A 288,358-nucleotide genomic window follows, 5' to 3' on the forward strand; every position below is an offset into this window, starting at 1 on the left:
GGTTCTTCACGTACTTCGAGTCACATCGATTTACCTACCTATTGTTCCCTCTCTCTCTTATCATTAACATGGTAAGTTACCTGCTACTAACTGCTCCCTATATAAACAAAGCCCCAAACCCCTTATTTTCATTATAAAAGGGTGATTTCAAGATTCTCTCCAATAGAAGATTCTCCTGGGCATTGGTAATGTTAGGTCTTTTTTTTTTTTTTTTTTTTAAATAAGTTCATTCTTGACAGTACAGTGACAGGAAGTAGAGAAAATGGGTTTAAGCATTCCAAATTATTGGCAATTAAGAATCTGACATACATAGTGTTTCTAAAAGTAGTTTGTAGGTCAGTGGTAAAACACCGCATATAGTTCCAGGGATATATCGATCAGAAGTATACTTAATCTTCACACAACACTCTTTTAAAACCTAAATCTTCTGTGCAAACAGATATTGTGTCTGTCATGTCACAAATACTCCTATGGCAACTTACAGAAATATCTATGACACCACCAATTTCTAAAATAAATAAGATAGCTACGAAAACTAAGGGATAAAGGAAACTAAATTCCACCACACATATTTTAAATGCATCTTTACCACAGGTCTTTAAAAACAAACATTAAAAGCAAAAGATCCATGTAAAGAAAATTCAGTTTGTTTCTTATGGTGAAGTCAATTTTCCTCAAACTTGCCAAAAAAAAAAAATTAAACTTGTTTCAGCACTGTCCAGTCTTGCAGCTAGGAAAACAGGTTGAAGGTCAAAATGGAAAGGAGGGAACTATTTTCTAATTTGGGCGGAATCAAGTAACAATTTCAGGAAGGTACCATCTTCCCAAACACTTTGTTTCATTCTCCAAATAGAGATGCAGTTAAATCAAAAAAATGGAGAAAACAGGAATTTCATTTACCCCATCTCTAAACAATGCAAAATGCTTAAGGATAATTCTTTTGTTTGCCTTGTATACAAATTTTTAAAAGGGAACTTTCTCTCCGTGGGCAATTCCATCCAGTGTGTTTTTCACTTTGTGGACAACATCAATTTTTTAAGTGAGCAGGGTACAAGAAAACCCTTCATGGCCAACGTCCTCTCAGCACTGGGGCCCAAGTAATCAGGTATTTTCAAAGTCAAAGAGAAAGAAGGAGAGGAGCAAAACTGCATACAGTCCATAATTTCCTAGAAAAACACTCCCGTTAGCCTGCCTGCGTGCCTTCCAAAAAGCGCTAAACGTTCAGAATAAAGCCTCTTTCTCAAATGTCACCAACCCGTAGAGAAAATCTGAGAAACATCGGCAGTGAGTTCAGGGCCATGAAAGTGAGTCCTCTGTATCTTTCAAAATCTGTCAGATTAAATCGTGACCTTAGAAATTCTGTAAATATCTATGGGCAAAGGGGACAACGGGGAAAAGATCCGAAGGGGGACATGTTTTCAGAGCCTCACGATGAAATCAATTGCAAAATACTTCACCAGGAAGAGCAAAAATACCTTTTCAAAAATCAAGTAAAAGAGAGAAGCTACCATAAGCGAACCCAAAAGAGGCATCGAGGATGTTTAAAGCAGCTCTCAGAGTTCAAGGGCTAGGAAAATCGTGTTCAAAGTATAATTTTTTAAAAAACCTTAAGGGAGTTTAAGCCACTTCCTTTGTGGTCCCCCCTTCCCGGTGCCCCCAGGAAAACTTTAACGCGGCGCAGCGGCGCGATCGAGGCCCCTCCCCCGCGGCGCGCAGCGGGCCTGGTTTTATGAATGGGAGAGCGAGCCGCGGCCGCCACATCAGGTAAAGGCTGTAACTGGATCCTTCGCTCTGGGCCCCATTCACAAAACAAGACACACTTCCACCCAATTCCCAGCCTTCCCCATTCATGAAAACTCCTTCAGATGCACCCCCGCCCCCACTCCCAACGCACGCCCAGCCTCCGACGCAGGCCCCTCACCCCAGCGATTTAAGAAGAAAGCTCAATGCTTCATTCACAAAAAGGGATAGAAAAAAAAAAAAAAGCCGCAGGGAGCAACGAGCCAACGAAAGAAACCCGCTTCATTCATAAAGTCATCCACATTCATAAAACCGAGCTGCGGCGCGGGGCGCTACCAACCTCTTCCAATGCCCCCAGCCCTCCAAACCTCCAAACATCTCTCCTTGGCACTGCTCCTCAATAGGAGTTCGGTTCCCCCCAGAGGTCTCCTCTCTGAAAATGCGGACAGATCCCTAATCCAGTGCAAGGCTCCAAGCATCTCTCCATCCCCCCCCCCGCACCCGTTTTCCCCACTATTCCCAGGCCGCTGCTCCGATGCTCCCCGATTTCTCGAGAACCGCGGTGCAGCCTGACGCCCTCAAGCTGCTGGGGGTGGGAGTTGGGGGATTGAGTGTCCACTTTCCACAATTTGAAACTTGCAAGGCCTGCCTAAGTTCCTGGCCAACCCCCAACCCCTCAGGCTGCACATGCCTGTGTCACTTAACCCCTCCCGGTGCTTTGGGGGACATCACCTCTCAAATATTCCACCTTCAAGCTGCTTCCCGCCCCCTCCTCTCCACTGCAAAGCTCCGCCGGGCGTCTCTTCTCGCGAGCCTCCAAGTCTCCCCCGGGTTCTCAGACCTCCAGAGATGGTAAAGCCCCGCAACTCTGCACCGCCCCCCCCCATCCGCACCCAGGAGCCCCCGCATCTTGCACCCGGACGCGCCTCGGGGCGACGTGCGGAAACCCGCTCTCTGCGCGCTCTGGAACCGTTAGCCCCCTCACCTCCTCCCAGAAACCGAACCGGACCGGGCCACGAGAGGAGGGGGCGCCCGGCTCGGGGGGTGGCTCAGTTGAGATAGAAAGTGCACCCCGACTTTGAGGATTCTGAATCAGCCAGTGAACTCTCACCGGGCTGGGCCCTTCGGACCCGTTCCAGGACACCCCGATGCCCCCCTGCCTCCTCGACGCCCCCTCACCTGAGGCAGCCGCTTTCCTCCCGTTGCAGCGGCCCCGGGGCGCAGGCGCGCTCACGCACGCGCGCACCGGGCCTGGGCGCCTGGGCGAATGGCTGGGCCGAACCGCTCCGGGGACGCTGAACCGCTCCGCGCACCAGCGGCTGGACTCTGCGCCGCAGCTGCCAACCAGGCTGGAGCGCTGGCCCGGCCCCCTGGGGCCTGCTGCTCCGCCCGTCACCATTGGCCCGCAGTCCTAGCTCAGCCTGGTTCTCATTGGTCCGAGGCCGCCCCAGCGCCTGTCCATCACGTCTTGTTTACCCTGTCTGCGGGCAAATCCAACCAAGACGCCCCATCAACTCCAGTTCCCATTGGTTAATATTGCCTCCCTTCCCACCCCCTCAGGGGTCTGTTTTACATAATTTATGCACCGGGGGCCATTGGCCAATCAGCACAGGGTTGTTTATATAATGAATGTAAGGACGTTTTTCATTCATAAAAAACGCGACCTGAGGGGGAAGCTTAGCTGAGTCAGTGAAGCACTTAAAGGGGCCGAAGCCAATAAGAGTCACGTTTACTTTCCTCCTATCAGCTCTCCCAACTTTTCACCGAGGGATGGCTCTTCCCCGTCCCCATTTACCCCTACTTCTCCACCCCCCCAACCCCCACCCCCCGCAATGCCACCGCCTGGATGGGTCGCTGGGCGCCAGACGTTCGCAGCTGCAGCACCAAGCAAAGTTATCATTTTAGAATTCAGGCGAGAGGAATTCGTCATTCCACCCAGAGAGAAACTCGCTGACCGACCTGGGCGTTCGGCCCACAGAAACACAGAAAACGGAAACCGAGCCCTCTAATCTTAGTTACCTTTAAGAGAGGCCTTAATTTCCTTTAACCAGGTTTCCAGTGAGGAAGAATAAGCAGTATCTCCCTTTAAAATCTGAGCTCTCAAATAGATTTTAGGTACTATTTTATACTGGCAAGGCCTAAGGCCCAACTAAATTCCGTTTTCTCCCCATGTTTAATTGCAGTTTACAACCTCCGCCAGAGTGAGTTCTGGAGCCCAGACGAGATGAGAGAGGGTCGGCGCTCAAAGAAATCCTCTCCGGGGACGGCAGCACCCGACCTAGAAACATAAATCCCTCTGAAACGGGCCTGCAGAGTTCGACCGCCTGCCTCCCTTCCGGGGCTGCTTGTTTTCCATTTAAGTGTTGAATGCAAGATGGTGCATTTGCGAATTAGATCCCGTGCAGCTGGGAACGACGAGAAGCTACTCCGCTTGCCAAACGATCGGGCACTAACTGCAATTGCTGAGATTCTTAACAGGGTGTTCCAGGAAACAAATAAATAAGCAATCCTCTCCCCTCTCTGCCCTTGCTACCCACTTCTGTGAAGGCTGGGGGCAGCTCTGCGCTCCCCCAGGATGCTGGGGTGCCCTACCACCATTCACCCAGTGAATAGGGAGGAAAGACATCAAGTTAGGAGAAAGCCCTAGTGAAGGAGGTCCCAGGGTAGCCAACTGTGGGGCTTCCGCCCCCCCCCCCCAACATTCATGAGGAATGCAGTGTGGTTTTTTAGAAAAAAATTTTTTTTAATTTATTTTCATGTTTATTTATTTATTTTGAGAGACAGAGCGCACTCTGGGAAGAGGCAGAGAGAGAATCCCAAGCAGGCTCCAGCACTGTCAGCACAGAAACCAATGCAGGGACTTCATCTCAGGAACTACGAGATCATGACCTGAGCTGAAATCAAGGGTCAGATGCTTAACCAACTGAGCCACCCAGGCATATCCCCACCAAAAAACATTTTAAGTCACAATTTGCCCACCTTCTTTTCTGCTTCCATTTGTGTATCTTAAAGAGAGAAGCCACTTGGTTGGTCATTTATAGTCCAAGAAATGTTGGGCTTCAGCAAAGGGACCTGGAGTACCTTGATTGAGTCCTGGGCCCAGCACTGGCAGGGTGTGAGCTACTGGCTTTGCGAGAGACTGGAGTGGGCATGAGCTGATTCGTGGGAACGTGCTCTGAACTTTTAACAAGCAGTTCCATGATACTTAATTTCCTAGTAGAGCATTTTGCTTCTGATCCCAGCTCTAGTAGTTTTTCCCTTAGCGCCTCTCTTCATTCCCCAGGTAGTGCTATTTCTGTTTGGTGGCCAGAAATTTTACCCTAGTTCTGCTGTGCTTCCAACTGGTTGCTACCAGCCCCGAGGGCTTTTTCTATCCAGCTAAACTCCCAACCCAAGTTAGCCACCCATCTTCTTCCCGCCCAGCCTGGGCTGCCTCCACCCCACCTCCATCCCACCCCATCTTCTTCTGCTTTCTGATCTAGTTTCTCCAGAAGAACTTTCCTATTCCTCTTCACTTCAGTCTGTCTCTCACGCCCCAGCCCTCCCGAAGGCCTGCAGCCCTCTCCACAAATCCTTACCATATTAGCCTTAGTACCTCAATCACAGTGTGACTCTGGTTACGGGGAAACAGTGGACATTTCCCAGCAACTTCCTCCACAGGGTCGGTCTTGGTCTGGGTACCTGGAATGTGACTCGTGACCTTTGCCTCAAGGCAAAGCCCTCCAGCCCACCTTGGGAAGAGAAGTTGGTATTTCAGGATTAAGTAGTAATAAAGAGTGGCTAAATTAGGGACAGCGGAAAAGTTGGGGGATGGGTTTTTATAAGAAGGTTGTCGCAGACACGAGATCACGTATAGGGATTTACACCAGAATAGAGTTACTGCCAATTAAACATTTGGTTATTCAACTGGTAAACATTGATTTTGTACCAAATACTCAGCCAGACCCCGGGCTAGGCAAAAACGTTACGGAGATGAATAAAATCTAGTCTTTGTCTTAGAAGATCCTCCAATCTATTGCACAGTTCAGCAGCTGGAATTTACTGAGCGCTTAATATATCACTTGTTCATGCCACATACAATTCTCCACGGATTATCTCCCTTAATGCTCATAATAGTAGTGCTGGAGTGGTCGCTACAGCTACTATCTGCATCTTGTGATGAGAAACTGAGGCACAGAGAGATTAAGTCACTTGCCAATGGCCACAGAGCTTGTAGGATGCTGAACCTGGGTGAGAACTAAGGCAGGCAGGCCCCAGAGTCTGTATGTGGGAGAAATAGCCTGTACCTCGGCAAACCACCAGGAAATATCATTTGAACTCCAAATGGTGGAGGACGGAACTGGTTGATATCACAGGGAAGCAGATTTTAGTCTTCTACATGATAAAGCTAGATCATTAGGAAGGATTTGGGATGTTTAGAGTGGCCCCGTGAAGGAACACTCCCACTGGTAATGAGTGTCCTGCCACAGGACAAAGTTACATGGAAAGATTTAGGGGTAGTGCAGAGGAACCACTGCCCTGGGGGTGAGAGATGAACTCAGAGGAGTGTTCTAGCTCTAAGAGTGTTCTAGCTCTAAGATTCTGGAATTTGGAGCTTGTGTTGGACAGGGAGGTCCCTGGGCCCAGGCACCATGGCTCTCATGTGAGCCGTGAGGGTATAACTCATGATGACCCATCTCATCAGGCTGAGTCCTGGGCTCAGAGTTGGTTCCTTTTTGTTTAGTGTTTCTGATGTTTTTCCTTCATGTCTCTTCCTTCTTTTCTTCTGCTTCTCCTTCTTGATGATTTATGTCCTCTGCTCCCATCCCCATCCCACTCTCCATCTTCTCTGGTTATCTTTGCTTTATAAGAATTAAGGGTCAGTATTTAGAAGTTCTTTGTCTAGTACATTGAGTCTTTCCTCCTCAAAACATTATTTATTGGAAGTTTCGTTCAGCATGTGTTCTAATGTACCATTCCTTCTGCTCCAGGAGAGTAAAGGGACTGCAAAAGATAACGTAAAGAGCAATCAGCCTCTGGAAGGCTCATCTCGTGTCAACATAGCTATTGTCCTCCAGTGGTAGCAAAACTCACTTAATTACAATAGGATAACTCTTGCCTTGTTCTTCAATTTGCAGTCTGTCTTCAGGGAAACAGCATGGAAGGATGGAAAAAAGAAGTCCCTTGCCCCAAGCCTGAAAATTTCTGTTTCCCTTAGAGGACAGCTTTTAAAGTTTTCCCTACAATTCCAAAAGTAAGTTAAAGTTTAAGGCGGGCAATCCTGCCTCCAGCTGATTGCCAAAATGGCAGTGGGAAATGTGTCTGTGTCCGGCTCTTTGTCCCTCACACTGGGAAACTGCTTCTTCTTCCTCTGTTAGAACTGTTGTGGTGAGTGTAGCCACGTGAAGAGGCCTCCTTGTGGGCTACATGGTCCCTGGGGCCCTTTTCCATTGTGGTATTAGTAGGAGGAAGGGACTTGCAGACAATGTCAAAAAGGTAAGGAAATGCTTGTTTGTTTCATCTTCAAGGGAGAGACGAAGAACTCCCTTTGGCTAGCACATCTTCTAAAATTCAGGAGTAAATACCCTCAAAACAGAGGAGAGGAAAGAAAATGTTTTAGATTCAATGTCTCTTTAAGCAAATAGGGGCCATATTGCATACAGGGTTCCTTATAGCCAGGGAATAATAACAGCTGACATTTACTGAGTGCTTAATATGAGCCAGACACTTTTCCAAACCCTTCACATGTGTTAGCACATTTAGTCCCAACAACAGTCCTCTGAGGGAGGTCCTATTATTATCACCTCCACTTTTCACAGATGAGGAATTTTCGGTACAGGAAGGTTACATAAATCACTCCAGGTCACAGAGCCAGCACACGGCAAGAGGGAGAGGGTACCTAATGGGGCCCCTCCGGATCCCCCCATTACCCACTCCGCTGGGCTGCCTCGGCCCCGGGGAAGGAAGGGGAATGACCACGGCCAGCACTGAAGGAGCACTTAGCTGTGCCGGGCCCGTTAGGGGATTGGCTTATAGTGACCCACTTGATTCTTCTACCAACCTGTGATGGAGACACCATTATTATCCCTATTTTACAGATGGGGAAGCTGAGGCACGGAGAGGTTAGGTAATTTGCCTAAGATGTAAGAGTTGGAGTTGGAGTCAGGAGCTGATGAGGATCTTACACAGAGTCCTCACTCCAAAACGTGTCAACATGAGGTCTAAGTTCCTGCAATCTCCCTCTGTTGATTTCCTTCACCCTGCCTTCACCTTGCCACTCCCATGGAAGTCCCTGTGCTTCCTCGGGAACTTGCTCCAGTAACCCCCTCGTGACCTGGGAATTATTATCCTGGGTCAGCAAGACTTGGTCTCCATTAAGGCCACTTTAGAAAGAGAATGGAAGTTACCTTCATGGCGCATCCCCTGTATGCCAGGCTCTACGCTAAATGCTTCACAGACGTCATCTTATTTAATATTCCCGACCCTCCTCAGAGGCAGTACCGATACCCAATTTGCAGCTGTGAAAAGTGAGGGTCAAAGTGAGAGGTTAAAAAATATATCTGAGCTTTTATAGTTATGAAGGAGCAAGCCAGGCCTCTGACCAACTGGCCTCCTGGAACGTTAGTCTTCTCCTGGCTCATTTCCTAAGCTTGAGAACATCCTCTCTCCTGCTTCCTCCTCCTAACTTGAATTCTTAGATTTTATAAAGCATCTACCCTCAAGGGGCACATGTCACATTTAATGATTTTTTTAAAAGTTTTATTTATTTATTTTGAGAGAGAGAGAGAGAGAGAGAGAGCAGGAGAGGGGCAGAGAGAGAGAGAGACAGTCCCAGTCAGGCTCTGCTCTGTCAGCACAGAGTCTGATGCAGGGCTCAAACTCCCGAACCATGAGATCATGACCTGAGCCGAAATCAATAGTCCGACACTTAACCGACTGAGCCACCCAGGTACCCCGCATATGTCATATTTAGATTCCTGGTGGTTGAGGGATTTCTCCCTTAAGCCCAAAACTTAAAACACACACACACACGCACACACACACACACACAAACAGTAGGGTGGAAATCTTTGGAAACTTCCTATGGTTTCCCACAGCCTTCAGAAAGGAGTCGAGCTCTGCAGTGGCATCCCCACGATGCACGGCGCACTGTCGTTCCCGAGCCTCCTGGGCCCTTCCGTGTGACCATACAGGACAGAGATGCCTGTTCATTGAACCAGTCACATGACGGCATCCAATTTTACCTCTGAGGCCCAAGAAGGATTGCGTGTCCTCACGTGAAGGAGACTCAGGCTGCTGCAGCTTGGGGGGAATCCTGTGTCTTATCTTTAAAGTTCCCTTACTCCTTTTCCACGTTAGGTTGTCAATAAGAACTTCTCAATATGTCAAGAACATGCTTCTCCCACAGCCCTTCACGTCTACCGTAATTTTCTGCTTCTGCTCGCCAAGGGCTCGGAAAGCAGCAAACCACGTGAGGTAGAATTGGGCGTAGAGAAAGAGTCCGTGGGTTCTGAGTGAGAGCTAAAGGGCCCCTCCAATGGGGAAGTGGATGAAGTTGAATGTGTAGACTTGGCAAAGTCTATTTTGACCAGAGGCCTCTTTTTGCTTCCTTGTATGCGTTAGTGGGGAGTTGTGTATGGCCAGGGGTTAACACGGTGACATTCTCAGTTTAGCACCCCCAAGTGTGAGTAGCAGGCTAACTCAGAACTTGCCCGCCTCAAGCTCTGCGAGGCCTCACTTTGGCATCGCCCGTTGGCCCCAGGGGAAGAGCAGGCTGGCGGGGCTGGAATGTGGATTCTCTCATGGGCCTGCTTCAACGTGGCAGCTGGAGAGCGGGTGGTAAGGAGGGCGGTTCTTTCAGTTCTTGGCTTGGTTTGTTAAGCACCCACCTCTGCTTCAGCTCTGTCAGGCCTGTGGAGGGGGCTGTATTTATTTTGAGTTGGACAAAAGGAAAGATCAAGTATGGCCAGCTGGTAAGGGAGGCCCCAGGTGAGATGCCCCATCAGTGGATTTGGTCACCTGGCTTCAATCGGGCATCAGCCTGCCCTTTCACCCTGGGGCAGCCCTCCCCCTGATTGCCACACGAAGCCAAACAATCAGAGTGTTCGAAAACAAGCCGTGTCCTCTCCTGGCCCTCCTCCACCGTGATTCTTGCTAGTCGTCTCTCACCTGCCCCTTGGGCTCTGACTTGGGGCAGGACGCAAGTGCTGTAGGGAGCACAGCTTGGCTCCGTCTCCCCTGTCCCGTTGCTGAATATCTAGGAGGCCGGAAGGTCGGCATCCGCCCCTTAAGAGAGGTTGTCAGCTTGGCGTAAGGGAATGCTCAGACATCTCAATTGTGACCTATTTTGTGTGTTTGTTTACTTTTTACTGAAGTGTAACATCTAGATAGGCAGGTACACAAATCATATTTTTACAAAGCAAGAGCCTCTGTGCATGCAGACCTGGATTATAAGACAGAACATTATCAGCTTCCTGCTCCCAAAAGACCCCCTCATGCCCCATTCTCCTCACTAAGTCCCTCTCCCCCCTCCCCACAAAGGTAGCCACCATTCTGGCTTCTACTATCATAGATCAATCTTGCCTGTTTTTGTACTTTATATAGATGGAATCCTATAGTACATACTCTTCCATGTCTGGCTTCTTTTCTTCAACATTGTATTTGGCAGAGACATTCGTGCTGTCGTGTGGAATTGTGTGTCATTCATTCTCTGCTGTATAGTATCCCATTGTATGAATATATTAAAGGTGACTCATCCAATTTACTGTTAATGGACTTTTAGGCAATTTCTAGTTTTTGCTATTACTAATGACACTGCTATGAACATTCTAGTAAGACCCTAGAGTGTGTTTTGGGGTAACATTGACCTAAATGAACCATTGAATTGGTTCATTTAAAATGTAGTCATAAGATTCAGTTTAGTGTCTTATTTTAGTGTCACATGAGTGACAGACTCATGACAAAGATCTCAACATCACAGAAAGGTGTAGAATGGAAAACAGAAGCCCCTACGTCACCTCCCAGCCTGTACCCATTATGCAGAATCATGCACTGTTAACAGTTTCTTGTGTATTATTCTAGATATGCTCTATTGCTTAGACAATAGTATCTAAGTACAGTATATGCAGTATAGCCTTAAAAAAACCCATACATTGGATTTTACTGCACTACGTTTCTGCCCCCTGCCCCTCCCCCGCTTAGCACTGTAGTGTCCCAGCAATAAGTGGATGAGTGTCTGGCCTTGGAAGGTGAATGGCCTATCCCTCCTGTCGGATGAAGCTGGGCTATCACTTTTAATGGGCTGTTATTAAGGTAAGACACAGGGGAGTTTATGCAGCAGTAACTTTAATTTCTACTTCTATAAACATTTGTTGAGTGGCTGAGATCCTCAGTGTGAGGTTTGTCTGAGAAGAGCTCCCAGTCTGGTGGGAAGTGGGTGCAAGGCGCAACAACAAATAGCTATCATATGACGTTTACAGGTGTCGTAACAAAGACCCGTGAATGGGTTCTGGGAGTACAAATGAAGGAGCGGTGAGTACTTCCTGTTAGGGTCAAAGAAGGCACCCGAGAGAGCAGACATTTGGGCCAGCGCTGGAATGCTTAATTATTAGAACTTTGTTGGGCAGCGCAAGGAGGGAAAGGCCTTCCAGGCAAAAGGACCAACTCTCCCAAACATAGGGAGGCTGGGCAGAAACTGACAGGTTCAGGGACTGGCCACTGCTCATGCGTGGCTAGACTGCAGGATGTTAGGGCCAGGACACGTGACTGAGACCAGGTAAAATAGGTATTTTGGGGACAGGACATCACGGGTCTTATACCACCATTACATGGGTGATCATTCACATTTTGGAATCATGGGATACATCTCTTAGGTGCTTAAAAACAATCAGCCAAAAGACACAAAAAGATTGCCTCCAACATCGTATCCTTCGTGATGCTCTCAATTGAAGTATATGTCACATTGCTCATGCGTCTGTATTGTCCATGGGACAAGCTCCTCTAATAGGGACCCTCTCATATGCTTGTCTGAATTACCCAGCCCCAAACACAGCACCTGCACTCAGCAAATGGTCACCAAAGGATGAACGAATGAGCAGCAAGTGATTTCGACTGCGTGGCAAAACTCTTGCTTGAGAAAGGGGGTGGCTGGGCTAGCTTCTCTTTGTGGATATGTTTTTAGGCACGCCCAGCTTCTCCTTGCCCACGTGGTGGGAGAGGAATGAGGAGCCGCTAACCTGGCTTCTGCACTCGCTCAGGGTGTGTGCTGAGGGAAGTGCTTCATTTCCTTAGCAACACTACCTGTGCCCTACATGGAGCTTCATTTCAGCCAGATCGGGGATGGCGTGGGCCTTGGTGAAACCCTACGGCCTCATCTCAGCCCTTGGGGACCCACGGGAACTCATAGTGCGCTAAAATGTCCGCATCTTCCATTTCCATTTTGGAAATCCAGGTCTTGTTCAGAAAAAAGGGATCAGCTTCCTCATTGACTCATTCAGCCTACATCCTCCCCTGCAGGCAGGGCCTTATCCACTGGGCTGGCAACATTAAACACGTCTGAGAAACCACTTTCCCTTTCTCCTTAGTCTGCCTGGCCTTCCTAAATGTGCCAGCTCCCTGCACGAGGCCCCCCTCTGCACTTGGAGGGCCCCCTTTAAGCAGCCCAGAAAGAGCTGCATTTCTGCCTGACCTTCAAGGACTTTTTTTTTTTTTTTTTTTTTACCAGGTAGCATCCAGGTTGGGAGAATTTCACATGCCCTTTGACTTGAACTGCCTTCGAAATCTTTCCTCACTCCTGTTGCTCTTTTCTGCATGCCTAATTGCTTTGTATATTTATCTGGATTTCATCTGGACCTTCCCACTTAGGAATGTTCATTTTGAACCTGGAAACTGACCTCAGGGCCTGTTCTGACAGAGTTGTCTCAACCACAGTAGAATATAAATGCTAAATATGGTCTTCCTCTTCCTCCCTATGTGTTAAACTGCCTTCAATAATGAGATGTAATTTTTCATTACGGGATCCGCATTTTACCCTTTCCAACCCACACACTCCTGAAAGAGTGAGGGTAGCATTCATTTACAACTAAATGTATACCTTGCAAATGTAAATGGTAGCGAGGTAATCCATATGGTAATATGGCAATAGCTCTATAGTCTCATGTCTGCAAGAAACTCTTTGTTAAAAAATCTTCAGCGGGTTAGACTACGTCTCCCTGCATCCCAGATTCACTGCCTTCTCTTGCAGTTACTGAATTATACTTGCACTCCCTTGTGTGGTAATAGAGAGTGAATACAGAGCCAAAGTCCTACTTCATACCTCAGCCCCATCACTATTAAATATATGACTCTAGGTGCAGGCCACTTCACTTCTCTGCACACTAGTTTCCTACCTGAAAAATGGGAATAATAACTTGCCGCACAGGTCGTTGGACTATTCAGTGAGATTGAGCATGAAGGTGTCCAGGGCCTAGTAGACATGTGCAGTGACACTGGTTTTGCATCATAGCTCTGCCACTTGCTGAGTGGGTGAATTTGAGCAAATTTAATCTCTCTGAGCCTCGGTTTTATCATTGCAAAATAGGGATACTAATGCAAGAAGGAGTAAATAGAATGTTCGAAAAGCATCTAGCAGAATGGGACAGATTCGATACATTGCCTCCCTCTTCTCTTCTCTGTATAAATTCAGGCACTAGGTGAACCTTTCATGACCACTACTGACCTTTGCAGTATTTCCTGGGAGGAATGACAGAGTTTCTAACATCTCGCTTCTCAACGTAATATTTTCCTTTCTTGTAGATTTCACTAGTGTTTTCCTTGTAACTACTTTTCTCTGATGTCTAGTGTTTCTCTCCTCATCAATTTCTGAAGGGACTGAAGGAGATCTGCTGGATCTTAAGACAGAGGGCAGAATGCCTTCGCGGAGAATGTGTTCTTTGAATGGGACCTTGAAGAATGCCAAAGTATTCTTTGGCAGAGAAGGGGGTGTGTGAGATCACAGGGAGAATAGAATGATACAGGCACAAATATGCATGAATGTGTGACACGTTGTGGGGAAGGGGTGTAATGTGCCCGAAGCAATGGTTTGCAAAGTCACCCAGGTGTGCTGGCTCACAGCAATCATAAGTTTCTTATACAAAGAATACCATGATTTTTTCTAAAAAGGCAATCACGAAAGCATGTGGTATATAATTCTATCCACATGAACCCCAACAATTTTATTCGTAGAAAATGGGAATTTATTTTTTGTGTACATATAAAACCGTAACATGAGCACATATCTGTCAAATAAACAAGTTACTGAAGGTGCATGATGGGCTGTTCCTGAGGCTTTTCCACAATTTTTCACCGGGGACTTGTTTTTTTGCTTTGCCGTCTGTCGGCTCTCACTAGAGATAGGCAGAGCTGCTGGTGCCAAAGGTTTAACAAAAGTTGATGGGAAAAAACTTAACATTGAGAAAATTGTATCTTTGAGCATAATTTGGACAAGACTCCATTATTCGATTTTAGTGAAGGAACATTTCTTTCCAAGTGATGGGACTTCTCAGGCTCCCCTGAAGTGTCGCCTGCAGGATAGGGAGAGCTGGGCTGGATGCTGGGGTGGGGGTAGGGAGAATGAGGTGGGGGGAGTATGGAGGGGACGTAGGGCAGAGGAGGGCCAGTTTGGGGGGAGTTGGGTAGGGACTGTATAGTGGACAGCTGAGGAGTGTGGATAGGATTCCTTGAGCAAGAGGGAGCTAAGGTAAGTTCTGGAGTAGAGGAGTGACAAGTGAAAAGGAGAAACTTGGAAAAGATACATCGAATGGGTGTGAAGGGTGGCTTGTAGTACATCAGAGCAGAGAGGAGAGAGAAAAATAGCTCAGAGGCCTGCTGAAGAGAGGGGGGACAGGGAGGACCAAAAAAGCATTCGTTCTAGATGCCTCCTTGTCCTGGCCCAGAACCCTCCCAAGTGCAAATGAACAGGACTAGGTCTACCAGAAGAATGGGGAAGACTGGCTATGGGCTCCTGGCACTCTGAGTGTCTCCGAACGATTGGAATCAACCCAGCACGGCCTTCTGCTGCTGCTTTCTGCCTCTGCTAGCTTGCACAGTGGAGGGAGAACAGGGTTCTAAATTCCTTCAGTAAGTGACTAAGCTCACACCAGGCTGGGGAGGAGGCTCATATATGCTTACGTCCCTGACTCCCTCCCCCTCACACACCAGAAATTTCATCCAAGAGCCCTTCATCAAGCCTGACCATGAATGGTAGAAGTCAATTTTGAGCTCAAGTCCAGGGTTGACAAGGAACAGAATTCCGAAGGCTGTTACATTTGTTATTTTAAAAGATTTGGTACATTATTACTTGTAAGGGAGTAGGATCGGAAGTAGAAATTGTTCTTTCAACTGGCAGGCGTGCATTTCTCTCATGATACTTTAAAAAATTTTTAAATTTATGGCCTAATTCCAATCAGATATTTAATAGTCTCACTTTTTTTTACAGTTTCCCCCAAATTGTTTGTTTCTGTTAATTTTTAAAGCAATCTTCTTAATTCACCAGATTGGGGATTTGGTCTTGGAAAAGTTTAAAAACCATTTCAAATTGTAAAATCATTATATACTCATTGTGTACAATTAGGAAAATACAAAAACGATTAAAAATTAACAGGCACCCATAATTCTAGAAATGAATACTGTTAACATTTAAACATATTTCTTCCCTGGCTTTTTTCTTCACTGTTTTACATAATGGAGATGTATTTTTTAATATATAACTTTGCATTTTGCCTAACATTATATTGGAGGCATGTCCCCAGGGCATTAAACACTCTTCATAAACTCCATTTTTAAGGTTTGCCTTGTATGCCTTCTTATGGCTATAGCGTCATTTACTTGTTTCCCTCCTGTTGGAAATTAGGCTGTTTCCAAATTTTTGAGGTTAAAAACAACACTACCGTGACAATCTCTCTCTCTCTCTCTCTCTCTCTCTCTGTCTCTCTCCCTGTGTGTGTGTGTGTGTGTGTGTGTGTGTGTGTATTTTAGTATAGGTATGACTGTTGGGGATCCAGCCAGACCTTGTTGCCTGGGGGTCCAGGACCACTTCCCACTGTGAATGACAGCTTCTGGCTGAAGGAAGGGGACACCAGGGGCATCCATCTGGCCCCTGGGAGAGGCAAGAATACCCAGAGCACAGGGCTGTTGTAAACACATCAGAGAGGTCTTGTAATTCCACTCTGTAATGGGGGAATCTAAAAGATAATTCATTTTCAAAGGAAACATAGAGGCTTTCAAAAAGTCTTTTGAATTGATTGGGTTAGTATTGTGTTGCTTTTACATGTGTTAAATTTTTAAAATTACATGTTAAAAAATAGAGGATCTAATGAGGTAGAGAATAGCAGTTGCTTTGAATAACAAACTAGTAGGAATAAGCAGACATTGGCTTCCTGAAGTTCTGTGCAGGCTGGCTTGCTTGGTGAAGCAGTACCCTGGGAAGCAGCTTTGGGGTCAGCAAATCAGAATTCTGACTCTAGCTGGGCTACCTTGGGCAAGTTGCTTGGCATCTCTGAGCCTTACATTCTCCACTTATGAAATGAAGCAGATGATGACACTAATATTTTTCACCCGCAGTTTGTTGAGAGGCTTAAAACACCAGCTAAGGGCCTATAAATGGCAGCTAAGACTGTGCCCTAAGAAGTGACTGAGGCTTGTTCTTGAACTGGAATTGTAGAAAGGTGTGCCTGACCTCAGGCCAGTTCAACCTGGAAGACTCACACTTACACAACATGGCGATGTAGCCGGGAGTCCTGGGTTATATTTTCACAATCTGCTGCAGAGACTTAAGCCATCCGTCTTCAGGCGTTTAATAAATGGTTTCATCTGTGTACCCTGGGTTTCCATAACTGATAGTTCGACGCTGTGTTGTTGTTGTTGTTTTTTGTCCCAGCCTGTAAGTAGGGACAGGGCTGGGCTAAGGGAACACTGAAACATTGCATTTCTGGGTCAGATGCTTCAAAACCCTGCAATCAAACCTGAGGCCATATTCGGAAACAACTGTATCCAATGACAGCTTATTATGGAAGGTTCTGAACTTCTAAGAATTCCCTAGTAGGAAACAAACAAAATACAAAGATCTCTTCCTAATTTTCTGCCACTAGGAATTGTTTTTCTTCCTGACTTCTTCAATCATTCTGCATGTTTGTTAAAATGTAGGCACACTGATCCATGGTGTGTGTGATGCTTGGGTGGGCAGAAGGCTAGCTTCAGCAGGCCGGGGAGATGGAGGAAGTCTGGTTTAATGCACACACGTTTCTGGGAGGTATACTCTCCATTAATTAACCATGGAAATCAAGTAAAGTTTTCTGGTGTGAGTGTGCATCGATGTGTTTTCACAAGTTTGGCTCTTCCTAATCTCTGGAACGATGGTGAAGAGAAGCTTATGATGACCTGGCATGTCTGGGATCCTGAGGCCCATGGGAGGGTTTTTTTGTTTTAAGATTTTATTTATTTAAAAAAAAATTTTTTTTAATGTTTATTTATTTTTTAGAAGAGAGAGAGCATGAGCGGGGGAGGAGAGAGAAAGAGGGAGACACAGAATCCAAAACAGGCTCCAGGCTCTGAGCTGTCAGCACAGAGGCCTACACGGGGCTCGAACTCACCGACCATGAGATCATGACCTGAGCCGAAGTCAGACGCTCAACCAACTGAGCCACCCAGGCGCCCCTTAAGATTTTATTTTTAGCGGCGCCTGGGTGGCTCAGTCGGTTAAGCGGCCGACTTCAGCTCAGGTCACGATCTCGCAGTCCGTGAGTTCGAGCCCCACGTCGGGCTCTGGGCTGACGGCTCGGAGCCTGGAGCCTGCTTCCGATTCTGTGTCTCCCTCTCTCTCTGCCCCTCCCCCGTTCATGCTCTGTCTCTCTCTGTCTCAAAAATAAATAAAACGTTTGGGGCGCCTGGGTGGCGCAGTCGGTTAAGCGTCCGACTTCAGCCAGGTCACGATCTCGCGGTCCGGGAGTTCGAGCCCCGCGTCGGGCTCTGGGCTGATGGCTCAGAGCCTGGAGCCTGTTTCCGATTCTGTGTCTCCCTCTCTCTCTGCCCCTCCCCCGTTCATGCTCTGTCTCTCTCTGTCTCAAAAATAAATAAAACGTTAAAAAAAAAAGATTTTATTTTTAAGTAATCTCTACAACCAACATGGGGCTTGAATTCACAACCCCAAGATCACATGCTCTACCGACAGACACAGCCAGGCGCCCCTGGAGGAGGAGGTTTTATTTAGAAATGTTCAAGGGGAATCTTAATATCCAGTCTTCATTTGCCCATCTCTCTGGGAAGGAAAGAGTTACACCTCCCGCCCCCACCATGGACATTTTATTTTTGCAGTTCTTTGAAGTGCCCTCAGAGAGCTAAGCATCAGGCTGAAGGCAGCTCTGTGTATCTTTGCAACAGATTAGAACATATTCACATTTTATTTGCTCACAGAACAAATATTTCCCTTGGAATGAAACCGAGGCAGTGAAGCAGGATCAGGCAGGACTAGCCACAAAAGACAGCACCCCCAACCCCCAGGGCCAGGCCGACTCAGGGCCTACACCCGTGGTTCTCCCTCTCACCTCATTGAGGCCCTATAGACCCATAGTGATTGATTAATTGAGTCATTTATTCATTTGGAAATAATGATTGAGCCCCCACCATGAACCAAGGACCGTGCAGGTTGCCGAAATAAGAAGAGAAACAGACTCTGTCCTCACGGGTCTCAGAGTCAAGTAGGGGAGATATGTTTGTATATGTGTATCTCTAATCAAGGCGAAAGAGATACGTCTTCAGAACTCACGAGAGCCAATGTTTTGAGGTGGATGCTTACTCTGTTTGTGTGTTGGGGGTGCATAAGGGTGGGGGGACCAGTGGAAGGTGTGTGACACAGTTAGTGTGGTGTGTAGGTGCCTCTGTGTGTGCGTGGGGGGGTATGTGTACATGCATGTGTTTGTGGTGTGGGGGTGCTGTGTATGTGTGCAAGGGAGTCAGTGTATATGTATGTGTTAAGTGATGGTGGTGAATATGGGTGTGAGTATGGGTGTGAATATGTATGCGGTAGTGGTGGTGATATGTATGCATGTGTGATGCTGCTGTGTATGTATGTGTATGTTGTGTGTGTGTGTGTGTGTGTGCAGTCTACTTATTTCTATGGCGGTGGTAGGACTGAGAGAGGGAAGGCCTATTGTTAAAGGAAGGTGGGGAGGAGCTGGGTGGTGGTGACAGGGAGTGGGGAGGGCCCAGCAGGCAAAGGAGCTGTGCCAGAAAAGGCCAGGGGATGAGAAGACTCTAGAAGGGATGTGTGAGGGGAGGGTGAACGGTCAGAAGTAAGCTAGAAGGGAGTATTTAATTCTGATAACTGCTTTTTGATCCAGACAATGGCAGTTTTGCTTTCTTCCCCAGATGTCTCTCTTCCTGAGCTCACACGAGGATCTTGGTTAAAGGAACCGTTTCCTTCCCTGAAGATCAACCCCAGCTAAGACTCAGTCCTCAGGACTGAATCTCTGAGCGCTGACTGGGCCCCTTCTCTACCTGGGCAGCTGCACTAGGCATGGTTCAGAGCTCTTCCAGCCTCCCGAGCTCTCAAAATAGCAAAAGCAGATTCTACTGGGCTTGGGGCTGAGGAGGTGTAAAGACTGGAATCCCTGAGGCAAAGGTCAGAAGAAGGTGCGGAGTCCATCTACCGACTGGAAAAGCAGGGGGATTGCTGGCTTCCTCCTAATTCACGGGCTACCCTGGCTAGATCTGCATTTTGTGGAGCTTTTTAAAGAACAAACAAGGAGGCAGATGGTAGGAGCTGGCTCCTTTTCTCAAATTTTGGTTTGCTTTTCATTACTTTTCCCTCTCTCGATAGGGACAAAGCTGCTGCATGATTAAAACTTGGCCAGATAAGAATGATTTCTTTCCATTTTATTAGGCAAGGAAAGCAAACCAACATTTACAGAAGATCTAATGTTTGCAAGATACATATCATCTTCATAGGTACTTCTGAGGTAAATATTATCATCCCCATCTTCTAGATGAGGAAGTCAGGGCTAAGAGAGGTAAGGTAACTAGCACAAAATCACTCCAAAACCTCTGTGAGCTCCCCATGACTGGTCACCTCGCTGACATTTGAATCCCAATCTGTTTGGCACTAACATTGGGTTCTTCTCATATGCTTCCGGAAGGTTAGGAGGAAGCAAGATACAGTGAAACGATGATGTGTTTTATTGTCAGATATGTAGGTTCAAACCCAAGGTCTTCCCCGTACTGCTTCCATATGTGAACTTCCATCCCTTTCTTCCTCGTCAAATGTTCATCAAGGATCTATGCTATCCGTTGTCCAACACGGAGCCGGGAGCTGGGAACATGCTAGTTAACTCCACAGTCCCAGCCCTCCTAGACCTCCAGTCTGATGGCTAATGCAGACCATGAAACAGGCAATGACAACGTAGTCTGAGAAGGGCTGTGATGGGGAAGCACCAGATTTGGTGGGAGCACCTAGAACTTCTCCGTCTGCTACGGCAGCCACTCACCCCAGGCTAGTGCTGCCATATAAAATAAATACTGGGTTTTGAAGACTTGGGACAAAAAAATGATGTTAAGTATTTCATTAACTATTTCAGAGTATTTGAATTATTCATGTTATTTAAAATTATTTTAAGTATTTGAGTACTTGATTATTAAGTCATGAATACTTTTATATCGATTACGTGTTAAAATGATAATGTGTGGGAAATCCTGAATTAAATAAAGTTAGTACAGTTCATTTCACCTGTTCCCTTTTACTCTTTTTACGTGCCTGCTAGAAAATTTTAGCTTACCTATGTGGCTCACGTTATATTTCTATTGAACAGCTTTGCTCCAGAAAAATAAAAACATGGGATCAGATTTCTTATCTTAGCACAACGATCCGAGAACATTTGCCATGTGACCTCCCCAGGAAGGTGCACAAGACATGCATAACATGTTCTCTCCCTTCTCGTGTCATGGAATGCCACTGTTCATGGTGGGACCCTTGGTCCTCTAACAACAGGGAGAGGGTGTCTGGTGACAGCAGTAGGGCTTCTGGCTCAGCCTCCTTGAGGATTTCTTAGTCTCTGGGTCCAGCATCTTGAGAAGTAACTGTTGTAATCCTTCCTTCCCCTCCCCCGCCCCCAAGCCCCAGGGCTGGCAATCAACTGAAATAGATGTTGCTTAACACCATGGCCCCCAGCCGTCTTTGCTTCTCTTTCTTGTAGCAAAAGAAAGCCATGTGAAATATATAGAGTGAAATCTGATGTTCAATATAGTCATTGGATTAAAAGAGAAGATGACCCATTGGATTAACAAGAAGGTCTTTTCCTACATTAGATTCAGGAAACCGGGAAAAGTCTTGGGAACGGACTAGTCCCACTCAGATGTGGGGCTATGAGAGACTAAGCGGTTTGCCTAGGGCAGCAGAGCCCCCAAGGTGGGTGGGGCCTGGAATCCAGTCTCCCCTTCCTTACCCACACCACGCTGCCCATTCTTCTCTGAGATGCTCCTTTTCCAGCTCCTTCCTCCCAGAGACTCCCCTTGTTCGGTGCTTCATCCTCTTCTGCTGTCTTCTCTCTCTGACCCAGTGTCTCCCCTTTAATGATACGGGGCGGCAGAAATAGGAGTCAAAAAGACCGAGACGGGGCTCAAGGATGGGTGCACACTGATGAGACAAAATGGAACAGAAAAAAGAAAAAGATTTTGAACAGACACTAGCAAACGAAGCCAGGGAGGCTGTCTTGGCCTTAACAGGAGTTCAAGTGAAAAGACAACATGGGTGTGTGTGGAGGAGCAAGGATTTGGAACCACAGACTCCGGGCTTGAGGCCTGGCCGTGCGGCCTTGGAAAAACCTTAGCTTCCTCATCTCCAATCACCCTCCCTGGGCCGTGGTGAGGAGTCAATGAGACCGCGTTTCTGAAGGGACTTTGTGATCCGTGAAGCACCACCCCAATGGTAGTTACTAGCATTCGCTGGAAGGGAGAGATGTCAGCTGTGAGAGCAGGATGAATTAGCAGAGCCATTCGGCTGCCAAAGAAAGCGAATGCAGAGTCCAGAGCGAGGGACGTGGCTTTGCACTTGTCCGCCCTTTTCTGGGGCGCTGCGCTCAGCTCTCGGAATCACATTTTAAGAGGGATCTTTGGCAAACTGTTGTTGTTCTAGAGAAAGTTGTAAGAATAGCTTAGGGTCTGACAGTCACGACATATAAGGGATGATTTAAGGATTTAGAGGAAGTTTAGTCTGGAGGGGGGGGGGAGAGAAAGAGTTAGGACTAGGTTACTGTTCTCAGATACCTGCACGCCGTCCCACAGAAGAGGTGACACGTATTTTGCGTTGCCAGTGGCCAAGCCAGGGAGTCAATGGGATCGGAGTCAATGGGAGGCAGACTTCGGGTGCAATAGGAACCTATCCAAGTCTCAGAGAACTGCTCCTGAAGGGGCTCTCTGGGAAGATGGTGGGCTGCCTTTCAAAGAAGTCTTCAGGCAGAGGTGGCTGTGGGCAGGACAGGTGCTGTGGTGCGGGTCGTGCTCTGGCTGAGAGGTCAGACTCCCGGCTGTCTGCAAACCCTCCAATTCCCAGACCACCACTTTTCCTTCTAATCTCTCTGATGTTTTCTGATCTTCCATCACCACTCTGGCTGTCTTTGACTTTCTGCTGCCTCTGTGAATGCCTTTAGGGTTTTAGATTCAGGAATATTTCTGTAATAATTGATAGGCTGGTTTAATGGAAGGTAGGAGGAAAGAGCATTTAAAAACAAAGGGAGTTTTGTTACTGTTAAAGGCACACAGTAACCTGTGAAGTGGGGGAAGGAGAGGAAACACAGTCCCATGTGTTAGAAAATCTTGTAAATGCGACAGCAAGTGGCTTATTCTTCGCTATTGTTTAAAATGCAAACACAAATGCTAAGGGCCTTTGTTCTTGAATGGACCAGCATTTTCCTTGTTTACACAATTCTTTCCCTAGCTACAGAGATTGGAGAGAATTCTCACTATAAGAGTTGTATATCATAAACCACTTTCCGGATTCATAACCTAAATGTTTTGCAGATTCGGTTATATCAAATTCTGGACAGGAGGGGTTTCCTTGATTTCTTGACTCCAGAAAAGCCATCCTCCTGGGGAAAATATTTTTCACGCATAGTTAGTGTCGCAGTGGGGAGGGTGAGAATGGAGCCGAATGTCCCCAGTTGAGCGGCTGTGGAGCTATTTCCAGTACTTCGTCCTGCCCCCGGGAGCAATTACGCATCTGTCTCACAGGGCCCCACCTCAAACATCCCAACCGTCATTTCAGAAACCTCCACCTAGACTCTAAGGCACAAAATAGAACTCGGGCAGATCCAGGTGGAAAGGGGAGGGGATGGGTAGGAGTGAGTAACATTTTGGTTAGGCTCCCTGAGGCCAGAGTCCTTGCCCAGCCCTGAGGGTGACAGCAGGGACGTGGAGAAGACAGACTTCAGGGCATGGGTTCTGGGTCTTTGGGAACATTGTTGGTCAACTGTGGCAGGAAGAACCTGGAGAGGCAAGGAGACGATGGCTCTTCAGATCCTGGGACTCCCCGGGAAGGCCAGGCTGGGCAGGGCAGTGGGGGCAGACAGGGAAGGCAGCGGCAGCAAGCAGCAGCTATGCACCCTCATGCCTCCTCCTGAGGCTGCTCCTTTGTAGCCTTTTACCAGAGGCTTCGGAGTTGAGCCCACACCTCCTTGCCTAGCCCCACCCGGGTGTGAGTCTGAACCCCTGGCTTGGGACCGCTCATCCCGGGGACTAGCTGAAGGACTCTTCTCGGGGTCTACATTCTGGGGCGAGGGGCCGGCCACCTCTGATGTGAAGCCCATGGCCTCGCTTCATTCCAGACATGCTTCCCTTCCAGATCTCTTCTATCTCACGGCGCTCTTCCACAGCCTCCAGTTTCTGAGTTGTTCCAAAGCCCTGGCTTGTCTCTGTCCTTCCAGTGGTCCTGTTCTCCCAGCAGGGTGCGGTGCGGTGGCCACAAGGATGTATGTACCAACCCAGCTTATAAAAGATCAGATTTGAGGCTCCTACTCTCAGGATTTAGGAGGTCTGACAGGGGCCCAGGAATCTGGACCTCGGGTGTTTCTCAAGTAAGTAGTCCATGCCCCACCCCCTCCCTGCAGAAATACTAGTTTAAAGGAAAGAGCAAGAATATATGGGATATGAGACAAGAACTGGGTGACTTACTATGTTACTTGTTGAGCAAGTTAATTACCGTTTCTGAGCCTTTGTTTCCTCATCTATAAAATGCTAATCACTTCAGAGGGGAGTTTTCGGGTATCAGTGAAATGATGTGCATGAAATGTTTGGTAAAGCCTTATTTAATAGGACTTTTGGCTTCCTCTCCCCCTCCTCCAGCACCAAGAAAGTGGTAACAGAGAGTTTCCATTCTTCCTAGTCCCGGCACATCAGTGGAACCCCTGGCAGTGCGCACCTGTGAAAAGCCTACCCGGGAGTCTAGAGGAGCATGCTCGTCTCCAGTGCTCTGTGGCTGATCAGACAACCCAGATTTCTCAAGCGGTGGCTTGAAAAGAAACCACCCAGAGGTCAGAGGTCAGCTACCCGCTGTCACTTTTATTTGTAGTAAACCACAGAGTGAGGACACACATATACACGGTACATTACAGAACAATGTACGGCACTCAATGCAGGCAGACAGGCAGGCTCGAGCAGGCGGCCACCACTACGAACAGCATATCTATGGGTGGAGGAGGCTGTGGAGGTGGATGGACCACGAGCGAAGGATCTGGACCCGGCACTGTGTTACCTAGTTACTGCCTCAGTCTCGGCTGGTAGAGTCTGCATTTATGGGCCGTGGTTGAGGTGCGTTAGGACCTTCTGCTTCAACCTATGCCCAGGGTCACCCCCAAACACTGAGGTTTAGCTAAGTTCTCTAAGAGGAAGTGGCGCTTTTCCACTGGTGGGAATGAGTTTTCTCCCAATATACTGGCGATGAGAAAGGGGAAGATAGGTCTGATACACAGAAGGGAAGATGTTTACACTTCAGGGATCAAGTATGTGTGTTTGTATATGTGTGTGTGTGTGTGTGTGTGTGCGCGCGCGTGTGTGTAAAGGTGGAGGGCTTATTAAAGAGTTTCCTCATAGAGTTTTTTTCATATTGGTCCCCCAAATCTGCTGATTTCTGAGCCTGATAAATTCTTAAGAGGGAAGAGAAGATTCTTGAAGCGGCCAGGAGTAGCCCTGCAGGGTAGCAGGGCTGGGGGAAACCTTGGGCCTGGTGGGAGACCCATAAGAACAAGGACCCTGCCCCCTCTCCTTTGGCCGCAGCATTTACCCCAGGTAAAGGCAAGATCATTGAAGAGGGAAAGTCTTTAGAGCCCCCTTGTTTGGTAGACAGAGAAAGAGAGGCCCCAGAAGGCTAAAGGACATGCCCAAGGCCATGTGGCTGAGACAGGACTGTAGCCTACTCCCCATGTTGCGCTTGTTTCCCAGGCAGGGTTTCATCCCTCACACCATCCTGGCATGTGGAATGGCTCCCTTCCACAGCAGCCTCTATGGGACAGTTGCCAGACTTTTCCAAGACAGGAAGGTCTTGTTTTCTGTAGAGAAAGAAAAGCATCCATCAGAAACCGCACCTTAGCAGTGGCTTCTTTGGGATTACGATTACTTGCTAACAATATCACTTTCTCTGAGGTATCTACCGAGCGTTGAGGGTGATGGTACACAGAGGCACAAAAGGTTGCTTCTTCTCATTCTGTGGAAGAGGGCAGCTGTGCTATAAGCTGGGTCAGCAACTTGCTGTAGGACCTTCTTCTCTTTAGTCGGATCTCTTGCCTCTTGTCATCTGGAGAAGAAAGGAAGGAAGAAAATGGTGCAGGTTTTGAAATCTGCCTCCTTGTCAGGCGACCCACCCGCTAGGCCCACTACCCACACTCCTCTATCAGCTGCAAGCAATCTTGGCAGGTTTGTGCAGATCAAAAAGGGCAACATTTGGAGCATCAGGCCCTGTCCAAGTGTAGACCTGGCTTGCCTCCTAACCAGAGGCCTGGAAAAACGGCTCTGGAGAGGAATTCTGCATATAGTGGCATTGGAGCCAGAGCTGAATGACCACCATTTGTTATTCAACTACAATCGACAGAGCACTGACATTGTGCTATGCTAGCTACCAACTCTGTGTGCAAGGCTGAACTTGATGACATGGAAGGAAGAGCCTTTCCAACAATAGGGGGCTGACTCCAAAACTCCCTGCTCAATGGACTTTTTGTGTTAATTGAGGTAGTTGATCAGAAATCACAACTCCAGTAGGGTTATACTTGTGGGTTCTTTCTTATTCTCTTTTTGTTGATTTCACAGAAACTAAACCTACTTAATTGCTATGGTCTCTGGTCCTTTCTTTGTTCCTGGTTCTATTGTTTTCATACTGAAGCTCATATCCTCTGGTCTGGGATGTTTGGCTATGCTGTTTTGCATTAAACTCCTCAGTGGTTCTATACCCACAAAGGTGCTTTAGGCCTGAGACATGACCCAAAAGGAAAAGAAAAAGGAGCGTAGTATTGAAGAGAGGGGTTTCAGTTAGGCATTGGAGATAATTTCTTGATGTGGAGAAGCTGTAAGACACTTGAATACATTCTGAAATTGGGCTCGGGATGATGTTCTCTGATCTTTCCTGGGCCTTTTCAGCACAGACTTGCCTGGAGATAACAAAGTGGGCAAATGTCCCCTTAAGATCCCTATGATCCTCTGATTTTATGTATGAAAGCTCTAAAAATAGAATCATAGGAGGAAAGGGAAGAGAAACATCATGAGAATAAAAGAAAAAGGAAAAAGTGGAAGAAGTGGGCATTGCAGGTGGGTGCAGGTTGGGAAAAGCAGCATGTGCTGGGAAATGGCTGAGAAAAAGCAAGACAGCCATGTTGAAATATGTTAAGAAGTTAGGGTACAGTGCCTGGCAAATCAACATTGGTTAATAACACAGTATTTATGGATGAATAAATGAATAAATATATGAACCGCCCTCTCTGGCCCCAACCCACGGGTGGGAAAACGGAGACATAATCTGACACTCGCTCAAGTCCCTCCTGCTCCTCGGTGTCAGGTAGGAAGGGGTGCTGGCCCCAGGAGAGGAGTAGAATAATGCTGAGCAGGGAGAGGAGAGCGCATCTCCCCCCTGCCTGTGGGCAGGAAGCATCCTGGGGTTGGTCATAGCCTTGAAGCTCTGGAAGGAGAATGAGAAGGCACAGGCTGAGCTCCCCGTGTTGTCTGGCACTGCCCTGAGCTGTCCAGGCCTGGAGCCACTGGGGAGGCACAGTGGAGCCCATCATGGCCAAGGGCCCCCTGGCTCCTCCCTCTCCTTTTCTTCCCTCAGCCGCAAAAGAAGAACCAAATCCTTTCTCCTCTTGGGAGCCATGTAAAACACCCACTGAATTTGGAGGTTGGACTCATGACCTTCCTTTACTTTCTCTCTCTTTCTCTTCGCTTCTCTTTGAGTTTCCAGAATGCAGTTCCCAAACGTTTCCCCAAAGTTTCTTTCCTCTATCAAGAAAATGAAGTCTGGGGAAGGATAGGAGTTTTCGCCAAGTCCTCTGGAGGCAGGATCAATTTCCTGCCAATGAGAACACCTGAAAGATCTGCATAAATGTTTTATTTTTACCTTTGAGGGAAGACAGGAGTTTCCATCCATTCTGTCTCTCTCTGCTCTAGACCCTGCTCACAAACATCTCAGAAGGGACACCTGAGCTGTAGTCCTCAGAGATGTCGAGGAGGCTTCGGCCCTTATTGCTCTCATGGCTCCACCGCAGGGACGGAGGCCATACGGCCTCCTCATGGAAAAGAACTAAGACAAGGGGCTCAACACAAACAGGTGAGTTCTTTTAGATACTATTTCTCCCCCTCAGGAAAACTGTGCCAATTTGAATCACTGGGCTATAGGAAGGAACGCTGTGTTTCCTCCTCCCTGCTACAAAACTACTAATGAACAGGAGTACACATAGCCCTCTCTGTTCTGGGGAGATAGAGAAAAGAAAACTCACATTGCCTAGACAAGCTAATGTGAGCATGCTCCCGGGAAGGCCTGCCAAGAGCTCTTATATAAGCTCCAGTGAGCTCATGTGTTTTCTCGCCCATCAGCGGATCCTGGGCTTCAGGGCCAGGGGTTAGGCTGGAGGAGGGAGCTCAGGAAAGACTGTGTTCTTCCAAAGAGGGGGCGCTCTGGGAAGAAAACATGTTCCTCCTCTCAGGAGGATGAAAACAATTTTCATTGCCGAGTCAGTCAACATAGACTTGCATTCCTTATGGCAGCAATGTCAGGACAGAAGAAGGTGGTGCTTGTTCTTATGAACCCCATGGGGGAAGCGGTGGTGTGGTGGGGTGTTTCATAAGTCAAAAGAAATGTAGATATGCACTGGGGCTATGGATGAGGAACCTTTTCCTCCCAATGTGTGGAAAGCCAGATGGGTGCTCAGTTTGGTCCACCAGCCACAGACTGGGTATCAGGCCTTAGTTTCCAGTCATTGCCACCATGTAGGCTGTTTTGAATTGGAAACGTATTTCACTTACTGAGACAGGCTGAACATTCTGGAACCTACTGTCACTCATTTTGCCTGCTTCCCTTTTGTTTGACGGAATCACTGAGGCGGCAGACTTTTGCAAGCAAACTACCCAACCACCTTGCCCACCCTCTTGCCCAGAACATCTGCAGGTAGCCTGCCCTGATCCCAGCACAGAGCAAATGGAATGATATCTGCTTCTTTTACTCTTTGCCTATTGAAAATGATATCTTACCCCACATAAGTGAGCCAACGCTTCTCAACCAAGCTTCCCAGACGTTCTCTCAGGAGTTGACACACTTCCAGTTCAGTTATGCCCCAGTGGAGGGGGAGGACCTGTCTGTACATCTCAGCAGCTTACCCCACCCCCACCCCGCACCCACACCCAGTCTAGCGCCATGTTTCTCACAGGGTGAGGGCAATAACTACAGTTGTCTTTTATACGATTAAATGAATCTGCAGATACAGTGTTTTACCTGTCCCAAGTAATACTGTGCCCAGTCTTTCTGTAACTATTAATGCTTTAAACAATTTTTATTTCAAAAATAAGAACACGCATTGCTCAGGTAAATTTCTACCTCCCCCAAGTGCTTTGCATTTTCTCTCTGGCATCACTTAATGCTTATAACACTTTCCCACTTTGTGTCTTTTGAGGATTTAGTTAATGTGCTGTTTCCTCTTTCCAGATCAATCGGGAACGATTTGAATACAGCTAAGACCTTCCTTGGGTTCCACCCAAAACTTTCTCTTCATGAGTGTGTGAGCGATGTCCTGATTAACTTCTTTTTTAGAATATTTATTTACTTTTGAGAGGGAGAGAGAGAGAACATGAGTTGGAGAGGGGTGGAGAGAGAGGGAGACAGAGAATTTCAAGCAGGCTCCAAGCTACCAGCACAGAGCCTGGCATGGGGCTCGAACTCACAAGCCATGAAATCATGACCTGATCCGAAACCACGAATCAGATGCTTAACCAACGGAGCCACCCAGGGCCCCTGCCCTGATTAACTTCTAGGTATGACAACAGGATTCAGACAGTTGAGGAACAACCGAGCTTACCAGAGCACCCTGACATCTTCTGAGAGCAGAGTGATACACGCAGCCTTTCACACGTAAGGAAGGATCCCCGATAATGATATATGCGTGAGTATTTTGGTGTGAGATGTCATGACACCTGTAATTTACTTTCCAATACTTCAGTAAAAAAGTATGAAACAAATATGGCAAAATGGTAAGAACCGGTGAATCTTAAGTGACAGGTAGAAGTGTTCTCATTATATTCATGACTCTATTTTTCTATGTGTTTGAAAATGTCCGTAATAAAGAGAAATTACTCCCAGATACTCTAATTCAAGGAAGTATGTTTAACCTGGGCAGGTGGTGGGAGCTTTAGGAGGCTGACAGGGAGATGGTGGGAGGTGGGGATTACTTACTCTTCTTAGGTTTATTATCATTACCTTAATGCCTGGTGGGAGCAGAGAGTGATGACAGCAAACCCCAAACAGCAATTTTAATGATATCCTCTGTTCTTAACACCTTCCATGATGTATGTTGCTCTGAGTTAAAAGATCTAGTTAGTTCTCAATCCTTTCACCTCAAAGATGTTGGGGAGAGAGGAAATATTCATCAGGAAAATTTTTCTTTTCTTGAAGATCGTGCCATTTCCTGGTGACCTATTAGTACCAGTTTTCTTTAAAAAATAAAAAATAAAAAAGACAAAAAAGTCACTTCATTAATTACTTTGAAAGTACTGATGTTTAATCCCTCAGCAGAAAATGCACACTTCCTGGAATCTTTTTCTGGATTGCCATTTATATTGTGAGATTTAGAAGTGCACTTCCTTTTGTCTCAACTAAGGTAAAAAGAAATGACCATTTTATCATCCCTCACCTCGTAGTTCTTGCTAACGTTCCATTTTTAAAAACAATTTTTTTGTTTTTTTTGGAAAGGAAAAAGTTCAACATTTTTTTTTTTTGCATCATTCCAGAAGCAGTCTTTTTACTCCGAATTATGATTCATCCAACAGATTTTTAAAAGGACATTTTGGATCTCTGTTCCACCTTTAGGTATCAGTTGCTAAATTCTGAGGCTTGACCACCTGACCTCATTTCACTTGCTCCTGATCTTTAATATGGTCTCTGTGTATCTTTTCAGATGATCTTTCATATTATGTGAACACCCTGATCTGGTGAGTTCTTTACCAGCTGTTCATTGTTGGCTGGATGCTGTCTGAGTAAGGTCCTAGGACACGGCCCAGCTGGCGCGTTGGAGAGAGGGCCTAAGAAGAAGGGAGGGTGAAGTATGCACACACCTTCCACAGCCCAGGTCCACTCCTTCTCAATGAGCCTCTGTGGCTGGCCAAGTGAGTGCTGTTTCCCACCCCAGCTTCGTGGACTCAGATTTCCAGGTTGAGAAGGAAGTCCGCTGAGTCGTGCACAAGGGATCGGTTTGGGGTGGTAAATCCCTGCCACTACGCTTGAAGCTCAGAGTCATCAGCAGTGGCAGTGAGGTGCAAACATGGCTTTGAAGGCAGATACTGACAGATCTGAATCCTGGATCTGCTGCTATGAGATCTGCTCCGTGTCTCAGTCCTTGTTTGTCAAGTAGGGAACTGTATACCACCCACTTCAGGAGAGTTCCTGTGAAGTTTAGCAGTGGTCATAAAAGTAATAGGCTTTGGACTGCACAATAAATGATAGTTATTTAATAAGAGTTTCATTAATGCCTGGACTTGTCCCACATATTACCATTAACTCAACTTGAAGCTGCTTTTTTTTTTAAAAGGATTTGTCAGTCCTTTCTTTCATTTTGAACTATAGTGCTCAGCTTCCTTGCCCAAATATCTGCTAAAAAACCCAGTTCTCCATGTCTTTTCATCTTCTGAATCTGTACCTTATTATGCTGATCTCTCACTGTGTTGTAACTCCGCTTCTGTGCTGCCTTTTTATTCTTTGTCCATTCTGACCTGATGGCTAAGAAGTAGATTGCAAATATTTCTGTCTTTCTGTCCAAGTTGAATTTCATATTTTCTGAATCATGAAACTGCCCTCCATGTGACCTAGAAAGCCCTTTGATGATCCATATTTAGCTGTGTCCATCATTCAACAGATGTCTGGGTAGTTAGAGGCCCCCATGAGCTCCCTCTACATCCTGTGGTTTCAAGTTCCTGAGCTGTTAGTTAAAAAGCTTTCATCACCTCTACCCCCCCCTTCCCCTATCCATTCCAGGATACAGGGACAGATACCCACTTTAGCTATTCATTCATTTAACAAATATTTACTCATTACCTACTACGTGCTTGACACTGCGTTATATGTTCTCTTCTTTGCTTCCAAATTGCATTTTCCTAACTTGACCAATTTACAGTTGTCCTCATGTTTTCTGATTATTTCTCTAGGATCTGCATGGAACATCCAATCATATGGTCTCTCCTGGTTACAGTGTTTCCTGACCCTTGGGAGACTTGAAGGCTTAACTGCAAACCCTGGTGCCTTGCTATGATGCACCTGCCACAGCATCCACAGATTTTAGGATAACGTAGGTTCATCGTGGGCTCCATCGAAGGGAGTTTAGCTAGCAGATGAGGCTGCAGGGCTTGGCTTGCCATTCTGCACCACGGACATGAAGAATAAAGTGGTAGCCAGGGTAGGTATCCAGCAAGTTAAGCAGCTTATTTCCAAAAACCCTTGGTTTTCTATGTCCCCGGATTCCTACAGAGATCCCCTTGAGGAAAGATGCCTGTCTGCTTTTTGAGCTCTCTGGATCTTCCCATTAGATAGCTTCTCTTGGCATCTGAAAGGCAGCCTGCCATTCTGTTCTCCTGTGGAATACAGATGGCCCAGCCCACGCCTATCACTAATGAGGATCACATGCAGAGCCTTCTTGCTGGAGGCTCCCTTCAACAACCCCAGCCCTCCTTCCTTGTGCAGGCCAGTCACCGTTGACCATGGCATTTATGTCTGAGAAGACAGCTTGCTGCTCTCCCACTCACAGAGTTGGGTAGAAAATCTATTAGGTAGCCCCGAGAAGTGCATCCCATTCACCTAGAATTGGAAACATTGAAGACTAAGTTTTGGCTGTCAATTTGATTGCAAAGTTGAGGTTTGAGGTTCCAGCTGTCCACAGAGGCTGTTGAGCTTAAATGTGAACAAGCACTGAGAGTTCTTCAGTAGGAACATGATTAGAGGGCTACACAGAGGTGGACCTGATAGATCAATTTGCCAACGCTGTGTAATCTCACCCAGAATGACAGTGGGATTGGAAACAGATAAGAATGTTAAAAGCACTAAAGTATAGTAGAAAAAACATACATTTTCGTGAGACAGATTCATGTCAAGTCTTAGCTGTTACCACTTACTATCTGTTTGAACTTGGACAAGGTGGTTTACCTTTCTACGCACTAATACCTTTATCTGTGAAATAAGTACAATGCTCCTATCGTAGGCTGTTCTGAGGATTAAATGGGACAGCACATGGAGGCCTCAACGTGATCCTTGTATCCAGTAAGCAATAAGTGGGCATTCCCTTTCCTGTCTCCATTTCCTGCTTTCTCTCTGCAGTAAAAAAGTTGAAAGATACACTCCAGTATGATGGGACATCAAGGTGAGCTATAAACAATGGCTCCATGTGAAATTCTATACAATTCTGCTCTGTTGTTTTATGTAAAACTTGATTGCTATTTCACATGTGGGATAGTTTCTTTTTCCTTGTTATTGCAAGTCAGATGCAGGCCTGAAATTTGTGACTAGAAGAGTTCCACACTGCTACTATGGACCCCAACAGAAAAGCAAAATCTCTTTTGATTTGAATACTGAACCCCATTCCTTTAACACTCCAAGCTACTGAGAAGAGATAACTACCACTAGCTATCCTCGAGGATGTCAATGATTCTGGTCAATTTTGCCATGTATTAAGTGTGGTCTAACTGATCAGTACCCACTGATCCAGAAATCTCTCCAGGAGTCATTTTCATTCTTTCAGAAAACAAGGGGCACTGAGGCTGCTGTTCAAAAGGAAGTAACAGATACTGTTTTAACATTGATGCTTACAAAAACGGTTCTGATTGCTTTTTGGACAAGGTAGATCAATCACTGCTAGTTCCCCACCCAACCAAGTCAAGGCCTATCCTATAAGAGCAGGTAACTCTTCTTCCCCCCAGAAAAAGTCCTTTCCATATTAGGCCAGTTCCAAGAGCAGTCATTCAATTGAATAAAAATCAACCTCTCTATAACTGCATTGTTTAGACCTGATTCTTTTCTCTGGAGCTACACAGATAAAGTCTGACCCCTGGAAGCTATCATGTTTCCCCCAATCCCTTCCTCACCCATGGGACAAAGAGTCCGGATCCTTGATTCTTACTTGAAGAATGTAGACGGGAACAATCACAGAGCAGAAACTAAACAGTGTCTTAAGAATGGAGACTACTTCTCCTAGAGAAGTACTTTTGGGAATATTATTGCTGAGGATGGTTACTTGCATGTTCCTATCCCCACTGAGGACAAAAAGAAGAAATTGTGGGCATAAGGCAGTGTTTCTAATCTGTTGATGTTGACAGACAAATAAAGGACTCTATGGTTCTTCATGGTGAGTTTTTAGCGTTAGGCCTCTCTATGTCTCTCCCAGAAAGGGAGCTAGTACTTGATCACGGAACTCTGTTTTCACGGAGCATTTTATGGCTACTAGCATTTTGCGAAACACATCTTAGGAAATTATGGTCTCAGATATGCTGTGGGGACTTAGATGTTTGAAATAACTTCCTGATTGGTTATTGTTAGATCCTGGAACTGGTGGTCAGGGAACACTATGAAGTTTCCTTCCTTGGAGGTTTGGTAGACTCTTCCACCCTTCCTCCCTCCCCTCTCCCCTCCTCTCTACTTTTGATATTAGCATTAGGCACCCACTTGCCTGGGAGTGTTGAGATGTAGGCCTGGGACATAGGGAATCTGGAAGTCTAGATCCTTCCCATCCCCATGATTCTATTTTTATGGATCCAATTGTGGTGTGTTCCACGGAAGGTACAGCCTAGCTGGGACAGGAGGTAACTGAGGGTTTTGGCTAAGAGGAGAGGGGGCTAGAGATGGGAAAAGTTGATGCAATTATTTTTGTCAGGAATTGGAACCAAAGCAGCAGGAGAGAGTAAGTTTTAAGACTCTCTGGCAAAGTAACTTCCTAATCTGTCACTGAGTATGTGTAAAAAAGTGATTAGTGGGTCTCTATATTTATCATGATTACTCACAAATATGTAATTTGCATAATATATACAGCACATTAAGTACTATGTCACCTTATATAATGTGCATATGTATAATGTATATGCATGTTATGTAACGCCAGTCTGGAGGCTCTTCCAGATTCTGCCAAGTATTTCCTAATTTATTTGGCAATTTTAACATATCTTTTCCATCTGTGGAAAGAACTATCTTGAGAGGAGCTGGTCTCTGACCTGAAATATAATCATTCTACTAAGTCTATCTCCATTCTCAACTCACTGGAGGAAATCCACAAAGACCAAGCCATAATGAGATGCAACTCTTAGCTCAACAGTCCAGGGACAACACAATGTATTGAAGATTTTCTGTTTCATTATTTTTATTGCTGGTAGGGTAGAACTGTGGGGGCAGGTGAGAACATGTCTGTGGCATGGTCACAATTAGAATAAGATGAAGACTAAAGGACTGGATTTTGCCCTGCTTGCCTAACTGTGTGACTTTGAGAAGTCACTGAACCCTCATTAAGCTTAATTTTTCTCATTATTAAGATCTGGAGGGTAACACATTCTCTGTCAGCCTCTGAGGTTGCTGGGAAGATCACTAAGATGAGGTACTCTACAGGAAAAAGCCATGGTCACAGTAGTTAAGGAATGAATTGCAACAGCACATCAAACAACACTGGACTTACCAAGATGGAAGTGCAATTCCACTGGTGTATTATACTGTGTGGTTCTAAGGAGGCCTTGGGACATGTCTCTCAAGCAACACTGCAAGTCTTATGCACTGGACTAGAGCAGGCCACGGCCACTCTGACTTGTGAATCACTGAGACTCAGTTCCACCTGTTGACAGTGCTATGTTTCGACAGCCTCAATCTTGGGGGATCAGACATGCAAAAATGTCTGTAAATGTCTCAGAATTAGTGAGCCCACACCTGCCTTTGTTTCGAAATCAAGTGGCTTCCAAGATAGTACCTGTTGTTATTCTGGAGCTTGCTGGTCCATCCCATCACCAAGGATCCCATCATTCAAGACATTCTCCAGACGGCCTGGTTTTCCCCTCACCCACTGTTTTGCACTATTAGGTCCAGCAGGATGGTCCTAGATGACTGCTTCCTTCACAGTTAGGATCAGTGTGTACACACAGTCTTAATTTCCCTTCCTTGTGCAAAGCTCCTGACCCAGTGCAAGATTAGAGAGAGCTCAGTGGAGCAATGTCTAGTGGGCCCACGTTTCCTCTTAAGAAATCTCAGAGGGGATGGCGGTCCAGTGGAGTGAAGGCGCCAAGGCAAATGTTTCTGTCTAGTAATGAAGTTCTACACAGACTTGCCCTCAGGAAAGGAGGGTGATGCCGGCACCAGCTGCAGGAAGCCCATTGGCCTCTGCCAAGACCCCTCTGGGTACTGGCTGGGAGCACCTTGAAGAAGGTGCCTCAGTCCATCTTGTGAGTCTCCACTGAGGTCATCCCTGCAGCCAGAGGTGTTTCCAGACTAGGAGGCCATGAGGACCATGATGAGTTGACACGTGATAGAGTTTAATTTGATGATCTGTCTAGTGCCTTCAACCCAGACCAACTTCTTACCAGTTCAGGCCAGATAGAATCTCCGGGAAGCATCACGAGGCCCCTATTTTCTCATGTGAGCCTGTCCCGTCCTCACATGGGCTACATGTTCATTCTTCCCTGGCAACCTGGACTCGAATGGAATCATTTCCCAGTGACCAGAAATGACCCTATTCTAAGACGTGCGGGTTCTTTTCCCTAATAAATATCCTCTTAGTGGCACTTATTCTCAAACCACATCAGCTAAGATACCACGGACAAGTCTCTTAGCTTTTCAGAGACTCGGTGCCTTTAGCTGACAAATGGGAGAGTAAATTCTGTCCAGCGTATCTTTCATGGTTGTTTTGAGAATCCAGAATAGGAATTCTCAGTCTCTTTACAATAAGAAGCTACTTTCACTTCCCTTAAATCTCATGATCACCATGGGGAAATGTGTCTTGACCATGAAATGGTGGAATGGGGGAGTGAAAACTTTCTTTTTCCTTCCCACTTTTCTGTTCCTATTCTACATATTTTTTTTTTCAGTCAGGAGAAGTCCATCAGTAAATAAATATTTATATATATATAAATATATATGCTACATATATGTACACACACATTAGATCATCAGAAGGGCCTTCAGCTCACACTCTGGGAGTGGTAGGTGCAAAGAGGCAGGTGGGAGCCACCTGATGGTTTGTCTCCTGGTCTTCTCAGCAAAGGGTCCTTCCTTCTCATCTTCTCTGCCTTCAGGAAATAGTCTGCCACCAGGGCTTGGAACTCAAACAGGAAACACGCTTTGGCTTGAAAAAGAAAGAAGCTGGGGGTGGTTTTTTTTCTTCCCTTTTTACACAATATTATGACACCAATTTGAAAAATAAATCCCAGTTTCTCTGCTTTCCCTCCCAGGTGTTCACAGAACTAAGAAAATAAATACCACATCTAAGGTGTGCTGTACAGGCAGCTCTGGGGGCTCTTGGAGCCGTCTCCAAACAAACACACAGCCACCAGGAGAAGGCTTTGGGAAAATAACAAGTGCCCACTGACAGTGTGGAGAACCAAGAATGGAAACACAGCTTTCCACAGCCTTTCTGCCTCCTCAGCAAGTTCAGGCAGAAGTTGCTGCTTGAAGGACAACTAAGAAACCAACGTGCGCTTGCTGAGCCCTGCCAAGGGTTATGCTTTGAGAGTTGGAGGCCGTTTGTCTCTGTACAGAGGGACCTTTGTGTAAGTTCTCTGGAATGGGAGCGCTTTCCCTTGGCCACATCCGATCTCACCATAGGCAGGAAACCTGCAGCCTGCTTCCTTGTGAGCGTCCGTGAGGGACCTTGCAAGACTGGTGGGAAGAAAGGGGGACTTCTCCTTCAGTCTCAGAAAGTCCCACTCAAGGCCTTCTGGGAATGTGGAGGTTGCTGCAAGAGCCAACATCACCCTGGTGGGCCCTGGGTCCATTCAAAATTTTCTGGGGGTCCTGGCTCTGTTGGGGTGTGTCCTCTGTTGAAGAAGAGAGAATGAACGTACGGGAAGGTGAAGATTTCTTCCTGAAGGGTGGCTTTGCTTCCACTGGTTAGAGATGAGTGTGCATGTGTGCATGTGCGTGCGTGTGTGTGTGTGTGTGTGTGTGTGTGTGTTACAGTTTCTTATTTTCTCTCTTGGTTTAACTGGCATTTGGCAAGTTGTTTAGTCTTTTGAACGGCTCTTCCTCCTCAGTGAAAAGAAGCTGCTCTTCTGGGGAGGCCCCATCATCATAGGCGCTTGATTCTTGTGAGTAATTTTAATCTAAAAGCAAAGAGGCATAAATGAATTAGTGACATGCAAATCCCAGTAGCCTATGAGAGAGTGAGTCGCAGAGGGAGGAAGGAAGGCCAGCTTTGGGTTGGAAGGAGCCCCATGCAGAAAGGACGACTGTCCTTGAACAGCTTCAAAATTGGCAACTGGACCCTCACTGGGCCTGGAGTTTGGCACTGCTGGAAGTGAGGGGCGGAAACACTGGGGAGAGACAGGTGTGAGCTTCCCACGTGGTGATCAGCTCGCACCTGTCTTGTGTCCTTGCTATTCATAGACTCTCAAAATGTCACAGCCGGAGGAGACCTCATGGTCCATCTCATTCAACCTTTCTGCAGGACAGACAAAGGAATGGAGGCCTGATGCTCCCTTGAGCCTTGGATTAGCCTGGGGTCACACAGAGAGGGCAGAACAGCTAGAGCCCAGTTCTTCAGATTCCTAGCTTCCTCTGCTCCTGGCCCTTCCAGTCTAGGCACTGCAGAAATGTCAACTGGTAACTCATAGCCTAGAGGCTTCATTCCGACATCTGACCCAAGCAACATCATGTGGAAAGTTTCAAGTGAGTCCCTTAGGTGCTTCCTCTTTTCTCAGCTTTCCAGGAAAAAACCAACTTTCATTTTAAAAGCTTTTTTTTTTTTTTAATTTTAGGTTTCTTTTTTCTTTTTTTTTTTCCTCCTGCAAACTTTAAGTCAATGGGAAGTGAAAGACAGACACTGGTGAATTCTCATTTTTGCCTTTCTTCCCAACCTTATCCTCAGGGCATGGCTTCAGAAAGTTAAATCCCTATTTGAATGTGGTCTGATGATGCTGCACATTACTGATCTGCATTATCAGTCCATCAGCATTTATCATGTGTGACACATGTCCAGGGTGGGAAGATGATATGGGAACAAGAGGCACTTAGGATTCAACGACCTGGATTTGGGTCCCAGATCTCCTGCTTCTTTCTTTGCTGTGAGACTCTGGACGAATCGTTTAACCTTCAAAGCCATGCTTGCTGAACTATACAATGAGGGTAGTAACATTTGTCCCATTTTCCTCGCAAAGTTGCTGTGAAGATCAAATGGGGGACCGTCAACGAAATCCCACTTTAAGCTGTAAAATGGAATGTAATGCTTAAATAATTTTATCTTACACTGGAGGAGAAAGATGTATATCAAAAGAAGCAATCTAGGAGCTCATTCTCGTCGTGTCTACATCATTGGAACTGACGGTGTGACCACAGATAACCAGAGAAGAATTCTTGCAGACAGAGACCCATCAATAAGTTTCAATTAATGCAGGATAGACCAAGTGGTGTCAAAAAGAAGTTAGGTAAGGACTGAGAAGAGTCTGAAGGGAGCAACTGAGAAGGAATTTTAAGATTTGAAAGGAAGGGAAGGAAAATGTGTTGGTGAAAAGAGAAAGGGAAGGCACTGGATGAATGTATGACCTCGTTGAGTGTGGGGCAAAGGATGAGAAGGGAGGTCAGGGACACAGGTGGGGCAGTTACTCCAGGGCTTTAAAGGGGAGGGGGCAGAGGTTGGGTGTAATGTGAGGTAACAGGGAATCATGATAACTTTTAAGCTGGAGAATAACATGAGGAAGAAAAGAGTTCCAGGGAAATTATTCTACAGCTGTTGTCAGGGCAAGTTGGAGTGGGGGAGACTCTGGCTAAAAGGGTACTACTGCAAGCCAGGTTTAAATTTATAAGTCCCCAGGATATGGAAAGACAAGGATGAAACCAAAAGACATTGTGGATAATTAGCATAACCTGGGTGACAGAAGCTGAAAACGACTCTTAGGCTGGTTTTTACCACCCAGGAGCTCCAGAAGTGGAGGATATCTTTATGTTTTGTGGCAGTTCCTAGACCAAGAATACATCAAGTACCATTTTGTGTTATGGGCTTTGTTACGGGCGCTATGTTTATTCCAGAATTCATGAAAGTGAGGCACAGACGAAGGACTCTCACAGAACTTGTCTGTGGCATGTAATTTAGCCCTAGCCGATCGTGGTGACTTGGGGCACATGTCCTTGTGCTGCGGGAAGCCTTTTCTCATTCCAGAGCACCAGAGCCCCCTATGGGGAAGAACCCTATCACCGTGGTACTCCCTGAACCAGTGCACTGTCCTGGGAAGCACAGCACATGCCATGGAAGGGGTGATGGATGAGCACCAGGGGAGACTGTACTGGCAGTGGAGATGGCTATGCTTGGGGCAGACAGTGACAGCTGATGCACTGCCTACATTTCCCGCTGATAGAGCCCATTTTTTTTTTTTTTTTTTTTTTAGATAATGGAAGACCCTTACTTCTCCTTTTCCTTTCTCTAGCTGAGCAATTTATTTGCTTGTTAGCACCTCCAGGGCAAAGAGGAGGAAGTGAAACTCAGATCCCTCCCATTTGTTTTTTCAGCAGTTTTGACAAAGGTCTTGATGGAGTAGATCATCAACATGGAGATCCTGGCTAACATGAGATTTTGATGTGGCTTGCGGATTCTAGTGCTATATGTAACTGAGAATTCACTGTATGTACATGAACCGAAGGCAAGAAGTAGGAGATCATATTCTCATTTTGAGTTCAAGAGATGTCAGTTTTTATCTCCTTCTCCCCCATTTAGGAGAAGCTAGTGAGTTAACTTGTTCCACTACAGTGAGTCCACTGTAGGTAGTTGGATGTGGTGAAGCTTGCCTTTTCAACCCATGATAGAAAGACAGTATCCCATACCCCTGTAGTTAGAACCCAATTTTCTCTGCTAATTGGGCTGGTCAGGCAATTAACTGAAGTCTTCATGATTTTCTTAAAGACCTTTTATGAGATTTACAACATCTGACAAGCACAAGGAACAGCAGCCCCATTTTCTTAGTTTTCTGGTCTATTAGGGAGAGAACTGATACAGTAGGCACTTGTGTGATAGCTCGAAATTCACAAAACCACTGCAGTATGTAATTTCTCCCTTAAAATGCAGTAAATTTAAAAATGTTACAGTGCCAGGTGTTGACTTTGTTTTGGGGGCCATTTCCCACAAGCCAGCACATTTTTATTACTTCAAGAGAAGCAATAAACTGAGGGACTCCTTCCATCAGGGCAGATGGTTCATATGATGTCCCACAAAATGGCCAATAACCGTAAGGACTCATCCCAAATCATTTGGGAAACACTCCTGCCTAAAGAGAGGCTAGGGGAGATGGGTGGGGGCTTGCACAATCTTTCAGGTCTTAGCTGTTAATGGTTCTCTAAGTTCTTAGGATGCCTGGCTTCACAAGAATGTTTCCTGCCATCAGAGGCTTCCAGATGTAGCTGGAAAAACCTAGGTTTTGCTAGTGGTGGAGGAGAAATCTGGGATTTATTGGTAAGTCAGGAAGTTCGACTAGATTATTATTGACCCCGAGTGGGGTCCCTATGCCGGCAGCATCAGCATCCCCTGGGAACTTGCCAGAAATGCAAACTCTCAGGTATCCAGACTTACTGTATCAGAAACCCAGCAATCTGCATTTTAAACACCTTCTAGGAAGTTATTTGGATGCACACTCAAGTTTGGGAACACCGGACTAGATAACTAGAATCCCTTTCCACCTTGAGATCCTAATTGTGGGGGAATATTCTTAGCTTTAAGGTTCAAATTATGGTGCCTAACTATGATGGTAAAGAATGAGAGGTCATCTTACAGTACTGCAAGCACAAGGCAAGTTTTCTTAATAATACATATTTTATAGACATATATTTATATGCATGAACAAACATATGCTCATTTTGGAGAATTCAGGAAATATGAAAAATTTAAAAATCACCTAGGGGAAATTGCTGTTAATTTTGGGGTGTATTTTTTTTTCAATTTGTTTGTATGCTTGTATGTTTTTAGCAAATTGAAATCAGTTTCTTAATCTGTTTTCATTTATCATTATTTTACAAGCATTTCTGATATCATTAAATATTCATTAAATATGGTTTTCAGTGGCTGAAAATTATTCTATTCGATGAATCTCACTCACCTAGTTTTAATGTTTTCCTTAAATGTTGGGCTTCCCCACCCCCCACCCGTTTTTTTTGTTTTTGTTTTTTGTTTTTTTTACTGATAACCTGTATTTTACTTAAAATACATTCCTAAAAGAGTAATTGGGGGAAAAAAGGGTCCAAGGAAATGAACTGGACCAAACGCTTTCCAGAATGCTTTCCAGTTTATACTCTTATCTTACTCCTTGAGTGTGCTGGCCACACCACATCTCCACAGCAATGAATATTATCTTAAAAAAAACAACAAATTGTGCTCCTTTGACAAGTGAAACATGGCATGGTTTTCTCACTGTTTCAAGGTGAAATTCTTTCCTCCTTTTTTCTTATGATACTAAATTTTTAAAAACATCTTTTTAACGTTTATTTTATTTTATTTTATTTTTTTTAATTTTTTTTTTCAACGTTTATTTATTTTTAGGACAGAGAGAGACAGAGCATGAACGGGGGAGGGGCAGAGAGAGAGGGAGACACAGAATCGGAAATAGGGTCCAGGCTCTGAGCCATCAGCCCAGAGCCCGACGCGGGGCTCGAACTCATGGACCGCGAGATCGTGACCCGGCTGAAGTCGGACGCTTAACCGACTGCGCCACCCAGGCGCCCCTTTAACGTTTATTTTTGACACAAAGAGAGAGAGAGGGAAAGAGAGCGCGCGCGCATGAGTGGGGGAGGGGCAGAGAGAGAGGGAGACACAGAATCCGAAGCAGTCTCCAGGCTCTGAGCAGTCAGCAGAGATGGACGTGGGGCTCGAACTTGCACAGACCGCGAGATCAAGACCTGAGCCGAAGTCGGACGCTCAACCCACTGAGCCACCCCGGCGCCCAACGATACTAGATATTTTTCCCCCGCTTTGTTAGCCCATGGTATTACTTCTGTGAGCTGTCTGTTCACTATTGCATTGTTAGCATTTCCTCCTGGTTTCTAAGAGCTCTTTAGACATTATGGGAATTCACCTGCTCTCTGAGGTAGCCATTTAAAAAAGATCTTGTCCTTAGCCTTTAACATTTCTACACGAAGAGGCGTCTGGATAGCTTAGTTCGTTGAGCGTCCGACCCTTGATTTCAGCTTGGGTCAAGATCCCAGCATCGTGGGATTGAGCCCTGGGTTGGGCTCTGCACTGAGTGTGGAGCCTGCTTCAGATTCTCTCTCTCTCTTTGTCCCTCTCCCTCACTGCATGCTCTCTCTCTCTCTAAAATAAAAATTAAAAATAATAAAATTTCTACATTGATTCTTGACTTGTAGAATTTTAAATTTGTTAAAGTCTATGCTCACAGTGTCATTATAGTCATTTATGTGCCCCCTAGGTAGTCGTAATTTTTAATTGGAATTTTTCTGTTTTTGTTTTTGGAGTATAGTTTGAGGTGAGAGGTTTCAGTATATAAATAATGACATTTTCCCAAACAGGCAATTTTTTGGATACCGTTATGTTAAACAGTCCATTCCTTTCAAATTAATTTATGATCTTTCTTCTTTTTTTTAATAGATTTTATGTGTACTGGGGTTTCTTAGGGATCTCTTTGGCATTACTGATTTATCTGTCTAATATCATGCCAATTATTGTGGCTCTGTAACTATTTTAATACCTTGTGGGAAGTCCTTCCTTATAGCTCTTTCATAAAACACGCTAGCTATTGCATTGTTTGGTCAAGTTAAAAAAATAATTGCACTGGGATCTTGTTTGGGATCCCTGTTTAGAAACATGGGATGTTTTTAAATTTAAGTATATATTTTTTATATTAAGTCATAGTAGTATTCATCTTTTTTTTTACAATTCAATTTAATATTTTGTTTTGGTTGTTGCTATTATGATATCTTAATTTTTTTTCTACTCTATTCTTGTGATTAGTTATTGCTGGAATATATAAAAGCTATTAACTTTTTGTCTATCTTTCCTTGTGGCTTCATTGAAATAATTTAATCTTTGGGGTTTTCAGTTGATTCTATTATCTTTCTATATTATCTGCATAGTATCATATTCATATTATCACATGAATAATCATATTATATGCAAATAATGACAGTTTTGACTCTTCTCCAAATAGTTACATTTCTTTTCTGTGGCATTTATATTGCATTGACAAAAACTTCCAAACAATATTAGCACACATGTCTTGCCCAGGATTCTCTGATGTCTTACTAAGGGCTAAGTAAACATGTAAGTACAATGTTCATTATTAGTTTAAGATAAATATTTTTTATTATTTTGAGGGATTATTTTTCTGATTTTAGCTTTCTAAGGGTTTTTTTTTCTTTAAAAATCGAAATTTTGGGGCGCCTGGGTGTCTCAGTCTGTTGGGTGTCTGACTTCAGCTAAGGTCATGATCTTGCAGTCTGTGGGTTTGAGCCCCTGTGAGTTTGAGCCCCGTATCAGCTGTGCTGACAGCTCAGAGCCTGGAGCCTGCTTCAGATTCTGTTGTCTCCCTCTCTTTCTGCCCCTCCCCGACTCGTGCTCTGTCTCTCTCAAAAATAAACATTAAAAAAAAAAAAACCAAATAAAAATTTTTGTTCAGTTTTTGTATCTGTCCTAATTTCACAAAATGGACTGGGTGACTTTCTGTCTTGTTTATACTATGGAACAGTTTACACGGATATTTCTTTCCTAATAGTATGGAAGAACTCACCAGTTAAGACCATGTTTTAAGATCATTTTGGATGTAATTCTTTGAAGACATTTTCTCTTTTATTAGTGGTTACCTAGAATTTTCATGAGATGTTCAAGTTTATTAGAATCAAGATGATTATATATTAAATAAGTCATGTCTTATAATTAAAATAAACCATCACATTTATATTTATATTTTATATATTTTTATATTTTAATAACTCTGATCTCTGTTTTTCTCTTTAAAATCAGGCTTTCAAACATTTGGCATGTTTAAAGAACTAGTTCTCAATTTTCCTGCTTTTTAAATATGTCATTTCTACTTTTATCTTTATTATTTTCTTCCTTCTGCTTCTCCTCAGTTTGTGTTACTGTTGTTCTTCTAATATTGTAATTATTCATTACATGTCTTTCCTTTTTAAATGATGGAAGTATATGACACTTTGAATTTACTTCTAAATATAGTTCAGGCTACACTGCACAATTTTTGAATAGAACCTTCTGATTTTTATTATTTTTGAAACAGCCTATAATGGTGGTTTTGGTCTCCTTTTGAATCTATTATTCTTTAGGAGAATTTAAAAAAATCTCTGAGTGATTTGATTTCACTTGTTTACTAATAATTAGTTTGCTTCTATTACTAGTATCTGGTTTTGTTGCCTTGTGGTCAAATAAAATAAGTTTTATGATTTTTCCTTCTGGATTTTACACAGATTTTTTTTCTTTGTGAACTAAATACTCACTGGATCCTGGGGGGAAAAATGAGGTATTTAATTTGTTTATAGGTTACAGAGTTATTTCATGCAAGAGCTGTGACATTTGTTTATTTTTGCTTCTTGACCTCAAAGGGCAAGCCGAAACAAGTATTTTATTTTATTTTATTTTAGTTTTTTTATTATATGAAATTTATTGTCAAATTAGTTTCCATACAACACCCAGTGCTCATCCCAAAAGTGCCCTCCTCAATATCCATCACCAACCTTCCCCTCCCTCCCACCCCCCATCAACCCTCAGTTTGTTCTCAGTTTTTAACAGTCTCTTATGCTTTGGCTCTCTCCCACTCTAACCTCTTTTTTTTTTTTTTCCTTCCCCTCCCCCATGGGTTTCTGTTAAGTTTCTCAGGATCCACATAAGAGTGAAACCATATGGTATCTGTCTTTCTCTGTATGGCTTATTTCACTGAGCATCACACTCTCCAGTTCCATCCACATTGCTACAAAGGGTCATATTTCATTCTTTCTCATTGCCACGTAGTACTCCATTGTGTATACAAACCACAATTTCTTTATCCATTCATCAGTTGGTGGCCATTTAGCTTTTTCCACAATTTGGCTATTGTTGAGAGTGCTGCTATAAACATTGGGGTACAAGTGCTCCTATGCATCAGTACTCCTGTATCCCTCGAAACAAATATTTTAAAGACTCTCAATACTTGTCTCTCTGTCAACTTCTTATTCATCTATTTTTCTCAGAATATACATTTATACTGTTTTTCACAGTATATATTTTGATTCTGTTATTATACACCTAAACTTTTATGACTATTATATCTCAGAAATGAGTGTACCTTTTATCAAATAAAATGTGACTTTCTTTATTCCACTTCATGCTTTTGGCATGTTGGAAGGTTAGTTTTTCTAAAATTAATATACAAGTAATACATTGGTTTGTGAGCATAATTTGTTCTGAAAACATTCTTAGAATCCAAAGCACTCATGTATCAAAGCGAATTGATACCAGTGATCACACTGGCTCATTTGTGATCATGTGATGTTTGGTGTCATGTACCACTCGTATTGCAAGACATCACTTGTTTATCATGTTAAAATTTATTAGAAATGTTTGCTCATCTTGCGGAACACTCACGGAACGAGTTACAATCCGAGGTTTTACTGTAATAATATCATTTCCTTACTTTTATTTTCTCTATGCTTGATAAAGGATAAAGTCAGAAGATATATATGTCCTTTTTTTTTGAGAGAGAGAGAGAGAGAGAGTGAAGGGGAGGGAGAAGGAGAGGGGGGAGAGAGAATCTTAAGCAGGCTCCATGCTCAGTGTGGAGTCGGACATGGGGCTCGATCCCATGACCCGGGGATCTTGGCCTGAGCAGAAATCGAGAGTTGGATGCTCAACTGACTGAGCACCCAGGTGTCCCTGGCATCCTTATAATATGAAAAAGAGACACCAGGAGTGTGCACGCACAGAGAAAAAGCCATAGACATATGTCATATGAGGCTGTCTGCAAGTAAGGAAGAAAAGTCACACCAGAAAGCAACCTGGTCTTAGAGAACCAGCTCAAAGAACCTTGGTCTTAGACCTCCAGCTCCAGAGCCATGAGACAATACATTTCTGTCGTCGAAGCTGCCAGTCTGTGGTATTGTGTGATGGCAGCCTGAGCAGATGGATACATCTTTATGTGTGGATGTCCATGGACCGTACACCTTAAGATCACTGGGTCACAGTTTTTTTCACATGAGTTGAAATCTCTGAAGGGTGGCATGGAGAGAGGGTGGGGGTGGGGACAGGGGAAGCATTTGGCTATTTCAAAAACAAGTCCTTGCGGTAAGAGAAATGGCAGTCCAGTTTTCAGATATTGCTGAGTTAGGTGGGAGGGGGTTTGATTTCTTCCAGCCTTTTTTTAGAAGACAAGAGGAGTTTGGATAGATTTTTCTCAATTTAGCTCCATCAAAATTATAAGTAGTAGAAATTTCCTCCATCCTTTCTAATTCTAACAAAGTGGCAAGCTATTATTAGTTTTTGCTGTAGTGTGTTTTCATCTTTTTCTTAGTCTTCATAGAAGCCAGAAGACTGAGGTAAGGTTCTGCAGAAAAATTTCTCCTTTTGATACCCTTTTATAGAAGTTTGCCTTCCCTAGAGTCTGTCTCCAGGGGCCAGTTTTATAATCTGTAGAAGTCACATGGAAGAAAGAGTGATGGAAACACATCTACAATTCAGGCCTGGTAGGAATCTCATGCAACCCTTTCTCTAGTAGAAGAAAACTAGATGTTTTGAGGGCTCAGAATAGCAGGTTTTTGAGATGTCTGAATACTCCACAAGTGAGGAGCTTAGAAACACTGCTTTCGTCTCTTGAGGTTGGAGCATTCGTAATAGTACTGAAGGTGATATTAATGTAATATCCCAGTGAACGCCCTGGCCCTGAACACCAGGATGGTGGTTTCCCTTCACCATAGAGTTTTTAGCTGGGTTTTTAGCTAGGAAAGAAGGGCACACGGTCCCTGTGGGGCCATTATTATTGTGAGTGAGAACTCGCTGTCTCCGCTTGCAGTGGGGTTTCCAGGTAGGTGCACCTGTAGTGAAGTGTGTGCCCTGTAGGAATCTTCTCCCAGGGCCTCCAGTGGTCACAGCGGCTGGGCAGAAGTTCCAGCACAAGGGTGCAGATTTCGCTTCTACACAAGGAAGCCCTTTGTAACAATTTCGCTTCTTCCTCAACAAAGCAGGTCTCCTTTTGGGGTGGCAAGGCAAGTTCTCTGCCATTGCAATGACACAAGAGGAGACACTCAAGGATACAGTAGATGAAGTCTTAGAATTCACCAACTACAAGTGTGAGCTCTCTGAAGACACCAACAGTGTCTCGTTCTGTTTTGGAACTGTTTTGGGTGTTCAATAAAGGCTTAGCAGGTACCTGAATGGGTGGATGAATAAAGTGGAAGACAGGCTATACTATCCCAAAGCCCCTGCAACTCTGAGAGTGAGCGATTTCATACTGTCGGTACCCAAAAGGGGCCCAGGATAACACTTCTCCCCCTTAGTTCAATGATTGGCAGAACTCACTGTGCAAGGTGGCTGCATCCAGGGCTCTCCATCCACTTGCATTGGCAGCAACTTGTTTGTCCTGGAAAACCGAGAACCGAGAGAACACAGTGAGCTTTGCCTCTTCTGGGGGTGAAGAATTAGGGTGGTCCCCACAAAGGCAACAGATGTGGGAAGACCTTATCTGCCCACCTAGGAGTGGTTCGCTAAGACTCTGTTGGAGGGCTGGTTAAAAACAGATTGCTGAGCCCACTTCAGGAATTCCGACTAGGCACGTCTGGGGTCAGGCTCAGGGGCCTGCATTTTAATAAGCATCGTGGGCGATTCTGTTGCTTTGGTGTTCAGACTCCAGTTTGAGAAACACTGTCGTGGGTGAGCAGTGAAGTCCACGGAAGTCTGGGAAACAGTGGCCAACAAGTATGGCAGCACCACTGCTGAGCAGACCCTCCGTCAACAACCAGCCGGAGGGCCTGCAGATTGTGCCAGAAACTCCACAGTGAAGCGAAATGGGAAAGGGCCTGGTTTCTATGTTGAGTGAGAAGTTGCGTCATGTCAATGAGGTAACGTCTCCAACCTATACAAGGTACAGCTCAGGTCTGAGTGCTCTTGCCTTGCCCCTGCTCTTAACCATCCTCTCTTGTATGTCTTGAACAGCAGCATACTCTGTGCTGGCTTGGACTATGAACGTGGCTTAGCTGGGAAATGGGGTCATCAGGAATACTGTCCCCATGGGTAGGAGGGAAGGAGACAAGACAGTGTTGCTTTCTTGCGTGGGGCAAAGCTTCTCTGGCATATGGATTCTTAAGAGGGGAGAGATGAGGTCTTTTGACTTCCTTCTGTAGAAGAGTTGTAAATTCGTACTACATCACCTCGAGGAGAAAAGGCAAGTCCTTTCGGAAGCCTCTGGTCTGGGCGAGCAGGCAACAGTTGCCACCCACTGGCCAGGAAGCTCTCACCTGGGTTTGGCATCGGCCCTGTTTTTGAAGTTACAAAATGAGGGATATAGGCTATGTTTTGATGTAGACGATTCTCTCACTGATCCTGAGAATATTTAATAATAATAAAAAAATAAGAAACCTAATAATAAAACAAATCACGAGAGGAGGGAGTGGCATTTTGGTTCTGGGGGCTGAGGAAGGTGTCTGGGAAATGCCCAGGAGGATGGGGATCCTGGCTCACCCCATCTGTTCCATCTAGAAATAGGCCTATTGAATATGAAGAAAAGATCCTCCCTCTTAGACATGGCGTTTTTGATTCCTCTGGGACTAAGATGTTACGTTCTCTGTGGCCTACGTCAGTTATGTCTTAGATGTGCTAACAGACTAGACCTACTCAGTGCTGGAGTCATGGACGGTGGACAGGGAAGGAAGTATGGGGATTCGTGTGGAAAACAGGGCCCCAGCACAGCAATAGCCCAGAGGAAAAACAAACAAAGGTTTGGAGAATAATAGAAAAGACAAAGAAGACACAGGGAGGGAATGAAGAAAAGAGTTTAGAGCTAAGGATGTCAGGGAACCAGCTCTCGGGGTCTTTTCTGAAGGATGCAGAGAGCAGCGTTTCCCTAAAAGTGTGCTGAGGGTACTTGCCCAAGAGGTTTTGGGACAAAAGGGGTCTGTGGTCCAATAACTTTGGGAAGCCTGCATACTGTGGCCTTTCCAGGAGATCCCTAAGGCACACTAAAGGATTTGAACTGGAAAAACTGGATGGGAAAAGGGAGGGAATAAAGACTTCTGAAATAATCAGGTGGGGAAGAATCTGATGAATGTTATTGATTAAACGGAAGTAACTGAAACCGAGGATCCCCTCTCTTAGACTCCATTTCTTCCAGGAGCCGGCAGTGACTGACCTGTGGGGTCCATACCCCACAGAAGCATCGCCCTCTTAGGCAATTAGGACAGATTTGCTGATGTTGATGGTTTGGCTCCACAAAGGTATACAGGAAATAGTATTCCTAATTTAAAAAAATTTTTTTAACGTTTATTTATTTTTGAGACAGAGAGAGACAGAGCATGAACGGGGGAGGGGCAGAGAGAGGGAGACACAGAATCCGAAACAGGCTCCAGGCTCTGAGCTGTCAGCACAGAGCCCGACGCGGGGCTTGAACTCATGGACCGTGAGATCATGACCTGAGCCGAAGTCGGCCGCTTAACTGACTGAGCCACCCAGGTGCCCCAGGAAATAGTATTTCTAAGGCCACTATCCAAGAAAGGGCAAGCAGAGAACCTGGTTTTTGTCACAGTGTGCCCTCTGCCATATACCTAGCATCTTAATTAGTGAAGATAAGAAAGGCAAGGAGTTGGACCTCTGGTTCTCTGGGCCTCATAACCCTCTATTCTTTATAGACATTCTTTATAAATGTTATCGAGCTTCTGTCCGTCACTCTCCCCGCACTGAAACCCAAAGATAGCTTCCTCGTCATTGTAAGAATACGGAGGGAGGTGGGAAGATTCGGAGGCTGCTGGGTAATGAGGAAGCGTACCTGATGGTGACAGAGGAGCACTGGGCCAGCCTCCTGCCCGCACTCTTCAGGCCAGTGTAGATCTGCCCCATCTCCATGGCTCCCTCTAGCCCCACCACTTCGAGGAGCTGGTCACTGAGGTCTGCAGAGTAAGAAAAGCAGAAGCAGGGCATACATATCTCTCTGTTCCTCAGGATGGTTGTGGTCAGAATGTCTGCACCTTAGATGAGCAACTCACATCTGTCAATAACCCTTCCTCTCCCACCAAACAGCATTTTCATACTCATTCTGAATAGGGAATTTCCCCAAAAGTCAATAAATGTACCATTTCATGAGCAGAAACCCAGTTCTAGTGAAAAAAGGTTCGGATTCGGAACATTAATATGCATCCGATGAAGAAGCTGGCATTTCAAGAAGCCTCTTCAAATGGAGGGTAATATAAATGATGAACCAGCTATTGCTGAAATGATTTTCAACCCCCCAGTGCAGCTAAAGACACACTGGTTTGGGATTAGGATAGGAAGGAATGTTGATGAAAGTCCTTATCCATAACTGGTTCAAGTTTCTTTTCTCTGAATGTCTGAATAACATCATGGCCCTACTGATGATGACTGAGGATTAATTAACCTCAGATTTGGCCTGTGGTAAGCCAGTGGTGAGCCAACCTTCTTGGACATCCTTGGGGGAAATCAGTGACCTCCTTCAGGACACCAGGTGCCTAAGCTATGCCAAGGAAAAGAATATTTCACCTAAACCAAATTATTCTGAGTCCATGGTAGAAAAAGTGGGACAGAAAATATGTGTCTCAGGCTCAGAGTCACATAGGATTGATGGCCTCCCACAGTGGCAGTTACTTCTGATCCAGCACCTGGAAGAGGTCTTTTTCAGGGTTCCTGAGGTTTGGGCAGTGCCTGCCCGATTTCTTGTGAAAGCAATGGCAGGATCAAGGCTTGACGTTGGGAACAAGCCTCACTTTTACAACACAATTTTTATGTATTTAAAACAGAAGCAAAATAAAAAGGCAGATTCTTTAAAACCTTCCATTCTTTTCCCTACCGGGGCGAAGGTACTTTTCTCATAGATTGTAGCTAATTACCAATATCCTACTAATATCCACAAACTAGAAAGTCAGCACTTTTATTTATTTCATAGATGGCTTTTGTCTAAGGTCCCTGCCGGTATTGTGTAATAGTGTTTGTTAAGATTGCCAAAGAGATGTTTAGGTTTGTCTATACTTTTTTGTTTAGAAGGTATTGTTTAAAAACATTCCCTTGATGGACGTTTTGCTAATGAAGACAGTTAAGCAAACCACTGAGCTGACCACAAATGTGTCAACACTGTTACAGTCTAACCTACTGATTATCACCGATGGACATTAGCTGCCAACAGATACACAGACGGTTCATCTTTCTGTCACAGGCACGTAAGCTTTCCCCTCTACTTCAGTCCATACTCCCATTCTCCTTCTCTGCTATCCCTTTTTTTCTTATCTGTGGAGATACTGTCTCCTTAAAGTCTCCATCTCATGTGGGCTTGGAACAAGAAGCCATGAAAGGGCAGTGTTTGTTTAGGAGAACGCTGCAGGCTCTCTTAAGGAGTTTGGATCCAATAAACAACAAGTATCTAAACCTCTAGCCACGTAATTAGTTCCCTTCTTACCAAAGAGCATTAAATAACCATTGGATAGTCTTAGCTTACTGTGTCATTTTAACACAGTGTCTGCAAAATCAGCATGGGCTATGAATGTGAGAGGAGGAGGAGGAGGAGGAGGAGGAGGAGGGAAGAGAGAAACCAAGGAGTGTGTCTAGGGGTGAGGAGGGTGGGGAATTATCCTGGGGTAGGAGAAAAAAGCAGCAGAACTTTTCAGAGGTTTCTCTAGTGGCAGAAAGACAGATGTCTTGTAAAATGTTGCTCTTTGTACCAGACTTTGGTATCTGACAGTGCTGTTATAGTTCAATGTTTTCCCTCCTTGAAACATTCCCTGGTAACAAAATGTTCTAAGAAGCAGGGGACTTAATAGACTCAAGTGTTTCAGCTTTTACAATGTCTTGGTCTTTTAACAAATTTTCCTGTTGAATGGCTTTAAGTTGTTATCACTTCCCACACATTACCTTGCAGCTATCACTTCCCACACATTACCTTGCTTCCTGGCTCTAGAAGAGAAGTAATGAAGGCTGATCTCATCCACATGGTGGGTGGGTGGGGGGGCGGGCAGAGGCTTACACACACGTGGGACTAAGGAGATAAATGCAGGGTAAGGGGCTAGGATCTCGGTATACACTTTGCCATTCTGATTTTGAATTTGTACTCTGAATCTTCCCTGGCATAAAGAGGCTAGGATGACTCCCGTCTACTACTGAAGAAAGCCTTGATTGCTTTTCTATTTCTCTGCCATTGCCTGGCTGATCTTTCTTTAAACTTCCTACAATGCCTACTAGGACGTTCTGAGATAAAGAAATCTATTTAACGTTGTTTCCCAAACTTATGGGACCATGAGGCTCTTCTTTTGTGTGATATCTATAAACAGTCTCTGGTAGTTTTCTTTGGAATACACTTTGGGATATTTTGGCATCGCTTAATTCCTTTTACTTCCTTTAGCACAGAGATACTTATGCACAAATTAAATTTGGAGTTAAAATGAAACAGAATAGAGTGTAAGTCAACATCTAAGCACATAGAACAATTAATGTTCAGAACTTAGAATCCAGGATCAGGACATCTGGTATACCAGGTGTCTGTTTTACCTGATACCCATGATTCTGAGTGTGGTTTTGGCAATTCATATCATCTTCACATTGTCTTTACACTTTTAACTCATTAGTATTTAAGATGAAATGTCCATGCACCTTAGTAAAACAGGAATTCATTCATTCACTCACTCACTCGCTCACTCACTCACTCATAAGCTACTGAGTAGCAGCTGAATGCCAGACAAACACCAGGAATACAAAATGTTCTACTCCTAAAGGACTCTTGGCCAAGAGGGAGAAAATGTGTTAGGTGTAGAAAATGTTGTAATTGAACTATAGGGACAGGGAGGCCCGAGTAACCTATTCTGACTGGGCTAAGTGTGGGAGGAAGGTGTCACAGACATTTAAGGCACGTCTTGAAGGATGAATGCCAGGCAATTTGCTGGGTTGAGAAGGAGAAGGAGCAAAGATATTCCAGGGACAGAGGAACACATGTAGGGTTGGACAGTCACAGAATGCAGAAAGAAATTAATTTAGCAATAAATCCATTTGGCGATTTCACTGAAAAGTATAAAAAAATATTTCTACCTAAGGAGAATTACTATCTATCTATCTATCTATCTATCTATCTATCTAGATGACAGAACTGTAAATAGAGGATCACTGGTCTGGGCACAAGTTGTTGCAGCCACAGAGCTGGGCTTTTCAGCTTCGCTCTTGGTAACAAAGCCTTGTCATACACTCTCTGAGAAGGAAAAAAAAAGATGGAGAATGGGAAAATGGAAAAAGGAGAATGTGGAAGCGAAGGAGGCACAGCAAGGACAACAACAGCAGCTCCAATCTGGCCCACTAGACTCAGCCTCCAGTATGTGATTTTATAAACGCAGATCTGCTCATGTCATCCCCATACCAAAAATCCTTCAGTGGCACCAATCATAACACCAAGTGCTGGCAAGAGAAGATGAAATGTGCATTCTTTCACACCTATAATGAAAGTGTAAATTGGCAAAAGCTTTTCAGAAAGAAATTTGACAATAAGAGTCTACAATTTTCATACTGTTGATTCATTAAATTCTTTTTTGGTATTGATCACAAGAAATCATTGACAGAATCCAAGTTCATACAAATATGAACATTGTGGCATCATTTATAACAGTGAAATCTCACCCTTTACTATTTCCATCTGTATGAGACTAGTTAAATAAAGTCTATGGTATCCATGACAATAGACTTACGCCACCATTAAGATATTTACAACATCTCAAAAACATTAAATACGCATATAATGTTAAGTGTGAAGGTGACATATAAACGTATTTATGCACAGCATGCTTTCAGTTATGTAAGAATGTGCATAGGAGAAAAGGACAAATGCCCCTAAAATCTTAACAGTGGTGAGTTCTGGATAATTAGATTAAAGGTCATTGTTATTTTCTACTTGATGCTTTTCTACATTTTTCATATCTTCTCTAAGTGTGTATTAATGTTATAATTTAAAAGTCATTAAAAAAAAGTATCAGCTGACTGCTCTTCCTACTTGCAAATGTGATGTAAACTCCGTGGCTTCATGCCCCAGGCCTATCCCCTTCTGGCAAGAGGCTGCCTCTGCAGTTTTATTTCCTGACCCTGTGGGCTAGTACCTGCTCCAGACATACACAACATGTAGTTCTCCAGGTAAATCCTCCTGTTCCCCTCCTTTGTGCCTCTACACATGTCGTACCCCTGCCTGAAATGCCCTCTTCCACTCCTACTTGTTCATCGAAACTCAGCTCAAGTGTCATCAACTTCAAGAAGCCTCCCTTCACTCCCATGCCTGAAGTTTGGTTTAGATCCTTCTCCTCAAACTTTCCCAGTTAGACGTGGTCAAAGAAAGAACAAGGAGGTGGATGTATTGGCAGTGGGTAAGAGATGGCTGTAATACTGACTGTAGCATTGGGTCTAGTTTGAACAGGACTAGAGACAAAGGACTGGAGGAAAAGGGAGAAGTGGGGTGAGAGGCACGAGGAGTTCTAGGAGCAGGTGTTCTGAGACAGCGGGAGACGGAGGGATGGAAAGAAGTGCTCTGAGCCATGCTAGTAGATGACAAGTCCCTCCTGTGGCCCCAGCTGGGCGGCCGAAGAAGATGGGCATTAGGGTCAAGGCGAAGTGAGGCTTGGTCAATGGTTCCCATACTTTGTCGCATGTTAACATTGCCTGGAGAGTTTTTATCAACAATGATGGCCTGATTGCATCTATTCCAGTTCAATCAGAATGTGTGGGCCTGGGAGGCAGGCATCAATGTTTGTTTTTAAAGATTCCCAGGTGATTCCAAAAGGCAGCACAGTTTGGGAACCACCGGGCTAGGTTGTTGGGTGGTTCTCAAAGTGTGGTCTTGTAGCAGCAGCAGCATCCGCGTCAACCAGGAACTTGTCAGAAACACAAATCCTCAGGCCCCACCCCAATCCTACTGAATCAGAAACTCCGGGGATTAGGCCCAGTGGTCTGTGTTCTAACAAGCCCTCTGGAAGATTCTGAGGCACGCTCAAGACTGAGAACCTGAGCCTTAGGCAATAAAAGTGCCCAAAATATATGCAAGAATTAGAGTGAAAAAGGATATCAACAAGTTACTTCCTGACTACTTTGATCTAGAGCTTTTTTCACTTGAAAATTCAGAGTTAGGAACAATAATAGTGACCTCAAGTGTGGTTATGAGATTAAATGGCAGAGTTGAACGTTAAAGTGCTTGGCCCTTTAGAGTGAGCACTAAAATCTATTAGTTTCACTTTCCTTTTCTGCCAGATTCAGCCTAACGACTCCCAATCGTCTGTTTATCTACCCTCTTAGAGCTGTGTACAAGTGTCCCCAAACCCTCACATTCAGGCTAAAACATTTAAAACACCTTCAGTGGTCCTCTAGTTTCACACCTCCACACAGAGACCTCAAATCCAGGTGAACTTTAGATTAAGTGGGCGACCCACTCGGTCTGTTTTTCCCTCCAATCTCTTCCCTCACTCTGCTCCTTTCCCTACTTCTTTGATCTCAACAGCCCCATTTTGCTTTTCTTTCCTTAGTCCTGCCCACTTGTGGGAGGAGGGGCTGGAGCTCAACACTGACAGGTAAAGCTGGCAGAGCATTCAGAACTAAGGGGCACATCTGATCTGTCCACTCCCTTCTTCAGATGCATCAATGGCTCTGGAAGCCCAAGGAACGGTGTCTTGGCTCCTTAGTCAGGTGTGCAAGGTCATTTACTGGTTGGCCCTGTGTCATACACAGGTGTCTCTCTGCTTGGAGAACTCCTATTTGCCCTCTGGGGATGCGCCAGGCACCATGCTTCTTCCTTCTCCTATGCTCAGACAGTGGATCTCACCCAATGACAACTGTTTCTGAACATATTACTCTCCCAACTCCACTGAGAGTTGAAAGCCAGGATGTTTTCCTGTTTTGTTTATCTTTGTAACCCTAGCAACTAGCCCAGCCCTTGGCATATAGAAGGTTCCCAATTAAATGTTTGTTGAATAGACTGAATAAGATACATGCTTTAGTGCCAAAGACCTTGACAGTTTGACCTGAAAGAAGAAAAAGATAGTGATTAATAATAATAGTAACTACCTGTCTAGACTGAACTGGGTAACAGGCTTTCCATGAATTAATTTATTTCATCTGCATATATCAGGTAATGCTGACCCAGTCTGGTTTTTGCCTCTCTCTCTCTTTCTCTCTCTCTCTCTCTCTCTTTTAAATATTTTGAGAGAGGAGAGAGAGAAAGAACGAGTTGGGGAGGGACAGAGGGAGAGAGAGAATCCCGAGCAGGTTCCATGCATGCCCGGCGCAAAGCCTGACTCGGGGCTCAATCTGACTGTGAGATCATGACCTGAGCTGAAATCAAGAGTAGGATGCTTAATTGACGGAGTCACCCAGGAGGCCTTCCCCTCTCTTTCTTAATGCATAATTTTTATGATCATTCTCATCTTGGCTGCTGGCTCACATTAATGAAAGTTCAGTCGTTTAAAATTCAAGGGAAGCTCAGGATATATATACGTGTGTGGCATGATTCAGACTTCTAGCTTGCTGTGCCCTAGGGAAGCATGGGAGATCCTCAGCCTAGTGGGATGCCTTGCTACCCTCAACCCCACTCCTACCTTGTTTCCCCTTCAGTTAGTACTCCAGGGTTCGGGTCTGAGAGCTGCAATGGGGAGCCCAGGGAGCCAAGCAACCCCCAGTGGATGTGCTGAAATCCTACATGATGGTACCCAGAGAGTTTCTGAACCATCCTGTCATATGGGCAAGGAAGCCTGCCCCACTTCCTGGGGTACCTGTATAATCTAATAAAGACTGTGGGTGCCGTCCCTTTACCTGGGTTATAGTAGCACAGGTGAACTAGGATGTTAAGTATCATTTCTTTGGGCTGGATTCCTATCCACTTGGTGGGGTAACACTGGTTAGCTAATGCCCATCTGAAGCTCTTCCTGGCAGGGCTCTGTGTCTGACTAATTAGAAATGCAAAAAGGAGTTTGTCACTACTTAATAAATGGCTTCTGATAGACAACTAAGGAGTCCCAGGGTTCAAGGGAAATGGTGAGAAACACTACAGGGTCTTGAGTTTGGGGCTAACAGCTTCAGCTTAATCTCTGTGTCCACATAGGGCAGGTTATTTGTCTTTTCTGAGTCTGTTTGCTAAGCCTGCCATAACACAAGCCCATCGGGCTGGGTGGCTTAAAACAACACACATTTATTTTCTCACAGTTGTGTTGGCTGGACAGCTACGATCAAGGTGCTGGCAGGGTGGGTTTCCCCTGGGGCCTCTCTTCTAAGCATGCGCATCCCCGGTATGTCTGTCTGTGTGTCTAGACCTCCTCTTCTTTCAAGGACACCAGTCAGATTAGGTTAGGGCTGCCCTAACTGCCTCAGTCCATCTTAGTCACCTCTTTAAAGGTCCTGTCTCTGAATGCAGTCACCTTCTGAGGTAGAGGATTAGGGTTTCAACATAGGAATCCGGGGGGAGGCAGAATTCCCCCCAGGTCCCTGCCCATAACAGACACAATAATAAAACCTACTTCATGAGTTATTTTGCGGACAAAAGAGGTACAGGATGTGAAGGAGCTCTGCAAACAGCAGGAAGAAATGTCCCTCCTCACTCTGTTAGGGAGAAGTTGACATGCAGTGGAGGGGGGGGGGTGTGGGACTTTCTTACTCTCTTCAGAAGGAGAGGACACAAGTGGGGCTCTGCCTTGTGGTGGGGCCAGGTTCAGTCCCCACAGTCCAGACAGGTGAGTGGTAGCTGGTAGGCCTCTCTCAAACTTGGCCTGCCAAGGCGTGTCACGTGTCACCTTGGGCTCCTCTCCTGCCTCCAAATTTCCATGGAAATGGGCCACGTGCCCTTGGTGGTTCAGGCACCCAGAGCCTTAAAAGCTAAGCACTGAGCAGATTGCCTCAGCTTCCCACTGGGTCTGGTCTGTGCAGATGAAGGACTGCTCCTGGCGAAAGAGCTTCAAAGCCAACTTAGAAGCCTGGCAACCTGAAAATAGCCCGGGGGCGGGGAGATGGAGAGCCCCACAAGACTGTTTCTTGATTTTGGGGAAGGGAGGGGCTCTGGGGTTTCCTTGGGTACCAAAGGGTGGGTAAGGAAAGAGGCTGTAAGTGACTTATAGGATCTTCACCTGGACACATTCCCACCTGGCCTCTCAAAGCACCAGGCCTTTAGGGATCCCAACCATACCTGACCTGAAGAATAATCTAGGACCATGCTTTTCCTCACGATCCTAGCTCGGACATGGGGCAGAGGCAGAAGGACCTTTGCCAGAAAAATAAGCAGGCAAGAGGGCTCATTCCCTGGCATTCTGTAAACCCAACATGAAGAATGTGCTCCTGAGACTAGCTGTGGGGCAGACACCTACATCGAATACTGCTGCTGGGCACCCACAAGTGTCATTACCTCAGGAGAAGTCACTTAGCTTTTCTGAGTCTGTCTTTTATCTGGAAAATGTAGATACCGTAACCCACTGGCAGGGTTGTGGTGAGGTGTAGAAGTGATGCAATCAGAGGCCCTGCACAGAGAGCACACAGAAAGCCCTTAAGAAACAGCGGCTGTTACGGGGATTTTATGTTTCCTTAGAAAGGGGCGACCTCAGAATATCCTGTCTTTGCTACATGGTGAGTGGCCTTCTGTGGATGGTAATTGACATGACCCAGAGAAGGTATTGCAGGAGGCAAAAGAAAGAGGGAGAGGAAGATATGGAAGGTGGGTAAGAGGTGCGTAAGAGAGGAGAAGGTAGGGGGAGAATGAAGTGCTGAGGAGGAGAAAAGCAGATGTACCGTGAAGGGCGGAGGTACTGTGACCTTGAACTTTTAGGATGACTGTCCTTCCTGGCAAATGAAGCATCTCTATTACCACTCTTTGACTCTAAAGAAGGAGATTCAGCATTTTATTTGCAAATGAGTTCCTTTAGTTCCTTTTCTTCACCTGCATATGTGTGTGTGTGTGTGTGTGTGTGTGTGTGTGAGAGAGAGAGTGAGAGAGAGAGAGAGAGAGAGAGAGAGAGAAAGGAGAGAGGGAGAGAGAGAGAGAGAGATGGAGGGAGGGGGAGAAAGAAAGAGAGAGAGAGAAAGAGAAAGAGAAAGATACAACCTCATAGTGATCCACTATTCCTGGCCTGAGCAAGAAAGAGTAGGGTTGGATCTGGAGATACTTTAGGCATAGTGTTGATACCCCTGCTAGTGAAGCACCTCCTTTGAGGGGAGTGTCCTTTGTGTCCTGCTGTTGTCATACTGCCTTGCAGGTTTCTTCTACTCCCAGGGGTCTGTTTAAAGCCCAATAAAAGTGTCCAGAGAGTGTTGAGTGGTCTTTGCCTCTGGAAAATCCAGATGGAAGCAGATCGGAAGGAGAAGCAGCCTAGAGCCTCTGCTTTCTAAAGAGGAGAGGCTGTAGGCTCGGAGGGAAAGGGAATGTGTTGATCTAGCAGGCAGGCACTGGGATTTCTGTCTCTGCTCTGGCTGTCTAGTTGTGTGGCCCTGGGCAAGTCACTTTCCTCCTCAGGGCCTCTATTTTCCCTGATTTGGCATAGGGGCATTCTACCCTTCAAGTCTGTTGGAGCTGTTCCAACAAAAGTAGAGTCTGGATTTCCTGACTGTCTGGGTCAAGAACAGATTGGCAGCAATCTTTACCACTCCTTACACTGTGCAGAAGTCAGAACATTCTGTGCAACCCTACACTGAGGCGAGAGAAAGAGTAAGCGCGGGCTCACAATGGCCATTGTTGTTGGTTCCTGAAAGCCTGCTGTGTGGTGGGGTGGGGAGGGAAGAGTGGGGCCTCCATTCTGTGTGGCTTTCTCTTTCTGGGTTAGGCAGGGCTCTGAAGAAAGCTCTGTATTTTCTGGAAGGGGGGCATCTAATCCTCTCTATGCATAAGGGTCAGGTGCTTCAAAAGGGGAGAGGCAGTGTGCTGGAGAATTCCTCAGGAAGAAATGATCTCCTAGAAATGGCTCTAAGCAAGCCTCTGACATCATCATGCCTCTAAGAAAAACCAAGAGTGAGAAGGTCTTTTAAGGTCTGGGAGGCAGTGGAGGTACAGGGAATCTTGACCTGGTGGTCCCAATGAAGTCATGAAGAAAATGACCATTACTGAGCACAGACTCTAGGCCAGGCAGGCCTAGAGCTTTACAAAGGTTATGCTTTTAACCCTCACGGCAACTCTGTTAGATAGCAACTATTATCTTGACATAAAAAACTCCTGAGGCTCAGTGGGGTTGAGAAGCTTGCCTAACGTCACAAAGCTGGCGTGTGGTACAGCTGGAATTCAAACCAAGGCTTGTTTGACTCCAAAAATAAGCTCTGAATAAAGAACTCAAGGCAGAGACAAAATACCTTAGAGTGACAGGGTGTCTGAGGGCAGGGAAGTGAGCATGGAGGGGGTGAGCCTCTTCTTGGCTCCTCTCAGGGAAGACTTCTTGGCTGCACAATCTTATTAAATGGAATGATGACTTTCTCGGCTTGAATGTCAAATGCTATTGTTGGTATGTTGTTGGTAATTGTTGGTGTATTGTCTGGCTTTACTTTGCTCATGGAGCTTGAGAAGCTCCAGGTACAGTGGATGTAATGAAATCAATCAATTAGTGGTGAGATTTTCCAGTTCAACTCAAACCTGATTCTCACGCATGACACATACAAGGTACGTTGCAGACATCTACACCCACCAGGCTAATCACAGCTCAGAGAGATAAGCACACCACCCACCTGCCCCAGAAAAGCAAAAGCAGAGAGTTGTGATCAGAGAGACTTTTTCTGGTTGTTGGGTCAGGATTGGCCAGAAACGGGGGGTGGGGGGGTGGGAGTGGGTGGGGGAGGGTATTGCGGTGTATATGGAGAGAATGCCATGTTTGGAATACTAGGACTTGGCTCTAGTCCCAGATCCATCAATCAGTGTGGCCTTGGACAGGTCAATTGACCTCCCTGAGCCTCATTTTTCTAATTATAAAGTGTTTCTCAAGAGTGTTGTAAGGGATTAAGATGAGATGAGGAGTATAAAGTATTTCTCACATCTAGTGTTAAATTCAAATAGATGCTTAACAAGTATGGGGCAAATCGGCCTGAAAACGGATCGAGTGTGCGGGAGGTGGAAAAGACACAGGTTCCAGTGTCAGGCATCCATTCTGTGAATGTGTTGGGGGGGGGGGGGGCGGTGGTCTGCTGTGGAGGCTGACGGGAGAGGGCGGGGTGTGTGGGCAGAAGCTGGGATCCTGTTGGCTGGTTTGTGGGGAGGGAGGAACCACGCACGTGGCAGCGCCCCTTCTGTCTGACCCCTACTCCTGTTGGCTTTTGTTCCTTCTTCCTTTGGGCCACAGCCTCCCGGTTCCGGACCTGAGAGCTGTAAGCCTGCATCATGCATTAGCCTCTGAACAGGTCTCCTGCCACCAGTCCCCTTTCTTGTCCCCTAACCCAAACTGCATACTACTCTCCCATCCTATTGTTCCGGGCTTACACCCCGTCACCTCTTCCTCTCTTCCTATTATTCGAGGATCATGAACCAATTCTGTGGCACATTACTCCAGGGTCTCTATCTCTCTGGCCTTCCCTTGTGCTACCTCTACACGCTAGTGCTCCAGCCCGCCTTCCCCTCTTCTCCCTCACCATCTTTTCAAATCCTTGCCAGCTTCAAGTATCAGCACACACACATCGCACCTTGCTCATTCATTCATTCATTCATGCATCTACTTATTCTTACATCAGATATTTCCCGATCACCTCCTAGATGCATGGCACAGTACTGGCAGCTGGGGATCAAGTTCCTAAGGAAAGCCTTTTTTTTTCTTGCCTCCCACACTCGTATGATACTGTTTCTGCCACTCCATGGCGCTTGCCTATCATACCAGTGTTAACACTACTGTTCTGCATAGATCTCCTGTAGGTAGACTGTGAACTACTGGAGGTCAGGACACATCCCACTCTTGGTTGCATCTTCCACAGCACCTGGAACACTGACAGTACTTGAAGGCAGGTTTGAATCCAGGCTCTATCATGTACACCTTTCTTGGGCCGCTTATCCCCATTAACCTCAGTGTCCTCAGCCGTAAAGTGGATTAAATACAGATGATGTCTGACTTGCAATTTTTTTGACTTTATAGAGACGCAAAAGCCATACATTCAGTAGAAACCATACCTCAAATTTTGAATCCCAGGCCAGTGATATGAGGTACCATACTGTCTCATGATGCCGGGCAGGGGCAGCAAACCACAGCTCCCAGCCAGCCACACGATCACAGGGTACACAACTGATACATGACAACCCTTCCATACCCAAAGAGCCATTCTGGTTTTCAGGTTCAGTACAGGATTCGTTACATTACAAGAGATAGTTCACACTTCATTATAAAATAGGCTTTGTGTGAGATGGTTTTGGCCAGCTGTAGGGTAATGTAAGTGTTCTAAGCACGTTTAAGGTAGGCTATGCTGCGATGTGGGTTAGGTAGGTTAGGTGTCGTAAATGCATTTTGAACTTACAGTATTTTCAGTTTACAATGGGATTACTTGGATGAAACCCTGTCATAAGTCCAGGAGGATCTGTAATTAAATATGCAACCCCATAAGTAAGTGCTCAGTAAATAACACCTCAGTATGTATTTATCGATAAATTGAGGACATGAAACACTTCGTACCCAAATTAGGAACGGAATAAGGGCACCAATGTTCAGGCTGTGTGGAATGTGTGGCCAGCATGGAGTTCTGCTATAGGCTGGGTCTTAGGAGGCACCTGATATTAAATGGCTAAAAAGCTGCTACAGAGAAACAGGGTCTGGTGTGTGGGCCAATATGGGGCAAACAGACGAGGAAAAAATCTAAAGTAGTCTAGCCCTTCTAGTCTAGAAGTTTCCTCTGCATGTGAAAAATGAAAGGTTCAATGGCTCTGTGGTTCTGTTTTGAGCAGCAAACTTCCTAAGGCAGGAATTAAGTAGAAGTTTGACTGCAGCTTGACCCTGTGTGAACAAGTTTCCCCCATCCTAGAGATGATGAGGCAGCCTCCAGAGGCACATTCTATCTTGCCAACCCCTCCCAGGTCTTGGTTGGGGATGGGGTGGGGAAGAGGAGGAGACACAGCTGGAGTCAGAGCCCTCTTGATTCAGAAGTCAGCTGAAGAAGAATAAAGGGTTGGTTTTGTTTAATTTCCAGTGAATTTAGTTGGGTCAGGGACAGCCAGAAATGAGGGGGCTGGGGCAGGTACTCTGGTGTGTGCAGAAAGAATGCCACCTTGAAAGACTAGGACTTGGGCTCTAGTTCCAGATCCACCAATTTGTGTGACCCATTGGGCGGGTCTATTAATCTCGCTGGGTCTCATTTTCCTAATCCATAAGGTTTCTTCTTGGCATTCTTAGTGGGGAGCCACCAGGCTCACCAGTGCAGTGCTTCTCAAACTTCGATACGCACATGATCACCAAAGGTTCTTGTGGAAACCCAGATTCGGCTCCAGCAGGTCTGGCCTAGGACCCGAGAGTCTACATTTCTGACACTGTCGGGTGATGCCCTTGCTGCCGGTTGTGGACCATATAAGGTTCTAGTGCAGAAATTGGGCAAATCCAGCCCGATGCTAGTTTGTGTAAATAAAGTTGTATTGCAGCACGGCCACGTCCATTCATTTGTGTATTGTCCATGGCCGCTTTCACACTAAGTGGACAGAGTCAGATAGTTGCATCAGAGACCTTACGGCCCACAAAGCCTAACTATTTGAATAGTTACTATGTGACCCTTTACAGGAAAAGTTTGCCAATCCCTGCTCTAGTGTACTGGGAACTGGCCCGTGTGAGCTAAAGGACCTGCCCTTCAGTATGGGTTTGGCCAAGGGCAAGCCACTTTACCTTGCTGGTCCTCACTTTCCTTATCTAGAGGGCACAATGATCTCTAGATTTCTAAGAGACCTGGGATTCTGGGATTTCAATGCTACATAGAAAACATTCTAGTTTCTATAGAAACGGGCTTCTGAGAACTAGGCTGTGTGGCTTTCATTTGGAAGCTGCAAAAAAGCATACCTGGTCCACCCCGCAGATCCCCCAGACAGCCCTGCCAGGTGCCCTGAGAGCCACACCTCATGTAGGGGCAGCGGGGAACAGACAGGGGCCTGGAGAAGGGAAGAGCGAGGATTGGGAGGTGGACCCCCCCCCCCCCCCCCAGCCTCCAGTACAGGCTGATGCTGGCACAGGGGCCCTGGAACATCGTGCCCTAGCACCCACCACACACACAAATTCCACTTTGCTGAGAGATCAACTCAAACACTAACTCACCACTCCAGGTGCCCCTGACCCTGGGTGCTTCCGGTCAACTAATATTAACTAAGACCTTTTGAGGTCTCAGAGACTGTGTCAGGCACAAGAATGTAGAAGGAATTGCGACATCTGGAGCTGAAGAGCTCACGGCCGGGTGGCAGACACCATGTAAGGAGAGAATTGTAGGAGAGTTCCACAGTCAGCCGTGAAGAGAAATGCGTGACTCTGGGTCTCCAGCTTGGGCCACGGGTGATGCCATTAACAAGGCAAGGAACATGGACAGGGGGCAGCAGGCTTTCAGAGAGATGGAAGGGTGTATAAAGAGGGAGAAGATAACGCCTCATTTGGGGCATATTGATTCCGATGTGGGCACCTGAAGGACTGAAGGACAATGCTGTAGTTTCCTGTGAAAGGCAAAGCAGAGTTTCTCTGTAGGCCTGCAACGGGTTAAGAGGAATGACATGTATGTTGCCATGGTTACTTCCCAGCACCGAGGGGAGTCCCACTACACACCCAAGTACCCCCGGCTCTTTAGGGATAACTCGCCTTGCTCTACCTCAGCCCCCAGGAGAGACCTTAGCCAGAAAGACCTCTGTGAAATGCACACTTGCTGGAAACATTTCTACTTTCTCTTAACCCCAGTGAGCGGTAAGTGGCTGACTACTGCTCATTATGACTATCTTTCTGGTCAGAGCTCCACCAAATTGGAAAATTGGGAACCTCCAACTCTGGACAGCTCCTGAACCCCACAGGCCACTTTCTGTCATGGTTTCATACAAGTGAAAAGGACGTGCTGAGAAACAAAGAACTCACAAGCTCACAATTATTTTCTTGGGTCATCTGAGCTCCGGCTCCTCACCTGGGAATGTGAGTCTGAGATGGCTGGCTGGCGGCCCATGCCATCGCTTTGAGATTTAGGGGATGGTCCACACATCAATGAAAATCTACATGGGCACAGCGTGGAGGCAGAGAGAACGATGTGTGCCTGTAAAGTAGTAGGTCAACCAAAGTGACCCTTCCCAGGCAAGACCTCTGCATCTGGGCAGATCTATGATGAGGCATTTGCCAGGAGGGGGCCTGTGTGTTGCCTGCTCAGTTGGTTTGAATGAGGCATATCCGTGAGCTACACTGGCTGGCTGGTCTCCCTGGGGTTCGGGGTAGACATGTGACTCTCCTTCTTGGCATTTATCTCGGATCCTAATCACGTGCCTGTGGATTATTTTATTGAGGCCTGGCTCCCATACTCCCTAAGGGCTATAGGGACTGTGTCTGTTTTTGCTCATCATTGTTCCCTGGTGCCTGGCACTTGATAGGTACTTCACAAGTGTGTGCTGAATAAATGACAGAAAGCCTGTCTCCACTGCTGGAAAACTGACGTGAAAGTCTGGGGAGATTTGCCCTCTCTGTTTGGAACCTTGTCTAGGATACCCTGTGTGCAGTTCAAGTGGGATGCACTAAGAAATCACTGAGAAAAATGTTGTTTTAATATCAGATAGACAGAGGAGCGTAGGTGTGGGTGATACAGCCTGAAGGCTATTGCTGGTTTAAGGCTAAAGGTTGGATTGGGGCAGACGTGAAGCTCAGTGAAGAATTGGGAGAAAATGTGTAGGAAGTCCCCTCATTCGTATATAGGGTGGGGCTAGAGGGAAACAATGGCGGAGCTCCCCAGGGCTTTGCACGGACTGATCCAGCTTTGTGTCATGCCCTTGGTGCTTCACCTGGATTCAAGACTTGGCACCCTTGTCTTTATCTTGATTCACTGGAGAGCCAACTCAGGGGTGACTTCCACACTGGAAGTAATAGCCATATGAACTCAAGCACAGTGCCAACAAATAACCCTAGAGTTACAGGTTGTCAGAGCCACAGGTAATTGAAAGATAATCTAGACCTCATTTCTGAAGCAGAGGTTAATAGAGTGAAGCTCTAAATCTGGCCCCTTTCTTATCACATACTAAATATTTATCACCCTCCATTTATCACTTAACAATAATTCTGATTACTATTGATCAAATGCTCACCATGTTCCAGGCACTCTCCTAAATGCTCTACGTGGATGATCTCATTTAACTCTCAAAACAATGCTGAGGGAGAGAGACTGTAATTGTTTCCACTTTGTATGGATTGAAATGGAGGCTTGGAGAGGTTAAATGACTTAACCAATGTCACATGGCTGATGGTGGGAAGGCCTGGGTCTTTCAACTTCTTTCTAGTTCAATGCTTAGTCCCTTATCCTACCTACACTGACTCCAAGTCCTCAAAATATATCTGAATTACTTATTTGCAGATTGCTTGCGCATCTTACTTATCAATTGAGTTTCTAATGGTATCATGAGATGAAACTCTCAGCTTCACAAATACTCACATATACTCTTTAAAATACATTCCTTTTTTTTTCCCCTCCAAGATTGTCTACTAAGTGCCTGTTCCTGTCCAGCTCCAGAATCTACTGCCCGCTGTGCTGGCAGACCAAAGGCAAGATTCCTTCCCCTTCTTCCCTACTCCCTCCCTCCAAAAAGCATTTCTGTAGAACAATGTGAGCCAGGTAGGTAGGATGTTAGGCTTTGAAGGGAACATAAAGATGAAGACCACATGCTCACCATTTTCCAGGCACTGGCAAGAGAAAGAAATGACAAGGCAACCCATAATCAGTGTACTGTCAAGACAGGAAGCTTAAGTGCTCTAGGAATTCAGAGGCTGGATTCACTTCCAGAGGTGCCACCAGAGAAGAGGCAGCCTTTGACACAGGCCTTAAAGGAGGAGCAGAATTTCCACAAGTATATGTGGAACTTTTCCTTGGACTGGCATATAAACATTTCCTGTTTTCTCAGTGCCTGGCTTGTACAATACACACAGTAGGACCTCAGATAAATTTTCTGGTTGGACACTAGCCATTTGGGGCTAGCTAGGAATCATGGTCTTGGTTCTGATGCTATCACTGAACATAAATTGTGTAAGTCCTACCCCTTCTCTGGGTCTCTTGTTTCTCCCCAGCTATGAAATAGGGATGTGGCGGGGAGTGGGTATAACCTTACTCATGGGTTCTGGTTAGGATCACAATAAGCTAATATATGCAAGACTATTTGCAAGCCAAAATGAAAGATTTGACAAATGGAGGAGACTCTCTGTCACTATTCTTATTGGTGTTATAAAAACTAGGGTCACCTGGGTGGCTCAGTCGGTTAAGCGTCCGACTTCAGCTCAGGTCACGATCTCGCAGTCCCCGTGTCGGGCTCTGGGCTGATGGCTCAGAGCCTGGAGTCTGCTTCCGATTCTGTGTCTCCCTCTCTCTCTGCCCCTCCCCCGTTCATGCTGTGTCTCTGTCTCAAAAATAAAACGTTAAAAAAAATTAAAAAAAAAAAACTAAAAAGAACCAATGTCCACGTACTGCTTATTATCCAACAACTTTTTTTTTTTTTTTTTTTTGGACTAACTACACTGGGTCAAGCAGTGGGGATACAAAGAGGAAATAACAGCCAGCCTCCATGCTTGGAACATGAAAGGTCTAGGAGATGCCGGTACAGTTGATGGTGTAAGTTTAATGTGCTAGGACAAAGGCTGGGCTGGACTTTGGCAGGAGCTCTGCTCTTTTTTAGTGATAGTAAAGGTAGATGGCAATGCTAAAGATAAGAACTTCAAAATCAGAAATTCAACTGGTATGCTCCAGAATAAACTAGGATTAAGGGTGAGGGAATTTCTTTTTAAGAGCTTCTACTATGTTCCAGACACTTTCACATCTATTATCCTCATGACAAGTTAGGTATTTTTATGCCCATTTTACAGATGAGGAAGCTGAGACTCAAGGAAGTTGGGTTTATAAAACCAGAAAGTGTAAAGCCTAAATGTAAACCCAAGTCATTCAATTGCAAGCTTGGTGATTTTCCCAGGACTCATTGTGTTCTAAACTGTGCAATGTTTTCATAGAACTCATCCCATGCTCATCTTGAATGACCTTATTTCTTGGATTACTTTTCTGAGGAGAAAGACTGATCTGTGATGACAGAGGCTTGACAGTAACCTCTTCTACTGTCATTTCCTCTTACACCTCCTAAGATAAGTTGCTTCCCTCTGATTGCGCTTTCCTGACTTTTTTTTCACCTCCAATCCCAATGAAATTGCCAAGGAGTAAAGAATCCCAGCAAATGAAGAGCCTATAGAGAGAGATACTTGCCTTCTCAGTGGCTGGCCTATAAAATGTGAAACAAAACACACTGAAAGATGAAAGGAACCTGCCATACAATTTTGCTCAAAGAGTCCACCTAGACCACAACCTGTCCATTCCTTAATTTTGCAAAGCCGCGAAGAACCCATGATCTATAGGAGTCTATGTGCTTGTCACACTTGCCTATTTTACAGATAACAAACTGAAACCCACAAGAGTGAAATACCTGCCCAACGTCACACACTAGTGAGAGGCAGAGTATGGATTGGAACCCAGGTCTCTCGACTCTCAGGCCGATGCTTTTCTACCAAAATAGGTTGTCTCTTTAGCTTCCCGCCCCCTCCCCCCATTTAACATCTCAACGTAAATGAGATCATGGCCCTTTCAAAAGGAAGCTCAATGCTGCTGTCTCTGTAAAGCCCAGAAGCCAGGCCCCCCTTTGGACTCTGCTCTGATCAGCTTATGTCTTCATCTAAAGAACAGGAAGTAGCTTCAGTTTTAGCTCTGATAGCACATTCTGGGGGTGGGAAAAGGGGATTTGGGGAAGAGAGTTCCTGTAGATGATGGTCAAGAGCAATCAGCAGACACATTACCCTTGCTTGAAGGGGAAGATACACGATCATATATGTAAGGAGAAGATAAGGGTTTATCTTTGAGTCCTAAGCAGAACACATCCTCAGCAAGAGCTTCCCCATGCCGTGGATGGGGGTAAGGGGAGGATTCTCCCACGATTCTGTTCTAATGGAACGGGTTGTCAGGGTGGGAGTTAGGGTACGAGCACCAGGGTGGGAAAGTCTGCATAAACTTTCTATAACCTCCAGCGCTTCCCCCACCCTCTGCCAGCACCCACAACTTCCCCTGCCAAGGGAGGAAGGAGGAACACATTATTCAGTTTAATAATTTATACAAATTGAAAAGTTTACTGGGTAAAATAAAGGGGACTTAGGAGAGCAACGGAGAAATTAAAATTCCTGAGTCCTCTCTCAAAGGGTGGAGGTGTGGAGATGATACCCCTTGACGACCTTGACTTGGAATATAACAATCTGATTGTGTAACAGATGGGTCCCAAATAAGCAAGTAACTCCTCCCTTTGTTGGTCAGCCAAGTTTTGTCTCCTATGGTAAGATCACATCCAATCTGAGCATTTGCAGCCTGGGACATCAAAGAACACAGACCCAGATCCACGGATACTTTGTCTATGTTAGTGGTTCTCAAATCTGGCAGCCCATCAGAGTTGTCTGGGGTGCTCGTCACAAATTTAGATTCCCAGGAACCAACACAGAGACTATTGGGTAGATCTGGGCTAGGGCCCAGGCATCTTCATTTTCAACAAGCAGGCCTGGTCTAAGAACCAATGATCTGGTTCAACCCCATTCATTTAGCTACCAAAATTTTACATGAGATGCTGGTTTTACAGCAAAGAAAGCTGAGATGCCAAAAATAGGTTAGTGCCAGTACTTGGACTGGAACCCAGTCTCCTGGCTCTTGATGTGGTATCTCTGTCAACACCTTCACACATGGCTTTCCTCCCTCAGCTCACCAGTCCATTGAGAACCCCTGAGGATCAGGGTGGCCATTCATCCAATCCACAGAAGATTCAGAGCTGCCCAGGTACTCTGATTGAGTTCCTACCTGGTTCATTGGTGGAAATGGCTGGTAAGAGGTAGGGATATATATCCTGGTGGGTTAATAGGGGAAGGTCCAGCTGATGGCTTCTAAGGCATACTATCCCGTTGCTCTGGTCAGAAAGAACAGTCAGTCCATAGAGGCAACCTGCTGTGTCAGAGGAGCCAGGGGGGCTGGGCTGACGGGGGAGAGTAGTGGCAGATGAAGTCGCTGAGGTAACATGAGGCCAGACCATCTAGGGCCCTTTAGGCCACATATAGATCTTTGGCTTTTGCTCTGAGCCACTGCAGGATTTTGAGCCAGAGAATGGCATAATCTGACATATTTTCCCAGGGGTACTCTGATGCAATAGTGAGAACAGACTCTGCAGGGACGGGGTAGAAGCAAGGAATCCAGTTAGGGGGATTTGTAGTGATCCAGGGGACAGCGGATGGTGGCTCAGATCAAGGTGGCAGAAATGCAGTGGTGAGAAGCGACGGGACCCTGGATGTTTTTTAAAAGTAGAGCTAACAGGTTTTCTGATAGACTAGATATGAGATGTGAGATAAAAGGGTGCCAAGTGTTTCCGCTCGAGCAATGGGCAGGCTGGAGTTAACATCAACAGAAATGGAGAAGTCTCTGGGTGGAGAAGTTTTGTGGGAGGGACATCAGGAGTTCAGTTTTAGATATGCTGAGTCACTGACACTCACGTGGTATTTAAATAAAGTCTCACGCCTGGATGAGGTCATCAAGAGACTGAGTACAGACAGAAAAGAGGGTTGAGTCCCTTGCCTGTGGACCGCCAGCACCAAGGGGTTAGAGAGATGGGGAATCAGAGAAAGAGACTGAAAAGGGGTAACCAGTGGGGTAGCTGGAAAACAGGAAGGTGTGGAATCCTGGAAGCCAAGTGAACAGTATTATCAGGAACAAGGAGAGATTGGGTCAAATGCTGCTGATGAGTGAAGTAAGATCAAGTTTGAGAAGTGACCATTGGGTTTAGTTATGCGAGGACACGGGTAACCTAGAGAGCGGCATTTGACTCCTGACCTCACAGATCCCCAGTTTGATCACTGACTGTCATTTAGGGATCCCTTATTGTTATCTTCTCTTCTCAATTAGGTGGTAGATTTTGCAACAACAGGGATAAGTCAGCATGGCCCCAAATGGGTCCTTGTTGGGCTGTAGGACCTTCTAGAGCCTGCTGTTGGCCCTGATACAGTTTGCTAATAGGCCCACCTGAATATTCCTTTCACTGGGACACTGACCTAGAGCAATTTTCCTCATGCCTTGCTTACCTTGGATGCAGAATTTCAGTTCCTTGGGGTCAGTGACGACTTTCCTGCTTTCCCGTATCACAGCCCGGTTCTTCTTGGTTTCTCCCCAGAGATTGGTGCCTCCGTACATGCTGGGAATGTTGAGAATGGCAATGCCTTCAAGGAAGATGTTGCTCAGGTCTACCCCAACCCCGTCACACTGAGGGACAGAGAGAAAAGGTCATTTGTTAGTGTTCTCAGTGTATCCCAACCCAAGGCTGTGTGTGTGTGTGTGTGTGTGTGTGTGTGTGTGTGTGTGTATGCACACGCGCATGTATGGTGGGGGCTCTTGTGAAGGGCGTGACAGGCCCTCAGCTACCTGCCTGCCTCTGTCAGATGCTGAATCCTGGGCAAAGCTGACGAGCCCTAATGCTTTGGCCACTGTAGTGGACTGGGGGAGATGCAATCCTGGTTGGCTCTGAGGACTAGAAGGGCCCAGAGGTCCTCCATAGATCTAGGGGGGGTTCAGGGATGATTCACAAGACAACTGCAAACCTGTTCTCATTATCATCTCATTATCATCAATTCTGTCTCTGCATAACCACTGTGAAGATATGGTGGGACGCTGAGCCCAGAACCTTAATGCATAGTAGATTTTCAACAAAGGACAGAGAAGTTCACCTCACCCCCTCCCTTTTTATCCCCCCTGTGAGAAGCACAAGACTTTGAGACTTGGAAGGCTTTCAGATACAGGATGGGGAATACAGTCAATGGTATTGTAATAGCACTGTATGGTGACAGATGGTAGCTATGTTTGTGGTGAACACAGCGTAAGGTACAGAGTTGTTGAATCACTATGTTGTACACCTGAAACTAATGTAACACTGTGTGTCAACCATACTTCAATAACAAAGGAAAAAAGGTCTGGAAGCCTTTCAGAATTCGCCTGTCTCCCGTATCTGCATTTTAAGTGCAATTTTGGCATACGTGCTTGCTGACGCAGCAGAGTTTCTCTATCCAATCTCCACCACCCGCATCCCCCGCCAGGTACAAGAGGCCAGAAGGCTTGAATCTGCCTGTCTCACATATCTATAATCAGTCTACTTTTGGCATACTGTTTACCAATGCAGCAAGAAATATATTAGCTCTGATCTTTGTTCCTCAGGATTGGAGGTAGTTTACTTCATTTACAGAAGGAAAAAAAAACTAGACCCAGAGAGGTGAGCTAAGTTATTCAAGGTTGTACAGCTGATGATATAAAAAAGCAGGGCTTCAAAGTTAGGGAATTTGACTGTAAAGCCCAAGGTCTTTTATCTTACTTATTGTGAGGCAGGAAAAATGCAAAGTATGCAATAAAAATCCACTGTCTTTGAGGTTACCTACAAATCTAAACTTTCAGAGATTTCTCAACAGAGGAGGAACAGGAAGGCTTGGCTTGTTGCCATTTACATTTGCTTACCTCCTGATTTCTTCAAAACTCTAATTTATGGCACCCTATCATCTCCATGGCTTGTCCCCCAACTATGAAATGGAATGCAGTGAGCTTCTTTGGTAATCAGAAACTCACTTCTTCGCTGGGAAATTCTGATTATTTGAAAGGTTGCTTTGTTATGTTGAACCAGATTCTCTTCCTGCTTCTACCTATTGGTCCTATTCTCCCTGCTAAAGCCAGACAGATTGACCCTCCTTTCTCCTCCATGGGGACAGCCCACCAAATACAAGATGACAATCATCACCATCACTTTTCATATGTACTAAGCACTGCCATATGCCAGGTTAAGCTTTCGTACACATCTCACGTATTACCTTAATAATCTTGGCTATCCCCTGTTTATATGTGTGGAAATGGAGACAAACAAGTGGTTAAGTAACTTGCCCAAAGTCACACAACGTACAAATGTAAGCACATAGATTTGATGGCAGGCAGTCAGAGGCTAAGTCCTAAGGGCTCCACCATTAAGTTGTGCATCCTCTGGGCTGAACACTGTCAACTCTCTCAGCCCCTCCTGTGGGCCTTGGTTTTCAGACTCTCCCCATCCTGGTTGCCCCATTCTGCACAGACTGTTGTTTACCACCCTCCTATTCTGTATGTCCTCCAACACTGAAAAATAACACCAACCACAAGATCTGATGGCACAGGAGGCCATGGCAGGATCACTTCCTGGGGCTGGGTTCCTCTAACACTATCATTTCCCAGAAATGAGATAATGTGGGAAGCCCAGGTAAGGGTGCAACACGTGTCCCTCTTTATCATTATCCTTACGGTTAAATATGACCACAGTTGCACTAGCTCTTTTGTTAGCAGCTAGATGACAGCTGAATCACTTCAGCTCGAATGGTGGTTGTCTCAGACACTCGGACCCTCATCCCATTATCTACTTCTCAGCCAGCTCTTCCCTATTGTGAACGTGTATAGGTATTTTTTGGTAAGTTTATTTATTTATTTTGGGAAATAGTGGGGGGGGGAGGCGGCGGGAGGGGAGAGGGAGAGGGAGAGGGAGAGGGAGAGGGAGAGAGGGGGAGAGAGAGAGAGAGAGAGAGAGAGAGAGAGAGAGAGAGAGAATCCAAGCAGTCTCCATGCTGTCAGTGCAGAGCTCGATGCAGGGCTCAGTCTCATGAACTGTGAGATCATGACCTGAGCTGAAATCAAGAGTCAGATGCTTAACCAACTGAGGCACCCTGTGCCCCATGTAGGTATTTTTAAAAATAACTTAGACATAGGGCTTTATATTGATGTCAATCAATTTCATCTGGTTCTTAGCCTAAGCCCCCTCTGTCCATCTGGTTTATTTTGAATCCTTATTCTATGACCGCTTGCCATAGCCTTCATATCATTTGGGGGTTAAGTCATTAAAACATGTATGCAAAGGGCAAAAGCAGGGACCAAGCCCTCTCTCTGGTCAGTTTAAGACAGCAGACACTGCTTAAACAGCCCACGAGGTGTGGCTGCCCTACCGGGGCTACATCCTCTGGACTGTCAGTCTATTTTTCATTACAATGTAGAATCATGGATATTAAAAATGAGAGTGCCTTAAAAGAACATGTCCCATCTTTCATAAATGAGGGCCAGAGAAGTTTAGGAACTTGCCTGTGGTCACTCAACTTACTAATGGTGGAGCCAGATTAGTATCTAGGTCTCCAGACCTCAATCCTGTATTTTCTCCACAAAAGCATAAGACTGTGCTGAGATCCAATGGCATTTCCTAAATGACCACCCTACAACCTCTACCAGAAAAGGAGTAAGAGGACGCATATTAAATCACTAATACCTGTGTGCAAAGGGCAAAGAGTTGGTTAATAATTTATTCCAGAAACTTGCCAGGGACTGGCATGTCTCCTTTTCTACTTTTCTGAAAACTGGGACATCTGTCCATCTGCCTCTCATTGGATCAATCCCACTCTGTTTTCTAGATTTGTCAAAGTGGCCCCTGAATGATGTGTATGTAGGTTTGTCCAGCAACTTGGATTCTAGTGTATGTATTTTCCAAGGCCAGTTAGTTCTCTACCGCTCTGTGTTGGGCTGTGGTATCCACCTTTAGCATCTGGCCTTCCATTTTTTGTTAGGGCTACTCTCTCTTGAAAAAGATAAAAACTCTTTTGGAAGCAAAGTCCTAATGAGCTATCCTTTCCATGTTCTTTTTTGCTTCAAACATCATCTAACATTCTGCTTGGCCTCCAACTTCAAGTTGAGTTGCTTTTGTGCATTCACACCTGGCTGCATGCCCACACTTTGCTTTTGCACGTATGCGTACAGTCCCCTGAAAGCATCGGCTCAACCCAGTGCTCCCTGTGACTGTCGTGGTTATTTTTAAAACTCTTTTCCTTTTTCTTCCCAATAGAATTAATGAATTGTTCAAAATTTATTTTGGAATATCTTCTATTCCTTCCATCCTTTACACACACACACACACACACACATATACATATATATATATATATATATATATATATATATATATATATATATACACTCTGCACCCAACTGTGTCTTCCTGTATCCACAACACCTCTGAGACAAAACGGCCACTTTCCTTCTTGGCTATAGTTACTTCCACATCATCTCAATCTAGTTTTTGTTGGTTAAAATGTCCCTTCCCTTCCAGAGGTGATAATAATAGTATTAGCAGCTTATGTTTGGCAAGAGCTTCCTTGTGCACTGTGCTGGTCCCTCCCCTGCAGTCTCTCTCGAGACCCTCAGGGGCACCACTGCTACCCCCAAATGCCAGGGCCTTAAAGGAGCTAAGGTGCTTGCTCAAATCTACACAACTTGCCCCTCTATAAGCTGGCAGAGCTAGGATGCAAACCCAGGCAGTCAGATGCTATATCCCACTCTGGAGACGAAAGAGTCAATGAGGCAAATCGGGACTTTTGCTGATGCTAGACTTATAGCAAAATTAAACTCCAGCTGTTGTCTGAATAATTGAAATCTTCCCACCACTAAGTCTTGCAGAGTACTTAGAGCAGTGCCCAGCACATCGATGTTGGATACCAGTATTAGTTCTTGCCTCTGTGCCAGCTTTGTTAAAAAAAAAAAAAAAAAAAAAAAAGTATACCGCTAGCACAGCACAGCCCTTGGCACATCGTATTCCAGAGTCATCTTTTTTTCCCTACTGCAGTTCTAAGTGTACCCTGTCCCCTCCATCGCCAGTCATAACCAGCTAGAAAGGTTAGCTATTAACTTGGTAAGTTGCTAACCTCTCTCCAGGAGAGCAAACAGTCCTCCCTCTGCTTTCTGATAGATTGCCCCCTTCCCCCATTATGTCTTGGGTCATGGGCAGACCCGGGGCAAATAGAAGAGATGGGAGGAGCCTAGGGGCTGTTGGACAGTAGGTGCCCCCCACCTTTGGAATGTACCTATTTGAAAAGTGAGAGGCAATGCAGTGTCTTGGAAAGAGCTCGCCTGGCCTTGAAGACAAAGAGATAATGGATTTAAATCTTGGCTCTGACTCTGGCGGCTGTGTGATCTCGCGATGGTTCCTTAACCTCTTGGAGCTTTAGTCTGTCATCTGTAAAATGGGGGTGGGGTGGTGGAGTAACTCTCACTTTAAGGGTTTGGTTGGTCTCTGGAAGGCAGTAGCATTCCAGAACTGCCTACGTTGTTATTACAGTTAATAACAATATTAACTGTGCCACGAGGCATATTTCAGCCTGAAATCATTGTCCCCCTACCTGAGGCCTTGCTAGAAGAATTTTAATGGCCTCATGGCCCAACCCAAGCTTGTGAGGGCCTTGTCAGCCCATACCTGCATGTCCGTTCTCCGGGGTTCTTGGCCTAGACATCACACATTGATTTCTTTCAGAATCCCAAGCCCATGTGGGTCTTGGGAAATTGGAAAGCTGCGGTGCCGGATTTGGGAAAGTGGAGCCGAGGGTGGTACACTGTCGGCTTAAATAGAACATCGGCCTGGGGCTGCTCCCGGGCGGGTTCCTGAGCTAAATCCTCCAACCAGTTCCATGACGTCATTGGGCCCCCTCCCCCTGCTCCGGCCCAGGGGCTCCAGGGGAGAGCGCAAGGAGGGCGGCGGTCCCTGCGCGCACTTTAGCCTTCCCTAACCTAGGACTGGGCTACCAGGCTCCCCTCCAAGCCGAGGCTGCGCTGAACCCAGGTATTTATAGCCTGCTCTGGGGCCGAAACAGAGAGCTCTTGTCCCCGGCAGCGAGCGCACACACGCCCGAAGTCGTGCGCACAGTCACACTGCGACGGCGGGCCGCCTGGGTCCGAGGCGGCGCTGCAGGCACGGGGTGGGGCGGGGAGCTTCGAGTCCAGCTCGGCTCCTGCGCCCTTGGAAGCGGTTCAGGAATCTGCCGGAGCCCCGGCCCGGAGCGGTCCGCGCCCGCGCCCGCCTCCTCCCAGGCCGGACTGCGCCGTCCCGCAGCTGTCGGCGACGTTCAACACTGCCTCCCTTGCGAAGACAATACCCACAGTTCTGGTTTCTTTGTGAGCCGGGGTTGGTTTGTTTGGCGGGGGGCTGGCTAGTGCGTAAGCAACCAGAAGACTGGGTTAGGAAGCCGAAGCGCACGCTTCCGTGCAAATGCAAGGCACTGCGAATACGTATTCATCTGTCCCTCCCAACCGCGCTATGCCCCACTTGCCCCACCCCACCCCCCGGCCTTGATCTCTTGGATCCCTAAAATCCCCATCATTCTGGGCAGATCCTGGCACCCGCCAGGATCTCCGTGGGCCCCGAGAGGGGCAGAGAGCCGAGGAGATGAGGGAGGCATTGATGCTTCCCTGCCCTGGCTGAGGGCTTTTCCGCGCCCCAGTGCCTGCCGGCCTCGTTGACCTGAAAAAGGCGGCGGATCTGAACCTCCTCCCTGCTGAGCGAGGCCGCCTCCATTTCAGCCCTGTCGATCCTATTTCTGAAGGTCCTCAGAGAAGGAGATCCCATAATTTACTTGATGACCTGTTTCAGTTTTTAGCAGCTAGGAAATTCTCCCTTCTTCTAACCTCGATTCACGGTGCCACGGATTACGTCGAATTTTTCTGCTTTAGAACGCAGATTGTTTTTGTTTCATCCTCTTGCGGTTGGGCTGTGTCTGTCTGCTCTCTGGAATGACCCCTCCCAGGCCAGATCGGAGAGGTAACCCAGGCCCCAACGGCTCTGGGGCGTTATGTCCCCGTTAGACTTGACATTCTCTTTCTTGCGTTCCCTGCCACTGCCTTATCTTGATTTGTTCCTCCCATCTTTGAGGACTCCTTCTTAGTCTCTCTTTTTAAATCTTTTTTTATTATGGGTATTTTTAAGTACTTAGGAAAGTAGAATGAGAAATCCCATGTACCCCAAATGTCACCTTCAGCAATTAGCAACTCACAGTTAATTTCCCCAGTTCATTTCCCCATCTCCATACTGAATTCTTTTATACGAAATTCTTGATAGTCTATCATTTCGTCTATACATACTTCTGTATTATGTTTAATGACGAGTCTTAAAAAAAAAGAATTACCCCAATATTATCATCACTCTTAAAAAGTAACAATTCCTTAATATCAATAAATATCCGGTAGTTGTTCAAATTTCCTTGATAATCTCATTGTTAAAAATAATTGGTTTGTCTAAAAGGTCTATAGATTTGTTTGATATGTCTCTGAGCTGTCTTTTGATCTATAAATTCCCTGTCCCTTTTTCCTTATATTTTAATATTTATTGAACGAAATGGGTCAATTGTGCATACAAGTCACTTCAGGATTATTGAAATGTAGATTCTGATTCTGGATATCTGAGGTAAGGCCTGAGACTGCATCTGTGTGTGCTCCGGGGTGACCCTGATGCTGGTGTGAGGGACCACACTTTGAGAAGTAAGACTGTAATGTTTCCCAGACTCTGGATTTTGCTGATTGCATATCTGAGATGTCTTTTAAACATATTCTCAGTTTATCTCCTGTATGTCTGTTATATTGGTACTTCTAGGTTTAGAGGCTTGATCAGATTCAAGGCTGACATTTTACATCAAATGTAATCAATCAGTTAAATGTCTAAAATTTGAGTACAGTTGACACTTGAGTTGACTTTTTGTCAAGACTACTTTATCAGTGGGGGTATTTCCTAGTGCATCTCATTAGGAGGTTATAGTTTGCTTGTCTCATTTTTTTTTTTTTTTTTTTTTTGTGATGTTCAGATTTTTAGTGGGTTCCAGTGTGGTCAACCCGAATCCTCCATTATAGAACTCTTAATTACTGGATGATGCTCTTTGTCTAGACCCATTATTATAGTCCCTTAGTGGAAGGATACCCTTGAGGACACCCTAGTACCCCTTCTGTGCTTTTCTTTGGGATCTCTACAAATGTCATTTTCTCCATGAATGCTTCACTGTCCACTCTCAAAAAAAGGACCTCTCTCTCTTCCAAATCTGTGTTCTCATGGAATCAAAGTTTTAAAAAGGGTCATTCAGTCCAACCACTTCATTTTACAGATGAGAAAAATGGAAGTTAAATTGGAATGGCCCAATGTCACATAGCTAATCAGAATCAGCAGATCTGACATTAGACTTCTGGTCATTTGGATTGGCAACCAAGAGGTCATGAGTAATTTTGTAAAGAGCGATTTTGGCAGCTGGATGAGGGCCTAAGCATAGAATCTTAGCATGGTAAAACCAGATGGATATTAGATCTGGTAACCTCTAATTACCAAAATGAGAACAATGAGTCATACAGTTGGTAAGTGACCTTCCTAGATTACACAGCTAACTCTTGTAAGAGCTAGGGTTTAACTGGGGACTGCAGGGTGGGTAGGCGTAGTAGTGAGGAAACAGAGTCAGAACAGCCATGTGGTTTGAGGGCAAATGGGGCTGGAGAGAGAAGATGGAATCTAAAGGGTAATATGATTGAGGAGAAGGGTTTTCATGGATGTTTGAGGCAGAGAAGATACTCAATGAATGAATACATGTTGGATAAATGCACAGAGGGAGGAGGACGTTGGGAGTACCTAGGGTGGAAGTAAATGGAGTGGAAAGGAAGTGGCGGACATTGGTCTGAGGAGGATACTGGAGTCCTTTCCTACTCTACTGAGTGAGAAATGGGGGCAGGGGTGTCTTTTGAAGAGTGAAGTAGGTAAGTACCGGGCAATGTCTAGGGAAAACAATATTTCAATTACAGTGGGGAGGAAGAGTGAGGGCTGAGGAAGAGGTGGATGATATCCAGACACACTTGAATAGGTTCTGAAGGGCTGAGCGGAGGATGAGCAGGAGGAGAGGGTGGCCTCACCTGATGCTGGGGCTCTATGTCAGAGCCTCAGATATACACTCAAGGGTTGGCTGACATAAAGACCTGACCGAGATCCTCCACCCCCTTTTTTGAGGGAACAGGATGCTGAGGTATTAGGCAAAAAGAAAGCATCTGTACCACCCTGTACAGCCCCAGCCTCCTATAGGGCCCAGGTGAGAATGGGGGTGGTGCTCACTTACAGTGGGAACATTACTGCATTGGTAGGCAGGGAGGGTGTTCTCTGTGAATTGCCTTGGCAAGTTGGAATGTAAGTTATACTATGGGGAAGGCTAGGCACAGGTCCAAGGTGTCCTTTGGTTTGAAAAGAGGAAAGTTGCTGAGGAAGAGGGTGAGCTGGACCCTAGAAAAGGCCTGTCATGGTAGCTGAAACTGGTCTGCACATAGGCCACAGAGTTGGGCCTACCTGCTTTTATTTCTGGACTCATTCCCTAAACTGCCAGCCACCTCTTTTAAGCATGTTAAAATCCTACCTTTCCGGCTCAAAACCTATCTCTTCTATAAGGCTTTTCCCAACGCTCTCGGTAGAAACTGATCTTTTCCTTCTCTGAATTTTCATTGCTTTGTTTTTCTCTCAAATGTGGAATGCACATTCTGCTATGTATTATTCGCCTGTCCCCAGGAGACTTTCAGCTCCCAGAGGATAGGGCCCATATGTTACACAGCTCTATGTTTTCCATAGTACCTGGCATGCCTTATCCACATTAGATGCCCAATATAACTATTTGTTAATTGAAAGAAAGAATGCGTGGAGAAATCCCAAAATGGAAAGGTGTTCTTTAAAGAAACCTGACAAGGTTTCTTTCCTTCTAGATGAATTTCCACAACTTCCAAGGATGAATATATGGACCGAATTAAGTAGACATCTGAATGTCCAGGTTAGGGAGAGAGAAGGAAGGTTAATCCAAGTGTGAAAGTAGTAGTCCTCTGATCACAGCTAAGGGAAATCTATAGCTGAACAGCTTGTAACAAGAATAGGGCACATGGGGCCTGATTTACATGAGACATTAAGAAACAGAAGACAAAAGCATTTACTCATCTATCAAGAATGATGAAAACCTACTTACTCTGTGCTAGACCCTGGGGGATGGAGCAGAAATGGGACACAGTCCTCGTCTTCAAGGTGCTCACAGCAGGTCAATGCTAGAGGCAGTAGTGTGCTGCTAAGTGCTTAACAGCAGGATCTCCAGGAGAAAAAAAAAAAAAAAAAAAAAGCGGCAGCAGCTCTGATTGTGGTGTTCATGGTATAAATACTCCCACTATGGCCAGTTTCAAGCTCCCAACGTGACATCACTGAAAGTAGGGTTGGAACTGATGCACCAGCAAGCAAGCTGAGAAGGAAGTAGATATCTACATATCTGCAGGGCCTATGGCCAGAACAGAGACATTTATTGGGAGTGAAAGAAAAGCAGCCAGGGCAAACAATGATGTCTGTTTTCCCCAGAGAAGAACTAAAGAGAATATTTTTAGTGTCAATAAGCTTATGTGTATCCCGAGGGAAGAGAAGGTGATAAATTGAGTGGTGTTAATGAGTGGTGATGGCATTATTGGAAACGTTGTCCAGTACTATCTATGTTAAAAAAAAATAGCCTGGCATATGGGTAAATCTTACAAGATATGGCTTTCCCTGCACTCAGAGGGGCAGTGTTATGTAATATTAAGGTATATCATTTATTGAGTAACTGTTATGAGCCAGGCACTTCATATATCTTATGTCTAGTCCTTACAACCCTGCAGTGTTGGTATTTGTAGCCTCATTTTTACAGATGAGGAAACATGGACTTAGTGAAACTAAGGAAGGTCCTTCTTTTCCAAATTTATCCAGGTTCATGGTAGCCTTCATGAGCCTGAAGATTCCCGCGTGAAATGCAAATAATCAGCTCAAGAAGACAGTCCAACTTAGACACCACGTACCTGATGCCTGTTAACCTTGTGCTTTGTTACCTAGGAGACCACTTTTTGAGCATTCTAGATACAAGGGAGTGGAGCCTTCATTTTAAGGAGGCCATTGAAAAAAATGGAGTCAATGGAGAGAAGAGTGGTCAGTATAGTCATGGGTCTGTATACTGAGTCACAAGAGGAGCGGGGGATGTTTAGCTCAGTGAAAATAATAGATGATGTGGAAGATAGATCTTTAGCCCTATGAGGGGCAGTTACATGTTCTGTAGCTGGAGCAAGAAGGAATGTTCTATGTGCCACCAGAGGGCATAAATACGCCCAGTGGATGGGTGAGGAACTCAGTCATGCATCCCTCAAACACTTATTGTGCACCTGTTTTGTTCCAACCACTGCGCTAAGCGCTGACAGGGGAAGGATATGGCGATGAACAGGACACACATCCTTGTTCAACACTGGGAAGAACTTTCTGAAAGTCCGAGCTGTCCAGCAATGGAACAGGGTTTTCAGGAAAAGTAGTGAGCTTCCTACCCTTGGAGTACCCAGGAAGAGGCTGGATGTGCACGTATCAGAATGTGCCAGAATGAATCTTTTTGTCGAGTGGTAAATAGGACTAAATCCCCTTCCAGTTTAGAGTCTACGTTCAGCCTTGCTTTGGCAGGCTGGAGCGCTGTACTGAAAATGTGTCATCGTGACCCCCCCCTCCCACCAGCTTCACCCACCCAGCTGCGTGCTCTGTGTTCTCTGACAGTGAGCTGTGGTGGGCCAGATAGACTGGAAAGTGGCTTCCAACTGTGACAGGGATGATGGAGTTTTGGCGGGTTTGTGTGGGCTCCAGGAATGCAGCATTGAAGCCATGTACACACAACCTGCTTAAGAACATCCCATGGGCAGAAAATGTTTTCTTCCTCTTCAGCCCTCCTCTGTTGCTGTGCCAGGCGGGCACAATGGTGCCTTTGAGAGGGGCAGCTGGAAGGGGGTGTTGGCAGGGAGGCTGGAAGTAGAACATTGCAGCTGGGGGGGGGTACCAAATTCATTTCCAGGAGCGAGCCTGCGCTGGGTGCCAGTTTCCAAAACAAAACTGCTGTTTCTCAGAGCCCATGGTGGTGGGTTGCCTCAGAGTTGGACAGAAGGCAAAGCCATTTCCTATACACTGCTCCACCCTCCCCGAGTTAAAAAACAAAACAAAACAAAAAACCCCAAAACCGGTGTATGGAGGCATTCTGCTCTGGATGCAGATTAACAGGTTTTGCTGTCTGTCTGTGTTGCTCAGGCCAACTTGGGGTGAATAGAGCTTTCTGAAGGGTCCAGCTTTCTGGCGGACAGGGCAGGGCTGACTGCCATGGAGACAGGCAGGGCTCAGGGGCAGGTAGGCTTCTGGGCCGTAAGAGAGGGCTCCGAATGGAGACCCCTTCTTCTGCCTTTCAGGGTCACTTCCTCTGATGCCACAGCTGCCTGGCACCATGACTCCCGCATGGGCTCTGCCCACTCACTGTCTTAACTCTCTTCGGTGGGAAAGAAGTGGGAGAACTCTGGCATTTCCTGCCCTGGGTTGACAGTTGTCTCAGACCCTCTGCTACTTTCAGAGGTCCCAGCAACCGCTCAGGGATGGGTGTGGGAGGACTTCCCACTCAAGGCAGTTAGAAGGCCCAAGTGCCAGGCGGCACGCTCAGCCACCTCCCTCTTTGTGTTTCAAATGCAGCAAGGTGGGTCCCTTTTATTTTGGTGGCTTTCAACAAGAGGGTATCGCTGGAGGCTGGTCCAGTGGTCATTTCCGTTAGTGTTTTCGCTAATTATGGGACTTTTCACTCTTTGGTTCAATTTTATGATTAATAACTACAGAGCAATGACTTAATTTCAGGCACTGGGCTAGGCCTGGGGATACAGAATGGGTAAGACAGAGTCCTTGCTTCAGACAGCTGACTGCCTAATAGATATGCCAGATCCCGAATGGGAGCTCCACTATCCAGGCATGTGCATTAGGCGGAAAGCAGAGTGTAATACAGAGGTCATTTCTTCCGGGGAGTGCTGCGGCACTGTGGGGGCACGTGGGCTGGAAACTCGTCTAATCCTAGAGTTCTTAGTTATCTTTAGGAGACTCAGTTTCCTTGCATAAATAATGGCAATTATATACAACGTGCAGAGTTGTTTTAAGGATTAAATAAGGTGTGTATGAAGATGCCAGGATGGAGCTCGTTGCAAGGGTAAATGATTGTTGATCCTAATGGACTTGAGATATAACATGTATGTGTGCACATGGTATGTATCTGATCCTTTGTTAGATTATATACCCTTCCAGAAAGAGTCACTTCTTCTACCTTCTTAATTCCTCTTCTGTAGAAGACCAGGATCAGCCAATTTATGACCTCCCTAAGACAGATAAGGGCCAACAAGTCATACTTGTATATTCTCTGTCTGTTGCGATATTCTCTGTAATAGTCCCTGTCACATAACCCAGTTGTAGAAGCAGGAAAAGACTGGAATGCTTCTGTTCCCCGAGGTTGTTGAATCTCCTGAGTGTGGAGAAGATGATGATTCTTTTCAATAGTCTAAAAAGTCTAAGAGAAATGACACATATCCCACTGATAGAAGCTCACAGTTGATCATTACTTAGATGATGCATGTGTTTGTAGATATGGCTTAGGGAAGTTATTCTTTCACTAAGGGACCTTGGTGGTGGAAAAATTAAGCTCACCGGGGCAGAGGTTAGCACAGCCATCTTCCAGGAACCTGTCGCGGGGGTGCCTCCTGACCTGACATACTGCTACCTGACCCCAACCCGGGTCATCTGAGACTGCTGAGGGCCTCATCTAGCCACCGTGCCTTGTATCTCCCACCGCTTTGTGAAAATACGCACATGAGAATTCATCCTTAAAAGTTATCCCAAGGTCCTTGGAAGACACAAAGTATGTGTAGCCAGGAGTCTGCAGACAAAGAAAATCAAAGCAATTCAAAAAGAACAAAGGAAATGGAAAAGAACAAGAGAATAAAAGCATATGGATGAATGGAGGCTTGGAGTGAAATATAGGGTACACATTTGTGGGAGATGAAAAAGAGGGGTTGTTTAAGAGAGGGAAAAAGTTATGTGGCTGAAACTGCAAGCAAACAGTGGGATTCTGTAAGAGAAAACTGACAGAAATCATTTCTTCTTATTCGGCTGAGAGATTTTAAGGATCAGTGAAGGAAACCTGTGGCCAGCACATGGCTGAAAGAGGCGGAGAGGGAGGATGGAGCTGTGTTGAAAAATGGGTAAAGATGTAAGGAATCAAAAAACATAGAGGTCGTTCTAGAATCCTGATTTAAAAAAATCTTTTTAATGTTTACTTATTTTTGAGAGAGAGACAGTGCACAAGAGGAGGAGGGGCAGAGAGAGGAAGACACAGAATCCCAAGCAGGCTCCAGGCTCTGAGCTGTCAGCACACAGCCTGACATGGGGCTCAAACCCACGAACTGCGAGATCATGACCTGAGCCGAAGTCGGACGCTTAACCTACTGAGCCACTCCAGTGCCCCTAGAATCCTGATTTTAAAGAAACGAGAGCTAATATTACTACAAGGTTAAAACATGGCCTGCAGTATAACAGTGCTGAACTGACTGCTGAGATTGTGGGCTGCTTTTCTTTTCTGCCCCTCTATAGTTTAAAGTTCTACCATGCATTTGGGTTGCTTTTACAATCAGGAGAAGAGTTGCCCCTGTAGCAGGAGGGAGCAGGAAGGAACTGAGGTAGGGACACCAGCAGTGTTGAGGACAGGGTGATGGTCAGGAAGCAATGTGAGGTGGTCAGAGCTGCCTTGGATGGTCTCACTGTGAGGATGGTGCTGGAGTGATGGAGCCACTGGCCTTGACCAAGGAAGGGAACAGACTAGAAGGAGGATGTCTCGCTAAGGCCCACTGCAGCCGTCCTTTGACTCTAAGGCTTAATGCGTAATCAGGTTGCCACCTTTTTATTTTCCAGGAATTCGAAATCCATTTGAATGCTCTTCTCACCTCTCCTTTCCCTGGGAGCATGTTTTCATTTCATCTCCCTTGGATTTACAGCTGGTTCGATGGGCTGAGCGTTTGGCCAGTTCCCACCTTCACTACTCCAAGCTCTGAAGGGCTCTACTCGCCCAGACTGAGAAGGTTTCAATGCCAGAAGAGGCCACAGTGCTTGTAGATTTCTTCCCTCTCATTTAAGAGCCTTCGATATTGTAGGTGGATACTGAGGCAGAGTAAGAATGCCCCCAGTCAAAACTTGTGCCACCTAACTGGCCCGGGTGAGCTTGGCCAAGCTACTTAACCTGTAAAGTTCTTGATTTCACTCTTTTGAAAAATAATGGCCCTTGAATGGATTGGAGTAGCTAAAGGTATCTGCCCAATCCTAAAATAACCTGATGCATCATTTATTAACTCCTTTACGTGTACATGGCTTGCCAAATGTTAGTTTTAGAATTTAGGATTCTCATAGACAAAGCCCATACCATGATGAGGATCAGCTATCCCTACCACAGTGCCCAGCACACTCCCTTTTGTAAAATTAAATGTTCAAAACTTGAGATGAAATTCGCATAAGACAGAATTAACCATTTTGAAGTGTATAATTCAGTGGCATTTAGTACTTCCACTCACACTGTCTTTTCAAAGTGTTAGAAGAACAGTCACTTGGGTGGGTTCCATTTTGTTGTAATAACGAAATGCTGCACTGCGCCTCTGTGCTTGCTTAGCCTCTTGTGAGCTCACGTGCAGGAAATTCTCTAGGTCTGGGTTCCTGGGTCATGCGATCTACAAATGTGCTTTCAGTTGAGTGTATATTGCTAAACCCCTCTGTCAAATGGTCACCACTTGCATTTCCATGGCAGCGGCTACGGTTCCCATTTCTGCTCCTCCTCCCCATATCTGGGGGCAGGGGCGATGAGGGGGTGGGGTGGGATGGGGTATGGTTGCCACAGAACAGGTAAAAGTAGCAAACTAGCTCTATCAGCATCAGCATGGAGAGATCTCAGGAACATCATGATGCATGAAAAAGGCAAGTTGTGGGGCACAAAAGGATTGCGGGGGAACTGAGTTCTATCTGTAATATTTTATTCCTTTGATTAAAACATACTTGAAGGGAATAAAACAAAATACTGACAAATATATCTAAGTGGGGGGGGGAATGGGAGTATTTGATATATCGTTCCCAAGACTTTGTTGCATTAAAAAAAATCCTCAATTAAACGTTGTGGCGGGGGGGAGGAGGGGGAACCTGATGTGCGGATTCCCAAAATATACTGGATAACATTTTTTTTGAGCAGCTTCCAAATTTGGATTCACTTTTCCCCATGCAGAAATTCATATTAGTGGAGCCAGCTAGCCTTCCCTTGTGAACATTGTTTTAAAGTAGATAAAATATCAAGGAATTTTGGAAGTTCTTATTTTTAGCCAGGAAAATGAAAAATTTCCACAGCATGTAAAATAAGTGCTCGAGTTGAAGCCTGCCTGGTTGGCTCCACCTAGCTATGATCACGTCTAAGAACCTTTTTCCAAAGCTATTCTGGGCCTGGGGTGGGGGAGGTGACTCACTGGGTCCCTCCCTCACCCCAGCCCCTATCTGTTTATTCAGGTGAAATCAGGTGAAAATGAACCTTAATGGCAGCTTTGGGAGGGAAGAGAAGTCAGAGACTAAGAGACCCCGAGAGAAGCCTGAGACCAGGGATGATGACAGTCATGTGGGTGACATGCTGGCTTCTTAATTAGCGTCAACCACAATTTACGGAGCACCCATTTTCCAGGAACAACACTAGCGTTCATAGTTGCCAGAAAGGAAGCATTTAGAGCGAGCATTTGCAATATTTGTTATCTTCTTTTTTTCATAAAGGTAAAAATCTCATGCCTACTTTAAAGGCTATCTGAACTGTTAAAATAAATAAAAGCGTATAAATAAAAAGAGATCACACATGCCCCATACCTAGTTGAGAATCTGGGTTCTAAACTGAAGTGCCAGGACTGCCTTGAAAGTCCTGGGTCTTGGGCAAATCTGGATTTGAAGCCTGATCTGACCATACATAGGCTGTAGACCTCAAGGGAGCTCCTTGCCTTCTCTCAGCTTCAATCCCCTACTCTGGAAAGGTGATGACACCTGCGACTTAGGGCTGCTTTGCAGATTCTGTGAGGCAGTTAGTTCCACTGCTAGTTTAAAAAAACAACAACAATCATGAAAACTTTAATCTGGATAACAGCCTTGGGAAGTAGCCTAACCCCTTCCCCCCCATTTTATAGATAAGAATACTGAGGCCCAGACACACTGTTCAGCAAGTTACTCGACCTAATTACAGAGCTGGGCTAACCTCCTGGTCTTGTCTGGGCCAGGCGCCTTTCACTGCACCCGCCCTGGCCGAGTGTCTGCGGCTGAGCAGGAGATCTAGCGTTACCTTCTCCCCTGCCTGAGTCTCTGAGCGGCTCAAAACAGCATCTAGAGTGATCTGCCTCATGCGGTTCCCCAGGACCCCTGGGTCTAATTTCCTTAGCACTAGTCAAGTGAGTATACTATATTAACCAGCTGTTGTGTGTTCTGTCGACTGGGCTGTAAGCTTTCTGAGAAGCAACCAAGTCTCCTAGTCCTTCTCAACAAGCCATTAGCCTCAGAGAAACAGGTGGTGTTTCCTGTGAGAGACTTTTAATGGAGACCTTTCCTGTGTAATCTCAGGTTAGCTTTCGAGTTTTACCACCCTGATTTTTACCAGCGTGTCTCTCTCTCTCTGTCTCTGTCTCTGTCTCTGTCTCTCTCTCTCTCTCTCTCTCTCTCTCTCTCACACACACACACACACACACACACACACACACACACACACAGCAACTACATAGACTTTACTATCTGTTCCCCTCAACCCCTTAGCAGTTTGTGCTCTCAAGTTACTGACCCTCTCAGCCTCAGCTTCCTGACCCATAAAGTAAAGATGTGAATATTTGCCCTCAATGTTTGATGGATCAAAATAAAATGAGATGCCGCATGGGAAAGCGTTCTGCAAACTTTAAGGCATAACTCTGACTCCTATGGTCCAGCATGAACTGATTCCTTTCTCAAATGAGGTTAGGACTGTGTCTTCCGTTCTTTTAAAGCATTTCTCAGCAGACCCACCTGGCTGCCTCAGCAGAGACAGAACCAAATGGGCCCACATTCAACAAAGGAGGAAAAACCTGTGTGTCCGTGCTGAAGCATTCACTGAGTTTCTAGCACTTTTAAGGTAAATCTCTATTGGGTTCAAACAAAACTCATTCCAGGAGACCTCGAATCTTCGCTCTCACAAGTTTCCAGCAATAGAATCTTAGTCAAGTTACTTGATGTATCTGAGCTTCGGTTTCTTTATTTAAAAAATGTGACGAGGGGCACCTGGGTGGCTCAATTGGTTAAGTGTTCGACTTCGGCTCAGGTCACGATCTCACAGTTTGTTGAGTTTGAGCCCCGTGTTGAGCTCTGTGCTGACAGCTCAGAGCCTGGAGCCTGCTTTAGATTCTGTGTCTCCCACTGTCTGGCCCTTCCCTTCTTGCGCTCTCCCTCAAAAATAAATATATAAACATTTAAAAAAATGTGATGATATTTGCCTCACTGGGTTATTGTGTCAAACGAGGACACATTACGGTAGGCAGCCGAAGCATGTGACCTTTTCCTCTCCCCTTTGCACTTTTCTCTTCTTTTCTTTTTACCCTCCTAAACTTCCGGGCCTCAACTTGCTTTTCCATGAAATGGGGATAATAATACCCGACCTACGCAGCTCATAGGGTTGCTGTGGGACAATGCAATAAAAGCTGAGCTAGGGGTTTGAAAGTGGTGACGTGTAGTATAAACACCTGTGTGGAGTTATTCTTGGGACCACTGACCTTGAACTGATGAGTGTGCTGGTCCTCGTGGGCCCGGGCTGTTGTGTGTAGCGGCCACATTTAGCAGGTCACTTAACCAGCTTCTCTTACTGCTCTGCCCGAGGCTCCTGATGCTCTCATAGCTACCTCTGGTGCCCTGCAACCCCTGTCACTCACATGTCTTGCTCCCTTCTGTCTCTCTGTCCCCCTCTGGATCACAAGTCTACCCACTGCTCTCTGGATGCAAAAAAAGGTGCCGGCCCCAATCCTGCGGGTGTTAGAAGCCGCCTGTCACAAGACCCCTCCCCCCCATTCCCCTCATGAATAAATACTAAAAAGACTCATTATGGGTAGATAAGGAAAACAGGAAATGCTCCCCAAAGTCCCCAACAACCCACAGCATGAACTATCCCACCCCCTCCAGAGGTCACCAGCATCTTTTGCAGGGAGGCCACTAGCCCCCCATGTGGTTGAGGAGGAGCCCTTGTTGTGTCTTGGCCCCAGAGGGAACCAGCAGCCGGGAGGGCGAGCTGCACAGGCAGGGGAGCCGAGCTGCTCTATTCTGGGCACAGTTTCAAGGCCAGCTGCAGGGAGAACAAGCAGTTGCTGTGTGCCTGCAGCTGGCAGTGGTTAGGCTGGGGCTGTCCCTCACTCGGGGTATATTTAAAGAGACCCCACCAGGCGATCATGCCAATGGGAGAAATGCACACACATTTCTGTTGGCCGGGCTCAGGCTCCGAGCCCAGCCCTGCCCTCCTTCTCTGCAGCTCTCTCCCAGGCAGTGGATTCAGAGAGGTGGGCTAGCTCCTCAGCCTCTCCCAGGTGTAGCTGGTCCCACCTGGGGACACAGAGCCCTGGCTCCTGGGCCTTTCTGCCCTCCAACTGAGCCCTGAGCTGGCCAAAAGTTCTAGGGATTAGCCCTGACCAGATCCTCCCACTCCGGGATTGGTAACCCGGCAACGGAGGGGAGAGGCAGGCAGATGAGTCAAATAGAAGCACAGAATCTCTGGCTTTGTGTTTTGTTTGTGAAAACTCCCTGCGCGCACAGGCTGCCTTCTGCAGGGAATGGTGGGGCTTTCCCACACTGCTTTAGGCCAAATGCTCCTCCTCAAAGCGGTGCCCAGGCCCAACTTGACTGCTAATTCAGGCTTAGGGACAAAGCTGGTGGGCCAGGGTGAGCCCACCCTGGCTGAACTCTTTGGCTGCCTCTTTCATTTGTTTTTCTCAAGTGAAAACAAGGCGACAGGCATGAATCCCACGGGAAGATGGTGTGGTAGCTGAGAACCATGGGCAAGGGAACCAACGGCCCGAGGACCCGCAGAGCAGAGGCAAGCTGCTGTGTACAGACCTTTGGCCTTTCAGGTGGCCGGAGACCAACGAAGCCCTCTCACAGTGGTGAAGAGACTTCTGAGGGGAACCCAGCAGGAGTAGGGTGAGCGGGTGGGAGGCAGGCAGCTTACCAACGGGGTGGGGGGGGGAAACCTCAGGCAAACTGTGTGAGGCAGGCTGCTAAAAGTGCTAGAAGAGTTAGCAACAGGATCAGCTACGTAATTTGAGGGGCCCGGTTCACAATGAAAAGGCAGGGCCCTTTGTGAAAAAGTTTTCAAGAATTTCAAGATGGTGACAGAAGAGCATTGAGCTGAGGGCTCTTCTGAGCAGCTGCACAGTTTGCATGCCCACGAAGCTGACCCGGGGTACCTCCGAAGTCGGTTCCTTGAAGCAGCTGTGACAGTGGGGGCGGAGCGAGCTGGGGGTGTCTGCTCCCAGGCTTTGACCAGCTTTGGGACATTGCCTCTCCCCACCAGCAGCTTGCCTTTCTGTGCTGGCGACAACTGAGTGTTCGCCTCTCTGCGAAGGGGCAACTGCAAGGCCACAGTGGGGGCAGGGCTGAGGAAGGGAACGGACCTCTAGGCCCCAGAGCCCCAAGGTTCTCTGGATGGGCCCAAAAGGGCAGGTCCGGTGGTTGGAACCCTGAGCGAGGGTGTAGCGGTGTTTGGGAATAGGATGGAGATATGACAAGTGGACTCCACTCTGGGTCACCTGTTCAGGACCCAGGGGATATGTCCTGAGGGTGTGTGTGACAGTTCAGGAGCAGAACTAAGGTCCGGAGAAGGCTTATTCCCACCTGAGGACTCACCTCCAACTCTATGTGGTCATGCAGCTTCTTGCAGGTGGCCGCAAAGGTCTCAGAGGTGCCAAATTCAAAGTACCACAGTTTGTTCTTCATCCTGCGCCACGAAGCAGAGAGCTGACTCAGTATCATGTGTTTGAAGCGGTCATGCAACACGGCTATGCTGCTGGGGCTGGGAGGCCCAAGCCCTCAGCTTTCCCCACTCCTGTGTTTTTAGCACTTGTTGATCAGATGACAGGGGTAGAGATTTTTCACCAACCGTTCCGGCAAAGAACTTAGAGAAAAACCCGTTCATTTCATAGACATCATGGCTACTCGGCTGAACCATCAACTGCTCTGAACTTCCTGGTCAGAGCAGGAGAAAGGTGTGTTTGCCTCTGGATCTGGATCAAGGGAAGGTTCCATGAAAATCAACCAGAGGCGACAAGTGACACCATTCTCCGATCATGGTCCTCTCTACTGCTAATGCAGAGGGACTTCAGGTAGAGCCCTCTCTTGGGTATAGCTGGGGTAGGAAGGGAAGATCAGACAGACTTTTGAGTCTTGGCACAGAGAAGAGATAGTCCCACACTAAACCCACCAACACATGTGCTACTTTGTCCATGTTCTGACTGAGGGAAGCAGAATGGAGAGAATTAGACACAGATTTGCAGATAAAGTGAGAAGAGAAGAAAAAAACGGAGTTGTTTGGGAGCAAGAGTTCTCCCCCCACCACCTCTTCCTCAATTGTATTTGCTTAGGTTAGGACAATATTTCATTTAGGGGTAGATCTTGTCATTTGCTTCAAAGTAAGAGCTCAACATTTAGAGCTTTACAGTTTTTCAACATCTTCTTTAGTGGGGGAAGGAAAGGGATTCCCACGTAGCTGGGGGCTTTGCGAAGTCAGATGGTGTGTCCGGACACTTGATCATTTTGATCAGATCGTCTCAGCAAGTAGTGTGTCTGAAGGTATTCTATTTCCATTCCCTCCCTCCCAACTGTCGTCCCATTATCAGGGGCTAGCTAAGAGAAGGGACACCTGTCCCGTTTATAAGATGGCAGATTTGGCCAGGGAAGGATTAAACAAAATCACATTTTTCTTGGCACATTCTTCTGGAAAGAGGAAGCCACCTTGTGTGCTGGTGATCCTCTATCCTCAGATTTGTGAACTAAGAGGAAAAGAGCATTCGTTGAAGGGCAGAAGGCTCTTATTTCTTCCTCGTATTCCTTGGGGCATAGCAGATGACTCTTCAGAATAACAGACAACTTTTTATCTCTGCATCTCTCGAAGAGTCTGCCTGGAATGTGAAGATGCGACTGTGTTCTTCCATTGTATGATGATTCCTAAGACCTAGTTGACGGAGCCTTTCTGACTCTACCTGTGCTTGAAAAGAAATGATAAGTAATGAGGGAAATAAGAATAGGCAAGATTTAGGGAGTTACACCTAATGTAGAAAGTCAACAGATTTGGGTATACTTGTAAGTAGACCAGTGCTACTCAACTAGTGTGCTGTAATCAGGCATGCCTGGAGTATCGATCCCCTCAGTCTTCGGGGTGGCCAAGTTGGAGCTGAGCCCCCACTGTCGTACTGGGCATTCTCATCTGTATGCTAACCAAGTGCTTTTGTTTTCCACGCGTGCCACGAAATGAAAAATATTGGGAAACACTGTTCTAGATCGCTGGTTCTCTGTATGCACAGTAATGTGAATACAAATCACCTTCATTAAAATGCAACTTCTGATTCAGTTGTTCAGGACTGGGGCCTAAGAATTTTGTGTTTTCTAGCAAGCTGCTGGTGCTGGTCCAGGGAGCACACTTGGAGCTGTGAGGATGCGGAGACCACATTTGTGGTTCTGAAACATTGGTATTCGTAAGAATTGCCTGGAGAATGCAATTAAAATGCTGCTTCTTGGGCTTCTATCTGCAGAGACTCTATGCGATAGATATGGGGCCCAGGAATATGCATTTTTATGAGTGGCCAGGGGATCATTATGTAGGTAGTCAGCTGTCAGGACTTTAAGACACATTCCTCTAGATCTCAATGAAATGGCAATCAAGGAACAGGACAGACGGATTAAGCCTGACAGGATTCTTCAGGGAGGATTAAATGAGGGCCAGTGCCTTTCAATAGACAATGATGGCGAAAGCCCCATGACAGGAAAAACACAGATTGTCATAAATGTCAAGGTTGAGCATTCCTCTCCAGCAGCGAAAGCATCTCTGTAGCCAAGAGACCTGCATTGTGATTCCATTTTCAAATATCACTTCTGGTCTGAATCATGACTTTTGAAAGTTATTGCCAGGAGATTTAGAGTTTTAATAAAAATTTCCGGAAGCCACCAGCTATTTTTGCCCAGAAGTGGCTCTTCTGATAATCTAATAAGGTTAAGAGGTCATGGTTAGGTCAGTGTAGCAGAATGACTGAGAGGATCAAACAGACTACTCATCTCCTGCTGGTAAGATGTCCATTGCTGCCTGTGTAATCTTTGGCAAGTGTTACGCCTTAGTTTCCTCATCTGTAAGATGGCGATAATAAAAAGATGTGCTTCAGAGGGTGAGAAGATTAAATCACTTTGCAAGTGATTGCAAAGCACTTCACATAATGCTTACTGCATAGCAAGCTCACCAAGAACGTTAGTCGCTTACATACTGGCTATTAATTCAGTGTCTTGAGTTGGCATGTTTGGATAACATAGTAGGGCAAAAATGACAGATCAGATTGGGTGGCTGTAGATATTATATGTGCAAATTTTTCTAGGACAAAAAAATGTGTGATCATATTTGTTGGATCATGTCTTGACGTTTAGTTATAAACATGTCCTCCACATGTTTATTCTGATAGATTTTTCTGGAGTTAGAGACCATACTCTAATCCTTGGCTACTTATCTTGCCTGGTCCCACAACATCCAAAGACGTGATGTTGATTATGAATATGCTTCTGAGAAAGTGAATGGTGTGACAAAATATTTATCAATTCGAGAAATTCATTGTGCCGGGGCACCTGGGTGGCTCAGTTGGGTAAGCATCCAACTCTTGATTTCTGCTCAGGTCATGATCTCATGGTTCGTGAGTTCGAGCCCTGGATCAGGCTCTGTGCCGATGGTGTGTAGCCTGCTTGGGATTCTCTGTCTCCCTCCCTTTCTTCCCCTCCCCCACTGGCTCTCGCTCTCTCTCAAAACAGATAAACATTAAAAAAAACAGAGAGAGAGAGAGAATATAAGCTTCATGAAAGCAGGGATTAAAAAAAAAAAAAAAAGAAAGTCATTATGCCAGAACTAGATGGGGGTGTACTAGGTACACTGAAGATAAAACACTGCACTATGAGTGTTTTAGGTGAGCCAGGCACCTGGGAAGGACAGACAGGGAAAAAGCTCACACAGTTGTGGGCTAAGCCCTAAGCACTGGGAGTACCTAGGAAGAAGGACATCCAATTCTTGGGCCAGGGGCAATCAGAGAAAGCAATCCAGGGGCGTGATGGCAAGGTTGAGTTCTGAAGAATGTGGAAGAGAACAGGGAAGGTGGAGGAAGAGCACTCCAGGAAGAGGAAGAAGCCCAGGCAATGGCACAGGGCAAGAGAGAACATAAACTTGCTACAGATGCCCTGGAGCCCAAGGTGGGTGGGTTGGTGATTGGCCAGGTAAGGCTAGAGAGGCAGACAGGAGCACATTTGTGAAGGCTGAGAATGCCATGCTTAGGTGTTCGGGCTTTATCTTTAAGTCTACAGTGTGTCATGGAACATCCTTAAGTGAGGCTGCTGGCGAGGGTTTGGGGGTGCGGGGTGGCAGTAATGACCTGATCAAATCTGTGCTTTTTAAAAATCACTCTGTCCCAAGTGTGGAGAGTGGCTTAGAAGGGCTGGGTACAGACTGGAGGCCTAGAGAGTAGTTTTCAGGTGGTGTAGAACAGAACAGAATTGGGAAGGCCAAGGAACAAAGGCAGTGACAGTAGAGTTATGGAGAAGAGAGTGCATTCACTAGCTAAAATTTAGGAGGTAGAACTGACAGAGCTGATTGGTTGTGAAGAGTGAATGAGAAAGAATGGTCACAGTGAAGTCCAGATTTTTACCTTAGCATGAGATGGCAGGTGCCATTCACTGAGAGAGGGACGGAGGAAATCAATTCTCCGGTGGCAGCCCCGTTTGCAATTGAAGGACAGCACTTTTGTGTTTTGGCCTATCTATCCATGCATCCATCCATAGAACATCTGTTGAGCCATACTATGGGTGAGGCACTGTGTAAGCTTTGGAGGTAAGTGATGAATAAGGGTCTCTGGCCTCACAGAGTTTACATTCTTTGAATAGCTTCACCGAGACACTAACATTTGAACACTTAAACACAGAAGACTATGTGTCCAAAATTTAAGAGCTTTTACTTCTTTTTTAACTCAGGCACGGTTTAGTTAGAAGTGAATACATTCCATTCCCATGGCCTATACCCATGGCCGCTAAACATTTTACATATGCCATCTCTTTCAAGTCTCTGAAGAACCCTGTGGGGTAGATACTATTGCTACAAGTAAGGAAATTAAGATCCGGGGAAGATAAATAACTTGTCTACGGTTGCAAAGTGAGTTAGTGCAGAGCGGCACCCAACCCTGTCTGTGCCCCGCTACCCTGCCCCTGTATCATAGCATGCTTTTGCAAACTCTGTGGCGTGGTGGTGTGTGTTCCTATAGATTGCTGTGGTTCTCCTTCACCAGCTAGTTAAATGCGTGTACTTGGGGACCTGGGGTGTTAGTAGTTACATTCCATCCTAGGAGATACTGCCTGATGCAGAGTGTCAGGCCCTCACAGCTCCCAGTGGCCAGGGGAGTTCTAGAGGAGTTTGAATTGAATCTGTCATAGGAAGCTCCTGGTTTTGAATCTACACAATCTCAGAGAGTCAGGGAGACCAGAACTGACCCTAGTAAAGCCACAAGCTCCTTGGACACCCTGTACATTTCCTTCTCTCAGCTCACCCGGAAATGGGGCAGGGGCAGTGCCCTTGAACCATCCCCAGCAGAGTGGAACAGGGAATGTTAGAAGGCAAACCAGTTTAGGAGACATGTAATATCATCTAGAACAGGTCTTGGTCTATGGAAGGCCCTCCTCCCCTAACCACATTAAGTTTGTTGACTGAATGTTGCCAATGTCCTCTCAGTAATCAAAACACTCTCTTCATAATGAAGCTCACTTATCTGGTTAATCAGAAAAATAGACACTAGCCTTCATTTGAGATCATCTAAAGGGAAATTATTTTGGTTGTCTCAATCCTAGCCACCAAAATCGTTGAAAGTACGAAGGCAGAGGCCATGGGGGTAGAGATGGAGAAAGGAAGAGCCTGCTACTGGGACAACGGTAAAGGTGCCTCCTAGAACCCTGCCTAATTGAGGTCAACCATTAATGGTGGGCCCTGAGGTGGAGCTTGGCTTCAAGCCAGGTGACATAACACAAAACTTTTCTTTATATATGTTGGTGTGTTGTTGCCAAGAATTTCACCGGTAGGCTTATCTGAGGCAGGGTTCCCTGCAGGTTCCTGGTTGCCCCTTTTTCTCCACCTTCATAAGATCAGGAAGGAAACCAAACTCCCAGCCTATTTTCATTGCATACCAAGACACCAGGTGAGCAGTAACCAGGATTCTTAGGTTCTGTCTACACTGTCAGAGCAGATCTGTGTAGCATGGAGGGCTGACGGGTTTCTTGTTGATCTGGAACCAGGCTTTGGCCTTTTGATTTTGTACTCTGCTAAGCATTTCACATATATTATCTCTTTTTGGTCTCAGGAGAACTCTATGAATAGGTACTGTTGCTCCCAATAAAAATTTCACAGATCGATGTATGCATTCTCCTTTGCCTCGTCTTCCCTTTTCACCTTTTCCTTGATCAGCACCAGCACTTTCCCAAAGCCTTTGGTAAAACCCTGTAGGCATGTGATACTCTACAATCTGTAGCCCCTATCCCACCTTGCCAACCAGAGTCTGAATGCCAGTGTGCCACTTTCTCTTTTGAAGATGTCTCCCCAGACACCTTACTGTCAGTTGGATGGTTATGGCACCGGTTTCTGTCTGTTTCACCTTCAGTTGTACAAGAACATGCATTTGGTGTTCTGCCACTTACTGGCTAGGTGAGTGACTTAAGTTCTTTGAAGCTTCGTTTCTTGTATGAAATGGGAATACTGTTTTCTACCCAACAAAGTTGTGAAGCTCATGTGGCAAATATAGAGCACCAAGCAGTGTTTAATGCATGGTAAGTACTCACTAACTGTTCTTTCTTGTTGCTAGGAGATGCAATCACCGGGAGACTCATTCCCCTACTGCTGCAAGAGTAGGGGCAGGAGTAGGGTGGGGGGTGGGGGTCTACCCCAGGCAGCCACTATATTTGAAGAAAATGAAGCTAACCGTGTTTTTAATGACTTCTGGAATGTTTTTTCTGCATCTCTCTTCCTGAGTTTTTTTTGGCTCATCATGTCTTTCCTTCTCATAATCACCTTTTAGCTGGAGATGACTAATCCTTAACCAGTTATCCTGAGGCTGGTTTCCATGTCCAAGAAATTCCTGGGTTCACTGTCAGGCTCTAAACTACCCAGCTGAGCCCGTGCTTGAGGCAGAAGAACCCTTGTCTGGGCTTCAGGGGCCTCTCAGTCACATAGAGGAGAGGCAAACAGCAGCAGTGACACCGTGGGTTGATTCTATTTTTGGGTTTTCTTAATCCCCCCCCACCCCCCCGTTTTATAAGAAAATAACATCAATTGCACACTGGTAAGTTGAGTCTTTTCATTTGACAGATAAGGGCGAAATGAGACTAATTAAAAAACGTTCTTTAGTATTTGTCAGCAATTTTGAGCTAGATTCAGTCATGATCCTGACAGCCTATGAATAGCCTATTTTCAAGGATATCCACAAGTAAAACCAAGCTAGCTGCTGGGCATTTTTACCAGCAAAGGCAATGAGCTTCTGACGGCCCTTTTCTGATAATCTAGGAAGTTTTAAGGGCAATAGACTTTTGAAGTCATGAAAACATGAAAACATTTCTTTGGGCTTAGAAGGCTACAAAGAGGACACTACAGCTATTTCTAGAAATAGGAGCCCTTGAAGTGATGGTATTCCTCTTTGTGGTTTGGACTTTGATAATCAGGTTCCCTGAGTGGGTCATGACTCAAACAGTCAGTCAGGCCTTCTTTGTCAGTCTTGTGAAACAGATGCTACCCACAAGATGGTGTTCTGTGTTGTGTGGAGGGGGCGGACTGATGTGGTAGAGGGCGTGCTGGGCCAGTAGGCAGGAGGTCTGCCTTGCCGCCCTAGTTCTCATACACACTGGCACGTGACACCATGGCTTACTCAGGATGTCCTGGCCTCAGTTTCCTCATTATAACGAAGGGCCTGGAATGGCTGATTTCTAAGGTTTCTCCAAGCTCCCTGAACAACGCAAGATGACACAACACGGGATAGGGTAAGAGAACCCAGGTGTTCCACGCTGTCGCCATGCAGGGGTGTGGACCCAAGTATTGCCAGAACTGCCATCTTTTAAAGAGAAGCCAGAAATACACGTTTTTATGTAAAATCTGATTATTAGAGGTGGCAATGAGTTCAATTTTTCAAAAGGCCAAAAACACACCTAGGGAAAACTATGCCATGTCAACAGGCTACTTTACTACATTCATTGTAAATTTTCATAAGGTTCAGCTCAACTACAACACAAAGCAAATAATTTCAGTTAATACCCTTATGGGTCTGTTGAGTTACTGGTGGCATTATTGCTACCACTACTGAAGACAGTAGACTAGTGTCAGGTGACTAAGGCAAAGGATAATCTAGCAAAATCAAGCAGATGGGATAGCCACACAGAAAGAGCAAATGCAATTTGAGTTGAATTATAATTGAATGATGAAGGTTAGTAATAATAGAGAGAATACTTTATCTGTTAACATTTTACACTATTTGAATTCCAAGTTTAGTAATGGTGTTAACTACAGTTTAGATCAAAGGAAGGTTTAAAAAAAAAAAAAAAAAAAGGAGCCGAGGCAGGTGGGCTTGGTTCTAAGGCCAGGATATTAAGTCCTATAAGGGGCCCGTGACCGTTACCTCACAGGTGCTGCAGAGGCCATCTGTGTCACCCGCACACCCAGCTGCCCTGGCCCATCAGAAAGCTTGTCACCACATCTAATCCAGCCTGCATGCTGTCCCCTGTTCTCACTGCTCACTGGAATGGGTACTCCATGACCCTCAGGCACGGAGCTGTGGATGGAAGAATCTTTTCCAAGAGGGGGCAGTGGCCCCTCTAGTATAAGGGAAAGTGAGCCCCTAGCAATCAGGAAGGAGGCTTTATAAATAGCTGTTTTTGTTCTCTGAGTGTGACTCTTGTGCCCACTGTTCCTGCCAACAGATTTGTCTTGGCTCAGTGTATTTCAGCTTCAAGGGGCAAGGTATTTGCTGGCTATTTTCCACACTGGGGATCATGGCACTCAGAAAAATCTAGGGTGGTGAACAGATTGGAGCACTGGTGACCGGAGACTAGGAGGGGGTGGGCAGAAATGTGGGGAACAAAAAAGAGGGAAGAGCTCAAGAAAGGAGCTAAAGAAAACAGAAAGGCCAACAAAGGAGGAAGAACTTGCCTGGAATGTATTTTATAATACAAATATGGAATCCTCTTAATAACCTCTGAAGACACTTAACTCATTTTCATGTGTAAAAAATTACCTGTAAAATCACAGATGACAGATCGTTTGCACTTAAGGGGTCTTTGGGGTCCGGGGATTCCCAGCCAGAAGATCACAGGTTCCAAGGAATCTTCCAAAGTATGAAAGGAGTCCATGAGTTGCTGTCAACATTTCTTAATGTGAAATAGTATTTGTGCATTTACTCATAATAAAGACTGCACAGGCTCACCAGTGGGTTAAAATTTTTTGCCATGGAATGGAAATAAACCAATTACATTGGTCACCTCTTGGTAACCAGAGGCACTGATTGAATAGTAAATGGATGTTGCCAAATAATAAAAATGGGAAAACAAATTATTACTTGAAACAGCTTTATGGCTGACAGAAATCTTATTCAATATGGCACCCATGGTGGAGAGTGATGAGGAATGAATAAGAATAGTGCACTATGTGATGGTAAAAGGGTACATGCAGAACTGCTAGTCCATACCAGCTCTGGATGGCGGTTCTCTTCTAAGGCAGAGCAGCCTTCTCATGGTACAGATTAGGAAGCTGAGACCAGTCCTTGGTAATCCACTGGCTGGAATCCAAGGCCCAGCTCCCAACTTCTAGTCCTTGTTTGTCCCTTACCTTTCCACCTGCCCTGGCTTCTGTTGCTATGCCCCGGATATATCTGAGAGAAGTGGAAAAGTCAGCCAGAGGCACAGGGGCTCACGACTGCAAAGCTGCTGACCATTCTCCGTTGTGTTTGTGGGCTGGCTTTATTCACATCTGGCACGGCCAAGAGACTGCAACTCTCTGGTTGCTCAGAGCCCCGTGGCATTCTTCTCCACAGAGTCTCTGGTCTGGGCCTCCTTATTGGCCTCCTCTCTCCATTCTTGTCCTAGCATAACAAAGGGCCAAACCCACTGGGCAGCCTCTCCACCATTTCAATGGAGTCTGGGGTCCAGAGCATCTACCCCTTCTGTACGGAGACCCTTCTCTTTCACACAAGACATTGTGTTTCCATGGAGTATGGATATATTTTCCTTTGGTAAGCTCTCCCCATTTCTGTCTGGCACCTGACAAAGTCTCTGCCTAAGGGCAGGACTCCAGCACGAAGCCTGACAAAGTCTGGGATCTGATCCTCCCCCAGCGCAGACCCAAGGACACGTGTGTGTGTGTGTGTGTGTGTGTGTGTGTGTGTGTGTGTGCAGGCATACACCCAGGCCAAGACAGGGAGGCTTCTCTGATACTGTTACTGAGCACGCTCACAGGTATGGCCTCTCTGACGCAGCGGGGTCTCTAGAATCCCCAGAGCCCTACTTGATATCTGCCACAGTGATGTGAATGCCACCATGTGGTCCTGCCATTTTGGGGGTGACCCTCAGGAGCGACAGCTGGTGAGGCAGCTAGGATTTTTCTCTCCTGAGGGGCCTGAGTCTCTGGAGTGTTTTTCCAATCAGTATCTGTCCTTGCCAAGAGAACATTGCTCCCTTCCCCCCTCCAAAAAATAAAATAAAATATTAAAAATCGCACAGAGTTTGGCTGCTTTTAGCAATCCTTTCTTCCTTTGAAGATTTATTCGTGGAATGAAAATCCCCCTCAGGCTGATTTGGCTGGCGCTAGAGGGCTCTAAATAAGCTTGCCCTCTCAGAAAGCAAAGTCAAATACCTGGACAAAAAGAAATCATGCACCCGGAGGGAAAGGGGCAAAGGCAGGTGGGGATGTGTGTGTCTAAGGTTCTGTAATGATTGCTTAGCTGTTGTGTGCCTTTTTGACTCCAAACTATGCTTTACTAGCATTCACACATCCATCAGCAAGGGAAGCTGGTCTTTGAAGGCCGGGTGAGGACAGTTAAGGCCCAGGTGGGCGAGGATGGCTGGTTACAACATAAGCCCCCAACACCTAGAAAAGGCAGGCCACTTTGCCTCTGAGCTCGTGCTGAGGAAGGCCACTTCCTGGGTCCCCACCAACTAAGGCCAGAAACTAGAAACCATCCAGGTGAGCAGAGGAAGGCCCCAGAAACAGGTCCACCCCCGCACCCTACTATGATTGCCAGGTGGGTCCCTGAGAGAGACAGCAGAACTCTGCCTTGAGAATCATCTCCATCTGTTGAGAATCATCTCTGTCTCCACTTTCCCAGTGTTTATCGTGTGCTAGAACTGTGCTTGCTGTTTTACAAACCAAAGGGTCCCTCATGTGGTCCTCCCATCTACCCTCTGTGGTGGGTACTCTGGTGGTTGTTCTGTAGATGCGTTTGAGACTGTAGTTCCTTGAAAATACAAAGCTACGCTGGAATGGCATCCTAGTATCTGAAGCGATGAATGCGCCTGCTCGCCCCTCTCTCTCCCACAACCAGCCTTTCTGAACATGAGGCCGTGCCAGATTTCTGATAGGTCAGGTTACAAAAGTTCCTTGGTTAAGCCAGTTGTTTGTCACTCTGAGCACATTTCCCCATAGAAACAATGTTATGTTGAGATTGGGTTCCCAGGCTAAGCTACAAGAGCCAATTAACCCATTATGTATCTAGTTTTGGGAGACAGCTTGGCAGAACAGACGCAGCTTTGGTTAGAAGCCAGAAAGGCCTGAGTTCAAGCCACAGGTCAGTCACTTACTTGCCATGTAGTCTGGGGCAAGTCATTTAGTCTCTGTGCCATCGTTGCTTCATCTTGCATCGGGATGATATTATCTACCTTGCAGGGCTGTTGGGAATACTAACTGAGAACAGGTCATATGACACGCCATCGAATCACGGCACATCTGAACTCCACGGCCACGTATAAAACTGGCTTTGTGGCCTCGTGAGTTCGGAGTTCCAACTTGAAATATAAGTGGTACACCTTTCTTGTCAAATTTGGATTGGAGGACCCTTTCCTGGGAAAGGGACGTGGTGACTCTTGTGCCCTCAAATCCCTGGTGACCACCCTAGAGTTCTTATTGGAATGGGGCTGGAGGTGCCAGAGGAAAGTGGGAAATAGCAGAGGTAGGGAGGTGAGTCGGGGCACAGCGTAAGTATGCATCGTATTTCTTCCTTCTGTTATAAAACTACATGATGATCTGGTTACTTCTTCCTAAGTTTCCTGTGCCTTCCATACCACCAACCAGCCGGACACCTCCTGGTCAGAGTTAAATACGGACTAACTAGTTCCCTCCTGGCTTCCTCTACCTTTTAAGTCATGAAATTGTTAGCAAGGCAAGCCAACGATTCATTAGATGGGGCAGATGCCTGGATAAATACCCCCTTCCCATCCCTATTTCTTCTTCTTCCTGTGCCAGTTTTCAAAATCTTAACTAGGAAAGCATCAGCCAGAGCCTCACTCTGCCTGAGAAGACTGTAGTATATACACTGCCAGCAAAATCCTTTCTATTTTGCCCTTTAGAAAAGCTCATCCATATGCTCTCGGCTTTGCTTCCACTCTGATGTTTGTGACTTCTGATACTTGTGTATGCACTCCTAACACCCACTGCAGTGGCTGTGATCATGTGAACCTGTCACCCTCACAAGCATAGCATTCTGCTTGCATGTTCGATCCTAACGAATCTCCATGGTCTCGGAGATCATGCCCGCTCCCCTGAGAAACCCAACCTGCTTGCTCTGCCCCCTCACTGTGCAATTGGCAAATGTGTCCTCACTGTGGATGTGACCCCGCTGCTCCTCCCTGCCAGTTCCTCGGGAGAACTGCTTGGCACCTCCTCTGCCAGGCTTCTTATTTCTAGCTCACACCTGCTGCCCCTCTGTGGGCTGCGATTTTAGAGTTTCATTTGAACATTCTACTTTATCCCCTTTAAATCGCATTTGAAAGCGCTCCTGTTTGGTCCTCAAGTCTCTGGCCAAAAATATTCCTCTTGGTTTATGTGACAAGCTCCTGAGTCCTGGCCAGGGGCCTGTCATTCCAGCATCGAGATCCATGGTCCAGGAGAACAGTCATTCTCAGATCGGCTACAGAGCAGCTCTGTGTTCCCCATACATGCCTGTTTCTTCTAAAATTATGACTCATGGCTGAGGAAGAGACTTCAGCGTCACCTCTGACCCACGTCCCTTAGTTTCCTACCTGAGACACCAAAGTCACTAGCAATACTGACCAGGATTCTTCTGGATGTGTTATTTGCTTCCCATACCCAGAGGCATGAGGGAGAAATAGTTTATGGGTTATGTGAGTATGTGCACTCCTTTTGGTCTCTAATGCAGGGGTTTCACCGAAGTGAATTCAGCAAAATACTGATTTCAGATGATGCTCTGGGGTAGGGGAGTTCTATGGTCACGTAAATTTGGGAAACTAAATATCTTGCTTTTGCAGGGTCTCAGTAGGTTAGAATCTATATTAAAGGCTCTGTAATATCATACAGAAAAGAAATACAATAAACCTGGAATTTCCCAAGTGTATTTGACGATCGTCCTCCTGTGAGTTTCCTTTTCACATCCCATGGAATGCACGTTAACCAATGCTACTTTGATACATGCTTGAAGCAGACAACCTGAGAAGCTACTTTATCGGCTCTCGTGAAACCTCATGATGAGTCTGTTGGCTGTCCTGCTTTCCCTTCTCCGTAAGGTCCAAGTCTATTCTCCTTGGGTACAGTCTCATACTTTAATTTTTTTCTCCCAAATAGGGATGGGGCATTTCCTCTTTATTTCCATGTCATATCTATCTATTGGTCAGACTCTGACTTTGCTTTATGTTCTCTTTGACCTTCTGAGTCCCTTTTCTTTCTGGATCATTTCTATTAGGGCATATAGAAACCCTTCATCAATGCAAAGACACTGATCTCTTAAGCTTCCTGAAGCCCATTCATTTGCTCCTGTGGTAGGAGACCAATTTATATGTGCAGTACCAGTAATTTGTGACCAAGGTCAAGCAAGAAAAATAAATAATAATTGTCCTCCACCACATCCCTAGGTATATTTCTTGAGCATCACTGTGACAACTTGGAGGCCCATGGATCTTATGAGGCCAGGAAAGGTGTTCATTTGACTTGCACTGTGGTTTTTAAAATTGGAAGCTTTAAAGATTATACACACACCTGGAGCAGCTTCTCTTGAGAAATCAGATTTATTAATACTTGGGTAGCTTTCCAACCTAGCAGCAATTGGCTGGAGCTGAGTGCTGGCTGCTTCCATTATACAGGGCACATACTCTCCAGTTTGCCAGAGTCCCCACCACTCCTGACAGCCTCACGCTCTCTCAATTCCCTCACCTACATTAACTGCCTGGCCTCTGCTGCCATTTGGATTTGTGACCCCTCACAGAGACCTTTGTAGTTTCCTCCTGGACATTTTCCTAAGAGCTTCCTCAAATCTGTCTTCCCCACTTCCTTCCCCACCTGATTCTTCACATCTGAGCTGCTTGTGCCTTTGGTTATGAGTCCTAATATGTATCTAATGCCAAGGACTGAGGCTTGGTATTTGCACTGATCATGTACGCAGAAATAAAATATCACCCCAAGTCCACCTCTTCTGGAGAAAAACTATTTTCAGTTGTTTTGTGTTTATAGGTCAGGCACAACATGGTGGGTTTATCAACTATTTGAAAATCACAGAACATCAAGGTAATGAACTTGTCCTTTAACTACTGAAGAAGGAGCTTAAGCTCATGTTTACCTTTCCCCTTAATTTTCCACTTTGCACAAATGATGGTTATTATGAATGCTACCATTCTATCAAGTCTTGATTATTAAGGGACAAATTACCTAGTCCTCAAATCTCTTTTTTTCTAACTCATTGGCTTATTGTTAACTGCTTCATTTTCCTTTAGTGTAGTTATCACTAGTTTGGTGGACAGCAAGATTGTAAGTACAAATCATGAACCAGGCCATTAGCTCAAATCAGAGGGTGTCCTGTTATATTATCTTTACCTCAACCCTGCCCATGTCTGCAGAAAGTCTGATGATGAGCAACCTCTATTCTCCTCCCTGCTCATGTCCAGGGACAAGGTGATATAGAAGAGGAAAGGGACAACCTGATTACTTAGAATGCTAATTAATAGGACTGTTTTGATAGCTCCAATAAAGGTTTCACTAAGACTTAACAGTTTGGGGTTTTAATTCACCCACAGTGTTCTTACCACCTTTTGCCCAGTGGTAATCCCAAGCTAGAGATTACAGACACACTTTCAGCCCATTGAGTTCAAAGGCAAGGTAAGGCACTTGGCTTGATTGGCACTTTGGAATGCTCTCCAAAAAGGTCCACTTTCGAGATTAAAGGGACTCTTCATTCGACAGAATAGAAGACATCTCGTTACTAGACAATGAGGAATTTCAATCTAAGTGTAGGTTCAATAAACATGACTATTTAGCAATTATTTAAGTCCCTGATGCTTTAGCAATCTGAGGGTATAAGTGCCTTCTTGGAATGAGGAGAGCCTCTCTTTCATTGAAGAGCATTAGAAGCTAGGGAAAATACTTTCTTAGTGAAAGGTGAAGTGGTAAAGCCAAAAGAAAAAGGAAATTAAACACTCCTACAATCTTCAAAGTAGAGATCTATAATCTTCAAAGCAGAGATGTGATGATCCCTCTCGCAGGGGTGTTTACAGAAGGATGCTTATGCTGGGAAGAGGGTAAAACCTCAAGTCCTGTCCAAAGCTTGGAGTCTGTAAGTTATTATTACAGATAAGAGTCTTTATCACTTTACACTGGAATGAGAGAGTCTACAGTGTACTTGCTTATGTACTGCTGCATGTTCTTACAAATTCCCATCATAATCAACAGCATGACACCAACACCTTGAAGATTTCAAATCCATTCATTTATCTACTCTAATTCTCAAAAGCATCACCTGAGATAATTGTTATTTCCATTTTACACACCGGGAAGTTAAAGAATCAGAGAAGTGAGTGACCTTCCCAAGGACAGAGAATAAGTAAGAGAAAGGGTGGGAACTAAAACTCAGTCCTTCCGACTTTGGATGCAGTGAAAGAAGCCTAGTTATTAGTATCTACATTTCATGGAAGGGGAACACAGCCTAACATATGGAGTTGTAAAGCCATTTGCCCAGGGTTTCTGAAGAGATAATATACTTATTTCATCAGAGAGTTGCTGAGTTTCCTGAGGAGTACAGAAAAAGGCTGCTTTCACAATTTCATCTGGCCAAGTAACAGATGCATTAGAATTGTCTTTAGTAAATGTTGATTTAAATGAAGGATTAAAATTAATCACTCAAATATTTCTTGAGAATACCTATTGTTTTTCAATGGCTTTTTAATAAAACAGGTGCAAATATGAAAAGTTTAAGGAAAATACATCAGACTGAATATGCTAATCACATCAGCTCTACATATAAAGATGGATGCTGGTTTATCACAGAAATGCCCCTAATGCAAAAGGACGATAATTCTCCAAAGTTCTAATTAGTCAGTATAACAGAGGGATAATAAACTCTGATATTTTTTTCTTTGGAGATAAAAACAAAAAGCATTCCAAGCTAAATTAAAAATTTTTTTTTAATGTTTATTTATTTTTGAGAGAGAGAGAGAGAGAGAGAGAGAGAGAGCACGCACAAGCAGGGGAAGGGCAGAGAGAGAGGGAGACAAAGAATCTGTAGCAGGCTCCAGGCTCCAAGCTGTTAACACAGAGCTGATGCAGGGCTCGAACCCACAAACCATGAGATCATGACCTGAGCCTAAGTCTGACACTTAACCGACTGAGCCACCTATGCTAAATTTAAAGGCCACCCGAGCCAACGTCTGCATGAGAGAATCTGAGGAACAGAGAATGACATCTGGAATTTTTGTCAATATGGATTTCTACTTCCACAACCTAACAGCGTGCTTCACCGTTCAGGGCTTGTGACACAAAGCTCCGTGGTTGGTTTCCACAGTTTTTCGGGCCCTTTGACGTACGAACTCCCTCAGATTAGCAGAACTGATTGTTCCCTCTCTCCTGACAGCCCTCTTCCTTCTGTCTCCCTGAGGGTTACCTTCTCTGTCTCTGGGTCTCTCTCTGACCTAACACCCTGTACACCCATACATTTCAGTATAAAGTTCCCCCTGTTTCTAGGAGCCCTGAAATTTTGGCTCTGGAAATACTTCAAAAGATAATTCACTCCCTCACTGACCTATTCAAAAAGTATTTGCTGACTGACTCCCTTCCCATCCACTCACTCACCTGCAGGATAAAGTGCAAACTCCTGTGCAGAATGTTGAGATCCTGCCACAGCGCTCTCCCACCTGCCTTTCCACCTCACCTCAGAACCATCAGCCCCTCTCCTCACATCCAGGGTCCTCTCACCCCTTTGCCCAGCCTGCATCTCTCCTCCTAGCATGCACCCAGCTCCTTCTTTACTCAGGGCATTCCCATTTCTCTCTCAATCTCACACTCAAATAGAACCTTCCTTCTGAAGTCTAATCCCACTTTCTCAGTTAGGTGCTTTCACAACACTCATTATTCTTGTCTCCATGTTAAAACAAAGCCCGCCATATTAGATTTCCTTCTTTTGTGAGGGCTTGAGGGAGGGTTAGTATGGTTGGTTAAACTGTCTTCTCCAAGAAGCTTTGTTGAAGTCCTAACCCCAGCACTGGTGAATGTGACTGTATTTGAAAATAGAGTCTTTGCAGATGTAATCAAGTTAAGATGATGTCATACTGGATTAGGGTGGGCCCAATCCAATGACTGGTGTCCTTATAAGAAGAGAGGAATCTGACAGAGACACAGAGATACAGAAGGAGGATGCATGTGAAGACGAAGGCAGAGACTGGAGTTTTGCAGCTACAAGCCAAGGAATGCCAAGAATTCCTGGCAACCACCAGAAGCAAGAAGAGAGGTATGGAACAGATTCTCCCTCAGAGCCTGGGAAGGAACCAATCCTGCTGACGCCTTGATTTCAGACTTTTAGCCTCCAGAATTGTGGAAGAATCAATTTCTGTTGTTGGAAGCCGCCCAGTTTGTGGTCATATGTCATGGCAGCCTTAGGAAACGAATACAGTTGGTGATAGCTTCTGTACAAGCTCATCTTCCCAACTAGCCCATGGGCTGCTGGAAATAGGGGCTGTGGTAATCCATATTTCCTCAGTCCCTGCACAATATTGACACCAAATAGATGCTCAACACGTTTGGGCCAAATGAGGGAACATGCGCAGCAGCATTCTTCTGCTTTTTAGGTCAGCGGATCCCCCAAAACGGTTCACTTCTCTGAGTGAGCAAGCTTAGGAATGAGGTGGAGAAAGAACAGTGTAGCCTCAGAACAACGGCGGATAGAAGACAAGGAGGAAAAAATCAAAGTGGGAAAAAATGTGTCAAAAACCTTGTAGGTGGATTGTAAGAGAAAGTGGAGGCCAGGGCTGGGGTTGGTCAGGGAGGGAGTGTTTCGAATATTTTGGACTGTATTTGGAAACAAGCAATAGGTGATGATTAGGCCCCAGAAGGAGATGCCATACTAGACTGAGGAGTTAAGGGCAGAGTGGGCTAGGGGAGAGCAGTGGAGCAAGCAAACGATAAGGCTGGACTGGTGTTTGGGAGATGTTTATAAAGGGTCCCAAAGGCAAGGCAGGCGACTTTAAATTCTATAAAATGGGGCATGGATTGTGACAGCAGGTGCTTGTGCAACAGAAACAGGATAGACACATGGGCAGCTACCAAACTGGGGGCCTGAGAACAAAGAGCATCGAGATGGCCAGGGGGCTGCTGAGGCAATCCTTAGCGGGGGCATCATGGGGACCAGCTGGGAGCTGAGGAACAAATAGGAGGCAAAGGTCTCCTAGGGGACACCCCAGTTGCTTGTTGGGCGGGAAGCAGAGGACTCTCGTTTGGTGGGTACAATACGCTCACCCCTGGGGCTCAGAGAAGATGGTGCGTTTGTCATCCCAGATGAATGAGTCTGGCTTCTGTTTTTAGAAACCCTTTGCAAGATACTCCATAACTTCTCTCAATAACTCATTTTAGCCTTTAATGGGTCTCCAGGCCAGGAGATTCTTCCTTTCATCCAAAATAGCAATTCCTCACTTGAGAAGCACATTTCCCCCCCTCTCATTCTTTTCTGAGCCGAGATGAAAAGTAAGAAGGTGTGGTCAGTATTTCCTGTTGTGAGTCCTTCACACACTTGAGGCCAAGTCCCAACACATTCTCTGCTCCTCCTCTCCAAAAAACAAAACAAAACAAAATATATTTTGGCTTATTGAAGGTTTTCTCATGGGGCCGCTCATTGTCTCTGTGGTCCTTCCCTAGTCTCTTGCTTGGGTGCTTCCTTGGTCACGGGCACCAACCTGGGCAGGCAGAGATGCAGGGAAGAGCAGCAGTATAAACAGAGGCTTCAGAGTCAGACGGAGGTTTTAATAGCAGCTCCCCTGTTACCTAGTTGTATGTTCTTGAGCAAGCTGCATCACCTCCCTGAGCCTCCATTTTCTCATCTGTACAAGGGATCCATAATATTCACCTTATACTTGGAGAGCTGTGCCAGTTAAAAGTAAAGTACATGAAATGCTTGAAAACATTCAATAAACGATGGCTCCCACCATCGGTGTAGGCTGGAGCCATCCTGATAACATCGGGAAAAACCACCCTTCAAGGACTTTAATAAACACACTGATAGTATGTGCGCTTAAACAACAACTCCACCATTACATAGTTCGGACGGCCATACCTACTACCTCTGCTGGTCACGGAAAACACAAACTGGTCTTACTCTAGCACAGCAAAACGGAGCACAGGAGGAGGAACTATGCAAAGAGATTCGCATTTTCAAATTTCCCTTCCACAAAAGTAGAGCTGCAGAACAGGTCAAGTGGTTCCTTCACCTGCAAAGGGACTTGAGTAGTGATAGCTTTAAAACTCTCATACTGACTGAACAAAATCATTGGGATTTTTTTTCTAATCAGAGAAGACTCTCCCTGCAGATAAACTCCCTCTAAACAGCTCCTTTCTATCCGCCTCCCTCCATAACCTGTACATGCTACTGTGTTAACAGTGTTTTCAACCAGTGTATACCGTGTGTTCTCAAGTAAGCAAAATTGTGCAGTGGGAGCAGAAAGAAATATGTTACAATGCTAACAGTGTTTATTTCCTGGGGGACAATATTATTTGTTTTTCCACACTAAGCCTTAATTACTTGTATAAAGAAAAACTGCTTAAGGAATGGTACGTGTAACTTTATAAAAACCTGTTATCACAAATATTTAAAAATATGTTTATCAAGTCAACTGCTGAAATGCGCCAAAATGATAATATTGTTTCTCAGTGATGGTGCTACGAGTGATTGGTTTTTCTTCGACTTTTCTAAATTTTACAAATTATTTACAATGTGATTTCAATGTATTATGTAATGATACTTTATGATATAGTATTAAACTCCATAATGCTAAATGCATGCAAAAAATTTTATCGAGATAAGTGAAGAGAAAAAAAAGCATGTCATATATTGCTACAGTGATGATTCATATCCTATGACCAACAGATATTTATCTGTCCCTCTCAGAGAGTCATTAAATCGCAGAATTTTAAGGGTTTCTGAGTCATCTAAAATGACTATTGTTTGATGTAGGCTCTGTCTTTGTAATAATGAGAATATTAATAATAATCTAGCATCAATGTGCCAAGCCTCTGTAATAAGCACTTTAAATGAACTGCTTCACTGAAACTTCAAAATAATGCTATGGTACTTAGGTAAGGTACTTGTAGTAGGCAGAATGATGTCCTGAAAATGCCCATGTTCTAATGCCTGGAAGCTGTGAATATGAATATGTTAGTTTGTATGGCAAAAGGCAATCAAAGTTACAGGCGGAATTGAAATTGGTGGTCAGCTGACGTTGAGATGGATTTATCTGAGTACGTTCAGTATCATCACAAGGATCATTTTAAGTGGAAGAGGGAGGCAGAAGGAGACTATAAGAAGAATGCCATGTCGAGAACAATTGGACTGGCCACTGCTGGCTTTAAAGATGGAAAGGGAGGCGGTGCCTGAGTGGCTTAGTCGGTTAAGTGTCCACCTTCAGCTCAGGTCATGATCTCACAGTTTGTGGGTCTGAGCCCCGCATCGGGCTTTGTGTGACAGCTCAGAGCCTGGACCCTACTTTGGATTCTGTGTCGCCCTCTCTTTGCCCCTCCCCCACTCACGCTCTGTCTCTCAAAAATCAATAAGCATTAAAAAATTAAAAAAAAAAAAGATGCAAGGGGGCCACAGCTAAGGAATGCAGGCAACTTCTAGATACAAGAAAATGTAAGGAAATGGATTCTCCCCTTAGAGCCTCCGGGAAGGAATGTAGCCCTGATGATGCCTTGAGTTTAGCCCAGTAAGACCTACTTCAGATTTCTGACCTCCATCACTTAATATAATATGTTATTTTAAGCCACAAAAATTGTGGTAATTTGCTACAGCATCCATAGGAAACAAATATAGCATTACATTCCAATTTTACAGGTGAGTAGACTGAGGCTTAGATGAGCAACTTGATTAAAGTCACATGTAATTCCAGCATTTATATCCAGATTGTTTGACAACAGCACCTGCACGCTTGGGCACTTGGCCCCACTGGAGCCCCAGATGTTTGTCCAGCACCTGCCTGAACATTTAATACCTGAAAATGCACTCCCTGGTAGTCCCCTGCACTTGAGGATGGTTCTAATTGGTAGAACTGATGTCCTATGTTTGGTGCTTAAAGTGGTCTTTCTAGTTATTTCCCCCATTGATCTATCATGCAAAATAACCTAATTCCTCCTTCATGAGAAATACTTTTTTAAATATTTGAGGTCAATAATCACTTCTCCCGAAGTCATCTCTTCTTTGGATGAAATAATCCCAGATTCAGCCTTTCCTTATAAGACATTAAATTCCAGCACTTTCCTGACCTCTTCCCTCTGGAAAGCATCCAGACTGTCAACACCCATTTGAGGACCTAGCCAGGACCTACCTTGCTTTGAATTTGTGTGCTTTGATTTTCTTCCATGAGGTTATCACTCTGACCTTAACCCTTCTGAACTTGAGTATATATTACATCTTGAGCCCTTTGATGGAAATATTTCTAAAAATCAATCAATCAATCAATCAATCAATACTGATAATTTTCGGATTATCTGGCCTAAAGACTTGAAAACATAGCCTGCTTTCAAGTTCCTTTTGATATTATCACAAACTGATTCCACTCTTTGTTGACATGAATCATACCTTTCTTGTTTTAGCCTAGCAAGGGCTAGAAGAAAATGCCTGTTAAGCTATAATAAGGAACTGTTCTGGCAAACCAGCAACTTTGTAAGGAGCCTCGAGATATCATAGGCTGCTCCTGTGTATCAGTCTGAGAAGTTGTGCTATCTGTTCCAATGCACGGGGGAGACAGGAGGAAAATGAAGGAAATGTGAAGATTCAATGTGATTTCATCAGATTATTTAAAATACTGTGAATTTTTTTAGGGCAGAGAGACCTGCTCACAAATATTCATAACAGCCTCCTCGAATCTTTGACCATTCACAGCTCTAAATGACCCATGTTGCTATTCCCTTGTTTCTGCAAAGAATCAAGGGCTGACTGTAAACAAATAAGACAGCCAAAAAAAAACCCAAAAAACAAAAACCCCAAAACCAAACCAAATCAAAACCCTGAACTTACGCAACTGCATAATGACGAATGCTTGGTGAAAAAAACATGAACCCATATTTCACTCATTTCACTCCCTGCGTCTCTTCCGAGGAAGGGTGTGGGGAGGGTGGGGAATAAAGCATTTTTGTGGGCTAGTATATAAACATTCCAGTAATTAAGTACGCTGCTCTGTCAGAACTGACTTGAAGAGTCAAAGGCACTTGAACACAAGACACAAGGTTTGCATTTCCTTTATAAATACTTATGGGAGTAAGAATAAAAATAGAAATGCCACAATCAACTTCATTTGGGGCTTTTCTGAATTCCAAATGTTTGAAAAAATCGTGTGATATATTGAGGGAAACAGGTGCAGACAGTTTGAACCTCCAGGTACTTAGGGCAGGTGTCTCTTGGGGTGCCAAGTAGTAGACAAGGAGGAACAAAACCAAATTCAGGGCACAGAATGAAGCTGCCAATGGTGAGGATTTTCCACGCTGCTGTGTCACTGCTGTCGTACCTTTATGCTTTGGGAAAGTCAAACATCTGGGCTGTAACACTGGGCTACCTCACAGGGCTCCTGGAAAGAATAACTTAGAATGGTTTCATTTTTTAGCTAAAAAAAGAAAATCTTATGTAAATGGTGATACAGTCTATGCTTGTGACTACAGAGCATACTACAGGTATTCAAGAGAGGAGGCCCTTTCATTTCCAGAATTGTATGATTTGAGCTTTGCTGGCCTCTATTTTCCCTCCCACAGAATATCTCTGTTAAATCCAAAGTAGGAGAAGAGGTGCTCCGTGGGTGAGGCAAGAGTCAGCATGAATGGAGGATCATCACGTCTCCAGTGTCTGACTGCCCTTGGCCAACCCCCTACCCACCAATGGTGCACTCCATGGTTCCAGCTGGTAAGCCCTAGGTATCCATGGAGTCCATGGCACCTGCAACTTCCCCTTACTCACTCCCACCCTGTTTCTCCTGTTACCATGTCAGCTGGGGTCCGTGACCCCGGTCTTGATCCTGTCTCTAGCCTGAACTTGGAATCTCTGGTATTCAGACCCCACACCTCTGCCTCTTAAACACTCATGGAGCCTATAAAGGGAATTTTCTCTACAGATCCAATCCTATAGAACCCAAATCAATCCTGGCCAATTGATGCTATCCTCCCATCCCCTAGGAGAGGGATTTGGACAGATTCAATGTATCACAGATGGGGTCTCCTCCAACTTGTAGTTGGCCTCCAACTTTTCAGTTCAAGGGCCATCCCAATAAAGCGAAGACCACTGATCGAATCCCACTAGCCACTGTATCAGAAAAGCCTTTTATTGGCAATTTATGGCGATGCTTTCCTCATGCTTGTCATTGAACAATTTTCAATAACATGTTTATTGATTACCTACTGTGTGCCATGAACTTACACATGATCTCATTATGCTTACAGCAAACTTGCAAGATTTTCAGGGGAGGAAGCAAAGGATTAAAGAGATTAAGTAACTTGCCCAAGGTCACACAGCTAGTAAGTGCCAGGGCCAAGTTTTGATGCCAATGTAGACTATACCCTGCTGCCTCATTCTATAAATATCTGTTAAGTGCTTAGTTATTTGCAAGATGTATTTCCAACCTCTTAAGGTCTCAGGCTACATTAGGGCTTCTGAGGGAACCCCTCATCAACTACTCCATGGGCCTGGTTCCAAGAAAGCTAACACTCTAGAATCTATTAATTACCCGAGGGCTTTTGGGAAAGGTGGTCAGCTTTTGGTAGGAATGAAGCACTGTTTCGGTCCCTTTGAAGGGCCTAACAGGAAATATCTTGCTTCAGCCTAAACTGCTGAGGGACATATTCAAGTGGATGGCACTCAACAGGTTTGGAATAACACATTCCTCAAGTGCTCTGAGTTTCTGACCAACAACGAAAAAATTCCACAGTTAGACTTCTCTTTCTGGATGCTCAACCACAGTGACATCGCAATTTGGTAGCTTTCATGTATATATCATATGTACACACATATAAAATGCCTCACAGAGAGCTAATCCAGAAACTTCATGGAGGACTGGTTCTTGGATATCAGGAAGACTTTAGTGGTATCATCAGCTCATCTGGTAATACTGACTACTGCCTGATTGAGGTACTGATAATCCCTTTCCTACTCCCTAGTTGAAGCCCTCTTTCCCCCATTCTTTTACCTTTATTGCAAACTTCCCCCATCCCTGTGAGTCCTAGCAAATGTGAGGTTTACTGAAAAAATAAATTCTTCTCTCCTTGCCAGGGCCAGCTCATGGGAGTGAAATCTGCATAGCTGCAAGGAGCCCCACACTTAGAAGGGCTCTGTACTTGTTTTAATTAATGCTCTGCTGTCACTGACTTGGAATTCTTAATAATTTTGAACAAGGGATCCTGTATTTAACATTGCGCTGGGTCACACAAATCACATAATCGGTCCTGCTCTGTGCTGTGGACATTGAGATAGGGAGAAGAGTCATACCACATAAGTTAAGACTGGATGGTGTACCTGTTGTCCCCTTTGGAACTCAGCAGGCATTTTCCCATGAGAGGCAATCCTCAGGTGGATAGAGTTGATAAAAGCTCTACCCTCCTTACCCTGATATTTTCATCTCTAAAACGGGGATAGCAGCACTTAATTTGCATGTTATTCTGTTGAGTGGGATCATGCATATAGTACCCATCAGAGTGTCTGATATTTAATAAATGAAATCCATGGACGGTATCAGGTACAGAAAACAGAGTTTGAACTCTGGAGGAGCTAACTTAGAATTGCATCAGCTCTGGTGCTTAAAAAGATGCATGACTTGGAGCACCTGGGTGGCTCAGTTAGTTAAGCGTCTGACTTTGGCTCAGGTCATGATTTCATGGTTTGTGAGTTCAAGCCCCACAGTGGGCTCTCTGCTGTCAGCACAGAGCTGGCTTTGGATCCTCTGTCTCCCTCTCTCTGCCCCTCCCCTTCTCAAGAATAAATAAACATTGGGGCACCTGGGTGGCTCAGTCGGTTAAGCGTCCAACTTCGGCTCAGGTCACGATCTTACGGTTTGTGAGTTGGAGCCCCACATCGTGTCAGGCTCTGTGCTGACGGCTCAGAGCCTGGAGCCTGCTTCAGATTCTGTGTCTCATTCTCTCTCTGCCCCTCCCCCACTTGTGTTCTGCCTCTCTCCATCTCTCAAAAGTAAGTAAATGTAAAAATAATTTTTTTAAATAATAAATAAATATTTATAAAAAAAAAAAAAAGATGTGACTTCAGGTGGGTGACTTGGCTTCTCCCAGCCTCAGTGTCTTTATCTGTAAAATGCCTTAATCTAATATTTGCCTTGTAGGGTGATCATGGGATTTCAGTAATCTAATGTATTTAAAGAGCCGAGTTTATCACCTGGCACCTGGTAAGAGCTCAAAAAATAGTTGGTTTGGTTCCCTTATAACACCATTTCTGTACTCTAAATTCATTTACAGGTGATGTAGGGATACAACCATTAATTAGTGTCTTATACTATCCAAATTCTTTTATGCTATGTGACCTACAAAATGGGACCTCCTTGTATGTGAAAATCACTTTGTAAAAAATATTTGAAGATTATTCTTCCTTCTTTGCTAGACTGTGAATTCCCTGAAGGCAAGAACCGGGTCTTATTTACCCTCGTAGCCTAGAACACCTTCTAACACATGTTAGAATCCTCATTTAAATCAAATCTGTCTTCTGTATGTGTATGCCAACTACAAGATGATAATTTTCATAATATTCCTAAGTTAACAATGAATTATTAGCCTGTCGATGATTAGGATGTACAGTGTACCAAATACAGCCCCATCTCTGCCATTAAAGGCTTTTCTTTTCCTTGCCCATCACACATGGCTCACGTTCCTGCATCCTTGGGTCTGGTTCTTGCTCCGTTAACAAAGCTATTTCCAAGAGGGGCATAACTCCGTTTTGTACAACCAGCTACCTTCTCTGGCAACAACCTGTGGGGAGAAGCCACTGGAGGAAGAATTTCCTAAAACCCCAACCAAAACTCAACCCCCCTTTAAGATTCAAAGAAGCCTCAGAATGGTGACTTTTAGCCACTTGAAGGCTATGGGTCCCTGTGAGAGCCTTCTCATTGTTATGGACTTTCTCTCCTGAAAATTGTACTCAATGTCTTACATATAATTTCAAAGTGTTTTCAGAGCCCCTGCAGGCTTTGTACCTCAGGTTAAAAATTCTTCTGAGAAGAAAACTGAATGAGCAATGTGAAAAATTCGAGCTTCCTGATAAATGCTAGCCCTGTTCAAAACACACTGCCAAGTTCAAAACAAAACAAAGCAAAACAAAACAAGTTACAACACCCTAGATTGAACCTCAGGGTTATCCCTGAGGGCCCAGTCCTGCACCTTAATGGTAAGGGCATCCAGCCAAGCAGTGACTACTCTCTGGAAAACCTAAGTTCAGCCGAGTAAAATGAAGCCTTGTTTGATAATATCGTTTACATTTCCAAATCCCGGGTATCAAGCTTTCTTCCTATCCCTTGTGGCCCTTCCTAAGTTTAGCCGCTGGTGTAATGGGGTAACCATGGCAACAACCACCTGCCTATTTAAAACCATCTCCAAAGCTAAATAAGGAAGCCTGGGCAAAATGGCTGCTCGCCTGCCTCTCAGTGGACAAACTGGGCACTCCTGAGTATTTTCAACATGAGCAAGCAGGCACAGGAGAAGCAGCATGGACTCAAAGTTCTTACTGGGAAGGGTTCTAGGACCTGTGAAACAGGGCCCACCTCTATGCCACTATGTTTCCGCTTACTTGCAGATACACAGATTTACACACAAATCTGGGTGCCTGGCATCCCAGGCCACCACACCACCTTGACCTCGACCAGGGCAAGGGTGTGCACCTCACTACAGAGTAGTCTTATTAATGGAACTGGGGGAGTGGGAAGGAAAAACAGTCACCAGATCACCAGGAAACATGCAATTACAACTGTTTTTTCTCCCCTGATAGAAGTATCTTCCTAATTGTGTTAATCATGTGAATAATTGAAGATGACTCTATTTATATCATACGTTGACCTATTGATTTCTGGAATATGGAGAAACTTCTCCCTCCCTCTGCTTCTTCACTCTCTACAAACTATAGGGGCTTTGCTTCTTCCCTGCCAAGAGACCAGCACAGCTTGCTCTACCCCAAGCATTCTGCCTTCTCTCACTCCTTGTTATCTTTTTGTATATTTGGTTCTTTTGGCCTGGGCAGCCCTTCTCTTTTTTGTCCACCTGGCAAATACATCCTTGTTTTCCGGTCTTGGCATCTGTATGGTTGGAAGCCCCACCACACCAAATTCCGTGCCCTTGCTTTGTGTTCCTTCCCATAGGTTACCTCAATTCATATCACTTAACACAAGTCACTATGCATGTCTGCAGCACTGGATGGCCAGTCCCTACACATGGCTCTCCAAAACACCTACAGAACAGTGCCTGGCATAGAGTATATTTTCAAAAGCTAGTGTTGAATGGATGCATGAACAGAGCCCTTATGGATTTCACAAGCATATGGCATCTTAACAAGTACATGTGTATGACTATGCATAAGGATACCCCTGTGAAAAGAGGACCCAAAAAGTCTACAGTGGACAGAAGAGAAAGAAGATTTAGTGTGGATGTGAGAGTGACACAGAAGGTCAGCTGATCTGTGAGTCTGTGTTTGCAATAAGAGTGGGGCTGGACCCACTCTTAACAATCACCTGTTAATAGTGATTTGTGAGTTGGGCACAAGCCGTGTGAGACAGCCAGATGGAATATTCCTGGGACAGAATGCCCACCCTAAAGAGACGATGAGTTCAGCTATTAGATCCCACAGATCACTTTTCCTGAAGCTGAAGTATGTTACATTAAAGACTTTCTTTTTCCCAGTTAACCTCCCAGGCATTGAGGTCAGGGGAAAGGAGTAGGGATGAAAATGGTGGCGCTCTTTGGGAGTGTGAGGCTTTAAATAGATGTCTTCAGACAAGGCTGGGCCTCTGCTGTGAAGAGGATCCTATCTGCTAACTAAGTCACTCCCTTCAGGCTCAGTCTGCATTCTTCCTACCCACCTGCTTGAGGGTGGGATGGGATCCAATGGTCATCTTGAAATGGCACAACAAAGAGGAAAAAAGATGGAGAACCAAAGAGAAGAAATAAAGAAGGAGAATGGAGAAAGGTATTATTGCAACAATCCCAGGGGTAGCTATATGCCAGTCAAACTCACTTCTTGCAAATTCGCTCCTGCCAGCAAGAAGGGCTTAGTTTTGTTTGCAAAAGATCTGGTTTTCTCTCTTCTTGTACTTTTGGACCTAACATCCAGGCTACACACAGGGTGCACAGGCTGAGGCTGGAATGTGCTGGGCTCCAGGTCTCACAGCGCCAGCAGGGGCCTCCCTCTGCTGCCCCCTGCTGTCAGGGGACGCAGAGGCGCCGCCCTCCCGGCCCTCCGGGCTCCCTCCCTTTGAGACCCAGAGAAGCTGAGGCCCCTGCCCTTCTGCTTGCCCCTCCCCAGAGAAATTCTAGGGGGCTGGGGCTGCAGGAGCTTTCCGTCTAGAGAAAGCGGCCAAGCCCCCGAAGAGGGTTCCAGTTAGCCAAGAGCAGATCCCCACCCCTCAAGGCGGGCACGCCACGCCCTCCTTGCCAGCCCCGCAATCCCTCCCTCTGCACAGCATCCTCTGGGAGGGGAGGGCAGGTTTCTGACAGTGTTTTCTGCTTGGAAATGGAAACCCTCCTTCCGGCGACGGCAACGTGGCAGGAAAGCGAAGTCCTTGGGCGGCCGGGCCAAGAACGTTTGGGTGAGAGCAGGTGGAGGCCTCTGTCTGGCCAGCGCCTCCAGGGGCGGGAGGGGCCAGCGGGCAGTGCAGCCGGGGATGCAGCCTTAGGGCACTCTTACCTGCTGTTGAATTTTTCAGGGTGCTTCTCTCTCATCACGTGGAATCTGTGTGCAATGGAAGCATCCTGAAAGGGAAAGAGAGGAAAGCAGACACCTGGTTAGTGGTCATGACCCTGCAATGCGGAAAGGAAAGGAAGCACACAGGCTCTCACTGAAATCCCCCAAACCTGAGAGTCCATGTCAGAGAGCAGAACACGAGGCTCCCACAAAGGGTGAACACCAGGTCCAAGGTTAGGGGCTAAGGCCACCAGTGCTTATACAGCCTATGTCAGCCGACTCCTTGCGGCTTCCCCTCTCTGCCACAGTTCAGGGTGAATGAAGGGGACAGCCGCTGCCCTTTGAGGAGAGAGAGGGTGTCTGGGTGTGGGGGCAGCTGCAGTGCAGAAGCCCGCGTGTGGAGCTGAGTGTGAATTTCTGGAAATGCCTTGCCATATTAACTCTTTTAAAAAAATACTTTTTATTTTGGAATATTTTAAGACTCACAAGAAGTTGCAAAAATAGTACAGAGAGTTCCTGTATCCCTTTCACCCAGCTTCCCCCAATAACATCTTATGTAACTACAGTACATTGTCAAAACCAGAAAACTGACGTTGGTAGGTGCTGTTATATATTAACTCTAATCATCCATATCAGTAGAAATAATTAGTGGCATTGAATAACAGGCTTCGTGGATAATAAAAATATGTTTAAACTTCTAGCTTCTGTTTCTTGATCTCCACAGAAAGGACTTTCCCCAAGGTCAAGAGGAGTCTCACTACCACACTCGATAGACACTTTGCTGTCCTCCTATTTGCACACGCCTTTGCTGTGCTACTGGCCACTTGCACCTCAGAGCTCAGTTAGGAAGACTCCCATGATGCCATGCTTCCAGGCTCTCCATCCCCTGACCAGAACTTCTCAACCCTCAGTCCATCTGCGGCCTACATTCATGGGCCATCTCGAGTTCTCATGCTTGTTTCTAGCATCTCTGATCCCTAGAACCAACCCTGAGCTTCAGACCTAAAATTGAGCGCACCTTCCACCTCACACTTGGTCTTTCACCCTCATTAAGAGTCTCATCTTCCCGCAGGAGAATGTGTTCCGCCCCTTCACCACTCAGTCCTCGTGTGAACACGCTGGGTGCGGGCGGTGGGCTTTAGAAATAAACAGGCGAATTGGGCTGGGGTGGGGAGTGACACAGAAACAAGGGAGCTGACTCAGACACGTGCAGGAAAAACGCTACAGAAACTCATTTACTGGACCGCGTGGCTAAAACAGAACTGAAATTCCATTTCAGTGGATGCGTATTAATTCCGTTTCTTGATGCAGACTCACAAAAGATAATTTCTGACTGTTGTCATTATTCTTTTCACATCAGGAGGTAGAGTTCAGTGAAGAAGCTTTTTTGGCGCATGCGCTGTGTGTGGTGAAGAAACTACAGGCTAATGGTGAAGACAGAAAGTCCAGAAGCAAGTTAGGGGGCAAAGAGGGGCTTCTGTAATACTTAGCAGAGGAGCCAAGCCAGCTAGGAGCCCACTACAGAGGCAAGTTGAAGATACGGGCTTGGTTTGCGGTTGGCAAACACTCCCTGCTGAAATAATGTTCTGGGAATTTAACATTCAAGCTCTAGTTATGGTTTCGTTTTTCCTTTAAGTCCCATGGAGGGTTGCAGGTCCTGGTTAGGCACCCACTGTGGACACGAGGTGGGCGATGCACAAAGGCCCTGAAGCGTCTATCCCCGGGGTGGGGGGTGGGGGGCGGCCTGTGCTGCTCCCCCAGGCAGCAAGGCCTTGGCTCTCCCTCCCGCGCTCTGAGCAAATTTGTGAACACCCTGAATAAGATTCATGTGACATCTGTCAAATGCTTCTCTGGGATTCAAGAAAACATTTCATCTACTTGTGTTCCTTTGAAGCACTAATTTTCTTCTGTCAGGAAAAAAGAAAAGAAAGAAGGAAAACGAAAGAAAAAAGCCATCACATGTTGCCTGGCATGATTTGTACTTCACGACCCCCGCACACCGCCCCCCCCCCACCAGGACTGTTGTGACTGGCTCCTGATTTTCTTATTCTCCAGAATCTGTGCACAGGCTTCCTACTCTCTGCATAGTTCTGATTATTCAGAGTTGTTGTGTTTTTTTTTAACTATGTTTTGCAAAGCTGCTTTTCACAGAGACCAGCCTTTACCATATTATTAGTTAAGCATGTGGTTCCAATATAATCGTTTGACAAATACACAGAGTAGCAGGGGAGAGCTGAGCAGTTCCTTTGCTGTTCAGTCTTGAAAAGGCCATGCTAATAAAGACTCTGACTCTGACCATGTTTCTCTACCTGGAGATTTACCTGCGCCTTCTGTTGAGTTCTGTGCCGGGCACTGAGCTGGGTGTATTTACATTCAATCGTGATTTCTTTTAAATTTTGGAAGCCAGTGCTACAATGAGTCAAACGCTTTCTTGGTAATAATGACAGCAAAATGAGACTTCTGTTCTGAAGGGACAAGGGGACCAGAATTGCAATGATGGCATTTCTGAAGGCCACACGCTCTGGGGGCCTTTCTTTGAGGTTTCGGGTACAGAAAAGAAGATGGGTGGTGCTTTCCTGAGCTAAAACTAAAAATCCAAAAGATTTTTGCGCCCCTTCCAAATATAAGCAGCAGTCATTTGGACTCTGAGACATTTGGATGTCTGGGCCAGTGCTGTCCAAAAGAAATCAATAGAAAATTTCCCAGTAGCCACATTAAAAAAGTGAAAAGAAAAGGGTGAAATTAATTTTAATGATATATTTCATTAACAAATATTATCACTGCAACATGTAGTTAATATAAAAATTATTGAGATATTGGGACACTCGGGTGGCTCAGTCGGTTAAGTGTCTGACTCTTGATTTCAGCTCAGATCAGGATCTCACAGTGCGTGAGTTCGAGCCCCACATCAGGCTCTGTGCCGACAGCGCAGATCCTGCTTGGGATTCTTCCTCTCTCTCTGCCCTTCCCCTGCCTGTACTCTCTCAAAATAAATAAATAAAACCTTAAAAAATGGAGATATTTAAAATTCTTTCCTACTACATTTTTGAAATTTGGTGTATGTTTTGTACTTATAGCATCTCTCAATTTAGACTAGGACCATTGCAAGCACACCATTGCCTCATGTGGCTGACGGCTACCATACCGGACAAATGCAGGTCTAAGTCACTTTGGCAGCTTACGTTGATAAAAAGACAAAGAAGGTAATAAACCACATCATTTGGAACCTGGCTTGTTCTGAAAACTTACGGCAGGTTGGAGGATGAAAAAGAGTGCAGACCCCTTGTCCAAGACATCTCTCAGTGAGTCCCATTGTCTTAGTACCTGCATGGCTCTCACAGGTGACAGACAAGAACATGACACTGAGGAAACCCAAAAAGTTGCAGGGAAAATGATAACTTTTTGGTAACTTCCCCAATGGGGAGGAGGCTCATCATGGTGGAGACTTAACTGGTGAAGCCTGAGAAATACAATCTGGAAGGGGGAAGAGTGTGTGTGGGTTAGCGTGATGCCTGTGGCCTCTCCTTGGCCCCTGGGTTCCCCTAGCATCAGAAATAGATTTCATTGAATCAAGGGATTAGCTGTTCACTCCTCCTGTTAAGGCCCAGTGAAAGCAGAGCCTTTGAGGTATTTGGAGTTACACATACCCCAGGCATTATTTCACAGTCCTCAACTTCCTGTCACTGATACCTGGCCATCCTGACATTTCTGCAAATCCAAAAATAAAGACCAGGGACGAGGAGGCCAGAGAAGCCAGAGGAAGTAGCAGCCTGAATGACTATGTTTAAAATCTCCTGCCAATGGATGTTATCAGTTAGGGGGACTGAGAGGGCCAACTATCCCAGTTCTTCACTGGGAGTGGGCTGGCATGTAAGTAGGTGATAGAAATGTGGTGGCACTGAGGTCACAGTCACTCTCTAGATGGGCCAGGAGAGTGTGTGTCCTGTTTATCCCTCCATGTATTACATGGATTCTGTTGGCACCAAGGGGACCAGGTGAACTTGTCAGGGCAAAATCTTTACCACCTGGGGCCACCACAGCAGCAGTCATTGTCATTGCCTTCATACACAGAAGGCAACAGACATCTGTTATCAGTTAAGATATTCCAGGTCCTTCAAAAGAGGCAAAGACTTTGCAAGGCTCTCTTTGCCAAAGGAATCTGACTCTAATTATCACAAGGAAGTAAATTGTGGGTTGGTTTACATACCTACTTCTCCTCTTACAAAGTTTGGGAAGTCAAACAGGGAGGAAGAGCTTCTGCAAATGTCAGCTCCAGATTCTGTTAGGGTTGCGTGTTGGCTACTTGTTTTCTCAAGAATTTCCCTTTCCAACTTTTAAAGAGCGAGCATACAAACCCAGCAAACATTTTATTGAGAGGAGCCTAAGGGTATACCAAGGAGATAAAAAACAGTCCTGGTTCCTCACTGCTTCGCAATAGAATGTTAAATACGCACAGGCTAAAGGTGTATGAAAACAATCATGAGAAAGATACTGTGAAGTTCTTTATAACTTGAAAGATGAACGGATTGGATTATTATAAGTCAGCCCCAGGCAAATAAATACCCTGCCCACTGAGTGTGATGGAGAATCTGTTTGTATGCATTTCCTTGGGGGACAATGAGATGGTCTTCTTTTCCTTCCTCCTGTCCCTCCACTTCCTTCCTTCCTACTTATTTGTAAGAATGAATTAAAACCATCATCATCATGGCTCTTGGGATTACGGCTAGGTTATCTAGTTAATGTGAGGCTGTTTATTCCTTTTTGGTGTGTTTATCCATCTGGTCAGGAAATACTAAGTGAGTGAAATTTCTTGCATATGGCACCGTGTAGAGACAGACCAAGAGGTATCAGGAATCATGTTTTGGCAGCCAGAGTTGAGTGTGTTAAGAAAGAGAAGATGTGGGGCTAAAGACTCTGAAGGCAGCCATGGCTGCAAGCTGCCATCTAGAAGTTTCTAGGCAGGGCACCCAGCCCTGCTACTCAGCTCTCCCGTTTGTCTGGCTGCTTACAGAGGCTGGGTCCCCTCCTTTCTATCATTTTTCCCCTTTATCTAGCTCACTTCCGGTTTCTGCTCCTGTGTAGGTCCACTTCCTTTGGCCATTCTTCTCTGTTCTGATGGGGTGTCTCCACTCACTGAAGACTTTGTTGGGACCATCCACATCAGAATTCTCTCAGAGGCCTGTTAAAAAGGCCAACTCGAAGACCTGGCTCAAACCAACCAAATCAGAACACAAACTAGGATCTGTCATGGGGGCGGAATTTACATTTCTGACAAAGGGCACTGGTGAGCCCTCACACATTGGATGTTGAGACTCCCCCCACGGTGTTGCTGTGAGGGGAAGCATTTGAAGACAGAGGGGGCTGTGCAGAGGCCCCATGGCTCGTGGTCCACAGCTCAGTGAGCTCTGGTGCTCGACACTCACTCATGGTTCCAGCTCCACTCACCAGCTGCTACCTGTCTCCTTACTGTTCTAAGCTCCAGTTCCTCCTGACAAAGTGCCAAAGGATAATGCCTATACCTACCAACAGGGAGCTGTACCTGCCATGCAGTAGGCACTCAATACCTGTTAGCAAGCTATACCCTGGTTACTACAGGAAAAAGACACAAGTGTTGGTGAAACTGTAATGATGGGAAGCCCACGCTCCAGAAGGCTCCCGAACACCAGACCTGTCAGGCAGGTCCCACTGGCAACAGCTGAAGGCTGCGTGTTCCCACTGGGGGAACTGGCGCCTGAGCTGGTGGTCCACAAAGGAGAGAGGCCTTTAAGCCAAGAAAAGGAGCGAGGGGTCCGCCTAGGTCACTGAGGGGACAGCTGGAAGAGGCCTAGGGAAAGGTGTCTCCCCCACCTGATGCCAGGAGAACTGCGGAGATAAACCCGATTGGGGCACAGAGCCCCCTTAATATGCTGCCAGTCCAATCATCCATCCTCTCAGACCCTGACCGTGGGTACAGCGATACTTCTGTCTTCTGTTGTAGTCACAGAAAACCAGTGCTGACTTAGGAGTCAGAAAATGAAAGCAAACCCCTCCATTTGACTCTCTGTTTCCTCACCCACAAAATGGAGAGAATACTGCCCTTCAGTGTAGTTGTAAGAATAAAAAAAAATCTATAAATATGGTAAATTTGAAATCCAGTAAATACAACATATTTTATTTTTTATTATTTTTTTTTTTAATTTTTTTTTTCAACGTTTATTTATTTTTGGGACAGAGAGAGACAGAGCATGAACGGGGGAGGGGCAGAGAGAGAGGGAGACACAGAATCGGAAACAGGCTCCAGGCTCCGAGCCATCAGCCCAGAGCCTGACGCGGGGCTCGAACTCACGGACCGCGAGATCGTGACCTGGCTGAAGTCGGACGCTTAACCGACTGCGCCACCCAGGCGCCCCATAAATACAACATATTTTAAAACATCCTTCCCTCTTCCGTGGCTCCTCTCTTAGTCTTTTTTTTTTTTTAATTTTTTTACATTTATTTATTTTTGAGAGATAGAGTGAGACAAAGTGAGAGCAGGGGAGGGGCAGAGAGTGAGGGAGACAGAATCCGAAGGAGGCTCCAGGCTCTGAGCTGTCAGCACAGACGTGGGGCTTGAACCCATAAACCGTGAGATCGTGACCTGAGCCGAAGTCAGACACTCAACCTACTGAGCCACCCAGGTGCCCTTCTCTTAGTCTTCTTATTAAAAAACAAAATCCTGGGGCTCCTGGGTGGCTCAGTCGGTTAAGCGTCCGACTTCGGCTCAGGTCACGATCTCATGGTCCGTGAGTTCGAGCCCTGCATCGGGCTCTGTGCTGACAGCTCAGAGCCTGGAGCCTGCTTCGGATTCTGTGTCTCCCTCTCTCTCTCTGCTCCTCCCCCGTTCATGCTCTGTCTCTCTCTGTCTCAAAAATAAATAAACATTTAAAAAAAAAAAGCATAAAAAAAATAAAAAATAAAATAAAAAAAAATCCTTTCCTTAAACCTGCTCCTCCCCAAAGCTACCTATTATTTTCCCCTTCTACTTCCTTTTTCTTTTAAAGCCACCAACAATTTCAAAGGAGGCACAGGTGAGGATGGCTGACAAGCGAAGGTATCACACAATCTGGGCCTAGGTGGTTGGTTTGGAGGGACTCATTTGCATATGAAAGTGGGCAGCGTAACTGCAAAGGTGGGAAACAGAGGAAAGACTGTAAGGCACGGGGTGCCTGTGTCATTCCCAGCCCTCACTAGTCAAGTGTCCTGAGGCCCCATCTGTAAAATGGGGACTGTGGGGACAATGATACCCAGAAGACTGTGATGAGATTGCAATATATAAGGTCTAGCGTAGAGGAGAGCACATAATAGGTGCTCAATAAATGCTAGTGTCTTTGTTGCATCCCCCTCCGAAACCCTAGCTCTATCTATGGAATAGATGGTTCTCTTTTCTCCCCGATCCCATTCTCAACAGTTTGGGAAACTGTCCACACCAGTCCTCTTATGCCCAGAAGCTGAGTTCAGTAAAACAAACTAACTGAGTTGTGCTAGATGTGTTGGGGGCTGGAGGAAGAAAGAGGAGTGTGGCACTGTTCTTGTGCTCTGTGTGTGTGTGTTGTGTGTGTGTGTGCTGGGGGTTGTGTTAGAGGGGTGTGTTGGGTGTATGTGTGTCAGGGGTGTTAGGGGTGTGTGTTGGGTGTATGTGTGTTGTGTGTGTGTTGTGTATATGTGTATTGGGTGTGTGTGTTAGGGGCACGTTTTGCGTGTAATGTGTGTTGGATGTGTGTGTGTGGGGGGGTGTTAGGTATATGTGTGTTGTGTGTGTGTGTTTTGGGGGTATGTGTTAGAGGAATGTGTTTGGTGTAAGTGTATCGGGAGTGTGTGTTAGGGGTGTATGCTGGGAGTATGTGTGTTGGGTGTGTTGGGGGGTGTGGATGTGTGTTGGAGGTGTGTTAGGGGTGTGTGTTGGGTGTATGTGTGTTATGTGTGTGTATGTGTGGTGTATGTGTGTATGTGCCTTGCAGGTGTGTGTTAGGGAGTATGTTGGGTGTATGTGTGTTGTGTGTGTGTTGTGTGTGTGTGTGTATGTGTGTGTGTGTTGGGGATGTGTGTTGGGAGTATACTAGGTGTATGTGTTGGGCGTCTGTGTTAGTGGGGTATATTGCGTATATGTGTGTTGGGTGTGTGTGGGGGGTTGGGGTGTGTGTTAGGGGGGTGTGTTGGGTGTATTATGTTGGGGTGTGTTTGTGTTGGGAGTGTGTGTTAGGGCAGTGTGTGTGTGTATCGGGTGTGTGTGTGGGTGTGTGTTTGTGGGGGGTGTCTGTGTGTTGGGGGTGTTAGGGCAGTGTGTGTATGTGTGTGTATTGGGTGTGTGTGGGGGGTGTCTGTGTGTTGGTTGTGTGTGTATGTGTTGGGGGTGTGTGTTAGGGCACAGTAAACCAATCCCTTCAACTTAGTGCAGAGACTGCACTGATGGAGTGAATGCAAAAGGCTGTGGAAGCACCAAGGAGGAGCATGGAGCTCAGCTGAGAGGTCAGCTGGGAGGAGACACCCCCAGAGGTTCATGAGCACCTGGAGTGTAGGAATTCAGTTGAGCCCAGGCGAGAGAACAGAAGAGAAGGAATTCTGACAGGTAAGCCAGCCAAGCCAGCTTGGGACCACATGGTTCTCCTTGGAGGATCAGAATTCTCAATTCTGGAAGCTTGCATGAGAGTCTTCTCCTGACCTTGCCCCTTGGTTATTTCCTGGTGTTGCTTTTTAAAAACTGTTTCAAATCATCCTAAGGGTAAGTTTGTTTTTCAAAAAATTTCTTATTTTCTTTTGTTAGTTAAAATTATAGGGGAAAGAATTTTCTCCATAACCTAGGGTTTGGGACCTTCAAGGTGTCCATGCCTAGGCCAGATGCAAGGATGCTTGGACCCAAGTTAAGACTGGGGGCAGCTGACAGAGGTAAAGAGCAGAGACTCAGAGGGGGACAACAGAAGACCAGAACCTTTCTGCCCACCCAAACATTTCTCTTCCATGCAGAAAGGCAATCCTTGACCAACTCACCACACCAATGGAGAAATAGTTGTTCATGATGTTGTACGGGACCTGGTCCCCATTCTCCACCTCTTCTCTGGGGCTGACTTCCAGATGCCAGCGGTCTAGCATCACCAAGGGGCTCTGCTCGATGTCCTTCAGGATTTTTGTCAAGCTGCCCCCTTCATAACCTGTGGAGCATGGCATTACATTTGTCTCCAGAGCAAAAAGGCTAAGTTGTTGTTGATGTACAGGCAGCTGTCAGGGCAGGGAACCCTGTGGGCATCTGTGATCAGGAGACCCTCCCCCGCCAACCAGTGTGTCTGGGGGCCAGAGAGAGTTATGTTCCCTGAGCCATGCAAAAGGACAGAACAATAGGGCATAGAAAGAAAATGGGAGATTTGGAAGCCAAAGTAGTCAGGGTAGTGGCGGGAGCTGGCCAAAGTTGGGCAGGCTTATGTAGTTAAAAGAAACCCTAGAGAATTATTGGGCTGGGTGGGAGAACACAGGACAACAAAGGGTTCATTCCAGGACTTTGTCATGTTGCAGATGGACAGTATGATAGAGTTTTAAGACGGACCCCACTATCCCTGCCTACCCCAGCCCCTAGGTATATATACCCTGCAAAACTCCCAGGACTTATAAATAAGATAGGACAGTCACTGCCATGACTAGGCATCTTATATGGCACAGTTGACTTTAAGCAAGGGAGGTTACCTGAGTGGACCTGACCTAATCAGGTGAGTCCTTAGAAAGGACTGGGGTGTTCCTTAAGAAATAGATTCAAAGCTTGAGAGGGATTCTCAAGGGAGAATTCTCTGATGCTGGCTTTGAAAATGGAGCAATTCATCTGTCAAGGAAAAAGGAAGCCTCAGGGATGTGATAGTGGTCCCAGCTAACAACCAGCAAGGAAATAGGGACTTCAGTCCTACAGCCAAAAGACTCAATTCTGCCAACAACCTGAATGAGCTTAGCAAACTCTCTGTCCAGAAATTCCAGAGAAGAGCACAGCCTGTCCAACACCCTCATTTCAGGCTGGGAGGCCCTGAGCAGAGAACCCAGTCACGCTGTCACAGGCCTCTGACTGACAGGACCATGAGCTGACAAATGGCTGTTTTAAGCCTCTATATTTATGATAATTTTTATGCAATAGAAAAGTCGTATAGAGGGGCGCCTGGGTGGCGCAGTCGGTTAAGCGTCCGACTTCAGCCAGGTCACGATCTCACGGTCCGTGAGTTCGAGCCCCGCGTCAGGCTCTGGGCTGATGGCTCGGAGCCTGGAGCCTGTTTCCGATTCTGTGTCTCCCTCTCTCTCTGCCCCTCCCCCGTTCATGCTCTGTCTCTCTCTGTCCCAAAAATAAATAAACGTTGAAAAAAAAATTAAAAAAAAAAAAGAAAAGTCGTATAGAAAGAGAATTGTAAGTCATGAGAGGTTAGTGGGAGAGTCAGTCTTTCCTTTCAGATAACACTTCTGTGTTCCTGCTTACCTTCAGGGCAACCTTGAAGAGTATTTCCACGTTGCTAGTTTGGTCAGCTCCCTAGGGATGCCTCACAAGATAGCAATGGTAGTCACCATGTAGTTAAGGGCCTGGGGGCTCTCTGGGAGCACAGGGCTGTGCTTACTGCATGAAATTTGTGCTGAGCTATGCTGCCTAGATGCACAGAGCATGGGGCTATATTCTGCTTCCTCCCCTGGAACAGAGGGCTCTTCCCTCGCCTCAGTGTGTGGCTGAAGACATCAGTTCCTGCCGACTTCCTTTTGGGCTGGTTCCTGCTTGATCTACCCCTGCCACCAGGCATATACCCAGCTCCGCTGCCTGGCCTGGCCTTGAATTCTCTCTGAACGCATCAGCCATCTGGAATCCCACCCCAGTTCTGCCTGCCAGACTGCTCGGTCCCTTCCATGTGCTGCCCTGGCCTCTCTGTTCTCTGGAGCATTCCCAGATCCATCGGTTCTGTTGCAGTTTACAGAGTTCTCTGTAGCTCTTGCCTCTTGTCCCATAAGCTGGTCACTAGTTTGAGATCCTCCACAGGGGGATTTCAAAAGGGGCGCCAATGGGCGTGGAGCCTACGATGATCTGGATGCCCCTGGTAGCCGGCAATGTAGCTTTTCAGTTTGCATTCTGAATCTTAGTTCAGAAGAATAGCAATAATTTGCAGAGGAGGGAATTTTATTCAGAAAATGCCTAAGTGTGCCCCTACTCAAGCGAGTACTGTGGGGGGAGATAGATGAGACTACCCTAAAGCCAAGTATGTCCTGCCAGGGTAGGCAGGCTCTTCGCTGATAGTTTCAGGGAGATAGTAGACATATTGAGGGGTAAATGCAGATCTCGGCAGGATGCGGAAGGCAAGGGAATGGTCATGGAGTAGATAAGACTCTGTGGAATGTAATTGTTAAAAGGGAAGTTGAGCCTAGCTCTGCAGAGCATCCCTTGAAATTGGAGTGCTTGTCCCCAGGGTAGTGCCACCTGCATGCACACTCACCTCCTCCCCAGCGGAGACAGCGGGCCAGGTCATTTCCTGTTCCAAGAGGCAGGACAGCCACCGGTGGATGCTTTGTGAAGTTGGCCTTATCTGCAGCCCATGCAGAGGAAGAGAAAATCATATGCCACTGGATTACAGAAACTTTGGGTTATCTATCCTTGATCTTATGCTTCAACCCTTCCATAGCATTCTTTGCTTGAATAGCTCCATGATGGAGAGAGAACACACTACCTCCTAAAGCTATCTCTTCCACCTGCAGCGTGTGAACCACTACTAAGGATTCTTTCATATTGAGCTGACGGTCTCCGTGTAACTTGCACCTGCTTATCCTCATTTCATCCAAATTCTGTCCTTTGGGGTGACAGCATACACCTTGAAAACAGTAGTTCCGTAATCATAACGAACACTTTCTCCATTTATTCCTCAGACCAACTCTGCAAGGTATTATTATTCTCCTCATAGATGAAGAAGCTGAGGTTCAGAGGGGGAAAGTAAGTCCAGAGTCAGAATCCAAATCCAGATCTTTGTGCTCCCAAGCCCAGTCCCCTCCTTGCTTCAGGGGCTAGGCAGGTGCATGGGCAGTAGAACAGCTGAGTCTGAGAAATCAGGAAATAGTGGGGCCTTTTGGAAACTGAATCTGCCTCAGGTAAAGTCACGCAGGTTCAAAGTTTAAAAATAATATTGCGTCTGACAAACAAAACCTCAAGGTGTCATTTGGCACCCAGGTACCAGTTTGTCACTTCCACCCACCCCTACCCCAGACTTGCAAATACACAATTCCTAACCTTATCTCCCATGCTGGTTGTGAGGGAGCATCAGACTGAAACATCAGAGAAAACACAGCAGAACACGTGTGGTCTAATCTGGCTGCGGGTCTACAGCAACACGTTGGCCACCCTGAGAAAGCTGGAGCAGGCAGGGGCACCCACTGGGCTCCAGGGGGCGCCACTGACATAAACTGCGGCACGCTTTGGGGCCTGGGGATGTGAGTAACGCTGATTGAGGAGTGTGGGTGGGGGGAGGGGTGATGCAGGAATCAGCAAGTGACGCTAATACTAGGGCTGTCCCAGCAAAAGGGGAGTTCATAGGTCCCCCGGGGTTCTCTGACTTATGCCGGAAATGGCGGAGCTCAGGCAAGACCTGGGGCTGAGATCATCACCAGGAGGTGTAAGTTGGGGGACAGAGCAAAGCGATGGACTCTGCCATGGTTCCCAGAACACACGGTCTGCATTTATGCCTCCCTGCCTTTGTACAAGCTGTGCCTTTTACTTGGAAGGCCCTTGTTTCCTTATGTCTGCTCCTTCTGTGGTCCCCATCTTCATGCATTGAGGCTAGAAACCCAGATGTCATCCTAGGTTTTTCCCTCTTCCTCACCCTGCTCAGTTTCCACGTGCTCTTTCCTTAACAGATCTGTCCACCGTCTCTTCTAGCTATTCCTATGGCGATGCCTGAGCTCCCCGACGTGATTCCTTCCTCCTGGTCTTGAAGCAACTGCCTCCTCTCTGCCTTCCCAGTCTCAGTTCCCCCAGTGGCTCTCCACACCTTCAAGGCAGGCTGTCCCTGAGCTGGAGCCTGAGCACTGCAGTCCCCTGCTCTCTGCTTTCCCTCTGTCGTGGCTGCTCCCATCATCTCCAACATGGTACTGGGGTCTGCCTTCCACTCTAGCCTCCTCCTGCTTGACATGTCAACCATGCTTAAGTATCTTCAGTGCCTTAAGTCATAAGCTCTCTGTTGCTTGGGTGCTGCCTCTGGGGGACCCTTCCTGCTTGCCCTAGTCTGGGCTAGGTGCCTCTCCAGAGTGTTTCTTCAGCACCAGGAACAATCTCCCAATTGACTCTTGTAATTGACTACTCACTTGTTGCCTCAATGTGCTGTATCCTCCCTGGGGGAACTATATCTCATTCGCCACAGTATCTCTGCATACATTACAGAAGGCCTACTATGTACTGGTGCTGTGTTGGGTGCTATGACTCTAATAGTGGGTCAAAGTGCCAAGACACAGGCTCTCATGAGGCTTACAGTTGAGAGGGAGAGACAGATATTAATGAGGTCTTCATATAAATGAGGCATAATTTCACACTCATACTGGAAAGGGAAAAAGTGTGATCATATAATAAGGTGACTGAGGTTGGATCCTCTGAGGAAGCTACACTTTGGCTGAGATCTGAAGTAGAAGTTGACCAAGGAATGGCCAGGGAGCATACCAGACAGGAGGAACCACTTGTGCAAAGGCCCTGTGGTAGAAGGGAGACTGGTATATTCAAGGGTCCGAGAGAGGGACTGGGTGGCTGGAGTCCAGAGAGAGAAGAATGGAGGTAGGAAGTAAGGCTGGAAGTAAGCAGCTGCTGCAGCACGAGGACCTTATAGACCATTTGAAAGGTTTTTGTCCTTATCCTAAGAGTACTGGGAAGACACTGATGTGCTTTACACACATCATGAACCCACGGACATTCAGGAAAGACCACTCTGGCTATAGAGTATAAACAGATCAATGGGAGGACCAACACAAGGTGGCAGAAGGCACTAAATAAGTAATTTAACATTCCTGAATGAATGAATGAATGAGCATCATGCAGTTATTCCTTCCATGACTGTTTCTTCTCTTCAGGTTGCCAGCCTGTTACATGACCTTTCTTCTTCCAGTTTTGGGCATAGACTTTCCCCCGTGTTCTCTGGAATAGCTATCTCATAGGAATAGCTACAAGAGACGGTGATGAGATGGTGAAGAGACGGTGAAGTGAGATGAATTTTATAAAGTCACCAAAGCCTACATTCTCCTTCGTGATGGAGAGAGAACCGTGTGAGCAGCTCCCAGGACTGTGGCCATCCACCCTTTGCTGATCAGCTTTTCCTTCCTCGGCTCCCAGAGGAAGGGAGGATGCCTCCCCACTCCCACAAACAACTCCAGAGCCGGAGGTGACAGGAGAGCGTGGGTGCCTGTTTGGCAGGGTTGTGTCCATGGAAACTGAAGCGCCTGTGGGGAGCCGGGTGTGGTCCCACCCTTCCTGGTGGTCTGCTTACGACCCCCAGAGGCACAGCCTTCCCTGCCCCAGTCAGGGTCTACCCATGCCCATCCCTGACTCCTCTCTTCCTCTCATCCGGATGGCTCCATCTTCCAATGCTATCCAGAAGCCCGCCGACCACTCCTCATCACTTCCTCTGTGTCTCCTGTTGTCCAAGCCTTGGTCACTTCTCACTTGGGTTGCTGCAGGTGCCTCCTGCAGGTCTCCCTGCTTCTGCCCTTTTCTCACGACCCGCTGTGTACTTTTGCTCGAAACCGTCCAGCATCTTGGGACATTTCTGGTATGAAAGCCATATTCTGTTTACTGCCCTACACGTCCTAGTGACCTGGCCCTGTGCTATCCCAGCTTCATCCTCTGCCATTCTTCCCTCACACGCTCCGTTCCAAGCACGCTCTGCAGTCCTGCTGCCTTCAGCAGCCTGGCTTTGCTCCTACCTCAGGGCCTTTGTATTTGCTTTTCCTCCTGCACAGACTGCTATTTCCTCAAGTATCCGCATGGCTCACCTCTCCTCCAGGTTTCCATGCAAACATCATCTGCTATGTGATGTCTTTCCCAAACACTCAGTCTTAGATCGTAGACCACCCCCAACCTTACCCCCGCTGGGCTCCTTGCCCCATCCCTGCTGTGTTTTTATCACCTTCCGCATGCTGTATGTTTCTCTTGTGTTTTGGTTTTTGTTTGTTTGTTTGTTTATTGCCTGTCTCCTCCGTCTAGAAAGGAAGCTCTGCAAGGGTGGGATTTTCATCTGTTTGTTCACTGTTGCATCTCCAGGGCCTGGACAGAGCATGGTACATGGAGGTGCATAGGCAGTATTTGTGGAAGGAGTGACAGACAATTCCAGAGTTAGCCCCCATCATCTGCAGAGGATGAGATGTCCACGGACCCACAGATCCAGGCAGAGCTGGACTGAAACCCAGGCCTCCTGATTCCCAGCCTGGGCCCTCCCCACTGCCCTTCTAATCTAAGCATATTGGACACAGCCCAGTATGACCTTTCTTTGCTTGTACTGATCTGCACTTTCTAGACATGCTTTCTGGACTCAGGCTGCACGTGCTCAGCTCAAGGTGATTTGGCCAGGCTATGCACCTAGGCTTAATTCTCTGGCCTTTATCCACTAACCCGGGTCTGCTTGGAGACCTAGTCCTGCCCTCCCTCTCCCCCTACCAGCTCCCCAATTTGGCCTGTCCTACCACCGTCCAAACCCCAGCCATGTTTATGAGGCAAGACCTGAAACTAAACAGTTAATCTGTACTTGTTCTTCCATTTCTTTTTTTCACCCAAGGTAGATACAGTGGTCAAGCACTGTAGTCAAGCAATGGCCCAAGAGTGGAAAAAAGGATGAACCAGACATGGCTCCATTTCTCTTTCCTGTGTATTACCTTCCTCTGACTTTAAACATGCCTACAATAAATAAACTCTAAAGCCCCTCCCAGCCCCTTCTTACCAATGCAATCCAGAATCCAGCCAACTGTCCCATCTCCTCCGCAGGCTAAAACACGGAAGTCTGGAGTATCACGGAAAAAGTTCAACCTGGGAAGTAAAAGGCCAAAGCAGTCTTATTTACTAGGTTGTGGTGGACATTTGACACTGCTTGAGTCAGGGTCTCCCCTGTTCCCTGGGAGTATGTTACGGCCCTGATTCCTTTTGGGGTTGAAAGGGTCACTTAGCATTCTAAAACCAGAACTTAACAAGGGAAGCAGTACCACTAGAGTATAGAGAAGAATCCTGGGGAGCCGTCCTTGTATAAGGAGAATGTGACTCAACATTCAACACAAACAAATTGGTTTTCTAGAAATTCTTTACTATTTGTGCAGAGGCAGCCATAGTTTGCTTATTTGGGCACCAATACAACCGACCCGCAACGTCTGGACTCCTCTCTGGCTTTCCTGCCTGTTCTGTCCTCACAAACTGTCCTCTAATTCAGGTGCCCTGAACTAGTGCATATTCAGCCCACTGTCCTGAGGGCCCAGACCCAAGGGGAGTGAGCACCATCCCTCCGAGGCCTTCACCTTTTAGAGTAAGGCTCTATTTTTTTAATGTTAGTTTATTTTTGAGAGAGAGGGAAAGTGCAAGGGAGGGGCAGAGAGAGAAGGAACCAGAGGATCCAAAGAGGGCCCTGTGCTGTCAGCAGAGCCCGATATGGGGCTTGCACTCACAAACCATGAGACCATGACCTGAGCCAAAGTTGGACGCTTAACCGACTGAGCCACCCGGGCGCCCCTAGAGCAGGGCTCTTTACCTGGGGCCCAGACACCTCTAAGAGGTCTGTAGATAGAAACCAGAGTGCCACGCACATGGAGGAGAAAATGTTACACTCTTACCTTTCCTAAGCCCTGAGATTTAGCCTCTCCTTCAATTATGAAAGTGGGCAACAAATCACAGAGGTATTAACACTACCTGCGACTTTGTTAGAAAGTCAAAACCACAGGTATTTTAATGTTTTATCACAGTTGTGGCAGCTGCCCCCTACTATCACTTATGCTCATCTCTGCTTTTAATTAATAATAGTTATTAGACCGGTCTCTGGATCTTGCCAAAAATGTGTTAGTAAATCACATATGTTCCCATGTCACATACTCGTGTTTTTAATAATTTTGATGACTGTCTTTTCAGTAGCATTAGTGTCCCCGGCAATCCTCTACATTTCATTTTATACCCTAACAAGTATTCGGAGAAGAGGTCCATTGGCTTCATCAAACTGCCAGATGGGTTTCTGGCACAAAAAGGCACAAAACCTTTGCTTTAGAACAAGTGTCACCTGTGAACACACTGGGGTGGGACTAGGGAACTGAAGCCCAGAGGTTCCCCTTTTGCCCGACCTGGCGGCCTGAAAAGACCCCTGGCTTTCTGAGTCACTGATGCGTCTGTGGGCGAATCAACATTTCCTCCCCTCCCCATCCCTTGCAGAACTCTGCTCTCCTTTAGGAAGCGAATTCTGGACAGAGGCTCCTTGCAGTTAAACAGCCTGCCTGGTGACAGACTGACCCAGCAAAGACACTCAGGGCACAGCAGCCCTGGAAGTAGCCACCAGGTTTGTCATGAGGGGCAAAAGCAATTTAGGGTGGATGGGGTGAAGCTAGAGTACTGCATTCAAGCATCACAATGCCCTAAAAGAGAGGGGGCTGGTAAAGGTACTTGCAGGCTGCCCTTCAGTCACAGGTCAGTAACTGCAATCGCAGTGACTATGATGGCACCCAGGGCAGCATAGGTGGGCCCTGTTTTGCAATTAGTTTTGCAGGTAAGTCATGGCTGATGTGCTGCACTCGCATTCATGTTACTTTCCCTCTTTTAACTGGGTATTGCCCCATCACAGCCATATAAATAACAGCTTTGTGGCAAACAACTGAAGACAGGGACACAGTCCCTTTTTATAGTCCCTCCCCGCCCCCACCCACTGAGGGTCTTGCCGAACTGTGAGTGGAAACGCAGGTTAGGAGGCTGGGCAAAGCAGCTGTCTTCTGGGAAGCCCAGCCCGGCCTGTACAGATCTGAGCACCTGGCATGGAGACAGGCGCGGGCTGGCCAGCAGATGTCTCTAGCGCACCAGCTCTGTCTGGGAAGAAGCCCTGTCTGGGTACCTTCCAGCCCCAGGCCGGAGGGGCCTCTGATTACAGGGACCGCAGCCATCACATCCGTGCTGACACTAGGCCCAGCTCCTCCCACCAGAGCTGCACTCAGGCTGCCTGCCTCCTCTTATCACTCTCCCGCTCTGCTGGGCAGTGAAACAGCCAAGAGACACATTGCGGGAGAAGGGCCAGGGGCAGCTTAACAACCTCTAAACTGGATAATCCTGGAAAAAAGTGATTTCACTGAATAACTAATTGCCCTGATCCTAAAATGCTCCCCCAACAGAACTTGCAGCAGAACTCTGAGTCAGCAGTATGGATTTCTGAGCTGCTGACAGTGACAGGAAAACTCTTTCCCCCTCCCTGATGACTCAGTATGAAGACACCAGGCTAACACAGCCTTGCAGATAAGTTAACATAATTCACCAGCCCGCTCTTTCTGTCAATCAAATGAATTGCATATGTGCTTTTTTCTCGTTTACAGAAACAACAACTTTTCCCGGGGTGGAGTAAAAGGAGGCGACTTCCCAGACTTAGCCATAAGGGGTGTTCCTGAGTATCTCCAGGACCAAGTAAGAGTAGATGGGAGGAAAAGAAGATGAAAAGGGTAAAATGGCAGGAAGGATAAGTCCACAGATGAAAGAGACATGAAGGGTGACCAAAGATAGGTATCTTCTTCAGAATGAAGGGTGGAGGAGGAGAGATAAGAAGATTGCTTCTCCATACCCTGGAGTGGGCCCCCCATTGTCCAGGTTGAAAACTTGTTTGGGGTTGAGCAGATAGTGGAATTTCCGAAGGATTCTATGGGAAAAAAAAAAGAAAGAGGGAGAGAAAGAGAAACAGAGAAGAAGAATGTCATTGTGAGAAGTCACAGTAGGGCAAACACCTCTGGAGCCCACCCGTGGTGGGAATCTGGGTCCACTTAAACCCAAGAGGGGAGAAGACTGCATACAGGCCCTGCAGACCCTGAAGTCCCAGGTCTAGCCAGCATCATCCACATTCTCACGCCTTGGCTCAAGGCCTCTCCGCCACGCAAGATTGTAGCATTCAACCCCGGACCTCTTGCCGAGAATAAAACCTCTATTCTTCTTAAAGCTTTATCCTTCTCCCAAACATTCTGGATGTTCTAGGTAGTGTGATTCTGCTCTTTGTGGACTACACAGGGGTATCAAGGAGCTCTCTATGGAAAGCTCCCCCAAATCTTCGGATCAGGAGGACATGCAGGAGGTGGGGCTGGGCAGGGAAAGGCTGGGGGCAGGGGCAGTGACCACCTCTGGGCTGGGTGTCCAGGCTGCAGCGAATCAGGTCAGCTCAGCAGGTGCCTTGCTCCTTGGACTAGGTAGAGGTTCTCGCAGTTCTTGCTTCAACCCTACTTATTGTTTTTGTAAACCTGGATTCCAGATCACTGCATTGTCTGTCCATCATCTTGAGCTGAACAGGACAGGGCGGCAGAGCTGCCTTGCCCCTTTTCCCTCTCTCCTCTCACTCCCTTAGTGCTTCCGGGAGACTGGGCATTTTCTTCGCTGATGAGGTGGTGCCCTGTTTTCTCAGGAGATGGACAGGCCAGGAGGTCCCAGTCAAGGGAGTCCCGCCACACCTCTTAAATCAAGAAAGGACCTGGGAGGCTGAGAAGGAAACAGGCGTCTCAGAACTTGGTCCGACCCTGGGAGCCATGGTAATGGCTGTGATGGGCCCTCGGCCAAGCATATGTCTACTTTAATCCTCACAATGCAGCTATGACAGGAGAAATTATTATCTCCAGTTACAGAGGAGGGAACCAAGGCACAGGGATGTTAAGCAGTCAGTTGAACCAGGTCATAAAGTGGTAAGTGGTAGGGCTGGGACTGAAACCCAGATCTGGTGGTCTCTGCAGTCCACCCTGTTGAAGGGAAGAAAAACCCTGAGTGAGGTGGTCTCAGCCTCTCCATTTTGAAAAAGAAGAGAACATACCTTTCTCCTTGTCTCCCTCCACTCTTGGGGTTCACCAAGACCAGCAGGGGGTGGGTACCCGGGGTGGGGATGATCTTATACTTAAAAGGTAAAAGAAAAAGAAATTAGCTCTTTTTCAGCCAGCAGGATGAATGAGAGGAGAGTTGACGCTAAGATGGCTTCCAGGAAAGGTGGATGGGAAGCACTTCCAGCATGGAGGAGAGGTAGTTGGGAGGTAGGTCTTTGTCCACTGGCTGAGTTTTCTGAGGGGTGAAGCAGTTAAGTGTCTTTGACTCGAGTAGCCTTGAGTAGTGTTAATGGCGACAAGAGTTTGAGGCTGGGATCAGAGATGTGGCAATGGCACTGTAACTTCAGATCATTGAACGATGATATGGTATTGTGGCTATAAACACAAGATGATATATATTTTTTAATTTATTTTTTAAGTAGGCTCTATGCCTAATGTGGGGCTTGAAATCACAACCCTGAGATCAAGAGTCTCACACTTCACTGACTGAGCCAGCCAGGCGCCCTACAAGCACAAGATTATATTTTGTGATGGATACAACTCAATATAATTTTAGAAGTTGTGGTCCTCTGGTCCTATACATCAATCAAATAACACTCATGAAGTTAACCATCATTTCCACCAGCACCTTCCAAATCCACATTTCCAGCCCCAGTTTTCCTCTTGAGCTCTAGTTCTACATTTCCTACTGTCCAATGGGTACCTTCAACCAAATGTCTCACCATCACTGCAAACTCACATGCCGGAACCTGACCTATCTTCTTTCCCCACAGAACTAGTCCTCTCTCCTGGCTCACTGTTTCTCTTAAACATACTATTATCATTAATCTAGTCATCTAGGGAAGACCCTGCCCTGCCAATTATTTCCCTGGCTGTCCTTTTATCTCTGGCAGCTGCCATGGTACCCACCCAGCCCAGACCTTTCCCATCTCAGGTAAGTCCCATACGTGGTTTCCTTCCTGGGGCATCAGTCATGCCACTCCTGCTCGGAAACCTTTAATGACACCTTGTTTCCCGGAGGATATAATCCAAATTTCCCAACCCGGCATCCAAGACATTTCCATAGCCCCAATCTACTGTTGCCCCCTATAACCCTTAGCTGTGCCCCAGCCAAGCCTGGCTTTTATCCTCGAGTGAGTATATCTCCTGACTTCCCACTCTGTGGGGCTGCTCACTCTGGTTTCTCCTCCTCCTTGGTGTCCCGAAGAGCCCACTTCCTTCTTAAAAAGAACTTTTCATTCTCGGGGCCCAATTCAAGAGCTACTTCCTCTATGAAGCTTTCCTCGATCATTGCAACTGAAACCATTGCACTTGAAGTATGTAGTATCATCTGGGCTTCTCTTGTTGCCCATTCACATGGGTTTTGTTTCATGTTTTCTTAGGTAAATGTCTCAAAATATCAACTGGATTTGAAATGTCTCAGGAGCAGGGTGTGTGTGTGTATAACCCTCCCACCAAGGTCCCCATGACACCAGATATGGGAATGGGTACTTAATAAATGTTTGTGGATTCAGCTGAAGGACAGACTGATATGGAGATATAGCCATATTCCATATTCAATGTGTGATGTCTACTTTTCCAGATCTCAGGCTAAAATTTCAGCAAACACAGCACCATGTTGTTTCAGATGGACAGTAGCATTCTTAGGATTTTTAAGAATCTTATCATCTGCCCAGGTGACTGTGTGATACCCAGAAGCATCTTGGAGCCTGAGGAGTAATTCTTTACCTCCGGGGATGATATTCAAAATACTTAACAACTTGTACAGCATGGACATTCCCAATCAAAGCAGATGCAGGGTAACGAGATGGACGCCAGCTGTAAACAACTGGCTCACCTGCATTGTGTGTGTGTGTGTGTGTGTGTGCGCGCGCACATGTGCGTGCACTCCAGCTGCCTTTCTAGGCATCTACAGCTCTCCCATTTATTAGTTTCTCCATCATCATTGTTTATCTTTTAATTTTCAAGACACATGAATCTGCATGTTCTCATTTAATCTTAGAGCATCTCTAGGAGGTGGGCAGTGCAGGGATTGCTACGCCCCTCCCTTTTCAAGGATAAAGAAGATCTTCTGAATCTGGTTAACTTTGTCTTGGCAGATCACATTCTAGACACAGCTTGAAAGTCTTGGAAAACCCACTGTATATTTCTTGGTCCACACTGCTGTTAGTATTGAGGTGTGCATATTGAAGTTTTATGTAACTTTTTCCTAAAAGGGTGACAAAATTTATTTGACCAGCAGTAGGATCAACCAACCTCCCCTTTTCACCACTTGCCAACAGTATGGTACTCAAAGATATTTACAGAAGCTGGAAATAAAGTGTCCTCCTGTGTGATGTAATAGATCAGATGAGAAAGCAAATGTTGAGATATATTTCTCTAGAATGCAAACCCTGTCCTCCCCCATCTCCCCAACAGCCTTGAACCCACTCAGAATGAGAGATGGGACTTGAGGCTTGTGGAGGTACCTGCATCACAAGTTCACCCTTGGCTGACACGCTGCCATCAGACTTCCCACCTTGCCTGTCCTGTGATGAGAGGAAAGACAAACACATTTTGAAAAAAAAAAGTCAAATATAAAAAAAAAAAGTGATCAGAAGAAAAACAAATAGTTAATATAAAGAGAGAATACAAAACCAGTATAGAGTAGGGAGGAGTTTTTCAAAACAGGGCTTTGGATCGAAAAAAAAGAAATGCTTCCCTACGGGATTCTCTAAGACTCCCCAGGCCTCTATCATCGTTTGTTCTGACTTTAACTTCAAAACACTGGAACAGACCTAGGGAGAAGAAACGCTGAAATTGGCAGAAATCTACTTTGTTGATTTAGACGCTTGAGCTCTGGGAAGCAAGGTCTTAGATCTGGCTTCTCTGCTCAGCACTATCTAACTGATGTGATACTGAAGTAAGTTGTTTTGCTTAGTTTTGTATATCCTGTTTTTTTTGTTTTCTTCAGTGTTTATTATTTATTTTATGGAGGTTTATTTCGTATGATATAGTAAAATATTCCAATCTAAATCTCCGGCTTGATGAATTTCTGCATCCATACATGCCTTGGTAACTACTGCCTCTTCAGGCATCACTCCTGCCTTTTAAATTTCATAAATGAAATCCTAGGGAGTGTCTTTTTTTGAGTCTAGCCTCTTTTGTTCAGCATTGTATCTTTGAGATTATCCATGTTTTTGCACCTCAGCAGAGCTCTTCCCCACTGCAATGCAGTATTCCATTACACCGATATGCCTCAAACCCCTCTGTCAGCAGTCATTTAGATGGTTTCTAGTTTTTGACTGTTATGAACAAAACCAATATGAACATTCTTGTGCAGGTCTTTTGGTGGAATAAATGCTCATCTTCCATTCTTCCTCCCTCCCTTTCTTTGAGCAAGTGGTGCAAATGGGTGGAGGAAGGGCAGAAGAGGGAGAGAGAATCCCGGGCAGGCTCCACAACCAGCACCGAGCCTGACCAGGGGCTTGATCTCATGACCATGAGATCATGACCTGAGCCAAAATCAAGAGTTGGACGCTTAACCGACCGAGCCACCTAGGTGCCCCTAAATGCGCACATTTCTCAGGCAGATACACAGGAGGACGTGTTGGGTCACAGAGTTTGTGTATTTCCAACCTACAAGATACTGCCAACTGGTTTTCCAAAGTGGTGTTTTTCCTTCAGCCTTTTAATGAAAAAGGAGTAGCAAGTCAAGTCAAGGATGAAATATGAGGGATCGGTGAGCCTCGGCAACATCTTCAAGACAGAAGGGGACAGTTACGGTTTTTGGGATTTGGTTTGGAAAGAGGAGTCTTCAACATAAGAGACAAAGTTTCAGATGGAGATAAATGGACTTGAATTTTCCTGCTTTCATCTCCAAACAGGGTTGGGCCCCCCAAGTAGGAATCCTCAAGGCAGAGGAATTTCCATGTTTAGACATAAGAGACAGGCTGACAGGGGGACCCAGGAGGCCTCGCCATGTGCAGGTGGTGGCAGAAAGTCCTGTAACTGTGCTCTGCTGGAAAGGTGCTTAGAATGCATGTGCTTCCCTTGATGGGCCATTTCAGAGCATTCTAGGTGGCCAAGTTGCTTGGAACCAGTCAGAGGAGTTTTCTCTCACAATCTGATGAGCGTGGCAATGACCTTTCAAACTTGTAGTGAAAACACAAACCCTAGGAGTTGCGAGGAAGCCCTCGGAGGGATGCGACCCGCCTGAATGCCACCTACATCTGAAATGTGAACCCAGAGAAACCTGCTGGGGCAGCAACACTTACCCGGGTGACAGGGCATATTGAAGTGGGCAGCAAAATATGGTCTCTCAGTTCCCCACCATCACACAACGTTGATAATTCACATTTGCGGTGAAACTAGAGGGGACAATGAAGATGAGAGTGAATGAAAGTGATCAAGGAAATGTCAAGGGTGAGGGTTCAGAGGTTTGCTGGGGAGGCAGTTATGCAACACTCCCCCAAATCCTTATGCACTGCTGGCTTTGGCAGTATAGGTGTGTGTGTGTGTGTGTGTGTGTGTGTGTGTGTGTGTGTGTGTGTGTGGTGTGGCCAGGGGTGCCAAGCTGGCTACAGGCAGAGAAAGAAGACCAAGTGTTATCCACGACTGCTGGAGTGAAATGGTCATGGGCAGGCCTGTGACCCTTCAGCAGGGCACCACTGTGTGGATTTCAGAACCCCCCTTGGACATTTGCTCCCCAGGCTCTGAGACTCTGTAAGGAAGGAGATCTTACTGAACAAACTCCCAGGAGCCTGGAAGTAAAACCCAAGATTCAACCTGTGTATTTTAAGAGATCTGCAGTCTGGTTTGGAGGCACATCCTTTTTGAGGCTGATACCTGGTCAAGGGGACAAGACACGGCACAGAGTTTGCTTTGGCGGGCAGGTCGGGCAGCTTGGGCAGCTCCAGGTGTCCAGAAGTTTGCGGACAATTGTGACCGGCAGAAGCAGGTGCAGGACCGTGGCCCCAGCAGTGGGGCTGCTGTAAGGAGTGTGCCATTCTCTGATGTCTTGAGGAGCAGGGGCTCTGCTGTCTCATTCCACCCCTACTCTGTGCTCCCAGCCCCAGATGACACCCAGAGGAAAATGTTAATGGTCTGGCTTGCTGCTCACAGCTGCCTGCTTCTTCCTAAGCAGCTTTCGCTTCCCTGGTTCTGGGGTTGGCCTCTCTCTGGGAAGCTTGGTGATTCACTGGAGGCACTGTTAGAGCATTGAACGGGGGCTCTGGGCCCCCCAGTCTTGCTCCCCTAGCTCTGCTCATGCCCTCTGGCGGGATGTCCACTGCTCCCTGGCCGCGGCTTGAGCAAAAACACACTGGAAAGAAACAGGGCCACCCTGCTCACCAACCCACCGTCATCCGGCACCACACGCAGTGCCGCGCGGTGACGCTCTGGTAGCACTTGATACTTTTGTGGCACCGGTCACACTTGACAGAAGAGTTCCCTTCCACCCACGCGTGCTGCATCACCTGCAGGAGGGAAGGGAAGGATACCAGGGAAGGCTGCAGAGCCACATCCCTGGGCCCTGAGCCTGAGGAGAAGGGTCTGGGAGGAGTGGGGACAGGGCGGAGGGGTTGCTTTCCCTTCAGTGGATGCACTTAGTGGATATGGGGCTGCTCTGCTGAAGTGCACTGACGCGGTCCCTCCCTGCCTAACCACCATCATCCTAATCAAAGTAGACAAAAAGCACCTGGCCTGCACTTTGAATAGCTCATTCACCCTGGTAGGCTAGCCTCTGAGCAGCATCCTGTCTGGCAGTCCATCTGTCTGTCTTGCAGAATGGTCTGCAAGTGTGATGTGCTTGTGCGCGCCCTCTTCTGGAAGGCAGTGTGATGCAGGGACGCGTGAAAGGGCTTGGGCTGCAGACAGAACTGGTTGGAGTCACCGATCTTCCACTCTGCAGCCAGGTGACCTTGGGCCAGTTCCTGCACCTCATCTGTAGAATTTGGCATGATAAGCCCACCTCTGGGTTTGCTGGGAGCATTTTAAAAGATAGCACACTTGGAAGAGCCTCTCTGGCACAATTCTGGCCCTTTGGAGGTGTTCAGTGAAGGGTAAGACTCCCTCCCCCCTCCAGTCTTCTATAAGCCAGTGGCTCTCAGCTCATTAGAACCACCTGGGAGCTTCTAGAAGTCCTACTTACCCGCCCTCACTCCAGACCAAATCGATCAGAGTCTCTGAAGACCAGATTCATCAGTTTATTTTAAAGCACCCTGAATGATTATGAATAATGTGCAGCTAAGGTTGAGAAGCATTCTAGAAGGAAGTTAGAGAAAAGTCCAAAGAAATTAGTGTGGTTCAGCAGCCAGCGGCCTGCACATCTGTTTCCTGGACAGCTGGCTGTACCTGCACACTGACCAGGAAATGCCACTAGGGCAACCCAGGAACGTGGGAAGCAGGCGGGGAAAATACGTGTTTGTGTATGGATGTAAGTGGAGCCACAGTGGCCTATGACACCAGGTTCTGGGAGCCTAAGCCCTCAGTTATCTCTGTCCAGCATTTCTACAGAGCTTCTCAAAATTGTCCTCGAGGGCAGTCCAAACAGCAGATGTGGCCTCTGGAGGAATGTGAGGGCATAGCCTGAAGTGCCAACTACAAACAATATTAAAAACACATGGCGTATCTGCATGATACCATCCATATCTGCACTAAATAAAAGTTTGAAATTCCTTATCAATTAAGTTACTACATCCTCCCCCCCAAAAAAGGTTTTTGGTAAAATTGTTGCTCTAGAAGCTATGTCATGTTTATTCTATAGCCTCTCACCTGCCACTGTGTACCCCTGAAGGTATAAAGAACCCAGTTTGCTAATCAATTTGTCATCTATCTGGTCACACTGAATTTGCTCTAAGAGTCCTATGATCTCCATTTTGGAGAGAAACATATGAGGCTTCAGAGAGGTTAAGGGACCGGCCTTAGGTTCCAAGGCTGGTAAGTGGCCAAGTAGGGACTCACAGCCAGGTCTTCTGACTCCAAGCCCACGGCTGTGTCCCATCACTACGCTGCCTTCTCCATCCTCTGCTGGGATCAGAAGAGTTGGCAATCTGGGTTGCCCTGGAGACTCAGGAGTTTGTGACTATGCCCTACTGGCCCGTCAGGGGCCTCCCTCTGTTTCGTATGTGGCAAGTGGCCAGAGTGTAGGCGTAGGGCATGAGCCCAGGAGGTACACAGTGCATCCTGGTGAAAGGTATGAACATGAAAAGGGAGTGGTGTATGGAGTAGACAAGAGACCATGCGGTGTCTCGTGGGGCATGCATGTGTATCCTGGAGGTGCCCTTCTCTCTCCCGAGTCCTTTTGTGGAGGGCTGGATGCCACTCCCTGCTGCTAATCATCTCCTGACTCAGGTTCAATGGTCTCTTCCCTCTACAGGAACTTAGAGTGCCCTTCCCCTGCTAATACTAAGGGGAGTGTATTTCTACACTCTGTGAATGGCATCACCCAATGGCCAAGCTCAAAACTGGGAAGCCACTTCTGACCTCTTCTTCTCTCCCTCTCATCCCCTACATCCCCATCACCAAGTCCTGGTGGTGGTACCCCAAAATTATGTCTCAAACTCTCCCTTCATCTCCTCTACCTTAGCCAGGGAGACAGTCAAAATATCCAATAATCGGCATAACCAGGGGATACTCAGTAGAGACAGCCACCACGGTGCGACTGCGAATGTACTGAGTGTAGTGAGTGCGGAGTGCCCCCCACACCCTGTCAGGCCCTCAGTGAGGCACTGCCTCTTGCCTGAACTGTTGGAGGAGCTCTTTTCCCTCCTCTGATGTCTCTCTTGCACCATGGTCAGAGCAGTTAACCTAATTCGCAAACCCAATCATTTCTTCATGTGCTTAAAGCTCTTCAGTGGCCCCTTCATTGTGTAAGAGACCCCTTTCCAACTCCTCGGTTGGCCTCATAAGAACTTGCCCAGGCTGGACCTACCACTTTCAGAGCCCATCTCCTACCATGTCCCCACAAGCATCCTCTGTCCCAGTCCCACCAAACTGACTACAGGGTCTGGAATATGCCATGTCTCCATGCCTTGCACTCAAGGCTTCTTCTGCCTAGGGTGCCTTGAACTCCTTGATGCCTTGTGAAGTCCTCCTGATGTGGGCTCAAGACACAACTCAAATGCCACTTCCTTTGTGGAAACTCCCCTGGCCTCCTCCTTGGTGCCTCCACTGTATGTCCCATATGGACCTACCGTTATCATATAGCTTACTTCTTTGTACTTTGCTTACATGTCTGTCTCTCTCCCACTAGCCTCCACAGTTCTGGAACAGGCTGGGGACCATCTTGTAACCTGTGAACCCCCTAGCACAGTGCTTGGAACATGGTGGGCACTGCAGAGATGCTGATGGATTGATGGATGAATGGGATGATGTAAGGGTGGTCCTTGAGTCAGAGAAGGGACTTGATAAAGCTTCCTGCTCAGGAATCTGTGGTGATGGACGTGTTGGCCAGGATGCAGCATGCAGTAGAACAACGGGTATCACTAACCTCACCGCCCTTTTTGGTTTTTGAGTATGTTTTGACACATCCAGGAATGTTTTTGGATACACAGCGTTCGTGGACAGTGTATTTACAATCTGAAAACAAAAAAACAAAAAGGAAAGTGCTTGTGAGTGTCCACTTTAGGGAGGTCTAGCCGTCTGCCCACCTCCACTCCAGCCCAGGCCCATGCCTCCCTCTGAGTGGCCAGTCAGAGGCAGGGGACATATGGAGTTGGCCTTCCTCATGGAAATCTGGAATAGTCTCCAGTTGCTTATTGAGAAGAGAGTCCACATTTCTCTCCCAGACGTGTTTCTATACCCTCTATTCCAACACACTGCTTTCCACTGCAGAGAATGAACGCAGCAAGAAAACATTCTCAGAAAGGCATTTTCCGCTAAGGAGAACATGAGGAGTCCACCTTCTCAGTATGCCAATGCCATGTATGTTGGGGGTGCTAGAGAGGAAAGAGAAAGGCTGGGGTGTTCTAATTTTGGAGATTTGGAGTTAGGCAGGCCTGGGCCTGAACTCTGGCTCTGCCATTGATAACCACACACATAATCTTGGGTAACTTTCAACACGTGTCTGAAATTCAGGGTTTGGGGGACAAAACTGCCTTTCTCTTTGCAAGGCTTTTACAGCATTAACTGAGATAAGGTGTGTAAAGCACTATGTGTCTTGGTCAGAATAGCTATTCCGCACATTATTATTGTGGTTGTTACTACTCTTTACTACTATGCAAACCGTAGAGGCCCAGAGGCCTCGAACCCACCAGGAATAAGATGGGGTTCTTCTGTAAGAAGAGTGTCAGAGCTGGAAGGCCTGGGGGCCCCTCCACTAGCCCACTGATGCTGGCTCTCAGTTGGCACAGGGCCCTGCTTTGCTAAGGTGACTTTTGTGGCTGGGTCATTTGCTGCCTAGCTCATGTGTGCATGTTTAGATGAAACAGTTTGGTGGCCCGAACAGCACCCAAGCGGCAGCTCACCAGGCTCTTGTGGGTCCAGGAGGAGTGTTCGCTACCTGTATGGTAAGGTGGCTGCGCCTACAGGCCCTGGCCCCAAAAAGCCTTTGTACTGTAGCCTCTTCCCCTCTCCCTCTGCTCCCCTACTCCCTGTCTCCCCTCTCCTTCCTCCATCACCCCTTCTCCCTCCTTCCCCTCCATCTTTCTCCACTTCTTCTCTCCAGTCCCCTCCCCTTTTTTCTCGCCTTTTTTTCTCCTCTCCTGACTTTACTAAATGGATTATAAAGACAAACCAAAGGAGAGTCGTAAGTTCCATGCATTTACACAATATAGTCTTATGCTGTTTATTAATGACCACCCCCTAGCTTCAGCAAAATAAACATTCACTAGCAAAACCCAATTAAAATCATTATGAGGTGTTTTAAAATTGTGCGTGAACATTAATGATTTTTTTCTAGGGCTCAGCGGCCCATGACAGGACTCCACTAACAGGACATTATTTGTTCATTTGACTTGGGTAAGATGGAAATAGGACACAGAGCTCTTGCTTTATTTCCTGCTGTTGGACAATATAGGTGGTCCCTCAAGCCGGGAGGCAGAAGCACCTAGACTCTGCCTGGAATGGCTCAAGACGCTTCCTGGGGAAAGGGGCTTGAAGGAAGTTTACTCACAAACACAGCACAGGCCTTGCTTCCGAACGCCCATCAGCATGATGTGGCAGAAGTTGCAGTAGGTGGGTTTCTTGAAGTGTTTCATGGTCCAGGCATGTCTCCCGTCCCCCTTGGAGCCCTGCAGGGATACGAGGAATGAGATGCTGAGCAGGCAGCTCCATGCGAATGGAAGCCAGGGAGCAGCTCCTGTAGGTTTTTCTTTTTTCTAAGACTCTTCTCCTGTATGGGAAACAAGCTATTCACTTGTTTAACTGTTTTAGGGACTCTTTCAAAAGAAGCACAAATCAAAACAAAGTCCTTTGTTTTTAAAATGAGCAAATATTACACATTAGGAATGTGTGACTAGGAGTGTATGTATGGGGGATAGAATAAGACCTTTCCTACATGGTTGGCAGAAGTGTAAGTCAGAAGAGACTTTTTATCTGTCTTCTATCTCTCCCTCTCCATCCATCCATCCATCCATCCATCCATCCATCATCATCCTTTAAATGTTTGTAACTTTTGACTTAAAAATTCCCCTTCTTGAGTTTTATCCTAAAGAAATAATTTTTGAAAGCCAGATGAACATTTTTGTGCTCTGCCAGATGTTTAATCCAGCATTATTGGAAATTGGGGGCGGCTGGGGAGCTCAGTCCGTTAAGCGTCCAACTCCTGATTTCAACTCATGTCGTGATCTCATGGTTCATGAGATTGGGCCCCATGTCGGGCTCTGTGCTGACAGTGTGGAGCCTGCTTGGGATTCCCTCTCTCCTTCTCTCTCTCTCTCAAAATAAATAAATAAGCATTAAAAAAAATCTTTAATGAAAAATTGGAAATATCCTGAAGGTCTCAAAATTATCTGGAGGTTAGTTGTAGTACATCCATATCATTTATCAGCCATCAAAAAGATACTAGTAAGAGTATCTAATGGCATGGGAATGCGCTCATGATACAATGCTAGAATGCAAAGAAACTAGAATGCAAATTGGACAATATAATCTCAGTTTTATACAACAAGATCTTTGATGAGAAGAAATGTCACTGGGCTGTCAACAGAGGTTAGCCACTGTTAGTACTACAGGTTTATTTTAATCTCTAATTTCTCCTCTCTTCCGCATTTTTCACATTTTCTACCATGAGCATGCACCAGTTTTATAATCAGGCAAAAGTAGCTTAGTGAAAACAACATACTTCTCTCAACTTTCTGTACACAGATAAAATAGTAAAGAGACAGAAATAGAGAGGGTTAAACCACTTCCTCCTGAACGGACAAATCCATCCTTATCCACTAGATAAGCCGAGCCTCACACAATCACACACCTTCCCTGAGACACCAGTTCTTCCAGTTTCTAGCTCTAGGAGCACAGTCTCATTGGAGGCCGTGGCTTCAGGAGTATGTCTCCATGTATGCTGTCCCTAAACTTTTCTCATGGGCTCCATCAAAAGACTAACACCCCTGGGCTGGTCTTAAGGGCAGTCAGAACTACTGTTATAACGTGGGGAGGGCTGGCAGTCAGGGTGCCAGACTCATACCCCAGTTCCTACTTCCAGGCACCTCTGGTTTGGGCTGGTCACAGCAGCCAGATTCATTCCTGTGCCCAGATTGTGCTCCTTATGGTCCCTAGAAAAGCCCATCTGCCTTTCCAAATGCTGGTCTCCTCCTGGGGGAAGGCTAAGCATTTTTCATCTCACCACCTCAAAATCCTGCTTGTTTCAAGATCTGAGTTTTACAGAATTACAGTCTTTTTATCTAATGATTTCCACTTTTAGTAAACAGTTTTACTAATTGATTAAATGTTTCATAAAAAGATTGATTCATCCGCTCATTTGATAAATATCTAATTCAGAGAATTTTTGTAAGAATTAAATGAAATAATGTAAGTAAAGCTACTAATCCAGTGCTTACCACAGTGTGAATTAAAACTTTTATTAAGGGGTGCCTAGGTGGCTTAGCTGGTTAAGTGTCCGACTTCGGCTCAGGTCATGATCTCGCAGTTTGTGGGTTCAAACCCTGTGTCGGGCTCTGTGCTAACAGCTCAGAGCCCAGAGCCTGCTTCGGATTCTATGTCTCCTCCTCTCTCTGCCCCTCCCATTCTCATGCTCTGTCTCTCTCTGTCTCTCAATAATAAATAAACGTTAAAAAAATTTTAAAAACCCTTTTATTAAGTTTCTCTCAGTGTTAGACACTAGGGAACACAAAACAAGTGAAGTATCCGTTTACCTGTCAGGAGGTAGACTTCTACCTATACAAGAAAGAAAAGAAAGAAAAAGAAAAGAAAGAAAAGAAAGAAAGAGGGCCTTGGAGAAGTTATATAAATAATCCAAGACCATAAAATAACAAGCAACTGATTTAATAACTGGAGGTCTTGCTGGCCTGAGCCCTTTAATCCCTCTCCCCTGCCTCTACAATCCAGGGTTTTCTTTCCTGTACAGAAAGGAGATTACAGCACTCTTCAGCAGACCCCACTGCGCCTTCCTGTAGCCTGAATGATGGTCATTTTACCTGAAAATACCTTCATTAACTAAGCCAGCTGACTTTCCTTTCCTCAGATACTATTTTCCTAGATACAGGGTTAGAAGCGAAAGGACGCAGAGGAGAAGGCTAAAGCAACCATTTCTGCTTGGGTTATAGCACCATCATGTGGCCTCTTCATTTCTACAGGCTGTGGGAGTAACCTCCCCGCGGTGAACCAGGGGCGAGGGTGCGGCTGCAACTTCCCCCGGACACAGCCTCTTTCTCCTATGCATGTGTGCCATTCAGACATTTTCAGTGTCCACAAATGGGTTTGGAAAGAGCCAAAGGAGCAATGTGATTTTTAAGACATTGAGGGATGCTTTCTTCAGAGTCCTGAGTATTAGATGCAAAAACTTACAATTTAGTGCATGTTTAGAATGAAATGCATAAAACTTTTGATCAATAAAAACCACATTGGCATTTGCTTTTGTCTGTCACTTTATTGATGAAAATTATGGTCTTCTACATGGCTGTTTTGGCATTTGGGGGAGATACTGGGGAGAGTGTTGAAGAAATAGTCTGTCTCTCCCTCTTCCAGCCATAAGATAGCGGCTCTATGCAAAGAGTCATGTGGTGCCTTGGACTTACCAAGTCCAAAGCAGAATAGAGAACAGAAATTGCTTCCTTGTGATTAAAGTGTTTCATTTTCATTCCCACATTTCAGAGAAAAACCCAGGTATGCTGGAACGACACCCAAGCGGGACTTCTACTTTGATCCAAGTATTGATAGCAGAAAGTATGTCTTCCTTATCTGAGCACCTCATGTCCTAGCTCACGTGGGTTCTTGCCCATGGAATGTTCTTGGTAAAGAGTCACTGAATGACGTGTGCTCCTCCGAAATACGGAGGTTAGCCTCTGGTATTAACTAGGTGTGTGTCCTTGGCAAAATCCCTTTACCTCTCTGGCCCTCAGTTTGTAAAATGAAGGGATTAGACCACGGATCACCAGGATCTTCTCCAGCTCTGACTTTTTGGGTCCTAAGGAATAAGAAGGGAGTTGCGTAGCTCCTGGGTCCTTGATTTCTAGTTAGCACTTGGAAAGACCTGGACGTGCCAAGATGACTGCAGGATTCTTTGTTCTTGAGTGTTGGGAACAGAGGCTCAGGTTCTGAACTGCAGTCCTGAATTGCAGAACTGTCACCTGGAGACATTATAGATAGTGGCAGCCAGCTATAGGCTGACCCAGCTGAATGGGCCATTCTTCTCTCTGACATTTCAATAACCTCCAAGAAGTGTTGTCCACAACTGATGCGATGGTCCTGGTAAATGCTCAATGTCACGATGTGTACTTCTGGTTTTTATCCTTCCTACCTTGTGTATGGGTATCCTTCCTACCTTTTGCATTTCCCTTGCAAAATAAGCAGACTAGGTCAGATGCAGGCATACATTATGCCTCTGTATGTATCCCCTACTCAGATCAAACTGGGAGGTTTCTCTAATACACTCTGAACTTTGTCATTTAGGTCTTTGACCAAGCTTTTCTCCCAGCCATAAACTCTCTCTTCTATCATCTTCCATCTGCCAAATCATATCCATCCTTGAGAACCAGATCCAACATCCTCTAAAGTCTTTCTACCTGATCTTTACGGTCAAGGATGAGATACCAGAATCCCACATGTACTTCTGGCCAGGGCAAACAACCTCCAAGGCTTCTCCCTCTTTCTCACTTCTAAGTGTGGGAGGTTTAGCAAGCGTGGGATCTTTGGAGTCAAGTGCAAATAAATTCTGCCTCCTCCTTTGCTCTTTAGGCCCCAAATCTCACTTTTCCATCTACATAAATTGGGGGAAAATATCTATCTTATCTGGTTGATTTGGTGGTTGAATAAGATACCATCACTGAATGTCCTCCACCTTCTGACAGATCGGTAGTTTTCCTTCCCTTCCTTCTCCCTTTCTTCCTTCCTCAACTCTCTTAGCATGTTTTAACCTAACTTGTGGAAAAGATGGTATTATCCCTTGATTTTTTTCCCCCCTCTTCCCGGTTGGGTATAAGCTTCTGGTGGATGAATACTGTATCTGTGTCCCCTCCCAGCACTCAGAACAGTATCTTTACTTAGTTATAATTTAGAAAATGCCCTCTGTGAAATGAATGAATTATATGCCAGACACTAATCAGTAAAAAGAGAGGACTTTTGGGCTGGCCTAGAGTATCTGGTGTGTCCATTGGGAAGACTGGGGCAGAAGCCAAGGCCGTATACAGATGTTAACTTCCATGTGGAGCCTGATGCTTCTGAAAGGCAAGAGCTCTTTGAGCTCAGGCTTGCTGACTTACAGAGTCATCCATGCCCAGCAGGACCAGCAGTGGGATGGTGGTCATCCCTCCGTGGACCCATTCCTCTAGAGACACAAAGCCGTCCCGGTCGTAGTCCATTCCTTGCAACATCTCCTTCAGTATCTGCAGAACCCAGAGAGCAACAATTGTCCACTTTCATCCTGCACTTCCCTGCCTCCCTCTGTCTCCTTCTTTCTCTTTTGCTCTGCCTTATCTTTGCCCTCTAATTCACAGTGAGCAGAGCAGTGAGGGGGCAAAAAGGCGTGAGGAGGCCAGTGTTCAGTGCCTGGCCCTGCCCTGCCCTGACTGTGTGGCCTTGGGCAAGCCACTCCTCTCTGGGTTCTGCTTTGCTCATCTGTAAAATGAAAATAACATTGCTATGCTTGGAGCACTGTAGTGAGGGCAAGAGAAAATGAATATAAAATGTCTAATCTAATAACTGACTCATAGGAACACCCTCCCCAGTGTAATTATTATTACTAATATTACCTAGTGATTGAGAAAATCTTTAAAATTCCTTCTAGCTCTAAATTCCTTGAACTCCTGTTATAAAAATTTAACTCCGGTGGAAACGTTAGGGAGTATTATTAGGTATTACTATTTGAATTATGTCTTCAATTTTTCCTGTCAGAGAAGTGGAAGGTCAAGGTATAGGACCCTAGAGAAGTTGCCTATAAGAAACTAAGTCTGGGAGAACATGCACAGTAAACACTTGTATCCAAGTCCTGAATCCTGCTTTTCATTTTGGAGGCTCACGTGGACGTCACCCCTTGCTTCTGGAAACTCACAGGCCTCAGCTCCGTGGGATCCCACTCCAGATACTGGGCAACGTGAAGCATCTGGTTGACAATACGATCCATCTCCTGGAAAACATCAAGAGGAGAGAACCACTGAAGATGTGTTTTCAAGAGCAATTCTCAAAATCCAACCCCCAGCGAAGCTCCTGGGCAGGGGCGGAGCACAAGAAGAAACAGTGTAACTGTTCTGCTCTTTATGCCTTGACTACAAAGGTCTATGGAGAGTAGATGCTCAAAGAACCACACAACATGGATAAATCAGAGGTATGGAGGCAGCTCACTGAACACCGACCTCCTCCTGGACCCTCCTGGACTCACCTTTTTCCCCAATCCTGCGCTTTGACCCAGCATAGAGGGTACCATGTTTTCCCCTTCTTTGTGACTGTAGCTCCCTAAATATTTATAAGCCAACACAATTCTCTCCTGTCTATTTTATCCCTCCTCATTCCCATAGCTTTTTTAAATTTTTTTTTAACGTTTATTTATTTTTGAGACAGAGAGAGACAGAGCATGAACAGGGGAGGGGCAGAGAGAGAGGGAGACACAGAATCTGAAGCAGGCTCCAGGCTCTGAGCTGTCAGCACAGAGCCCGACACGGGGCACAAACGCACGGACCGTGAGATCATGACCTGAGCCGAAGTCGGACGCTTAACCGACCAAGCCACCCAGGCACCCATCCCATAGCTTTAGCAACTTGGGATCCATCTATACCCCTCAAGGGTCGGTTTCAGTTGGATACAGGGCCACTATGTTGGTTGTAGCTCAGGCACTATGATTTAGGTCACTTGGGGCATCTCCTCTGTTTCCTTTGCATCACATCCAGCCCTAAGCCCAGGGCTCTGTGAATAGGAAATTTATAAGGGCTACATTTGCCTGGTGAGTGAGCCTTTTGTTTAGTACCAAGACCAGGCTTTATTTAAAACCTCACAGAATTGTTGGACGCTAATGAATCAGTACACCCAGTGTTGCACAGAAACACAGTGGACTGAGGAGGGGTTTGCATCTCTTGGGCACCATCGAAGATGTTCAAAGTAAGATTGATCTGGGAAGACACATTGGTGAACCGAAGCAAAGTTCACAAGTGTTACCTCTAGGGGCGCCTGGGTGGCTCAGTCATTTAAGTGTCTGACTTCAGCTCAGGTCATGATCTCATGGTTCTTGAGTTTGAGCCCCACTTCAGGCTCTGGGCTGACAGCTCAGAGCCTGGAGCCTGCTTCAGATTCTGTGTCTCCCTCTCTCTCTGCCCCTCCCCTACTCGTTCTCTCTCTCTCACACACAAATAAACATTAAAAAAATAAATAAATAAAAGTGCTACCTCCACCAGGTAGAATGCTGGGTCAAAATAAGCCATCTAAAGCCCAGCAGGGTTTTTAAAAATTGTATTTTATTTAAATTAAAAAAAATCCATCACAAAACTTCAGATGAGGCAGTAAATTGGGATAAGGAAGTGGGCAGAACAGTGGTGACAGGGCTCAGCAAAATTTCCAAAGAAAAAGAGCTTGCAGATCTAGCTGGCTCCAAGATTCATTGATTAATAAAACAATGTGATTCAGGAACAGAGAATTAGATTCAGTCTCGGCCTGTGTGAATGGGTGGGCATTTTCAGGAAGCATAGTAGGTAGATTTTAGGAAGACCTAGTTCCCCTGATGTCTACCCTGGTCAGGCCACATGTGGATACTTAAAGAGTCATGGAGGAGTGTGTTAAGTTCTGTGCCACATTTTAAGAAAGGCACTGACAGAGGCACTTGGGTGGCTCAGTCAGTTGGGCATCTGACTTCGGCTTAGGTCATGATCTTGCAGTTCACAAGTTTGAGCCCCATGTCAGGCTCCGTGCTTACAGCTCAGAGCCTGGAGCCTGCTTTGGATTCGTTGTTCCCCTCTCTCTTTCCCCCTCCCCCACCTGTCCGCTCTCTCTCTTTCTCTCTCAAAGATAAATAAACATTAGAAAAAAAATGAATAGCACTGACAAACCAGAGCTTGGTCAGAGTGGTTATTTAAGCCTGCCTTATGAGAAACAGTGTGGAAATTGTGGAATTTGAGCTTAGAGAAGATCTTCGGGTAGATGTGACAGTATCTTCAGAAACTGAAAGGCCTATTGTATAGGACTGGTATTCCACTGGTCAGCTGTCTTGGTCAGCTACCCAGGGCAGAAGTAAGCAGAGGGCTGTAGGGAAGGAGTTGAAGGCTGGCCTGTTTTGACCTCCCTGCTGGGTTGGGGGAAGGGGAACGGAGCAAAGAATCCTGTTTTGTGTAGAAAATTTCTCTGGCAGACTAGAGGTGCCTTTTGTGCAGAAAGGACACCCTCTCTAACACTGCCCCCAGCAGTGCAATGGCTGTCCCAAGGGAGAAGGTGAACTCGCCATTCCTATGAGCTTTCACACACAGCCTGAGTATCCATCTTCCAAGGATCCTCCGTGGGAAGTTGAATCAGATATTTCTATTGGGACTCACTTCCATCTACCGATGCTGCCTTCTAAATAGATCTGGAACTTCACCACTTCTTACCAGCTGCAATGCTTCTACCCTGGTGCAAGCTACCATCATTTCTTGTCTTGTCTATTCCAACAGCCTCCTCACTGATATCTCTGCTTGAGTCCATACAGTCCGGTCTCAACAGAGCAGCTGGAGTGACCTGGTAAAACTGAAGTCATGTCACCCCTCTGCTCAAAATCTCCAGTGGTTCTCCACTTCTCCAGAGTAAAAGGCAAACTTTCCCAGTCACCTATATGGCTTGGTATGTTTTACAGACTCTCCCCACAAGCACCCCTGGCCATCACTTGTCTGATCTCACCCCCTACTACTTCTCACTTTGACCTCCTCACTCTTCTGCTCCATCACTCTGGCTTCCTCATTAACCCACCCACATTCCAAGCCCCCCCCCCCAGGACCCCTGCACTGAGGCTCCCTCTGCCTGGAAGGTGCTTCATCTGGATATCCCCAGGACTTACTTCCTCACCTCCTACCAGTCCCTGTTCAAATGCCCCCTGGTGGAGACCTTCCTTGGCTCCTCAAGCTAAACCTGCAGCCCCTTCCCCCCAGCACTTCCTTCCCTCCTTTATCTGTCTTCCAGTACACACATCTCTCTAACACGTATCTTGCTATGCTTTGTAGTGCATGTGCTTGCACGATGATGAAAGTTTCATGAGGGCATGGATTTCCTTCCATTGGCTTCACCGATGTATCCCCGGTGCTCGACGTGTGGCAGACACTCAACAAACATGTGTCGATCCAATGCCTGAGTGTCTGTGATTCTCTGGCTGTTCCCTGGCAGGACACAACGCACAGCATTGTGATGTGGCTGCAGGAATGTCTTAAAGGCACCCTGGGGTTTAGAGGACGTTAGGACGATTTAGGTGGTCTAACGGACTTGTTTCCTTCCTTCCCCGCGGGACTGGTCTGACTCAGCCCCATGCCCCTCGCCCTCACAGCCTTTCTGTTAAGGAGTCCTGTCTCTGACACTGCTGGCTGTGAGCACAAGGCCTGTCTGATTCTTTTTGCCTTCTCCCCTCTCTGCTTTCTTCCTTCTCCATCCTTCCTTTCACCCCATGATCCTGTCCTATCCCTGCCTATTCCCGAGGAAGAGTGGGGGCAGGGCTCAGGCTTTCCCAGGTTCAATGGGATGGGATCATGTGCTCCGAGCAGGAAGAACCAGACTCGTTGAGCTAATACCCCGGGCACAAGAGGAAGACTAGGAAGTTAAACTAGATAAGACACTAAAGCATCTCCCCATTTTGAGATTTTGTGATCCTGGGCTTCTAAAATGAAAAGGCCAGGTGGAGTTCACTCCCCCTCAGGCTGGTGCTATTCGAAGTGGTAGTGTGTGGGGGGGAGGAGTTCTACCATGACTTCTGTAGCCCATATTGACACACTGCTATTTCCATAAATATGGAACTGGGAATTTTTACTCTTCCTCTACTCGCTCCCCTCTCCCCGAGATTTTCTTGGTTTCAGGAGGGACATTTGGAGGGAGAACTTACCGCCTGGTCCAGGAGACCGTTCTCATCTGAATCATAGAGACGAAACATGACTGCAAGAGACACAGAGGTGAGGCTCGAGGTGTCCTCTGGGCACCAGGGACGAGCTGAGACTCTGATGCTGTCAGTCTTTAGATGAGTTCTGTCACTGGGGCGAAGGCTATTGCAGCCAGGTTACCCACCCTCCCAGGCGCAGAGTTTGACTTCTTACAGACAGGGTGGGAAGAGGGTGGAGAACCAAGCCATCTGGCTTCCGTACCTGTCTAACCAATAACTGTGGCTGATGAGATCCAGGTCACGGTATGATTCCTGGTCGAGCATGCGTATCTCGCAGTATCACTGGAACATGACTCAAAGCAAATGCCCAGCTGATGGTGGGTAGAGGCACCCAAATTATAAATGGGATACTGCTTCCGTTGCACACGGAAAGGGTGTGGATTTAGGCAGACTCACATCTTGGCCTTGTCCTACCATCCCGGGCATCAAACAAATCATTTAACTTTGTTTGGCCATGTTTCTTTATCTGTAAGATGGAGACTGTGATGTTTTCTTTCTCCTAGGTGGTTTTTGTTTTTTTTTAAATGAGGATTAACATGTAAATGATAGGCCAATTTTTTGTCTCCATAATAATTTTTAGTTTTTCTAAATAAGATATAAACATAAAGCGTAAAGATATGTATAAAACAATAAATATCTTAAAACCTTTAAAATGTTCATAAAAGAAACATGCCAAGTAAGACTACATACATAAAGTAAATATTTTTGCTGGCCTTTTCAATACTTAGAAAGGTTTTAGGAGAAGATTTTTGACAACCTAGCTCTCCTTAAAAAGATACCCAGAGAAGTTTAAATTGACGTGTTCTTTCTCTTAACATCCCCATAGCAAGCAGAGAAGTTCAACATTATTTCATTAACCTCATGATTTCAGGCCAGCTATGATTACTCCAAAAATCGATATTATGACATCTAAATGTTTTTGACCTCATTAAAGATTTTAGAAAGATTGAGCTTATATAATACAGACTTCTATTCCTGTGCCCTATTCCTAAGTCTCACAGTGCTTGGAATGTAGAAAGCACTCAACAGATATTATTCATTTTTCTTTCAATAATGAACATTTATATATGGCATTTAATAAGTACGATGTACTCTCATGCAATTTATCATTACTACTCATTTAATCCTCATTACCACCACTACAGAAGCTACTGTATTTATTTTTCTGAAACGTCAACATGTTATTCAGAAACAACCTCTATCATGTTCTAGCTGTAGGGAGGTGATGCAGGATAAGGAAAATCTGAGAGAGAAATTTGGGCAAAGTACTAAATTTTCATTTCTGGGACCTGGGAACTTGCATTTTGGTCATCTAAAAGGTAGGGATCCTGTCTGTGATCTCAGAAGTAAGCAGAGTGGGGAGCACAGCTGAACACGTCTTCATTTTCCTCCAGTTCTAACTTCATCAGGCCTGCTTTCTCTGTGGAGCCTCCCCTAACTGCCCCTTCCCCCACATACCCACTCTGGACCTCTCAGCATGTACCCAAAGGTGACAACACTCCTGCTAAGTTGGCCGTGTGTTGCTACATCTTTGTATGTTTTAATATCCCTGCACCTTGTGCTTGTTCAGCTGTGTGATCCTGGTAGGAGCTGAGGTTCTTTAAAAGTAGGATCGTGGCCTTGGGATTCTCCGCGAAACTTCAGAATGTCCTGGTCAGAGGAAGTCGGCATATGAGGCTGACTCACCAAGCAGATAAAGAAGGACAGACAGATCTTCCCGCGACTGTTGCTCCCAGACCCTGGGCCGGGGCAACTCTTAACACAGAGCTCTCTTGGTCCTAACATGCACTGATAGAACTAGAAAGTGTAAGCACTCAGTTTTTCAGCAGCATGGCCTTGGGCAAGTCATTTACACTTTCTGCGCTTTCTGACACGTCAAATGAAAACAATCACACTGACCTTCTAGGGTTATTGTGAGGTTAAAATGAGATCATGTATTTAAAGTGATTAGCAGAGGGGTGCCTGAGTGGCTCAGTCAGTTAAGCATCTGACTTCAACTCAGGTCATGATATCGTGGTTGGTGGGTTTGAGCCCCGTGTCTCAGGCTCAGTGCTGACAGCTCAGAGCCTGGAGCCTGCTTCCAATTCTGTGTCTCCCTCTCTGCCCCTCTCCCACTCATGCTGTCTCTCTCTCTCTCACTCTGTGTCTCAAAAATAAATAAATGTTAAAAAAATTAAAAAAAATAAAGTAACAGATATAAGGTGTTCAACAATGAGAATTATTATTGTTAATGTATTGATAAAAGGTATGAGTTCAGGCTATAATTTCCAAAAAGATACATGTTTGGTTATTAAAAAGGAAAGCGTAAGTTGTTTTCAGTCATTAAAATCAGGGGAAGATTTGAATTTATTTGGTTTCATTAAAAAACACAAGTAAGATTAAAAACTCAACAGGCCAAATGATCTGCAACAAAAAATTACAAGGAAAAAAATAAGCAGAAGATTAAAATAGAAGAAACATAAGAAGCAATGGCAATGTATAGACCAAGTTTGGATCCTGAGTCAAACAACTAAAAATATATAAGATAACTGGGAAAATGTGAACACTGGCAATATTTGATATATAAATGGTGAAATGAAATCAAGTCAATTATGTCAAGGGGTTTTAAAATGGAGTTGGGAGGTTATCAAGTAGATGGGCCTTACCCACATCCTAACTGGGTGGAACTGTGAACTCTGACTTGAGCCAAACTTCAAATATTCCAAGGACTCAATTCTAATACCTGTAACTTGCTACAGTAAGAGTCTGCTTAGCGACAGCCTTAGTAACCAATTATATTCAGTCAAGATTCGTCTTCTGCCATCAACACCAATAAAAAAATTCTCTGTAAACAACATATACAAGCATTCCCTTTTGTCTTTAAAAACCCTCAACTTCTGTTCCCTCGGAAGGGCACTATTTGGCTTGCTGCCCAAATCTGTGTTCCCTGAACTGCTATTCTGAGGCCCTAAATAAGTGCTTTTGCTCTTATACTGGCTCTGCCTCTTTTCTCTCTGAACAGACAATAGTAAGGAGTCATCGTCTTTCAATGTGATAATGGTGCTGTGGTTATATTTAAGAAAAAGTCGTATTTTTTGAATACTGAAATATTTATAGGTGAAATTACATGATGTCTGAAATTTGCTTCAACATATCCTGGGGCAGAGGGAATGCATGGGAGGTATAAATAAAGCATGATTGATTATAAGTCAGTAATTACTGAAGGTGGCTGATGGGTATATGGAAGTTCATTGTACTTTATACTTTTATCTACGTTGGAAATTTTCTATAATAAAAAGTTTTTTAAAATGCAGTTTCTTGGGGTGCCTGGGTGGCTCAGTTGGTTAAGTGTCTGACTTCGGCTCAGGTCATGATCTCACGGTCTGTGAGTTTGAGCCCCGCGTCAGGTTCTGTGCTGACAGCTCAGAGCCTGGAGCCTGCTTTGGATCCTGTGTCTCCCTCTCTCTCTGCCCCTCCTACACTCATGCTCTGTCTCTATCGCACTCAAAAATAAATAAATATAAAATAAAATAAAATAAAATAAAATAAAATAAAATAAAATAAAATAAAATAAAATAAAATAAAATAAAACAAAATAAAATAGAATAAAATGCAGTTTCTTTCTATTGCCATTACAAAGACCCAGTCTGAGAGCCACTAATATGAAAACATCTTTCACATCCTCTCTGGTAATTATGAACAAATATAAGGCCTCAAACTCAAAGTCCAGCTGAATCTCAGAAATAATTGGACATTTCACTTTAAACACTAGCCAAAAGAGACATAAATCTGCTATATTTGCTACCAAATTGGCACTTAAGGCTTGCAATTGTTAACACCTCAAAACTGTGGGTGGTTAGTGAACTGTTTCACTTTGGTTTGGGCGAGGGTTAACCTTTGCCAGATACTTCCTTGTTAATGTTTGAGTTTTGTTGACTCATCTTATTATTAACTGGAATTTTGATTTTTGCTATGATGTGTTGTTGTTTTTCCCTTTAATGTCTACTAAAGTCCCCAAAAGAGCCAAAACAATACATCTTTTTTAACGAGGTCCTATTGTCTTCTGTTTTTAAAAGTCTGCCTGTAGGCTGATGGAGGCCAGTGAGCCCAACCCTGCAGTGAGTCTTACTAGGAGCCCACAGGCTGTTTCAGCTGCTGTGGGCTTTCCTTTCTGCCACCAGATATTATTCCCTCCCTGAAACCAACTTTAAGGAGCATTGTGAAACCAAGATCAACTCCCTTACCTAACTAGCTGTTTCTCTCTAGAGGCCAAAAAATGTGGTGTAGGGGTGGGTGAAGAAATGAAAATAAGTTTTAATGAGATAGAGACTGATTAATTCTCAAGAAAAAAAAAAAAAAAAAGATTCCCTCATAGTTAAAGAGTTGTTTGGGCACAGAACAGGAGAAGAAAAACAAATACTGAATATCCTCCCTTGAAAAATAAGAGAAGGTGGCAGCTTTTTGGTTGGAGGCTTTCAGGAAGTTCCTTCAGCAAAGAAGGGGAGTCTTGACCCCTTGTAGAGACTTCTCCCCTTTCCAAATCCTGGTTCTCAATACCAAGGTCTCAGATGCGCTTCCCACTCTCCATACAACTGGTTCTGGTCCCAACGTGGATTCCAGGAAATGTTCAGATCACTGTTGGTGACAGGACAGAAACACCTTCCCCAAGCAGGCATCACCAGTACCCATGATCCCAGATCAATCTCCGTCTGACATGTTTAGAAGGAAGAACAAGACACTACGTCTTCCTCTAGGAAAAACTTGAAGCCCCTTGACAGGGTGGAGACTTACATTCCAGCTTATCCTGAGGTCTCCCCGTCTCTAGCAGGGACAGGTAACACACGACATCCTTCAGGTACACTATAGGGGATTCTGAGCCTGGAGATGGAACAACAGGATTTCCCAGGAGGGTTGCAGCCACTTGGTCTTTTGCTGGCACCTGCTTCTCGGTGATCTTTGATTCTGCAATAGGCAAAAGGAAACCATCCAATGGTACTTAACGTTTAGTAAATATTAAACCTTGTTTGTTGCTCCATCATTTTCTTGGTAGGGAGTGTTGGTTACTTAAATATGATCAGATCAGTGGTCCTAGAAATCCAGTTTGTAGCATTCATACTCTCTGAATGGAGCCCATTCTGACACTTTTAAGAATCTCTATCATTGTAAGAAATTCACCTATACCCTGTGAATTTTCAGAAAAGATGAGAATGATTTTTAGTAATATCAATACCCAACAGGTAAATGTCATTTTGCCTAATTTTTTGGGAACACTTACTCAATTTATAGAGTTACTTTTGGCTCGGATTCCAAAATCCAGACAATTGGTCATGTACCAGTACACCTTTTTACAATTTTCTTCTCAAATACATTCAAAGATAAAGAAAAAGATGAACATTCAAAAGAGAAAACTGGGATCAAAAATCGACAAATTTCCAGGCACTCGGAAGAATTCTGACTAGCCGCAAGCCTAATCTATTGGATTAAGAAAATGCAGAAAGTGGTTTATCATACCACAGGAATACGGTAAGTTATCCCTCTGGAGTTTTCCTTCTTTTAGATTGGAAAACTCTTTCTTGTCTTCTAATCCAGAAATATGAGGTTATTGCTAATGAGAAAACTGGGCACCTATATTTTACTGTGTGAATTATACTTTTCTCGAGGCACTTTAAGGGATATCTCTCTTCCCCCCAGCCTCTCTAGATCCATGCCCATGAGAAATGATCTCTTAATAATTTCCAGAACGAGGGTATATTTGCAGAAAACACAGGGAAAAGTAAGAGGAAGACTGGTAGTGAAAAATCCACTTAGGTGTTGTGCCACTAAGTGGTGGAGGTCTGAAGATATAGACAGAGGGAGAGACAGCCCTGATGTAATGGCTGCTTCCAGTGATGGAAGGCAGTGCAACCGGTATACTTTTTATTCAGAAAGCCAAAGTGCCAAGCAAAGGCAAACAGTTCCTATCAGTCCAGTAGAGCTGTGCAACATGAAAGCCTACCTTATGAAACAGAGCTATAAAACAAGGACAGGAAGCTCCATCCTGAAGCCTCAGAAAACCAGATCTTCGGAAATAATTTCCTACTGGACAAGACCCTCAGGAGGTTGAGAGAAGATATGTTAAATTGGAGCAGAGAGCCTCAGGGGTGAGCAAGTTGGGATAAAAATACAATAGGGTGAAATAAAAATAAGGATAGTAAGATGGGGGAAACTGCAATAAAATTACATATGCAACACAAGTATTAAAATCAGCACTGGAGGAAAAGTTATGAAAAAACATAAGCTATAAGACAACTGTGAGAAATCCTTTGCACTGGGTAGCCCATTATACCTCAAGTTACTGTTACATCCTCAGATTATCCATCCATGAAAACACTATTATAATGACTTCTGTTTTGACTAAATTGGAGTAACACGACCAGATTTATCCTTCTAGTGAAACAAAAAACTGGACAAAAGATATGAAACAATGGACACTGAATGTGGTAGCACCAAATGTTGATCCCAAGAGACAGAAAACAAATGAGATGATCCCCATAATTGCCACATCATACTGTTAGAAAGAGTTTCTAGGCTGTAGCACTGGTAGGTGGAACCCAGGAAGATTCTGGAAGTCTCTCTGAGCTGAAGAGATAGAGCTTGAAGCCTGGGGAGCCCAAGATGGCTAGAGTTCACAGAGCAGAGCACCAAAGAGGAGGAAGCTGCACAGAGAGAACTCCAGAGGTCTACAAAGGGAACTCTGTGAATAATCAGTGGAGAGTTCCGTTCCATTATTCAGCTGAGTAACAATGAATACAGATGTGCGAGGAGACTACTGGAGGCTGGGGAAAGAATCAGTATTAGAGGGAACAGTTCCTGGAATGCACAGAGAGCCAGGAATAGTGTCTATTCTCACCAACTAAGGTAGAAACCCCCATAACTCATGAATCATTGAGTACAGCACTCAGAAGAGTTTTGTTTTGATTGTTGGGTAAAATTAGCAAATGCCTTTCTGGTCCTGGCTAACAAACCTTTAAAAGCTTGACCTGAAAAAGGTCAAACTATTTCCAAGTAGCCTAACTGTGCCCCAAAACAAAGCTCAAGAATTTTTATAGGAATATCAAAATATCCAATACCCAATGATGTAACATTTTCAATGGCTGGCATTTAATAAAAAACTGACACGTATGCAAAGAAGAAAGGAAATATAAACAATAATAATGAGAAAAAGCAATTGAAATGACCCAGAAATGACACAGATGATATAACAGACAAAAGCTTTAAAATAATTATTACAACTGTATTCCATATGTCCAAGAGGCTAGAGGAAAGATAGTACACTTTAAGTAGGAATATAAAAGATATTTAAAAATGCCTGTCTATATCAAGTGTCTAGATATGATGCGTGAAATGAAAAAAAAAATGCACTGAATAGGACTTAGAGTGGATTAGACATTGCAGAAGAAAAGATTAGTCAATTTGAAGCACAGCAAAAGAAACCATCCAAAAAGACTAAAAAAAGAAAGAAAAAGAGCATCATATTGTGAGCTGTGGGACAACTTCAAGTAGTCAAATAAACATGTAGTTGGAATACCTAAAGAGGAAAGAAAGAAGTAGGAAAAATTGAAGAAATAATAGCTGAAATTTTTCCAAATGTGTCGATATTTGATAAAAGCAATAGAACCTCAGATCCAAGATTCTCAATGAACCCCAAACACAATAAATATAAATAAAACGACATCAAGGTGGGGTGCCTAGGTGGCCCAGTTGGTTAAATGTCCGTCTCTTGAACTTAGCTTAGGTCTTGATCTCGTGGTCGTGAGTTCAAGCCCTGTGTTGAGCTCTGCACTGAGCATAAAGCCTACTTTAAAAACAAAAACAACAAAAACCCCCAAAGCTACACCAAAAACATCATAATCAAACTGATTAAGATCAATGATAAAAAAAATCATAAAGGAAGCCAGAGGAAAAAAGGCACATTATGTAGAGAGAAACAAAGATAAGAATGACAGTAACTTTCTCATTGGAAAGAAAGTAAGCTGAAAGTCACTGGAACAACATCTTTAAAATACTAAAGGAAAAAAATTGTCAACCTAAAATTCCTTACTCAGTGAGATATCTTTGGAAAAAAAAGGCAAAATAAAATTTTTTCAGATGTACAAAACTGTATAGAGCTGCACTACAAGAAGTGGTAAAGAACATCTTTTTTGTAGAATTATATCATACAGAAACTTAGATTTACACACAAGAATAAAGAGCACTGAAACTGGTAACCGCATGGGAAAATATAAAAAAATATTTTTCTTATTAGTTAAATCTCCTTAAAGATAATTAACTATTAAAGCAAAAATAATAACAATGTGTTGTGCAGTTTATAATTTAACATATGTAGAAGTAAAATGTATGACAACAATAGCACAAAGGCCTAGATAAGAAATGGAGATATATTGCAGTACATTTCTTATAGTATATGCAAAGTGGAATAATATTATTTGAATGTAGACTATGATAGTTAAAACAGTCACTAAAATAATATAACAAAGTTATAGCTAATAAGATCAAAAAGGAGGCAAAATGAAATCATAAATAATTCAATTAATTAAAAGAAAACAGAAAAAGAACAAAAGGGGAAGAAAGGACAGATAGGAAAAAAAGAAAACAGATAGCAAGATGGTCCCTTTAAACCTAACCATATCAATTATCACAGTAAATGTAAACATTCTAAAACTCTAACTAAAAGGCAGAGATTGTCAGATTAGATAAACAACAACAACAAGAAGAACAACAACAAGACCCAACTACATGCTTCCAATAAGAAAGGCAGTTTCAATATAAAGCCAGGGGCGCCTGGGTGGCTCAGTGGGTAAAGCATCCGACTTCAGCTCAGGTCATGATCTTATGGTTTGTGAGTTTAAGCCTGGTGTCAGGCTCTGTGCTGACAGCTTAGAGCCTGGAGCCTGCTTTGGATTCTGTGTCTCCCTTTCTCTCTCTGACCCTTCCCCACTCATGCTCTGTCTCTCTCTCAAAAATAAACATACATTAAAAAAATTTTAAGTATAAAGACACAAATACATGAAAAGAATGGAGAAAGATACCATTTTAACTCTAGTTAACTAGAGTTGCTATGTCAATTATGAACATAATTCGAATAAAGTAGATTTCAAAGCAAAGAGTATTACCAGGAATAAAGAGAATCATTTCATAATGCAGAAGTCAAATTATCATGAGAACATAACAATCCTAAACATTCCATTCCTAGATCTTTACCTAAAAGGAATGAAAGCTGCCCACACAAAGACTTGTACAAGAATATTCATGTTGTATATGAAATAGTCTCAAACTGGAATCAACCCAAATGTCCATCAATAGATGAATGGATAAACAAATTGTGGAATATCTACTTATACACTAAAATACTAATCAGCATTAAAAATGTGTTAATTGCTGATGCACATGACAACATGGATACATTTAAAAATTATTACGCTGAGTGAAAGAAGCCACACCAAAAAGTGTACACCCTGTATGATTCTATGTATATAAAATATGGAAAACGCAGTCTGATCTATGGTGACAGCAAGCAGATCAGATTGTATGGATCTAGGGGTGGGTGGCTAGGGAGGGTGGGAGAAAGAGACTATAAAGAAACTTCTGGGGATGATGGGTGTCTTCATTATATTGACGTAGTACTGGTTTTATAGATGTATACATATGCAAAAACTTACTAATTATATACTTGAAACATGTGCAATTAATTTTATGCCAATTATACCTCACCAAAGCTGTTTTAAAACATTATTACAGCCTTTTACAAAGATCTTTGGGTTACTAGGACTGTGACTGGATCTTGAGCCACTGTTCTTGTCTATGAGGTGTACTGTTCATTCCAGTCATGGAAATGCTGGGGAGCAGAACGACCGAGAGGCACATAGTCCTACTAATGTTTTCCTCCTCAAGCTACCTTATATGAAATACCCCTAACCCACAGTCATCTAAGTACATCCCTCAAGGGCCATCGGTAGTCAAAGACTAACACCCTCTTCCGGATTACATAGGTTCTGTCTAGGTGCCATGTCATAAACCCTTTTGCTTGAGTGTTCTTAGGCAGACCTGACTTATTCCACCTTTTGTCTTAGTCTCTGTATTACTTCTTGCCTTCCAGTTGGGCATAGTGGAAAGAACACCAACCTAGAGGCAGAGGACTAGGTTTCTCGCTCTGGGTTTGTGTTAATGGGTGTGTGACCTTGCACAAGTGGGCTTACTCCCCACATCCAACCTCAGATTTTCATCTGTTGAAAGAGGGACTTGTATTAAAATGGGTGTTTACCAAAAGTCTTGAAGGACATGGAAAATGTTTGTGAGTATAATGGTAAGTGAAAAACAAAGCTCGTCCCAAAATTATATATATGGTCTGATTCCAATTCTGTAAAAAATTATAGAAAAAAATACATGTGTGTGTATGCATGTGTGTAATTGCACTGGTAAGTTATGGATGGTTTTGTTGTTTCCTTCTTTTTTTTGTATTCTTCAATTTTTTTTTTTGTTTACAATATGAATGTGTTACTTGTATAAACGGGAAAAACTAAGAAAAAAATTGAAGGACAATATTCTGAGTTGCTGAAACATCTCAGGAGCCTGAGGAACTAAATTAAAACCAGGAGACTAAAGTTCACGTTGTTTATCCCATTTAGTCCTGGCCATTCATGGAAAGGTGCATTCAGGCCTTCCTAGCTGACGTCCTGACAATGACAGACAGATTGCTCAAGGTTCTGAGTCCATATCTGGACTCAGTGAAAGCCCCTCTCTGCTGTGTTTACAGATCCAACCATTAATCCACCTGGCTCTGGAAATGAATAACTTGAAGTGGGCTGTTCGAGATCCAAGCTCGGATATTGCTCTGATAAGCCTAAATAGGCCATATCAAATCAGAATTTAGTTTCCTCTGGCTTCTGCCTGGGCAACAGGAAAAGGCTGGGATTTTCAACAGATGGCCTGATCTAAGGTGATGCCAGAACTTGGCTCTCCCTTACTGGCAGAGGCTTCTCTCTGTGGTATCTGTCTGTCCCTACATTCCTGTTTCTCGTGAACAGGGGCATCTAATTAAGACATCCACGCAAAGTAGCCCCATAGGAAACGGATTTTCTACTTTAAATCTCAAGTCACTAAAAAAGATGAAAAGATGCTATATACCTCCTTGGGCCAGCAGTCAGATCATTACCCTTTCATTATTTGACCACAGGAAACTGATACTCTCCATAAACAAGGAAAGTGGTACATCATAAATCACTTCTCCAGGTGTGAATCTCTGGAAGTTGCTCTCAGACCCAGAATGATACGAATGTTGCAAATAAACATGGCGGTCAAATAAGACAGCCAAGTTCCATTATTACCACCTTTTCTCAAATATCATATAATGACAGTAGTTCTAATACATCCTTCCTTGGGGCCTCAGAAACCTCAGCCACTAAAACAAATCCCGTCCAGACAATTTGGAACCTCAGAAAATGAAGTATAGCTTCTCTCAGGTTCATCTTGAAGTTCCAGATACTCAGACTAAGAAAGCCTCTGGGCAAAGAGTTTGGGTCCAAACGCTTTTCATGGTTGTTTTTGCTGCTCAGAGTTTAGAATCCCAAGGTTTCCCCCTTCTTTTCCCATCATGAGAATAAGCTATGTCATAACATGCCCCTGCTATTCCACATAAGATTTAAGACTTATTTATAACTTAAACCCATTTTACCAAGGGGCCATGAACCTAGCATGGCTGGGTGAGATGCTGGGGAGGGAGGGTGGGTGAGCCATACTTTGCAGAGTCTTGCCCTGATGCTGCCCCTGAAGCCCTCAGGAAGGCACCGGCGCTTGTCATCCTTGCTTTGTGCCGTTCTGGGAAGACTGTAATTTGCTGAACTTACGGTCCAACGGCAACTCTCCTTTCCCAACCACGTTCTGCTTTTTATCCACAGTAAATTTTTGATCTCACCAGTCCTTCAGTTACACACTGAAAAATCCTTAATCCTTCTAGTTGCCCTTCTTGCCATGACTGGAAAAAAGATTAGAACTACATCTAATTCTCTCAAACTACATTTGAAATTCTCTCATCGTACCAAGTCCCTGGGAAATAAATCAAACTAATTTTAGCCGGCTTCCCCTTGCTCCTCCTCCTGACTTCCTTAAGCCGGTGCACACAAATACCTCCAATTCTCCCATCCAGGCCTTTGTGCTACAGTTATACATTTGATTTCTACATAAGTTATATTATAAACTGCACAACACAATGTCATTTAGTTTTTTTTTGCTTCAATATTTAATTACCTTTTAAGGAGATTTAACTAAGAAGACACATATTCTTTACATTTACCCATGTGGTTACCAGTTTCTCTTCATTCTCATGTGTAAACCCAGGTTTCCATCTGGAATAATTCTACTAAAAAGATGTTCTTTGCCATTTCTTATAGTGCATCTGGGCACACCCTTACCATCCACTGGTAGAGTCATCTGTACCTCAGCCCTACAGCTGCCTCTTTATATACATACATACATACACACACACACACACACACACACACACACACACACACTCTCTCTCTCTCAAACCCTCATCATATACTTTATCCTGAGAAGGCTCCCCTTCTCCCCCTTCTGGCCAGGCAGACCCATCAGAAGTAAATATTGAATGAGCTTTTCTGTTTCAGGGCTAGTGAAGCATGAACCCGCATCAAGACTCAGAATCCCAGCACAGTTGAGTGGTGGGGGCCCCCAAGATGGAGGCAGACAAGATCTGCTCAAAGGACATACAATGACATGGAGACATGCTGCTGGGTATATCTCTCCCTCCTCCCAAGGATGAGGTATTCCCCACTCCCCCTCAACACTGCAAATCATGTATTACAGAGACTTACCTGTATCAGGGGCACACGCCTCATCTGCTTTGGCACCATTATCCACATTCTGTATGTTGGCATCTGGGGAGTAAAAACAAGATTTAAGGACCAGCCTACGTTCTCCAGCTTCTTACAGAGGCAGGCAGGGGACCTTCCCATGGGGCCTGGATCACTAGACTTGTGTGTCTCTTTGAGTATCAGTTGGGTTCATGCTGATTTGTTGGGGCTGACTGTGTCTCCCTCACTATAGCCCAAACTCCAAGAAGACAGTGACCACAATTTACCTTCCTCTGGTCTCTGACACTTCTGGGTTCTTCCAGCCTGGGTACATGAGCTGAATGTGCTCCATCCAAAGGCTTCTTGCAGCCTTTGCAGAAGACTCTCTACCCCCTGCCACACATTATTTTATGCCTCCTCTCCCCGCCTCCACCCTCCGTTTTGAGCCTGGGTGCAGGAATTCTGCTCTTCTTTATTCCTCTGAGAGAGCCATCAGACAGCACTTCCTGTGAGACCCCATGGGGAAAGGAGTCCTGGTCCCCTGGTTCTCATTTCCTCCCCGTAAGGAAGTTACTCTGCACAGGGTACCCCCTAGGAGTTCAGCCTGTGGCTGTGGCAAGTGCATTACAGCTGCAGCATCTCCCTTCCATCTTAGGGAATGTTGGTCTGTGTACCTGGGCCACTGGCCTCATTGCTGGCCCCCTCCGTTGGGTGGTCAGGGGTCTCCTGTCTGGGCTTCTGGCTGAAGGCCAGGAAGAGGTGCGTGCTCAGTGGCTGAGGAAGGTCCACCTCCAGGTATGCCTTCATGAACAGCTTGAAGACATCATAGCTAATTGGCTGAGGAAGAACAAAGAGGGAAAAAGTCAGTGCAGAGAAGCAAAGGGATAGAGAAGAAGGAGAGAAGAGAAACTTGGGGCCGGTGGCGGGGGGGGGGGCACTGGCAGGTGAAAGAAATGAAAGGAAAGCAGAAAGAAGTGCAGTGATGGGTAAATGCTGGAATGAAAAGGTCAGTAGGTGATGGAGGATGACAGGCACAGGGAGCAGGGAACAGGATACAAGAAAGAGAAAACACTGATGGTTGCATGTTGGTGCTCACAGGAGGCTTCTATAACAAGACGTGTCTAAAACTAAGTAGAAAGGGGGTGATGGGGAGCAAGCACTGGGTGTGGAGGGTTCTGCCCCCAAGCCGGACTTGGTCAGTGCCCTGGAATCCTAGTTAAGATGAAGGATGTAGCTGAAAACACGGTAGAAAGATGGGTCTTCTGTGGTATTTCCATTTCTGTTTGTGTTGTGAGGGATGGGATTCCTGAGTATTTGAGTCTCAGAAAACAGGAAAAGACAGGCTCCATCCTTCATTAGTTTCATAACTGACCTTCCCTGGATGAACCTCAAGATTAACAGGAGAGGGTATGTGTCTGGCTCAACTGCTCTCTAAACATGTCCTTGCGAAGGTTTTAGGCACTAGGAGAAGAGCAGGAAGCCAAGGACAGAAGGTAGAATCAAGAAATGTGCCAAAAACTAGAAGCTCTCCCTGCTGTATCTCTCCCACTACTGCCTGGCTTATGGTCCCAGGCTGGAAGCAACCATGCCAGAAAGGGCTGCTGTGCTCAGCAAACACTCAACAAAGACAGTTTGCAGTGAATCATCACTGGCTTGTGCCCTGATGGCATCAGATTCTTCATCAAATCGGCAGATGCTCCTGGAAATCACTGAGGAAGCTCTACTCTAAGATCTGCTGTGCAGGCTTTTGTAAATAACAACAGCCATGAGAATAAAATCCCTTTCTGGGAGGCTATTTGGTTCTCCTTTCAAAATGTTGATAGCATTTAACCCCTTGTCTCTTCTAGAAAATCTGAGAGCCTTCCCAGAACTACGAGCCAGCTTGAATATACATAATTAGGTTTGGGATACAAAGTTTTGGCCCTAAAAACAGGGGATGCTCTCCTGGTCCCAATGGGAGGGAGCTCACACAGCAGTTTCTACTTGTCCCAGGTGGGGCTGTTCTACACATCTTCTTTACAGAGTGGAGAAAGCCTGATTTGGCCGGACAGAAGAAAACGCAGGCTCTTAGCAAGTTAAGGGATCTCAAATCAAATGGCGAACTCACATTTCTTGTGACAACTACCAATCAGTCTCTATCTCTCTGTCTTTTCTGCCCCTGAGTCTCTGGGTCTCTCTTTTATACTTTTTTGGTCCCTCTCCGTCTCCACAGCATCACCTCAGAATGTCTCTTCCTCACACATCCTCCTCTTTTTTACCAGTCTGTGACAGCAAAATCTTTTCCTCCTACTTTCCAAGTGGAGCCCACCCACTATGACCCTTGATTCCAGCCTCCCTGCATCTGAAGGCATCTCCCAGCATCTGCTTCTCTACCTGCAAGCATGTTCAAGGGCACTGCTCCAAAGAAATGGTTGGTTACTCGAGTTACTATCCTGTCCTTCTTCCCTTCCCCTTCAACGTTCTCCAGCCAGACCACACTAGCCTCGTCACCTCTTTAGTCCCATTTGCTCTGGGCTCTAGCCCATCACCTCTGAACCCATTCTCTTGAAGGTCATAGGTTCAATCATCTCTTTTCAGACTTGCTCATCTTCGGCTTCTCTGTAGCATTCCATCCTCTTCTTAAAACTTTCTGTTTTCTGTAGTGTTGTGCTATTTTGGTTCTCCTCATTCTCTGCTTTGATTTGACTATTTGCTGATGTTACTGTCCTTATTTTAAAAGGCTCTTTTTGCACTGTCTTTTCCTTCATACTATTTTAATTGACAAGTACTGTTTCCAACATCCAGTTGACCCTTGAGCAACACAGGTTTGAACTGTGAAAGCCCACTTACATGCAGAATTTTTTCAATAAATACAGAACAATACTGTAAATGTATTTTCTCTTCCTTATGATTTCCTTAATGACATCTTCCATTCTTTAGCTTCCTTTATTGTACAATATAATACACTATATACAATACAAATAACATAGAAAATGTGTGTTAATCAATGTTTATGTTAAAAGTAGGGCTTCCAGTCAACAGGAGGCTATTTATAGTTAAGCTTTCAGGCAGTCAAAAGTTATACATGGATTTTCAACGGTGTGTGGGGGGGTCAGTGACCCTAACCCCCACATTACTCAAGGATTAACTGTAGTTTTGAGCTCCAAAGTATCCTGTTAATCTTTTTTGGTTAGCATCAAACTGAGAATTATCAACATAAAATATTTCTGGAAAACAGACTATCCTACATGATTTTTAAAAAGAGAAAGTTTAACTAAATAAAGTCTAACATAATGCTCTTAAAAAACCAAAGCTGAAAGGTCATCAAACAAGATCAGAGTGGGATTTAGGAGACTTCGTGACTGGTCTCAGCTCTACCACATTTCCTCTGCTTTGTGAACCTCAGTTTCTTTGACAGCAAATTGTGAGGGATGAACTAAAAGGTCTCAAGTTCTAAACTTTTATTATATTCCTCTCTGAACCAGCTCCTCTTCCTAACCCTGCTGTTTGTTAATGTCAACAATACCATCATTCTCCCGATATTCCAGGCTCAGCTTTGAACCCCCAGTCATCTGAGATTAGGTCTTGTCCCTTACTTCTGTTCACGGTTCTTCTGTAACATCGGTCACATTCAGTCTTTTCTGTGTGTCCACTGCCCATCTGCCACCACTCTGACAAGAAGGCCATTGAAGGCCCAATGTTCCTGGTTTCAGACTTCTGTTTCCTGCATCCTGCCTGGACCACTGTAATACTTCTCGAAGGCTTCCTTGCCTCCACCCCATCTGTCAGTCCTCTCATCTTATCCATCCTTGCCAAACTGATCTTACCAAAGCACAGTTCTGATCAGATTGCTTCTCTATTCAAAAACTTTCCATGGCTTCTTATCACCACAGGAGAGGTTAGATCAGTTTTAAAATCATGTGCCCTTCTATAACATTTAAACATGCATTCCCATTTATCTTTACTTATAAATTATATACATGTACTATTGTGTTCCTCTAATACATTATAAAACATACACAAAAGAAGAAATTAGAAAATAGAAGTTAGATGAAATAAAAATCAATGCAAATAGAAAATATAATTTGTAGTGTTCCCACATTCCAGTGGATCATCCTGTATACTCCTTGAGTCCTCTGGGATTCACAGCCCTCCCATAATTCCACTCCAACCTAGATATGTAGCTACTTTAAGTACTGAGACCATTCTGGTATGTTCTCCTATATGTACCTCCACATTCTGTCCACACTGATCTCCATGTTCTTGCCTGATCAAGCATCCATGCATAACACATAAACTGCTTCCTTCTCTACCCTTTAAGAGGTTAAAATTCTAGCTACCCTTTAAGGTCCTGCCCACATGTCACCTCCTCTAGGAAGCCTAGTATGATCTCCTATACCTGAATTTCTGTACTTTTCCACTTTGGTTCCTATCCTATCACACTTATATCTGCTGCCCTCTATTAATATATAGTTGTTTGTGACATACATATCCTTAGTCCCTCAACTAGATCTGGAGCTCTAGGAAGGTAGTAAAATATCTTATTTCATCTAAGTATCCACCACACCATCTACAATAGTGTTGCCTGAGAGGTATTTTAGTGGATGCTGGGTTTCTCATTCGTACACTTGGCTGTCACCAATTATTGTGGGTTCTATTCAGTAAATATATATATATATTATATATATATATATATATATATATATATATATATATATATATGCCTTTTAGATACAAGAAACACCTTGGGGAACACACCGAAGAAATACACATGGGTCCATACCTTCAAAGAGACTCCGGTATTAAAATAATTCTAGTACAGAATCAATAGTGGTGAGTGCCATAGGAAAAGAACAAACTGTTATGAGAACTTAGAAAACAATGATTGAACACGTGTCCAACCATTCATGATCATATTCTGGGCAACAGGATGGCACAGAATAAGCCCAGAAACAAAGGTCATTCATACCAGAACAGCTTAGATGTCCTCATGTCACTGAGGCTCTGAAAGTTCGGGGACTTGACCCAGCCACCTAGCAGTAAAGGAAAACCAGAAGCCCGATCTTATGACTCCCAGTCTAGAGCTCCTGTTACCATATCTGTTCTAGGTCCCAGTGTTAACATAAGGCTCCCTGCCACCCTCTCCGGGAACCTCAAGTACAGTAGGCAAAGAAATGTGACTGTGTGCCACTCTCAAAGTTATATCTGGGTTATGAGTAAGTTCTTTATGAGCATAAGCCAGGCTCAGTGTAGTTGCTAGTGAACGTGTGATAGGTAGAAAGTAGTGTTCTATGTCAAAACCAGATAAACAAACACTATGAGGCAGGTTAGCAATTCTCTGAGCTCTGGAATAACATGCTAGGCACTGTCATGGCACAGGCCTGGGTTTTTTCCCCCCAGAAACTGCAACTTTCATGTAGGAGATAGCTGGACAATTGCTGTTTCTGTAATCCGTTTAAAGTGTTAATTCCTATACAGGTTAAGAAGGGAGGGGAACTAGATGGACAGCTTACTCTGCATTGGGCAGTTTACGTACATGATCTCAAGTCTTAAAATAACAGTATGAGGTGGGACTATTACTGCCATTTTGTGGATGAAAAAAATTCTGAAAAGATAAATAACTTGTTCAAAGTCATAAAGCAAGTGATAGAGCTGGGTTTTGTGCTTAGATGTGTCTGAGTCTAAGATCATAGGGCCACCAAGCCACCTTGCCCCTCCTGTTCCACTGTTCTTGTCCACTTTCTGGCTGTCTTCTGCTATACTCAGTTCTCCAGAGAATCACTCAGTGCTGATGGGCAAGGGCATGGCCAGATGCAGTGCTCCACTCTGCAAACTTTTTTTAAAAAAATGTTTATTTGAGAGAGAGAGAGCAGAGGAGGGGCAGAGAAAGAGGGAGGGAAAGAATCCCAAGCAGCCTCTGTGCTGACTTGGGGCTCAGTCCCACAAACCGTGAGATCATGACCTGAGCCGAAATCAAGAGTACGATGCTTAACCGACTGAGCCAGCCAGGTGCCCCCAACCCCCAACTCTGCAAACTTTTATTCCTCGCCTTGCTTTCCTAGCCACCTGCCCCTTCCCACAACTAACTCATTCCTCCTTGAGACATTTTGGCAGCAGTAGGCCATCAAGCTCAAGAGAAATTAAATTCTTTTTGTTTCCCCAACCCCGTGCCGGGACATTACACCTACTAGAAGCCAGCCGTACTGTGAGGGAGAATAAAATCAGAATGACAGAACTTCCCTGGGACACAGCAGTGCCCGGCATACAAAGAGTGGGGGCCAGCATGATGGAGGCGGGGGTGGCAGCAGACTCCTAACAGCCAAACCGCTCTCTGCTTCTGAAAGCTCCCTGTGGCCTTCACACCCTCTGTGGCCCTGACCAAATTGTTCCCCTCCCACTCTTCAGCCACGTGGCTGACGGGCTGATTAGCAGCCCCCACCCTTCTTTGTTCCTGTGTTTTGGAGCTGGGGGCTGGGGAGGCGGGTGGGAGGGGCAAGGAGTTTTTTGCTGGCTCCACCATCTTCTCCTCAGGAATGTTCTTTGAAAGGGCTCATTCTCAGTCTAGCCCCTGTGCTGGCAACCTTCTTCCTGCTTCGTTCTCCTAATGATTGGTGCATTTTATCCAAAGCCCCTGCTCCGGTGTACTTTGAGGACATGTACTTTGTTGATTCACTGCCAGTGCCCAGCAGAGAAGGGGTTGACTGAAGGTTTGTTGAAAGGATGACAATACAAATAAATAAGTGACCAGCATCATCCCAAGTTTGTCCTGCTGGTCAGTCATTTTTCTGCAATTAGCCTTCATAAAAGGACCCAGGAGCAGGGAAAAGGAAGTTGAGTTTAAAACATTCTGGGGAAAGGAGCCAGAAAGGAAATAATAGTAAGTACCCTTTTTTAAGTGTCCCATAAAGTATTAGATATTTCGCAAAAATTATCTCATTCAATCCACTCTTCTGTAAACTTCAACATTTTTGTTTGGTTGTTGTTATCTTCAGGTCACAGAAAAGGAAACTAAGGTTCAGAAACGTGAAATATTATTTCAGGCCACATTACTGGTTGGCAGCAAAGGTAGACGTCTAACCTAAGACCATGTAACTCCAGGGTCATGGCTCTTAAACTTGAGCCTGCCAATAGGAAGTAAGTTCTGGAGGGCAGTAATCATGCTTTCTCATCTTTGTATCTTCTATAGTGCCCAACACAGTGCCTGGATGCTCAAGAAACATTAGATGAGTTGAATTTGAAAGTTGGGGATGTCTTCCATTCATTTGCTCACTCAACAAATATTTCTTCAGTGCCTGCCATGAGCCAGATATTCTTCTGGGCACTGGGGATACTGAAATGAACAAAAGTGCTCTAATGGGAGAAACAGACAATTAAAAAGTTATATAGCATGACAGATGGCGAGAAATACTAAGAAAGACAATAACATAGAACGGAAAGATAAAAAAGGAAAGAGGGCTTAAATTTTAAATACAGTAGGTGACATTCATTAAGAAGGTGACTTGAGCAAACGCTTGAAGGAGGTGAGGAAATAACGCGGATACTGAGGGAGAAACATTCCAGGAAAAGGCAAAGGCAAATGCAAAAGTACTGAGGTTACAGCAACCTTGGCTTGTTTGACAGCATCAAAGAGGCTAATATGGCTGGAAACCAATGAGGAGGAGAATAGCAAGAGATGAGGTTAGATGGTAATGACCTTGATTTTAACTCTGAGTAGGGGGTAGAGGGACCATGAGGGATTGTAGAGCAGAGCAGTGAGATGATCTGACTTAAGTGCTAACAGATTGCTCAGGATGTGTGCAAAGAATAGACTTTAAAGGTCAAGAGCGGAAGCAGGGAGCCTAGTTAGGTGACTATTACAATAATCTGGGCAAAATATGGTGGTCTCTCAGGTAAGTGGTGAGATGTGACTAGATTTTGGATATATTTTGAAGGCAGAAGTTAGGGTTTGCTGATAAACTGGATGTGGGATGTGAGAGGAAAATTCAATGATGACTCCATAGTTTTAGACTGAAGAACTTGAAGAATGGAGTTATTTGCTGAAATGGGGAAGACTGCTGGCAAAATCAGCTTTACAGGGTAAGATCAACAGGCTCAGTTTAGCTCATGTTATTCTGAGATACCGATTTGATTGTTAAGTGGAAATGTCAAGTCAGAGGAGTAAAGGGAGAACCAGTGTCCTGAAATCCAAGTGAAGAAAGTGGAGGAGGATATGACCAACTGTGTCCAAATGCTGTTAGGTAAAATGACTATTGAGTTTTAGCCACATGGAGATCCTTCGCTATCTTCAGTAGTGGTTTTAGTGGAGAAGTGGGGGTTACACTCTGATTGAAGGGCTCTCAAAAAGTGGGAAGAAGAGAAATTGGAGGCAGTGACTATAGACAAATGTCTCCAGTTGGAGAGAGAACTGGAGTCAGAAGAATATTTTTTATATTGCACAAATAACAGTATGTTTATATGTTGATGAGAAAAACCTAACAAATAGTGGAAAGTTGATGTGAACAAGATATATAAACAGAGAAAGCAATGCCTGTCAATAGACCAGAAAAGGATGGGAATTAGTGTACACTCGGAGGAGCTGAACTTAACTAGGAGCATGGAGAGTTCATCCGTAGTTTCAGGAAAAAAGATACAGAGGTAGGTGAGGGTCTCATGGAAGATCTCTTCTGATTGTTTCTATTTTCTCAGTGAAGGAGAAAGCATGGTTGATAGCTGACAATGAAGACAGGAAAGTGGAAAGATTTGAAGAGAGAGGAGAAAGTATGAGGTAGTCTTCTAGGACAATGAGAGGGTGATTAAACTTGGCAAACATATAATTCCAGGGAGCACCAATACCTCACTTAAGATTTAAGACAAAATATGTTGAGAAGCAAGTTCTTCAAGATGAGCTAAACTTCTAAGAAGGGAACAAATTATGGAAAGGCTGGAAAATAGAGCTAAAGGCTTGAAATGCAAACATTCTTACCTCATGTGGATCATATTGTTTGAGGCTCCCACCCTCATTAAACTCAGCCAAGACATCCTTTATCTTCTTGGAAGAATCTGGAGAGACATAATCCACATGTGAAATATTGGGAGCTGGGCCAAGTAAATTCTCTCTGTCTAACCTTGGTTATGATGGAGTAATCCCTCATTCCCAGGACTATACGGAAAAATGTCACCCTTATCTGTCTTTCTGCCCTCTTACTTCTTTTTTTCAGTATAGTCTCTCTCCTGCTGTATGAATTATCTTTCTAAAACGCAAATGTGATCAGATCATGTTCCTGTTCAACATACTTCAGTGACTCTCAATTTTCCCAGGATTAAGCTTAACTCCCTTAGCTTGGTATACAAGAATGTAGGGATCTGTCTTAGTCTATTCTTTATCTCTTATTTTAACCTTCCACTCACCCCAATTTTCAAACACAAAACCACATTTCCAGAAATCCTTGAATACACTATGTACTCACTCATTCATTCTTGGAGTCTTTTCTCTGTACTGTAAACTTCTTGGTACCCAGCTCAAATGTCAAATCCTCTGTAAAGTCTTCCTTTATCAGTTAGAATTGATTATTCCCTCTCCAGGATCCCACATGACTTGTACATAATTCTGTAATAGTACTTGTCATATACTGTTCTATTATTTATTAACTTGCCTTTCTTATACATCTCCTGCCTCAGTTCTGCCTTGAGAGCTGTATTTGGCTAGTGAGTCTTTCTACATCACACAATGTATTACACATAACTAGTGTTCAGAAAACCAATATACTAGATGATTGCATAAAATCTGAGCAGAAATTTTAAAACATTTAAAATTTTGTTGATTATAGAGGGTGAGATGGGCATTAAGCCCAGTGATGCTCTGTCCTTGGTGCTGAAACAGAGACTCGGGATTCATGAAGCACGGTGATTTAGAAAATTCTGCTTTCCATAGGAAACAATAAACTCCCAAAGAAAATTTTGGCTTCTTCTTATTCTTTTGGGCTTTATTAGGAAATTGGGAGTCTAGAGAATGGAGTTAATGACTGTCATTATAAACACATTCTGAGTGTATCCTGTGTAGTTACCAGAAGTCAAGACATCAGAGAAACTAGGGTCTCTGTGCTCTCCTCGTCTTGCAGTATTGTGGATAATGAAGAGCTTCCCAAGCTCCATTACTGCCACAATTTGAACATATGAACAAAGGGCAATGTCATTAAAAACTGACATAATGTTCCGCGGTGTTCAGACTCTATGTACAGAGGGCTACACTCTCATAGGCCTATGTAAAGTAGATATGCTCATGCGCTGGGCTGTTCTCCGTGGCTCTGCTGACTTGGATTCAATCAAGCACAAGTTATAATCATTTCAGGACTGAGAAATACTGAAATGCCACAGTAAAATGTTGATGCTGCCTAAAAATGGACATTTCTTCCTGAAATTCAAAACAGATGTTGAAAAACTAATAGCTCAGTGAGATCCAGGCAGCAGATGTCATCAATTTGGGCTGTTTCCATTCAATTCAGAAAATGCTGTGGAGGGTGAGATGTTGCAAGGTACTGCTGATGAACTAGCTGGGGAGATGATCTGAATAATTGTGGTAATGATAGCTACTTCTTATTAGAAGCCTTTACTGCACATTCTCATATTCTCCCCTGCCAATCCATGCACATTGGGTTAAATTTTCTTCAGTTTACACATAAAGAAGCTGAAATTCAGAAAAATTAAGTGACTTGCCTAAGAGGGTTTTAATTCAGGTCTAGTTTGGTCCAAAGTCTATATTACTTTCCCTTAAGCACTATTTACTATTACTCCCCAAACACTTGCTAACACAAGGAAACATGTAATTAATGCTGTAGCAGTAATACGAAGCTCTAGGAAGCAGAGAGAAGAGAAGTAGAATGAGCAGGAAAAAAGCAAAATTAGGATAACAGTAAGTTTGGGTGGGGACCAGGGAGGGATGTCCCATACAGAAGGCAGCATCTAATCTGTGGTGTAAAGAATGAGTGAGGTTTTGAAAGGCAGACATGAAATGAAAAGGATATTTTAAGAAGGGACAGGGTGAACAAAGATGCAGAGATGGGCATCACAAGACATGCAGGAAAAGTCAGAACCAGAGAGTAGTTTGGGGCCAGATTTGTGGGAGTCTTGAGTGCCAAGCTAAAGACATTGATTTGAAATTGTTGAAGATTTTCTGAATAGTGGAGTAACATAACCAAGTCTCTGTTTTCCTAAAGGCCACTCTGGCAACAGAATGGAAGAGAGCTTAGAGTTAAGCCAGAGCTCAGTTAACATTACCCATAAATTATATTCAAACATCCTATGGGCAGCTCAATTATTTAGAAAATACTACATTTTAGAATCTATTTTAATGGTAGATTTTCAGGTCAGCTAGAGTGGCCAAATCTGGGTTGCACTTCAAAGTGCAAATTGGGAAGCGTGGGTATCCCTGGTGTGGCTTATGCAAGAGTAGTATAGAGCCAGCATTTTGATTGAGAATCAGGGGGATGATTTCACTTGAATGTATACTCTTGGTATTATTGTCACATTTTGGAGATTCCACAGTTCACCCTAACAGAAATCCTTTGGTTCTAAAGTGCTATGGATCTATTTAGCAAACCCTGATTTATATTTAAATGAATGCTATACACACACACACATATGTATATATACATGTATTTTCATCATATGTTCACATTCAAATAGACAGGTTTTAAAAAGAAAAACAGAGAAAGCATTTATTTTAAAATCTCTGATTAATAGCCTAAAATTAAATAGAAAAAAAACAATCCAAGAGATTACTGGTTCTTAGATTTCCATGGCAAGTGTTCTTTACCACACATTTACTTCAGTTTTTCCATGGGCTTTAATGAGCTCACAGTGTCAACACCTGTCCTGTTTTAAAAAGGGACACAATCTAATTCTCAAAGTTGAGACCCATTACTTTCTCCTGGGATGTCCTTTGATATTTTATTAGTCTTATTCTCTACAGGCTTCTGGGCTGGGTTTCTATTTGCCTGAGGACCAAAAGGCTACTGCTCCATTCTGTTTCATCTTAAGACAGCTAAGAACAATGACAGACCTCTTCAGAGCATTCCTTGATCCTACTTTAGGCACCATCTGTGGGTCCAACTGCACAGCCTCAGGAGAGAGCTCCCTGTCAAAGCCTGTATGGTGACACTACCACCTGACTCAGGAGATCCAGTTCTGTTCCTAGTGTCTTTAATAGGGCCACGTCCACAATTCTTTGCAAGAACTCCTATTTTGTTGAGTGCTGACTGCATGTTAGGCACTGCTGTAGTCATCTTATGTGTTTTATTTAAATCTCCACGACTATCCTCGAACGTAGTAATGGTCCTTACTTTAGAGAAGAAAAAACTGAGTCTTAAAAAATTTAAAAGATTCTTTGAAGGGCACACAGCTAGTGAGTGAGTGACTCTGATATTTAGCATATCTGATAATGTGACACAGCTATTAGATTCACTGGCTACATGAACACTGATAAATCAGAAGATAAGGCCCTCCATGACAATGATTATCAAACCTGGCTACATGTCAGAATCACCTGAGAAGCCCTATATACATTGAAACACAGGCCTCACCTCAAACCAATTAAATCAGTATCTCTTTGGAAACTGAGGAATCAATACATTTTAAAGCTTCCTGGGGGTTCAAATGTACAGTCAAGGCTAAGAACTACTGTTCCATGAATGTAATTCTATTGTTAGAAATGAAGATTACCTTAAGAAGCAGCTAAACTCATTGGATAATTATTGCAAAAGGAAAAAAGTTTGTAACTCTGCTAAATCTGAAATCACCACATTTGGCAGACATTCTCCATTGTTCAAGTGGACAATGCTAAAGAACTTTACCCAATAGGTCAAGTTCTTCAGCTTCATGGTAAGGTAGGGATACCTTTTGCATTAACCCACACTGGCAGAACCATCAGCATGCAGTTTTACCCCAAGTCAGGGGTTAAGAAGGCTCTTTTCTGTGATCAAGGTCGTTAGTAGTAACAACTACCCTAAAAAGTTTCAACCCAAAATTGTCTCTTCATGCTTTATGTGCCAGAAGTTCTGGGACCATAACCAAACACTTGTTCCTAGTGTTTGAGCACATTCGAAGTCTTTTTAAGGAGAAAATTTGGCCCAACTCACAGGCACCTTCACTGCCACATTTGTGTGGGAGAGGGATGCCCTCCAACAGAACAAGCAGACAAATTAGGAGCTTTAGTGTTTACAGCAGGACGTCAGCTGTGCTGCCTGAACCAGAACCCAAAGTTTATGGACCATCTTCTCTTTAGGAACACTGAGTATTTGAAAACTAGTCAGGCTATTAAACTTTGAAATAACTATGAATCAACATTTTCAACTGTGAATCTGAAAACCCATAGATGAGAGTGAAATTCTGAGGTGCATAATAACTTTCCATTCCTCAAAGTTCCCTAAGAGCATCTCAGACTGAACATGCATAGGAACTGCCTGGGGATCTGATTCAGTAGGTCTGAGTCAGGGCCCAAAATTATACATTTCAAATAATACTCTAAGTGACACCAATTATGCAGATGCATGGACCTCACTTTTGAAGAGCAGGCCTTAAGCAACATTCTTGTATATTTGTGGCTAACTGGTCAGGCTTGCCTGTCACAACATAGACAAAAATATGATGCTGAACCTAGAGGAATATATTCCATAGATTCAGAAGACCTACATGACTCAACCCAGGGAAGGAAAGACACAGAGAGGGGAAAAGGGAAAGTTGGCAAATGAAAAGGAAAAAAAACCCAACAACCTAAATTTTCCTTCTTTCGAAGAAGGCAGGGATGTATGAGTAAGTTTTCTAAGTATTTCAAGGAGTCAAGAATACAGTGAGATGAACAAAAGCAAGAGCGGAGTTTCCCAAGCGTTCTGGAAAGACGGAGGATGATGTCAGAACAGATATGTCAGATCCAGGAGCACTGTATCAAAAGGCCCCCATTTTTAGCCAAGAGGAACCAGGCCCCAAAATAGAATGTGAGAAGCATGCATAAGAAGCCCAGCTTCCTAAACATTGACAATCTCTCAGCTATACTTCTTCTCCTGTGCACTGTTTCTGCCCAGCATATAGCCCACTGCCTGGCATAAAATCAATGTTCAATACAGATTCATTGAATAAAGGAGGACTAGGAAAGGGATTAGGGTTATTGTGCTTGTCCCATACATCCCATATTTCTAGGGGAATATGGAGAAAAGCTAGACCAGTGGTTGTCAGCCCTTGCTGCATGATGGAATCACCTGGGGAGCTTTAAACACTACTGATGCCCAGATCCTGGGATGGGGTATGGGTGGACAGGGCACTGGAGGAGTTCAAAGTCTCCCAAGTATTTCCATTGTGCAACCCAGGCTGAGGACCCCTGAGGCCCACCAAGCCAACTACTGAGGGGAACCAGTGGAAGTGATTACTCTGCTACAGTGCTACATACAGAATAAGAGAAACAGACTTTACATTGAAGCAGAGGGAATTTGGGCTGATATAAGAAAACCAGCTTTAGGATACGGAGATTTTCTGACATCATAAATGATCTGAATGACTGGTATGGCTTAATTGTATAAATAAAGTTGGTATTGCTAGCAAAACTTACCATTTTTTCTCTAAGTAATTTGGCCTCATAAGTCATAGCCCAAATGAAGGTGGAGGAATGGATCAGACAGCCTGTACCTTCTTAACTAAAGGTACTAGAAGTGTGGTCCCTGGACCAGCAGCATCAGCATCACCTGAAAACTTGTCAGAAATCCAGCATGTCTGAACTACCCTAGACCTGCTGAGTCAGAATTGGTATTTTAAGAAGATCCCCAGGAGATTCAGGTGCATATTTGAATCTGAGAGCCATTGTTCCACAGAAGTCTCTCCCTATCCATAATTCTGTGACTGCTTGTGGGTAGAATCTCAGTCATCATGAGGAAAAGAAGGCCAGTTATGCTGCAAGAGATGTGGGTAAGAAATAGCTGTGGTTTTCCTTCCAAGATGGAAGCAATGAGACATGACCCTCTACGGGCCAGGACTCCATGAACATTTGATTAACTTTCACTCCTGCAGCCCATATAAATAGTAAGGTTTCAATGAAGCTTACTTAGAGCCTTACATTGTTCTATAAACCAGCCCTAAACATTTTCTCTGACTCCCACATTAACACTGACAGATTTGAATTTTGAGCTATAATTTACCTACATCTTAAAGTCAGAAACTTTGAGTTGATCTGATTCTAATAAAATATATTTCTGAAGAGCACAATTTACTGATTCATTCTCTTTAAATGTACTTATTTTTTCTTTAAATGTACTTTAAAATTATATACCTTGGGCCAGTCACTGAGATCTTCTGGACTCAGTGTGCTCATTCATAAACTGGGTAGGAGTTGCATTTGAGAATGGCTTAAAATTTCTCCCAGGTATAAAAAGTCTACAACATCTAACAACCATGGGCTGATGTCTAAAGTTTTTGGTATGATTTCTTGAAGAATTAAAAGTTAAAATTGATAGTTTAATTTTTTTTCCTTTTTTCCCTTTCTGAAAAAGCTGACAGCTTCTGTCCTTGGCAAATCATGGAAAAATAATTGCCTCTCCCCAAATATCAGATTAAAAGGACAATAAGCCCATTATTATCTCTAGCTGAAGTTGTTAGGGGTCAGTAGGAGGCCTCCCCACATGCTCATGCCCTCTGAGGTTGAGAATAAACCTGTTTCTACAGAGACTAAGTATTAGAAGGGCTAATGATGGTCATTTAGTCAAGTGGACATCCAGGGAAAGGAAACCCAATTGCTTTCAAGTCAATTCTATTCCATTTTGGACAGGTTTGACCATTAGCCATCAATAAATTCCTTGCTTTAAGTCTTTCTTCGATAAATTTCTTCCCATTAGTCCTAGGGCTACTTTTGGAAGCCATTCAAAACTAAACACCTCCTCCCCACAACAGCATTTTTTATTTATTTTATTTCTTCCCTTCTCCTGCAAATAGGCATAGTACCTTCAGGCATTTCTTCATAACCCTGCTGGGAGGCCCCTCACCATGCTGGCGCCACTTCTCAAATAAGTTCCGGTTCGTCCATATATCCAGTGTAAACTGTGATGCCCAGGCATAAATTCAGCTCTCAAAGAGGTCTGATCAGGGTAGGATAGAATGTGGCTATCAGTTTGCCTTACTAGAAACTGTGAGTCTATTAGTACATTTTAAATTCACAACCAGTGGTTTGGTTAAATAAAGTAATGGGTCAAAAGAAATCTCTGCAACCCCTGAAAACCATACTTCTGAAAAGTACTGAACAATACAGGAACACCCCATGGCATACTGTGTGCTGGCTAGTGTCCAACGATCTCCCTGCTCCCGTGTGAACCACTCTCCCATGAGGCATGCAGTCCATTTCCTGGCCCTATTGCATCTGGGACAGGCCTGGGACTGCTCTGACCAATGGAATGTGGAGACAGCTCTGTTCTAGGACCTTGGAGTCCAGGTGTTAAGAAGACCTTGGAGTGCTTTTATGCTCTTGGAGTCCTGGGCCACATGTAAGAAGTCCAGGCCAGCCTGCTGGAAAAAGAGGCCACATGGAGAGGCCCTGGGAGAGGACAAAGCACTTGGAGGAAGAAATCCCAATGGGGGAACACTGAGGTAACAGTATGGGAGTGAATAAGCCATGCTGGATCATGTGAGGCATCCCACCTGAAGCCCCAAACATCAGGGAGCAGGGACCAGTTATCCCAGCTGTGCCCTGTCCAGATTCCTGAGCCACAGAATGGGAAAAATAAACTGGCTGCTTCAACCCACCAAGTTTTGAAGTTGTTTTGATATAGCAGTAGATAACAGCACTGGATAGATCATTGTTAGGGTGAAGAGAACAGCATATGAAATAGGCTACCATGTCTGTTTTACACACACACACACACACACACACACACACACACACACACACACACACAAGTAGTGGTTATCATTGGGAGACAGAATCATGGGTAGCTTTAAATGTCATCATTTTGTTTTTCATTTTTATGCTTGTTCTTATTTCATAACAAAAATAGTCTTATCATATTGTTGTTTTTTTACAAGCACTTTACACTACTGACTCACATTAATCTTACTATAGATATGTTTCAACTATGTATGTGTGTGCCTGTGTACATATAAAATAAATATATACATATCCAAGGGCAGTTGTAACCTGGCTTCACCCCCAGAAGAAGGCCACCAGGGAAGGTACAGGGTTTACGTTGTATAAACAGAATACACCAGGAGCCTCTTCTCCTGAAATCCTTGGCCTCTCGTACCTGGTAACCCCACTGGGGAAAGTTCTGAATTCTCAGGCTATGCACTTCAGATATTCCACCACTGCAACGCTCCTGTTTATGTAGTTATGGAAGAGCAGTTGCTATGGCGATGTGATCTGACTGAACACCAGCATGTATCTAAAATTGGTAGAAGTGCCTTTTTCAGGGTTTCCTCTGAGGATTAATCATTTTCCAAGAACTGTGGCTTTTTTCCCCTCTCCTGTTAGAACAACAGTGCCAGAGCACCTTGTCCGGTCCTGGCACAGGAACAAAAGGAGGAAGGGTCAAAGAAGGACAAAGCGATGGCTGGGAAAAAAAGACCCAAACCACAAAGGAACCCCTTCCTATTAAACACTCTGGTTTCTTTTTACCCCCTGCCTCCCCTATTGCTTTGCCACATGTGGACTCCTCTGTCCCTCAACTCCCTCCACCCACTACTCTTTTCATCTAGTCATCTTTCCAGTTCTTCTGCCTTCTTCTGACTCCTTTCCCTTCTCTGACCCCTGGTTGTAGGCAGACCCATGGCCCTGTTTCCCACCTTCTCACCTCTCTCCTCATGTTCTTGCTCTCTGAAGTGCCTTCACTCCTGTTGCTGCCTCCACACGATGACTCCAAGTCAGAGCTATAGCCCAGCCCTCCTTCCCACTCGCTTCCCACTACCTCCCCTCCCAGGCCCACGGGACACTGCACTTGGAAAGCAGTGTCCTCCATGATGGGGTCTTATTTACCATTCCAGTTCTTGCCCCAAATCCTCTCTCACCACCACCACCACCACCATGTGCTCTAGGTTCCCACTGTGGGAACTTGCTTGCAGTTCTCTGAAGCTCCCATGATGACTCTCTCTCCTCCCTCCTTCCCAAGCCACTTCCCCTGCCTGCAATGCCCTCCCCTTCCTCTCTCCTGCTAGTGTTTCTGGTGTTGGGAAACAGCACCTGCATCGGGAAGCCTCCCACCAGGCTAGGCTAGGTCTACTCCTCTGTGCTCCCCCCTGCTTAGCACCTGTCATACTGAATATCATTGTTTCAGGCCTACCTATCTTTCCCTCCTAGGCTGGGAGCTCTTTGAGGGCCGGGATTGTGTCTCACTCATTTGCTGGTTCCCTGCAGCCTAGCATCTATGAATACAAAAGTGGATGCGTCATCACCATCCCCAAATCACACTCCCCAACTGTCCCCACTAGCCTTGAATATGAATTCTGGTATTTTCCACAGATTCACAGTCTTCAGGGGTATCTTTTCTGGCTTCCTTTCATTCTGTAAATTTTGGTGATACCTTCTACCACAGTTTTCTACAGATCAGCATTTGTTCGTTGCCACATTCACTATCTGAGCCCCACTCCTCAGCTCAGACAAGATTTCCTCCAGAGGACCCTCCCCTATCTCCCTGATCTGGCAGATTCTATATTCAGGCTACCCCGCACACAGCCACCAGATTCATGCTCTAAATGTTGCCACCTTGGATCAAAACCCACACTCTGACCCAAGGCCTCCTGCTACCCCCATCCTTCCTATGGCCTCCTCCCCACCTTCCTCTCCTTCTTTCCATGTGGTCCAGAAGTTCTCCTTACCACCCCCACACACTTTCTCTCTTTGTGCCTCTCCCCTTCTGTTTCCGTTGTTTCTACACCCTCCCTCACCATCTACTACTCACATTTTATTTTTTTAATGTTTATTTATTTTTGAGACAGAGAGAGACGGAGCATGAACAGGGGAGGGCCAGAGAGAGAGGGAGACACAGAATCCGAGACAGGCTCCAGGCTCTGAGCTGTCAGCACAGAGCCTGATGTGGGGCTTGAACTCACGGATGGTGAGATCATGACCTGAGCCGAAGTCGGACGCACAACCGACTGAGCCACCCAGGCGCTCCTACTACTCACATTTTAAAACTTCTGTCCTCCACAGAGCCACCCAGCTAAATCCTCTGTGTGGGTTAAATTGTATCCCCCCCGCCAGATTCATATGTTGAAGTCTTGACCCCCAGCACTTCAAAATGTGACCTTATCTGAAAATAACTACAGATGTAGTTAGTTAAAATGAAGTCATACTGGAATGGGGCAGGTCCAATCCAAGATGACTATGTCCATAAAAAAAGGAAATTTGGATATGGAGACACACACACAGGGAGAACATCATGGAAAGACAGAGAGAAGACAGCTTTCTGCAAGCCAAGGAAAGAAGCCTAGAACACATTCTTCCCTCACAGCCCTCAGGAGGAATCAACCCTGCTGATATCTTGATTTTGCACTTGCAGCCTCCAGAACCATTAGGCACTTTCTATTGTCCTAAGCCACCCAGATTGTGTTACTCTGTCACAGTCGCCTAGCAAACTAATACGCTCCCCATACCAATTTCCCCTAGCTTTAAATTCCCTTTTCATTTATACACTCAGTTCAGCCAGCTCTCTGCACCAGAGGTATTTGCCTGCTGCCCTAAACCTGCTCTCTGTTTGTGTTATGAGCACATTTCTGATTCTCTAACAAGATTCTGATTCCTCAAAAGCAAGCCTTTTCTTTGCGCTTCTTTTTCATTCCTGACAAGGCTGGTACTTTGCTGACCTACAGAACATGCTGAATTAAATGGAATGTACTCTGGAAGGTGATTCCTTGCTCCTTGTCAATACATTACAGAGTTTCTCTAAATCCACCAAGGTCAGACAAGAGGCCAGCAGGGCCTCCAGGGAGCCAGGTGGGAGACTGACCAGCAGTCCTACGGGGCCCCTGTTGGCCGTGGGGAACACATAGAGTCATGGGTGTTAGGCGTAGGAGGAACAACAGGAAGAGATCGTCTAGTCCAACCCTCTGATTTTAACGAAGAAGATACAGGCTCTGGGGGTTAAGGGAGGTCACATCAGAGAGAGCAAGAGACAGAGCTGGCACTTGAGCCCAACTTGTAGACTCCCAGACCAGTGCTGTGGGCCAGGGCTGCTTGCCCTGTGGGGGGGGGGGGGGCAGGTTGCCAAAGGACATACAAGGGCTACCCGGGAAAACCCTGTAGGGCAGGTCAACCTGCCATTGGCCTAGTGATTTACAAAAGCAGCCAATACAATTAATAAATGTGAAGCGAGAGGTGACTGGAACAAAGGGGCAGGGCAGGCAGCACAGCCGAGAGTTCTGCAAAGCAAAGGGTCCTGTACAAAGCTGGTGCCACTGCATAATCACCACGGTGGCCATGTGTGTACAGAGCACAGTGGTCAGTTGATGCTCCAGCCTCGGCAAATCCCTGTCATGTCAGGATTAGGAGTGGTCTTTGGAGGGCACAGCCCACACGTGAGCATGAGTCTCACTACCAATGTATCTTGATGCATTCCAATTGTTCCTGGGTGTAACTAATGAGAAACCAAGAACCCCAGTTAGTTGCAAGGCTAGGCTTATGCAGAACAAAGTCAGGAAAGAGACACACGTTGGAATTCTGCATCTTACTGGAAAAAGGCACTGAGTCCAAACACAAGAGCACGTTAGGGCCAGTGATCAAGTAACACTGTAACCATACAGCCTGTGGCCTTTCAAAAATTATGCTACAACCAGGTTTTGATCACTTGAGAAAATACAGTATTATGTTAAGCAGAAAATGTAGGGTAAAAAAAAAAAGTTACTGTACACTCAGGAACTCAACCACGTAAAGCAATATGCACAGGAGGGGATTGTTCCAAAATGTTCATAGAGTTTGGCTGTGATTTTTAACCTACTCTTTATTTTTTCCCCTGTATATTCCAAATTTCTATGGCAAGTGTGTATCATTTATAGAGTGTAAAGATAATTGTTTTTATGTTTAAAGACACCAATCCTGTGTTTATAAGGAAATATAATCTGTCAGGCCCACTCTCATTCTCTGTGGCTTTGCAATGATTACACCACTCTGCCCTCCAGAAATGGTCTCCCCAACCAAGAGGAAATCCTGCCCCGGGTGGGTCCATCCATTTACTCACATTCTGAGTATTTCTGGAGTTGGTCAAATTCTTCTGGAGTAAGGGAGACCCACCGTTCTTCACTCATCTTTAACCTGGGTGTGAGTGCTTGAGGCCAGGGATGGAGTTTTGTTCACCAGGGTGAAGCTGAGGCCCAGCCCAGGGCCTGGTTCACTGCAGGTACACGGTGGACAGGCCCTTCAGGAACCACGGAGGATGCACGTGTCTATGGCAGTAGTGGGCACATTGGAGCAGATGAGAGAAGGCCTGTGCTACTCTTCCAACAGCATGTTTCTATCCGTAGTCAAGGTCTTCAGAAATCCTTGCTCCTCCTGGGCAGAAGTAGAAAAGACATCGTGAATGGGAGGGAATACGTAAGTTGCCCTTTCTTATAAAAGAAATCCCCAGTTGTTCTCTGGGGAAAGACCTATGAGAGGCAGTGGTTCCCACGGTGGGGTGGGGGTGGATGTCTCCTCAGGGAAGTCTGAAGAGGGCTTACAGACCAGACCAGCATAACTCCAGTTGGGTGGTCTGTGTGGACAGGTGGCCATACCCTCAACTCAGGAAATTTTAAATGTCTCCCAAGAGAGGCAATAGTAGGACCCCCTGAGGGCATCCTCAAGGCATGAAAACGCCTCAGGCTGTCAGATGCATGATTTGAAAGGTAACTAGTCTCTCCACCATTACTGTGGACATTCAAATATCCCCACGGCTGGCTAACATCCTAGTAACTAAAGTGGTTTTCTTTCCTCTCAGAACCATACAAAAGTGATTAGACAGAAGACCTGCTACTGGCCCCAGTGCAGGGGAGCCTGAAGGAGGGAAAAGGGATGGGTTCAGACAGACACTTAGCATGTTTTCCTTTGGGCCCCTCCTAGCACAGTTGCTCTGGCAGTCATAACACCAGCCTCTAAGTCAGTTCAGCAGGTTGTGAAATTAATGCGATGGGCGAAGGCCAGCATTTAAAAACACAAAATAGAATAGGATACAGTAGAATGGCAGGAAATGGAGCTGAAAACAGGAGTGTCTCCTTTCAGTTATACGTACACGTATATTGAGGTTTAAAAAATGTTGGAAAACCACCAACCTAATAGGAGGAGAAATACAGATTGATGCTACCAAAGAAGAAGCTCAGTTTTAATAAAACTGGATCCATGGTGAAGGACTGGACATTGAGGCAAGTCTGGAAGCCTGGAGCCTATGAGGGATGGTGGAGGGTCTGGGTGAGACGACCCAGTGAGGAGGTGGGTTTGTGCACCTCTCTGGAGAAACCTATAGACTGGGTTGGTGTGGACTGGAGGGCTAGCCAGGAACTAAGGGAAGACACCGGAAGGAGATTGTGGCTCTGGAAGGATGACCCTCCACCAATCAGAGCTCTCCGCCAGTAGGTCGGCAGGCATGGCAAGGAAGTAAGATGCCTGCATCCCCAGGAGCATCCAAGTTCTAGCTTCTCTCCTTAAAACATCCAATTCTCTCCTTAATTAATCCACTGCTCAACTAGATTCTGCTCCTTGGCACCTGCTCTTGCTAGGGTCTCTAGTAACACAACTGTTAAATCCACCAGTCATTTTTCAGGCCTTCCTTGCTTCATCCGCTTCTCTTTGCAGCCTTCGCCATGGCAGGAAACAGCCCCCTGGAAACAATCTTATCTTTCTGAGTCTTCCTCCTCAGTCTCCTTCCACTTCTCTTGCCATTGTTAAATACTGGCATTTCCAAAATCCCAACCTCAGCCCTCTCCTTGTTCTGTACCCCTTCCAGGAGGTACCCATTGCCGTGGCTTCAGTGACCACAGGCATGCTGCTCCAGCCCTACACTCTCCCCGCAATCCAGATCTGAATATCCAACTGTCCACTGTGACTCCCTCATGTGTCCCAAACCACCCCAGATCAGCACCTTCCCATGCCCCCAACTTGCCCTTCCTCTATATTCTGGTCATGCCCTGAGAGGAGCCAGAACACAGGCCAGAAGCCTGGGGCTCAGCCTAAGCTTCTTCCCCATCCTCTCCTGCCAAACCCAGGTGCCGCGCTCAAGTGTGACTGTCCATTGTGTGTCCCCTCCCCTCTTCCAGGCCCGCTTCATTAACTTAGACCCTCAGTTTCTCTTGCCCAGTCTCTACCAACAGCCTCCTGATGGACGCCGTGGTTTGGGTTTTACTCTCCTGCCCTTGGTACGCGCTAAATTGTCAACCAGATCACATCTCTCCCAGTAACAGAATTCTTCAGTGGCTTTCTATTGCCTATAGAATAAAACATGATCTTCTTTTTATGATACACAAAGCTTTTTATGATCTGCCCTCTGATTATCAGTTCAGTCCAAACATGAGGGGTGACCTTTAGAAACATTTTCTATAACACCAGGGAGTTCAGTGTTACAACTGGTGTTACTACTGCTGCGGTTGTCATTTAGTGGACGCTTACTCCACACTATATGCTTTACATGTATTTGCCCATTTAGCCCTCCTAACAACCATGTAAATTAAGCATTGCCTTCCCTATTTTTAGAGGGGGAAAAATGAGACCAGGTGTTCAGTAATAAGTATGGTGAGAAGAAAGAAGGAACCCCCAAGGCTTTTAAGAATGCCTCTCTGGCCGTACCATTCTGCACACTTCTAGAAGCACAGAGTTAGCTCTAAGAGGATCAAGAGACACGCTGCCCAATAGGAACTCCAAGTCAGAAGGCAGGGCTTTGAATCTTGCTCCTCCTCCTATCAGCTATTTGACATTAGACAAATTTTGTGTTTCTTGACCCCTTGTTCCTTCACCTCAAAAATGGGGGTACTAATAAAAATCTCACTGAGCTAGTGTTAGGACTGAGTTGATATATGCAAAAACCAAACAAACGGAACATCCCAAAACCTCACCTAACACAATGCCTAACACACAGTGAACTCTCAATATTTGGTTAGCATTATCCTGTTGCAAATACAACACTTAGTAATATGATTTAAACAATCAGCTGGTAGTAGTTGGGTACAAAGTCTTTGTGTTGTGCCATAGATTTCTGAGCTTGGCTTCTGATCTTCTCCTGCTTGAAGCTGTTGTAATTTTGTAATTACTCATCAAACTTTTACCCACTAGTTTGAACATCCACTGATGATTCCTGCCTGAATTAATTATTATTATGATAGAAAACTTCTAATTCTATCATTCCTTCTATATTTATTAGTTTGGAGTCTACTATAAAGAAGAGCTTTCTCTTCTCTATTTCTTCATACCAGTTTACTTATAGATATTTATTTATAATACAAACAATATAAGTATATATAATATAAATATGTAAATATTTATATAAATAACTTTAAATGTATGTTATATTTACACATAATACAAACTTGTTTATATTAATGGATTCTTATTTTATTCAGAGGGTTATAATCCATTACAATCTTTATTTGTTTTGATACAAATTGTCCCAGATTTGGCCAGTAGAGACTCATTCAAGTTGATTCCCTGTTCTTTAGACATAGTCCCATCATTCTTTGAGCACATCTTTATTTTCTGTTACTACAAAATGTTTCAGTCTCACCCTGTACTAACTGAGTTCTCGTCCTGAAATCAGTCTCCAAAGTACATACTTCTCCAAAGTACAGATTCCTTTCAGAGGAGAATGGAATTTGAAGCCAAATTTTGGGCACTAAGTGTGCTCATTGCTACTGGGGTGTCTTTGCTTTTAGGCTTTATCAGGGCCAGGGCCAAGAAATATATGCAGGTATATATACATATCTCATCTCAGGCCGGCTGGCTGGCTGGCCATCCATGTTAAAAAACCCAAGTTGATCCTCAGACCTCCAACTATAGTCCAATTTTACATTATCAACTGTAGCCTCCCTCTCATTCTGTATTTTTGAGCTCCCTTCTCCAACAAACGTTGTTTCCATTACCTACAATATATTTATTTGCTCACTCTAAAAATATACAGAAAGTGGTTTCAGAATGTTAGCTACAACACTGTGAAAAACAAAAAAGAATTCAAGATTTCTTGACAGTTCTTTTCAGCCAACAAAGCACGTCCTCAAAATACTATTTTCAAAAGTTACTTAGATTAGTTCTTACACACTCCTATTCATTTTTGTTTGTATTTCACTCTAAGGTTTTTTCCTCCATTCCCAATTGATTCTTTGTTTCCAAAGTCAGAATTATATAAAAGGTATCTTCAGAGAAGCCTTGCTTCCCCCATTTCTTTTACTGTATCCATCCCTCTCCTTTCCCTCTTATTCCCACTCAACCCTTACAGTTTCTAGTTAATCCTTCCTGTTTATTTTTGCACCGGTGAGCAGATACGTGGATATTTTTTATTGCCCTTCTTTATTACACAAAAGGTAGCATATTAACAATTGTCTTTTGCACATTTTTTTTTTCACTTAACAATATATCCCATGAATCATCCCATATCTGGTCATAGAGATTTTCCTCATTTAGAACCAAATTTGATCCCAACACTTCACTTGCCTGAAAACCTTTGGTGGCTTCTCTTGAGCCCTTTTGGGTAGGCTTTTCAGCCAGCTCCATAAAAACCTTTATCTGTGGTACAGCTCACCTCCTCATCACTCGAATTCTCTCCTGCCCCACATGCTCCATGTTCCTTCCAGCAAAATCATCCTGTGTCCTCCTAGCACCTAGCAAAGTACCCGGCATGTGGCAGCATCTCATAAACATTAGTTAATGGACTGACAAACACACGATGCCTTTAATCTACCTGGAATGACCCTCTTTCCTTCCCGTAACAAACTACTACCCATACCCGGTTCTAGATTAAAAGTTCCCTTCTCTTCTATAGCTTTTTCTGACTCTTTGAGCAAACTCCACTGTTCTTCCAGCTGTGTTCCCTTAGAACACGCAGGTCCTCTAACTTCTCTGTTGTGGTGGCTGGTGGGCCCATGCAGGAGACAGACACTCAAACAGATAATTAATACACATGATGGGAAGTGTGGTGGTACGGACATGTACAAGGAACCGGGGGGCCATCTGGTAGTAGGCATGCCAGGTGGGGGTGGAAGAGACTCCTGAAGGAGCTGAGGAGGAGCAACGAGACAAAGGTGTATTTTGCAACAATTCCACAAATACTCATTATCACTGTTGTTCCACCGTAGCTCAGCGCTTGGCTTCGTGGTGGAAGAAGCTGTACCATTTACCTCCACCAGGAGAAGTCAGGGGCCTGGCACGCGGCCTGACTCCCCAGACGGTCACTGCCGACCACCACATTCGCTCAGGACGGCCCCTCTGGCTTTCCGCCTTTGGCAGAGATGGCCGCTCCCTCACGTGAGGTTTGCTCCAGCTGACATCACTCAGCATTTCCCTTTCAGCAGCCCACTCAACACACCCCTCTCAGAGGCTCTTTACAGTATGCACAGTCTTCTTATTACCACCCTGAATATCTTTCCTGACAGGAAAAGAAAAGGTACTAGGTTTTCTAAATAATGCTCAGATTGGGTGTTGTCAGCCTTGGATGGGAGAAGAGTGTGTTTTATGTCCCTGTGGCTTTGCCACTCTGAGCGCTTGCTTCGGCTCCCCGGGCCTCAGTTACCTTGTCTGTAAAATGAGGGGGTGGGGATAACACACCTTCTAGCTCTGCAATTTCAGATCCCGGATCAAATACTATTTGTTCTGTACAGATGTCAGCATGGAAATCACAAGTCAGAAGGAAGACAGCACATTCAATGGGTGTTGACTTGCACCCCAGGTCTCTCTATTCATCAGAATGAATCAGCCATAGCCAATTACCCAGAACAAACACCTCTTCATTCTCCTCCCTGCTCTCATAAAAGCATTAATTCATGAATATGGCATCAGATTGGGGGAGCTTATTTATGTGCACACGATGAGTTATAACAAAACCATAATGAGTACTTTTTTCTAAGGGAAGAATGACTAAAAGCTAAAAAGATAAGAACTCCTCTCTCTTCCCAGACTTGTGACGAGTCACATTTTGATAACTGTCCTATGTCTGGGCTTGTGCGCCTGCGGATCCTTCTTAAACTCTGTGACTCCTACGCTGCCTCTGGAGTTCAGTTCTAGTGTCACCTGCTCTAAGAAGCTCCCTTTAACTGCCTGGCCTGGGCTTGGCATGTCTTCTCTGCCCTTCAGTAGCTCCTCGGGCTTTTCTCCATTATGGCACTTGTCATACTGCAGTAGACTTGCCAACCCTTCCCTGTGAGACTCTGAGTTCCATCAGGGCATAAACAGTGTCTGCCTGCCAGCTTTGTGGCTCTTGCTACTATAAGATTTCTTGGGGCTCATTTCTTGACCAGTAGAAAAGATATTCTCAACCTTTTTTGACTGAGACCATTTGCACAGAGCAAAAGATCCTACCATACCTGTTTGCATTCCCAATGGGAAAATAATTTTAATACTGAAATTCTAATTTTAATATTGAAATTGCAATTTCAATATTAAACTCTAAATTCAATATTAAAATTCTAATTTTAATACTAAATAATGCATGCAATTTTAATCTTAAAATAATGACCTGTAAATTTGTAACTATAATCTATAAACTTACAATAGTCACTTTATTCAGCCTAGCCAATTTAGGAGTTTTTTTTTTTTTTAACATTTATTTATTTTTGAGAGAGAGAGAGAGGGTGGTGGAGAGAGAGAGAGAGAGCAGAGGAGGGGCAGAAAGAGAAGGAGGCACAGAATCCAAAGCAGGCTCCGGGCTCTGAGCTGTCAGCACAGAGCCTGACATAGGGTTCGAAATCACGAACCGTAAGATCATGACCTGAGTCGAAGTCAGATGCTTGATGGACTGAGTCACCCATGTTAGGAGCTTTTAAAGTTGTTTGAATTCATTAATGAATTGCCACTTTCACAGTATAGTTTATCACATGGGGGTCCCTCCAAAACTCATGCACATTTTGGTCCCTTCTCCTTGAGTCTGGGCTGTGCCTACGATTTGCTTTAACCGAAGGAATGCAGAAGCGACATTGTGCCAGAGTCAGGTCCAAGCCTGAAGAAGGCCCAACAAGCTTCCGCTTTTGTGTGCTTGGGAGCATTGAACACTGTGCTTGGCAGCACAGTGGAAGGCTTCACATTACCTGGAGGAGAAGTGAGCCACCTAGCTGATGGTAAAAACTAAAGCCCCCTCTGGGCGATCCCATTGAAGCCATTCCAGCCAGCATGCAGTCACTTACGCTGTCCTTGCTGTGCTGCCGGACATGGAAGACAAGAAGCTGTCTTGGATTTTACTGCCTTAATAGACATGATGTGGAGCAGAGATAAGCTGTCCCTGATGAGCTCTGTCTGAATTCCTGATGCACAGAATCATTCAGAACCGTAAAATGACTGTTGAGCCATTAGATTTGGAGGCAGTCAGTTATGTGGTCACAGATAACCAGGGCAACTACAGAAGCACTTTTGGGTGCACACTACATATGTACCTGTTTAGCAAGAGAATATGCATGATTCAAGCTTGAACTGCAACCTGTTCATGTCTTAAAATCTAGTAATTGGGAAATTATAGGCCTAAAATATTTTTGAGGCAAGTGTATGTCACTACATGCTGTGAGGTTAACCAAATATCCTCCAAAAGCTAATATGATAATGATGAAGTTAAATGAACCCTAATTTCTAATTAAAAGGCAAGAATAGCAGTAGCCGAACACCACAACCAACTCAACGCAAGTGTGACACTGCAGGAAAGCAATGTCACTTTCCCGTAGGTCACAGGGTTCTAACCATCAAGCTGAGTGAGGAGGCAGTAAGTCGCTGAGTATTTAGAAGCAGCCAGACTCCACAGATAACTGAATTAGAGCTCCCTGGGGAACATAGTAAGGGGCTAATTTGAGTTTATGAACAGCAAATATGAGTAATCCCTAATAACTCATTTAATAAATTACCAGTGTATATTCCTTGTACAAACATAAAAATAGAAGTCTTGGGATTGTGTGCTACCTGTAACAACTTAGAGAGGACTTGCATTTAAGGACTTTGCATCTCATCTGCACTCTCAGACTACACATAAGAATCCCTGCTCTGGGGGCAGTGTGAAAATGTCAAGCTGGACAAAGCAGTCCAGGAGGTGGGGGGCAGGGGGGGGGTGCCGTGCAGGCTCCTGGGAGAAGCTGAGACCTGATACTCAAGGGGGGCTGCCTTTATCACAAGCAGGCAGTGTCAGGCTGGGAGGCATTTACAGCCCAGGGGTATCATAGCTTGTGTGTGGGACACTCGTTCATTTAATTGTCCACCCATTCCACACCTCACTCCAATAGTATGCCATAGCAGCAACCTCCATTTATAGACTACCACACATCTGGTGCTTTGCATGCTTCATCCGCAATAGCCACCAAACCCTGTGAGGGAGCTATTTTTTTATGCCCATTTTACAGCCCTAACAACAGTCCCAGAGTGATTCTCCCAAGTTCATCCATCAGTAAGTGCCAGAACTATTTTTTGTACCCAAGTCTGTTTGGTCCCGAAGCCCATGGTCTTTCCTTTCATTATGAGACAATAAAACAAGTAAGTGCCGGGCCCTGTGTTAGGTGCTGATACCACCAATAAGCCGACTATGGAGGACATAAACCCTCATCCTCAAATTGGAAGGTAAACTGGAAGCCAGAGGAAAAACCTTGGCCTGCTCCTGGGAAGCCAATAAATAGTATTTGAGGAAAATAACTACATTATATTAAACATGAACACAGAATAGAACAGAATGTAAACTATGCAGGAAGCTTGAAGTAAAACATGAGACTTCAAAAACTTGCTCTGGCACTTGGGTCATCTCTGTTCTTTCCACATAGGAGAATGTAGTCTTGGCTTTGCTGCTGGGGGAGCTACAGTGGAAATGCTGAAGAAATGGCCTCGCAAATAGCAACACCAAGACCTGATGTAGCTCCAGAGCTAAGGGATGTGAGGGGTGCTGGGGTGACGCAGGGAAAGGATCATGAGGGGAAATTACTACTTAGGGAAAATGACTCCTATCCGGTCTCAGGGGGCCTTCTTCCCAAAGCATTAAACACAAGTATGGCATTGAAATTAGACCAGAATTTAAATCCTGGCTCTACCACTTGCAATTATGTGACATTAAACAAGTTGTTCTTCATTTCTAAATGAAAATAATAGGGGCGCCTGGGTGGCTCAATTGGTTAAGCATCCAACTTCAGCTCAGGTCACAATTTCATGGCTTGTGAGTTTGAGTACCACGTTGGGCTCTGTGCCGACAGCTCGGAGCCTGGAGTCTGCTTTGGATTCTGTCTCCCTCTCTCTCTGCCCCTCCCCCACTCACACTCTGCCTCTCTCTCTCCCTCTCTCTCAAAAATAAATAAACATTTTAAAAAAAGAAAATAATAATAACACATGTTTCACGGGGGGTTGGTATGAGAATTATTTGTATAATGTTTACGAGAGTCATAGCAAGTACAATTTCCTAATAGTGGTTCTTCAGGCATGATCCTCACACAAGCAGTTACTGGCACTGCTGGGAACACATAAGAAAAGAAAATTATTCGCACATACCATAGACCTACAGAAATTTAGGGTGGCCCCGTAATCTGTGTTTTACACAGCCCTGGAGATTCCGACACATGCCAGTGTTTTGTAACCACTGCTTTACTTTAATGTAATGGACAGGACTGAGAGGAGAAGCTTGGGATACCAGGAGCTATTCCTTCTTAAGAAGGCCCTAAAGTAAAGCAGTCAGATCTCTCGGTTCTACTTTCCTGAGATAGGAAAATATCATAGGGAAGCCAGAGCCCCATGATTGCCAGATGCCTGTTATCCTGCCTTAGTTACTAAAATTCTCATGTCATGATTTATATTCCCTGCAGAATTTTCCCTTCTTTGCAATCTGGATCTATGTTTCATATTCCTCCATTTTGTGCCAAATGTATCATCTGGAGAGGGCACAGAACAGATAACAGGCGTTCCCTACCATAAAGTGAAGGGCAAAACCCAACAAACAGAAAATGCTGAGAGGGTGAGAATATGACAACTCTATTTCATGGTGCAGTTCACTGCTGTGTCAGAAAGGAAACTGTCAAGAGCTGGGACACCACAAGACATGAGTATGCAGCTTGGCAGGTCTAGAAAAAGACAGCCTGTAAAAACACACTATGGTGTGCTGCATGCTTGTGTTGGTGTGTGTTAACAATAACCACGGACAAAAACCACACCAAAGAGACAACATTTGTATTTGGAACAGTGTGTGAAACCACATTTAGCTTGGAAAGGCCCAGCAGACCAGGAGGAACTTGTGGTGAGCTGGGCCATGAGCATCCTCTATTTCATTCTCCTCTCCCTCCTCTGCTGCTTACCGCCTCCCATTCTCTAATTCTCCTTTCTGTTTCTTTCCTCCCACTTCTTGCTCCCCAAGAAGCAAGAAACAACAGCTAAACAACAGCTGAACAACAGCTACTATTTATTGAGAATCTACTGCCTGTTCTACATGAACATAATCATCAAAATAATCTTTCAGAGGAAGAATTAGTATTGCCACCATATGTAGGATCAGACTCCTTGCAGGCAGCTGAGCCACCATTCAAATCCAAGTCGGCCTGAATGCAAAGCACATACTTCTGGTTTTCAGATATAGGAAGATAATTAAAACCATTTCTAGATTGTAAACTGCCTGAGGATCAATTTTATGGCTCATCTGAGGAGGCCAGGATTTTGTTTGTGGAAGGGTCTTCCTCCACCAACTTCATAGAATAACAATAAATGCATGGATAATCATGCAACAATAATTAAGCACCATGGACAACGGCACCCGGGGGTGCTTACACTTCATTCTGACTCCAGACTACATGTCCCTGCGTGGCCCTCTTCATCCCAGAGGTATCTAGGCCCCTGTTTAAGAAACACCTCATATATAATAGCTAACCTTTACAACATGCCAGACTGTTGCAATTAATTTATGTGAATTATCTGGTTCACTACTCGTAACAACCCTATGAGGAAGATACAAATATCTTGCCTATTTTAAAGATGAGGAAACTGAAGCACAGAGTTTTAAGTAGCTTATCCTAGGTCATGTGGTTATTAACTGATGGATGCATGACTCAAATCCAGGTAATTTGATGCTGGACGTTGTTCTTCACCAGTATGCCACGTGACACAAGATAACAGGGGCACTAAAATCACACAGCAGTACTTGGTGTCAGACAGTCATCAAGAAAATACAAATACATCTATAACAAATATATCTTAAAATATAAATAGTCTTATTTGAATAAAGCACAGAATCTAAAACATTTCATAGGGGACTCATGAATTCCAGTTTCAGAAATACCACAGTTTGATGGAGTTTTGGAAACTAGGAAGAAAGACACATTAATTTCCCAAGAAAATCAGAGAAGGTGGAGTGGTATGGCCTGGAGCCCTTGGGTCTACTGCTGGTTCTGACATTTAGTAGCCAGGTGACTTTGGTCAACTGACTTCTACTCTCTAGACCTCAAGTTCCTCATCTAGCAATTGCAGATAGTGGAGTCGTAATACTTAGGGTTCCTTCCAAGAGTAACTCCATTTTCCTTCCAGAAATGTTAGACACCAACTCTTTGCCATGACAGCATCTGTTGCCATCATTTTAGGCTGGGGGATGTCACTTGTTTTTATATTCATTTAAATTATACTTCATTGGATAGACACAATAGTAAGATACTACTGCCACAGTATCAAAACCAGGTAATATCCTTGTTGGTAAGAAAGCAAGAAAATGGAAACTCTCCAGCAGGGTTGGTATGGAAGTAAATTAGCCAATATAGCCCTATGTATCAATAGCCTCAAAATGTCCATTTCCCTGTAATTTTATTTGTGGCCGAACTGTTCATAATAACAGAAATTCCAAACAATTTAAATGTCTCACAGTATGGGACTGCTAAATACATTTTGGTACATGCATCTAATTAAATACTCTGAAATCACTGAAATGCAGTAAAGAATTTTAAAAAATCAAATCCACGGAGAAATGTCTCATACAGATTAAATATCAACAGCCAAAATTTAGTTAAACTATTAAAACTATAACTATTTGTAATAGGTGCTGAGCTGTGCCAACCAAATCTTCTTTCGGGAAGAAGGATTTATTGCCCCAGCTATTTGAGAGTGCTGCTGGCACACAGCTCTTAGCTGTCAAACCTTTTTAGGAATTGCCTTAGCTGGAAAGAGTTGCCTTGCCTGAGGTCATGCCCCCTCTCTGGACAACCCACATCCAATTCCTGAATGATATGAAGGGGAGGGGTATAAAGGCCCAGTCTTCTCAGCCAAAGGAAAACAACCCAGCAGGGCCTTCCCAGTCCAATTTCTTCCTTTGCCAAATCCTGCTCTGTCCCTTCCCCTCCTCAAGTGGTGATCCCAAGAGCACTCCCTTTGAAACTAATAACCCTCCTGCACTGCAAGCTGCATCTCAGAATCTGTTCCCCAGGAAATTGGATCCACAACAACATGGAAATTAAGGGGAAAAAGCCTACATATTAAGTAACTTCTTGCTTAAAAAGAAAATGAAAACATGGAAGTATTACATGTCAATTTAGGAAATATGCCATTTGGTTATAACAATGCTTAAAGGACATGTGTGGCCTTAAATGGATTTCTTATAAAACCAGAAAGATGGAAAAAAGTGAACTAAACCTCAGCCCAAGAAGCCAGAAAAGGAAGAAAAGAAATCTAAATAAAGCTGAGGAGGGCAGTACTAAAGGCTGAAAGTAATGGGCTTGTACCTAAAACAAGACAACTGGACAGTTCGTAAATAAGATCAAGAGTTCTTTTGGGGCCCCTGGGCGGCTCAGTCGGTTAAGCACCTGACTTTGGCTCAGGTCATGATCTCGCGGTCAGTGAGTTCAAGCCTCACATCGGGCTCTGTGCTGACAGCTCAGAGCCTGGAGCCTGTTTCAGATTCTGTGTCTCCCTCTCTCTGACCCTCCCCTGTTCATGCTCTGTCTCTCTCTATCTCAAAAATAAATAAATGTTAAAAAAAATTAAAAAAAAAAGCTCTTTTATTGTTTTGAAAAAACCCAATAAAATAAATAATTCTTTAGGGGGAGAGAAAGAGAGAGGTAGAGAGAGAAAGACTGAGGTAAAGGATGGGGAAGGAGAGGGGAAGGAAGAAAGGGTGGAGAAGAAGGAGAAACACTGGCAATATTAGGAATGCAAAAGGGGGCATAACTGTAAGTTAAAGAGATTTTATTAAATTATGAAAAAATAAGACAGCAACTTTATAGCACTACATGTGAAAAACAAGATGAGAAAATTCTGAGAAAACATAAATTATCAAAAGTGACTCAAAAAGTAGAAAAACCTGGGGCATCTGGGTGGCTCTAGTCGGTTAAGCCTCTGACTTTGGCTCAGGTCATGATCTCACAGCTCATGAGTTCAAGCCCTGTGTTGGGATCTGTGCTGACAGCTCAGAGCCTGGAGTCTGCTTCAGATTCTGTGTCTCCCTCACTCTCTGCCCTTCCCCCCCTCTCAAAAATAAATAAACATTTAAAATTTTTTTTAAAAAAAGAGGTACAAAATCCTGACTAGTCAATAACAGATGAAACTGAATCAATATTCAAAAGTCTACTTGCCCCACTCTCCTGGTCTAGACAATATTACAGGCAAGTTCTAAGAATCATCAAGGAACAGATAATTAATTATCTTACATAAGTTGTTCCAGATGTTAAGTTACAGTTTATTTTATGAGGCCAGTATAACCCAGTTACAAAAATGGAATAAGGAGAGCACAAATAAAAAATAAATTATAGACCAACCTCCTTACTAAATTAAGCAACTCCCACCATAAACCCCCCAGATTTGGTATACTATTAAAAGGACAATACATGGAGTTTATTTCAGGAAAGCAACGAGATAGATCCAAATTATAAAGCCTATATAATTCATTAACACAATGAAAGAGAAATTCATATGAACATCTTAATAAATTCAGAAAAAATATTTGATAAAATTCAATACCTAAGTATGATGGAAAAGCAAATACACACACACACACACACACACACACACACACACACACACACACACAGGAGGCACCTGGGTTGCTCACTCAGTGAAGCGTCTGACTCTTAATTTCAGCTCAGGTTATGATCTCGGTCATGAGACTGAGCCCTGTTTGAGATTCTCTCTCTCTCTCTCTCTCTCTCTCTCTCTCTCTCAACCCCTCCCTCTGTCCCTGCCTCTAAAAAAAAACAAAGGAAAGGAAAGGAAAGGAAAGGAAAGGAAAGGAAAGGAAAAGAAAAAAAGACATCTCTAAGTGCATGAGAAGGTAAATGGAACATCCTTTACTTCACAATAGCTACTACCAAAACCCCACAGCAAACATCATACTTAAATGGCAAAGTATTAGAAGCACTGCCATTAAAATCAAGGACAAGATAAGGATGCACGTTATGATGTCTACTATTCAACAAACTACTAGAGGTCCTAGGCAATGCAATTAAATAAGAAATAAGAGGTGTACATATTAGAACAGAAAAGAGGAAGCTGTCATAATTTTTAAATGATAGGATAGTATAAAAACCAAGAGAATGAAACAAACTATTAAGGAATTTCAACAAAGTAATTGTATATAAAATCAATATTTAAAAAATGAATTGCTTTCCTTCACACAAGCAATAGCCATTTAGAAAATATAGCATAATAGAAAAAGATCTCTTTCAAAATTTTAATGAAAAGTGGAATGTTCTCAGTAATTAACAAGAAATGTGCAAGACCTTTATGAAAAAATCTATAAAAATTTACTGAAGGACATAAAGGAAAATCTGAATAAATGGAGAAATCTATTATTCGTAGAAAGGAAGGTTCAAGTTAGATCTGGTACTTACTATGTATGTGACCTTGGAAAAATTTTTAAATCTTAATCTATCTGAGCCCTAGAGTCCATGTGTAAAATGAGAATAATGGAATCTCCCTTATAGTTATTGTGACTATCAGAAGTAACAATAGAAGTAAATAGAATTTTAAAAAACTCAGAATCTTCTGCAACATTTTTAATAGTCAAATATATGTATGCAATCTCAAAAAAGACATATGAAAGGATGCACACAAAATATCATAATTAATACCTCCAAGGAACATATAAAAATTAGAAGTTGAGTTTCCAGTATCTGTAATGTTGTAATTATTTTAAAAAGGGGGATATATTATTTGTATAATTTTTAAAATATAAAGGAGATTCCTCTTTTCCCCACTATTTTGGTCGGCTTCTTTCTCTTTTCTCTGGCATAACCCAAATCAATCTTCTCAAAGTTTTCTTACATTGGTTAGAGATTGAAGAACATTGACTTGAAGATAGATGTACTTGAAGGTATTCATTCATACTACATATGGACGTGTATTGTGTGTGGGCTTATAGTATGAACAATGTGCATTGTATGTCTTTTTGTACTTTATGAGTACTGTATGTGTATATGTGAATTTCAGTGTTTGTGAACTATGCATAGATGTATATACCACAGTTAAATACCCCTGAAATTTTCCTACACCAGAACTGTTATTCTGTACGTCATAGTGTATTGTTTTTCAACTTGAAGTCCTGTGCTATCTTGTATTTATCTTTCCTATAAAGTTTGGTTAAAATAATGATGTTCAAAAGGCAATTATACTTGTACATTCACCCATCTCTTAGTATGTGTAAAATACTCTGCTAGGAGCTGTGGGGGCTTCAGAGATGAATAAGGAGTGATCTCAGTCTTCAGTGAACTGACGGTCCAAGGGGGATGCCACAAAGCTGCCATAAAAGGTATAGTACCAGGCTGTATGAGCTAGGGGCTGTGGAGTTCAGAGACAGAAGAGCTCAGGGTACAATGATGCTCATGTGGTTGATTAGGAAGAATGAATGGAGGAAAAGACTCTCATTTACTAAACACACCTGTCATGCTTGGATTGGGGATAGGAATGGCTGAAATCAAAACGTCAAGACTCCTTTTTGTTTGCTCGTTTGCTTATTTTTGAGAGAGAGAGAGAGAGAGAGAGAGAGGTAGAGGGAGAGGGGAACAGAGGATCTGAAGCAGGCTCTTCACTGACAGCCCAGAGCCCAATGTGGGGCTCATAATCACAAACCGCAAGATCGTGACCTGTGCTGAAGCTGGATGCTTAGCCAACTGAGCCACCCAGGCACCGCAAAATGTCAAGACTCCTAAACTAGGTCTAATTTAAGAGTTTCTTCATGCTATGAGATTATTTCTTACATTTTCAATTTCAATAAAAATTACAGTTAATGGATGCCTTAGCTCAAACTAATTAGGAGTGTACCATTTCATTTCCCCCATATCTTCCAAACTCATGAGTTCTCTTCATTTGTGTGTGTGTACGGGTTGGCAGTGGGTGAGATGTCAAGGGGCAAGGCCTGTGGGCTGTAAAGGGCTTCTCCTCCTGTTTTTTCACAATACTGGTTTCTGATGAGGAAAACAACGTGCCAACAGTATCCTACACCTGGAAATCTACATCCGTCAGAAAACAGAAAAGACTATCACCCTGGAGTCCAACAAACCCAAGTCCATACCTCACCCATGACATTTCCTGGATCTGTGGTCTTGAGCACATTAGTTACTCCTCCTTAATCTCTCTAAGCCCAAGTTTTCCCAGCTGGAAAATGGAAATAGTGGTATCACCTTATAGAGTACGATTAGACATCATGAATAGACACTTCCTAGCACACTGCCTGGCACATAATGCTCGATGGATGCCACCTGCCTTCCCTTCTTTATCAAATGCAGGCAATTGTGCCAACATTCCCTGATATCTTAAAACAAGTGCCCTCATATAGTGGAGAAAGGGGTTTAAGATGAGAGAAGGTATGAATTTAGGGATGGAAGGGAAAGATGATGCTTTCAGAGCTAGCTGTTTTAAAAGATGAAACATTATGGGGCGTCTGGGTGGCTCAGTTGGTTACGTGTCCAACTCTTGATTCTGGCTCAGGTCATGATCTCACAGTTTGTGAGACTGAGCCCCACATCAGGCTCTGCACTGTTAATGCAGTTAGTGAGTGTTGCTTGGGATTCTCTCTCCCTCTCTCTCTGCCTCTCCCCGACTTGTGTATGCTCACTTGCTCTCTCTCTCTCTCTATCTCTCTCTCTTTCCCTCTCTCAAAATAAATAAACTTAAAAGGTAAAACATTATAAATTTTACCTTCACCACTAAAAGCAATTAGTCAATAAAGCAGAAGACTATGACATAGGCATTTTGTGGCAACTTTTGCTTGCAATGATTAGGAGTGACTGGATACATGAGCTGGATTGGGACACTGGGGGGTGGGGTTTGGAGAGAGCACAGAATTAGTCTTTTGGCTGAATGTATTTAATAAATCATCGCCCAATTGGAGAGGCTGGCCTCCCCGGGTGAATCACTCAACTAGACAAAAATACCCCACAGAAATCAGCCCCCACTAAAGAAGAAGAAGAAAGAAAAAAATCATTTGATTTGATTGACATTGTTTTGAACAGAGCGTGAAATAACACGCTGAGCTTAGTTTGGTCAGAAAGACATCCTGTTGCTGATGAAATCACATGCATTTATTCAGTCCTCCAACCATTTCCTAGGTGTGACTTTTAAATATATAAATAGATCTACTCTCAAACTTATCTTCCTCCTACCTCCACCTCCAAAATGAAATAACACAGACTTTCTTCACTTTTTCAATGGAAATGTCATTCTCCACATTCAGTGGGCTTGATAATGGGTATTATTTACCTTCGACCTCCTTCCTCCTCCCAAAATTTCAATACCAAATCAGAAACCAACTTAGCAATTCTTTTATATTATTTCTCAGCTCTGTTCCTTTCTTGTGATGGTACCCCCAATTTCTGACTAATTGTCTCCATCTTTGATCTTTATAATTGCCTCCCTCCATTTCAGCCCTCTCTGTGCTTGAGTCCTTTACCCTACAAAACCCACCAGTTTCAATTATCTACTTTCTCAAGAACCAATACTTGCCTCTTACTGACTACCAGTTTGTGTTCAACTGCTTTTTCCAAGCATCCAAAGTCCTTTCTCATCTAATCTGAACTGATCTCCCACTAGTTTTAGGCAGACAGTGAAAAACCTGGGAATAGAGATGATGATGTCATCCACTCTTTCTGCTAACAGTCGGGATTCTGGGACAAAAAGGAAGCAAACAGTGTCAATACTGGCTATCACTTTCTGGGCTACGATTCACCATATGCTCAATCTTCTACCTCTTCAGTGCGGGGGGCATGGATCTCCCTACAGGCTGACAGGGAAGGGGATTGAAGAGCCGGGATAATACCATGAATATGTCCAAAGTGTGGAACTACTGGTAAAACAAAAACAAGCAGGGGAGGGGACATGCTTGGTGACAAATACACCAAGTGTTGTACTTGGTGTACTTGTACACCTGTGTTGTATACAACACAGGCACATGTGGTTACAAAGAGTACTAGAAGCTGTATTTATGCACTGACATGTATCCATGGTCACATGGCTTTGGATCCAAAATTGGTTTATAATGGGGATTCATGTCTCTGAAGACAGAGCACCTAGGATATCTCATGACTGAGCAGAAAAGGATGAGGAACATATGTTATATCATTGTGAGGATTTTCAACAGGCCACTTGGCCACAAGAAGGAAATGGAGGGTGCATTCCTAGCCACCACTGTTCTGGCACAAGGGAAGCTGGAGCACAGAAAGGGAACCCGTACTAGCTGAATGTCTGCGGAAAGGCTCATTTGGCTAAAAGCAGAGAATCACACTGGTGTTTTTTTACTTCCCTTGTTGACATGGAGTAAAGAAATTTAATTGAATAATGTCCTCTGGACCTCATTCTGACCAACAGATTTTCCTCGCGTTTTCAACGGAAATGTCATTCACCACATTCAGGGGGCTTGATAATTGGTATTATTTACCTTTGACTTCCTTTCTCCTCCCAAAATTTCAATACCAAATCAGAAACGAACTTGCTAGGTGAAGTAGGCATAAGAGACATCTTGAGAGAAAGAAATACTCCTAACTCAGAGGTCATGATTGTCAAAGAGAAATCTGGTTGTAAAAAAATTGAAAAAAAAAAAAGCCAAGAATGCTAAATTTACACAAGAGGAAAAAGGAATGATTCTTAAATAAATAAAAGTGCCTGTAAGACTAATGCATGGGTTCATATCTGAAAAGGACACTTAGAAATAAAGAAAATGCATACAATCATGGAATATATAGGGGGTAGGAGTCAACGTGGGGGAGAAACAGGGGGACCCAAAGTTCCCTCATCCCTCGAACACAGCAGTATTGAGGCCGGAAGACTTGGAATTCTAGGAATCTGGGCTACAGAGTGACAGAAACATCTCTAGGAGCCCACGGGGACAACTTGGGGGGCCATAGGTGCATGACTGTAAACTGGGAGAGATAAAACAGGAAGCCTAGGCATGGCAGGGAGGGATCCCCTTCTGTGGAGAGACAAAAGGAAGAGAAAGAGAGGCTGTGGAAGGGTAGGATTATATTTGGACAAGAGAAAAACCATGGACTGGGGAATGGAAAAAACGGAGAAAGAACCAATTTCTACCTCATTTTAGGCTTACGAGGCTTTCTCAGGACTGGGGCCAGCCACCCTGTTTGCATGCCTGGGGAGGAGGGGAGCCAGCCCAGGCCTCAGCAGCGAGCTCAGAGGTGCAGTCAGAGAGAGCAGTCCCCTCCTTTGAGTGTGGTGGGAAGAAGGCATATAGCCGCTCCAAGGACAAAAGACCCTGCAGGTGCCCGCCAGCCAGAGGCCCTTTGTCAGCTGGCTGGGTGAAGTGACACTACTCCAGAATTGGGGTACTCAGAGTGGGATCCTTTAAGACATCCGGGTTTGAATCCATCAGAGCGCCTGGGAGGTGCGGAAGACTGTGGACCAGGTAAAACTGGCCCACTCGCGCCTGCACAGCACTGTGAGGATGGTCTGAAGACAGTGGTATGGGACACCCGATCCGGGTAGGAGAGACTGGGGTGTTGCCAGTTTTCTTCCCATCACCAACAAGGTGGGGCTTCAGGGGACAGGACAATGGTCCACAGTGGAGGCAGAACCTGTCTACACCAAACCACACCCCTCCATGCCTGGTAACTGCTATCTACCAGAATGAGACTGACACTGCCCAAACCAGACAGTCCCTCCTCCAGACCAGCGCAGCCACTGGTTCCTAGGCACCATCAAATATCAGTAAAGCAGTTTTGCATTTTTCTGATTTGGTTCTTGGTCCATTCTTATTTGGTGTGTGTGTGTGTGTGTGTGTGTGTGTGTGTGTGTGTGTGTGTGTGTCTGTGTGTGTGTGTGTGTGTGTGTGTGTTCCTTCCCTTTTTTCCTCTCATTTCTTCCCTTCTCTATTCTGGTTGTTTGGTTTGTTTAAGCAGACATTTTTTAATCTATTCTTTTTACCCTTTTTCTGTATCTCTTTCTTCTTTATTTTCCTCCCTCCCTCTCTCTGGATTAAGCAGTATAGTTTCTCTGATTCTCTGCCTGGTCAATTTTTTTTCTTCTTTTCTTTTTTTCCACTCCTGTCATTTTTCCCTTTGTATGGGATAAGGCTTCTTCCACCACCCCCTCCTTCTTATATTTTTTCCAGGGTTACTTCAATGAGCAAATCAAAGCACATCTGGTGGAAGGTCCAAACCACCATTAAGACTAGGGAGATAAAGCAACCAGAGTCACAACAGAGAGCACACAACACATTCCAAAACACCTCCTGAAGGGCCAGGCCCTGGACAGTGTATGACCCCTTTTTAATATAGTAGTGCTCACAGGTGCAGGACACATAACAAGCTATTAAAACACATAAAGGACAGAAAACTAGCCAAAATAACAAAAGGGAAGAATTCTCCTCAAAAGAAATTCCAGGAAGAAACGACAGCTAGAGAGTTGACCAAAACAGATATAAACAATATATCTGATCAAGAATTTAGAATAATGGTCATATGATTAATAACTGGGATTGAAAAAAGCATAGAAGACAACATAGAATCTGTTGCTACAGAGATCAAGTGACTAAGAAATAGTCACAACAAATTAAGAATGCTGTAAATGAGGTGTAAAATAAACTAGATGCAGTGACAGCAAAGATGGAGGAAGCAGGGGGGGAATAAGTGAAATAGAAGATAAAATTATGGAAAATGATGAAGTTGAGAAAAAGATAAGAAAATACTAGACCACAAGAAGAAAATTATAGAACTAAGTGATTCAATAAAATGTAATAATATCTGTATCATAGGAGTTTCAGAAGAAGAAGAGAGAGAAAGAGGCAGAAGGTTTACTTGAACAAATTATAGCTGAGAACTTCCCTAATCTGAGGAAGGAAGCAGACATCCAAATCTGGGAGGCACAGAGAACTCCCTTCAGATTCAACAAAAATAGGTCTTCTCCATGGCATATCATGGTGAAACTGGCAAAAGACAAAGATAAAGAGAAAATTCTGAAAGCAGCTAGGGACAAATGGGCCTTAACCTACAAGGGCAGACACATAAGGGTAGTAGCAGAACTGTCCACTGAAACTTGGCAGGCCAGAAAGGAGGCAGGAAATCTCCAATGTGTTGAATAGGAAAAATATGCAGCCAAGAATCCTTTAGCCAGCAAGCCCGTCATTCAGAATAGAAGGAGAGATAAAAGCTTTCCCAGACAAACAAAAACTGAAGCAGTTCATGACCACTAAACCAGCCATGCAAGGGACCCTAAGGGAGACTCTGTGAGTGAAATGCTGCAAAGACTGCAAAGGTCCAGAGACATCACCACAAACATGAAACCTACAGATAACACAATGACACTAAATCCTTATCTTTCAATAATAACTCTGAATATAAATGGACTAAATGCCCCAACCAAAAGACATAGGGTATTAGAATGGATTAAAAAACAAGATCCATCTATATGCTGTCTACAAGAGACTCACTTTAGACCTGACGACAACTTCAGATTGAAAGCAAAGGGATAGAGAACCATTTATCATGTTACTGGAAGTCAAAAGAAAGTTGGAGTAGCCATTTTTATATCAGACAAACTAGATTTTAAAATAAATACTGTAACGAGAGATGAAGAAGGGCATTATATCATAATTAAGGGGTCTATCCACCAAGAAGAGCTAACAATTGTAAATGTTGAGGACCCCAATGTGGAAGGAAGCATCCAAATGTATAAATCAATTAATCACAAACATCAGCAATCTTATTAATAAGAATATGGTAACTGCAGGGGACTCCATTTACAGCAATGTACAGATCACCTAGGCAGAAAATCAATAAAGAAACAATGGCCTTGAATGATACACTGGACCAGATGGACTTGACAGATATATTCAGAACTTTTCATCCAAAAGCAGCAGAATACACATCCTTCTTGAGTGACATGGAACATTGTCCAACACAGATCACATACTGGGTCACAAAACAGCCCTCAATAAATATAAAAGAATTGAGATCATGCCATGCATATTTTCAGATCACAATGCAATGAACTTTAAATCAACCACAAGAAAAAATTTGGAAAGCCTCCAAATGCATGGAGGTTAAAGAACATCCTACTAAAGAATGAATGGGCCACCAGGCAATTAAAGAAGAAATTAATAAATATATGGAAGCAAATGAAAATGAAAACATGACAATCCAACCCCTTTGGAATGCAGCAAAGGCAATCCTAAGAGGAAAATACATTGCAATCTAGGCTTATCTCAAGAAACAAGAAAAACCCTAAAACTTAACAGCACACCTGAAGGAACTAGATGAAGAACAGCAAAGAAACCCCAAGGCCAGCAGAAGAGAAATAATAAAGATAAGAGCAGAAACAAACAATATAGAATCTATAAAAACCCCCACAGTAGAACAGATCAATGAAACCAAGAGCTGGTTTTTTTAAAAAATAAACAAAATTGATAAACTCCTAGCCAGACCTCTCAAAAAGAAAAGAGAGAGGATGCAAACAGATAAAATCACAGATGAAAATGGACTTATCACAACCATTCCCTCAGAAATACAATAATCAGAGAATACTATGAAAAATTAAATGACAACAAACTGGACAAATTCTTAGACACCTACACACTACCAAAACTCAAATGAGAAGAAATAGAAAATTTGAACAGACCCATAACTAGTGAAGAAATTGAATCAGTTATCAAAAATCTCCCAACAAATGAGTTCTGGGCCAGATGGCTTCCCAGGGGAATTCTACCAGACATTTAGAGCAGAGTTCATACCCCCCCCCTTCTCAAGCTATTCCAAAAAGTAGAAACAGAAGGAAAGCTTCTGGACTCGTTCTATGAAGCCAATATTACCTTGATTCCCAAACCAGACAGAGACCCCATAAAAAAAGGAGAATTATAGGCCAATATCCCTGATGAACATGGATGCAAAAATTCTCAACAAGATACTAGCAAATCAAATTCAACAGTATATTAAAAGAATTACTCACCATGATCAAGTGGGATTCATTCCTGAGGTGCAGGGCTGGTTCAACATTTGCAAATCAATCAATGTGATACATCACATTAATAGAAGAAAGGGTAAGAACCATATGATCCTGTCAATAGATGCAGAAAAAGTATTTGACAAAATACAACATCCTTTCTTAGTAAAAACCCTCAAGAAAGTTGGGATACAAGGAACATACCTTAACATCATAAAAGCCATATATGAAAACCCCATAGCTAATACCATCTTCAATGAGGAAAAACTGAGAGCTTTCGCCCTGAGATCAGGAACATGACAGGGATGTCTACTATCACCACTGTTGTTTAACATAGTGTTGGAATTCCTAATCTTGGCAATCAGACAACAAAATGAAATAAAAGGCATCCAAATTGGCAAAGAAGAAATCAACCTTCCACTTTTTGCAGATGACATGATACTTTACATGGAAAACCCGAAAGACTCCATCAAAAAGCTGCTAGAACTGATAGATGAATTCAGCAAAGTCACAGGATACAAAATCAATGTACAGAAATCAGTTCATCAAAAATGAAGCAACAGAAAGAGAAATCATGAAATTGATCCCATTTACAATCGCACCGAGAACCATAAACTACCTAGGAATAAACCTAACCAAAGATGTAAAATATCTGTATACCGAAAACTGTAGAAAACTTATGAAAGGAATTGAAGAAGACACAAAGAAATGGAAAAACATTCCCTGCTCATGGATTGGAAGAACAAATATTGTTAAAATGTCAATGCTACCCAAAGCAATCTACACATTCAACACAATCCCAATCAAAATTGCACTGGCATTTTTCTGAGACCTAGAATAAACAAGCCTAAAATTTGTATGGAATCACAAAAGACCCCGAATAGGCAATGTAATGTTGAAAAAGAAAACCAAAGTGGGAGGCATCACAATCCCAGCCTTTAGCCTCTACAACAAAGCTGTAATCATCAAGGCAGTATGGTATTGGCACAAAAACAGACACATAAACCAACGGAATGAGTACAGAACTCACAACTGGACTCACAAATGTATAGCCAACTAATCTTTGACAAAGCAGGAAAGAGTATCCAATGGAAAAAAGACAATCTCTTTAGCAAATGGTGCTGGGAAAACTGGACAGCAACATGAAGAAGAATGAAACTGGACCACTTTCTTACACCATACACAAAAGTAAACTCAAAATGGATAAAAGACCTAAATATGAGACAGTAAACCAAACCCTAGAGGAGAAAACAGGCAACAACCTCTTTGACCTCAGCCACAGCAACTTCTTACTTGACATGTCTCCAAAGGCAAGGGAAATAAAAGCAAAAATGAACTATTGGAACCTTGTCAACATAAAAAGCAAAGGAAACAATCAACAAAAATAAAAACAACCAATGGAATGGGAGAAGATATTTGCAAATGACATATTGGATAAAAGGTTAGTATCCAAAATCTATAAAGAACATACCAAACTCAACACCCAAAAAACAAATAATCCAGTGAAGAAATGGGCAGAAGACATGCATAGACACTTTTCAAAAGAAGATACCAAGATGGCCAACAGACACATGAGAAGATGCTCAACATCACTCATCATCAGGGAAATACAAATCAAAACCACAATGAGATACCACCTCACACCTTTCAGAATGGCTAAAATTGACAACTCAGGAAACGAGATGTTGGCGAGGATGTGGAGAAACAGCAACCCTCTTGCACCGTTGGTGGGAATGCAAACTGGTGCAGCCACTCTGGAGAACAGTGTGGAGGTTCCTCAAAAAATTAAAAATAGAATTACCCTATGACCCAGCAACAGCACTATTAGAAATTTATCCAAAGGATACAGGAATACTGATTTATAGGGGCACATGTACCCCAATGTTTATAGCAGTGCTTTCAATGATAGCCAAATTATGGAAACAGCCCAAATGTCCATCAACTAACGAATAGATAAAGAAGATGTGGTTTATATATACAATGGAATACTACTTGGCAATGAGACAGAATGAAATCTTGCCATTTGCAACAATGTGGATGGAGCTGGAAGGTATTATGCTAAGTGAAGTAAGTCAGAGAAAGACAGATATCATATGTTTTCACTCAAATGTGGGATTTGAGAAACTTAACAGTGTCGCAGACTATGAGTCTGGAGTTCTCTCTTGTCCAGCAAGAGAGCAGACACAGAATTGAATATGAGAGAGCTAATGTCCAGGAGGAGACAAGAACCCTGAACAGGGGTTTCGTCTCTTTATTGAGCTCACAAGATATTGCCCACATGGTGAATGTGAAGAAAACAAGACCTTACATACGTTAACGTGGAGACAACAATCAGAGAGTAATCATTAACTTGTATAAAAAGCAAAAGGTCGGGGGGGACAAGTGGAGTTTGTGATCAAAGTAAAATAGTATACTGGCATCAGATGGAAAGTACTTGTGATCCCATTACAATATCTCGCTAGCTAACCTCGGGCGTTTTTGCCCCGTGGTGGCAGCTTTCCTCCCTAAGCTTTTTTCCAACTCATTTATGTAAGTAGAACCTATTTCCCCCACAAACAGAAGGCCATGGGGGAAGGGAAGGGGAAAAAATAGTTCCAAACAGAGTGGAAGGCAAACCATAAGACTCTTAAATATAGAGAACAAACTGAGGGTTGATGGGGGGAGTGGGGAGGGTGGGGAAGAGGGGAAAATGGGTGATGGGCATTGAGGAAGGCACTTGTTGGTATGAGCACTGGGTGTTGCATGTAAGCGATGAATCATGGGAAACTACTCCTGAAGCCAAGAGCACACTGTATACACTGTATGTTAGTTAACTTGATAATAAATTAAATTAAAAATAAACAATAAAATATATTAAAAATCATGCAATATATAGAAAGATGGCACAAATTTATACAAATTACATCATGAAAAAATAGCTCAGAATGATCTGAAATTACTAATACAAACAGCAACAACAAAAACCACTATATTGGCAAAAAAAAAAAATTTGGATGAAGTTTGGGAAGTGGACTGAGTGGACTGGTTAATTTCTGAACGATAAGAGCAAAGAACAGTTTGGCCTATTGCTTAGGAACAAGGATGACCAGGAGAACTTTCAGTGGTTACTGAACCACTTTTATTGATCTCTGAAGAATTTTGGAGAACAACAACAGCAATAATAAGAAGCCAAAGGTCTAAAAACAAGCTTATTTAATCTTATTTTCATTAGCAAAAAAGTGGAAGAATACAGATTCTACAAACTACAAATAGTGTGACCATAATATTAATCTTAGCCAAGAATCCAAATCATATTTTAAAATGATTTTAAAATAAAAATCACAAATAATTCCACTACCAACTACAACCAGAATTAACATTTTGCTGTAAATTCTTTCTAGAATTTCCCCGTGAATAGATGCATGCCCTTCTTTTGTTTTTAGGTTTTGACCTTTTTATCTCTTTTTTACTCCTTTCACTTAACAGAATATGGTGACTATTATTTGGTGTTACTAAACATTCTCTTACATATAATATCGTTTTCCATGGCTACATAGTACATTCTACACATACATATTTCATTATATAAATGAACCATAATTTACGAATTGTCCCCCATTTTATTTTTATTACTCATTTCTAATATTTAGATACTATGACCATTATTATTTCTGCTTTGAGGAATTTCCTGAGGTTTTATCTGTAACCTAATATACAACTGATTTTTGTAAATGTTCTTTGAACCCTGAAAAAAATTTTCATTCTCTGTATTTTGGATATTATGCAGCATATATTCAACGTCTTTTTTTCCTTAATTTTTTTAATGTGTATTTTTGAGAGACAGAGAAAAACAGAGCATAAGCAGGGGAGGGTCAGAGAGAGGGAGACACAGAATCTGAAGCAGGCTCCAGGCTCTGAGCTGTCAGCACAGAGCCCAACGCCAGGCTTGAACTGAAGGACTGCAAGATCATAGCCTAAGCCAAAGTCAGACGCTTAACCGACTGAGCCACCCAGGCACCCCTCAATCTCTTTTTTTTTTTTTACATGTTTGTTTGTTTGTTTGTTTGTTTGTTTATTTATTTATTTATTTATTTATTTATTTTGAGAGAGAGACAGAACACAGGCAGGGGAAGGGTAGAGAGAAAGGGAGACACAGAATCTGAAGCAAGCTCCAGACTCTAAGCTGTCAGCACAGAGCCCAACATGGGTCTTGAACTTACAAACTGCAAGATTATAACCTGAGCCGAAGTCGGACGCTTAACCCACTGAGCCACCCAGGCACCCTGTAATTATTCAATCTTCATTCAATATTCATTATATTACACAATTCCTGTATTTATATTATTTCTTGTTTGGTTGGTTGGTATATGAAAGCCTGAGCGTGGCATTTTAAAATCTTTCACCACTAGCATAGTTTGGGTGCAACGTCAGTTAATGCAATCAACATTTATTAATGCATATATTTCCATGACAGTATATCTGCACTGTGAATTGGACTCTTTGTTTAGATAAAACAACCCTCATTGCCTTATTTAACGATCCTTGTCTTAGCTGCATTTTGTCTTCTATCAATGTCATGGCTTCTGCTTTCATGTTTGTTGCATCTGCCTGCTACCCTGTCTCAGCATTTTATTTTTAATCTTTGCACGTCATTGTATTTCGGGGATGAACATGGTAAATAACATATGGTTGAACTTTATTTTCTGATACAAGATGAAGACCTTTATTAAAAATGGGTTATTTAGGGGCACCTGGGTGGCTCAGTCAGTTGGGCGTCTGATTCTTGATTTCAGCTCAGGTCATGATCCCAGGGTCATAGGATCAAGCTCCCCCACCCCACTGGACTCCACACTGAGCCTGCTTAAGATTCTCTATCTCCCTCTCCCCAGTTCACACTCTCTTTCTCTAAAAAATTTTTAAAAATATATTTTAAAGCAACCACTTGTAAGCTGTTGTAAATAGGTATTGAAGTTCATCATTTTCATGGCCCTTTTAATTTTCAATGCTTCCTTGCCATCTCCTTTATTTTCTGTCTTGTTTCATATGCACTATGTTTTCTTAGACCCCTGGGTTTGGAAGACAGATTAGTGGAAAAAGAAATTCTATAACTATTATTTTTTAAAATTAAATGTCAAGAACAGAATGACTCTCATAGTTGAACCAAGGATTTCAGAACATTTTATTGTCATTGTCCCATCCTTTTCCATAGACTCCAGACAAACACCAGTCTTTTCAGGCTTTTAAAGTTGTCATCTGGGGCTTTAAATCTCAACTTGTTGTCTCATAAATTTTTGTGACAATGCATACCTTCTCTTTGAATATATTTTACTTTTGCATAAAGTTTTATTTTTTCTTTTTTGAGAGACAGCATATGCACGCATTTGAGTGGGTGAGAAGCAGAGGGAGGAGAAAGAGAATATTAAGCAGGCTCCACAACTTGGGCTCGATCTCATGACCATGAGATCATGACCTACACCAAAATCTACAGTTGGAGGCTTAACTGACTGAGTCACGCAGGCGCCCCTGCGTACAATTTTAAAACTGGATTCACAACAATAATTTAGACATCTCTTTTTAAATTGGCTTCAGTGCTAATTGCCTATCTTTTATAACATTACTTTCTCCAAATGCTTGATTTGATTTTCAGTAAAACAAACTGTGCTCATTGGTTGCACCTAATAGGTTTTAACCTTATTGGGTTTTAGTTTCCTTGCAATCCCTCCATATTTCATTTGCATTGTTGCATACCATATTTCATTTTCATCTCTGCCTGTTCTCATTCTCTTCTGATTTGTAAAAGCCATGGTTCCTTGCCCTCTTAAGAGCATTCCAGTCTCCTAAAATACTCTTTTAGATCCAGCTGAAAGAGTTCATTTATTTTCATTCTGTATGCTATTCTTTGCACCCTTCTCTTGCGTTTTCCTTAGTTCCTTTCTGTTTTACTCTTTACTCATTCTTAGAGAAGGAAGCATTCTACAGATTTGATGCTTGTCAAATAACAGGTCCTGGATCTTATTCTCACCAAATGCTAAATTAACAGTGGCAGGTAGATATGCACACGTCTCAGGTGACATCAGGTTTCCAGAATATATTGTCCTAGGGTAACTCTACTTGAATTTTATTTTCCTCTTAGTGCTAAGACAATGTCTACTTTTTGGAATTATCACAATACTTCACAAAATGATCAAAACTTCTCAACATTTCATAAGCATCTTAATAGATCTATATTCTTTATTCATGAATGTGAAATCCAATATATATCCATTACATCAATTCCTTATATCCTTAAAATTCTTTACATACTCACTTGTTGTCGTCACTCAACAAGTGACATACTCACTTGTTGTTGAAGATTGATAGAGATACATTTGCCACTGCAGTTGTTTTGACAATTTTTATTTATTTTAATATTTATGTTTTAGAATAAAAATATTCATGGGTGATATGCCTTCTAACAAATTATATCTCTTAGCGACAGTTAATGCATCATTTAATGTTTCCTGCATTAAATTCTATTTTGTCTAATCTTAATATTGCTCTCCTTTCTTTCTTTGGTTTGCATTTTCCTGGTATATTTATACTCTTTCCTTTTTTTTTTTTTAAATCCTTTCTGTCCCACTTTGTCTTAAACAGCATATATTTAGAATCAGTTTTTGCCCGATCCATGTCTCTTTGTCTTTTAATAGAAATGATTAAGCCATTCACACTTAATGTGATAACATATTTGACCTCACTTCCATCATCTTATTTTGTACTTTCTTTTTTTATATACCCTTGCTATTTTCTTTATTAGTTGTTATCTTGGCCATACGATTCCAAATCTTTCTCCTAATTTTAAAGTTAAACACCCCATTTGTATTCCTATAGTCATCTACTCTCTTACTTAAAAATGTATTTAGTAATTGATACCTCTCACAAAATGAGAACTTTAGTATTTCAAGTGCTTTTTCCCCCTGGAGTAATCTCAGATTTTAGACCCAGATTATTACCATTAAATTTTTCATCTATTTTTTAATTAAGAATTATTTTATATTTTGCATGTTTCATACCATATTCATAACATTTAAACATTAAATTTGCTCAACTGGTTTCATTATTCACCTCCTATCTTTTATATCACATCAAATCCATCCCCAAATATTAATATTCATTAATTTCCCTGTTGATCAGAATATTTTGAATAAATGCTTTTTTCCCTAAAGGATTTCAGTGGTCTACTTTCTGTGAACTTCTTTTGTCTGACAATATCTTTTTTCCCCTCACATAATACTGACACAGTTCTGGGTCACAATCTTATTACCTCAAAACTCTGTACCTACACATCAACTTCCTTCTGACATTTAGTGTTACAAAATGTTTGACACACGCTTATTTTTTTAAATACTGGTTTTTTTTCTGATTGCATACCAATAGATTTTTTTATCTTATAAATTAGCAACTTCTACCAGAATATATGTTTAATTTTCCCCAGTACACAATGAATATTTTGAGTTGAAATCATAAAAATAGTCTTCTATACTTTTTATAACTCATCTTCCATTTTCTCTTCTGAAAAATTCTATATTTTAATGTTTAATCTGTTGAATTATAGCTTCCATTTTTTTCACTCATTAGTTTGTTTATGTGTTTTCTATCAGAAGTAGAAGAATTTACAGTCATCTTTAGTGGTCTGCTTCCAGTTTAATTCTGCAAAACATTTTTCATTTTATTTTTATTTTTTTAATATTTATTTTATTTTTGAGAGAGAGAGACAGAGTACGAGCGGGGGAGGTGCAGAGAGAGAGGGAGACACAGAACTCGAAGCAGGCTCCAGGCTCCTAGCTGTCAGCACAGAGCCTGACATGAGGCTGGAACTCACAGACTCAGGGACCGTGAGACCATGACCTGAGCCGAAATCGGCTGCCCACCCAACTGAGCCACCCAGGTGCCTCACATTTTTCATTTTAAAGGAGGAAAAGTTTCCTAATCTCAGATTGCTCTCTTTTAATAGCTCCTGTTACATTCTTTTCAATCTCTAAATAGAACTTGGAACTGTTTTAAAAACGTTTTCTCCTATTTTTTCAATAGTGTCTATTTTACATGGAGAAATTAGTTTTACATTCTCAGAGGTCTTCCTTATTCTGAACTGCTAAATACTGTTTTCATGAGCTTTGACCATGTGTTGACTGCGAGTGAGTCCCACAGCCCATAGCCATGTGTGCCGGCCAAAGTGTGTCTGAGGAGGCACAGACATGATTGAGATGCTGAGGTGGCGTTTCCCATCACCAACCTGCCTAGTATTAGTATAGTCCCCTGCCACTTAAATATATATGTTTAACTATATTGAGATATAGTATATATTAATATATATTATATACATTGTATATGTATTATGTATATAACATATTATTATATATCTTTTTATTTTTTTAAGTTTATTTATTTATTTTGAGAGAGTGAGAGGCAGAGAGAGAGAGAGAGAGAGATGGAGAGACAATCCCAAGCAGGCTCCAAGCTGTCAGCACAGAGCCCAACATGGGGCTTGAACCCACAAACCGTGAGATCATGACCTGAGCCGAAATCAAAAGTCAGATGCTTAACCGAATGAGCCACCCAGGCACCCCCATATATATACCTTTTTATTTTTTTTTATTTTTTATTTAAAAAAATTTTTTTTTCAACGTTTATTTATTTTTGGGACAGAGAGAGACAGAGCATGAACGGGGGAGGGGCAGAGAGAGAGGGAGACACAGAATCGGAAACAGGCTCCAGGCTCTGAGCAGTCAGCACAGAGCCCGACGCGGGGCTCGAACTCACGGACCGCGAGATCGTGACCTGGCTGAAGTCGGACGCTTAACCGACTGCGCCACCCAGGCGCCCCTATACCTTTTTAAATGGTGGCAAAATATACGTAACATACAATTTATGTTTATTTCTGGTAGTAAAATACACGTGACATAAAATTTACCATTTAACTATTTTCAGGTATACAACTCAGTGGCATTAAGTACATTCACACTTTTGTGCAACCACCCCCACCATCCATTCACAGAACTTTTTTCATCTTACAAAACTGAAACTCTGTACTGCTACATGATAACGCCTCATTCTCCCCTCCGCAGCCCATGGAAACTACCATTCTCTGTACTTTTGACTATACTAAATACCTCCTATGAGTGGAAAAGTACAGTATTTGTCCTTTTGTGACTGGTTTATTTCACTTAGCATAATGTCTTCAAGGTTCATCCATGTTGTAGCATACATGAATATTCCATTCCTCTTTAAGGATGAACAACATTCCATTGTAGACACATACAACACTTTGCTTATCCATTTGTTCACTGATAGACACTTGGTTGCTTCCACCTTTTGGCTCGTGTGAACAATGCTGCTATAAATTTAGGTGTGCAAATAACTCTTCATGCCCTTGCTTTCAATTCTTTTAGGTATATATCCAGAAGTGGAAATGATAGCTATATGGTATTCCTATTTTTAACTTTTTGAAGAATCATCGTACTGTTTTCCATAGTGGTTTCACCATTTTACAATCTCACCAATAGTGCACAAGGGTTCCAATTCTCACATCTTCATCAACATTTGCTATATTCTTTTCTTTTTTTTTTTGACAATAGCTGTCCTAATGGATATGAAGTAATATCTCATTACGGTTTGATTTGCATTTTCTTAATGATTGGTGATGTCGAGCATCTTTTCATGCACTTATTGGCCATTTGTGTGTCTCCTTTGGAGAAATGCTTTTCAAATCCTTTTTGAAGCGCATTTTTTAATTGGATTATTTGAGTTTGTGTTGAGTTTGGGGAGTTCTCTATTCTGAATATCAACCCACTTTCAGATATGTGATTTGCAAATAATTTTCTCCCATTGTTTATAGTACCCGTCACTTTACCCTCAAGAGTTGCTATTGAAATTCTTTTTTTTTATTTAAAAAAAATTTTTTTTTCAACGTTTATTTATTTTTGGGACAGAGAGAGACAGAGCATGAACGGGGGAGGGGCAGAGAGAGAGGGAGACACAGAATCGGAAACAGGCTCCAGGCTCCGAGCCATCAGCCCAGAGCCCGACGCGGGGCTCGAACTCACGGAGCGCGAGATCATGACCTGGCTGAAGTCGGACGCTTAACCGACTGCGCCACCCAGGTGCCCCGCTATTGAAATTCTTCTACTAGTTTCCTCTTTTTCATCTCCAGGCCAACTTTTCCTTCCACCCTGGTGACTGATGGGTTGGTTGAGCTTTCCCTTGATTCACTCTCACATATACTCTTTATAATGGACTATTGTCACATTTTTTTTAAGTATACTTATTTATTTTGAGAAAGAGAGAGCAAGCACAAGGGAGGGGCAGAAAGCAAGGGAAAGAGAGAATCCCAAGAAGTCTCTGCACTATTGTCACAGAGCCCGACGTGGGGCTCAGTCTCATGAAATGTGAGATCACGACCTGAGCAGAAATCAAGAGTCGGACTCTCGACTGAGCCACCCAGGTGCCAAAATTTTCTGTTGTCAAAATTTTTGACATGTGGGTTACATGGTATCCTTTTTTGGCTGTCGGTACTATAATAAATATCCTCAAATACTTATATATTAATTTGGTCATTTCAATAAACAATTATGGGAGTAGGTGTGAGTTAAATGGGTATTCTTCATTTCTTATTTTCAAGGCAGTATTTCTCAAAGGTAGTATACCTGCACCAGAATCACTCTGAGCATTGGTTAAAAAAAAAAAAAAAAAAAGATTGCTGGTTCTGGGCCCCTACGCCACATTTCTGAATCAGAATCTCTGATGGATAGTCTCCAGGCAAAAATAAAAATTCAAGAACTGCTAGGTTGACGGCTGCCATGTGAGCACTTGGAAGAGAAAGCAATGATTCCCTGGAACAAACCAAAGTTCACTCAGAAGTCATAGCAGGTGATTCTTCCGTCTTTTTGACAGGTATATTAGTTATGCAACTCAAAGACAGGAGATTTGACAAAGCTTCCCATGAGCCTTGCAGGCATGAAGGAGAAACTGTTGAATGCAAAGACAGGGATAATGTGCATGCGAGATCATGATTGGAGTGCAGTGTCCACCTTGGGTTCTGACATGCCAAAGTAGGTTTTTAGAGAAAGTGTAATGCACCACAGGAGGTTTGCCAGAGAAGTTAAGGAGTTAAAAACCCTATAGAAGAATCACTGAGAGAACTTCTTGTTTAGCAATGATTCTTAACCCCGTTGAACACTCGTGTCACTTGAGGGTCCTTAAAAATACTCAGGCCCAGGTCCTAACCCCAGACCAATTAAATTAGCATCTCCAGGAGTAGAACCCAGAACTGACAGGTCTGCAATTCTCTCCAGTTGATTTTAATGTTCAACCAAAGTTGAGAACCACTGACCTAGAGAAAAGGACATTGATTACAAATTTGTGAAGCTCCAACGTGGAAGAGGAAGACAAAAAAAAAAAAAAAATCCATGCTTGATAATTCACCTGGCAGAAGTGACACTGAGAATCTAGATGAGTCAGCAAATGGCTACTGGCATAGCTCACCTACCAAGCCCAGAGTCTCAGTGCTGTGAGAGACTTCCTTCCCTTATTGAAGAGGCATGGATCTCTTTGACGGGAATCTTTCAGATATTGGCGATACATATATCAAGATAATGAAAACCGACTCCCATGATCTCATCAGCTCTTGTGGTTTCACTTGCCACTTACACTGATGATTCCCTAATCTGGGTCTCTAGCCACATAGCTCATCTGTCAACTACATCTCCACCTGGATCTCTCACTGACTCTTAAAATGGAATGTGCCCCAAACTGAATCATTATTAACCCTGTCTTTTCCCCTGTTCCTTGGTTCTCATGGTCACTGGAACCACTACCCTTCCAGGCACACAAGGTAGAAGCCTGAGAGCTACGCTTGACTCATGTGCCTCCCTCACTCCCTCCACATCCACTTAATTACAAGTTCTTTCTTGATTCCTTCCTTCCATCTGTCCCACCTTGTTCAGTCTTCATATTACCTAAATTCCCATGGAAGCCTCCCAATGGGCAGCCCTGCTTCCTGTCTTCTCCCCTCCCAACACTGCAGCTAGAAGGATTGCTCTAATGTTAAAATCTGAGCACGTCAGTTCCCACTTAAATTTTCCCAGTGGCCCTCCACTTTCTATGAGAAAAGATCTACATTCTCTTGGTTGACAGACAATACCCAAGTGCCCACATTTCCAGTCTCACCTCCCATCACTTCTTGAATCACAGTGTGCTCCGGCAACACGGAGCTGCAGACAAGAACTGCCTCTGAGCCATTGCTTACAGTTTCCTCTATTATCCACATTCACTTCTTCACTTCTACCCATCCTTTGAATTTCAAGTGAAGCTCATCTACTCCAGAGAGTAATGCCTGACCTCCTTGGTCTAATACTTTCCTAGGCTTGGGAGGTGACCCCCTCCTCTAGAATCTCATCTAAAGATAATGGTACACAATTTCTGGCTCTGTTCCATCCAGTTCCCAGAAAACTGGTTGGTCTTATCCCCAGAAACTCTCCTATGCCTAGCACAGAGGGGATGTTCAGTATATATTTGCTGATCTAATGTTAGTCAAGTGATTGGGCGAATTTCCTCAGGAATGCATTTGCCAATAATTTGCATGATTTAAGAATTAGGAACAATGGAAGCTTTGGGGTAGAGAGGGAATTTCCCCAGCTACAGGAACATGTAACTACTGGCTTCCTAATGATTGATCAAAATCACTCTGTGATCAGCCAAAGGCTGCTGGACATCCTGGCATGAGAAAAAGGAGGGGACCAACTTCCACAGTAGGTGTCCTGGGGTCAGATTCTGAGGATCATGGACATATTTGTTGATGAAACTTTGGGTTGACAAAAGTGGCAAACTGGATGAGAACACCCACCCCACTTTGCATAGACCTCAAGGATTCTGGAAGGAATCTTCTAGTCCTTGCAGAGACTAAAACAGCTTTCTGTAGCTCTACTTTAACTGAAATACAGGGACACTGAGGCAGCTAGTAAAATGCCGTGGGCCACCATACAAGAGCAGAGAAGTGGAGAAATACAGCAAGGAATGAAAACATCTGGGCCAAACATTTCAAGCATGTCAGCATCTAAGGGTCAAAGTGGCCTTGCTGACCTCTGGCTACTTGGAACTTTCATACCAGATCAGCCATGAGGGAAGCAACAACTCAGTTTCTGTGTAGATGACACTGTTTATGCCTTAAGTGAGGAGAGAACTATCCATGCAGACCACCCAGAAAAGCAAGGTGGGCCCAAATGGCCAGCTGCACAGATGGGTCTGGGGTTTGTCAGCTGTGTGCCATTGAGTTTTACCTGTCCTCCCTTTTCTTGCCATAGTACACTCTTCGAGATCCATCCCATGGCCTCTGCTTTGACAAAATCATACTACTGAAATATGGCGGGTGATGTCTGTGCTGATTGTCTCACACTTGTGATTGGAATCAGGAGAGCTCATGGATTTGGATTGGAATCAGGAGAGCACAGTGTTTTCTCCTAAGTGTGGTACACATGCAAAGAATGGCTACTATTATTATGATTTTTATTATTTCTTTTACAAAGTCTTTTCTTACATGAGCTTTTCTCTCTGTGCCCCTGTTCTGCCTTGAAGACCTTGTACAACTTGGAAAACAAGAGCCTTTAAGCTCTCCCTTACTTTCTCCTTTTAAATCACAATGCCAGGAAAGAAAGATTTTCACTGAGGTATCAATGACTTACAAGGTTAATTCCAAGAGCAAAGTGGACACTTCCTATCAAAAACAAAGGCTGTGTGCTTCTTCAGAAATGAAGATGAGGAGAAGCTGTGCCCTAGGGAAAGCATTGGGGAAGAGTGGGAGACCTCAGCTCATGTTCCTGTCTTGGATGTGTGACCCCAAGCAGGATACTTCCTCTCTCGATGCAGGATTCCTCACTTTAAGATGAAAGCCTGGGATCAGGTTCTCTCTAGTCTCCTTCCCTGAGTTCATCTTCTATGATACTAGAGACGCTTAGATCTGCCTCAAACGAATACAAGTCTTTTGGCCTAATTGAATAATATCCTAGGGTTCTAAGACAACATGCAATTGAGACCACTGGACCACTCTCCTTAACCTATTTAGAATCATAAAGTTAGCCACTATCACCACCACCACCATTACCTCCAGAGCAAAGAAAGTTCTATTTTTTAAATACGAAATACAATGTATTTCTTAAGTTGAGGGGCTGACGTTAAACCCCAGGGAATATTCTAGAATAGGATGTGTGATTATATTTTAGGACTGAAGTTGTGATCTCTAAGAACTAACAAGGGTTAACTGAAATTTAGGTTATGTCAGAGTAACAAAATAACTTCTTTGACAAAGTTATTGGCAGGCAGATCAGGGAAATACCAGTGATAAGGAGTATCTGGACTTTATCAAAACCTTGTAAGATTCCTTTGATAATTTCTTGAAAAAGATGAAGAAATATGGGCTGGGTAATAGCATAAAAACTTGCATAAACTTTCTGAAAGAGTGCTGGTTACTTATTGAATTAACATCTATCTTTAGGGAGCATATAGTAGAATGCCTCAGATCCTATAATATTCATCATTTTTATCGATGACTTAGTTGAAGAGGTCATGCTCATCAGATTTGAGGATGACTGGAAGCCAGCTGGAAGGAACGGCAAATACACTGGGTAACAGATTCAAAGCCGGAAATATTTGGGCTAGTTGGCGCGGAAGACAAAATTGAACAAGATAAAATGAGTAATAAATGCAAGGGCTCCAGCTTCAGGTCCCAGGGAGCCTCTGCACGAGCATGGGGGTGTGGGGCAGGTGATACACTTCAAGAGGAAGTTTAAAAGAGAGTTGTTGTTTTTTTTCAGTTGGTACTAAGCCCAACAGGTTATTATGGATATAGATCCCTAATTCAACCTTACAAAGTTTTAACAGAAATATGGAATGTAAAATGAAGGAGGTAATCATCTCTATTTGGTATTAATTAAGCCTCCCTTGAAATTTTGTATTTTATTCCTTAAGAACAAAGACAGAAAAACTGGAGCAAGGATGGTAACTATAGTTAAGACACTGAAGCCAATGGCCTATGAGGCAGGTGGGGCTGTGCAAAGGGCGCAGGGAGGCTGGGGCCGGATCGTGCCATGAATTGGCTGTGAGATCCTAGCCAAGCCAATATTTCCCTCAGAGCTGGTGAGAGAACTCCCTAGGGAGAAGCATGAATGTTGGTGGTGGGCTCATCTGCTCTCCTCGGTTTTGCCCTCTGGTCAGATTGTACTATCGGTGGGTTCCTTTCTCCCTTGTCACTCATCCAGGGACAAGACCCTTGAGCCCCCAACCCCAAAATTTTACACTTAATATTCTATTAACATTTGTAAATTATACCAATTTCTTCCCTTGGGAAGCCTTCAAAAATACCCCTCTTTGGGGGCACCTGGGAGGCTCAGTTGGTTAAGCGTCTGACTTCAGCTCCGGTCATGATTTCACAGTTTATGAGTTTGAGCCCTGCGTGGGGCTCTGTGCTGACAGCTCAGATCCTGGAGCCTGCTTCAGATTCTGTGTCTCCCTCTCTCTCTGCCCCTCCTCCCCCCTAAAATAAATAAACATTAAAAAGTATTTTAAAAAATACCCTTCCTTTGGCTTCCAGGGAAGTCAAGCTGATGGCAGTTCACATCTATGTTACCCCACACAACATTTACTGAGGTAGTAAGGCAAAAGGCTCTGAAATCACAGGACCCTGAGTTAAAACTCAGCCTCTCCTATTAGCTTCGTGAGTGCTTACCTAGACTTCCTGAGACTTAGTTTTCCTGTCTGTAGAACAGGGTTAATACCAGGCTCATAATGATATGAAGATTGAGACAACACATGCACAAAATATAGCACAATGTAGAGCACAGAGTAGGTGCCCAATAAATAGTATTCCAATATTACTACTACATTTACTACCACTATCCCTCCTCTTTCTTTCTCCCTACTCCCATTCTCCTTTGGAAGCCAGGAATTTCCAGATGAACATTCTATAGGAAATGTTCCACATGAGCATTTTCTTTCCTTTTTTAAAAATGTTTCTTTATTTTGAGAGAGAGCATGCTACACGAGCGAGGGAGGGGCGGAGAGGCGGAAAGAGAATCCCAAGCAGGTTCCACTCTGTCAGCACAGAGCCTAATGCGGGGCTCGATCCCATGAACTATAAGATCATGACCTGAGCTGATACCTAGTCAGTTGCTTAAATGACTGACCACCCAGGTGCCCCATACATGCATTTTCTAGTATGGCAGCCAGAAGATATATGTACACACTACGAATATGACTCATGTGATTGAAAAATGGAATTTTAAGTTTTAATTTTAATGAATTAACTGCAAATGGAAATACTCCCATGTGGAAATAGCACAGCTCAAGACACCTTGCTGGTATGTTTCTGAGACTGCCTGGCCAGAGCAAATAAAGATGCATGGAACAAGAAATGCACATAAAGCACCCAGTACAGTCCCTGGAAATCTTATTTCTTCATTTACCACATTTAATTGTCTATAGTGCATAAGTTCTACCTCAGGTGCTGGCGGTACGGTGAGAGCTGTACCTTCAAAGAGCTCACAGTTTAGAGGGGGGTATGCAGGTAAGTGATTTTGCCATAGCGAGGCAAGTGTGTGCACAGGTGCTATGGGTGAAGTGGGGACAGGTCTCTACCTCAGATGAGCAGTCAGGGGAGCCTTCCCAGAAGGATGGTTTAAGATCTGAGCAGTCTTATGTAGATTTCATAGTGGGGACTCAATTAATATTTATGCAATTTACAACAACAGACTATATTCCAGGGCTATGAAACCCAGTGCTGGAGGTGGTGGCTATGAGGCAAACATTGTCTTATGGAAAACTCATACCTAGGGCCAACTTGTTGTCTTCAAAAATGTCCCCTTTGTGTCTTTTTGTATTGTCTAATTCTGTTTCTCTTCTGTAGCCATATCTTCTTCACCTGAGGACATTTTTTCAGATGATGAATATAACCTTATTTTTTATTGCTTTATTTGTAGTCACTAACCATAACTGATTTGGTAGGGGGCAGGGGGGCAGATGCACTCTGTTACATATAAGATAACATCAACTCCTACTGTGGTTTTGTTCTGGAATTCTGATACTTGGTACAAACAAATGGCTCTGTGAACATGGCCAGTATGTGAAGAAACTGTTACAGATTGGTTGGACTGGCTGAATCTGGCTGTGACAGTGACACACATTAACAGAAGTAAGAGTTATTCTAATTACTTCTACAGAGAAGTAGGATCTTTTGCACATTTCCACATTTTACACAATGTTTGATTTGCCCAAGTCTAATATATGACCTCTAGCCAGAGAATTCTGCAACTGACAGCTGCTCACATAAAAGCAGGTAGAGCATTGGGGCGCCTGGGTGGCTTGGTCCGTTAAGCGTCCAACTTCGGCTCAGGTCATGATCTCGCGGTCCGTGAGTTCGAGCCCCGCGTCGGGCTCTGTGCTGACAGCTCAGACCCTGGAGACTGTTTCAGATTCTGTGTCTCCCTCTCTCTCTGACCTTCCCCCATTCATGGTCTGTCTCTCTCTCTGTCTCAAAAATGAATAAACGTTAAAAAAAATTAAAAAAAAAAAAGCAGGTAGAGCTTTATACTGTATGGTTTCCATAATCACATGTGTGTGTATAAGGCTGGATGATACCTGTGATTCCTTCTCCCAGGAGGCCAGGGGGATGCTCGTGTGGGGTGGTTTGGTCATGTGAGGCCCTTGGTCTGTTTGAGTCTCTAGAGGTCACCTGCTTTGACTGTGACCGAGTTGCCTCTGATGGATGAAAGTGTACATTAGTGTAGCCTTTCCAAAAAGCAGCTTGTCCTGTATATCAGGAGTCTCGAAACATTCATGCCCTTTGGACCAGTGATTCTGCTTCTGGGAATCTATCCAAAGAAAGTATTTGGAAATGTGTGCAGCAGGGATGTTGTGCAGAGTTATTTGTAGTTGCTAAATGACTAACAGTGTAATAATATACAGCCATGAAAATGATGTTCATGAAGGACTTTTGCTATAACACTAATGGGTGTGTGTGTGTGTGTGTGTAGAGAAGCAATAGTTACAGAGGTTAAGCAACCACCCAGGACCCAGACAGCCTGGATTTAAATCTTGGGTCGGCCTCTTACTAGTGATGTGGTGTGGGCAAGTCTCCTGAACTCTATGGGGTTGATTATAATACTTGCCTCAGAAAGTCTTCTGAGGATTAAATGACACAATGAATATAAAACACTCAGCACCTAAAATATACAGTTACTAGATACTCAATGTTGTCTCACTATAGATTATATGATTTCAAGGCATAAAAATGGCTAGTAAAGAAATATGCCAACATAGTAACAGTGTGGAAATGGGTGGTGGAATCATGAGTGGTTTGACCCTTTGCACACTTTCCAACTTCCCAAACTTTCTGCATCCAACATGAATTACTTTTACACTGAAAGGGTATATCATAAAAGATGTAATACAGTAAGATTTTTTCAAAAGAATTTATCACAACAAAATTGTACTTCTCTCTTCCTACCCACCCCTTCCAAGGCAGGAGCTGGGGGCAGCCTCCTCTCCCAGGGATTAGCAGGAGAGGGAAGGCCTGCTGGTGTGTGGGTTCTTCCTCCCACAGAGCCTCAGGCGTGCACAGCTGGGACCTCTGAGTGGCACCTGTTGAAAGTGCTCCATGTAGTGGGGGGGAAGGGGGGAGAGTTGGAACTGGTGTCCTTAGTAGTTCCTCCTATTTCTGAGAGTCTAGATTCCAAGATGCTCTGATATTTATCATTTTCGTCCCATGTCTTGATTGATCTGAACCAAACACTGAACTGAAAGTGTAAGGTGGGAAAGACTCATCTACTTGCATCCCATCCCCAGACCCGTCCTAGAAAAATACCTGAAATAATGCCTACCGTGCTACACATAAACTAAGGGTGGCAAAGGAAAGACTTAGATCACAGATACAACAGGGAAGTTAGCTTAGTTCCTGCTGCTTTATTTAATGAGTGTAATTTATATTCAGAACGGAATCTCTGCCAAATACAGCCCTTTCAACAAGACAAACGGCAAAATCCCTCCCACGTTCGGACATATCCCTGGAACGAGGGGGTAGGTTATGAAGCACAAAGTAGGGGTGTGAGAGGGTATGTGTGTGTGTGTGTGTGTGTGTGTGTGTGTGTGTGTGTGTACGTGACCAAACTGCGATGACATCTGCCCCTTCGATCTAACGTCCTTCACTGACAACGAGGGTGCCCTGTGCTCCAGCAAATGGGCCGTATTCTACACAAAGCATCTCAGGCACCGAAATCGCGAATTCGTTCTCCCCATTGGAACCTGAGGGGCAGTTCCCAGCCCTAGGTCCTGACCGCTGTCCCTCATCAGTGACTACCCCCGGCCCACATCTCCAGACCCAAGGCGCGCGGCCCCCAGACCCCGAAATGAAAGAATGACCAACAGCGCTCCCCGGCCCTCCCGGGACAGCGAGGTCATCGTATGCTAATGAAGCCAGAGGAGCGGGCCGCGCCTGCCCGGGAGCGCGTCGCGTCGGCGGGTTCTCAGCTCTCCCGCGCGCCACTGCGGCGCAGCCACAAATCACCGCGCGCTGCCGCTGCCGCAGACCCTCGGCCGCGGGGAGGGGGCGTCGTGCCCGCCACTGTGAGTGCCGCAGCTGGATCACTCACATCTGGGGACGCCTCCTCGCTCCCTTCGCAGGCTTTCCACTGCAGTGATGGCGGGGGTGGGGGCGGCGCCTCAGAGTCACCTGTAGGGCTTTTCGGAACTCCGCCGCCCCCTCCGCAAATTCTAGTTCATCCGTCCAGAGAAAGAAAATGTCAGAATATGCAAGGTGAGATGGACCAGTGGAGTTCTGCAAAGCCCCACAGGTGCTACGAGATGCGCGCCCTTCAGGACGCAAACACACACACGGACACACATGTGGTGACTCAGAGACTAAACAGGTCGGCTTTATATTCTCTCCCATCCCTCCTCTCCCTCCCTAGCTTGTATTTGTCAAGGTGTCCGCGCGCTCTCCAGCCTCCCTTCAAGCTCCCCTAGCCCAGAGGCTCTGCGGACTGTCCCAAAGTCCTGGAACCCCGCGGGACGGCCAGAGGCTTTGGCGACCAGACGTCAGTAAAAGTATCCCCGCTCCTCGCCGCCCTTGGGCACCCTGGCGCGCGAAGTGGCTACCAACGAAGCAAAGTACACCTAGAAGGGGGGAATCTGGCCAGCTGCTGGAGCCAAGTGCCCGGAGCAACGCTGCCTCCCGCCCGCACACCTTTGGGGAGTGCAAGCTCTTCCCAGTCGAAGCGACAGCCGATGCCCTCGTGCCGCTCCCGCGCCCTCAGCCTCCCAGGGGTGCATCTCCTCCTGCAGGGGCTTTGCTGCAGGTGGCACCGCCAGGGTGGGCGCAGTGGCCTCCCCCGCCACTCCCTTCCCGGGCCGCGCGACCGGCGCCCGCTCCGCGCTCCTTTTCCAAGTTGTGGCCGCCCGCGCCCGCGAGCCCGAGCCCCCTCTGCCGCGCCGGCCGCCGTCTTACCTCACCATGCAACACTTGGTTGCGCGGTTCCCCGGGGCGCTCCTTCCTCGGGGCTTATTCCCTTACTTGGGAGGAAAGAGGAACCGAGAGGCAGGAAGGGGGGCCGGGGCTGTGGTCTGGGCGCCTTCCCGCCAGCGCAGCCCTCTCGGGGAGGGGGACGGCCCGAGCGGGCGCCGCGGGGCTGGGGCGGCGGGACGGGGGCTAGGCAGCGCCGGGTCCTGCGCCTGCTCGCGTATCCGCGGCTCCAAAGCAGTGCGTCCCGGCTGCCCGCTACTACGGCACTGCGGCGCCCCGCCCCTAGCCGCTCCGCGAGTCCGGCTGCCACTCTCCCGCGGAGCCCTGCCCCCGGGCGCAGAGCCCGCCCCGCACCCCCGCGCGCGCGCGCACACACACACGCGCCACACACAAACACGCGCGCACGCGCGCGCCACGCACACACGTGAATGCGGATCGGCTGGCTGCGACCCCGAGTCCCTTTGGCGCGACTTGGGCGCGCGCGCCGTTGGGGCACTTCTTTCCGAGAGGGCTTAGGTCGGGGAAGACCAGTTAGAAGCTTAGGGGTTCCGGGAGGATGCAGCAGAGGTGGGCTGCGCGGGGCGCCAGAGGCCAGCTGACTCCGGGCACCGAGGACAACCGTTCGACAAATCGAATACCCACTGGGCATTTCCACATCCCAACCAAAGTCTAGGCTGCCTTAATATCCGACCAAATCAGAGAGGGGGAAATGCAAATTAAAAGTCAACAAGTTCTCTCCGTTTCCCGGGAACTCAGTGTCTCTAACCTGCAAATCCCTGCCCCGGCCCGGAGCACGTTTTCTGACAGCTCTGGCCGTTGGTGGCAGGAGATTGATCGATGCCTGTTCAATCTGAAAAGATTTCCCCCTCTGCGACTATTGTGGGGACCACCGCAGCCCGCCAGCGCTGATCGCTGATGGCCAGATCAGGTTTCAGGACTCAGAGTTGTTAATTCCCTTTCTCCTTTGCTTTTGGTCGACTGCGGACTGTGCGACTCCCGCACACCAGACTACTCCTTTTACAAATGTAAGAAAGTACAGAAAAGGGGCAGGGGGTGAGGGGTAAGGGATAACGGCCAGCACTGGCCACGGCACCCCGAGTTCTTCTTTTTCCATGACGTGCATGTCCGCATGGGGTGGTGGTGGTGGTAGTGACACTATCTTAGGCATGTCACGCCAGCAGGATGACTTCTGTCCATTTCACACCACATTTAGAGTCATCGGGAGGTTGGACTCTCATTTGTAAAATATGTAGAGTTTACCATTTTCCACAGCTGAGGATTCTTTTCCGCCAGCAGGCAGTGAAGGTCCTGGGGTCAGGACTGCAGCCAAGAAAAGCTTTCTGCAGATGCAGAGGCGCCAAGGGGCCTTGGGTGTCTGGGCATTTGGGGTAGAAGCCTCAGACATGAACGTCAAACAGCTCTGAGGACCCTGATGATCAGTGTCCATATTAGACCATCTGCAGGCAGGCTGATGGGACAGATGAGGAAGTGAGGTTCAGAGATTTCCCCACAAGGTCCAACGGGGCAGTGAAGGCAGAGCCAATACCAGAACCCCATGTTCACACTTCATCCTATCATTCACCAGTCACACTTCATTCTATCACCCTGTTTGGTTCTCAATGCTCCCTTTTAGCTAGACTGATCTAATCCTAGTGAGGGTGCTCTTGGAGTTTTTCTTTTATCTTTTCTTGTTTCCCTTTCACTCACTGACTCATTCATTTCACAACTATGTATTAAGCTCCTACTGTGACTTCAGGCACTTTCCCTTGACTCTAATCCTGGGCTTTCCTTTGGAAGAAAGAAGAACCTAAAGACAGAAAGGGCTTAGAACTGTCCCTGTCCCTGGTAGAGGAGAAGGCTGGTCACAGGCTTGCTCTGTATATTTTCACAGTGCTAGGTTGGAGGGATGTGAAAGACACGATCCTTGCCTTCTGAACTGCATGATTTGTGGAGGAAAACACATGCATGTCACAAATAAAAATATTCTTGCTCTGTCTATTCCTGACTCCTTCTAAAGAAGGCACAACTGAGGGAGAGCTTATATTTGGCCGAGCATCATGATGAATTTGGGGATGCATTCTTTCAGGTAGAGGGTTTGCCTGTTAGAGCAGGAAGGGAATGGAGAAGACATGAAGAGATAGTATGGAGGCCTGACTTGATCTGGGAACTCACTGAGGAAGACTCAGGAGAAGAACTCCCTGAACAAAGATTTGGAGAACAGAAGTGCTTATGCTTACAGAGATTGGTAAATAGTTTGCTGAGAGAGGGGGATATTCAGGTGGCGGGGGGGCGCTATGAAGTCTCTGCTGTGCACCCTTCTCATAACACAAATCATTTGTAAAGGCAATATTGTTCCACAATTTGTTTGTGAGTGGGCCCCTTTGGGGAACTCAGGGTGGAGCTGAGTTCAGCATCTGGGTTGATGCAGGGTGAGCACAGAGAAGCCTGTGTTGGACAGAGGGCTTGAAGGCAGCTGGCCACTAGGCTGCACACTAGTAAAATGTGGGGGAAGGGTTGTAACACAGGTCAAAGCAATGTGGAAGGCAGGGAGGGCTGGGGGTAGGAAGAAGCACCAAGAAGAATGGTTATCTTCATTGAGACATCAGGAAGAAGGTAAGATTTGTGTTTGAAGGGGTAGTGGGAATCTGACACAAAGATCAGCAGGACAAGGGCATCCTAGGCCGAGGGCAAGCAAAAGCATAGGAGAAGGACAATCCATGGGGAGTTCTGGGCCTTCAGTACAGGAAAGGAAAGTTGGGACCCTATTGTAGAGGGCCCCCAAGTGCCCTGCCCGTGAGGTAGACTTCAGGCCATGAGTAATGAGGAGCTCTCAAAGGGCGACATTTTTTGTTGTCCTTGTTTGGTTTTGATAGGGAAGGGGCTGGGAAGTAAGCTGGGAAGCCTCTGATGCCAGCTTTCCCAAGAAGGGCCTTCCCCGTCAAAATAGAGAGTAGGGGAGGGCCTGGGCAAGGGAGATCCCATTGTTGCCCTCATGAGGAACCAGAGCCCGGGTGGTACCTGGAGCTCACAGCACAGGACACCCAGATGAGGGGCTAAAGTCCAGCCATGCTCCATTCGCCCAGCCTTACACCCTGGCAGGGCTGTGTCTGCCTGGAGAAAGGGATGCCTTCTCCCTCATTTGCACAGAGGCTTGGCGTGGGCTGACAGAGGCCCTGGTTGCTGAACTGTCTTTGCAAAGGCTGAAGCCATAGGGAAACAAGGGAGGATTTTTTGAGTATTTGCTGTGTGTGCAAATGCAAGGTAAAGTGGAAAGAGTCTTGAATGCAGGAGTAGCCACAAGCCAGATCATGTCTCTGCTCTGCAGTGACACTCCAAGATGTGCCACAGGATAGAGGAGGAAGGTTGCTTCTTCCCCTTAGAGCATCTGCAATCCGTGCAGCTATAAAACAAACACTGAAAATGATTAAGAAGGAACAAAAGACAGTATAAAATCAAGTGCTAAGTTATACAGAGCAGATTCTCAGGGCTTGAGAAAGGAGATCTTCTCTAGGCTGGAACAGTCAAGTCTTCGGGGAGGAGGGGGTCTAGGCTTCCTGGTGGAGGTGTTTTGGCTCTAGGTTGGAGGAGAGAGCTGTGAGCGAGGGGCCAGGGGCAGGAAAGCCAGAGGCTTATGAGCGTGGGTTTTTAGCTCCTGTGGCCACTGTAATGCCATTCCCAGTCATAGCCCAAGCACTCAGATGAGTCACCCTCATTTCTGAGAGACAGGGCATTTTTGGATGTTTAACTGGCTCAACTTCAATGTTGGCAGTTCACACTTGCCGTGTTGCTCGGGGAACACATCATTCAAGCCGTCAGCTGACGCCTGATCTCCATTGCCAAGGCAAAGCCAGGGCCGAGTCGGGTACCTGTGTCTGGAAATGTTTAAGCTGGACTGTCTCTGACAAGCTGAGTGAACAGCACATGACACTACACACAGCTGAGGCTGTGGAGGTGGGGTCCGTAACTGGGGCCTCGGAGACATGGGTGGGAACAGGTATTAGCCAAGTCCTGACCTTAGCTTTCCTCTTTGACTGTAAGGGCTGTGCTGGAGAGAGACTGTGGGAAGGATGGGGATGGAGGAACCAGGAGGCTCTGTTCCTGGTCACAGTTTATCATGTATGGGATTCGTGGATCCAGCCCTGGGAATGTAGGCCGGTCAGGCCCCTCTGTGGGCCTCAGCTTCCTTACTGGTAAAATAAGGAGGTTGGAAACGGTCTCTACAACCCCCTCTGACTCTGGTATCCTAAGTACTGTCAACTGAACAACCTTTAAATCCTGCCCCATCCCCAGGCTGGGAACCCCTTCACAAGGCAAGCTGGGAAAATTCCCATGATGCGAACTGACAAGTTTGGGGAAAAGCAGAGGCAATAACCCACTAGGTGAAGAGTAATAAATAGACCATTTAGATGGAGCTGGAAAACCTGGGTCTGTGTCTCTAAGCCTCAGGCCCCTCTTCTATAAAGTGGGGTTATTAAGACTTGCACCACTGAGTGGGGTATTGATGAAATGAAGAAGCACGTGTGAAAATGCATTATATATTTAGAAGTGCTCTGCAGAAAATGTATAGTTAATATAGTCTGTTCCCCTAAGACAGTCGTTTAAAAAAAAAAAAAAGCCTAGTTCTATCACTTACGCACTTGTCTGACTCCTAGGAAGCAACAATTTGGGTCAGCAGCTGTCTCTATGCTCCTAAGGATAGTATTATTTTAACATTAAAACGTAAGAAAGCTGCTGGGAGGGGCGCCTAGGTGGCTCAGTCAGTTTAGCATCGGACTTCTGATCTGGTTCAGGTCATGATCTCATAGTCTGTGAGTTCAAGTTCTGTGTCAGGCTCTGCGTTAACAGAGCGGAGCCTGCCTGGAATTCTCTCTCCCTCTCACTCTGCCCTATCCCACTCATGGTGTCTTTCTCTCTCTCAAAATAAATAAACTTAAAAAAAAAAAAGCTGCTGGAGGACTTCAGGGCTGAGTTAACAAGGCGGTGGTGAGTCTGCCCCCTACCTAAGAATTCCACACTGTCACTTGAGCCGCTCAGGTGGATTTCTCAGGGCTTTTGACTGGATTTACCTGAATATAAAAAAGATACTCACCCATCCAAAATCCTGCTTTCATTATTGCCTGTCAGGAGAGAGATGGTGGGAAGAAGGGAAAGGAAGTGTGAATAAGCAGAGAGAAAAAGAAAGAGAAGAGCCTTTCTCCTTCCTGTTATATTTTGGGCACTGGATGCTAAACTTTATGCCTTAATGAGCTTGTAAAGAGGCTAATTTTGGTTCACACACATTACTCTGGGTCTGTTTTCCTCTATTCCCAGTCAGGAGACACTGCTGTAGAATTCTTCACTGTGTTCCCTGGAGGGGAAGCTTTCTGGGGGCCCCTGGGAAAAACCTCAGGGAGGAGAAGGTTCTCATTCCATAAATGACCATATGCTGCAAAGCATGCCCAACTCACAAAACTTTTGAGAGCATCAGTCCATTTATAGAAGTATTGGCCACTTCTTTATCTCTGTTAACCAGTTTGGGGGGACACAATGTCACAAGATGTTAGAAATGAAGGGAGGCCCCTAAGTGCTGGCATCTATCTCATCCATTCTTCCCATTTGCTGCTGCCAGAATTACTTTCTGAGAATATAAACCCCACAGCCCTCCCTTCACTGAAAAGCCTTTAAGGCTTCAGATTCTTCATCCCTAAAATGTACTGATACTTGTCATGCATACATTTTTGTGGGGTTTAGAAGAAACATGTATAAGAAACTGAGTAGAGTGTCAGTCACCTAGTAAGCTCTCAATAAATGGAATTACTGTTATTATCGCTTTAGAATAAAATTGATATTACCTACAATGGCATTCAAGGCCTTCTGTGATGTGGTCCCAGCTTTTCCACCTACTCACACATCCGACAAGCCCTACAAGGACCCAGTATACCAACTGACTGGCTTCATCATCCAAACCTACCTTGCACTCACCCCTCTGTGCATTCTACTCAGGCTGCTCCCATGGCCAAGAGAACTGCCTTTTTTCTTTCTGGCTCTTTCTGTAGTGCCACGTCTTACACCCACCCCACAGAAGTTGATTGTCCTGTTTCCTATCCATTGAAATGTGTTTATAATTTGTTCTGGCCCTTACAACAGGCTATCCCTCCCTATTCCTGGGCTCAGATCATCCTTAGACTACATCTTCATCATCTTCCTATCACCCACAGGGTATTGTACATAATAAGGGATCAATAATATTGGATTGGATTTAAAGAAGGCAATTTAAATGTCCCTGTTGGCCCTGAGATTCTACCACCGAGGGAAGGTTTGTTCTGGCTTCGAAATCTTCTAAAGAGCTACCACTCACTGAGAACCTCCCATGTGCCAGCCACCAGATCAGCCTCTCTTTACACGGACGATCGCTCAAGGTCTCCCGGCCAGTAAGCGGGGGAGCCCGTATTAGAAACCAGAAGCCTCAGCGTGCTGTCTCCACTTTCTCTAAGAGAGCTTCTCCCACTCTGAACCTGCCTTAATTCTCATTCTATCGCATTGTGAACAAATTGGACTGTATTATATAAAACTGGTTTATATAACCCTAAATACTGCCTGGCTGTATTTTTGGATATTTTTGTTTTGATTCTCCAAGTGGTTGTATAGCAATATAATCATAAATAAATAACCATTTATTAAGCGCATATGTGTTTAGCACTTTACACACACACACACACACACACACACACACACACATTATTTCTGCAAAGAAGATTTATTAATCTCATTCTACAGAGAGTTTAATCGAGGCAGCTGCTGGCAGGGGAGGGCTAGGGGTATGGAATACTCAGGGTAGAGGCTATTTTCCAAGAGGTATAAAGTGGTTTTATGTTGTTTGTTTGTTTGTTGCTATTTTAATCACCAGCATACCAGCTGAATCTCAGCCCTGAATGTCTGATGAATGAGTGATGGGACTTCTTTCATGTCTCCAACCTACACTCTTAACCCTAAATCCCCCATGCAGACATATCCTGTGGAGCGACAGTCACTGCTGCCTTCTCCCACCACTGAAAGAAAATGGGTGAAGGAAGGAGGGCCATGGTGCTGCACCAAGCAGAGAAAGGCTCAGCTGGTGACACATCAGCCCCGTGGAGGTGATGTGATGTCCCCTCCAGGAAGGCAAAGCTGTGGTCCTTTTATATCCCCTGGGTCAGACTCTACTGAGTGCTTGTTTAAAAAGACATCCCTGGGGGGCACCTGAGGGGCTCAGTCAGTTGAGCTTGAGCTCCTGACTGGCTCAGGTGGTGGTCTCACGGTTCATGAGTTCAAGCTCCGCATAGGGCTCTCTGCTCTCAGCATGGAGCCCGCTTCGGATCCTCTGTTCCCGCCCCCTTCTCTGTTCTTCCCCGCCCCCTACTCAAAAATAAATAAACATTAAAAACATATTTTAAAAAAACCCACACCCCTGGGTTATCCCTACCTAGGACTCACTGAACCTGCCTCCCTGGGGGCAGAGGCCAGAAGCTTGCATTTCCAAAAAGCCCTGCAGGTGACTCACCGGGACCCTAAAGGCTGAGCACCACAGCCCGTGCTGCTCCCCTGAAGGATCCCTTGTAACCTCCAGAACTGTCCCTCACAAAATTGACTTTTTCTCAAGTATCAGCATCCATAACGAGTAAAAAGAAACCATTTATAATTTCACTTGATTGCTTCCCAGTGTTACCTCCTGTCCAAAAGCTACTGTGTAGTTTGGTACATTCCATATATTCCATATGTGTATTTTATGATGTTTAAAAGAAAAGCTGCCTTCCCGGTATGGCTTTATTGTTTCCTATTATTTTCCTGTGCAAATGTCTCAAGTTAGAGCCACATTGTCAGTTACTCTTCTTAACACGGTTCTATGAGAGAGAGTATGTATTCTCAATTTCAGACAACAATTTCATAAATAGACTTTTGGAACACAACATGTTCCTAAGTAGGGAACTGTCTGTATTTTAAAGTTTTTGTAGTTATTTGTCTCTGAGAAAAAAGGTTTTTTACAATTGGCCCTAGAAGGATGTGAGTTGGGGGACTCTGAGTTTTTCCAAATCGACTTCTCACAGAGCTCTGACTGTAGCTTGGGAGTTTATTTGATCTGTAAATTGTTTCTGTGTGTTTCTGGGAGTTTTGCCAATTTGGGACATGTACACTGAAGGTGTAGGAAGTGGATATTTTTTTCTCATTTGTGAATTTGTTCATTTAACAAATGCTTCTTGGGCACCTCCAATGTACCAGATGCTGTGCTGGGGATGCAGACACAGTAGTCTCATTCCCGAGAGACTCAGAGTCTAGTAGGTAGAGCAAACATTACAGACCATGCAGGGAAAGGAGTTGGGGGTAAGAAGGGTGCTGTGGAGTTAAACTCTAAAGGGAGAGAGAGTCAAGGCAGTCAGTGGAGGAAGGGGAGAGACAAATCCAGAACACCCACCAGGAGTTCTTTTCATTCATTTGTATACTGGGAGGAGATACTCAGGACTGTGACTTTGTTACTTTGAGTAATCCCAGCCTCTGCTGGGCTAGGCACACACACCCAGCTGGCCACGTTCCCTCAATACTTGTGGCAGTACCTGAAACTCCTTTCCCTGTGCTGGGGTGTGGGGCAGGGCTAGAAACTGGGGGAATAGACTGGAGCTATTTTTCAAGTGGGTGAGGGCCAGGAGATGCCAACTGAGAGGTGGAAGACGGGATGAGCCCCGCATGCTATCACTTTGTCGGGACTAGGAGCTCTATTTATTTTTTCAAAGAGACCCTAAACCTGCTTTTCTGCCACTTGCTCTTGTTGGTTCTGGCTTTGCCCACTAGTATCCATAAGATTAGAGTCCATCTCTCTCTCTTTTTTTAATTACACATCTCTGCAGCTGCCTAATGGCAGCTCCTATATTCTTCCTCCTCTCCTCCCCAGAACATTCACCCATTCATTCTGGTGGCCATCCAATAGACAATGATTTACCAAATGTTCTTTAGGAACCTACTTGTCTCGGGCACTCTGCTGGGCGCTGGGGATATGGAGACGAATATAGGGCCCTGTGTTTAATGGGAGGCCTGGTGTGTGGACAAAAGATAACACCAGGGCTTTACAAGTGATCTGGGAGAGAAAGAGGCACAGGGGATCCAGCTGGGGTGGGTGGGTGGAGGGGGGCTACGGGGAGACATCTCAGAGGCAGGTGACAATCCCTCATCTGTGTCTTGAAGGCTAGTCAGGGCCGTCCACATAAGACCTATTGATGAGTGTAGGCAGTGGTGGTCCCAGAGCCCTACCCTGGACACAATGTGCTCTTCCCAATTTTGCCTTATATGACATCATGTTGGTAGTTTGAAATCAGCCATGGGGGGAACGTTTACACCACTGCACTCTGCAAATGCTGTAAATCAGGTCTCCCAGCTCCACTCCCACCGGAGCTGGTTGTCAAATATTTACTAGCACAACACTGGTCCTACCACACCACCCCATACCTCATGCCGTGGTACAAACTATCACAAGAACAATGAAAAGATATAATTTAGCTTCTGGTTCTAATGTGAGTGGTCTGCCTACCTGCCTACTGCAACCTCTCCCTGGCTCCTGGACAAACACTTCCTGGGGACCCTCACAGTGACCCCTGCCCTTCACTGGTTCCTTCAACGGAAGCCCTAGCAAGTCTCTGGGAGTCATGGAGTGTGCCACTGTAACGTGAATTCACGAGCTGGTTTCTTTCTTTCTTTTTTTTTTTTTTCCAACGTTTTTTATTTATTTTGGGGACAGAGAGAGACAGAGCATGAACGGGGGAGGGGCAGAGAGAGAGGGAGACACAGAATCGGAAGCAGGCTCCAGGCTCTGAGCCATCAGCCCAGAGCCCGACGCGGGGCTCGAACTCACGGACCGCGAGATCGTGACCTGGCTGAAGTCGGACGCTTAACCGACTGCGCCACCCAGGCGCCCCCACGAGCTGGTTTCTGATGGTGGGTCTAAAGGTGGGTCTAAAGATGAAGGTAAGAAGGTAGAGACTGTTGGCCACACAACTATTGTCAAACGTTTCCCTTAGAAATATCACCGTTTTTGGAATGTAAACTTGTGTCTTCCTCCTCAGGTCTTGAGACAAAGCTTGAAATGCATCACTGCAAGCTTTAGATTACTGCCCCATGTTTGGTCATTAAAATGGATATGAATTTGGACTTCAACTCCACGATCTTTTCGTGATTGTTTATACAGAAATAAGCAGCAGAAATGTGCTGCTTATCCCCTTACTTCTGAGTGGTTAGGGGGAATAGGGAAGAGTCCCCAAGCTGAGCTCCAGAAGCTGAGCTGCTGTATAAGTGCAAAGCATCACTGGGCTACTGAGTTCTAGATGACTTGTCTGTTTCTCGTATTTGAAAAGATTACACTGAAAACATAAATACACGGAGACATTTCCTCCTGCAGCTTGGGCATTGGTGTTACCTCATCTCTGCAGCATCAGAAAAAGGGAGGACCAGGAACTGGGCCAGTTTGCCATCAATCTACAAAATCAGAGTCAGCTTATTTTGTTGGATTCTGGATGCTTGTTTTTCTGTTCTCTTCTGCTGACAATTACATTTAATAGTCATTTAAGAGATTGATTTGTATCATTTAGCCCAGTGCAGTTTTATACTTAATTTCTAATCTCCGGGATCTCAAAGATCTTGAGAAGAAGAGAATGGAAAGAACTAGAACAGTGCCATGTAGGCCCTCACTCTCTTTGAGATTACGTCACTTCGTTCTTATAATAACCGTCGAGGGAGCGACAAGGAGGGACAAGGATCCTGAAATTCAGGGGAATGAGGTGTGTTGCCTAAGGTCACATGGCTCAGTGACAGCGATGCGGTAACAACTAGCGAAGTTAAAGCAGAGCACCTCCCCGGCCCTGGTCTCTTTGTTGGGCCAATTCTCACCCTGACCCTGCAAGGAAGGTATCGTCCTAAATATTCTGCAGATTAAGAAGCCAAGCCTAAGGGGTGCCTGGGTGGCTCAGATGGTTAAGCATCTGACTTTGGATCAGGTCGTGATCCTATGGTTCATGATTTAGAGCCCTACATCGGGCTGTCTGCTGTCAGCACAGAGCCCACATTGATCCACGGTCTTCCGCCCTCTCTGTCCCTTCCCCGCTCGCATTCTCCCTCTCTCTCACAAAAGTAAATACACATTAAAAATATATTTAAAAAATTAAAAAGAAAAGAAACTGAATCTAAGAAAGCTTCCATGAGTTGGCCACTGTCATACAGCCAGGCTAAAATTTGAACCCTTAGAGCTCTAAAACCCATGCTCTTTTTATTAATGCCAAGGCATCCTCTGCAGCCAACTCTGAGCTCTAGTTTCTTTTCCTCTCTTATTGCAGATCACCCTGGGGCTTCCTTTGTCTATAGGTTGTTTGCCACCTTTTGTCCTGTGTCATTGTGCCTGCTTATCACCCACCCTTCTGTTTTTGCCCTGACAGTCACCCCACCATTGTGACTTTCTCCAGGTAGCAGCAACCACCTGAGTCTGTCTTTGACCAGTTTCTCTGTTGCTAATGTCCTCCAGCTGAAGCTGCTGTCCTCCTCTCCCACACCCAGGGTGAGCAGAGAAAGGGAATATTCACAATGAGGGTAAGGGCAAAATAAGAACGGTAGGTTTAGGTGTTCTGCATTTCCAGACCCAGCCATGGCTGCTTACAGCTTCCAAAAAGGACTTCCCAGGGAAACTTTCAGACTGGTGTTAGGTCGTCCGGTGGTTCATCTTCCTGAAAATAGGGCCTGGGGAGGCGACCTCTTCAGACAGGGTCTAATTGTATACCCTCCTGGTTGGATTCTAAGCCATGGAAAGAAACATTTGTAACATTACCTTGAATTCAACAGGTCCCACACTCAACCTGACTCCTTGTGTTGCTTTTCAGTCCCTAGGCAGCAACAACTGGCTTTGCTTTCTCGCTGATTTCCAAATCTGAGGCAAATGCCTCATTACTCCACTTCCTGCCTCATTTAGACTCCTATCATGTCTCCTGGGGTAACCGCCCAGGTCATTCTCCCTCCCCAGTCCAGTGTCCTCCGGTCCATGCCTTCTGCCCTGTGGCCAGAGTGAGCTTCCCCAAACGCAGATCTTAGCACTCTTCTGCAAGTTTGTCTTTTTACAGGCTGCCCCATACCTTCAATATACAATCAAAAATTAAAAGTTTGCCCAGCCTATAAAATCTTTTGTGATTTGGCCCTGTTTACTTGTTCTGACTCATTTCTCACCTCTGCCCACTCCTGCCTATACTCCAGACATTTCGACCCACTGCATTTGGAGCTTTAAGTACTTATTAGTCCTTACGATACTCTAAAATATGTATTTGTAGGCACTCCTTTAGGTGAAAAGTGTGAGCCTCGAAGCATACAGCTGATAAGTGGCAAAATCTGACTTTAAAGATTAGTCTTGCCATCTCTGGAGCCCTGGGTTTTCCTGACAGACTCAGGAAGTCTGGCATACTTTGTGGAGTCCACCAGGCCTGCCGTGAGGGAGAGAGGGGAGACTGGACCACTTCTACCCAGAAAGCCCTGGCATTTTTTCACCATGACCCTGTCCTTTCTCTCTGCCTCACATGATTTTGCAGATGTGAGGGGGTGACTGAGCCCCACAATTAAAAATCACTGCAAAATTCACTGTGCCAAGGAGAAGGCACACCATTCATCATGTGAACTGTGTTCAGATTCCACTGCTTGAGTTTAATCAGACTAATGAACCAGCTGGCTTCCTTTCTAAAGTGATTTCTGCTGTTTCCATTACTGGGTAACAGCACAGCAGGATTTGAAAGGGAGAGAGAAGAAGATTCAGTTGGGGGAAAAGGACATCCTCCAAGTTAGCCAGCTGAAGAGTTGGCTGTACTGGGGGAGATACGGCAGGGTAGCTGGGGTACGGAGGAGGAACTGGCAGAGATGTTGGTGGGGTCCAGGGCCCTCCTAGCAGATGATCCCAAGGAAGGGAGGAAACTTTTAAAGTTTTGATGAAGACAGCTCCAGCTGACTTAGAGGCCAAAGCCCCCCTCCCCCACCAAGGGAGTCCCCACCCACAGGCCTTGCTTCAGTGAGTGGCCATGTACTGGACCATGGGGCAGTCATATTGGCACTCCTGACTAGCCCAGCCTGGTCACCTGACATAGGACAGCCAACCAATCTGGAGGCTGGCCAGGGGCCAGGATGACCTGGGACAAATTCTCCAATTCTCAATCTCTGAAAACCTGAGCCAAGAGATAGAGAGAGAAGTTGCCGGCTAGCTCTGGAGAAGAGAGAGAGAAAAACTCATGTACATTTGGCTCTGGGATGGCCATTATGAATTGGACGACCATACATTTGAGTTTGCCCTGGGGAGCCCCAGTTTATCCCAGTATAATTATGACTAGGGCCTTCTTTCACTTGCAAGTATTCTGGTTTGGATGAACAAAAATATCCAGTCACTTTAATTACGGATCATAATGGGATGTGGAGTAGGGAAAGGGAAGGGAGGAGAGAGAAGACTGGGGTCCGGCCTTGAAGAGCCCATGCGTTGGGCTGGAGAGTTTGATTTTATGCTGAAAGCAAAGGGTTTTTTTTTTTTACAAGATAGCTCTGATAAAGTGTGGCCAGTGGACGAGAGGTGGGCTGAAGTGGAGGCAGGGAGATCGGCTGGGAGGCTTATTGAACAGCCGGGACAAGAGAGGCCTGCCCTGCATTAAACCAGGTGACTGTATGGGGCGCCTGGGTGCGCAGTCGGTTAAGCGTCCGACTTCAGCCAGGTCACGATCTCGCGGTCCGGGAGTTCGAGCCCCGCGTCAGGCTCTGTGCTGACGGTTCAGAGCCTGGAGCCTGTTTCTGATTCTGTGTCTCCCTCTCTCTCTGCCCCTCCCCCGTTCATGCTCTGTCTCTCTCTGTCCCAAAAATAAATAAACGTTGAAAAAAAAAAAACAACCAGGTGACTGTAGAGGATGGAAAAGCAGATGTATTCAAAGACCGTGCAGGAGGCAGCTCTGAAAGGATCTGGAGATTGATTGCATTGGGGGGATGAGGGAGAGAAAGATGTTAAGGGTGAGCCTTTCACTTGGAAGGATATGCCGGTGGCAGGAAGATGGCAAGTGTAGCTTTGAACGTGTTGGTCTCCAAGGCCATCAAAATGGCAGCTGAATGATTAGGACTTGATTAGGGAGAGAGGGCTGAGCTGGAGACACTGCAGGGAAGGTAGCTTCATTCATGGGAATGGAGAGACCACACAGAGAAGAGGGGTAAGGTGAGGAGAAGGAAGGAGAGATGGTCGGTGAGGATGGCACTCAGAGATGCCCATGCTTCTGTGTCTCATACTCTGCCTTGTATTGTGGTATTTCGTCTTGCTTCTCCACTGCAGACTGTAGTCCGTTGGAGGCCTGGCACCTTTATAAATGTTGAATCACCTACCACAGTGCCTTTGTGTAGCAGAACTGCCAGGATATGTTTGATACTAAATGATGGAAGAATTTTTTAAGTTTATTTCTTTTGAGAGAAAGAGAGTGGGAGCAGGGGAGGGGCAAAGAGAGGGACAGAGAACCCCAAGCAGACTCTGCGCGGATAGCATGGAGCCTGATGTGGGACTAGAACCCACAGAGGGATCATGACCTGAGCCAAGACCTAGAGTCAGATCCTTAACTGACTGAGCCACTCTGGTGCCCCTGAAAAAAAACCTCTAAAGGTCCATGGTTTGACCACAAGGAGATCCCCGAGGACCTTAGGAGTGCATCTTCCCATGGTGTGTTGGGGCAGATGCCAGACTGCAGGGGCGCACAGAATAGGGAATGAAGTTAAAACAAGCCAGTAACTCAAGCTGCAGTCTGCGCTGTCTCACTTTCCACCAGCCCGACCTCTTCCTCCTCACCTTGAAGGCACTATTCTTTTTAATTACTCTTGAAAGAAGGGGTTGAGATACTTAGTCACTTGGGAGGGGACAAGTGCAAATGGGGGAATCAGTACATCTGTTTCTCCCCCTTAGGTTCAGTGCCCCTAGAAAAATGACAGCACCACTACGTGAACAGGAAGCACTGTACTGTTTCCCAGCTTTGCACTTGGGAAAGGCACCACTGAGATAGCTCAGAATAGTGGGAAGAGCTCTGGAATTTGAAAGCAGATCGACTGGGACCAGTATCTGGCTCTGTTACTTAACCTGATAGCTTTGTAAACTTGCAAAGTTGCAATATCTCAGACTCTTCATCTACTCAGCAGAAAAATGGGGACAATGATGAATATTTTTCAGTTTGCATAGTTAATCCACGGGTGGTTGGAAAGTGGAGCTCACAGAAATTTTATGTAACATTCCCAAGTCACTTGGCTAATAAGTGATGGGGTTGGGGTTCCAGCCCAGGGCTCATCAACTTTGTTGTTCATATTTTCTGGGGCATTTTGCTACCAGGCACATGAATGGCGTGCAGGTGCCCTCAACTCTTTTTGAGTCAAGGAAGGCATAAATAACTAGTTAGATGCCAAATCAAGAATATGCAAAGTTCCCTTGCTTACCCCCATTTTCTTTGGGACCTGCAGAAAGCTCCCCCCCCCCGTTTTTTAATCTATAAATAGTTGGGAAATTACTTGACTTACTCCATAAGCTAATTGTGAGAGCTAGACTAGTCAATGTCAGCAAAGGTACTCAGCAGAGTGTTCACATAGTAGGTGCTAATTAAATGGCAGCTAAGGCTGATTGTAAATTTGAGGTTTGAGATTACCTCTTCCAATGGGCTTTGTTGATAGTGACAGTGATTGTTGTAGCGGTGGAGGTAGTGGTAGTAAGAGCAGCATTAGCTAACATAGAACTGGGAAGTCTTCAAATGCCAGAAATAACCCTCATTTAAATAATCTCATTTAAATTCACAACAAGCCTCTTAAATAGATACCATTATTTACTTCCGTTTTTTTACAGATTAAGATAGCAAGGCATACAGAAAGAGAGTAAATCACTTGTCCAAAGTCATCTAACTAGTATGTGGAATAATACGGATCAAATCCAGGGCTCAGGGCTTAGTGAAGTCTCCACCCCCAGTGGATGCCAACATCTGAAGCCCAAGTTCTGTTGGAATTTGTTCCCATGCAGAATATTGTGAGCCAAAGTGGAAATAAGAAGGCATCTTCCAGGAGGCACTATGACTGCTAAAGAGGCAGACCCCATTGGCCTTCTGGCACTGATTCCAGAGCTGACCCTGGGCTTTCAAGAACAGTGCAAACAGCTGGGACAGAGATGACTTATCGTCACCAAGTCTCTCTCTCTCTGTGACTCCCCAGCCTACAGTTCCATGGTCCCCTTGCCAGCCAGTCCCCTCCAGAGACCCTGTCAGCCTTGCTGAGGCCAGTGGTATGGAGAAAGAGACTCGGGCTAACAGCTGGCAAGAGACTCACACAGTCAAGAGGAGTGGAGCAAGGAAACCTGCTAAGAGGGGCTGGCAGGGCGGCCACCAGCCCGCTCATCTGTATGCTCTGGGGGCTGTAGTGGAAGACACTATCTGCGTAGTCATTTGTATGTGGGCCGTGAATCAACCAAAGCTCATGGGTACCAGTCTGGGCTTCTGGGGCCTCTGACATCCCACTCCCTGCTTGTCCTTGTCTTCTGCCCCAGTAATGGGATTGGGGTGTGTGTGTGTGTGTGTGTGTGTGTGTGTGTGTGTGTGTGTTGCATTTCCATATTAAAGAGGCAGAAGAGATGAAAGCCCTAAGGTCCATCCTCATCGGGGAGCTCAAGCCTAGAGGACACCGTAAGAGACGGTGTCCTCTCACTCTCCCTGTAGCTGCTCTGGAGTCCTCTCCCCCAGATTGTTGGCAGAGCTGCTGAGCTTCTGATTCAGTGACATTTTATAGGATCACTGTGTTCTTTCTTCGGAGCCATTTGACATAGAACTGGGAACAGGAAGCCCACTGTCTCAGAGGACTGGTTCAAGAATGACGCTCCCCAAGCAACTAACTGAAGGCTGCAGGATCTCAGAGCAGTGGGGGAGAGGAAGGAACCAATGCCCCTTGTGTTCCAGGCTGGCATCAGGTATTGTCACAAATATGTGACAATAGTCTTTTCTTTTCGTCCCTTCAGGAATACTAGCAAGTAGGTAAAATTGTTCCACTTATGGGGAGAGGAAATTGAAAGTAAGGGATATCAAAGTGACTCACCTAAGGTCACTCAGCGAGCAAGAGCCCTAAAAGATCCTTAATACCAGTCTTCTAACGCTGTGATAACTCTTCCTTATGTCACACACCTTCCAATCTTTGCCACAAACCAGGATTTCTGGGTAGCATCACTGGTCACCACCACCATAAGGCAATAATGAATGGTGTGAGCTTGGAGGGGCTTACACATGCACAGTGGGTCATTGTGCCTTGTCTCCTTCTAGGCATTCTGAATCTAGACTCTATGAGAAATTCTCATGGAAAGTCAGATGAATGCCAGACCGAATTGGCAGCCTCCATGCACATGGGCATGGACAGGGGTGGACATAATCAGACATAGACACACACACACCTACCAAAGGATCTTGGAGCTGGGAGAGAAGTTGTAGGTCATTTCATGCAAATGCCTGATTCATAGATTAAAGTTTCAGGAGTACAACTGAGCAGTTTTCTACTCTGTGCTCGGAGGTTTATGGACTAAGCATTTTTACAAAAGGAGAAATTGTGGTAAGACATCGTAACAAGAGACGGGTAGCCCCAACAATGCACAGGCTTACCCCGTGATTATGTGATGGTAATGAGGTCGTGTGGTATCGGTAACAGTGGTGGCAGTTATGGAGGTCGTGATGGAGGTGGTGGTGGCACTGGTGACAGAGGCGGAGGGGGCGGTGGTGTTGGTGGCAGTGGAGGTGATGGCAGCCAGTGATGGTGGAAGTGGTGGAATGTGTTGGAGCCGAAGGTGATGGTGGAGAAGGGGTGGAGGCGATAGGATAGTGGTAGAGGCAGTGATGGCGGTTAGACACGGAGGTGAGGTGTCGCTAGAGGAGGAGGTAAGGATACAGGTGGAAGTGCTTGTGGTAGTGGTCTTGGAGGGAACAGGGTTCTACCCTCTACGACTTAGGATGAGTTGAGTTCTGCGAAGCGTAAGGAGCCAGCGCGCACAGGGGGAGCCCCAGGCCCAGTATTGGCGGAGGGCCAGCTCCTTTCTAGGACACCAAACGACTGCCCCAATTGTCGCAAAGTAGCTCGCTGCTGTGAGGACAATGAGAAGTCCATAGGTCTCATCGGGTCCATCCGGTTCAGGATGCCATACGGCTCTGCTGGCTGCCCAGGTGCAGCCAATGTCCTCCATTCCCAGGTAGCCACACGACAGAGCCCTGAGGACTGGCAGACTCTTTAAGGGTTCTGTGGAAATGCTTATGATGGAGACATCGCTGGGACCTCTGGTAAGGACACACACGTCTGTACCCAACACACATACTCACACACCCTCACACTTATACACAGTCTCTGCGAAGCTCGTGCTAGTTGTCTTTAAAGCCGGGAGATGCAGAATGGAGTGTGTGCTTGGCGTGCCCCATGCCCACCTCCGCCATCCTGCTTGGGGCTGGTGACACAGTGCTGGAAGCTATGCTACTGGCTTAGTCATTGAGACACCACTAGCGAAGAAAATCAATGTGTCGCTTGCCTCTGTGAAGTGAGGGCACACCAGATGAAGAGTCACAAAGGGTGGCCCTGACAACAGCTATCTGTGGTCCCCAAATTGCCTCTTGTTGAGTTTTAGCATCTCTCTCATCTGTCAGGAGTGACACATGGGGTACTTGACAGAGAAAGCCCCCACTCTGTATCGTTTATCTTAACTGGTGTGATTTATTGGCTTCCCTTGGTGAGTAAATATTTTCAAGGTTGGTTCAGCATGGCCTCGACCCACAATGACTCCTGCCGTTCCTGTGTGCCACAGCACCCCTTCCCCACAAAAGCATGTGCGGTTCATACTCCATGCACTCCTCGTCCATCACCCCTGTTCTCCCCCACAGTACCACTCAGATCAGACTCCCTAAAATGCCTCCTTTAATATGATCCCTTATTTCCTCACATGGGTGAGTAATAATTGCGAGGGCAAGGAGGTGGGAGAATGTGCAAATACCATTCCTTCTTGGTGCCTCGTTCGTGGGAGGTGTTTAGAAAATGAGCATTCACTGATGAGAAGCAGGGCTGGGGGGCACAGATGTGGAAGCTCTTCAGTTTTTTTCAAGGCCATGGTAACTGTAGTGCAGGGAGTCAGCTCAAAGCTTCAACAGCCTTTAGGAAGCAGAGGGCCCAACTCGGCATCACCAGACCACAAATCCAGCTTCCTAGGACTTCCTAGGACCACAGGCTGTAAAGACAGCCAGCAGGCAAAATCTCTGCCTGGACAGGTTTGCACAAGACAATGGCACGCGTCGATACCTGGTCATTCTCCAGAGACCCAATTTTAAGGGTTTCTTCTGTTTCCTGGTTACCTCCTTGGGGACAGGGTCAGCCCTCAGCAGCTACAGCCCCTTGAAACTCTGGACAGTGACTCAGAGATTAGCCATAAACAACAATTCATCCGTGGGCATAGGCTTAGGCACTGTGTGTACCTGGCAGCAATGTCCCTGCCACCCCAGCTGGCTCCTAGCCCAGATGCAAGGATTGGCCCCCAAATTCTAGCCGACTAAAGAAGCAAAGGCCAGTTTTAAGGAAATGGTCACTTTCCTTGACAAAATAGTACCGAGCCTCTCTGCAACAGATTGTATTGGTTGCCGATCGAACTTCCCAGCTGAGTCCTGATTTTATTCAGGCATCCACCTATTAGCAGCTTGTGGTATTCCACTGGAATCTATTACTGGTCCAGGCGTTGCATGAGGAAAATGTTTCATCCAGGCTAAGGAATTATAGCCCATGCTTGAGAAAACATCATACTTCTTGATATGCACAAAACACACGTAGCCCTGACAGCCATTAGCAGTTATCTTAAAACCACAACGGAAGCCAGCTCTCGGTAGATTCTGACACTGAGGGCAGCCAGGTGGAACATCAGAAAGAGCCTGTGTATTTGGTGCCATCAATGATACACAGATTACATCATGCCTACGGCCGCTCTATCTTGGCCAATAAGACATTGTCTTATTGGGGCATCTGTGTGGCTCAGTTGGTTACGCATCTGACTCTTGATTTTAGTTCAGGTCATGATCTCACAGGTTGTGAGATCAAGCCCCGCATCAGGCTCTGCACAGAGGCTGCTTGGAATTCTCTGTCTCACCCTTTCTCTGCCCCTCCTCTGCTTGTATGCACATGCTGTCTCTCTCTCTCTCTCTCTCTCTCTCTGTCTCAAAAATAAATAGGTAGACATTAAAAAAAAAATATATATATATATATATTAACAAAAAGACATTGCTTTCTTGTTTATATCAGTTTGATTCAACATGCTCTGTTCCTTGCAACCCAAAGGATCCTAAGTGATAGTCACTGCAAGACTGGCCAGGGAAGAAGACCCTCCATGTGGAGAGAGGCAGAAAAACAATGCAGGCCAATTCTTGTTGCCAAAGATTCACCTTCCATGGTAACCTCAGAGGGCACCTTTTAATGCCTTAACCACAACCTTTCTCTTAAAAATTCCTCTGTAGAGCAGAGGTCAGGGTAGGGTATTTAAACAATCTTTCACGCAATCTTTAGAGATCGTAGCAGGAAAATAAGCAAAGAGAGTAATTTGTAGTTAGGTAGTCTGGTTCCCAGATATGGTTTAGTCTTCTTCAGACTGTGGCTTTAGGTGTCAGTCAGTGTTCACTTGCTGGGCACCATCTAGCATCCCAGAATCACGCCTTAGAAATCCATGCTTTCTGATGTCTAATCTTGGAGCAAAGGAAAGACCCCAACAAGAAAAGGGAATCCTCTCTCCTACCCTTTTAGTTTTCTGTATCAGGTCCTGCCTCTTGTTAGAGTGATTGACTCAGAAAAGGCCACGTTTCTCAACTCTAAGAAGAGGCCCTACTTGAGGCCACAATAGCGACAATGAATAATGTTACTGAATAATGAATGAGAAGGAAATTCCACCCCAGCAGGATGCACTGATAAAAGCATTGATACAAGAGCCAGAAATCAGCCAGATGGGGGACACAGGGATTACTTCTTTATAAGATATGCATTGGATCATGCCTCCTCGCCTAGCATGGATCCCCAGGTCAGCTGGCCCCGTGCCTCTTCAGCCCATGCTGAGTACAACGTAGAAGACACATCTCAGCACATACCCTCCATTCCCATGTTGGCAGTGGAGCACAGTAGGAGCAGAAGACTGGGACCCACTGTCTGGGTTTGGCCCCATTTCTGTCACTTGCTGACTGTGTGACCTAAAGTAAGTCACTTAGTCCTTTGAGCCTCAGTTTCCTTTTGTAAGAGCCTACTACATAGGTTGTCATGGTGATTCAAAGGCTAAAGTATATAATGTGCCTGGCATATTAGTAGTTTCCCAATGCATGGTAGTTTTAGTTATGAGTAACCATTCAGCCAGTTTCCCACTTCCTTCTGTGACCTGTCTATTTTCGACTCCTACCTATGTCTTTACAGCTCTTTCTTCTGCTGGCTTCCAAGTCACCCTCAGATTTGGCACACGGCTTTTTCTTTCCTGAGTTACTCCATCCTGACAATGTCCCACAGTCATTCTTTAAATTTTTTTTTAATGTTTTTATTTTTCAGACAGAGAGAGACAGAGCATGAACAGGGGAGGGTCAGAGAGAGAGGGAGACACAGAATCTGAAGCAGGCTCCAGGCTCTGAACTGTCAGCACAGAGCCTGACACGGGGCTCAAACTCATGAACAGTGAGATCATGACCTGAGCCGAAGTCGGACGCTTAACCCACTGAGCCACCCAGGCTCCCCTGTCCCATAGTCATTCTTGAAGAATGGACTCTGGCACCACCAGGCCCAGGACCCTTCTTGTCTCCACGTGTCTCCCTGGGTTGTACTCCCATCCATCACATCTAAACAGGTCCAACACCAAAGCTTTTGAAAGACTCTAGATATAGCCAGAGAAGACTGTCCCCAGGAAGATGAACCCATGAAGCAGTCCTCTTGGAAATGCTGGAGAGGCGCAAGGCTCTCACTGAGCCTTCGCCATTTCGATGATATGATAGCGTTGAATGGCAAAACATACCAGCTTGGGAGGGAAGCAAGTCTGGGCACTGCCAGCATAGTAAACAGTCTGATCTCTCTTAATAAGGCCCATCTGCCTGGGGTGGACCAGAGCCGACAGAATCTCCTGGGGCTACTAAAGCCAGATGTCTTTCAATGGGTTTTGCCATCGATCTTAATAAATACAAGGAGGCAGCAACTGGCATGATAAATTCAAAACAATCCCGGCCTGAAAGGCTTATGTTCAGAAACCCTCACCATTTCAAATCGATTCAATCAATATTTCCAGGGTATCTCCCATGAGCTGGTCACTGCGCTAGGCACTGGGATTACAAAGATGAGTAAGGGGTATCTCTTATTATCTTGAAGAGGCTTAGAGCTGGAAAGAGAGGTGAAAGGGGGCCCAGTGGGGGCTGAGTAGGATAATAAAGTATTATAGGTTCTAAGACATGGGTATAAATAGGGTGTAAAAGGCATACTCTAAAAGGAAGGGTCAGTCCTCCTTGGAGTAGGAGGTCAGAAAAGTCTTTACAGAGGAAGTGACCTGGGTATCAGTTCTTCAAATATTTATGACTATCAACTGGCACTAATTTCTGTGCTAGAGGCATTATCTCATTTATGCATTACAAAACCCTTGTGAAGTAGATAGTATCGTCCCTGTCATTTTCAAAGATGAGGAAACATAAGTCCAAAGGCCACATGCTAATAAATGACTTTGGAACTTTGGTACAGTTCCAACAGTCTGATCACCCAGGTATTGGATGTCCTATCTTTGAGGATCTATTTTATTCATGCATATAAGCTTCCACTCAGCAATTATATAAGTAGATGCCCAGATATCTACTCATCATTCTGGGGGACAGGAAAATTCATGCAAGTAAAACCCACAAATAGAGAAGCTAAGGTAAACCCTCCTCCTTCACATTCCCACTTCCTTCTTCATTATCTCAGTTTTAGAAGTCTTAAACTTGACTATGCCTCCAGAAACCACCGTGCTTCTCTATTTCATCATGTCGGACTTGAAAGTGGCAAAGAGCCTCCTACCAAGGAGAAGGGAATAGGGTGGGCTGAGGAAGAAGGAGTATCTGGGGAGTCCTGCTGGGGCTGTGAGGACCCAGGCCGAACAAATAAGCAGAGGGGGTGAGTGGAGGCAGAGAGTATCAAATGGGGACAAGAAGATACAGAGAGGGAAAAGGAGATGGTTGAGAGATCCAGAAAGGATGGACAATAAGAACGATACCCAGGTTCAAAAGGGCACAAAAGCATGATGTCCAAATAGTCAGTCAATCCTAGTTTCCCCTGCCTTGATCCTTGTGTACCAGCCTATTTGGGGGATACTGTGCTGGCTCCTTAAAAATATAGACTCACTTAAAAAATACTGGTTTCTGGGGGAAGAAACTCAGCAGACCTGATTCCACTCAGACCTCGGGCTCTCCCTCAGTGAAGGAGGGAGCAGTGATCAGCGAGGTGATCTTTTCAGCTCTGACATTCCAGGATTTCAGGGCCAGCCCATCTTCTCTGAACTTGGTTGGAGAGAGAGGAAGCTAAGAGCCTCGGGACTTGAGCCAACTCTGCAGGAGCATGGGAAGAGGCAGCAGATTTAAGACAGAGTCAATAAACAAACTGCTACATCAGGAAGGCAATCTTAGTCCTACCCTCAGCCATATAGTTTGCTCAAAATTATTCCGTCACCATACTGTGTTTCCTTTTCCCCAAGTAGATTCAGCTTTTACTGAGCAATAACTCACAGGCAGAAGAGGTTACTAACATGTAAAGCCCTAGCCGAGGATTGTAGGCTGAATATTATCCTTCAAAGATATCAGGCCCAGAACACTGGAACCTGAAAAGTTATATTTAGAAACAGGGGCTTTGCAGGTATGATTAAATTAAGGCTTTTGCATTGAGGCAATTATCCTGGATTATCCAGATGGGCTCTAAATGCAGTCAGATGTATCCTTATAAGTGAGGGGTGGGGGAGATTTGGCACAGAGAAGTCCATTTGAAGATGCTGGCCTTGAAGACTGAAGTGAGTGATACAGCCACCAGCTAAGGGGTGCCAGCAGCCACCAGAAGCTGAATGGGGCAAGGAACAGATTCTCCCCTAGAGCCTCCAGAGGGAGTGCAGCCCTTCAGTACCTTGACTTCTGCCCAGTAACACTGACTGTGGACTTCCAGCCTCCAAAACGGTGGGAGAATAAATTTCTGTTGTGTTTTAAAGCACTAAGTTTGGGTGATTTATTACATCAACCATAGAAAGCAAATGCACCCAGCCTCATCCTCCAACAGCTACATGTTCTGCATGTATATCCTGTGGTTTGGGTGTGCCACAGGCCTGCTGTCCCCTCAGAGTGATAGAGCCATCTGTATTCTGGGTGAGCTGTAACGAAAAAGCCATAGACTTGGAGATACGGAGAGAACCTGAAATGGAGACCTAGTTCGTCACTTGTTTGTGATAGGAGAGGACTTCACCTCTCTGAGCCTGGTTTCTTATCTGTAAAATTCAAATCGTAATCCCTGACTAGTCGCTTCCATCATGTTAGGACTACATGACAGAATGGATTGAAAGGCAGTTTGTCATCTTTAAAGCTCCGTGTATCCTTATTATTTTTCATTAAATCTTGTTTCCTGGGCAAAATCCTGGGAAGATCCCTAGCACTATCAACTCACAATCCTTAGGAAATGCAAGTAACATATAGTGTAATGTTGGTTTCAGGAGTAGAATTTAGTGATTCACCACTTACATATAACGCATACCAAGTGCCTTCCTTAATGCCCACCCAGCCCATCCCCCACCTACCTCCCCCCATCAACCCTCAGTTTATTCTCTATAGTTAAGAGTCTCTTATGGTTTGCTTCCCTCTCTCCCTGCCCTTCCCCTATGTTCATCTGTTTTGTGTCTTAAAGTCCATATATGAGTGAAATCATACGGTATTTGTCTTTCTCTGACCGACTCGAACTTAAATAAAAACTTGTGACCAAAAAAGAAACAAAGAAACAAAGAAACAAAGAAGCAAAGATTTAAAAAAAAAATAGAGGCAAACCTAGAAGCAGACTGTCAATTACAGAGACCAAACTGATGGTTACCAGAGGGGAGGTGGGTGGGGTTATGGGTTGAACACATGATGGGGATTAAAGAGGCCACTTGTCATGGGCACAGAGGGCTGTATGGAAGTGTTGAATCGCTGTATATTGTACACCTGAAACTAACATACACTGTATGTTAACTAACTGGAATTTCAATAAAAATGCACAAAAAAGAAAAAAAAAGGGAAATTCAAGCAAGAGTCAGGTTGGTAGAATCTTCTATGGCCCTTGCTAGCTCAGACATTTCCCAAGGCTTGTTCTCTCTGATTCTGTGTGAAGGGGAGGAGCAGGAGAAGGTGTGAACGATCCTAAGGAGGGTTTATGGATGTAAACTCTTCCCGAGCTCACCTAATCTAGAGACACTGATGCGCTTTATCCACAGATCGGTCAAGACCTTAAAAATCCTAGGTGTGTTCATGACCTCTGTACCACCAAGGTGGAAGGACCCGGCATGAGTCTGATAACTTGTGGACAATGTCTTATTTGCTTTGTGTTTCCAGTGCCTAGCATGGAAGACCCAGTGAATGTTTGTTGGGTGAATGAAGGAATGGACTGATATATTCATGAATATATGCATGCATGAATGAAAGGAAATATCCACAAAACCTCTAAGTCACAAACTTCTCATGTCCTCTAATACTATCCCTGTCTATATGATTGGGTTTTAACGTCAGTTCCACTGTCTCACATCGTCTCTCTGGATCTCTGTTCCGAGCTTGGCTGAGACAAATTCTTGCAAGTCTCCAACACAGAGTCCCATCCAATATAAACAAGCACTGTCTATGGTGCTCCCTTGAATCTACTGCTTACCTGTGATGGGTTTCCAACCCATTGTATAGAACTTGGAAAGTACACGAAAGCGCAAAGCATTAGAAAAAAGTCATCATAATTCCACTATGTAGGGTCAATCATAATTAACATTCTGGTACATTTCTATCCAGTCATTCTTCTATAATTCTTATGTGATTTCGATCATAGAATATATGCAATTTAAACCTTGCTTTCTGTGCTCGCTTCATATACTAAATCTTGCTTTCTAAATGTAATATTTAGCATAAACCATTTTTCAAATCACCAAAAATGCTCCATAAATATCATTTTTCATGGCTGCAAAACATTCTTCAGTCCAATATTAATGACTTCCAGGCGTCATCCAGAGTTGGCTTTCCCTTGGTGCTTTAACTCCGTCCCATTTCCTTTGTTCTTTGGACAATCCATGTGCAGAACTCAGAAGCATCTCTTTGAGCTCTCTAAGAAGGATTAGTTCATTCCACAGCCACAGCGAGCAATGTAGACTTTCACTGAAGATTTCACAGGGAAGATAGAAGATTTTACATTGTATATCCTATAGCAAACGACTTTAATAAACACATCCCTGAAACACTTCTGGTTTATATTAAGCCCCTATATGGCTAGAGCACCAGCAGGAGTTTTCTTGTTTTTGTTTTTTCCTGGTTCTTCTTTCCCTCTTCCTAGATACCACTCCCCCAACCCCCTCATATTTCTTTTTTTTTTTTAATGTTTATTTATTTTTGAGACAGAGAGAGACACAGCATGAGCAGGGAAGGGGCAGAGAGAGAGGGAGACACAGAATGTGAAGCAGGCTCCAGGCTCTGAGCTGTCAGCACAGAGCCCGACGCGGGACTCGAACTCATGAACTGTGAGATCATGACCTGAGCCGAAGCCGGACGCTTAACCGACGACTGAGCCACCCAGGCGCCCCTCCCCCCCCCATATTTCTTAACAACCAATGTTAAACTGTTGGCACTGTCACATTCATTCTGGGACTTGGGGAAGCAAAGGGTCTCTGAACACCTGGACCCACCTACCTTCTATAGAAGCCAACTTAGTGACCATCATTTGATACTTGACTAGGCCTTAAACCAGTTCATCCCCCCTACTCCCACCACCCTCACCTATCATCATCAATGTATTTCTCCCAGACATATAAAATTCTTTCCTTAAGAATCAATGACTTTCTCAATGTCACTAACTGGCATATAATAAAATCTGCTTGATTTTTTTTCCTCCATGGGATCAATTCTCTCTTACTTAGGTCTGGATAAGAGAAACTTGTTTAAAAATTTTTTTTAATGTTTATTTATTTTTTTAGAGAGAGACCTATGAGCAGGGGAAGGGCAGAGAGAAGGAGACACAGAATCTGAAGCAGGCTCCAGGCTCTGAGCTGTCAGCACAGAGCCCAACGCGGGGCTTGAACTCACGGACCGCGAGATCATGACCTGAGCCAAAGTCGGATGCTTAGCTGACTGAGCCACCCAAGCACCCCAAGAAAAACTTGTTTTAAGAAGGAAATAGAGGGGTCCTGGGTGGCTCAGTTGGTTAAGCATCCGACTTTTGATTTGGGCTCAGGTCATGATCTCAAGGTTTATGAGTTCGAGCCCCATGTTGGGGTCCACGCTGATAGTGCAGAGCCTGCTTGGGATTCTGTCTCACCTCTCTCTCTGCCCCTCCCCTGATCTCTTTCTGTCTCTCTCAAAATAAATACATAAACATTTTTTTTAAAAAAGAAAGAAATGGAAAACTGACGATGCAAATATGGAACTTGTGTATGAGAATTCCATATGTACCCAGAAAACGATCATACCCACCAACTCTAATCAAGGAGTATTTGATTGGGGGAAGGAAGGAGGCGATATAATTTAAATAAAATAATTTCAGTCTGTAGATACACTCGGTGAAAGAAAGGGTTGCATGGAAGCAGCAGCCTAAAAGCAAGGCCAGGAAGTGTATTTCATCCTCTAGGAAGGGCCCTTCACCTTTAACTGTAGTCCTTGCCCCTGGAAGCCTGGAGGCCCCCTCTGCAAGAGTGTTGCCCAGAACGCTGGTGCAGAAGAACACAGCTCATTTCCAGAAAACCACGGAAAATTGGGGTGCGTTCAAAGGGAAGCTACAACAACCATTTGAAGGGCTATAAGAAAAGCCTGAAAGAAGGGGAGAGTGGCTCCAAGGTAAGCCGCTGGAGGCAGTAGGAGTGGGGTGATACCCACTCACAGCCAGGCAAAGACAGAGGCAATCCCAAGAGACCCTAGGCAATGACAGAGGCAGGAGGTCCCAGAGAAGACAGCTCCGAGTGGGAGAGGAGGGGCGCTCTGCTCAGTGAGCTGAGCAAAAGCACTGCTTTCATTTGTTTGTGAACCCAAAAATAAGCCACTCTGTTGGGGGTGGGGACAGCTAAAAGGCCACACTGAGGAGCAGCCCCTCCCCAGGTGTCTGTACTTAGTGTGGGAAGAACTGTCAGGAGGGCAGGAGAGGGCAGAAGCTGGGGCACTCCCTCCTTGGGGTCTGGGGAACCCATGAACTGGAGGCAGGCCCCTGCCCCTTGCCCCGCCCACTAAGTGTCCTCCCCATACCCGAGGCTCCCAGAGGGAGAGGATGGGGTGAAAGGGTGATAGGGTTGCAGATTTAGCACTTCCCCGAAAAACAACAACGCCAAAAGCCAGGACGCCCGGTTAAATTTGAATTTCAGATAAATACTTTTTTTTTTTTTTTTGCTGTAGCTATGTTCCGGATATTGCATGGCAAGCCTAAGATGACAAAACGAGTAAGTGCCCAAATTTTCCGTCAATAGTAGAAAAAGAAGAAGTTAGGGACCTAGGCAACTCCAGATGTTGAGTTGTTGAGCATGGGCGTGTGCGCATGCGCGCACGCATGCCCTGAGGGAGAGGAAGGGAGGGAGGGAAAGATGTGAAACTGTTGGCAAGGTCACTGGTTGACGACAAATACTTGGGGAGCTAACAGGAAGATAAAAATGATTTTTTAAAACACTTGGTTCCACTGCAAACAGAAAACTAGTCATTTATGTAAATTTTCCGGCACTTATGTAAATCACTCACGGCAGCGGGTGAGTTTTAGGCGAACTCACCAAATCTCTCCAGCCTGGCTCTCGCAGTGAAATCACACCTATTCTGTGAAGGCCCTGGCAGCTGCCTGACCCGGGTCCACGGTGGATCTTCGACTGTGTCCAGCCGCCTCCTCCCGCGTCATCATGAACTGTGACACCCCCTTGGTTTCCTCCGAAGTTCCTCCCCAGGACACCCCCCCCCCCCCCCCGAGCTGTCACCATCACAGCTTCCTAATTGGTTGGAATTGGGTTTAGGAACGTTCCTCTGCTACTTCCTCTACTTTCTGGGAGATAAAATAGTCAGCAAGGCAAATTATGAGGGTGTCAGATGTCCCGCTTTTAGCCAAATGATGTTTCCACAGATGTGAATAAGCCGAGTTCCCAGCTGAGCGTGTTTTCCCTGGGGCCAGTTTTCTGATCTGTATCAGAAAGGCAACCTCCCTTTCCTCTAACCAGGTGCTACTGTGTGGGTTCCTCTCTTGAGTTTTCCCACTTGCTCCTTTGCCTGGTGCTACTCCCTGGAGCATTGTGTATTTCCAGGCAGCACTAAATCTGCTTGGCTCCCGTTACTTCCCTAGCCTCTTGGTAATGGGTATGTTCTTTATGAATGACTCCCATCCTTCAGTTGTTCCGTTTCAGCCTTGAGGCCCGTATTGCTGTGACCCAGAGAGTCAGGCAAGAGCACGTGGGCTGCCCTGTGGACGACCTGCTTCACTTTGTTCAGCACCCCCCTCTATGTTGTGTGGAGAGACACTTTGGACCCCTGCAAGGAGAAATATGATTTCAGGTGCCTGATGCAGGCACCTCGGATTGTCTTTCTCTTTTTGTCATCATGGGAGTCTGCTCAGGCTTCCTTTCCTTCTCCTAGAGAGAACAACTTCCTCTTGCTTTCGTAACTGCAGACCCACTCCCGTCCCCAGTCCTCAGGTCCCCTCCTGACTGCAGGGACCATCAATTATCAATTGCAACATCCTACCTCTGCCCGCAGGGAGAGCTTGTCCTTTCATCCCATCTCCCCATCACGGACACAGACACAGCACATGTACCAATCTGGGTCAGTCTTCCCCTGGGAGCGTCTATGACATCCTTAGTGGGGTGATATAGGCCTGAACTGTGGACAACGGTGCTTTCTCTCCTCCTGCTAAGAGAGCCCCATTCTTTTTTTTTTTTTTAATGTTTGTTTATTTTTGAGAGAGACAGAGAGAGAGACAGAGACAGAGAGTGAGTGGGAGAAGGGGAGAGAAAGGGAGGGAGACACAGCATCTGAAGCAGGCTCCAGGCTCTGAGCTGTCAGCACAGAGCCCAACGTGGGGCTCAAAGCCACAAACCGCGAGATCATGCCCTGAGCCAAAGTCGGACGCTTAACCCACTGAGCCACCCAGGTGCCCCGAGAGCCCCGTTCTTAAAGGGGAGTAGAACTGAGGGAGGCAGGGAGAGATTAAAAAATCCAGTGACATCGTTTGAGTCCCTCTATCCAGTTATGCCTATGGCCACCCCACTTGTGGACTTCCATTTTGTTTTTTGCTTTAGGCGCTCTGTGTTGGCTTTCACGTGTGCAGTGAAAGAGTCCTGAACAACACACAGCTGGTATCTCCCGTTCTCCCCAAATTTACCTGACACTAAGCGAGTACCTACTATGTGCCAGTACATGCATTCTCTCCCACAGTTCTTGACATCAGTCCCACCGACGAGGCGGATCACAGAAAGGAAACGAAGCTGCGAGAACGCACAGTTGGTGAAGACTTCTGCTGGAATCTAAGTGCAAATTTTCTAACTCCAAATCCAATCCCCTTTCTCAAATTTTTAAAATTGTGATTCACACGAGGAAATTTTTACATATGGCCAAAGACGTATGTATCCTGTTAGGGTGAATGATATGACACTGCAGATGTTTGACTTCTGTGACCTAACAACGGCAGTTTCCTATAGTTCAATCTCTGTGTATGATGTAACAGAAACAAAGATATCAGAAAATAATGCTCGTCCTTTATGTACGTACAATGCACTAATCCCATTCTGTCCTCCTCCATCTTCTAAGATGCAAGTCACAACCCACGATGCTGATTTCATGACACACTAAGGAGATGTGACCTGTGGTCTGAAAAACCATGACTGACACAAGAAAAGACCCTTCCGGTACCCGAACTTCTCTAGAGCTTTTATCTCACTCCCTTTAAATTTCAGTTTAAACCCCTTGCGGTGACCTTTCAGACACGAATGTCCTTCTCCATTATTGTTTTGGCCAGAGTTCATCTGCCTGGATTCTCTTGGGTCACGACCGTGGGAATACGTGGTGAGCACAACCCCAGGACCGTTGCAACCAAATTCGAGAACCACAGGTGGGGGTGTTGCTCCTTGCTGTCATAAAAATAGTGATCCGTCATAAATATTGTAGCAAGCGTTACCACCTTCAGCCCAAAATGAGATCCAAATTTCTCTGAGCCTGTCTGTTTAGACGGTAGACTGTCCCCGGAAGACTTCATTTTTGTGAAGTAACTTTTGGTGAAACTCATTTTTGCGAAGGAACTGTATGTGACATGGGGTGGGGGTGAGGAGGGGGCCCTTGGACACTGGCAGCATGCCCACAGGGGCAGCCCCAGGGCAGGAGAGGGACAAGGCATGGCCAGCCGAAACTGTGGTACAGAAACTGTGCCCGTGGAATCGCATTGTACGGAATGCCTGATGGATGTCCCTGGCGAGTGTGACAAGTCCTTACAGGGCTTTTTACAGGCACCAGGGCGTAGCTTACACTGCGTGGGTATCAGCCGGTAGAGCAGGGGTAGTCACTGCTAACAGCACCTCCCCAGCTGGTAGGCCTGGGGAAATTCAGGTTACATTAAGCAAACACAATCACATTACAGAACACGGTGCTTGGAGAGTACATTACACAAATTGCTTTCACCTACATATTTCACAAAGCTCAAAACAACTCTGTGGGGTGGGTGGGAGGGCACAGGATCCGTATTTTTTAGGAAACAAAGGGTGTGGAGGGTAGGTAGTGGGCATGAAATAACGCGGGCAAGGTCACATGGCCAGAAAACACCAGAGCCGGGATTCAAACCTACGTCTTCAGACTGAGGGTTTCTGTTCTTTCCACCATGCAGGTTGTTCCCATGGTAACCCTATTAAACTGCCCAAACAGTGCTGAGCAGGAAGGAAAGAAAACCAGGATGGAGAAAGGCGGGTGCCAACTCCCTCCCCTATCTCCCTGGCGCCTGTGGTCCCCTCATGAGTCATCACACAGTGCTCTCCTTCCTTCGACACCCCTGCTCTGCAATCTGTCTTTTAAGATGGACACAAAGGCTGGGTTTTACAGGCACCTCCCTCAGGGGGCTGGGAGGGCCGGGTGCAGGAGATGGCGGTAGCCAGATCCTAGTAGCTGCCCTGACCCATCGCCCCTTCCCAGAATCACCTCCCCAGCAATCAACTTCAGAACAGATGGCATTGGACCTTCCGGAATAAAAGTCACTGAGGGCCGCTTCTATGTCTCCACTTCCCTTTGGAGGACTGATGCCATTATTGAGCACCTACCGTGTGCCAGGCCTTGTGTTTGGTGCTTTATATGCATTATTTTATTTAATTCTCACACTGTCTCTAAGGGAGCACGATCATCCCATTTTATGGGTAAGGAGGTTAACTTGCCCAGTATCAGACAGGTGGTAATAAGCAAAGCCCAGATCGGGACCCCAGGTCCTGCCACCCATTCCAGACACCTTTCGACCACACTATATTGCTTTGGGAGCTCATTTTGCCCACTCTGGATGGAGAGGTCATAGATGTATGGGAAACGAAGCAACTATAACCACTGAATATGGTTCCTGTAAGCGAACAAACTCACCTGTGCCTAGCGCAGAGAAACACCAGAAAGGCTGAGCTGACCACTGAAATGTTGACCAGTTGGGAAATTGCCACCCGGGTGATGTTGCAGCACCCCAGTCACCCTTGCTGGTCCCTCAAGACTTCCTCACAATCCAGCAGCTAGATGGTTATTGCTCGAGCCCCCGGGCCTCAGCACCATGGTCACCCCAGTGCTGTGGTCACTGTCCACTCTGGCCATCTGTGCCCACGTTGTACCAGTAGTTCTCAATTTTAGTGTCACTCCTGCCTGATCTAATGAGAGCCATGTAGGGAGGCTCTTGGATGCCCAGCATATCTGAAATGCTTAGTTGGATTCTGGCCTAAGAGAGCATCCTGTGTTCAGAGCTTGGTAACTCGGGACCAGAGTCACAGGTCCTGAGCACCAGTGAAGGTTTGCTCAAGGACCCCTCACGATCCAGAGAAGATGTGCGCCTGCAAAAGTAGATAAGTGATAACAGTCTTCAAATGAGTCCTATTGTCTTATTGATTCTCATGAGAAAAATCAAAATTACACTCAAATAGCTCATTATTGACAGATAGAAGGACACAGTTCTGCTCAGGCAGAGCTTGAGATGGACCGGCCATGTCTGAACATGCTGGCTGTTGGAATATGAGATTGCTTTTGTAGGACTTTGTGAACTTGCAACACTTTACCGACCTTGGGAGTTACCCAGCTGCTGCCACCTCTCAGCCCTTCTCAGAACATAGAGAGTTCTCTAGTCCCTGAAGATATTGACTCTGCACTCAGGACTTCTGGAAACTGGCTTCTTCCTTCCATTTCTGCTGGGAAATAAACCTAATATCTCCTATGCAATGAATCACTCTGACATGCCTCACACTGTGGTAAGTGGTTAACCTCCCTTATCTCATTCACTCTTCACCACAAATTTATTTTGACCATTTTACAAACAAGGAAACTGAGGCTTGGATATTTTAAAAAATTATCCACGCCAATGCAGCTAGTAAGAAAGCCAATTGGGAAACTCAAGTCTGTTGGGCTTCAAATCCCATCTTCCCTGCTTGACAGGGTTGGTGCTCAAGGCACCTAACAGTGCTCTGAGGCACTGCTATGTTCCGGCTGCTGCCTCCCATGTGACCTCATTCTGTACTTTAACTCTCCCCCTCACTGTGCGCCAACCACACAGACCTCCTTTCTGTTCCTCAAATGCACCCAGATTGTTCCTGCCAATGTGCTTTTGCTCTTGTGGTCTGCTGTGTCTGGAATGTAAGAACTTTGCAAGTTCTGGGGGTGCGGATATTTAAGGCACAGTCCCTGCCCTTAAGAATCTGCAATCCTAGGGTGCCTGGGTGGCTCAGTCAGTTAAACGTTGGACGTCGGTTCAGGTCACGATCTCATGGCTCGTGAGTTCGAGTCCCACATCAGGCTTTGTCTGACAGCTCAGAGCCTGGAACCTTCTTTGGATTTTGTGTCTTCCTCTCTCTCTGCCTCTTCCCCCCTCTCAAAAATAAATATTTAAAAAATTTTCAGAAGAAATCTGCAATCTAGTGATGGACAGCACAATCACAGACAGATGATTATAACACGGCCTGACTAAATACATTAATAGGGCTCCTTAACGTATGTCTTTACGTACAGAAATACAGGGAAGTGAAACCAACTGTGTACGTGTGTGATGGACGAGGACAGCCAGGAAAGACTTTATGGAAAGCTGATGCTAAGCAAAGAGTAAGCAGGAATGAACAAGAGGGAGTACGTAGGAGAGGAGAGGTCGTGACGCGTTCCAGGGAGTTTGGGAAGAGTTGGACTGTGGGAGACCCTGCAGCGAGGGAGACCCAGTGATGTGCTGTCCAAACCAGGATACTCTGAGCGTGAGGGAGGGCGCTAGCCCACTGGGACCTCAAGACAAGAGGAATAAGCTAGAACTGTCCGGGGGCCCCTGGGGTGTATAGTCATTCTCACCCGGAGCCCACACTGAGGAATTTGGATCTCAGCCTATGCACAAGGAGGAAACACTGAGGGTTTTAATAGGGAGGTGGCAAAATCAGACTTACTTTCTTTAAGGGCCATTCGGGCATGGATAAGGAAGGATGGATTGGAGGGGACCAGGCTGGCAGAGGACCACTTAGGAAGTTGTTGGACTGGCATAAGCCAGAGTGGGAATGGGTTAGAGGTGATGGCAGGGGTGAAAAGTAAAAAGAGGAAGGCTATTTTTCAAGGAATGAAAGCAATCTGAGGAGGTAAGAGTGTCAGGATTTTATGACTGGTGAAGAAAGGGAAGAGGGAAGAATGAATGACTCCCACTCAGGTTCCTGACTAGGGCACTGGGTGGATGGCAGTCCCACCCACATACGGCAAAGCGGAACAGGCTTTGGAGGCGGGTGTTGAGTGCAGCTCTGGACAGGTTGATCTGAGGTGCCCATCGGATGCTGGGGTGGGGGAGGGGTCCAGCATGCTGCCATGCAGAAAGGTCTGGACACTTACCTGGAGCTCATCAAAAGGTAGAATGTCAAAAGAGAAAAAGAATTCTCACGGTGAGAAAAATGGTGACCTAACACGATTCTCATTCTCCTCTTGTCCCTGTCCATTTTCTTTCAAAAAATAAACTTTATTTCCGTAAACAGGATATTTAATTAACACTCTAATAACTTGCGAAACCTAATGAGCTTATAATTTTCCCTTGGAAAAACCTGCCTCAGGTTCTCCAAATTCCTAATTACATTATTATTTTCCACAAGCTAAATTTGTTTCTGTTAGGTATGGCGTGGCTCATTGCCCGGTGTTTGCGGAGCTCAGTGCTTCGTTCACGAGGCTGCCACTGGAGACTGGCAATGATGATGGGGCTGCAGGAATGGAGTGGGGTTGGGGCTTCTATTTTTTTTAACGTCTTAATTTACCCTTTTTTTTTAGAATGTTCTTTTTTTTTTTTTTTCAACATTTATTTATTTTTGGGACAGAGAGAGACAGAGCATGAACGGGGGAGGGGCAGAGAGAGAGGGAGACACAGAATCGGAAACAGGCTCCAGGCTCTGAGCCATCAGCCCAGAGCCCGACGCGGGGCTCGAACTCACGGACCGCGAGATCGTGACCTGGCTGAAGTCGGACGCTTAACCGACTGCGCCACCCAGGCGCCCCATTAATTTACCCTTTTTAACAAAATTATTTTTGAATATGTAACACACTCACACAGTTTATAAATTTTAAAATATATCAGTATACACAGCACAAAGTCACTCACCTACCCCATCCCTCGTCCACACAGTTCCCATCCATGCTCCAGGTAACCACTGCCAATTTCTTGGACGACTTTCCAGTTTCCTCAGCATACCTGCACACCCTCAAATATATATTCTATTGCCCACCCCATTTTTACACACAAGTTTTAGAGTACACTTACAGTTCTGACCTTGTTGTTTCCACCTCATACATTTTGAATACTTTTCCATCTCAGAACAAAGAATGAAAATTTTACGTTTTTTTTTTCATCCTTTCCAATTTCCATAGCTTTAACTTCTTTGTATTTTTTCACTACTAGGCTAGTACAATATTTAAAGAAAAGTAGTAGTGAACACGGACTTGTCTTCTTCGCAACTTTACGGGAAATGGCTAATGCCATCTAAGCATGCAGTAGGCTCTTGGGCTCACATAGATGTATTTTATCACATCAGGGAAGTATCCAGTAACTAAACTTTACTGAGTGTTTTATTATTTGTTTCTCTTTTTAAAGATTTTCTTTTAAAGGAATCTCTACACCCAACATGGGGCTTGAACTCACAACCCCAAGATTAAGGGTCGCATGCTCCACTGACGGAGTCAGCCAGGTGCCCCTTGAGTGTTTTAAATCAAGAAATGGTATTGACATTATAGAAGAATCTCTAGGATACATTAAATGGAAAAAGCAAGGTGGAAAAAAGTATATATTATATACCATTACTTATCTAAGAAGATGAATGTGGGGTGCCTGGGTGGCTCAGTTGTTTGAGTGTCAGACTCTTGATTGTGGCTCAGCTCATGATCCCAGGGTCTTGGGGTTGAGCCCCACATCAGGCTCTATGCTGAACCTAGAGCCTGCTTAAGATTCTCTGTCTCTCTCTGTGTCTGTCTCTGTCTCTCCCTCTGCCCATCCCCTGCTCATGCTCGCTCGCTCTCTCTCTAAAATAAAGAAAAAAAATTTTTTTAATGGGTCACCAGGGTGGCTCAGCCAGCTAATCGGCCAACTCTTGGTTTCGGCTCAGGGCATGATCTCATGGTTTGTGGGCTTGAGCCCCATGTCAAGTTCCATGCTGATGGTGGGAGGCCTGCCTAGGGTTCTCTCTGCCCTTCCCCCCCCTCTCTCTCTCTCTCTCTCTCTCTCTCAAAATGAATAAATAAACATATTAAAAAATTTTTTAAAAAGAAGAGGAAAGTGATAGTATTAGGTAGAACCAAATGAAACTACCCATAGTGGATTATTTTTCATTAACGAAAATGTTACAAGCATATAGCTCAACTCAACTTATACATACTTGGTTATATTAAAAATATGCACAGATAATCCATTAAAGTAATAAAGGTTACCTATAGTGTGAAGGAAGGAACAGAGATAGAATTTACATAGACTCCACATACACACACACACACACACACACACACACACACACTCACACACACACACCTCAAATTGTTCTCAGTAATCATATTGCTAGTGGTACTGATGGTAGTATTTTGAGATTATTGTAAGTAAGATAAAATGAGTATTTATGTAGATATCATTCAGAACTGGGAATTTTGACACGGGAGTAGAAGCACATATTTAAAAACAATGATAGTAAGTAAAAGCCTTGAATTTGAATTGAAGTACCTGTATGAATTGATTATGGTTTTTTATCATAGTATAAGTGCATATTTCCTAGTCTACTCAAAAGGACTAGAGACAATGACTAATCAGTAACAGTGAGCATCCCTAATACCCAACTGTGGTCCCTAAATTCTACTTCCAATGACAAGGACCAGAGATCCTTGGAGAAATAACGGATTACGGGTCTATGGAAGGAAGTTTACACAATAAGCCTAGGATATCTTACCATACAGAGAACAAGGAAGGTAATAAAGACTCCTGAGCTTGTACCAAAGGGTTCAGGAGCCAAACTGAAGAAACTCTCATGGACAAAAGATAAAACCAATTTGAGCATCAACAAGATATTAACTGCAAAAGATTGAAATATAGCACCACAGGCAGACAGTGAGAAAATCCCAAACTGTAGAAACACTACCAGATTCTTCAACAAATAAACTGACAGAAAACAAACAAACAAGATAAGAAGAGGGTGAGGGGGAAAAATCTATAAATTAAAAGGAACGTAAGAGACAATAGGGATTTATTGCCATGTATGAACTTTATTTGGATCCTAGTTCAAACAAAACAAAATGTAAAGTTATACTCATTTAAGAGCTTCATTTTAAGGCAAAGAGGGAATTCATTTATTTACCCAATGGCGGTAAATACATGGGAGAAAGGAGCCTGTGTGTGAGAGCAGCTCGAGTTAAAATCAGAGGACTCCTGTCCCAGGAGCCCACAGCTCAGGCAAGGTGACGTGATCACAGAGGAAGCACAGTGGCATCATTAGGCATACAACTCTTGTCAACCCAAAGCATTTGCTTGTGTATACAACAATTTCTATCCCTGTTGAGGCAGTCAGCGTAACAGTGATGAAGCGCAGGGACTGTACTCCACCACGAAGGCCAGTAGGGTAAAAGGTAAATAGGCCCCTAAAATCACGGCTGCCCCCCTCGCCTCCCCCCTGCCCCTGTTCCTTAGCTTTAAAGTCTTTGCCCCCTCAGGCCAGTTCTGGGGCGGCACCCACCTTATGTTGTAACATCTGAGTGAGGGAAGGATTCTTAGCCACCACTGGAAAAAGTTAGACAAAAGTTCCACCTCCTACCCTGCTGAAGAGTGTGGGGCCAAGGGAGGGCTCAAGTTGGGAATAAATCGTGTGTTTCCAAAGGAAAGTGACCCCCTGCGGATCAACAGTCTTATTTGCCATGGACTGCACTGTGGTATATGGCGTCTGGAAAAGGCAACTGGTCCCCCTGCCCCTTGCTGGTAAAATAGGTCCCTCTATCTATTTTAGTTAAAAGCAGATAACTGGGTCTCCTACAGCCCAAACAAGGCCATTCCTCAACGATTGCAGGAACCTGTTTAGATGCTATTGAATACATGTGTATCTAAGTGCATGCCTGGGTGTTATTCCCTGAAATACTAACTGTGATTATTTCTGGGTGGTGGAGTTTGGGATGCTTTTCACTTTCACAATGCAAGTAAATTATTTTTATACGTACAGCCTAAAGCCGCTCCTGTTTTGGAAAAGAAAAATAAACTGTCCATGTATCCCGAGAAATATTGTCCCCTCTGGCCAGATACCCAGCACTTGTGAGTACTGGCCCTGTGCCCCCCACATCTGCTACGGGAGGAGATCCGATTCTCCTGCGTTTCTAACTCCAGCAGCAACTTCCTAACTAGAAACTGGGAACCAAGGTTTCCTCATCCTTGATGGTTCTTTCTGGGAGTGATATTAGGTGATAAGAAACCAGGTATCAGGTCCTTCTGTGATCCATTTTTGGGACTCTGTGTCATGCCTGATGGCTCCCCAGTACTGAACCTCATCCCAGCCACTGCTAGACCTCCCTGGACCTAGGTGTCAGCAGTCCTAGGTCTGGCCCCTGGCCTGGGGTTTCAGTCCCATTTGTTTACATTTGCTCCCCCAAGGTAGGACCAGTATGCATGGAGACGGGTCATGGTGACCCGTCTCAAAACCAAAGTAGCTTCGTCTACTCGAATTAAAGGTACATGTGGCTCTTTGCATTCTTATTTAGGAGCACGGATCCCAGATCAGACAACGTTTCCACATGACTTTAGTTCTTAGGTTAATAAGGATTCTTAGGCTAGCAGATAATGATGCAGACTCATTAATTTACTAAAAGTTGCCCTGTTCTGATATGTCTGAAGCCGGCCAAGGCAGAACAATGGTCCTGACTGCAAAGTGCTGTGCATGGTGTAAAAGATGCTGAGGTGCTGGGGGTGGGGCCTGTGAGCAAGGAGCCAGAAAGAGGGGAAGTTGTCCCCCATGAACTCCTCTCCATAAAAACAGTGACAAGGACCAGGAGCCTTTGCCATATGCCAGGGGATTACTCTGTGAAAAAGCATAAGGTTGGCTGGCCACCAACACACAAGGTTCCCAAATAGAGCCTGAGTCCTGGAGGGAGAGAAGATCCAGCTAAAAATAGCTGTGACGTCCCAACGCTGATTTTCTTCTTTCCCTTTTTTTTTTTTTTCAGTAAGTTCACCTAAAATAGCCTGGCAATAGATTTTTTTGCCCTTTGAGTGGAAAAACAAAAACAGAGAGGTCACTGGCTAAAGTAAAGCTTCTAAGAAGCCTGACGTTTTTGCCCAAACCCACGAGATGTCACTCTGTGGTGGTGACCTTGTCCACTCCTGTGTGGAGGCTGCCTCCCTAAAGAGAAGGGTCGGGACCTGGGGATTTTCAAGGAGCAGCACAGACTCCTGTGGCCCTGAGGGGCTGAGCAGAGGCTTCCAGAGGAGCAGGCTTCCAGCCTGGGAAAAGTTGTCAGCAACTGAGATCCAGCCCTGAGCCTAGCATATCATGGAACGAAGACAGTTCTGACACGTCGGGGAAGCAGCAGCCTGGGTCTCTTACTCAGCTGGTAGCTGTAGCCAAAAAGAGTCAGGATGGCCCATGCCATTAGCAGAAAGGGCCCTCACGCAGGGAAGTGGGTTTACCTGAAGCTAAGGTCAGGTGAGAGACAGGCCTCCCACCCCCCCGAAGTACCTGGAGGATTCCCTTCCCTGGAAGGTTTTCAATTTCTCCACTCTTGCCTTAGCTGGAGAATGGATGACTCCTCCTTCCCTGACGCCCTGGCCCTGGCCTGTCCCTCCCTGTCTGTGAGGCCTGGCTTGGATCCCTGGTGGAGTCCTCACTGAGACAGGGCCACTGACCTTGGGGACTTGTTTGAAAGACAAGCCCTGAGTCAGGGCTCAGAGCACCAGAAGGAGGAGGCCCTTACAGCCCAAACAGTCTCAACAACAATCTCAACAGCCATGTGAGGCCATATAACTATGACACAACTATAATCCTATGAATACCGCAGTGTCCTATATTTTGTAAAGTGTTGCCGTCTACACTGTGTGTTTCGTTTCTTTAACTTCTGCAACGGGGCTGAGGTGGAAGATCTAGTCATGCATCAAGCAACTGTTGCTACAAGCATTTTACACTTGAATCAATGAGCCTCATAGAAGTGGAGGGATTTGCTCAAGACTACATAGTCAGCAAATTCTTGACAGAAAAGTCAAATCGAGGCCCCTGGCTGAGGGCAGCATCACCTTGCCCCTGCCCAGTCCCAGGAATAGAACACCTGTAGCCCAGTGTTTTGGGGATGCACCCTGCTACCAGCTCCCCAATACTTCTGTGCACATGACCCCGCTGTGGCCTCCTTGGCTCTCTCACCCCTGTATCCCCCCCCACCCACCTCAGCCTCCCTTTCCTTAACACCTCCCCAGCATCCCATCTTGGGCCTCGGCTTGCCCCCGTACTGCACCTTATCCTCTCCCTACAAACCCTGAGCCTGTGAAATCTTAGCTCCCCACTAAGTAGTTTCATATACTTATTTTCCCACTGAAACAGGAGGTTCAATATTCTTAATTTTAAAAAAAGTATGCCACAGGGTGGTTGTCCATGTAAAGGGAAATATTTCATAATGACAGTACAGAGGGTGGGCAGATACGTCAAGAACTGAGAAGATGAGACAAGGGTAGAAGGTTGGGGAACAGTGAATGGATACACCGAGTTGGGTACCAGTTAAATCTCCCAGGCTCCAGTGCCCCACTGTCTCTTAAGGGTGGATTTTCCTGTTGCCCATCAGATTATCTGTCATGTGCTGATTTTAGAGTGACCCCTCTGAGGACCCTCTTATTTCAGCTTCTTGAGGAAAGCCCAGGTCCCAACAACTACACATTGTCCATCAGTGCGAACAGTTTCTCTGTAGAAGTGGATTTTATTTCCACGGTTAGTTTGTAGATACACTGGAGCTCATTTTCCTATAGAAACATTTAGATATAAGATAATTGAATTCCAGACTAGTATGCAGAATGCTACATCACCCACAAAGTAGCTGCCCAGAACCAAAATTGTAGTCTAAGCCCTTGGCCTCACGAGTCCTGCCTGTGAGCTCTGACTGCCACCCCAGGCTTGCTGGCAGGAGGCAGAGAGCTGGGGCTCTGAGGCAGGCTTAGAGGAGCATTTATCCAAATGTCTGGTCTGTGTGTGAGCCACTGTGTCATGGGCAAGACCGTTAGAAATGTAGATGTCTAGGGGCGCCTGGGTGGCTCAGTGGGTTAAGCGTCTGACTTCGGCTCAGGTCACGATCTCGCGGTCCGTGAGTTCGAGCCCCGCGTCGGGCTCTGGGCTGATGGCTCAGAGCCTGGAGCCTGCTTCCCATTCTGTGTCTCCCTCTCTCTCCGACCCTCCCCCGTTCATGCTCTGTCTCTCTCTGTCTCAAAAATAAATAAACATTAAAAAAAAAAAAAAAAGAAATGTAGATGTCTAGCCTCCCTGTGCAACTTGATGATTTAGAATCTGGAGATAGGGGGTCTCAGGAATCTGTTTTACAACAAGGTCACCAGGTAATTTGTATGCATTCTAGAATTTGAAGCCCATTGCTGTAGTGGCTTGGTGGCCCCCAGAGAGAGCAGCCAGGGTGTGGGTAAGGGAGGGGGGCTGGGCTACGGCTGGCAGAGCCACCAGGCCATCAACAAGCCAAAGTCTGTAATGGACAAATCTGATCCATCTATAAACGCTCCTCTTTTCTCCTTTTTGCACATACTGTATCCTGAAAGCTGCCTTTTGTAATGTTTTCCCTTTCAAAACTGCCTTTGGTATTCAATGGAACTTAATGCCGTTCACTCCTATGAAATCCTACGTAAATCGATCATTATGAAGCATTTGGGTAAAAGAAAGCTTCAAAGGAAGTTATTGGTTAAGGTAACACCACCTCCGGTAAGAAAGAAACATAAACTCTGGGGCTGAACACAATAGGAGTTGCTTTCTCTCACACACAATATAGTTCACTGTTGGGGGTGGGTGTTGGAGAAAGGGCAATCTGATCCAACCAGCTTGCCACCCTAGTGGCCAGAAGCTCTGCTATCTTTAACATGTGGACTTTAAGGTTGCTCTGGGCAGGGAGCAACCAGCCAGCACACATGGAATACACCTGGGAGCTTTTTATGAGCAGGCCTGGGAGTGACCCTTACCATTTCCACTAACATTCTAATATTCCATCAACCAGAACCCAGTCGTGTGACCATACCTAACTGCAAAGGAGGCTGGGAAATGTTGTTTAGCTTCGTGCACAAATAAGAGAGGAGGCAGATTGGCGAACAGGTATTTGGCCTTTCCCAAAGGGCTTTTGGCTCTTAATTCAAAGCCGAGGGAGAGATCTGGGAAGGGCTCCTGGAGGAGGTAACACTGGCAAGAGGCAGGGTGGCATGTTTTTGAGAACAACAGTTTTCCAGTCAGATAGAGCTGGGTTTTGCTGTATGACTATAAATCAAATCACTTAACCTTTCTGAGCCTTGTTTCTTCATCTGTAAAATGGGTATCAGTAAGAGTACCTATCTATCTTATAGGATCATTGTGAGAATTTATACAATACAGATAAAATGAGTCATAGCAGGGTCTGAATAAATATTAGCTAAGGGCACCTGGGTGGCCCTCGATTAAGCCTCCAATTTCAGCTCCAGTCATGGTCTCATGGTGTGTGAGTTCAAGCCCCACAACAGGCTCTCTGCTGTCAGCGTGGAGCCCACTTCAGATCCTCTGTCCCCCTCTCTCTCTGCACCTCCCCCACTCATGCTCTCACTCTCAAAAGTAAATAGACATTAAAAAAAAATGCTAGCTACACATGAACACAAATAAAGGGACAACGAAGAGAAAAATGAGTTCCAGGCAAAGAGAACAGCAAAGAGGGCTAAATCATTGTTGCCCACCCAGAGAGGTAAAAGGGGTTGAGGATGGCAAGGACGAGGAGCCGCTCCGTGAGCTGTTAAGACACAGCCAGCGAAGGCAGGGCCAGGCCATGTGTGCATCTGACCCAAACCCACATCCAAGTTCTGCTTCTAGGGAGCTTCTATCAGTCAGTTGCCCGTATTTCCCTGGCCTTGGAATAATGACCATATGGTATGTTTGGGAAGCTCCTGGCCTCTGCAATGGCACTCATGCCCAAGTGGCATGAAAGGAACCGTCCCATTGGACTTCCTGGACTTTAGCAGGAAACACAGTGGCTTGTTGATGGCCAGGGAGACCTCTTAAAAACTTTTTGCTCTGCTGAAGAATCCAAAGGCTTCTTCTGCTGTATCTCCAGGAGGGAGGGTTGGGCTGTGAGAGGAGAGCCCTAATAAAAACAGAATGGATTACTGTAACCCATCAGAATCAAGTCCCTAAGTCCGACTTTCTTTCTTTCTTTTCTTTCTTTCTTTCTTTCTTTCTTTCTTTCTTTCTTTCTTTCTTTCTTTCTTTCTTTCCAGTAGGCTCCATGCGCAATGTGGGGCTTGTATTTATAATCCTGAGATTGAGTCACATGCTCTACTGGCTAAGCCAGTCAGGCATCCTAAGACTTAACATAATTAGAAGAAAAGTAACATGACTTTCCCAATTCTGTGGACTAAACTTCATACCCTCTACATATGTATAGGAAAATGCTAGATACCTGTATCAACCATGTCTTTTATTTTCTATATTCGCATGTTTTGACGTGAATCTAGGGCCTTGTTGAACAAGAGCACCTGCCTGTCTCAGGGTTAGTCATTTCCTAGAGAGTCCACAACTTGCCGAAGAGTGCACCTTTCAAATGCAAACCAACCAGTCAGAGCCCACAACCCCAACCACCTCCTTCACCTGGTCCTCATACTCTAGGCCACCACCCACCTGCCCTAACCACCTCAGGGTCAGGTGCCAGACAATTAGGAACATCGCCTATACCCCAGAAGCACTGAAATTACTCAAACTTGCCAATCCTAAACTCTGCCTTGCCTGTTTCTAACTGTGGAAACCACAGTAAGGGCTCTTGTCTACATTTCCCCTCACTCCCTCTGTCTCCTGACCCTCCCTGGTGCTTCCCTGTGTGGCCCTCACGGCATAGCATACCCTCTGCTCTTAGGAACTGTAATGATGTGAAAATGCTGGGGTTCAGAGCGCACAACCAAGGAAGAATTCTTGAGATGTCTTTTGTGCAAATAGGTGGCTTTATTAAATCATGGGGACAGGACCTGGGGGCGGAAAGAGCTGCACTGGGGTTGTGAGAAGTGACTGATTATATACTTTCAAGTTGGGAGGGGGTTAGGAATAGCCTAAGTCTCTAAGGAATTTTGGAAGCAAGGTTTCCAGGACCTTGAGGGACTAGCTGTTGTTAGGAAAAGGTCATTTGTTACCATCTAATAAAACCTTAGTCATGAGACCCTTCAAATGTATATCAGTGGGTCATATGCTTGGAGGATGATTGCTAACATATATCTGGGGGGGGGTAGAGATTAAAGAAGTTTCCAAAGGAATTTTTATGTGTTAAAGGAAACTTACAGAATCCTGTAGGTTGGGATAATGTTAAGCTAAGATTATCTTTTGCCCTCAGCAAAGTATTAACATCAAGGCAAATGAGTTCCTAGAGGAAGGTCACTCTGCCTGTTTCCAGGACTTGTCACTGGGCTGTAAGTAGTAAGGAAATATGAATTTTTATTTTGCCTTTGTTCCCCACATCAACCCCCCCTGAACAATTTTGACCCTTAAATTGTTAAGGTTGTTGCGGGTGGAAGGTGTTATCTTCTGTAGCTTCTTCCTGCTGAATAGGGGTGTAGAGATGTCCATACCTATTGGTCAATATTGGTCAGTTGGGGCCTCAGATATATGAGTTACAAAAGGCAGAGCCAGCTGAATCCAAGGGAGACTGCACGCATGGATCTTCCCGAGTGGAAAGGATCATCTGTTGGCTTAAAGTTATGGCAGCACAACAGTTTTGGCACCAGGTGGGGAGAGGTGGGAGAAAACACCAAATCACAATTAGAATAACAAAACGAAAAGGAAGCCCAAATGAGAGTCCTTTGGTAGTTGACAAAAATCCTCTTCCAGTCCAGGAAGTCCAGACTTTCACTAATCATTAAAGGAAAGAGAGGGATTGTTTCAAGTGCCAGTTTGAGGATTCATGTCAGTTAGAAACCCAGAAATATTTCTGTGGTAATCTCGAATGTTATACATGGCCTTCTGTGTCTATGATAGCACAAGTTCCACCTTGTGCAGCAGTTAAAACACCTAATGCCGTTCTATTTTGTAAAACTGCTTTAGGCATTTGTGTTACTTCAGTATTTAATAAGGTAGTGCTATTGTGACTGTCATTTAGGGCTTTGACTGTACACTTATTAAGAGTTTCCATGTGCCAGAGAATATCCTCTAGTCCCAAAGAGGGAATAAAGATGAATGGGAGGTGGTCATACCAACGAAACACAGGAAGTGTCCACCGTTGTTTTAAATTTGGAAGGTTGGCTGGGTTGATACTGGTTTTAACAATGAGTCCACGCATCCGGGACACCCAGAATACAGTGGCCTATCCATCCTGAGGGAAGCCATGGCCACAAGTTAGAGCCACGTAGCCATTGGGTCCTGTTGGGAGCCAACCATCTAATTCTGGGCCTCCTTGAACTGCAGTCAGGATATCAAGGGCTATTCGTTTTGGAGGGCCACCTTTCCAGAAGATTGTGGATGCCATGTTGAACACAAATAGTAACTAATTTTTAAGGCCTGAACTATTTATTGAGTTACTTGTGCAATAAAAGATGGTCCATTGTCACTTTGTAGGGATTAAGGGAGTCCAAATCTAGGGACAATTTCTCTCAGCAAAGTTTTTGTCATCTCAGTGGCCTTTTTACCCAAATGAGCAGCCTGGTGTAAACCCTGTATTACCTTCCATTGTTTGTTTGGGTTTTTTTTATTGTTTTCTTTTTTGTTTTTGGTATAAAGATTTTCCCCTGATGCATTCCCTTTATGCCTCCATGTTTCATAAAGTCAACTTCAATTCCTTGAGCTGTCTGATAATATCTGAGTCTATGCATGTCCCTCTCAAATATGACTAAGGCCACAAAGACCTTGATAAAATAACCAATGTTTCCAATGTGTTACAAGGACAAACCAGTCCTATGCATTTTTTGAATATCCATGTTCCTGGGCTATGTGAATTTCCTGGTCTGAATAGGCTGGAGTTATGGGACTTTATTGGACTTAAGACTGGAATTTAGGACTATCCCATAGTAAGTATTGAGGCTTTTTCTACCAAGAGGGCTGTTGTATGATTGGCTAATACCACTTCAGTAGTCAGCATATTGAGTGATAACCTTATACCAGAATGTAACATACCAAATAAACAAGCCTAATTAGTCAAAAAGATTTCATCTACAATTAAATCTCAGGGAAGTTTGCCTATATAGGATTTCAGCTCATCAAAGACCTGATAAAGACAAAACATAGAAACTGGTTTTTATGGGCAAAGAAAAGAGAAAAAAAATTGTTTATATTTTCTTATCATGAGCAGACCAACAATCCAAGAAAACTTGTCTTTGTAACAGAGAGAAAGCAGAATTTCAATATTATACCAGTGTATTTTAAAAATCCATTCATTTCAACCTTAGTCCATCCTGACCACACATAAAATTCCCTTCCAAAAATTACCCTTCACAAACCTTCTACAACTTTCTTTTGCATTCAGATTTTGTCCCAATCCATTTCTCTCTAAACAACCAGTCTTATTTAAGACAAAATTACCTTCTTTTACCTTCAACAAAAATGTATTCCCATTCCTTATATCTTTCTTACACATACAGAGCTGCTTCCCTTTATTTCCAGTCTTAATTACATTTAGCAGAATTTTAACTCTTAGAAACCTTAGTCTTCTGTGACAACTAAGTAGTAACCAATTGTGAACTGTCACACCAGAATTTCCTAGATGGCAAATTTATGAATCAGTTAAGCACAAAGCATGTTTTCTAACAGATTCAGATATCCTTAGTTTCTTTGCAATAAGAAGTCAAAAGCAGATAAACCTTATACTTTAGTATTAAAACCAATTATAAAACCAATACTTTAGTATTTTATCTTATTTGGAAAAGCCCTAGTTGTCCCATGAATTCAACCAAATTTATCATCTAAGCAAAACTTTCAAGTTTCAGGTTTCCAAAGGCTACCATAACAATTACTCATGAAAATTGAGACAGACAAAATTAACCATCTTTTTAAGTCACCTTTTTGCTGACAAATTGCAACAGAGATAACACAAGCTTATGTCACCATTAGTAAACCTTGGTAGGATAAAAGTTTCATATTTAATATTGGGAACTCTAACAATGTGTATATCTTAATTCAACAAACTTAACTGTAACTTAAACTTAAGTTTAACTACTAAATTGTGTTCCACTTGGGTTCACTTAAAAGTCAATAAATTTTGTTCTCCGTTGTCTGTTTTTACCGGTGGGTGAATTGGGTGCTCCAAGGGGGTGTTCGTCACACCTTGACAGCGGGGGAGGAGGGGGAGCCAATGGTCCAGAAGGACAGAGGATGTTTATAGGAACCAGTTATGCAGGCAGTAGCCAAGGTGGTGTAGAAACAGAAGGGGGAGGAGGAAGCAGAAGAGGTGAAGTGACACCAGAAGGCAGAGAAAGAGAGTTCCCAGTTCTGAACCTGTCATCTCCGACAAATGAGCAGACTCCATTTCTTCCACCAATGTGGAAAAGCGCAGTCCATGTTGGGCTGGAGAAGAAAGGGAACTTCCCTGAAACAAAGGGAGTTTCAGCAGCTGCTTGGCAATATTCCTTAAAGTGCCCATTCTGAGGAAAACTAACTACAGTTGGCTCCAATTGTAGCCATGAACTCGAGAAAATAATGAGGAGAAGCTCTCCACATACAGCAAGAGTAACCTGGGTCTATCAGGAGGAGGAACAGTGAGAGAGTCAGCATCCCCTTCATTAGGGATAGCCTGTGTTTACTCCAGCACCATGGGTTCTGTCAGGAAGTGGCCTACTTTGGTAATTACCATCCAATCTATCATGAGGAAATCTACTGGACTGGTTAAGTGGCCAGACATGTTCTGCAAGAGCCCCTTACGCCCAGGTCCTGATTTAGAGCCCTGAAGGCCTGGACCTAGGGTACCTCTATCCATTTGCCCTGTTTCTTGCAGAAGTGATCCAAATGACAGATCACATTAAGGCATACAGTGTTACAGAAGGTCGGTCCTTTCTTAAGTTTTATACTCTCAATGGCTTCCAGTGGATTAAAAGACATTCCAAGGGAGAGTCCTTGGAAACTGAAGAAGAAAGAAGGTCCATTACCAACAAAATCCGCTCCCCACTATCGACTCCTGGGCAGTGTCCCACATAGGACATGTTACAGGTGCCTGGTGTCAAAGTGATCCAAGGGGTCCCTTGGATGAAATTGCTATGATCACCATCTTGCCATAAAGGCCCTGTAGGAGGGATGCTAGCATCCCCCCA

General features: G+C 45.0%; 1 protein-coding gene across 3 annotated transcripts; it reads right to left on the minus strand.

The window, feature by feature from the left end:
* Window positions 1–36,517: 36,517 nt before the first annotated feature.
* Window positions 36,518–195,278, minus strand: DGKG (diacylglycerol kinase gamma). Of its 3 annotated transcripts, XM_047100144.1 has the most exons (24): window positions 195,212–195,278; window positions 183,001–183,077; window positions 174,734–174,896; window positions 174,081–174,143; window positions 166,003–166,173; window positions 161,179–161,228; window positions 157,192–157,266; window positions 156,404–156,526; window positions 151,639–151,756; window positions 150,016–150,104; window positions 146,885–147,001; window positions 145,802–145,894; window positions 144,014–144,073; window positions 141,539–141,618; window positions 140,315–140,389; window positions 137,468–137,553; window positions 133,001–133,090; window positions 130,548–130,708; window positions 121,548–121,612; window positions 92,578–92,668; window positions 72,053–72,230; window positions 50,599–50,719; window positions 48,141–48,201; window positions 36,518–37,752 (listed from the first exon to the last, which is right to left on the minus strand). In XM_047100144.1, the coding sequence occupies exons 1-24, from the start codon at window positions 195,276–195,278 to the stop codon at window positions 37,654–37,656; spliced, it is 2,373 nt and encodes a 790-aa protein (XP_046956100.1). In that variant the 3' UTR covers window positions 36,518–37,653. The 3 variants fall into 3 exon arrangements, with proteins under 3 accessions (XP_046956100.1, XP_046956102.1, XP_046956101.1); XM_047100146.1 differs by lacking the exon at window positions 146,885–147,001; XM_047100145.1 differs by lacking the exon at window positions 140,315–140,389.
* Between the last annotated feature and the right edge of the window lie 93,080 nt (window positions 195,279–288,358).

The sequence above is a fragment of the Lynx rufus genome, unplaced genomic scaffold, assembly GCF_022079265.1.
Source record: "Lynx rufus isolate CCGP_SWC_20201006 ecotype Redwood Valley unplaced genomic scaffold, mLynRuf1.p SCAF_5, whole genome shotgun sequence".
In the NCBI taxonomy this organism is placed as follows: Eukaryota; Metazoa; Chordata; class Mammalia; order Carnivora; family Felidae; genus Lynx; species Lynx rufus.

Bases quoted from the DNA above. Each gene is read 5' to 3' on its own strand.
- DGKG (XM_047100144.1), bottom strand. From the start codon at position 195,278: ATGAGTGAAGAACGGTGGGTCTCCCTTACTCCAGAAGAATTTGACCAA. The intron at 183,078-195,211 runs GTGAGTAAATGG...ATGTCTCTCCAG, and splicing joins ACTCCAGAAATACTCAGAAT to ATTCTTCCAAGAAGATAAAG. The intron at 121,613-130,547 runs GTGAGTTGGTCA...TTTCCCTTTCAG, and splicing joins ACTATTTCTCCATTGGTGTG to GATGCTTCCATTGCACACAG.